This window comes from Grampus griseus (genome assembly GCF_964374135.1).
Source record: "Grampus griseus genome assembly, chromosome: 1".
Lineage (NCBI taxonomy): Eukaryota > Metazoa > Chordata > Mammalia > Artiodactyla > Delphinidae > Grampus > Grampus griseus.
Window position 1 is genome coordinate 21,324,711 of NC_139017.1, and position 288,358 is coordinate 21,613,068.

General features: G+C 43.6%; 4 protein-coding genes and 1 pseudogene across 5 annotated transcripts; 3 read left to right on the forward strand and 2 right to left on the reverse strand.

Annotated features, from left to right (window-relative positions):
* Positions 1-10,807: 10,807 nt before the first annotated feature.
* Positions 10,808-73,424, forward strand: CAPN2 (calpain 2). The gene is made up of 21 exons (XM_082655937.1): positions 10,808-11,199; positions 15,760-15,829; positions 40,602-40,720; positions 41,233-41,366; positions 42,465-42,633; positions 43,817-43,900; positions 53,315-53,400; positions 54,305-54,379; positions 55,083-55,243; positions 57,735-57,904; positions 59,793-59,804; positions 60,858-61,069; positions 62,256-62,292; positions 63,219-63,284; positions 64,577-64,634; positions 66,881-66,945; positions 68,177-68,245; positions 68,804-68,882; positions 70,289-70,405; positions 70,669-70,727; positions 72,472-73,424. The coding sequence occupies exons 1-21, from the start codon at positions 10,963-10,965 to the stop codon at positions 72,493-72,495; spliced, it is 2,103 nt and encodes a 700-aa protein (XP_082512063.1). The 5' UTR covers positions 10,808-10,962; the 3' UTR covers positions 72,496-73,424.
* Positions 19,721-20,576, reverse strand: LOC309827214 (poly(A) polymerase alpha-like; annotated as a pseudogene). The gene has a single exon. The product of its transcript is annotated as a poly(A) polymerase alpha-like (transcript).
* Positions 73,425-77,166: 3,742 nt separating the features above from the next.
* TP53BP2 (tumor protein p53 binding protein 2) lies at positions 77,167-143,910 on the reverse strand. Its single transcript, XM_082658263.1, has 18 exons — positions 143,790-143,910; positions 121,455-121,602; positions 115,736-115,849; positions 111,434-111,516; positions 100,893-100,994; positions 98,612-98,786; positions 97,649-97,830; positions 97,127-97,291; positions 96,516-96,744; positions 95,005-95,118; positions 94,542-94,690; positions 93,310-93,775; positions 91,201-91,976; positions 87,979-88,116; positions 87,149-87,282; positions 83,922-84,088; positions 80,628-80,827; positions 77,167-77,967 (listed from the first exon to the last, which is right to left on the reverse strand). Exons 1-18 carry the CDS (start codon positions 143,814-143,816, stop codon positions 77,926-77,928), a joined length of 3,411 nt encoding a protein of 1,136 aa, XP_082514389.1. The 5' UTR covers positions 143,817-143,910; the 3' UTR covers positions 77,167-77,925.
* Positions 143,911-208,963: 65,053 nt separating this feature from the next.
* Positions 208,964-239,874, forward strand: FBXO28 (F-box protein 28). The gene is made up of 5 exons (XM_082648778.1): positions 208,964-209,236; positions 219,626-219,735; positions 223,392-223,530; positions 233,275-233,470; positions 235,227-239,874. The coding sequence occupies exons 1-5, from the start codon at positions 208,970-208,972 to the stop codon at positions 235,619-235,621; spliced, it is 1,107 nt and encodes a 368-aa protein (XP_082504904.1). The 5' UTR covers positions 208,964-208,969; the 3' UTR covers positions 235,622-239,874.
* A 38,921-nt stretch (positions 239,875-278,795) lies between these two features.
* Positions 278,796-287,402, forward strand: DEGS1 (delta 4-desaturase, sphingolipid 1). The gene is made up of 3 exons (XM_082676783.1): positions 278,796-278,999; positions 283,594-284,336; positions 286,902-287,402. The coding sequence occupies exons 1-3, from the start codon at positions 278,918-278,920 to the stop codon at positions 287,046-287,048; spliced, it is 972 nt and encodes a 323-aa protein (XP_082532909.1). The 5' UTR covers positions 278,796-278,917; the 3' UTR covers positions 287,049-287,402.
* Positions 287,403-288,358: the final 956 nt, after the last annotated feature.

The following is a 288,358-nucleotide window of genomic DNA, read 5'->3' on the forward strand; positions in this document are numbered from 1 at the left end:
AGACACTCGTGCTGACAAAGCGAGAGCCTTTATTGGGAAGGGGTGCCCGGGGAAGAGAGCAGCAGGGTGAGGGACCGCAGGAGAAGTGCTCCGCCACGTGGCTCAGAGCCTTGGGTTTCATGGTGATGGGATTAGTTTCTGGTTGTCTCTGGCCAATCACTCTGACTCAGGGTCCTTTCTGGTGGTGCGCACAACGGCTCAGCCAAGATGGATTCCAGCGAGGAGGATTCTGGGAGGCTGGTAAGACATGTGGACAGGTGTCTCCTCTCTCCTTTTGACCTTTCCCGTAGTTTTCTGGTTGGCGGTGGCTTGTTAGTTCCGTGTTCCTAACCAGAACCTCGTGTTGTAAAATAACTCATGCAAATTGTTGCTGTCTTTGCCCGGCCCCCGCAGGCGGGTTTCAGTCAGTGTTTCCCCTAACACCTAGACTGCTTGGGTGGAAAGAAATTCCTCCAAGACACTCCCTTCTGAGTATGAGTCAGGAAGCCTAGGCCTCCCAGGCATAACCGGGTCAGAGGCAGGGTAACTGGGCTCCACTATGTGTTCCAACCAGAGGCTGGACACAGCCTGGGAAGCGGGCAGCAAGATGGGAAACCCACCCCCTCCCACGAGGCAGAGGCCCCAGTGCTGGCTCCAGCCCTCCCCTATGACTGCTGGCCCTCCAGCTGTCACAGCCCTTCTCTGGCCTCGGCTTCACATCTGCAGCGATTAGATGGGAAGAAATGGTCCTGCCCTCTTCTCCACCTCTAAGCCTGTCGCCTTTGTGATTCTCATCCTTGCCATTAGGAGCTGAAGGATCTCCATGCTCTGAGCCAGATGCTGTGTGGCCACATCACTAAGGGGTGACTCAGACCCAGACAGGGCTCTGAGGCTCCTTTTGTAATTCCCTCGTTTGGCCCCAGGCAGGGTCTCTCTTTGGAGGTGCTGGGCAGAGCCTCTCTCTGGGCCAAGGAAGAACCTGGGCACCCAACACCCAGGCAGTGACAGTCTGGCATGGGCTCTGTAGCTGACCACCTCATCCTCAGAAGAGACTTACGCTAAGGAATGTCTTTCCAGGGACCTCCCTGGCGGTCCAGTGGTTAAGACTCCACACTTCCACTGAAGGGGGCGCTGGTTCGATCCCTGGTCGAAAAAAATGAAAAAAAAAAAGGAATGTCTTTCCAAGCTTTAAATCATGTGGAAATTTAAGTTATAAATTGTATGGAGAATGCCTTGGGCACCATTATGCTTCATTGTGCCTGGAAGCCCAAATTAATGTTCTAAAAAGTAAGTATCTTGGGCTTCTCTGGTGGCACAGTGGTTGAGAGTCCGCCTGCCGATGCAGGAGACACGGGTTCGTGCCCCGGTCCGGGAAGATCCCACATGCCGCGGAGCGGCTGGGTCCGTGAGCCTTGGCCGCCGAGCCTGCGCGTCCGGAGCCTGTGCTCCGCGACGGGAGAGGCCACAACAGTGAGAGGCCCGCGTACCGCAAAAAAAAAAAAAAAAAAAAAGTATGTCTAAGTCTGTAGAAAAGTCGTGTGTGTGTGTGTGTGTGTGTGTGTTTGTGTATGTGCGTGTGTGTAAAAGAAAACAAACAAACAACCTCTCAGAGGAGGAAGAAGCCTCAAGCAGTGGAAATATCCTGGTTATTCTACCCCCAGCGCTGGCTGCATTTACAAGTGGCCCCAGTGATTGGAAGTTGGAAGCAGAGGGGATGATGGACCAGGCAGGTTCTGGGGCAGGAAAAGCCAGAAAAATGTACACAAAAGGCACAGGCAGAGAAAGAGGAGCTGGTGAAGGAGGTTGAGGAAGAACAGGCAGAGAGCTGGGAGAACAGCCGGGAGAGGGAGTCATCCTCGGAAGCAGAGGGAGGAAAGGTTTCGAGAAGGAAGGGGAAGGACTGCAGTGCCAGAGGCAGCGCACAATACCTCAGGTGAAAACAGGGAAGCCTTGGTATCTGCAAAACAGCTCAAAGGGTGTGGCTCAAAATATTATCTCTAGCCCTTGAGGAGGAACTAGATCCTTGACTGAAGGTCTGGAAGCCATCAGTGACCGTGGCCATTGCAGTTTGCGGCGTGCTGATAAATAAGGGTCAGAATGTTCATTTTTCTCCCCATTCGCTCCGCAAACCACACTGCCTCGTGTCTAGGGCAGGGCTTCCCAAATGCAGCTTTGCGTTCAAATTCCGACTCCACTATACTCACTAGCTGGATGACCCCAGGGAAGTCACTGAAACTCATGGTGCCTCGGTTTCCTCATCTGTAAATGTGGAAAAAATGACAAGAAATGAAAAAAATATGTGTAGAGCATTCTAGACGAAGACAAGCTCTCCCCAGGCTGCTCTAGCCACTGACAATACAGCAGAGGCACTGGGCTGGCCATTGCTGCCCACTGCTGACTTCTAAGAGGCCTGCTTTGCTCAGGAGTCCCCAGTGGGTTAGCTGGGGATTTCTCAGGCAGAACTGCTGGCCCCCCAACCCCACTGTTTTTCCTTCTCTCTCTCTTTCCACAGGTGTCAGGCTTGCACTGTGGTCCAAAGGCTCCCCTACCTCCTCTGCTCCCTCCCCGCTTTCTCTTTCACAGGTGTCACCCCCAATCAATCTCTTAAACGTCTAACTTTGTGTTGGCATTTTGCCTCCTGGAGGACCCAAATCGACAAACTAGGTAAAACAGAATTCTTTGCTACAGGACTTGCCTGAGCCTTTAATGTAAGAATATACATTATGGTTCTCAAGAGGGGAACACAATTTGAAGTGTTTCCCAAATTTATTTGATCACTAAAAGCTAACATCCACACACGCACAGCCACAATACCATAGAACATCCATTAACATCTCATGGAATTTATGATCTGCTAAGTAAAGTTTTGGTTTTTTTGTTTTGTTTGCTTTTCTTTTTTTTTTTTTTTTGTGCTAGAACCATTTTAATATAATTATACATATCTTCCAAATCCAGGAAGAAAGGTTTATGCATATATAACTTTTCCATTTAACGTCTGCAAACATAAACAACGAGGATCTCAGTTTAGAAATTCATCAGGGTCAGAGCAATTGACCAACGTCTCTTTACTGCTAGGCTTACCAACAGCAAATTACAGATGAATTAGTGTCCTTTAGTTTCTCTTCTCTCACCTTGTCCAGAGACATTTTGTTGTAAAGTTTCAGTGCAGCTCACCTCCAGCCAAAGGTAATCTTTCTAGATAAGTACTCAGTTGCTCTGAATTTACTTATAATTATAACCTCTTTAATCATAGAAGAACCCCTGCAGAGGTGGAGTTCAAGGTTGCATACAATAACAGGAGATCACTGTTTTGAAGTCTAGCACAGATTAAAAACCACAGATGTACCATTTATATAAGACACATACTGATTGTCTCTTAAACTACATATTGACTCCTTGTGAACATTTTATATATATATATATATATATATATATATATTTTTATTTTTTTTTTTTATTTTTTTTTTTTTTTGCAGTACGCGGGCCTCTCACTGTTGCGGCCTCTCCCGCTGCGGAGCACAGGCTCCGGACGCGCAGGCTCAGCAGCCATGGCTCACGGGCCCAGCCGCTCCGCGGCATGTGGGATCTTCCCAGACCGGGGCACGAACCCACGTCCCCTGCATCGGCAGGCAGACTCTCAACCACTGCGCCACCAGGGAAGCCCTCTTGCAGAACTTTTTATTTTCCCTGAGGTTAAGCATCCGGGCTATGGATTTGGTATGACCTAGATGCTTTATTTTCTCTTCTTTTCACTTGGAGAAAATAAAGAAAAATTCTACAAAAAGAAGGTTCTACTATATAGCACAGAGAAGTATATTCAGTATCCTATGGTAAACCATAATGGAAAAGAATATTTTAAAAAAGAATGTATATATAGGTATAACTGAATCACTTTGCTGTACAGCAGAAATTAACACAACATTGTAAATCAACTATACTCCAATAAAAACACAATATTGACCAAGAAAAAAGAAAAAGAAACAAAAAGAAAAATTCTACAAAAAGAGATTCCTTTGCTCTGGCCCTCTGAGACACACACACTTTCTCTCTCTCTCCCTCCCTCTCTCTCCCTCTCTCTCTCTCTCTCTCACACACACACACACACACACACACACACACACACACACACACACACACACACACACCCCTAGTGGCACACAGGCCTGTGGCCCGCCCCCAGGCAGCTGTGGGTAATCCCAGCTGCTCTGACTCACCCCTGCTCTCAGGGCTGGGTGACTCACTGCATCAGTGAGGCTGATGGGATGTCTGTCTGTCTGTCTGCACTGGTGAGTTCCTGTGGAAGGGATTATGCCATCAGAAGGAGATTTTGCTGGATCCAGAGAGATAGAATCATGTGAGAGGCTTTGAAAAGTACAGAGCAGTGTTTATTCAGGTTTTAAAAACTGAACCTTGTCCAGTGGCGGGTGTAGTCATCATGATGGGTAACTATAAGTAAATATGAGTAGCTCAGGACCACCAAGTTCCTTTGTGAGCAGAGTCCTGTGTGCAGAGGCCCTGAAGGCTGACGAATCATCGGCCAGGACTGCAGAGAAGAGGGTGTGGCCCGGGCCAGAGGATGGTACTCCCGGGTGACGAGGGGGTTCCTCTGTGAAGGGCTGCAGGAAGCTTCTGTTACGGCTGGTTTGCCTTTGTCGCCCAAAGGCCTGGGAAGGGGAACCTCAGCCACCTGCCTGGGAGGAGGTGCTTTCCCAGGATGGGCTGTCCTCCAGCAGACCGGCTGGAGGAGAAATCTGCCCACTCTGCTGCTGGACGGGTGGACAAGCTTTCTCCCAAGAGCCCCCGGGGGCTCAGTGTCCCAGCAGTGAAGGAAATTAACAGCTTCCAGGAAGGGTTGTCTCTTTCCTCTGCTCTCAACTGGGATGGTTTCGTAAAACACTTGCACCAGAAACCTGTGACTTAGGAATGAGTGCCTGTGTCCCCCATTTCATCCAAGGGTACAGAAAGCAGAGCCTGGTGGTGGCAGTGGTACCCGTCCATCGGGCAGTGCCAACTGGAGATGGAGGATGTCAGGTAAAAACACATCCAGACTTAGGTGGGGAAGACTTCTATCAGAAAGAAAGACTGTTGCAACAGGGGGAACTCTCAGGTCTCAGAAAGCTGCAAGGATCTCAAAATCAAAAAAAGAAAACACAAAACAACAATTTGTTTTTTAATAGGGTAAAGGAGGGGCGACAGAAATAAGCAGACTCTTTGGAGGGGAAGCTGGACAAACAAGGGGAAACGAATGGGGTCTGATGGGAAAAGGTCATGCTGGGGGTCAGGAGATTTCCCGGGAGAAGCTGATAAGCGGGACCTGGTCTGCTTTTTCTGTGTTTGCTCAGACTTGGAGGCAAGAGAGAAACCTGACTAAAGTTTGGTCAAGCAGAGTGTAAGAAATGGACACGTGAACACCTGGTCAAGGACAAGATAGATTGAGGGAGGAGGAATAAAATTGGTGAATACAAAACCAAACACAAATGGAGGCTGTTTCCATGGAAATGGAGTGCCTGGGAATTCCACTCCTGAAGCTCTTGGTCCAAAGGGCTCCGTTCTTAAATGTGAATAAATACTCGTGGCAGCCAATGCAATTCGAAAATCCTATGAAATCCGGGAAATTTAGAAAGTGGGGAGTAATAGGCAATCCCCCAAAGATTCTGAGGGACAGAGTAGTTCCTTCATATGCAAACCACTCCCCCCCACTTATAGAATGGGTGTGTGGCCCTCATGAACAAGAGCAGTGCTGACTTTAAAGCTAGGAGGAGGCTGGCACCCTGATGACGATTGTAAGGCCAACTGGCCCGAGGCAGGGGAACACAATCAGATTCACAGGTTGCATCAGACCGAATTCTCCGGACCACCCAGTTCCAGAAACTGCCCTGGAGACATTCCGGACCACCCAGTTCCAGAAACTGACCTGGGGACTTTGAACCCGGCCCAGCCTTCCCGCCTTTCGCAGGGCAGGACAAACCCTCCCCCAGGATACCCGAAAAGACCCCCAAATAAGGAATACCCTGCGCCCTCCCAGATTCACCACACCCCTTTCCCTTCTTCCCCTATAAAATCTTGCCCAACCCTCGCCCAGGTGCGACTTCTCTGGCCCCTTTCTCTCGGAGCAGTGAACCTCGCCCGGGAGCGCTCCCCAATAAAGCTCACTTGAAGCTTTCCTCGGTTTCGTGGTGCCGTTTGTTAAGATCCGACCTTACAACGATGGAAAAGTACCTGCAGGGCTGGCTCATACCATCTGCCTGCAAACCTTGAGGCCATGGAATCTCTGGCTATGAAAGAATCCCGTAGGTCACCAGCCCCTATCTCTGCAGCCCCTCCAGCAGAAGGACCCCCATCTGGCTGGCCCTCAATCATTAAAGACCAAACACTTTGTGACCCCAGGTGATTCTGATACTCAGCCGAGTTGGGGAACCCCTGACCCCCTGAACACAGCCAGTGCTGCTGGAAGCTCTGCGTCACAAGCCACTATTTAATTAGTTTTTATGTTGAATTAAAATCTGTGCCCCTTTAAGTCGATCACTAGTTCCACTTCTCCCTCTGGAGCAACACAGAAGGAATACACTTCCTCTTCTCCAGGACTATCCTGTAAACACTTGAAGTTAGCGCATCGAGTGCCCAATATCCATCTCTTATCCAAGAAAAATGCCTCTATTTCACTTGAATATTTCTCACCCATTTTATTTATTTCTCCATCATTTATTAAGAGGCGATAATGTGCACATGACATAACAGAGCCTGTCCACAAAGTGTCTGTTAAAAGAGTAAATAATGGGGGCTTCCCTGGTGGCGCAGTGGTTGAGAGTCTGCCTGCCGATGCAGGGGACACGGGTTTGCGCCCCGGTCCGGGAAGATCCCACATGCCGCGGAGCGGCTATGCCCGTGAGCCATGGCCGCTGAGCCTGCGCGTCCGGAGCCTGTGCTCTGCTACGGGAGAGGCCACAACAGTGAGAGTGCCGCGTACCACACACACACACACAAAGAGTAAATAATGACTCTCATACAAATATAAAATAACTACATGTCAAAGATTTGATTTAACTCATGAATAAATGAGGGAACCAGTAGATATTAAAAAAAATAGTTTAAAGGAGAATGCAAAAGAACAATTAGGAATGCTGAATGGAATTTGTTAACAGATGCAAAACTGAGGGAGGGAATCCGTTTGATTGCGCTTCTACCCAAAGAAGTTCATTTGCATATACATGGACAATCATTATTTGCATTACTATCGATTTCTACAATGCACAGAGTAGTAACATACCCTGAAGACTGTGAAAGGCACAGACCGCTGCAGATCTGACCCCTGGCAGGGTGATTAGTCTTCACCTAATTCCATAGAACACCAGGAATACTTTGTAATTCCAAAGACTTTTCAGTTTTTCCTGACAGATCATTGTTTCACTAAAAAATCCTGAATATTAAAATCTCAAACTGTCCTTCAAGATTGACTAAAATGCCACTTTATCTGGTCTTCCTCAGACTAAAAGATAATTAAAAAAAATAAAAGGTAAAATCATGACTCACATACGGATATAAAAGGAACAAGTTTTAAAGATTTTATTTAACTTATTAATTAAATGAGGCAACTAAGCATACGTTATGACTGATTCAAAGGAAAAGTCAAAGAGGCACAGATTTATATGAAGTAAAGAATAAAGAATATTGAAATGAATGTGCAAATGGACTCAACTGGCTTCTCCACGGTGGGGAGGGAGATCCTCCGCCCCACACTGAACAGAATTAATTTGCATGTAGAGAAAAATTATTTTGCACTGTTACTGTTATCTACAACTTTGGTTGTAAAATGACTCAAAAACAGTGAAAGGCTGGAATCAGATAACTTGGGAGGAGGTGCTCTAAACCAGACTTTCTCAGCCTCGGCATTACTGACATCTTGGGTGCTGACTAACAATTGTCACTTCCCATCTGGTTCTCAAAGTTGCTGACCTTCAACACCCGCTGAAAGGAGTTCAGGGTGGAGATCAGGAATGAGGCGCTCTGTGCTCTGAGAAAAACTGGCAGAACAGGCCTTTAGATAGTTAGATATTTTCAGGAGAAGATTTTATGAGCCCAATTTCTTGCACCTTCTCACATCTAGGAAAGCACTAAAACCATTCATGGAGACGTCTCCTTGTGACTAGCTGCAGCCTTCTGCCAAGATGTGAGCTTGACTGTATGTATCCCCCGTCACCAAAATCACATGTGTACTGTCCTCCCACCTCTTCGGAGCAGTTCCTCAGAGCTGATAGGCTGTCTCCCAGGCTATAATTCTCATTTTGCCCCCAAAAAACTTAACTCACAGCTCTCACGTTGTGTTTTTTTCTTTCTTTTTTTCAGTCGACATGGACCACGTAATTCTTTGTTTTGTGGGGAGCCGTCCTAGACGTCCGAGATGTTTAGCAGCATCCCTGGCTTCTACCCAATAGAGGCCAGTAGCACCCCATCATAACAAAAATTATCTCCAGACATTGCCAAGTGTCACCCAAGGCCGGGAGGAGGGGGCAAATTCACCCTCAGTTAAGAAATACTGCTCTAGGGCTTCCCTGGTGGCACAGTGGTTAAGAATCCGCCCGCCAATGCAGGGGACGTGGGTTTGAGCCCTGGTCCGGGAAGATCCCACATGCCACGGACCAACTAAGCCCGTGTGCCACAACTACTGAGCCTGCACTCTAGAGCCCGCGAGCCACAACTACTAAGCCCACGCACCACAACTACTAAGCCCACGCACCACAACTACTGAAACCCGCACGCCTAGAGCCCGTGCTCCACAACAAGAGAAGCCCACACACCGCAATGAAGAGTAGCCCCCGCTCGCCACAACTAGAGAAATGCCACGCGCAGCAACGAGGACACAACGCAGCCAAAAATAAATAAATAAATTTTTAAAAAAAATAAAAAAAAGAAGTACTGTTCTAAACAGTGCATAGCTTTCCACTGAAACACGAATTCTTCCATATTAGCACAGAGCTGGAGAGGAAGGGACGACCGCACTCCTTGGCACACACCCATTCTTGTGTATGAGCCAAGAATCTCACGCTACCTCTTCAACGAGCAGAATGGTCACAGTGGCCCCTAACACAGGCAGTGTTCTAAAGGCTTTACCAATATGGACTCCGTCCTCCCAGTTAAAAGTGAGTTTCAGATAAATAGCAATTAGAGAAGAAGAAATTTTCTTCCACCCTTCTATGTTCTTCCGGCTGGTCTAAAAATTAAAGTGACATGAGCCAGGTTAACAAGAGAAAATCAAATAAAAGTTTAATACCACGTATACATGGGAGAGAGCCAGAAAAACTGAGTAACTCGCCAAACTGGCTGAAGCCCTCTCCTTAAACACCATCTTCAGCTAAAGACAAATGAGGATGTTGGTGGTAGGGGTTTGGGACTTCAAAGGGGCAGAAGACAACTGACTTGGAGATGGAAAAGCAAATATTTGGTAAACAGATGTTTGCTGGGCCAGGTGGAGACAATGGGACTCAGGGAGGAATCTGGTCTCTAGGCCAGTCTTCCCCACCACAGTGAGCCCACATTCTTTGCACACATCTCTGGTGATGGCTCTCTTCTGAAAAGAGGCCCTTTATCTAAATTCTTTAGGCAGTTACCGGGAAGGTCAAAGCTTCTTCCTGAGTCTTTTGGGCCTTGACTGTTTTCAGCTCAAAATAATCCACATGCCAGAGAGATATTTTGGGGTGGCAAATTTTGCTCCCCTACGTAGGAAATAATTTTTTAGTTTAAGTATGCCCCCGTGCAATATTTGGGATATACTTATACTAAAAATCATTAGTGTTTACCTGAAAATCAAATTTAACTGGGTGTGTTACCAAACGCAAGTTCATGTGCCTGACACACAGCGAGACCAAACAAACCGAAACAGAGTTTGGAGCAGAGAAAGATTTGTTGCAGGGCTATGCAAGAAGGCTGTCTCATGCTTAAAATGCCCCCAACTTCTCCAAGAAGTTCAGCAAAGCATTTTTAAAGGCAAGATGAGGGAGGGGCATGGTTGGTTGTTGCAAACTTCTTGGTGTTGGAATCCTTCCTTCTTGTAGCTGTTCATGTTGGTCAGGTGAAGATGTTCCTGTAAACCTCCAATGAAACAAAAGTTATTCTCTGTTTTGCAACTTTTTATCTCTATATGAATGTACTCTTAAAGGTCAGGGCCCTGAGAATAGGCTATCCTGTATATTTCAGGCTGTAGATAACATTCTTTTACAAAAGGTTCGGAGCTAGCATGACTAAACACAGGCAACAAAACAGATCTAATATGGAGTCAGATTTGTTCTTTCCTATTACAGGTGGATGTATTTTTATTTGCCAAATCTAGCCACCCTATCTGTGATCATATAGCTAACCAGTAGCAGTGTGTAGCTACTGGTCATGATTGTAACATGCCTCTGGTGACTTAGAATTCCTGTTCTGCCTCTAATTAGTTGTGCAACATTGGATGATGTCATTGAACCTCTCTGATGCTCAGTTCTCCCATCTGCCAATTGGGACTATAGCGGAGGGACAACCTTCTCACAGAGCTAATTTAGTCCCCTGGAGCTCTCTCCCCGATCTTCTGACTCACAGGGTGTGTCCTGGAGAGTCAGGACAGCCCCAGCCTCGCGTTTCGCCCAGGGTTGGGTTTGAATCCCCACTTTTCCACCAGGACGCCCAGGTGCACGGCGCGAGCCGGCTCGTCCATCCCAGGCGCCGGCCGCAGGTAGCAGCACCGGACCCGTGGGCCGCCGCCGCCGTCCTCCCGCCGGCGCTGTGCAGGCCGCCGGCCGGCAGGGTCTAGGGCCGCGCGCCGAGCTGGCGGGGAGCGGCCAGGCCACGCCCCGACGCGCGGAGTGCGCTGCCCTGCCGGGTGAATCATCACCCGCGGCGGCCGCTCCCAGTCCCGCTGCCGCGCGCCGAACCCTGCCCGCGCCCCTGCGGAGCGACGCGCAGAGCAGCCGCTGAGACTCTCGCTCGCGCAGCGCGGACACCGGGCCGACCATGGCGGGCATCGCGGTCAAGCTGGCGAGGGACCGGGAGGCGGCCGAGGGGCTGGGCTCGCACGAGAGGGCCATCAAGTACCTCAACCAGGACTACGCGGCGCTGCGGGACGAGTGCCTGGAGGCCGGGGCGCTCTTCCAGGACCCGTCCTTCCCGGCCCTCCCGTCTTCCCTGGGCTTCAAGGAGTTGGGACCCTACTCCAGCAAGACCCGGGGCATCGAGTGGAAGCGGCCCACGGTAGGCAGCGGGCCCGCGGCGGGATGCGGGGCGGGCGGGGCGCGGAGACCGGAGGCGCAGCGACCGGGCCTCGCGGCAGCCGAGAACCAGGCCCAGCGCGCGGGGAGCCCGGGGAGCGCGCAGAGCCGAGCCCCGCAGCCGGGAGCCCCGTCCCCGCGCTGCGCAGCCGGGGACTCTGCAGGCGCGGGGTCGGGGGAAGCTCCGCGGTCGCCCGTGTCCCCTCTGCCACCCACGGCGCCCGCAGGACGGGCCGAAATGCACGCTGCCCATAAATCCCACTAGCAGTCCCGCCAAAAAAAACTCACAAAAACTGGGTTGATATAGGGGGAACCTGGAGAAAACTTGTTGGACTCCGGTGGGGAGAGAGTCTGCGGAGAAGGGAGGCAGGGTGCCGGGGGTGGGGTGGGGGTGGGGTGAGTGAGACACTATCCAACCGGGAAAAGTCGGTCTCTAACTCGGTTAGGCTGCTTCAGGAAGGGAGAAACTCCACGCCTGGCCTGGTCCTTTGTGACTAAGGATTGCCTCATGCAGCCACGGTTAGATTTATCCAGTCGGAGTTTCCTGTTTATTTTTCCAAATGGGGGCCGACCTCCCTGTAACATTTACCCTGGGGATTATCAAAAGGACAGGGGAGATGCAGCCAGGAGCCAATTCCTGCACCTTACTCACCCTCCCAGAATCCTCACCCCTGCATCTCAAGGGCCCCTCGGTGTTCCCTTATCCCGCCCCGCTGGGTCTCTGTCCTCCTTGCCCTGGCAGGCCTTGGAACAGTTCCCTTCCTGATTAGTTTGTCCATCCTATTTCCCCTGGAACCCCTCCTGGCCCCATGTCCTATGGGACACCTCACCGATCTTCCCCCACCAAACCTCAAGGAGGCTTCCTGGGAAATACAGGCTCCAGACTCCTGTTAGGGAAATAAACATTCCCGCCCTGCTCCCACTTCTCTGAGCCCCTCACCCCCACCCGCTAGTCACCTTCTGTTACTCCAAACCCAGCCCGTAGGCAGCAAGTTCAGTAGGAAGTGTCCTTGGCCTGGAGCACTTGAGTTCATTTCTTGCTAACCTGCGTGAGCCGTTTAACCTCCCTGCCTCCGTTTCTTCGTCTAAAAGAAGAGGCGATGCCTACATAGTTTCCTCTCCCCACTGGTGCACCAGGCCCAGCACCTTTTAGTTTCTCAAGGGCACCCATCTCTTTCCTGCCTCACCTGCCAGGGATGCTCTTTCCTGGTTTTCTGGGGTCTGGCTCACTTACTCTTTGGGACTTAGTTAGATGTCACCTCCCCAAAGAGATCTTTCCTGACCATTCTTAGCAGCCCCCTTCTCATCTTGTTATTCTTTATCACTGAACCCTGCTAATTTCCTTCATAGCATTTTCACAACTTAAAAATGTAATTACATATATTTGTTTGTCCTTCCTAGTGAACTGCAGGGACCATGTGTGTATTGTGCACCAGTCTATCCCCAGTGCATTCAGAGTATGCATTCATTCGTTCATTCATTCATTTAACAATACTTATCGAGTGCCTGTTATATGTCAGCCAGTGTCTTAAATGATTGGGATACATCTGTGAACAAAGACTGACTATTTGTGGAATGAGTGAATGCAAGACTAATTAGCCTCAAACAGAATTACAGCTGTGAAAGTGATAAACGAGAATGTATTCGCCTTACATTTGTATAGCACTTTACAGTTTACAAAGTGAATTTACATACTTCTTTGCTTATTCTTTCATTCACTCAATAAGCGTATCTTGAACACCTACTGAATGCCAGGCACAGTGCATATGGTTTCTGCCCCTGAAGGCTTTAGGAGCTAGTGAGGGGACCACAGACAGGTCACCCAACAGTTGGAAATGCCTGTAGGACTTCCAGATGGGGAAATAGAGATCCGAGACCATTTTAGGGCCCCAGATTAGGGCGGGACAGGGTGTGCACTGCACACCCAAGGGGGAGGGTAGCTGTTATTGTCCCATTCAGCAGTTGAAGAAATTGAGGCCGGGGGAGGTTAGCTATTCGCTCATACAGGTGTCTGGGGTGGAGCCAGGACTGTGTCCAGCCTATGGGTGTCCGAGAGCCACAGCTCACAGCCGCCCTCTCTGCCTTCTCCAACACCACTGTGGTTCGGGTCAGGCAAGGCGAATAGACACGTGTCCACTGGATCTAGATGGAAGCAACTCATTGGTAACTGTAACAGAGCAATTGCAGTGGCATAGAATTGCAATGGGGTAGAAGCCGGATGGCTGTAGACCCCAAAGTAAGGAACCGGAAATGAAGAGCGTGCCCAGCTAATTCCAGAAGGGGGCCTGTGAAAGGAGAGGAGGAAAAGTGTCAGGGAGAGTGGGACCTGGGGCTTGAGAGGCTGGTTTTCAGATGAGAGCAATTGGAATGTGTTATATGTCGGGTCCCAGAGAGAAAAGCAGCGGGGAGACGGTGAAACGGAGCCACCAGGAAGTGAGAGTAGGGTTGCAGGAGGGAGGCAGGGGAGCAGGCCAGCCCTGGAGCGGGGGCTGCTCCTCTGGCCACAGAGGGCTGGGGGCTGGGAAGGAGGCTGAGGAGCACAGGGCTGCAGTCCCTGTGGCTGACGCAGAGGCACAGCGAGGAAAAAGCCGGCACCACCAGTCGGGTGGGAGCGAGGGCAGGTGTGTGAGTCCCCACCTTACCCTGAAACATCTAAGGCCTCTGAGTGGTTTATGATTTGTTTATACTCAGCTGGCTGAACTTAGCCTCACACCTGCATCTCCTGCCTCAAGTTCAGTGATTATGATCAACTCCTCCAGTAATAATTAATAGTAGGTGACTTTTATAGAGCTCTTACCAAGGCATGTGGACATAGTCATCTCATTTAACCCTCAGAACAACCTGATGTGGTAGGTACACTTGTCAGCGCCATCCCCATTATACAGATGAGGAAACTGAGGCTTAAAGAGGTGAAGTAACTTGCCAGGGTCATAGAACCCATATAAGAAGTGACAGAGCCAGAATTCAAACCCAGGTTGTCTGACTCCAAGGCCCAAGCCCTCAACCCCTTTCCTGGGACTGTTAAGTTCCGTATTTAATTCCATGCCCTTCGTGTTGTGGACAAGTTTCAATTTCCTGAAGCATCTCTAAGGGCCACTCTAAACTTTTCCTTCTTTGGAGAGGGTGCCAGAGGTGTGAGGAAGTTTCTCAAATATAGTGGAAAAATCCTTCTAGGGTAAGTGCCTGGCACACTGAAGATTGTCAGTATGATTTTTGGGCTCCCAGCACCAAACCCAGTCTCTTCCATCAGCAGGATAAGTGTTTGGCTGGCAGGCCTTGGGCCAAGCTGGCTTCATTTGCCTCCGCAGAAAAGCATTCTCACTGTCCCTGTCATTCCCCCAAACAGCCCAACCTTAACAGGGAAGGGACAGTGCAGAGGCGTGAAAGGAGTGTGTTCTGCTGCGGATTCCAAAAGAGCCTACAGCCTAAGCTGGGATGGCCAGGGTCTAGATCCAGGCCTCACCCAAGAAAAGCTGCTGCCTGACAGGGAGGGGGGTGGGGGGATGGGTACAGGGGGCTGGGCGCTCTGGGGTGGAGCTCTTACCAACCAAGGGGTCCCGGCCGAGGGAAGCCCAGATTCATGCCCTGACTTCCTCTGTGGTTTTGGGGTGGGGCTCTTCAGAATCAGGAAGCATACTCAGAGGGGGCTGCAGAAGGGCCAGCACTGTTCAGGGTTAGGTTCCAGCAGGCGACTTGTGGGACAGCCCTTGGAGGCTTGTTAGTAATCCATTAGGGGCAGGGCAGGAGGGAAAGAATATATGGTTTACACCGGTGAGTTCAAATCCCAGTGCCATCTACAGCTTACGAGCAGTGTATCTTGGGATATGTGGTTTTATCTCTTAGCCTGTCTCCCCACCTGTGAAATGGTGTCAGTGTCCATCTGTGCTCCCGGAAGGGCTGCCTGAGATAAAGTACCACACACAGTATTGACACACAGCAGGCTCACGGTACGTGGACCCCCAAGTATCATGGCCTGTGGATGAATCCAGAAGGCTAGATACCTTCCCCTGCCCTCAAGAAGCGTGTGAGTGTTAGGAAGACAGACTGGTACCCAGCACCACCACATAGCACACAACTAGCTGCTAAATTGCAGAGTACACATACTCTGGGATTCAGGATCAGAAGGATGGGTGAGGGCTGGACTGTGAAGGAGAGCTTCGTGGAGTTGGTGGCAGTGGGTCTTGAGATATGGTAAGATGTGGAAAAGGAGAGAAGAGCGTGGGAGAGGGAGGAATTCCATGCAGGAACAGAGAGGGACCGGCATAGCGGGCGGGGCAGCTCCAGAGCGTGGACCGTCTCAAGGCCCCCAGAGGAGGCTGGACTTGGCACTGCCCTGGCCCTAGGAAGGTAGCGTGATGAAGTGGACTGTAGGCGTTGTGGAGCGTTGGGGTCCCGTGGCAGTCTAACTGTAACTGCATAGCTCTCCCTAGAGGGGAGGGGAAGGGGCGGAGGGGGTCCGATGCACCTTCTGGGAAGCGAGGTGTCCTGACTACAGAAGCACGTGGCAGGTGGGTTGACAGCACTTTGTGGGTCTCGTTTCCAGGAGATCTGCGATGATCCACAATTTATTACTGGAGGGGCCACTCGCACAGACATCTGCCAAGGAGCCCTGGGTAAGTGATGGCATCTCAAACAGGCTACGGGGGCTTGTCTGAAAGGCTGTGGATAGAAGGCGTGAGGGATGATCTATGGCTCTGCTCCCTTGCCAGAGAGTTTGGCAATTTCCAGTTCTAGAAGCTTCCTGGAATGTCTTGTCCCCTGAGGACCCGGTGCTGCGGCAGACAAATGCACAGATGTGCGGTGAGGCCTCCTGGGTCCCCTGCCCTGGGCTAGTTGTTGAAGTTACAAAGACACTCCCACTAGAAGACGGAGGAGCTTCTGCATCTCAGCCACCCTTGGTGTCTGTATGTCCCGGGGCCCGTGTTGCTAGTGGCCCATGGAACAGTCAGACTCTGGGCTGAGGGCCAGGTGGGAGGCCTAGCCCAGGCCCGGTTGCAGCACTGAGACATCAGATCTCTGGGGTTCAGGGGTGGGATGGTGACTCAGTGTGTGGAGGAAGAGGAAACCCTCACACTCACTGCTGGGAGGAAGTTAACGTACCAGGGCGTTCTCAGTGTTTGCAGGACGAGCTCACCATGGTATCACAACAGTGAATGTGGGCGCTTATTGTCACAGAGGCAATTGAAATGTTCATTCAAGTAAGTTCAACTGGAGTAGCTGAATCGTGAGGGTCTGAAACTTTGCTCTCTGTAGCTGAGCTCTGATTTTCTGGACATAGTGCCTGCTGAGATTGGAACCTGCTCCAGCTTTGGCACGAAAGCCCCCAAGTTTTCTTTTTCTTTTTCTTTAATTTATTTTATTGAAGTAAAGTTGATTTACAGTGTTGTGTTAATTTCGGCTGTACAGCAAAGTGATTCCGTTATACATATATTCTTTTTCATATTCTTTTCCATCATGGTTTATCATAAGATATTGAATATAGTTCCCTGTGCTATACAGTAGGACCTTGTTGTTTATTGCTGTACAGGACCTGAGGGTTCTGCAAAGAAGTCTTAACGATGGGGCCTGGGACCACTATTTAAGATTCTCATAGAATCCACGCTCATTTTTTTCACTCATGGCCTATGATCGCTGGAGGAGATTATTTGCTGCGAATAACCAAAAACTTGTTTCGAGCCATCAGCTCCAACTTGCTTTCCAGACCAGTCTATCAGTAACAAAATTAATCATCTTGAATTGTACCTTCTTTCCTGGCCCACCCAGCAGAGGTTCTGTCCTGGGAGTGACTTGTTTGAGGTCATCCAACAGCTGAAGTGAGGGCCTGGAATGCAAATGCAGAGCGTCTGTGTGTTTAACCCCTGAGCTAGGCTTGGAGTGACTTGTTTGAGGTCATCCAACAGCTGAAGTGAGGGCCTGGAATGCAAATGCAGAGCGTCTGTGTGTTTAACCCCTGAGCTAGGCTTGGAGTGACTTGTTTGAGGTCATCCAACAGCTGAAGTGAGGGCCTGGAATGCAAATGCAGAGCGTCTGTGTGTTTAACCCCTGAGCTAGGCTCCCCAGAAGGGGCATGGAAAGTTTTCAGTCTCTGAGGGATGTCAGGGCATTTGTGTGAATCGTTAGGACAGGCAACTGGGAGCCCCTTGTGAAATGGGTCTCCGAGAGCATGACCCAGGGCTGGGTGGCTCTCTGAGCTCAGCCTCTGTGTGCAAATTCCTGAGATGCCGGAGCACATTCTTACCCACAGAAAACGTACCTCCCATTTCCCACCTTCTCTACCCCACAAAAGAGAGATGCCCAGGGGGCCTAGGGCACCTAGGTGGGTGCTCCAGGAAAGTCCAGTGGTTAGAGAAAATGGAAGTTAACGGGGCTAGAAGTTGATGGAGACTTTGACCAGCCATGGGGGCTTTAGGAAATCTGGAAAAAAAATGACAACTGTCATACCCGGGCTAAATTCCACACCTAGACTAAGCATCTACTTTAAAGTTTAATGACATCTTAAGGGCCAAATTGCAAGATTTAAGTCCTGGTTAAATACTGTCAGGCCATTTGGAGAGGAGTTGCAAAGCTTACACTCCCTGGGGTAAAAATCCCCATGATATGGACCAAATCAAATAGAAACAAGATTCAGCATAAGTCCTTTAAAACATTTCTCAGTAATCAGGTCTGTGATTTCTAAGGTTTTTTTTACACCACATTGGCCGTTTTGTCCTCTTGGCCTTTTATTTTGGAGGATCTGGGTTTGATTACAATCTGTGAAGTGTGGTGGACTGAACTCTCGCTCTGATTCTGGCATCCGGACACAGGGTGGGCATGGGGTGGTGACTGTCACCAGGTCCCAGCAGGTTCAGAAGCATCAGGAACGGGGGCTGCGGCAGTGACACCTGGCCACACAACCAGAGATATGAGTCAAGGCTCAGCTCTTAGTTGGCAGACGTTGGACACGTCATCACTTGGAACCTCAGTCTCTTCTGAAAATGGGAGGGAGGGGGAGAGTCAACGGGGTGACCTCCGAGATCCCCTACGACGGGGCAGTCAGCTATTCTAGAGTCGTTCCTCATGCCTGACACTGAGTGTAAATCTTGTGCTGGAGAATCAAAGCACGGAGGGCAGATCTCTTATCTCAGAGCAGGAACGATAACAGCCCCTATCACTGTATAACAGTATGCAACTCATGGGGCATTTTCATTGCATTGTCTCATGTAATCATCCAAGTAAATATTTCCATCTCCACTCTGCAGATAAGAAAACTTATCTTATCTGGAGGCAGGGGGTGGGGAGCCCATGCAAGGCCACAAAGCTAAAAATTGCCAAAGGAAAGAACCCTGATCTGATTGTAAAGCTTTCCACACTCTTCTCACTCCCATCACAAGTGGCCATGAGGCTATGTTGAGGGATTTTGGAGGTAAAATTCTCAAAGCAAAATTTATTTTCCTACCTGTACTTTCTACCCTGAGACTCACTCAGTTCACCAGTGAACCTGGGCGGGGCCCATCCTGGGACTTGTACATTTCTCAGCCTCCTGCCTCCCTTCACAGGGCTGCCCAGCAATGGTTAATCCACCAGCTCCCACCCACTTTCCCAGAGGGTAAGCTGGAAGCCCCACCAAAGTAATTCCAGCCATGTTTGCAGAACTGCTCTGACGTGAGCCATCTGCTTTGCAGACCCTGGTTGGGCTCAGCACTGAGTCAGTGAAGAAAAATTTGCCCATCTGGAGGAAGGGCTGGAGACCCAGGCTGAACCTCGGCCAGGCTGGCCCTACAGCTAAATATGGCTCTGGAGTTGCTGCTTTCAGCCTCTTCTTACAGGTGATGGCCATGGAGTGGCCCCAGGAGCCCAGGAGGTCCCAGAGCTGAGCTCCTCCTACCTTTGGTTTTCACTGGGCCACTGCTGGGCTTTAACCACTGCCCCCTCAGAGCCCCCCATGGGCCCCAGAGCCTTCAAAGCTCTCAGAGGAAGGTAGCTGCCCTGGCCAGGTGCCCCCATAGGCCCTCGGCTTCCTGGGGGAAGGCGCGAGGCTGCCAGCGCTGTCAGAGCTGTTGAAACCACACAGCCCCGTGTCTTTGTAACCTGGCCCCTCAGAGGTGGATCACCTTGCCTCTACCCCTAAAAGTCACGTGGGCCCCCAAACACTAGGAGATGCTTGGCTACGGGGTGCCCCTCCCCACAGCCCGGCTCAGCAGAGAGTGGGGAAGGGCAGGGCCAGTGGGAAAAGCGTGCAGGAAGGAGGTTTCCAGTTCCTGCTTCCTCCCCTGCTTACTAGCCTGGGTGACTTTGGGCAGGTTACCCAAGCTCTCTGAGCTTCAGTTTCCTCTTCTATAAAATGGGAATAATGATAATACTCCTTTCCCAGGGCTGTGATGAAAAATGCGATTAATATAGGCAAACACATCGGCAAATTGCAGAGTCCTGAACAAATTCAACCTCTCCCTATTTTCCCATTTTTAAATACTGTAAATAACTTTTTAAATTATATATTTTTCTCAGTGTCTACAATCCATTTTATTTTAATATAATCTAAACACATACCATTTAGAAAATACCAAGAAAAATTTATGTACAAGAGTTGATGCGGTTGCATTGGGATAAAGCTGGCACGTTCTTGCTACTAGCATAGCCCAGGAAACACCACCGAGGAAACCTAATATATTGGAATAGACGTTGCGGTGTTTGGCCCACAGTGTGATAGCTCTCAGGGTTAACCTGAAGTTGTCAGTGTTTGGTACTAGATGTACAATTTCATCGGTTACCCTGCAACCATTAAGACTTCTTACGCATCTTATATTTAAATTTTTAAGCAGGCTGTCATCTCTTAAGCCCAAGTCTGCAGTGCTAATCGTGCAAACAAAATATCAATCTCTATCCCATCAGAACACAGTCTGATAACTGGTACAAATGCTTCTTCAACAGCTCTTCAATCTTTTACTTCTTCCTGTAATTTCAACTTATCATAGAATGAGGTGAAAAAATCACTTCGATCAACGTGTCTTCGTGCAACACACACAACACACAACGCATTAATATCGGCACCTTTTGTATGTACTCCTGATCTCTAAGATCCAAATGTAAAACTTTTTCCACCACCATTTTCAATTACAGATTGTGGAAGATTCTTGCTTTCACTGATTTCTCATATCCACTCTTTTATCAGGTTATTTAATTTTCCCCAAATTAAAAAATCCTGCGCTGCAGTTCCCCTTCCTCTTCAAAAACGCCAAAGGGCTTCAGAGTCTCAATTAGTTTCTGTGTAAGCAGGCAGTCAGTCTCCTTGGGGGCTGCTAAGCTGATGGGAGAGGTAATGCCATAGTGCTTCTGTGGCAGCTGTGTTTGCTGTGATCCCTGCGTTGTAACTGGAAACTGCATGGTCTCCTGCGAGGACACTGCCCAGTCATCCGCCTCCCCCGCTGCCGCCCTGGGCATGACCCACTGAGACGGGGGTGAGGGGTGCCTGCCTCAGCCCTGGATCCAACCCCCTTAAATTATAATTTTTAAAAGCCATTTTACTAGGTGCCTTTTAAACATTTTAATAGACTTTGTTAGAACAGTTTTAGGTTTACAGAAAAATTGAGATGATAGTACAGAGAATTCCAAACACACCAGCCCAGTTTCCCCTACTGGTAACTTCTTACATTATTAAGTGTGGGACATTTGCTACAGTTAATGAACCAGTATTGATACATTATCGTTAACTAAAGTCCATACTTTAGCTTTCTTTAGTTTTTACTTAAGGTCCTTTTTCTGTCCCAGGATCCCATCCAGGACCCCACATTACATTTAGTTGTCATGTCTCCTAAGGCTCTTCTTGGCTGTGACAGTTTCTCAGCCTGTTTTGGTTGACCTTGTCACTTTTCAGGAGTACTGGTCCGGGATTTTGTAGGATGCCCCTCTATTGGAATTTGTAGGTGCCTTTTTAAAAAAAGAGTGCTTGTAGTTAAAAAAAAAAAAAAAAAAGAACTAGAAAATAAGTGTTGGCTGGTTTGGTGGGGAAAAATAAATATATTTTTTCCTGTTTCTTAAAACAATGGCTTCACCGCCAGCCCCAGCACTGCCCTCACCGTCCCTGACCCCAGTGGCTTCCCCCAGCTCCTGGGGCAGATGTGTGCGGTCCGTGAGTCCTCCTGTCCTCTCCCCGGCAGCTCTTCTGGTTACAAATGCTTTTTCACAGCTTTTCTCCCCTGTGGCTGCTGCCTGGGCTCCCAGCTTCCTTTCCTGCTGCACCTGAGATAGGCCCATAAACGCGCCAGGGATGAATCTCCCGGCGGCCCCGTCCAGCCCTGGCTGCCCCAGCCTTGGCAATCACACAGCGGGGTTCCTGCGTCATCCGAGGCCTAAAGTTGGGCACATCTCTCCTTGGCTGTCCCTGACCTCCTCTCCCCAGGGAGGAGAGGCAGTGGGAATCCTCCCCGAAGAATCCCCCCTCCCATTGTCATGTACATGTTCCTCCGAAGCCAGAGGAAACTTGCAAAGAGTTAACACGGTTCCTTGGCTCCCCGTGGGCCTGTGGGTCAGAGTGTGACTTTGCGCTTGTTCGGGCGCTGAGCCAGGAGCCAGGCCGCATCCCCGTGTGGACTCTGCTCCATTTCTGAGTTGAGGGGATTGGATCCTAGTTCCGTAAGGTCTCACTACTTCTGACGTTCTGTGACTTCCACTGGCAGTCCCCCCTCTCCACCACCCCCCGCCGGCACCAGGCTGCAGATCGTGTTTGTTGAGCAGTAACATCTCCACCCCAGGGCCTGAGACCCTTGCTCAGATCATCCCCCACGGCATCAGCCACAGAGAGGCCCCCATCCAGGGGATTTCAGCAACGAAGGGCCATGTGTTCTGTGAGGCCTAGTGGGGTCCTGGGCAGCAACTGTGGGGCGAGGAAGCCCCAGGAGGAGGGCAGTCTGCTCTGGCTGGGCCAGCGTTGGGTGGCCTGTGTGCAGTGGGGCAGACTCTAGACCAGCACTGTCCACCAGCACTTTGAGCCGTGCTGCGAACGTTCTACACTATCAATATGGTAGCTGCAAGCCACATGTGGAGCATTTGAAGTGTGACTAATGCAACCAAGGGACTGAATTTTTAATTTTCTTCAGTTTGGACATGAAAAGCCACGTGTGCGTTATGGCCACTGCAGCGTTGGGATCCGGCCTCCCATCCTTGACCTTCCGAGGTGGGATGGTCTCCACACAGAGACCAGCAAGCCACGTACATCAGTAAGCATCTGTAAATGGCAAGGTCCAGAGTGAGGACTTGGGTGTCCGTCAGTTAGAGGCTGGCCTCTTGGTTCTGCCGCTTCCTGGCTCTATCACATGGGGTAAATCACCGTCCTCGTTAAGCCTCGGTTTCCTCATCCATAACATGGGGATGATAGTAGTATCTACCTCAGAGGGCTGTGAGGATGAAATTAAATAATGCATGGAAAGCTCAGAGTGCCAGAGGCTGACACTTAGAAGGGTTTAATCACTGCAAATTGCAAGTTACCTTTGGGGAGAGTGTGGCTTGAGGGGAGTACGGAAATGAGGCTGGGGAGGGGAGATGGAGCATGCCCTGCTGTGTCTTGAACAACCAATGGGGTCCGTCTCTAGCACTTGGCATTAGGAGGTGACCAAGGCGCTGATGTTTGGAGAAAAGTTCAAGAGACTCGGTGAAGTCTCCTGCTCCAACTTTCAGGGCTCGTGCAATGGCCATTGCTCCCTGATGTTTCCCAAAAGGCCAGGAGGCTCCTCACTGCCACCACACTTGGGCTCTCTCCTCTCCCAGCACTCGCTTTGCCTGTAGCGCGCCTGCTATTTTCAGTCTCAAGCCTCTACTTACCTACCTGTGAAATGGGAACAAGGTGACATGTCTGTCCTTTCCTTTTCCCATGAGGCGGAGAACCTTAAGGCTGTATGACTGATGGTTTCTCTCTCTCTGGGGATCAGGACCAGAGTGAGAAAACCTCTAACGTTCACTCTTGCCGCGATCCCCGACGTGATCTCTCCCCTGTGTTTTGCTGCCCCAGCTGCACTGAGACTTTACCTTTCGTTCAACACTGTGAAGGCCCCCAGGAAACCAGGAAAGTGGATCCTCACCCTCTGGTTCCTCCGGGAGGTGAGGAAGGAATTCTGAGGAGTAGGAATCTCAGATGGGGTTGGCTCCACCTCCTTGCCTGCTGGGGCCTCTGCGCACGGAGGGGTTGGGGAGGAAGGCGAGGTTGTGGATGTGGATGGCAGGAAGACACAGGGCTACGGTGAGCTGGCTGGTAACTCCGCCATCTGGTAGTGACCGCAGCGTCCACGGTCGCGGGGAGCTGGGGGGCAGAGTCGACACCTACGACCGGGAGGCTGTGTCCTCCCGGTCCAGGGCAGCCGAGGGCGGCACGGGGCAGGGCCTCCCTTCCGAGAGTCTGGTTCGTCCGTGCAAGTTCGGTGTGCGACAGTGTGACCCTGAGGCCTCGGCGTCCTCATCCGCCTGCATCCTCCCTTCTCCTTCTCCCTTTCAGGGCCCCGCTCCTCAGGAGCGGCAGGGGGAAGGGAGGGAGAGGGCACACATGTGGTTCGGATCATTTGTTCTGGCTGCAGTCGCGCTTGCAGCTCACGGAAGGCGGCTGAAGCCCCGTGTTTGCCAGGGCTGGGATGTGAGCAGAACGGAGCACCTCCACCTCCCCCCGACAGTGCCGATATAATGAGACGTGATTGTGTGTAGGGGGTCATTCCGCTTTGGGGGTGCCCTTCTCTGGGCTGCTCCAGACAGTGAAGCAGTCACGGAAGGGATGGCCCCGTGGGACTCATCGGCCGCCATGGCGCAGGGCCGGGCACTGGCAGGGTGTGCACTTCCTCTGGGGAGCACCAGCAGCCCCGGGGCTGGGGGAGCGCCTGTTGGCTCCCAAGGACTTCCTTCCAAAGCTGAGACGCCCCAGGCTGCCTGGGCCAGGAGACAGTTATTCTGCCAGCAGGGTCTCGGTCTGCTGGAGACTGCTAAATACCAGTGTCTCGAGAAGTAGCCTCAATATCTTGGTCCCTTTATCATTTATCTAGCTGTCACCATGGAAAAGCAAAGGCACAGAGCCCTGCAGGGATGAAACACAGGACAAGCAGGACTTGAGAGGGAGAAGGGTTTCCCCGACCTCGGCCCTGCTGGTGGTTGCGGCCGGCTCATTCTCCATCATGGGGGTGTCCCGAGGGCTGCGGCACGCGTGGCAGCGTTCCCAGCCTCTGCCCATTAGATGCACTGGCAGCCCTCCCCAAGCATGACAACCCAAGATGTCTCCACACAGAGCCAAAAATCCCTTGGGGGTAAGGGGAGCAAAAACGGTCCTGGGGGGCAACCCGTGGTAGATCCGGGGAGAGAAGGAGGCTATGGACACAGTAAGTACCACGGGGCAGGCGGAGGGCAGTCATTGGGCACCCAGGGTGTGATGCCTGTTCTGGCAGCTGGTGAAGACCAGCCCCACACACGTCCAGAATCACCCCCCCAAGCCAGCCACAGTTGGGAGTAAGCGTCGTCCTGGGGAAGGAGGAAACATGGAGCTGCAGTCAGGGCGGCATGGCTGGGATGTTTGACCCCATGGAGAGGAGCTGCTGCAGCAGAGGAGGAGATCGGCCCTCTCCACGTCTCGGGACGCTCCCCTTGGCGGGCCGTCTGTCTCATCAGCTTCCCGGAGCAGGCATGTGCGGTGCATCTCAGGTCCTGGGGTGCCCCGGGGACCGCAGAGTGATTGGGTGTCTGGGCAGGCACGTCCCCCCCCCCCCAGGGGCAGACTCTGTCAGCTGGCAGGGGCCTCTTACTGCCCCTGGCCAGGCACAGATTTCAGGAAGGTCCTGGTCTCCTTGCACCTGTATCTACTGCGTGGCAATCTGCCCCACCATCAAAGGCTTGAAACAACAGCAATCATTTTCTCATTCTCTCCTGTGGTTCTGAAGTATAGATAGCTGGGCTTAGCAGGGGGGACTCTCTCAGGGTCCCTCGGGGGGTTGCAGTCAGATGGGGACGGGCTCAGGTCACCCGAAGGCCCCCCACTCATGTGTTTGGTGCCTGGGCTGGAGGCTCGTCAGCTGAATCTCTGGGGTCTTCCTGCATCCTGTGTGGTCTCTTCCATGGAGGCTTTAAGGGAGCTCCACTTCTTACACAGAAGTTACAGAGAGAGCTCAGAAGTCACAGAGCATCACTTCTGCCATATCTATTCACTGAGACAGACAGAGGCCCCACCAGGTTCAAGGGGAGGGATGCAGATTCCACCCCCTGGTGGGGAAGGGCACGGTCCTAGAAGAACAGGTGAAACCGGAAATATCGTGGCTGCCGTTTTGGGAAGATGCCACAGTTCCTCCCCTTTGAATAATGGTCACCAGTGGTGACCCAAGGCTGCTCGGACACTAGCCCATCGTGGTTGGGGCAGGTGAGTCCTCTGTTCTCTGGGACTTCCCAGTACGCAGGGCGGAGGGGCACTCAGCGGGCTGGGCTGGTGGTGCCGAGCTTTCCTGAGACACCCTGCGGGCCCCGAGGCCCTTTCTGCTTCCACTCGGCCATTGGGTGCCTGTGACCGAAAGGGCAGTGGGCTGCGACTTTAGGCAGAAGACAGAAAACACCACGGCCCTTTCTCTGCACCAGACTCGTCTTGTCTCCAGCTCCTTCTCCCACATCCATCTGGTCCTCCCTGTTCTGGGTCCTTCATCCCTCGTCACGCCTCTCCCAGCCTCTCTACCTACCAAGCCCCCATTACTCCATGTGGGCCCTAGTTCTCACCTGGATTCCTGCTCTGGGTACCTGCCTGTCACCGGTCCATTCTGACGTTACTGCCAGAGGCCCTGTCATCAGGGAAGTGACGGCCAGTGGGGGAAACTGTTAAACGGACAAATTAAATATAAATTCTGATCATGCTATAGTAGGGGTCAGCTGGGATGCAGTGTGAGGACACAGGAGGGGAACGGCAAGGGATGGGACAGTCCCCAAGGACGACTAAGGAGAGAGGCGGAGGGAAGGTGTGGGACAGAGGAAGCAGAGCAAAGTGTGTGCTTCCCCAGCAGGAAGAAGCCCATTCTGGAAAGTGCAAGTGGTATTTTCTTGGGCCTGGAAGGTCTGTGCACAAGAAGAAAGGGTGGAAGGGAACCTTCGTTTAAATTCCCTCGGGGTCAGTTCAGACTGCAGAAGTGTAACCCATCTCCAGACTCTGCCCTCCCTAGACCCCCAGGGTCCTCGCACCCCCTCTGCCCTGCTCCCCACCCTCCTGGACGGTGCCACGCCACCCCCCATACCTTCGGGTGCCTGCACTTGACCTTCTCTCGCCCTGCAAGCGCTTCCCACCCCACCTCCACCTCGCTCTCAGGACCAGTCCAAGCTGCCCTCTTCGAACCCCATGGCCCTACAGTCTGTGTGACCCGTTTGGACTTGAGTCCTGGGGCTCACCCCCGTCTTCTCTGAGGGTGTTTCCACATTGTTCCCCATGCCAGCTGGTGAGCCCAAGCGTGAGAAGCATCCTTCTCTAGACCTGGCTCAGGAGGGACGTCTGAGACCAGGTGGGAGGCAGAAGAAGCACGTAGGCCAGTCAGGTGCTCAGAGGCTCTCGGGGCGGCTGGTGTGCCCCAGGAGCCACGGGAAGCAGCAGCGAGGGGTGCAGAGCCCTGCAAGGCTGGCCCTGGGCTTCATGTTCTGTCCACTCTTTCTCCTCCGAGATGAAGAGCTTCCTCGGCCTGTGTTGCTTCATGGAGCACGTGCTCCACGTTGGCAGCGTCCCTGCCCTCACAGAGCTTGCCTCCTCCTGGGACTGTCAGCAGGCACCATGCCCTAGAGTGATGGAGCTGCAGCGGGACAGGTGGGCCGGCAGCCAGCATCTCCCGGGTCCTCTGCTCCGCTTCCCGGTGGGTGGAGGAAAGACAGTGATGGTGGGAGGGAAAGGAGCAGAACACACACAACGAATATCACGCTCCCCTCTTGGGAAAACTTCCAGCAGCCACCAGTGTAATCCTCATCACCATTCCAGCCCCATTCCACCCCTCCCCAGTACAATGGGCCCCAGGCGTCCTCGGCCTGTGCTCAGCGCTGACCCTCGGGACTGGACACAGAGGCCCGGGGAGCACAGCTCTGGAAATGTATCGACGTGACTCTGCATGAATTTATCTTTTTAGAGGAGGGCTCCGGAGCTTAAAGGAGCTATTCATGAGGTCTGCCCGTGGGTGCTGTGTGCTCAGAGGCTGGGGATCTGGGCGTGCCGAGTGTGTGCAGTGGAGGGAAGCCTGTGTGTACATGGTCACGGTCACAGCGAGGCTGCAGAGGAGCCGGACAAGGGCAGCCCAGCTGGGGACAGTTAAACTTTTATCCAGGTAGCCTGGGTGCCCGAGTCCAGGAGGGTGAGGCAGCTGTGCTTAACGAACAAACCAAGATCCTACTCAAGCCTCCTTTTCCCAAGCAGATTAGAAGGGGAGGGGGAGGTCTGAACTACGAGGGGGTTCCCTGAGGTCCCTTGAGAAAAGTGGCTTAAGTGATCTCAGCAGGTGCCCAAGGGTGGGCCAGAGAGAACGACACTACATAGGCATTGAACAAGTGAATAAATTCAGAATTAATGCATGAACACTCTTCTGCCGTAGGCACAAAATACAGTAAAGTTGTGTGTGAAAACCCACAGGAAAGGCATGCGGGGAGAGAAAGTGAGTATCAGAGTGCAGAGGCGGGGGAGGCAGTTTGCTTGTTAAAGGAGCCTCTTGCCTTGTCTCCTGTGAGGGGACAGAGCAGAGTCCGCGAAGCCAGCCTCAGCCCAGGGGGCGGGTATCGGGGCCCCTGGTCCTGCGCTGGGGTGGGGGTGGGCGTAGGGGGCAAAGGCCACAGTCCCGGGTGAGGCACGGGCAGGGGTGAAGGTGAGGGGCTCCATCACTGCAGGGGCCCTTCTTGGTTTTTGAGTAAATGCGTTCGCGTCTACATCCTCGTCAGTGCGCATCCTTTACCTTTATTTACCGTCCCCCCACCCCCTGCTTGCTTCTGAAGATTCGGCAGGGGCTCAAGATGACGAGACGGGCCCCCAAAGCACTCAGCAGGTCACAGTCCTCCCCGGTCTCACTCCCTCCTCCTTCCCACCTACGTGCACCCCCATCCTGAGCTGTCTCCCTTTTCGAAACAGGGCGTAACTCATCCTCAGTGGAGACGTCACCTCTTCTGGGCCTCAGTTTTCTCCCTTATAAACTTAGAAGATAAAAAGAGCAGACCCTCAGAGACAGTGTTCTAAATGCTTGACTTTTTTCCTCCCATTTAACTCTCAACTCTGTGAGGCCATTTCCTATCATGAAACCCATTGTATGTATGAGGAAATGAGCACAAAAAGAGTAGTTTGCCCTGAGTCAGAGCCGGAATTTGAACTCCACGTTCTGGCTCTGTTGTTTCTTAATTTTGGGGGTGTGAGGGGGAAGGAAACCTGACTCCTCCCTAGAATATGCATATGTTTGCATACATACAAAAGGTGCACACAGTGTTTTCGGGTTCCAGATCTCTGAAGCCCATCCAGGACCCCCAGTTTCCCTTTTTCATCTGATCCTAACAGCCCTTTGAGGATATGTGTGTATTATCCCCCTTCCACAGCTGAGAGAACATGGGCTCAGAGAAATTAAGAAACGTGTCCAAGATTACACAATCCTAAGCGGCGGGGTCAGGGTTCAAATCCGGGTCAGTCCTCCTAGCTCTATCCAGGGGATCTTTCCTTTCTGGTTGGGGGGTCACCTGGAGGCCCCGCGGGGCTGTGGGTGCCTGTGCAGCCCCTGCCCTGTGCCTGGGATCCGGGAAGGCCAGCCAAGGCGCACCTCCCCCTCTCACCTCCGTGGCGGGTCAGCACATCAGCCCAGCCGCAGCCTTCCTTGGGACCCGTCGGCACCCAGGCTGACGGCACCCAGGTTCTCATCCAGCGGGCCAGCGCTCCCGGTGGGCAGGCACCCTGCAGCGGGCTTGTGGACCTCCCTCTAGCTCAGTGCTGGCAGCGAGAGCCCCAGGACAACGTGGACTGGACTCGTAGAGGGGGTTGTGCGGGAAGGGTGATCCCTAGGGCCTGGGCTGGAAGGACAAACTCGGCCAAAGGGGACTGACAGGGCGGCCGAGAGCCAGCCTCTGAGGAACCCAGAGAGCGTGGAGTTGGTGCAGGGGCCTCCTGGTGCCAGGAGGCAGCAAGGTGCATGGAAAGGTGAGAGAATGGGTGCGAAGCAAGATGAGAAGGGCAGTTCTTTAAGGGAACGGGCAGGAACACAGCCTCCAGCGGGATACGCCTTTTATAGGGATCCAGAAGTCCCCACTGGGGAGGGCAGGGAACCTCTGCGCCCACCCAAGTCCAAGTTCAAGGGGCAGGTCTGGCATGAGGTCCTGGACCGCCCCCGCCCCGGCCTCGGCTGGTCTCCTTTCTCTCGTGCTTTTTATTTGCTCCACCCCTACCCCGGCTCCAGACTCCCAGAACCCTACCTCTCCCTTTTCCCCACTAAGCTGCTCTCGGTCATTTTCATGTTAGGGCATGCAAATGCACGGGTCCCTTTCCCTCGGTACTTGCGTTTGAGGTCCCACCTCAGTGCAGGGTGAGGACTGTTCTGTCCGGGGAGTTTCGTCTGCACGTGGTGCAGATGTGCAGAGGAAGGGGGCTGCGGGCTCCTGTAGGGAGGGGCACCCAGGTGGGCTTCTAGGATAGGCAGCAGGGCAGAAGGTCCCCAGCCTCACAGGCCTGTACTGGCCGAGTGTCTCCCAGGACAGAAAGGAGGGGCAGAAGCTTAGCTGGGTGTCGGGGGAGCCCAGATGTGGGAGCGGTCAGCCTGTCGAGCCTGCTGGCAGGCCTTCAGGGTGGTTCCGGAACCTCTGGGCAGGGCCCTGTGTGCTGCCTCAGTGATGGACGGGGCCAGCAGCCACCTGCTGAAGGGAAATGTCGCAGGGAGCCAGGGTGGTCAAGGACCTCTAGTGACCCAGCTCTGATACTTGTCCCTGCTTGTGTGCGGGGCTCTGGAGGTATCAGGCTCCCAGAATGAGAAAGGCAGATGACAGGTGGTGAGTCAGAAGGTGTTAAGTGTTTAGATATGCCTCGCCTCATTCCTCAGAAATTGTTTTGGCCTAAACGCCCCCCCAAGAAAAGGCATACAATGAAACCATATATTACAAAGAAAAATAATCAGTTCTATAGACAGGACTTCCCTGGTGGCACAGTGGTTAAGAATCCGCCTGCCAATGCAGGGGACATGGGTTCAAGCCCTGGTCCGGGAGGATCCCACATGCCGCAGAGCAGCTAAGCCTGTGTGCCACAACTACTGAGCCTGAGCTCTAGAGCCCATGCGCCACAAATACTGAGCCTGTACTCTAGAGCCCGTGAGCCACAACTACTGAAGCCTGCATGCCACAACTACTGAGCCTGAGCTCTAGAGCCCATGCGCCACAAATACTGAGCCTGTACTCTAGAGCCCGCGAGCCACAACTACTGAAGCCTGCGTGCCACAACTACTGAGCCTGCGCTCTAGAGCCCGCGAGCCACAACTACTGAGCCTGCATGCCACAACTACTGAGCCTGCGCTCTAGAGCCCGCGAGCCACAACTACTGAAGCCCGCGTGCCTAGAGCCCATGCTCCGCAACAAGAGAAGCCACTGCAATGAGAAGCCCGCGCACTGCAACGAAGAGTAGCCCCCGCTCACCGCAACTAGAGAAAGCCCACGCGCAGCAAGGAAGACCCAAAGCCTTTAGCCAAAAATAAATTAAATTAATTTAAATTAATAAAGTATAGACAATCCAGAAAGAAGAGGATGTCAAAACCTGCAGAGAGGAAAAAGCACATGGGTGCTGTCAGAAGGACCTCAGCCACTAGAGGTGGGCCCTGCAGCTAGTGTTGATGCCTGACAGCCACTCACTGGGCCCCCAGGGAAGATCTGGTTCTGAGCAGCCCAGCTCCTGGAGCACCTCCCAGGGTGAGCCAGCGGCTCCTGTGCCCTCACAAGGTAAGCCAGCATCTCCAGTGAGCTCCATGGTCCCTGCCTGTGTGAGATGTCAACAGCAAGGGTTCCAGGGTCAAATAAATTTGGGTAACATTCATATTATACCCCACTCCCCTTACCCCTGGGAAGGTCACAGTGTGTAATTATTGAAAGGCTCTGAGATGTCTCCACACTTGACCTGGTTAGCTTTGCATTTCCCAAACTTACTTGACCACAGAACCCATTTCTCAGGGAGCATCTGTTAACCCCAAGGAACTAGTTTCTACACAACACACTTTAGGGGACACAGGAATAAGTGACTTGATTGGTTGTTTGTTCTTACTGACTAGAGACCAATTATCATGGAAGACTTTACCAAAAAATAATCATTTTCATTTAGAAGACCTGATATTAAGCTACTTTTTTTTTTTGCTGCAAATACTGACATAACCAATTATCTATTGAAGGCAATAAACTAGAGTTTCTGGTAATAAAACTACGATTTAAGCACATAGGACACATGTTCTATATAATAAATCATCCAAAAATAACTTCAGTTTGTGAAGATATGAATTACAGAAGGGGAGCCAATACTATGTTCGCCCAGTTTTTCTTTTTTCTGTTTCCCCCTTTTTGTTGTTGCTGTTCTGTACCTTGCTTTGTTTCACTTAACACATCTTGGAGATTATTCCGTATCAACAGAAACCATCTTCGTTTCTTTTCAGGGCTGCACAGAATATTGTCGTAGAGGGAGCAGAGTTTGTTTCACCTGTTCTCTGTGGATGAACATTTACCTTTAGTCTTTTCTGTTGCAACCAATGCTGCAATAAATAACCTTACACATGCATTATTTTCACACATGAGTATGTCTGTAGGAAGATTACTACATGTGGAATTGCTGGAGCATATTGACGATATCCTCAAATTGCCTTTGTCGGGATTGAGCGTGTACATTCCCCCACAGCCTCTCCAAATGATCATGCTTTGACCTTTGCAATCCGAAAGGTGAAAAATGGTATCTTAGTATAGTTTTACTTTATGTTTCTTTTATGATGAGTGAGGATAAATGCCTTTTACTATGTGTAAGAGACATTAATTTTTCCTTTTTCCATTAACTCTGTTTATATCTTTGCCCATTTTTCTTTTCTTTCTCTTTTTTTTTTGCGGTACGCGGGCCTCTCACTGCTGTGGGCTCTTCCGCTGCGGAGCACAGGCTCCGGACGCGCAGGCTCAGCGGCCATGGCTCACGGACCCAGCCGCTCCGCGGGATGTGGGATCCTCCCGGACCGGGGCACGAACCCGTGTCCCCTGCATCGGCAGGCGGACTCTCAACCACTGCGCCACCAGGGAAGCCCCCATATTTCTATTGAACTTTCATTTTTTTCCTTTTAAATACTAGGAAGATTTATATATCACTTGTGGTCTGGGAGCTGAATAACAGATATTTTTCCCTATTAATTTTTAGTTTGACCTTGCTTATTGTGATTTTTTTTTTACCATGCAAATTTTTTTTACTTTAATGTAAAGTTTATCATTTAAAATTTTTATGGCTTCTAGGTTACAATTTGATAGCCTATCACCACTCTAAGATTATAATAGAATTCTCCTATTGTCTCTTCTAGGATATATAGATTTATAAATATATTATATTTATAATGTGAACATATTAAAATATATATAAATACATAAACAATAAATATGTAAATAATACAAATGGCTAGATTTATATATAACATATAAATAATATAAAGTACATTGTTAAGATATATAATGTTATATTTATGTAAATCTTATTCCATTTAGAATTTATCCCCATGACAAGATGAGCTATAACTTGATTTTTTTCTAGATGGCTACTCAGTTGTTCCAGTTCCAGTTGTGAATAATTTATCTTTACTAAATTCCTATGTTTGGAACTATTTCTGGACTTTCTATTTTGTGCCATTTATGTATCTCTGTATACTCTTGCACAAATTCTGTCCTATTTTAAATATGTTAGCTCTATATGTGTTTTAATAGCTAATAGAGCTAGACTCCGCTCCCTTTAGATTTTTTTCTGGCTAGCCTTTATGTTTACTTTTTCCTTGTAAATTTTAGGATCTGCTAAGTTCCAATTTTTAAAAAATCCTCTTGCTATTTTTATTGGGATTGCATTCAACTTACAGACTGACTTAAGAGGAAGCGCCAATTTTATGATGAATCTTTCTAGCCAAGAATGCGGGCCGCCCTTTAAATGGAGTAAATGACTGTCTACGCCTCTCCAGGCAGGATGGTGTCCTGGATGGATGACTAACTAACTCCAGGATGGAGTTAGCTATAAGGGTGAACAGCCGGTGGAGGACAGACCACAGTAGCCAGAGAAGTCTTGAACACTGTTGGATATAAACGGCGTGGCTGGAAGCCTCTGTAATCAAATGAGGAAGCATAACCATCCCTCCCAGAAGAGAGCCCTGATGTGAGTCGGAGGCAGTTGTCAGGATTCTAGAACTGGGTCGTGTGCAGATGCCACCTTGAAGGAACAGTGCCTGCAGCCAAGGGACATAGCTCGAGCTGAGCTCACAAAGAAGGAGCCAGGGAAGAAATACACTAATCTCACTTTCCTCCCTCCCTCTGGTCTTTAGGGCTCCCTGCTGGCCAAACCCTCCCAGCAGCCAGAGGTCCCGGGAGCCCAGTTTCATCCACTGAGGTCAGCTCTGGGGCAGAGGGCAGGATGGAAAAGGGTGTAGGCTGGATGTGGGGAGGCAACCGGAAGGTACCCATCCTCACCTCCAGCTCACGCAGTCCGGCACTCAGGCCCCCAAGACAGTTGTTTCTGCTCTGAGATAAATGGAGTAAATAAAGATCAGAAGGGGCTTCCCTGGTGGCGCAGTGGTTGAGAGTCCGCCTGCCGATGTAGGGGACAGGGGTTCGTGCCCCGGCCCGGGAAGATCCCACATGCCGCGGAGCGGCTGGGCCCGTGAGCCATGGCCGCTGAGCCTGCGCGTCCGGAGCCTGTGCTCCGCAACGGGAGGGGTCGCAACAGTGAGAGACCTGTGTACCGCAAAAAAAAAAGAAAGATCAGAGGGTTATCACCTCCTTCTGCTCCTTCTAAAAGGACTTTGTACCTGGGCAGGAAGGCTCAAATCATGTAACAACTGGAAAACCCACCAGGAAGGGAAGGCAGGAGTTTCGTGGTGCACTGTTCAGTGACACATCCCCTGAGCGGTCTGGGCGGCCACCCTCACCCCTGCCAAAATATCTTCTTGTGTGACTGGAGAGCAGAGCCCAACAGACAAACAAGTGAGCACGAGGAAGAAATATTTGCTGAAGTCCAGAGTCTCTTATAGATATATAATTTAAACACCCGTAGAAAACTACACACCGGATCTTTCTTTTTCAAGCCCCAACCACGTGGCAACATTCCAGGAGAGGCCTTGGTCACTGGCAGGCACCCTCTCAAACCAGTTTGCGCCACAAGTGGTCTGGAGCCTCGGAGGTCAACGGGTTGCCTTGACCGGCCCGTACCAGCTGGCCTGGTTTTTATCCAGACCAGGATGTGACTGACCCAAACAGGCTGTGCCAGGAGGAGACTCCAGTGACTTCTCCAACCAGGTCACCTCTACAGAAGCAGATCACCATGGGATTACCCGGAGGAGACGGCTTTTCATAAATCATTCTCAGCCCGGAGGAGTGGCACTGTGTGAGGCTACAGCTAATGAGGGTGTAGAACAGGTTTCCACGTGGGGAGAAAACCCTCAGGCGGACGTGGCCATCCAGGCGGAGCGAGCAGGAAGCTAGAGAGAGAACACTGCAGCCAAACACTGAAACATAGTGGAGTCACCTCTCAAGGACAAAAGCCCCCAAGACCGTGTTTTGTGAACTGGGTGAATTAGAAACTGACACCTACTTGTAAAGGAGACTGTTCAGATTATACATTAAAAGCATGTGCTTTGCTCAGGCACATCTGACAGCCACTCATTAGCTGGGATCTTGGGGTGAGCCACCCAATCTCCTTACAGAGGGTGGTAATAGTACCCATCTACCCCAGATTGTTTTGTGGCGAGGAAATGAGATAACTTCATGATACTTCCGACTGAAAAAAACGCACAACCTAAAAGTTGCGAGTTACGTTTTATTCGGGGACCTATCTGGGGACTGTAGCCTGGGAGACAGCCTCCCTGGTAGCTCTGAGGGACTGTTACAAAGAGGTAAGGGAGGAGCAAGGTATATAGGAGTTTTTACTGAAAAAAATCACATAGTGGACATCAAAAGATTACTGCTAATCACAAAAAAACAGACATCTCAAGTTAATGACTTTAGTGTTCTTCTATGTATGGGAGGATCCAGGAGTCTGGACTCATTGAAATTATTCCCTAGATATCATATGCGTCTTAACTATCTAGGACCAGTTTTTCTCCGTCCTGAATCCCCTCAGGGTGCACTGTTTGGGTGGCTGCCATGGCTGATGGCTTGATGGCAGCAACATTGTTGTTTCCTGGAATGAGAGGCAATATTTTGTTGTTGTTTGCAACGCATGTAAAGCATTTTAGCACAGGGCCTGGCACACAGTAAGTCAAGTCTCCGTGAGTGTAAACTGCGATAACCGTTGTCTTCAGATCTTGTAACTGAGAAAGCTTATATGAGCAGATATTAAATAAACTTTAAAAATGGGCTCTACATAAGGGAGCTTCCCAACTTAGTTAAAAATATTTTGCTGCGTGGGGTGAGGGAGAAAGTTAAGAAATCAGAATAATACAATAGGATTTCAAATGCTTTCACCTTATTAGAAATCAAGATGTTCTTCTGAGTGGCTCTAAGTCTCCCTCAACTCCAGAATTTGGAGACCTGATAAAAAAACTTTGAACCTTTGACTGTAAAATGCATCTAACTCTTGTTTCTTCTTGCTTGTGCTGTGATCTTAGTGCCAGGGTCTTGGCTGTGCAGTGACAGGCCATCCTCCTGTTGCTGTAAGGAATTGCATTGCATTGAATGGGTGATACGTTTGTTTGTTTGTTTTTTGTTTTGTTTTTGTTTTGTTTTTTCCTTTTTTGCGGTACGCAGGCGGTACGCAGGCCTCTCACTGCCGCGGCCCCTCCCGCTGCGGAGCACAGGCTCCGGACGCACAGGCCCAGCGGCCATGGCTCACGGGACCAGCCGCTTCGCGGCATGTGGGATCCTCCCGGACTGGGGCACGAAGCCGCGTCCCCTGTATCGGCAGGCGGACTCCCAACCACTGCGCCACCAGGGAAGCCCGGGTGATATGTTTTAATATTTCTGAGCCAAGGATATTGGGGTATTAAGATACAATATAGGATTTCAGGAAGCTGCCAACTTGTTACCCCTTAGTTTTAAATTTGAATTGCAGTTGGATTTTCCTAGTTAGAAGTGGGGTCTTTCCCTAGTTAGAAGAATCAGATACTCTTAACCATAGGAAATCTTCAGCAAGGTATGGTTTTTAAACAAAACCCAGGATTTGTATTCAGAGGATTTACATGTTAAGACCTGCTAACTGTGTAGAACACAGACTCCTGAGCTTCGTCCAAAAAAGGTGATAATAATTAGGATAATCATAAGATTTCTGTAAGGATCAAATAAGATGTGGACCATGTTCTTTGTAAATTGCAGAGTATTATACACAATGTTAACTACTTGTTATTTCTTTCATTCCTTCTGGCGGAAGGAGCACAGACCAGAAGTTAAGAGTCTAGATTCCTGTCCCTGCACAGGTCCCCCTTTCCAGGACCTGTGACCTCAAGAAAGTAACTTAATCTCTCTCTCTTTTTTTTTCGTTTGGCCACACTGTACAGCTCGAGGGATCTTAATTCTCTGACCAGGGACTGAACCTGGGCCCCAGCAGTGAAAGCGCAGAGTCCTAACCACTGGACCACCAGGGAATTCCCTTTTTTTTTTTATAACTTAATCTCTAAAAGGTACAGTTTTGTGGTCTAGGAGACATTCTAGGATTATGAATCCTTTCAGAGGAAACATGTTAGATTGGAATAGGAAGGGATGAAGAAAGCAATCCTCTCTGAAGGGCAGGGGGAGATGAGGCCTTGCTCCTCTCAGGATGACCAGGAAAAATACTTCTGGGACACGAAGGAAAAAAACAGGGAGCCGTGAAACTCTCCCGTGAAACAGGGAGCCGTGGCCACTGATTTCTGGGATGTCGCAAGAACGCCCAGGTCTGGTGGTGAGCGGTAATCTGAGACACATGTACGGTCAGCACTGACCTAGATGTATGACCCACAAAAAGAAAAAAAAAAAGGAAAAGGCATCACTACCTGAATTCAGTCACTGTCCCACAAATAGCACAGTCAGCCGTGACCTCCAACGCTAAAAAGCAACCGACAGGTCCTGCAGACACACACTCGTGTGTTGCCTACACACATGCACAAGGTAAAGGCATCGACTCTTGGTACCAAGGGAAAGAGAACCAGGAGGGCGTTAGAATGGCCCTCCCAGAGTCAGATAGAGTGGGCAGCTCTTCCGAGGATTTGACAGAAGAGCTACAGGAACCATGGGAATAACTGGTTTCAGGACAAATGTCGCTGAAGTTCCTACACTTGGGCCCACTTTATCCACACGCCTGTCTGCCTCCATGTATTGACAGACCCAAGTCATTTTCCAAGATTCCTAGAAAATCTCAAATAACCTCAAGGAAAATAAGAATCACAGTCGTCTCCAGGTTCTCAAAGAAGGACTAAAGTCAGGAGAAGATCTGAAGTTGGAGGAAGGGGAATAGATTGAAAAGGAGGATCTCATGACTCGAAGAGCAGCTGTCACTTGGTGTAGTCATCCTCCAGGGAAGACAGCATGATAAGGTCTAAGTGAGAGGGAGGTGGGTGCTCAGAAAAGGCCTGAATGTCGTCTGTTTCAATGACAGTCTGGTTCCTACAAGGCAGCGTAGGGAATCAAGCCGGGAAGAGCTCCTCTACATAGATTTCCATCCTCACCAACCGGGGGCTCCTTCCACAGGGCCAGTGCTTAAAACCCTCACTGTCAAGTTTCTCTGCAAGCTCCTATTCTCACTGTGTCAAAGAGTGTGTCTCTAGTTTGGTTTATATAAAGATCTAGTTGACCCAGAAGGTTGTCTCTGAGATCTGACAAACACCACACCTTTTAAACTCTTCCTTGCAGTGTTTTACTGTTGGCAGTGCACTTAACCTCCTAAGCCTTGTCATTCTCAGCTTTTAACATGGAGATGGTCATAGCACCATCCTCATAGAGCTGTTGTGAGAAATAAATGAGATGATGAACCTGCAGCTCCTAGAACACTGGCTGGCACATAGGAAGGCCTCATCAGTCATGGCTATTGCCCAAGCTCCCCTAGCAGTCAGGAGGCAGGAACTGGTAGCCCTGGCTAATGGGTCAGGAAATAGGGACTTGACCAGTTCTTGGAACTGAGAAGTCCAAGGCAGGTGAGGCTTCAGGTACAGCTTGATACAGGGACTCAAGTGATGACACCAGGACATGGTTTCTCTCTCTCCAGCTCTCAGCCCCTCTCCCTCTGAGTTGGCTGCAAGACGGCTTCAGCAGTAGGCCGCCCCTCATTGTAGAGCCAATGCAGTAGAAGAGGGCACCTGTCCACTCTCTCTGAAGCCCCAGGAGTGGTCTCTTCGCACCTCCCTGGCTCTGGCTGGATGGCAGAACCTTCCCCAAGTGAACCACTGAAGCCAGAGAACATGCAGCCCAGCTTGCTGAAGATCCATCTCTGGAACTGGGGGCAGGGCCAGCGCTACCCAAACCTCTCAGGCAGGGAGACTTGCTTCCCGGAGGGTCACTGGTGGTGCCAGGAGGGAAGAGATGGCCGCTGAGTGGAAAACTGCGGTGAACCCACAGCGGCCGCCCAACCTAAGGAGCAAAGGGATTTAACTTCCTTTGGCTACTGACTGGCTGGTTAGGGAGAGGTGTGCTTCCACTTCCCACAGGGCCAGCTTGAGCACCTAGAGGCCTCAGAGCTGTTCCCCCGTCATTGCTAAGTGTTAGCAGGTCAGTCGGTTCAGCAACTCTCAGGACACCAACTAGTCCACAGAATTCAAAGATTGCGGTGAATTTCAGTAACACTCTTTAAAAAGAGTTGACATTTAAAAAAATATTTTTTAACTTATTTTCATTTATTTATTTTCGGCTGCGTTGGGTCTCCGTTGCTGCGCACGGGCTTTCTCTAGTTGCGGCGAGCGGGGGCTACTCTTCGTTGCGTTGCGTGGGCTTCTCATTGCAGTGGCTTCTCTTGTTGCGGAGCATGGGCTCCAGTAGTTGTGGCTTATAGGCTCAGTAGTTGTGGCTCGCAGGCTTCAGAGCACAGGCTCGGTAGTTGTGGCGCATGGGTTTAGTTGCTCCGCGGCATGTGGGATCTTCCCAGACCGGGGCTCAAACCTGTGTCCCCTGCATTGGCAGGCGGATTCTTAACCACTGTGCCACCAGGGAAGTCCTTCAGTAACACTTTTAATAGACCTGCCAATTAATAAAAATAAACCCAGCCATGGAGATCAAACTCATCTGAGGCTATTTCCTATTCTTGTCATGGGAAATTGTAGGAAAGTGCACATTCCTTAAGAATGGAGTAAACTGGGCTTCCCTGGTGGCACAGTGGTTGAGAGTCCGCCTGCCGATGCAGGGGACACGGGTTCGTGCCCCAGTCCGGGAAGATCCCACGTGCCGCGGAGCGGCTGGGCCCGTGAGCCATGGCCACTGAGCCTGCGTGTCTGGAGCCTGTGCTCCACAACGGGAGAAGCCACAGCAGTGAGAGGCCACATACCAAAAAAAAAAAAAGAATGGAGTAAACTTCCTCATCCTCGTCCCAGAACGCCCCCATCAGTCGGGCCTTTTATCTCGTGACAAACATGACCCCTCCCCACCACCAGCTTGCTTCTGACCCCCTGAAATGGGTGTGTGCTTTACACACATGCTCTCGTCACACCTCCCAGTTACTCAACATGTCGCAGAGGAGGGCACCGAGGCTAAGGGGAGGCCAGGCTGCCAGACAGCTGACCATCTGACTGTCCCCATCTTTGACTCCCACGTGTGGTACCCACACACCCGCCCAGAGGTGTTCCTCGCCCGTCCTCAGGGAGATAGCCCAGGGTGCCTCCTCAGATTCTGGCTCTTGCATTTGCGTCCATGGGGCTGCCTGCCGGTGTCTTCTTCCTCTCCCTCAAACTCGCCCACTTTTAAACCCTGTGTTGTCAGAAGCCTCTGCTGCTGAGTTGGAGTCCTCACTCCACACATGATGGCTGCCATGCACCTTCGGTGGCCCAGGCCCAGAGCCGGCTGTGAGGACACAGTCCAGCCATCACCGGGTTCTGGGTTCTTCAGGGAATGAATTCACCCATCTGAACTATCACAGCAAAAACATTTCTCCCTCAGCATTCCCTCAAAGCATCACCCCAGCCCTCCTCCATAGCCCTCATGTGAGGACCGGGGGGGAACATCTGTGCCAGGCTCACCTTAGGCCTCAAGTGCCAGAGGTGGGCACAAGAGGTTTAGCATCCTCCCGGCACTGAACCTGTCTGATGAGAGCTCCTTACACCGTGTTCACAGGTGACTGCTGGCTACTGGCAGCCATTGCCTCCCTCACCTTGAATGAAGAAGTCCTGGCCCGAGTCGTCCCCTTGGACCAGAGCTTCCAGGAGAACTACGCGGGGATCTTCCACTTCCAGGTAACTTAAGAGTTGGCTCGAGCTTCTCCTGAGCAGGTCCTGAGGGCTAGGAGCAGGTGCTGGGGGCCAGGCAAGGACACTGAGAGACAGCAGGAAGCTGCCTGGCCTGTCGTCGCCCTGGGACCCTGTAAGGACAGCAATGCGGAGGAGGGTGGTAGGGCAGGGCACTCAGGAAGTAATTCCCACATTTCTTTAAGAAAGTTGACCATTTGGGGTCTGAGACAAAATGTTAAGGTACCGCTCGCTGTTCTCCTTTTATGCCGGTAAAGGAGAAATAGCATTTTGAAAAGCATAAGGCTGGAGGGGCAGGTGTGGCCTGGGAGGGAAGGGCAGGTGCCTCTGCGCTCGTTTCTCAGCGAGGCTGTACCTGCAGGAGGAGGGCTAGAGGGGAGCATCTCCTCGGGGATGCGATGGGCTTGGGGAACCGGCGCCCAGGGGCCGGGCAGGGAGGAGCCAGCTGCGGCTGAGGCTCTCAACCCCCCGCACACTGCCGCCACCTCCCCCTCCTGCAGTTCTGGCAGTACGGCGAATGGGTGGAGGTGGTGGTGGACGACAGGCTGCCCACCAAGGACGGGGAGCTGCTCTTCGTGCACTCGGTAGAGGGCAGTGAGTTCTGGAGCGCGCTGCTGGAGAAGGCCTACGCCAAGTAAGTGCCTGCCGTGCCCGTCCCCCCGCAGCCTGCCCCCAGCTGCCCTGCATTCTGGGAAGCAACACGGGACTTAGGCGAGGGCTGTCCCGAAGAGAAGTCCTCTGGTACAGAAGGACTACTTTGGACAAGATTGGGCTCTCAATTCTAGGAGATAACGCACCCAGCTCTTGCCGTTTTTAACCAAATGCACAGGAACGAGTCATGGTACTGATCGTGCCTTGAGAAGGGCCTCTGCTTCCTTGGCAGGTCATGTTACATTTTTGTCAGCTAAATACAGCAAAGAGTTGCTGCCCGTGGGCAAAACTATCCACTGCAGAGGTATGAAAATGATGCAGACTTGCCCACAGTACATAATACGCTGAGTAAAACTGGTTTCCCCAGCCGGGCCCCCGCCCCCCCCCCAGGCTGCCCGGAGTCGAGCCTGTCCAGCGCTCAGCACTGCCCGTTCTCAGCGGGACGCCCACGTCGGCCCCCCTCCAGAGTGGCCGGGTCCTGGCCCTGCTGTCTGGGCTCCCTCTGGGAAAATGACCGGCTCTCAGGCATCAGGAGGATTTCTGTTCCTTCCAGCCCCTGCCAGGGAGGAGGGCCAGGAGTCACACACCCAGCTGTGAGAATCTGGGGCCTGAGATGCTACTAAGTCTTATGCTTTAACAGTAGAGTTAGGGAAGCCACAGGGCGCCAACATCGCCATGGGGAGAGACCAGCCCCTCCTAACACAGCACACGGAAGCTGCTTTCATTACTGAACTGTTTTCTTTTAAGCTATAAATGCCAAACAGCCAATTTAGCAGACCTCCCCTTTCCTGCCAGGATGTAGAAAGAATCAATACAGGAGGTTGGGCCAGATAAACACCGAGGTCCTTCCTAACTCTTAAGGTTCTGTGAGATTTTTCCAAAACCTTCACCAAGTACCAGGCAGTGGTAGCTTTGGCGACAGTCACTGGCCCTCGTGGGCACCCGGAGGTGGAGACAAACCAAGGAAAGACCGAGCAGGGGGTCCCTGCAGCATCCAACAAAAGAGGCGTGGGGGGAGGGGCACTCTGAGAAGCAGAAGTGTCCGCACCAGGTGGCAGCGGCATCTGTCCCCTCCCTGCAGGATCAATGGGTGTTACGAAGCACTCTCCGGGGGTGCCACCACTGAGGGCTTCGAGGACTTCACCGGAGGCATCGCCGAGTGGTATGAGTTAAGGAAGGCCCCTCCCAACCTGTTCAGGATCATCCAGAAAGCTCTGCAGAAAGGCTCTCTCCTTGGCTGCTCTATCGATGTAAGTCCAGGCCTCCCTCCCTGGCCGCACCCCCATCTGCTCTAGCTGAAGGGAGCCTCCGCCAACAGTGACCAAAGAGACCCACTGCCCTCATTCCCCACACGGTTGGCGCATCCTTTGTCCACCATAGTGCACCTCACCCGGAGCCCAGGGGCGGCTAGGCAACCACCCGGCTGGCTGGGGTACAGCCGCTGGGGCGATGGTGACCCCAGCCTTTCCTTCTCCCACCTGCTTACAACCCTCAGCCTCCTCGGACTCACCACCCCGGACCACAGCTTCCCTGAGAGTCCCCTGCCCTCTGCTGGGCCCAAGGCAGGACCATTCTAGACACCTTCTGCCCCACCTGCGGGGCCTATGACCGCAGGGAGCCCAGCAGCCTTCCCTCCACTGCTGCAGGGTTAAGGGGCCCGTGGCAAGACTTCAGAAGGCACAGGAAGGAACCATTCCCACGTGCCACCCTTGCTGGTGAACGTCACCAGAGGAAGGGAGGTGGGCACAACCCCTGTCCCCAAGGAGCCTCCAGGCTTTGCCTGTGCCCGGCACCGGAGCCCTGTCCTAGCTCTGGTCCCTGTGGGGACAGGGGTAAGAAGTGTGGCTCTGGGGGCCCAAGTCTCTGTCTGACTCTAGGCAGGGATTCTCAGACTTTCTCTGCAAACCATGTTTGCATGGCAGAGACCCTTTCTACTCCGACACAGCCCTTCTCATTGACCCAGACAAAAATAACAACCTCCATCAGAACAGATGGGGAAGGAATGACTGGGGAAGTTCTAGTAGAACAGAAGCCAATTCTGAAGTCAGGCAGAAACGAACGGCTGTCCTAGTGTAAACCCTGCAGTGGGTGGGGCAGCCCTCGCAGTTTCAGGGGACTCAGCGCACCTGGGCCGCCGATGCCGTCCAGGTGTGTGTCCTGAGTCCCCTCCACGGTGTGCCCTTTCCTGCGGGAATTTGTGACCGCGCCGGGCACACACGAGTGCAAGCGCTGCTCTCCCAGAGGGCTGCCCTCGGCCTCTTCTCTGGTTGTGAATAGCCGGGCAGCGCCTCAGAGAAGTAGTAGGTGGGCCTCCAGGCGGGAGCGAGAGCCCTCCACCCGGGCCAAGGCCCTGCTGAGCCCTGAGCGACAGAGGGAGGGAGGGAGGGACGGAGGGAGGCGGCCGGCCTGGGACTGATTCTCCCACATTTCCAGATCACCAGTGCTGCAGACTCGGAGGCCATCACCTTCCAGAAGCTGGTGAAAGGGCACGCGTACTCGGTCACTGGCGCCGAGGAGGTAACGCCTGGCAGGCATTTTTGGGGGTCTTTCTCTTGTTCGCCCAATGGCGAAAGCCATTTTTGCTGCTTGCTGAGGGTGGGGCCCGTGTTCCCCAATTCTCGCTGCAATTCAGGGCCAAGGGGATGGGCCGGCCCTCTCCAGCCCCTGCCGGCCACGTGCTGCCCTCTGCTGGCCACAGGTCGGTCCAGGCCCTCTGTGCCACTGAGTTCCAGAATTGTCTCGCTCTTCTGGACCAGGTAAGATAATACAACAACACTGCATCTGCGTAGTGTTCCGTCCTCTTCAAAGTGCTTTCATGAGACTTCCGGGAAGATGGCGGAAGAGTAAGACGCGGAGATCACCTTCCTCCCCACAGATACACCAGAAATACATCTACACGTGGAACAACTCCTACAGAACACCTAATGAACGCTGGCAGAAGACCTCAGACCTCCCCAAAGGCAAGAAACCCCCCACGTACCTGGGTAGGGCAAAAGAAAAAAGAATAAACAGAGACAAAAGGATAGGGACAGGTCCTGCACAAGCGGGAGGGAGCTGTGAAGGAGGAAAAGTGTCTACACACTAGGAAGCCCCTTCGTGGGCAGAGACTGCGGGTGGCGGAGGGGGAAGCTTCGGAGCCGCGGAGGAGAGCACAGCAGCAGGGGTGCGGAGGGCAAAGCAGGGAGATTCCTGCACAGAGGATTGGTGCCGACGGGCACTCACCAGCCGAGAGGCTTGTCTGCTCACCCGCCGGGGCGGGCGGGGCTGGGAGCTGAGGCTCGGGCTTCAGTCGGAGCGTAGGGAGAGGACTGGGGTTGGCGGTGTGAACACAGCCTGCAGGGCGTTAGTGTGCCACGGCTAGCCGGGAGGTAGTCCGGGGAAAAGTCTGGACCTGCCGAAGAGGCAAGAGACTTTTTCTTACCTCTTTGTTTCCTGGTGCGCGAGGAGAGGGGATTAAGAGCACTGCTTAAAGGAGCTCCAGAGACGGGCGCGAGCCGCGGCTAACAGCACGGACCCCAGAGGCGGGCATGAGACGCTAAGGCCGCTGCTGCCGCCACCAAGAAGCCTGTGTGCGAACACAGGTCACTATCCACAACCCCTTCTGGGAGCCTGAGCAGCCCGCCACTGTCAGGGTCCCGGGATCCAGGGACAACTTCCCCGGGAGAACGCACGGCGCGCCTCAGGCTGGTGCAACCTCACGCTGGCCTCTGCCGCTGCAGGCTCGCCCTGCACTCCGTGCCCCTCCCTTCCCCCCCGGCCTGAGTGAGCCAGAGCCTCCGAATCAGCGGCTCCTTTAACCCCGTCCTGTCTGAGCAAAGAACAGACGCTCTCCGGCAACCTACACGCACAGGCGGGTCCAAATCCAAAGCTGAGCCCCTGGGAGCTGTGCGAACAAAGAAGAGAAAGGGAAATCTCTCCCAGCAGCCTCAGAAGCAGCGGATTAAAGCTCCACAATCAACTTGATGTACCCTGCATCTGTGGAATACCTGAATAGACAATGAATCATCCCAAATTAAGGAGGTGGTCTTTGAGAGCAAGATTTATTATTCTTTCCCCTTTTCCTTTTTTTTTGTGTATGTGTATGCTTCTGTGTGAGATTTTGTCTGTATAGCTTTGCTTCCACCATTTGTCTGAGGCTTCTATCCGTCCTGTTTTTTTTCTTAATAATTACTTTTTATTTTAATAACCTTATTTTATTTTACTTTATCTTCGTTTTCTTTCCTTCCTTCCCTCCTTTAGACAACGAATCATCCCAAATTAAGGAGGTCGACTTTGAGAGCAAGATTTATGACTTTTTCCTCTTTTCCTCTTCTTCTGAGTGTGTATGTGTATGCTTCTGTGTGAGATTTTGTCTGTATAGCTTTGCTTCCACCATTTGTTCCGGGTTCTAGCCATCCGTTTTTTTCCTCTTAATAATTATTTCTTTATTTTAATAACTTCATTATATTTTATCTTTATTTTATTTTACTTTGTCTTCTTTCTTTTTTTCCTTCCTTCCCTCCTTCCTTTCTTGCTCCCTCCCTCCCTCCTTTCTTTCTTTCTACTTCTACTAATTCTTTCTTTCTACTTTTTCTCCCTTTTCTTCTGAGCCGTGTGGATGAAAGGCTCTTGGTGCTGCAGCCAGGAGTTAGTGCTGTGCCTCTGAGGTGGGAGAGCCAACTTCAGGACACTGGTCCACAAGAGGCCTCCCAGCTGCACATAATATCAAACGGCGAAAATCTCCCAGAGATCTCCATCTCAACGCTAGCACCCAGCTTCACTCAACGACCAGCAAGCTACAGTGCTGGACATCCTATGCCAAACAACTAGCAAGACAGGAACACAACCCCACCCATTAGCAGAGAGGCTGCCCAAAATCATAATAAGTCTACAGGTACCCCAAAACACACCACCAGACGTGGACCTGCCCACCAGAAAGACAAGATCCAGCCTCATCCACCAGAACACAGGCACTAGTACCCTCCACCAGGAAGCCTACACAACCCACTGAACCAACCTTAGCCACTGGGGACAGACACCAAAAACAACAGTAACTACGAACCTTCAGCCTGCAAAAAGGAGACCCCAAACACAGTAAGATAAGCAAAATGAAAAGACAGAAAAACACACAGCAGATGAAGGAGCAAGATAAAAACCCACCAGACCTAACAAATGAAGAGGAAATAGGCAGTCTACCTGAAAAAGAATTCAGAATAATGATAGTAAAGATGATCAAAAATCTTAGAAATAGAATAGACAAAATGCAAGAAACAGTTAACAAGGACCTAGAAGAACTAAAGATGAAACAAACAATGATGAACAACACAATAAATGAAATGAAAAATACTCTAGATGGCAGAAGGCAGAAGAACGGATAAGTGACCTGGAAGATAAAATAGTGGAAATAACTACTGCAGAGCAGAATAAAGAAAAAAGAATGAAAAGAACTGAGGACAGTCTCAGAGACCTCTGGGACAACATTAAACGCACCAACATTCGAATTATAGGGGTTCCAGAAGAAGAAGAGAAAAAGAAAGGGACTGAGAAAATATTTGAAGAGATTATAGTTGAAAACTTCCCTAATATGGGAAAGGAAATAGTTAATCAAGTCCAGGAAGCACAGAGAGTCCCATACAGGATAAATCCAAGGAGAAATACGCCAAGACACATATTAATCAAACTGTCAAAAATTAAATACAAAGAAAACATATTAAAAGCAGCAAGGGAAAAACAACAAATAACACACAAGGGAATCCCCATAAGGTTAACAGCTGATCTTTCAGCAGAAGCTCCGCAAGCCAGAAGGGAGTGGCAGGACATATTGAAAGTGATGAAGGAGAAAAACCTGCAACCAAGATTACTCTACCCAGCAAGGATCTCATTCAGATTTGATGGAGAAATTAAAAGCTTTACAGACAAGCAAAAGCTGAGAGAGTTCAGCACCACCAAACCAGCTCTACAACAACTGCTAAAGGAACTTCTCTAGGCAAGAAACACAAGAGAAGGAAAAGACCTACAATAACGAACCCAAAACAATTAAGAAAATGGGATTAGGAACATACATATCGATAATTACCTTAAATGTAAATGGACTGAATGCTCCCACCAAAAGACACAGATTGGCTGAATGGATACAAAAACAAGACGCATATATTTGCTGTCTAGAAGAGACCCACTTCAGACCTAGAGATACATACAGACTGAAAGGGGATGGAAAAAGGTATTTCATGCAAATGGAAACCAAAAGAAAGCTGGAGTAGCAATTCTCGTATCAGACAAAATAGACTTTAAAATACAGGCTATTAGAAGAGACAAAGAAGGACACTACATAATGATCAAGGGATTGATCCAAGAAGAAAATATAACAATTGTAAATATTTATGCACCCAACATAGGAGCACCTCAATACATAAGGCAAATACTAACAGCCATAAAAGGGGAAATCGACAGTCACACATTCATAGTAGGGGACTTTAACACCCCACTTTCACCAATGGACAGATCATCCAAAATGAAAATAAATAAGGAAACACAAGCTTTAAATGATACATTAAACAAGATGGACTTAATTGATATTTATAGGACATTCCATCCAAAAACAACAGAATACCCATTTTTCTCAAGTGCTCATGGAACATTCTCCAGGATAGATCATATCTTGGGTCACAAATCAAGCCTTGGTAAATTTAAGAAAACTGAAATTGTATCAAGTATCTTTTCTGACCACAATGCTATGAGACTAGATATCAATTACAGGAAAAGATCTGTAAAAAATACAAACACATGGAGGCTAAACAATACACTACTTAATAACGAAGTGATCACGGAAGAAATCAAAGAGGAAATCAAAAAATACCAAGAAACAAATGACAATGGAGACACGACGACTCAAAATCTATGGGATGCAGCAAACCAGTTCTAAGAGGGAAGTTTATAGCAATACAATCCTACTTAAGAAACAGGAAACATCTCGAATAAACAACCTAACCTTGCACCTAAAGCAATTAGAGAAAGAAGAACAAAAAAACCCCAAAGTTAGCAGAAGGAAAGAAATCATAAAGATCACATCAGAAATAAATGAAAAAGAAATGAAAGAAACGATAGCAAAGATCAATAAAACTCAAAGCTGGTTCTTTGAAAGGATAAACAAAATTGATAAACCATTAGCCAGACTCATCAAGAAAAAAAGGGAGAAGACTCAAATCAATAGAATTAGAAATGAAAGAGGAGAAGTAACAACTGACACTGCAGAAATACAAAAGATCATGAGAGATTACTACAAGCAACTCTATGCCAATAAAATGGACAACCTGGAAGAAATGGAGAAGTTCTTAGAAAGGCACAACCTGCCAAGACTGAATCAGGAAGAAATAGAAAATATGAACAGACCAATCACAAGCACTGAAATTGAAACTGTGATTAAAAATCTTCCAGCAAACAAAAGCCCAGGACCAGATGGCTTCACAGGCGAATTCTATCAAACATTTATAGAAGAGCTATCACCTATCCTTCTCAAACTCATCCAAAATATAGCAGAGGGAGGAACACTCCCCAACTCATTCTACGAGGCCACCATCACCCTGATACCAAAACCAGACAAGGATGTCACAAAGAAAGAAAACTACAGGCCAATATCACTGATGAACACAGATGCAAAAATCCTCAACAAAATACTACCAAACAGAATCCAACAGCACATTAAACGGATCATACACCATGATCAAGTGGGGTTTATTCCAGGAATGCAAGGGTTCTTCAATATATGCAAATCAATCAACGTGATACACCATATTAACAAATTGAAGGAGAAAAACCATATGATCATCTCAATAGATGCAGAGAAAGCTTTTGACAAAATTCAGCACCCATTTATGATAAAAACCCTGCAGAAAGTAGGCATAGAGGGAACTTTCCTCAACATAATAAAGGCCATATATGACAAACCCACAGCCAACATCGTCCTCAATGGTGAAAAACTGAAAGCATTTCCACTAAGATCAGGAACAAGACAAGGTTGACCACTCTCACCACTCTTATTCAACATAATTTTGGAAGTTTTAGCCACAGCAATCAGAGAAGAAAAGGAAATAAAAGGAATCCAAATTGGAAAAGAAGAAGTAAAGCTGTCACTATTTGCAGGTGACATGATACTATACATAGAGAATCCTAAAGATGCTACCAGAAAACTCCTAGAGCTAATCAATGAATTTGGTAAAGTAGCAGAATTCAAAATTAATGCACAGAAATCTCTGGCATTCCTATACACTAAGGATGAAAAATCTGAAAGTGAAATCAACAAAACACTCCCATTTACCATTGCAACAAAAAGAATAAAATATCTAGGAATAAGCCTACCTATGGAGACAAAAGACCTGTATGCAGAAAATTATAAGACACTGATGAAAGAAATTAAAGATGATACAAATAGATGGACAGATATACCATGTTCTTGGATTGGAAGAATCCATATTGTGAAAATGACTCTACTACCCAAAGCAATCTACAGATTCAATGCAATCCCTATCAAACTACCACTAGCATTTTTCACAGAACTAGAACAAAAAATTTCACAATTTGTATGGAAACACAAAAGACCCCGAATAGCAAAAGCAATCTTGAGAACGAAAAACGGAGCTGGAAGAATCAGGCTTCCTGACTTCAGACTATACTACAAAGCTACAGTAATCAAGACAGTATTGTACTGGCACAAAAACAGAAATATAGATCACTGGAACAGGATAGAAAGCCCAGAGATAAACCCACGCACATATGGTCACCATATCTATGATAAAGGAGGCAGGAATGTACAGTGGAGAAAGGACAGCCTCTTCAATAAGTGGTGCTGGGAAAACTGGACAGCTACATGTAAAAGTATGAGATTGTATCACTCCCTAACACCCTGCACAAAGATAAGCTCAAGGTGGATTAAAGACCTAAATGTAAGGCCAGAAACTATCAAACTCTTAGAGGAAAACATAGGCAGGACACTCTATGACATAAATCACAGCAAGGTCCTTTTTGACCCACCTCCTAGAGAAATGGAAATAAAAACAAAAATAAACAAATGGGACCTAATGAAACTTAAAAGCTTTTGCGCAGCAAAGGAAACCATAAACAAGACCAAAAAGACAACCCTCAGAATGGGAGAAAATATTTGCAAATGAAGCAACTGACAAAGGATTAATCTCCAAAATTTATAAGCAGCTCATGCAGCTTAATAACAAAAAAACAAACAACCCAATCCAAAAATGGGCAGAAGACCTAAATAGACATTTCTCCAAAGAAGATATATAGACTGCCAACAAACACATGAAAGAATGCTCAACATCACTAATCATTAGAGAAATGCAAATCAAAACTACAATGAGGTATCATCTCACACCAGTCAGAATGGCCATCATCAAAAAATCTAGAAACAATAAATGCTGGAGAGGGTGTGGAGAAAAGGGAACCCTCTTACACTGTTGGTGGGAATGTAAATTGATACAGCCACTGTGGAGAACAGTGTGGAGGTTCCTTTAAAAACTACAAATAGAACTACCATATGACCCAGCAATCCCACTACTGGGCATATACCCTGAGAAAACCATAATTCAAAAAGAGTCATGTACAAAAATGTTCATTGCAGCTCTATTTACAATAGCCCGGAGATGGAAACAACCTAAATGTCCATCATCGGATGAATGGATAAAGAAGACGTGGCACATATATACAATGGAATATTACTCAGCCATAAAAAGAGACGAAATTGAGCTATTTGTAATGAGGTGGATGGACCTAGAGTCTGTCATACAGAGTGAAGTACATCAGAAGGAGAGAGACAAATACCGTATGCTAACACATATATATATGGAATTTAAGGGAAAAAAATGTCATGAAGAACCTAGGGGTGAAACAGGAATAAAGACACAGACTTACTAGAGAATGGACTTGAGGATATGGGGAGGGGGAAGGGTAAACTGACTAAGCGAGAGAGAGGCATGGACACATATACACTACCAAACGTAAGGTAGATAGCTAGTGGGAAGCAGTCGCATAGCACAGGGAGATCAGCTCGGTGCTTTGTGACCGCCTGGAGGGGTGGGATAGGGAGGGTGGGAGGGAGGGAGACGCAAGTGGGAAGAGATATGGGAACATATGTGTATATATATAACTGATTCATTTTGTTGTGAAGCTGAAACTAACATTATAAAAAAAAAAAAAGTGCTTTCACATTTGATCTCACAGAAGCATTGGTGCCCCAATTACTGTAGTGGTCAAATCTGACTCTGCTTGCCAGCTGTGTGGCCTTGGGCAGTTATTTAAGCTCTCTTCTGCCCCCTAGTTTCCTCAGATTTAAATTAGAAACAGTAATAATAATATCCATTGTAGGGACTTCCCTGGTGGTGCAGTGGTTAAGAATCCGCCTGCCAGTGCAGGGAACACAGGTTCGAGATCTGGTCCGGGAAGATGCCATATGCTGTGGAGCAACTAAGCCCGTGCGCCACAACTACTGAGCCTGCGCTCTAGAGCCCGTGAGACACAACTACTGAGCCCACGTGCCACAACTACTGAAGCCTGTACGCCTAGAGCCCATGCTCCACAACAAGAGAAGCCACTGCAATGAGAAGCCCACGCACTGCAACAAAGAGTAGCCCCCGCTCGCCGCAACTAGAGAGCACCCACGCACAGCAACGAAGACCCAACGCAGCCAAAAATTGATTAATTAATTAATTTAAAAAAATAACATCCATTGCAGGTTGTTGAGGTGATTCAAACAAGTTAATATATGTAAAGCACTCAGACTGCACCTGACACATTGTGTGCAAGCAGGTCGCTGTCCTGGATTTTGCTGGCGGTTTTTGTTTGTTTGTTTTTATACTATAAATACTGTTAGGTAGCCACCATCCACTGTTAATTACAAAACCCGGACTAGATCCCAGGTCTTCTGACATGTGCAGTGCCCTCTCTCTCTCTCTTTTTTTTTTTAACACCACCGCATATATCTTTTTATTTTGAAAAATTTCAAGTCTACAGAAAAGTTGACAGAATAGTATAATAAACATCCAAATGCTATTTTTCCAGATTCAACAGTGGTTGAAATTTTCCACATCTGTTTTGTCTCTATGTATGTGTACTTCCTTTCTGAACCATTTGGAAGTAAATTGCAGATGTCACAACAGACGCTTCACTCCTGAATACTTCAGCATTTATCTCCTACCCATAAGGACACTCTCTTACATAATCCCAGTACTATTTTCATGCTGAAGAAATAAACATTAATTCAATAGCATGATCTAATATATAGTCCATGTAAACATTTTCCCAGTTGCTCCAAAATGTCCTTTAGAGTACCCTCGATGCCCCCAGTCCAGGGTTTAATCAAGATTCATGCACTGCATTTGCTTGTCATCACCAGTGTTCATTTGATGGAGCTCCCGTGACAAAAGTACATGCTCTTATAGTTAGTTAAACTAAGGTTCAGAGGTGACGTGCCAATTCAGCATCTAGAACAAGCACATTTGTGCCTCAGACTCAGGATAGAGGTTAAAGAGCCCTGGTCCTTGCGGCTTCCCTGGTGGCGCGGTGGTTGGGAGTCCACCTGCCGATGCAGAGGACACGGGTTCGTGCCCCGGGCCGGGAAGATCCCACATGCCGCGGAGCGGCTGGGCCCGTGAGCCATGGCTGCTGAGCCTGCGTGTCCGGAGCCTGTGCTCCGCAACGGGAGAGGCCACAGCAGCGAGAGGCCCGCGTGCCGCAAAAAAAAAAAAGAGCCCTGGTCCTCCAAGGGCCAGACCCTGCAGCAAGGGTCTGGGAGTCAAGGCCCTCTCCCTTTTGCGATCCCCCTTATTACATGGACTTGACGCCTCCTGCCCCTGGCTCATGGAGAAAAAGGGGCTTTGGGCCGGAGAACCTCCAGGCCTGGCTTGAACTCAACATCTCTCTCCTCTCCTTCCCCCACCCCTCCTGCAGGTGGAAAGCAGAGGAAGCCTGCAGAAGCTGATCCGCATCCGGAATCCCTGGGGAGAGGTGGAGTGGACCGGGCAGTGGAACGACAAGTGAGTAGGGCAGGTTCGGGAGCCGGCGTGGGGGCACTCTTTCCAGGGGTCTCTGGGGAGCTGAGGAGGGGGGGGCATGGTAGCCGTGCTGAGAATAAATCCCCGAGAGCACAGGCCACCCCGAGTGGGACCCCGGGGGCTGGTGGCCCTCTAGGCTCTTAAGCAGTGCACTCCAGCCGTCTGGGTGCCTTTACAAGGGCTCCTGGGATGCTCATCCTTTCATCACCTCATGGTTCCTCCCTTCCCTAGCTCGGCGTCACCTTGCTATTGGATCTTAAGGGAAAAAATACACCCTTCCTCCCCTAAGCACTCGTTCTATCCCAAGGATGTAAACGTTGTGCCTGTGACCAGAGAGAAGTCCTTCTGTTGATGTCCAGGGTTCCTGGTAGGCCTGTTAGACCTTCGACTCTCTGGGGTGAACTCTGTGAGCCCCTCTCATGGTCTTCCTCAGCTCCCGTCTCCCCGTGCCCCTCCACAGCCCAGCACCCACGGTTCTTCACCTTTTCCCTGGCAGCCTCTGCCATGGCATAGAGACGCCTGCCCGGGACTGCAGGCCAGGCACAGAGGCCAAGATGAGCGCCCCTCCCCTACATCGAATTTCCAATCGCCCCTTAAAAGAGCTGACAGGCCCATCTCAGTTTGGGCCACTGATGCTACTTCATGTCTCTCTGATGGGCTGTGTTCATCTTCTGGAATCTTCCTTGCCACCATCTTCCAGGATAATGTATCCTCTCACCTTGCTGCCCTGTACCTCTCAGCCACCTGTGTGTTACTTCCCTCCCTTACTGGGGTCTGAGCCCTCAGGTGGGAGAGCATGTCCCCGGTCCTCAACTTTGGGGCATGTTGGGGAGAAGTCATCGTCCCACACTAGTTTCTAATGCCTCTCCATTGCTTGGTTTTCCAGCTGCCCAAACTGGACCACTATTGACCCAGAGGAGAGGGAAAGGCTGACCAGACGGCAGGAAGATGGGGAATTCTGGTAAGATTCTTAGGCGTTAGGGAAAGAGGTGTCTGATCTTTACTAGAAAATGAGTGAGATTATCGTGTTGAGGGAGCAGAGGCGTGGGATCCTGGTTTTGTTGTTGTTTTAAATTCACTATAAGACCTTGAACAAAACAATTCTTGAACCTCTTCAGTTTGTCCATCTCAGCAGTAGGGTTTCAAAGCTGAGCAGCTCAGCAGAGAAGGCTAAGAATCCCTGCAGGCATGTTCAGGTCCCAAGAGAAAAGAGGGGGAAGATGGGCCTTTCTCCCAACCAGTTCCTAGAGATTCATCCCGAGGCCTCAAGAAATGGGTCCCTTGGAGAGTAGCAGTGGGGCCCACGTGGCTGTGTCTGTGCTACTCTGGGACCACCTACGTCTGCACAGTACTGGCGTTTTACCAAATGAGCAGCCGTATTTTGTCTCATTTGATGCACGTGGCCCCCATTTTTACAGATGAGAGTTCTGAGTTTCACAGAGGCTTAAGTAACTTGCTGAAGGTCACCTGGCTAGAAGGGGGTAGCACCAGGACTAGAATTGGCGCCTTCCAGTGGCGGACCTGGTGGCCATGTGGCCCCGAGGTGCTGTCTCCTAGCAGCTCTGCCTGGCCCTGACTGGGTCCTAGTCTGGCCTTGGGCGGAAAGGTCCAGGCTTATCAGTGTGTCCTCCGGCAACCTGGGTGCTGCGTCCCTGCTTTTGCAGGATGTCTTTCAACGACTTCCTGAGGCACTATTCCCGCCTGGAGATCTGCAACCTGACCCCTGACACGCTGACCAGTGACACCTACAAGAAGTGGAAACTCACCAAGATGGATGGGAACTGGAGGCGGGGCTCCACCGCGGGCGGCTGCAGGAACTACCCGAGTGAGCACCCTGCCACCGCCCCACCCTGGTGTGCTGCACCCCATCCTGGCCGCTCCTACCCTCCAGGACCCTCTGCCTCTTCTCCCTGAGTCTCCACCTCAACACCCTTCTTGTCCCCTCAGCCCCTTGCCTTCTGCACTCACTTGTCTCCCTGCCCACGCAGAACCCAAGACGTGCTGTTTCTGTGATTCCTCTCTGGGCCCTAGATTCCCTGATGCCACGGCCTCGCCCACTAGGCAGCGTTAGTCCCACTTCATACCCATGGGCTACTTTTTTGTTTGTTTTTTTTTGCGGTACGCGGGCCTCTCACTGTTGTGGCCACTCCCATTGCGGAGCACAGGCTCCGGACGCGCAGGCTCAGCGGCCATGGCTCACGGGCCCAGCCGCTCCGCGGCATGTGGGATCTTCCCGGACCGGGGCACGAACCCGTGTCCCCTGCATCGGCAGGCGGACTCTCAACCAGTGCGCCACCAGCGAAACCCCCATGGGCTACTTTATCCACACGAAGCCCACGCGGCCTAGCCCAGCAGGGGGACCTCACCCACTGGACCTCTGCACATCCAGACCCTGGTTGTTGCCTGGCAATCCTCTTGTGCCCAATTCACTCAGCAGGTGTTGATGGGGTCCTGCTCAGATGGGGGCAAGGACTCCTCCTCTGGTTTATCGTTTGTTTATTCCCCTGACCCTTCTGCCTCGATGGCCCAGTCCTCCCCTGGCCTCTCCCACTCAGAAATTGTCCCATCATGATGACATTTGCCAATTATGAAACATACATTGGGTGCTAGGAACTGTGCTAAGTGATTTATTAATATATTACTCCATTGAATCCTCACAACAGCCTTCTGAGGCAGGCACTTTATTATCATCTCCATCTTTAAGATGAGGGGACTGAGGCTTGGAGAGGTTAAGTGACTTGCCCAAGGCCTCACAGCCTTCACTGTACCTGGGATTTGAACCCGGGCAGTCTGACTGTGGAGTCAGTCTTTAAGTACTGCAATGGCAATTCATGGTCATATATTGATTCTCTTGTTACAGATGAGGAAACCAAGGCTCTCAGTGGCATACCTGGGCCACAGAGCAAGTAGTCAGACTGGGACTAGCTGATTGGTGCCTCTAGCTCTGGTGCTTTTTTTTTTTTTTTTTTTTTTTTTGGCGGCATTGGGTCTTTGTTGCTGTGTGCAGGCTTTCTCTAGTCGTGGCGAGCGGGGGCTACTCTTCATTGCGGTGCGCAGGCTTCTCATTGCGGTGGCTTCTCTTGTTGCGGAGCATGGGCTCTAGGCACGCGGGCTTCAGTAGTTGTGGCACACGGGCTTCAGTAATTGTGGCTCTAGAGCACAGGCTCAGTAGTTGTGGCGCACGGGCTTAGTTGCTCTGTGGCATGTGGGATCTTCCTGGACCAGGGATCGAACCTGGGTCCCCTGCATTGGCAGGCAGATTCTTATCCATTGCGCCACCAGGGAAGCCCAGCTCTGGTGCTTTTAATCCTTCATCTCATGTATGCAGCCACCAAGCAAGTTCCAGAGGTGCTGGGATGGTCCTCTGCCTCAGATAAGACTATGTCTCCTACCCACTAGATCAGGGGTTGGCAGACTCTCTCTTAAGGGCCAGATAGTTGACCCTTTTTGCTCTGTGGGCCATCTAGTCTCTATGGCAACTATTCAACTGTTGCTGTAGCCCGAAGGCAGCCATACTTAAATGAACAGATATGATGACTGTGTTCTAATAAAACTTTACTTGTAAAAACAGGCAGCCAGCAGCCCATAGAGCCATAGTTGGCCAAACCCTACACTAGATACCTTTATCTCCACAAGTAGAATGTTAGTAGGTAAAGGAAGGAGATCACATTAATTATCCTTAAAATGAATGAATCTCAGCTCCTTCCTGCAAGTTGGTTTTGAAAGTTGGGAGGGCAGAGACACCATGGGAGTGGGCAAGGGGACAGGCCCAGGAGGACGGGGACACAGAACAAGAGGCCGAGATGGGGCACAGGATGTTCCTGGCCCCTGGGTTCATTGAGGGGGGTGCAGACCTAGTCCCCAAGTCCCCCCAGCCAGGCCAGCTGGGCCATCTCTGACCCCCGAGTTAGAGCCTGGTGAGAAGATACCACGGGGAGATACCACAGCTGAGCCAAAGGAGATCTGGGCCTCAGCTCTGACCACCCTGTGCCAGGATGCCTCCCAAGCCCGGCCAGCCTGAGGGCGAGCGAGAGAGAACTGCAAAGGGGAGTTTCTAATTTAGGTTCCCGTGAGGTTCAGACAAACCCCCAGCCCTCCACTGCTCATGGCCTGTTGCCACCGGACGGGCTGCCAGCCAGCCCTGATCTCTGGTTCCTCTGCCCTGCCATACCCCCACCCACCCATCCTCACCCCTCTCCCAGCAGCCTCCAACCCCTGCGACCAGTGCGGCCTCGTCCCCTCGTCCCCCCATGCACACCTGTTCACGCTGGGCTCCTGCGGTCTGAGTGACTGACCCCCGCCCCTTCTGGCTACAGATACCTTCTGGATGAACCCTCAGTACCTGATCAAGTTGGAGGAGGAGGACGAAGACCAGGAGGACGGGGAGAACGGCTGCACCTTCCTGGTGGGTCTCATCCAGAAGCACCGGCGGCGGCAGAGGAAGATGGGCGAGGACATGCACACCATTGGCTTCGGCATCTATGAGGTATGGGAGGGGCGTCCACAGGGCTGGGGCTCCTCCTTCCCTTCCACCTTGGCTCGTGTCAGCCCCTGCGACGAAGGCCAACCCCAGAGGCAGACCTGGAGATGGGACCCCAGGCCGGGAGCTTGGCCAAGGAAAAGCAAAGCCATGGGCCGGGCCAGTCCTAAGAGACTCATGCAGGGAGGTCCCTGCAATTGGTCTGGGTCACCAGGAGCCCCCGCCCCCCTTCCCCTGCAGCCAGCTTCCGGGGAGTCCCGCTCTTTCAAGTGGCCTCCGTGGCCCTTCTCACTTCCCCCAGGCCTGGCACTCTGGCTGGCCACCAATCTCCAAAGGACAGAACAGATGTAAGGCGAGGACAGAGTGTGCTGGACCATGTCCGGAGCCACTGTGAGGGCAGGAACTGAGCCAGCAGGTCCCGTCCCGCTGGGCAGAGCCCATGCTCGGGGCAGGGGAACGGTTGGTCCTCTGCTCCCACCAGGGCTCAGCCGGCTAGAGCCCCGCGCCTACCACAGGCGCTCTCACTGCCCCCATGTCCTTTCATTCCGAACCAACTGACCCAACACGCTGGGTCCGGTTCCTTCCCCTCTCCCTTCTCCCACACAGAGAAGAGCTGCTCCTGGCCTGGGGTGAGCAGTGGGAGAAGCGGGGTGCAAGGAAGACTTCAGAGCCGCTCAAGTGGGGTGCACTTTGGTGTGATGGGCGGGCCACAGTGATGTGCTGGAACCGGCCCACTCTTCCCAGCCCGACATTCAGTGAGGTCACGTGGGCAGCCTGAAGACAGCCACGGCAGGGAGGGGGCAGTATGTACAGCATGGAAATTAGCAAATACTACACATCAGGTCTCCCACCGAACCCTGAGAGCCGGGCTCCCAGCACGGCGCGTAGGAGTCAGACACAGTGTCAGGGAGAAGGCTGTCTGCTCACTTCACCCAGCAGGGAAACGCGGCTGCCACCCGTGGGGCGACGATCTGCCTGCTCACCCACCAACAGGTGGAGCTGGGCAAGCACCATCATTTCTAAAAATGCACATAAGGGCTTCCCTGGTGGCGCAGTGGTTGAGAGTCCGTCTGCCGATGCAGGGGACACGGGTTCTTGCCCTGGTCCGGGAAGATCCCACATGCCACGGAGCGGCTGGGCCTGTGAGCCATTCCGCTGAGCCTGCGCGTCCGGAGCCTGTGCTCCGCAACGGGAGAGGCCAAAACTGAGAGGCCTGTGTACCGCAAAAAAAAAAAAAAAAAAAAAATGCACATAATTCCAAGCTTCTCAGTCTCTGAAGTAGGAGCTGAGGACTTCAGCTCTAGGACAGAATAGCTGCAAGAAAAATGCAGACTGAATTGTGACACACAGCCCAGACTTGGAAATCCAGCCATGGGCTTTCAGAGCCAAGAAGCACCTGTCCCATTTTAGAGATAAGGAAACTGAGGCCAGAGAAGGGAAGCGACTTGCTTGAGGAAATACAGATGGATGTGGCCGGCAGCAGCTTCGAACCAGCACCTGCTGGCCCCCAGCCCCGGGGGACAGCTGTGTCCCTGTGCTGCTTCCTCCAGCCCTGCTTTCCCTGGCGGCGAGGGTGGGGTGTGGGCTTTGCTACAGGCAGCTGGGTGACCTCAGCCAGGTCAGCCAGGTCACTTCACAGCTCCAGGCCTCGGTTTCTTGCTCTATAAGTTAAGAACGGTGCTAAGGGCTCATGTACATTATCGCCGGCTCATAAGATTTTTTTTAAAATGTGGGAATACGTTGCGTTCCTTGGGAAATAATTACTGGGTTGACTTAGTTCCTATTGGTAAAGCTACAGAGAAAGCGGGGTAGCAAAGGAGACCATCTCAGTGGTGACATTTCTTTCTGGAGCTTTTCCAGAGTCTGAATTCAGCGTGTTCTCCTTTATTTGCAGATTCCAGAGGAGGTACGTCTGGCTCACGTCAGCCGCTGTCCCTGCGGGCTCAGGTTCACCAACAAGGAAGAGGCTTAGACTGCTGGCTCGGGGGTCTTGTGAAGCCTGGGCAAGGGCTGGTGGCGATGAAGGATGAGTCCCCAGCCCCTCTGGGCTGCAGTGAGGTTGCTCAGGTCCTAGATCCCAGGGTCTAAGCACAGGGTAAGGCAGCTGGGGCAGTTGCCACAGGGCGTGCTGTCTCCCCAGACCTGGCAAAGCCGCTGCACACATTTAGTCCCGGGTGGAGGGTCTGTGGTCCAGGGGCTGCAGGAGACTCTTCCTGGAGTCCTGTAGTGCTCTTAAAACAGGCCTAAAGGGAAATGATGAGCCCTGCGGTGGTATTATAAGATGGGGGAGCACAGAAAGAGGCCTGGACCCCATTCCCAGCTCTGCCATTTGCAAGCTGAGTGACCTTGAGCAATTAACCTGTCCTCTCTGGACTTCAGTTTCTTCGTCAGTAAAACTGGTCAACCATCCACCTTGCCAAACTATTGGGATGTGCGGTGATACGTGAGAGCACTTAGTAGGCCCACAGTTAGGCTTAACCGAGCTGGTGAGACACACAGTCGCAGTGTGTGTTTTTAAAGGCCACAGTTATTCAAGTCGACACACAGGACAGGGCAGTTGGTGGCATGCTGGGCCTTTGTGGATGCCGTGGTCAGACTGACACACCACATTTGAGAGCTGGGCCCCCTCCTCGCCGCGGTCCTGGCTGCTTGCGTCAGTGTGTCTATACCACACAGAACTGAGTGGATCCCGGCCGAGGGCACTTTAATGCCCCTGAGTCGTAAGGGGAAGGCTGAGGACCTCTGTCCTCCGAGTGGAGAGATGGGGCATCTGAAGACGGGGTGAATGTGGGTCTCCTGCTGTGTGTGCCTCTGAGCTCGTGTTTGGGGTAGAAAGTTAGCTTTTCATCTAAGATGATGCAGAGTTGTCGCCGTGAGCTTCTTGTCTCGATGAGTGGAGAGGACGGTGCTTGGAGCCCTTTCCACCCTCCACTCCGTCTTGCTCCTGTTTCTTCACCAGTTGACAGGACAGAACAACGTCCACCTCAGCAAGAGCTTCTTCCTGACTCACCGAGCGAGGGAGCGGTCGGACACCTTCATCAACCTGCGGGAGGTGCTCAACCGCTTCAAGCTGCCCCCGGGGGAGTACATCCTGGTGCCGTCCACCTTCGAGCCCAACAAGGACGGGGACTTCTGCATCCGGGTCTTTTCCGAGAAGAAAGCTGACTACCAGTAGGTCGTTCAGCCCTCCTCGTCCCCACGCCTTGTTCCTGCCCCGCCTGGACCCCCGCGTCAGCTTCTTTTTCTGTAGTACCCGCCCGCTTCGAAGGCTTAGCGTGAGGACTTGAGGTATCAAAGAACGTTAGTGCTGTCCTCGGGTCAGCAAAGAAAATAGACACTCGGGATCTTTCTGATGAGAAAGGGATGGTTGTAGAGCAAATTGCAAATGCCTGTCATTTGGGGCAGTGCTGGTAGAATCCCTGCGTCCCCAGCCCACCAGCCTGGCAGAGCCGAGGGTCTAAGTGCCAATCCCAGCGGTCCCTCAGATGTCTCCAGGCGCTCCCCCGTCCTCACTGGAGCCCCGCCGTTCAGGGACCATTTTTGGCTCAATTCACAATGGCTGCTGGCTTAACCGTGTCTGTTCAGCTGGGCCCTTGACTGCGTGAGATGTAATCAGCCTTGGGCAACTTAAGCACAAGATTTACTGGAAGGCCCTGGAGACCCTCTAGAACTGATAGGAGGCTGGATGCCAGAGGACCAGGGTGTGGGAAGAGGGGGTGTGGCAGCTGCCATGTCCCCCTCTGACCTTGGGCCACATGCTCAGATCCATGTGGGATGCAGGGGGGCGGGCAGTGGGCGGGAGGGGCAGGGATCGCCGGGCTCCAAGACCATGCACAGCAGAGAAGGAATTTCCCTCTCTGTGGAGCAGAAGGACCCAGCCCTGCACACAGGACCGTGTGTGGGATAAACTAGCCAGGGCCTGAGCTTCAGCTGAAATCTCACCCAGGCCTCCCTGCCTTCTCCCACCCTCTGCAGAGCAAGTAGGCAGCAGGGTACACTGCAGGATTCTCAGTGTGAAGATTTATGACAGCAAAGGGCGTTTCAGAGGGAGCCTAAAAGCTGTCCCTCCAGGCCAGAGCGCCAGCACCGTAGAGCCTGGGAAGCCTGTGCTCTTCGATGAAGACTGAAAACTAGCAAACAAAACAGTTCTGACTCTCAAGTTGTTTTAGCCAGGACACTTCCTTGGATCATCTCTAACTGTAATTTCTGCTGTAGGGGATGTGTTGTCACAGAAACTTGGGATGCAGAAAAAACCCCTGTGCCCACCCCATGCTGGGTTTAACAGCGCAGTTTCATTTTAGCCGGGATTTCTGCAACGCTCCCTTTTCAGTGACACGTAGTTTCCTTCTGTTTCCAGAGTTGTCGACGACGAAATCGAGGCCAACCTTGAAGAGGTACTGTACTGTTTGAGCTTCACCCGCTCTGTCCTGAACAACCCAGGAGCGGTGGAGCCGAAAATAACCCCAAGGGTTCAGGAGGCCCCTAGGATTTCACGAGCAGAGCTTGAAACTAGGGTGCAGCCCTGGCCTGGGAGTCCGAGAGCGCCTCCTGCACCGGCTGTGGCCGCTGCGTGGGGCTGGACGGTCCCCTGGATGTAGCCCACACGCACGGGGTGCCTGGAGGATGGGACACCAGGCTGCTCTGAGCAGTGGGCGGTCTTGTCACTCCCCTTTCTGGCCCTCAGTTTTCTCATCAACAAAATGGAAACGTTGCATGACAAGATTTCTCAGGTTCCCTAGAGTTCTGGGAGTTGTGATTCAGTGGTAAATCCTGAGGGCTTTGAGGACTGCAACTCAGGAATTCCAGACCCAACCTAAGCGTCCAGAGTTGAGGAAGGATAGCACACAGATGGGAAGGAGCGCTCTTCCCCCTGTCCTGGTGCCCGCAGCGGCCTGATGATGGTTATTCCTCAGCTGCTGAAGCTCCGTGTACTCAGTGAGACATGGAGCCATTTCCAAGGGCCTCACGGCTGTGCTCTCGCCACGTTCAGAGTCGTTCGAGACCCCGCCAGCTCGTCTTTACACTTCTGAGTCCCCATTACTTAGATCATAAAAGGCCGTTTTGGTGGAATGTTGGAGAAGACGCCTATGTGAGAAATTAGAGTGTAACTCCTTCCCACATAGTTTATAGTCCCTCTTATGTGTTTTAACTGGAAAAAAAACTCCTTCCTCACACTGTCCTTTGTCTCAATCCCGGTAACCTTAGAATTCAGGCCTGAGCGAGGGAGAGAGGGTAACTGAGGTGGCGGGGGAGGCCACCTCGGAAGGGAGAGCAGGCACCCGCTGGTCACTGCGTCTCACTTCTGTGCCTCACCTTCCAGATTGATGTCAGCGAGGACGACATCGATGATGGATTCAGGAGGCTGTTTGCCCAGTTGGCAGGAGAGGTAAGTGCTCCCCAAACCTCTGTGCTGTGCGCCCTGCTTGACGCAAAGGAAGAGACCATCTTTGCCCTCAAGGAGACTTCAGTCTAAGGGGGGGAAAGGAAACAAACTGAACAAAAAGCAAAGAGGAATTACAAACATAACTGGGATTTCCGCTCAGATTCCTTACCCAAGGCCTCCCCAGGGCCTCTGCACGTCAGTCGCCAGGGGCTTCTGCTGTCGGGGGTCGGCTCTGGCTGTGATCCTCCTGCCTGAGGACTCTGGGCCTCTCCTTGTGGCTGTTTTGTTTGCTCTGTGCCACTGCAGCTGAGACGTGGAACTCAACCCCTTCTCTTTGATTGCCACGAAAATATTTGGGGACTTGGAGGGTTTTCAGTCTCAAGGATGCAAGCAACAGAGAGAGTGTCAGCCTTCCCTGTCCTTAAAAAAGAAATCCCTCAGGCATCTAGGCTTCCGTCCGCTACAAAGTTAGCAGGCCTCTTCCTCCAACGACTCCAAACAAAGTCATTCTCCTCCATATATGGAGCACACTAGCTCTCTCGAGTGTCCACCATCGGCTTACCTGGGCCTCCTCATCAGAGTTGAAGCAGGTGCCACCTGCCCCATGCCTCCGCCCGCCTGTCTGCCTCCCTCCCTCCCTCCTGGTTTCTAAGGGAGGGGGCATCGTAGAGACATACTTCCCCACTGATTGAAACACACACGCACACACACACACCCCAAGAACGCACAATGTCAGTCTTGGTCTTAAATAATGGGGCTTGCCCCCCAGTTACACAATATGTGTAAGTGAACAGAGGTACCCACACCACTTCTGAGGAGCTGTGACATCAAGGGCCACAGAAAAAGTGCTGGGCCAATCCTTGGAGACAGCCGGTCCCAGCCAGCTTTGCAGGAAGCCAGATCTGGGTTTTAAAGGGAGAGGAAGGCATGCTGGGTGCGAGGAAGGGTATAGAGAACTGAGTCAAAAGACCACAAACGTGGGTAGAATGGAGAATTTATTCTTCATATTCTCTACAGCAGAGCAATGGCGAACGAACTCTGCCTGGAGCACGCTGTGCATTAAAACACTATCAGAAACTTGGGCTGTGGCTGTGCTCCTTGTGCGGCCTGGGGGGTGGTGGCAGCAGCGTATCCCGGGGACTTGTTAGAAATGCACGCCCACAGACCCCTCCCCGCCCCAGCTCTAATGCACCTCACGGGCTCAGCCAGAGTGGACACCCGTTACACGTCCGCTGCTCCGCGCTTCACGCAGCCCCAAGGGAGCCAATAATGACGCTCTGGTTGCATCTCCGCAGGATGCAGAGATCTCTGCCTTTGAGTTGCAGACAATCCTGAGAAGAGTTCTGGCAAGGCGTAAGTACCCACCCCTCGCACATCCCTCATCCTGCTTCTGCAACGTGAGGGGACACGGTGACCCTTCCCCTTCCCCGGCTCAGCAGCTGTGGCTGAACCGTCACCCCCACTCCTGCTTAAACGCCACCGTCACCACCAAGGAACCGGATGAAGGAGGTTCTCCCCGATGTGATAAAAAAGGGCGGAGGTTTCTGGAGTCTAGAGGTCAATGATCACATCCGGGTTTCCACCACTTACTAGCTCTGTTAGATAATCTCCCTGACTCTTGCTTCCTTATCTGCAAAATAGGCATATTATTACTTAACCTCTTCAGAGTGGTTGAATGTCTTAAGTGAGATGATGTGTAGGAACAAAGCCTGGGCTCCGTATATACGGTGACTCTTATGATGATTAATTGCTAAGAAAAAGCGTGATGGGAGCCAGAAAGCATCCCCTCCCTGGATTCCTGGCCGTATTTAGTGGGGAACCACTGACAGAGTGACGACAGCTCACTGATGAGCCAGAATGGAAAAATAAGGGGTCCGTCTTCCACTCCAGCTAAGGGGGTGGCATTAAAAAGGCTCATCTCCCAAATGTGTGTTTAAGGGAGCCTGGTCGAGCCAGTTCTTGATGGGAGAAATGTCACTTCCGTTGAGCCAGTGGGCCAGGCAAGTGGCTTCAAGGCTCCAGAAGTGACGGCCCTCAGCCCAGGCCGATGGGCGTCTATACAGAACGGACAGAACTGGGTGGAGACTTGAGAAGGAGCTGGAGAGCCATGGTCCTCACGCACCTTTTCAGGTGAAACTGTTTCTTAAGCAAAAAATATCAAAGGATGGACCGTCCACCTCCCCAGTGTTGATCACCGCTGCAGGGGGTGGGGAGAAAGCACCCCCACACACTGCTCTTCTCCCCCTCGAGTTAGCACCAGAACTGTGCTGCTGTGATAAGACAGCAGTCCACTGAGCAGGGGTCTGTACGGTATCAGGAGTTCTCAGCCTGGATCCGAAACCAGAGCGTATGTTGTCAGGGCTGAGCGTCAGCCTGGGATCGTCTCCAGAAGTCCCGTGGACTTCACTCTGGCCCAACCCCAAGAGATAAAAATCCTCCTCTTGAAGCCAAAGAAGGATCCAGGCCAGTGGGGTCTTCCATCACAGTGCACGTGAACGACACGCATGTGGTCCCTCACAGGAACCACGTGTGACCGATCCATGCCCAGGGGCCTCCAAACAAAAGGCTGCCTTTGAGCTTCTTCGCAGAGCTGCAGCCAGGGGGTCCAGCGGCCAGGGTGGGGCTTCCCCAAGGCGGACCCTGGTCCTCGGCGCCCCTCCTCCAATCTGGGGGTGATGAGAAGATGGTGTTTACCCTCGAGGCCACCAGGCACGAGTGAGGTCACAGCCTGTTAAGCTGTGTGGTTGTCATGAACCCAGGGACACTGTGCCCCATTGTTTCTGCACAGATGCGGGGAGGGGGAGGGGAGGGATCGGGCCACGCTGGGATTCTGCTGCTGCTTGTTGGGGGCGCGGCAGTAGCCTCACCCGAGCCCCGGAGCTCGGTACCCTTCCCCGCTCCACACCCAGTGACGACTCCTGCCCGAGGGCCCCAGGCACAGCCCACACCCACACCCCAGACGGGGTCAGAGCCCAGAACAGCAGCTCTGAGACAGGTTACGTCCTAACCTTCCACAAGGACATGATGAAAAGGGTGGGCTCCCCTGAAGGCTGTGGGAACAGACTCACATCTGTGACAAGGCTCTCACGCCACCTGTCGACCACCAACTAGACGGGACTCAACCAGTGAGTGACTCGCCTAGGAGAGCACAGGCTGCGGACAGGCTCTGGCCCTCTGGCTAACCCAGCTGGGGACACAGAGGTCCCCTGAATGCCTGCAGACAGGCAGTTAAGTAAACCTCTTCCTCTCTCAGGGCCCTGCCTAGAATAAACAGGCGGGGCCCCCGCTCTCTCCACAGGTGACTCTGCATCTTATGAACACTTCAAGGCCCAGACTCTTAGCATTCTCTTACTTATTTAAAAAGCACTTATTATAACTCCGTATGCCCATGGCCAATATACAGAGAAGTCAGGCAGATGTCACACAGCCTCTGCACTGTCCCAGTATGGTGGCCACCTGCCTCGTGCAGCTATTTAAAACAATTTAAGTGGCTCCCACATGGGAGGGTGCAGATATGGAATATTCTGCGATCGTAGAAGGTTGTATTGGACAGTACTGCTCTAGAAGATGTTCCTGTCACACTTATTTTTGTCTCCTAGGCCAAGATATCAAGTCAGACGGCTTCAGCATAGAGACCTGCAAAATCATGGTTGACATGCTCGATGTATCCTTTAATGGGCCCCGCAGGACAGAGGCTGGGAGAGTTTGAAACTTCACTCCGGGAAGATACAAACACAGGCCTCCTCCCCTGCACAGCGGCCAGCTGTCCCTACTGGCTGAGGCGTAGGACCGTTGTCAGCGCTGACCTCCCTTAGTAGGGAATTCGAGGGACTTCAGCTGAGGGAATGTGAGATGCCACAGGCGGAGGGGTTCCTGCAGGGAATTCCTGACAGCATGCCCGCTGTTCTCTGCCCAGCGCAGCTTGGATGTGTTACCTCTAGGGAAATAGTCCCTAAACCATGATACTTTTTTTTTTTTTTTTTTGGCTGTGTTGGGTCTTCGTTGCTGCGCGCGGGCTTTCTCTAGTTGCGGCGAGCAGGGGCTACTCTTCGTTGCGGTGCACGGGCTTCTCATTGCAATGGTTCTTCTGGGCTATAGGCGCGCGGGCTTCAGCAGTTGTGGCTCGCGGGCTCTAGGCACACGGGCTCGGTAGTTGTGGCGCACAGGCTTAGTTGCTCTGCGGCATGTGGGATCTTCCCGGACCGGGGTTCGAACCCGTGTCCCCTGCATTGGCAGATGGATTCTTAACCACTGTGCCACCAGAGAAGTCCCTACCATGATACTTCCAATGTGAATGCTTTCCCCAGTCATGATTTTCTTCCTGATTCATAAGATAGGGGCCCACCCTCCAAGAGCACTCTCCTTCCTCTTGCTCTGGCTCCTTCCCAGGCCACCATCCGGCCCTGAGGCCGACTCATCATCCCTCTGCTGTCCCTGCTGCTTACTGAGAGGCGCTGGGCAAGGATGGCCTGGATGGCTTAAGCTTCTATGAAGTTTCGTCTGGTGGGCTCATGGCACCTGCTGTGTAGCTCCCCTCACAGAAGGCCTCTTAGAAATAATGATACTCCCTAAATGGGCAAGGGCGCAGCCATTAGAAGCCATCTGAAGCCTCTGCATATCCTCCAACAGCTCCTTCTTAGCAGGAACTGGGGCCAGCTGCATAGCACCCCCAGACCCATCAGCACACAGTGTCGGGGAACCAGCAGGTCTCTATTGGGCCCTTCCACCAGCCCTCAGATGGAGGTCTAGCCAGTGTGAAGTGCAGGAAAAGGGTCCTTCTGCGAGAGCTTCTCGTGATTGAACTGTGGTTACCAGATGCTCCAGGGGAGAGGACAAACCAGGTGCCACGGCCCACGTGAACCCAGACTCTGGGAGCTTTCCTTAACTGCAGGGAGTCGGATGGGAGTGGCAAGCTGGGTCTGAAGGAGTTCTACATTCTTTGGACCAAGATTCAGAAATACCAAGTGAGAGCCCAGGAGGGCCGGGCGGCAGGGGCGGTGGGTCTGTGTGGGCAACGCGCCATGCACATACTTTTGGACGCGGCAGCTCTTTAGGACGGTGGAGGAGCATCTCCAAGCAGAGGGGATTGTACTCATAACGGAGCTCAGAATGGGTGAAGACAGGGCTGGGCAAATGCAAACAGGAAAAACAAAGACTTCGCAAGTGACGTGGTTTACTCCCTGCCTTACTGACCGGAAACGGGGTCATCTAAAAGCCACCATCAAGTGTCCTGAAAAGGCCATGTAGCCGCTTGTAGTTGGGGTTTTTGACAGCTAAAGTACAAAAATTACAGAAGATAATAACAGGGGCTCGTGTAGTTGGCTAGGTGATTTGATGGGCGTATTTATAAACTAGCTCATGGAGAGGCAAAGTACTCTTTAAGGCAGAAACATGGGTGATGCTTCCAAGGCCAAACTAGAAGCATGGAGCTGGAAGAACTTCAGCCCCGCTTAGCACACAGCACAGAGAGGTAACTTGCCACCTTCTGGGTCATGGTTTTCTAACTATTTTGCGTGTTTCAGAAAATTTACCGGGAGATCGACGTGGACAGGTCCGGAACCATGAACTCCTATGAGATGCGGAAAGCATTAGAAGAAGCAGGTAACACTTCCTAACTGTATTTTCTTTCTTTTATCTGTAGAATATGTGAAAACTTATTCTATACGATACAAAGTTTGGTAAGCTATGAAATGGAGTAGGTGCTGGTTCAGTACAAACACATCCTTTTCATTCGCCTTTTAAAGACTAATTGGTAAAATGAAATGGAGTCCAGGACGCTCTGCCCTCTAAACCGTCTGGAATCTCAGTTTCCCTCCAAGGGCCCCAGTGGGTCGCAGGCAAAGCCAGTTTTCAGCAGACCCACACACCCTGCCCTCGTCCGTTCGGGTGCAGGGCTGGTCAGGCAGAAGTGTGATGTCCAGTTCCACCCTTGGGTGAGTCCTTAGCAGCACGTGATGTCAGTAAAAGGGACACCAGCTGTGGGAGACCAGCAGAGTGGGAGACTGGTGTGCTTAGGGGACAAATATGACAGTATGAGGTTGTCTATTCGTTGGGATGTAATGCTGCAGCAGAGACCCCAAATAAGTGGTTTAAACAAGATACACCTTCCTCTCACATAACGATTCAAGCTCAAGCCATCCAAGGCCAGACGGTGTCTCCTGCTGTCAGGGACCCAGGCTCCTTCTCTCATACTGTGTCACCAGCCCTTAGATCGTCACCCGTATCTGCAGGACGGGGACAGCTTGTCACCACAACCACGTTCTAGCAATGGGCTGACAGAAGGAGGGAAAGAGGGGCTCCTTGCCTTTAAGGGCACATGTCACTCTGTACACAAATCCCAGTGCCAGGACTTAGTCACAAGGCTTCAGAGGGCTGCCAGGGAAGCTGGGAAAGGCAGCCTTGATTCTAGGCAGCCATGGCCTGTTAAAAATTCTACAACTATGGAAAAAGGGAGAATTCATATTAGTTTAGCATGAACAGTTTCTGCCACATACATCCAGGAAGAATCTAGTCTCCAAGGCGATTCAGCGTAAGACAGACAGAAAAGGAGGTAGGATCGATAGCATGAAATAGCCTGACCATGAAAGTAGGAACAGGCAAGGAAAGTCTTACATGTTAGTAAGGAGACGGGACTTCCTGATGGTCCAGTAGGTAAGACTCCACGCTCCCAATGCAGGGGGTCTGGGTTCAATCCCTGGTCGGGGAACCAGATCTCACACGCATGCTGCAACTAAGACCCGGAGCAGCCTAAATAAATAATATATAAATATTAAAATGCAAAAAAAAAAAAAACCAAAAGAAAAGGAGAGAGGCAGGGTGGAGGTGAACAGTGTGGAAACAGAAGCAATGGCAGAAGGCACTGGCTTTGCAAAATAAAAAGTCTCACAGCACAGCAGCCAGGGGACCAAAGCCATCATAACTCATCTTCCGGGTCCAGAGCCCATGAACAGAGCCCCAGGGTGCAGTCGAACACTTGGCAATTGGTCTGCATGTCCATTTAACTGCAGGTTTCAAGATGCCCTGTCAGCTCCACCAAGTCATCGTTGCTCGGTTCGCAGATGACCAGCTCGTCATCGATTTTGACAATTTTGTTAGGTGTTTGGTTCGACTGGAAACACTATTCAGTAAGTGCCCACTTGGGTAAAGGCCCATTTCAGTTGTCTCGGTACGAAAGCAGCCTACCTTTCCCCACGGGTGAAACCATCCTCACGGGTGAGCCAGAGACGTGTCTGTCCAGTTGAGAATGAAAATCCTTCTTTAATTTGGGGACAGAGGGAAGGAATCGTAACTTGTGTCATTCAGTGAACTCAGCTGCCAGGCTGGGGAAAAGGATAATGTGACCTCTGTTGCAGCTCACTTATATGACATCCCGTTTCTGCCTCCACAGGGATATTTAAGCGGCTGGACCCCGAGGATACTGGTATGATCCAGCTTGACCTTATCTCTGTAAGTCAGCAGCTTCCCAGCCCCTACTCCTAGGGGACGGAGGGGAGAAGGGCTGCTACTTGGGCGACAGAGATCTGTGGCTTTTGGTCTGTCAGGGTCAGGCTGTAAATTGTTGTAAGATCCCACAGTGCACCTCTACTGGCAGTCATTTCCCAACTACCCATTGGTTCTCGAGTCCAAGAAAACACACCTGGTCCCTCCTCCCAGAAGCTTTGCCTTGAGAATAGCACAAGGTTAAAAGAAGAAGAGGGTGGCTGCAGAATCCCTCTTAGAAAAATGACCTGCTGATTAGCATGCACGGGAGAAGACGCTTATTATGCAAAGAAACCCTGTGGATGAAATGTAAGTGGGTCTTGGGAAGAGCTGTCATTCTTAGATCTACTTAAAATACTTTCTGCACAAATTACTCTTCTCTACTTCCTCCACCTTTAAAATAAAATAACAATAGTAGATAAGCTTACCATATATAATGATTGTGCTCATGTGTCTGGAACCCCAGCAATGGGCACCTCTGAAACGATCACTCGAAATTCAGTTGGCATGCCAATTCCACAGAAAGCAAAGCGCAAAAATGTTCTCTTGTCATCCGAAGACAGAAAGTTCTCTCACTTCAAAGAAGGAAGCCAGCTGGGCTTACTTTTCATCCTTGCCCGGCTCCAGCTTGCATTTCCTCTGTCCAAGGGGGAACTGAGCTTAGAGCAACACAGGCTACAGAGACTGGGGTTGGGTGGCCAGTGCTGGGTAGGAATGACCAAGTCCCAGGGACCAGAGAGGAGCAGAGTGGTAAGAAGGACGAGGGTGAGGGACTGGCGCCGCCTTCCCTTGAATTTCGAACTCTGGAGGAAGCCAGCAACTAAATAGCTCTTTCACTCTGGTATCAATGCATTTTAAAGTAACGCGAGCCAACTGCAAAATACGTTTTAGCTGCTTCCAAAGAACACTAACTTGCTTAAAACTCTGTGTAGCTCAGGAAATAACCCTCCCCTGAGACTGCAGTCTAAGGTAGAGGCAATACAATTGGGACCTAAACATGCCACGTGTGAAGTTTGGGAAACTGCAGCCCCCTTTATCCTTCTGGCTGGAAATCTCATTCCTCCCACTATTTTATGCGGCCAGCCTACTCAGACCATCCTCCCATTTCCTCTGAGAAACATCTCACCCACCGGCTTTCCCTCCTTTCCTAAGCCTCGCCTTTCACAGGTCCCTGGAGTTCCCCACACTCAACTCTCTTTTCGCTGAGGCTGCGACAGAAGAAGACCTCTCCTTCAGTTTGCAGCGATTGTTAGCCTTGCCTGCAGCTTGCAGTCCTGGGGAGCTTTGCAGAAGTCCTGATGTCCAGGCCCATCCCAGACTAATTTCATTAGAGTCTGATTTAAAGTTCGCAGATTACTCCAGTAGAGAACCGAGGTTGAAAACCACTTGTTTAAGGGCTATCCAAACTAACCTCTGATGTGACACTGAGGCAGGGATACAGAAATGCTAATTCGTGTTTTCCACGTTTCACGTGTTTCAGTCAACCCTGTAATACGATTCATGACCACCTAATTCAGATTTACGACCCTGTAAAAAGCTAGACTCTAGAAATCAGGTAGAAAAAATGTGAGTTAATACTCTGATATCTTAACCCTTGATCAGCTTTTCTCGTACAACAGTCAATCTTCCAGAATAATCTGTAGGTACTCAGATAGCCTTTTAATTCTAAGAATGCTCACTGAACTGATTTGGTTTTTTTCCTTCCCCACAGTGGCTGTGTTTTTCAGTACTTTGAGGTTATAATTGATCTGCCTGAAGACTTCTCATGAAAGAATCAGCCACGGACTAAGCATCCACAGAGAAACTTTTTATCTGGATCTTGAACTTATGGGAACATTTACTTAAACTGATGATTAGAGCTGAAAATGATGATACTATCTGCTTGAGAAAGCAGAACTTTCAGATACCGAAGTAAAAGATTTGCATATAATCGTACTAAATGCAAGCGAGTCACTTAACCCTTGAAAAACTTAGAGAAAACCTTCAATCTGTACATAGGATACACTTTCCTTTTACACACTTTCCTGTTTATAACAATATTAAATCAGGAAAAAATGCAGGGAGGTATTTAACAGCTGAGCTTAATTTAACATTCAGACAAACCTTAAAGGACATAAGGTCCTTGCCAGCAATATTTAAAGCAACTTTGAGTTTAAAAATACAGTTGTGACATGTACCAAAGAGCTGTCCAGGGGTTACCATTTCCCTTGAGTAAAATGGAAAAATATGCTGCATCACGAAGGCACCTGAAGAGGCCAGGTGAGAAGCACATCTCTCATTTGGGCTAAATAAGAGACAGATTTTATATAAAACTGATTGGTTAACAGTGTGTCTCAAGTCCTCGCACATGTCTGGTCTTATAAACTGAGCGTTACGATACTGAAGGGACGCTCCTGTTGCTCAGCTGAAGTGATGACCCAAACGGGGGGTCCCGTCTGCAAGCCCACGGTGACGGAAGACAGCACAGCTGTTCGCCGCCTGCCTCGAACCTTCCCAGACTTCACCGCTAGCGTTCGTGCATGGATTGGGGGGGACGCCCGTGGAAACCACATGAACGTGTTTCCTGGCTTCACCTTGGGTAAATGCTAGCGACACTGTACAGATACTGCCTTGTTGCCTTATCTTCTTGCAAATGTACTGTTCAATAAAGAGTCGCTCAGGCAATCGCACGTGGGTGCCGCTCTTCCTGAGGGCCCAGCGGTGAGCACACCCAGTTACATCCCGTCCCACTCTAGCCAGGCGCGCTCCCTCCCTCCCTAAATGCCGGTATTGAGAGGAAAGGGCAGCTGGCCTCCATTTCAGTGTGGAACTATAGAGCTTTTAAAAAATCCAATTCAGAAGCTTTGATAATGGACCAGAAAGTCAGCTCCAATTTCTACTGCTTCTTGGTCTCTGAAAGAGGTACCGGCAAGTCTGTGCTCCACCTGCCACCTGCCTGTCACTTTGGTGGAGGGGACAAGAGAGAGCCAGGAAGACATGCAGCTAAACCACAGGTCGGCTGCTGGGGAATCCTTGAGGAATCGCAGGAGGGAAAGATGTCAGACGACTAGAGAGAGGCAAATGGCAGGCTGCTATCTCATGAAACGATAGGAAGATGGATTTCCCAAATTCAACTCGCAGGAGTTTAAGTTTTCCTGCTTGCGGAGCATCTCAGGGCCCAGAGGAAGCGGGAACCAAGAACAGGCAGCACTTCCCCTGGTGCGGGGGTGGTGATTTTCTCCATTCAGTAGAACTGGGTTTGGGAGGGCTGGATGCTCCCAGTGACACGGGATTGCTATGGGAGGGGTGGGGTGGGGGGAGGGTAGGCTGACCACTGGAAGGGGAGAGGAGGGTGCTAAGACGGTTGAAATACAGGAGTGGTAGAAATTGGGAGGGGAAGGGCAGGCAGGCTCCCCCCAGTCCACCCAGGCTGCTCCAAACCTTCCCCACTGTTCCGGGTGCTCTGCCCCTCCCGGTGCACTTTGACCTGCCGTGCTGCCTGAAGCTGGAGTTCACAACTTCACTTTTAGTCACAGGATAAGAAATAATGCTTAAAAAAAAAAAAAAGATACGTTATATGCTTATCGTAGCAAATTTAGAAAAGATTTAAAAGAGAAGGGGAGAGATTTCACGGGGGGAAAGAACCAGATGATAAAGTAAATCCCCCCCAGACTTCTGCCCCGAGGAAGTCACCCTAATCTAATCCCCCATTGCTCCCTTCCCTCCAGTCCAAAAGAAAAGCCCTCCCCGTCTCTGCTCTGAACTGCAGTCTCAGCCTATCAGCTGGCCCCTCTCTTCACACTCTCTTTCAGGTGCCTTAGGCCTGCCACCTGGTAACACACAGACCACCCGCCTCCTCCCGGCCTCCCCTCCTTCCCCCAGAGCCAGGCCTCCCCAGCAGCTACGCCCCTGCATCTTTCTGCGCCTCCTTTACCTTCTGCGATCTGGCTAATGGCCCGACCACTCTCCTGAAACTGCTTTTGATGATCACCACTTACCTCCCAAAGCCAAAAGCTATGAACACGTATCTGTCATCACCCTCCCCGACTTTGTGCTGCCGTCCCTGCCGTTCCCTCTCCCTCTCAGACACCCCCGCTCGCCTGCCTCCCTGGCTGACTCCCGTACTCCCCTGGTTAAAACCCCTCGGTGGCTCCACTGCCTTTAGACTCCAAGCACAGCTAGAGTTTACACCCTACCCTCCTTAGCAAGGCCCATTCTCCAGTTGCTTTATCCCCACTTATTTTTTCAACAATCTAAAAATTCTGCTCCCATAAAGATGTGAGCGCAGCATCGATGATAACAGAAGCGAAAGGCAGCCACGCGTTCAACACAAACGACTGGATGAATGACGTGGTGGAATACTACACCGCCATTAAAAACCATGCATGTGATGCAAGGTGAAACATAAAACAGGACAATACAGAACTGCTTTAACAGTATGCTCTCAACTACGTGAAGAGAAAATCACAAGCAAGAATAGAAAGAAACAGGCCCGAATGTTAGTTATGGTTGCCTCCATAGTGGTCTTTTCCCCCCTGGCTTCGTAACATTTTTCTATACTTTTAAGGAGCTTTTTTTTTTTTTTTCCGGCTATGCCGCGTGGAGTCTTAATCACTGGACTGCCAGGGAATCCACTATAGGGAGCTTTAATATACGGATATTCTGATAATAAAACAAGCAAGTAAAAATACCCCCAAAGGGAGAATAAAAACAAATGATGCTCTAAGTTTCGGACTAAGGAAATAAAAGTGAGATGATCACGTTTTCCCAAATTTTCCCATCTTCCCTTTTCATACATTGGTGCAATTTGTTGCGGGTTTCCAGGTACCTTCACGTATAGTACTTAGTATGGTTTCCCTCGACCCCATCTCAGATTATACACACAAGGCTGAGTGTCCCGGGCAAGGTCACAGGATGGATGAGTTAAGTGCACCAGCCCAGGATGAGAATCCATTGGTTTTTTTGGCTCCTGTGCTGCTGTAACATGTTTGCCCAAACTTGGTGGCTTGAAGAACACCCACCATCTCCCAGTTCTGTAGGTTAAAGTCCAACACCTCTCTTATTGGGTGACGCATTCTTGCTGGAGACTGGAGGAGGATCTGTTTCCAGGCCCACTCAGGTTGGCAGAATTCAGGTCCATGTCGTTGTAAAACTGCGGTCCCCGTTTCCTTGCTGGCTGTCAGCCAGGGGTTTCCTCAGTTTCCACATTCCCTGGCTCATGACCCCTTCACCTTCAAAGCCAGCAATGGCAGGTCGAATCCCTTCACTTCAAATCTCGCTGACCTCCCCTTCGGCCTCATCTCTCCTGCTTGGAAGGGCTCAAGTTGGGCCCACCTGGGATGGGCCCAGGATAATCCCCCTATGGTCAGGTCAGTTGATGAGTAAATTTAATTTAAATCTGAAAAATCCTTCACGGCAGTACCTGGATTAGTGCTGGATTAAATAACCAGGTGTCTCAGTCCGCTCAAGCTGCTGTAACAAAATACCACAGGCTGTGTGGCTTAAATAACATTCTCGTGATTCTGGAAGCTGGGAAGTCCAGGATCAAGGTGCCAGCAGGTTCAGTGTCTGGTGAGAGTGGCAGCCTTCCTGGGGTGTCCTCACACAGTGCACCAGACTTCCTCTTATGAGAACACTAACCTCATTATGCAGACCCACCCTCAGGACCTCACCTAAACCTAATCACCTCCCAAGGGCCCCACCTCCAAATACTATCACACTGGGGGTTAGGGCATCAACATGAATTTTAGGGGGACACAGACAGTCAGTCCACAGCACCACAGGACAGGAATATGAGGGGCTGGAGGGGCATCTTTAGAATTCTGTCTACCACACAGGTCTTCTGATGTTTCAACCATGTTGTCACTACTTCTGCATGACTCTGAAAGGCATCATATGTTCTGTCATTCATCTATCTTCCTTTTTTGCTAGAAGTTAGCTACTCATAAAAATGTATAAGGAAAAGGGACCACTGGTTTTTCTCACCTGTATCTTCTATTAAATGAAACAGTTTCACTAAGCAAAATGAGTTCCCCCAAAATTCACAAACTTGGTAACATATTAATAAAACGACGTGCAGACTGTGTCCACCTAAGTTTTCATCCCGTAAATGTATATAACTCTAAGAAGAATCTGAAATAAAACGAGGACACTGAAACAGCCTATCAGAAGCTCTAGGTAAAGGTACAAGTTTCTAGCACCATGGCCTCTAGGATCTTTAAAAAGCGTCTTAATTCTATAACAAAGACCGCCACGAAACTCACAAATTGCAAAACTGAGCAAAGAAATACTTACGTTTAATCACATGGCTGGTAAAAAAAAAAATTCTTATTATTTTTCAGCAGGGTACGATATTCCAATGGCTTAGGAACGTTAAACAAGGCTGTTAACGTGACATAAAAAACTAAAGCCGGTAGAAAGCTTAGAGTCAAAAAGTTTAACTTTATTACAATTGTTTTTAAAGTCAGCTATGATCTTGACAAATATCACGGGTAAGTCTATATAGCAAGTCTCTAATTTCCGAGATACGAAAGACAATAAATATAGATTCAAACTTCGGCCTAAAAACAAAAGTCTAAATCTAATTACCTGTAGTGTAGTGTGGTTTCAATATTTTGAATACATGACGCTACAAGAACTCATACCATAAAGTTATTGCTCACTGACAACCAACAAACAGTTCTTCACAGACGACACGCAAGTGTGCGGCACCTTCGAGCCTCCGTGTGAGTCCCCCATGGGCCTGCTGGTGCTGGGGGACAATCTGAGATGGCATCATGATGGCACTGCTCCTTCCGGTGGGAGGGCAGGGACAGGGGCAGGCAATGAAAAACGCCCATTTAAGCAGGCCCCGCAGCTGATCTCCCAGGAGCCCAATAAGTGGTCCCGTTTCTTGCAGAGAACAGGACGGTCACCGTGTATCTTTCGGAGTGTGACACGGAGTACCTGTATCCAGCGCAGAGTGGTCAGCTTCCTGCCAAGCTCCGTTCATTCCGTCGTGCTGAGTATCCTCCACCAACAGTGGCTCTGCTCCAAGCCTTCATTTGCTTCCAGAGCCCGATCTTCATTGCTTTCAAGTTAGTTTGTCATTAAAATAAGTCTTACAAAATTTTTGCCACAAACAATCATATTATTTCTTCTTATTGGTAACAGATTAATTCTTCATTAACTAAAAGTGTGCAAAGTTTCAAGCCAAGCTCCTTTGTCTTGGTTTAATTCTTGGGTATAGCTGTAAAAAAGAATTTTAAAAATATTTACATACCGCACAGACGTGGGAGTATAACACATTTTCAAGAAATATGGGGGGTAGGGACGGGTGCTGATGTCACAGGAAAGAAATTAAACCAAAGAAAGAACTCCCTGCCATGTGAAACACCCAGAGCTGCCCAAAGATTCATATTTACCAACTCTTGTACAAAGGACATTCAAAGGTCACAGGGGTTCCCTCAACAGGGACAACGCCATGGTGCAGTGATATAAAATCCAGGATGCGGGCTTCCCTGGCGGCGCAGTGGTTGACAGTCCGCCTGCCGATGCAGGGGACACGGGTTCGTGCCCCGGTCCAGGAAGATCCCATGCGGCTGGGCCCGTGAGCCGTGGCTGCTGAGCCTGCGCATCCGGAGCCTGTGCTCCGCGACGGGAGAGGCCACAACAGTGAGAGGCCCGCGTACCGCAAAAAAACAAACAAAAAAAAAATCCAAGATGCTCTGAGCATTAACTCCATCTACACAGCCTACTGAACCGTAAATCAAGTCCAACAAGGACCACAAAGGACTAGAGGTGATTTGCAATACGCTATAAGCTCCAATGCTGGGAGCTTCCATTCCACGGGAAAAGATAAGAGGTTAAAAAGTCTCTATTTTAACTTTATTTCACAATGGACGTCACACAGACTTGAGGCTATCAGGAACCAAATGCCACAGACTAAAAGTCTACAGATTTGAGGAAGGATAAGTGGAGTTTTTTGTTTTAGGATTTGGTGGTTTTGTGTTTTCCATAACAAGAGCTGGCAAGGAGGGTGTTCAGGAAGCCAAGAGCAACTCAAACTAGTCATTCAACTGGCAAACAGAACAAAACCCTCCTCCCCCTCCCCTAGACAAAGGGAAAAAAGGGTTTACTGAAACAAAGTCAAGCCAGACTTCCAGCCCAAACTGCAAAATTAACTGAGGGATCAATGTTGTATCAAGGGTTGTTTTTCTGTGTGAGGAAAGATATTTTAGCCAATATAATTTTCTACACTTGTATGTGAACCTCTGACTAAAACATTTATGCAATTTCCTTTTTTAAAAAAAAACCTCAAAAGGAACCCAAAGAAGTTGTGTAGGGGCCACTTCTACCCAGGAAAGATCTCCAAAGAACCGAGAATATTTAAATGTCCAATTAAAATGAAAATCTGCAGTCCAGTCCGCTGATTACAGAACCTCTGAAAGCCACCCAGGAGGCAGAGCTTGGTCTCTGACCAGCTGCTTCCACACTTGGGAACAAATCATTCTCCCCATGTTTCACTCACCACTGGACCTCTTTGTCAGAAAATTAAAGTTAAGACTCAAATAAGCAACTACTTCTAAGAGGTAGAGCTTTTCCCAGATAAGAAACTACAAAAAGCAGAAGTGCGTGCCTGTTTGCTCTCGGTGTTCATTAAAGAAGGAAAGAGGCTGCACGCAAGAGATTATGCTTCTCTGGCGCTAAAGACTTTGTAGAAGCAAACAGGAGGGCTCAAAAGAGAACTACCTTTACATTTCTGCTTTCGTCTGGTAATTGGAAAGATTTTTTTAACGGGCTCCATGGCTTAATTGTTTTTTTCAGTTTCACTACTCTTTATCGTTTATAGTATGATCACACGAATGAATATTGTCCAAACCCCAAATGCTTATCTAATAGCAAATTTTGCTACCAGGAAGACAGCAGTCAGGATATATGATGTCATTTACACTGCACATCAAACCACAAAGGAGAAGAGTCAGGAGGAGGAGATACAGGCCAGAATCCAAGCTCCAGGTCCCAACACCGGGGTCATTTTAACGAGCTCCACAGAGAGTAATGTCCGGACAGTGGGATGATTCCAGACAGAGCCCTGGTTCAGGGCCTCGAGTGGGACAGAAGCTCTCTGCGGACACAGACCATGTCTGTCTGACAGCTGATGAAAATACAGTGAAAATATCTCCCATTCTGTATATTAGACTCTGTCCAACTATACTAGCCTTTCCCTGAAAATACTCCCCCCACCAAGAATGTCTGCCCACTGACAGCAGTCCCTTCAGACTAATACAGACATGTTATTGGATTACATGTGCTGATATGATTTGATTATTTTCTTGGTTTTTATGAAACTTAAAATCCAAAGGTAGAGAAAGAACAAAGAATCTTGTCTCTGGTGCCCTGTTCAAGTTCCCTAGCAGATTCGGAAATCCTGACTTAAACAAATCCAGGGACTTCCCTGGTGACGCAGTGGTTAAGAATCCACCTGCCAATGCAGCGCCCTGGTTCGAGCCCTGGTCCGGGAAGATCCCACATGCCACAGAGCAACTAGGCCCATGCGCCACAACTACTGAGCCTGCGCTCTAGAGCCCGCGCGCCACAGCTACTGAGCCCGTGCGCCACAACTACTGAGCCTGCGCTCTAGAGCCCACGAGCCATAGCTACTGAGCCCACGCGCCACAACTACTGAAGTTCACGCGCCTAGAGCCCGTGCTCCACAACAAGAGAAGCCACTGCAATGAGAAGCCCATGTACCGCAACAAAAAGTAGCCCCCGCTCGCCCCAACTAGAGAAAAGCCCGCGCATAGCAACGAAGACCCAATGCAGCCAAAAATAAACAAATAAATAACATAAAATAGATACAACATTAAAGAAATAAAAATTGTTTAAAAAAAAACATCCTTCACTTACTCCCAGCAAATTGCGTGGAACGTATCCCTCCTTGTCATTCAGGCGGGCCCACCACCATTCAATCTCATCTTCGTCTTCCCTGCGGATGATTGTCATGCAGTCTCCTTCTTTCATGGGTAGCTCGTCGTCATTCTGAGGTTCATAGTCCCAAAGGGCATAAATGACCCCTTTATTCATTATGCCCATCTTCTCCTGAACTCCTGAAATCATGTAAGATACAGAACAGAATATATGTAACTCAGAGGATACCACGCTCAGAACCTGTCACTCTATAAAACCAAATGAGAAGAAATGGGGACCTGCTGGAATGGTAGAACTACTACATTAAACATTCAATAAATAAACTTCCCGGGGCCAGGGGGAGCAGAGGAAGGCCAGCCGTGTAGAGGGAACATATAAAAGACAAGTTAACATATGCTATCATCTCTAAACCAGGTCTAAAAACTAACCAACACCTTATAAGCAGCTCTCAAAACTTCTCTTACTCAGAATACAAAACGATTACAAATCCAGGATAAAAAAAGAACTGTTCCAGTCTAGGATATTAAAAAAGTTAATGAAACATCTGTCCAATTTTAGCCTATTCACTAAGTGTAATGACCAAGGAACTCTGGAATCATTTTTGTTCTTTACCTAAAACTTAAAGCAGACAGAGAAAAATGACCAGAGTGTTGTGCCTATTAAAGTGGTCTCTATCAATTTCCAAATGTGGAAAGATAAAAGAAAAAAAATTATAAAATGTTAGAATATAGAAATATGGCCAGGTATATTAGACAGGATATAAAAGTCCACATATAGTCAACTCTAAAATGATGAGAATCAGAATTCTAAAAGATACTGAAATCCACAAACTGGGGAAGGAAAAAAAATCCCCAAATGTCCACTTCTTACCAGAGTTAATAACAGATTTGCAAATGAACTACGACCTTAGGTTGTACCTTTCTCCATTTATACCTTCCTATCCTATAAGGCGATGCTAATTAGCGGTCACAGTCATCAACGGGCAGGCAACACGGGGAAAGGGGAGGAAGAATTAGACAACAACGTCCTGGGCAAGTCAGAGGTCATTATCATTGTCACCTTTTTAGAAAAGCCAGGAAAATACCTGCTTGCCTGTGAACAGTTGGGTTTCTCAACTTATGCGAACCTAAATTATTATGAACTTATTTTTCCTGTGTCAGTTAATATGACATAGCACACACTACCTCTCACTCTGGGCAAAACAAGAAATTAAATCGTTCTTTTCCAAAAGAAGGCTCTATCTATCTAAATGGTCAGGTTTCTTCTACTCATGGGGACAAGTAAATTTCCAACTTTCAAGTTATGCTTGATAGAACTGTAACGCCACCAAGTTTTAAAGCACGCCAGACTCGTCATCTGGTTGGGATCAGAATGGTGCACTCAATATAACAACTTGAGTCTCATTTCCAGGAAACCATTAGGCATGGAAGACAATTTCTCATTACTTTGCTATTTACCAAACTAAGAGTTATGAGTCAACAATTTTCAAACGTTTCTGAGGGTCCTAAAAACATGCTCCATCTCACTGGCAGTTTGGGAAATGCAAACTAAAGGCACAGTTGAGACAGGCTTCCAAATCCACCAAAGGTCAAAGAGAACACAGAGCAAAAGGTACTCCCTGCTTGACGTATATTCCTGTGACCTGGCTATTCTACTTCTAGAGAAACACCAGAAGATGAGGACAAAAATGGTGGCCGAAGCCATGTTTATAACTGAATGCATGAATGGATAAATAAATAAAGGAAATAACATCTGCCAGAAGTAGAATGGAAAGATAAATTGTAGTAGAGTCCCAAAATGGAACAGTAGCGCAGTGAAAAGAAACAACAGCTACATGCAACAACACAGATGCATCTCAAAAACTATGGGGAATGAAAAAAGCAAGCCACAGAATCACCAGTATGGTTTATTTAATATGAAGGTCAAAAACGGGCAGAACTAAACAGTACCAGTTGTAGGATTCATACAGAGGTGATATACCTATTTTTATAAATTCAAGGGGGCAGACACCACAGATGTGAGAGAAGCTACATCAGGGCAGGGCCCCTGCTGACGGCAGACAGAGCTCATGGTCTGTTTCCCAAGCTGGATACCTGGATGTTTCACTGTGTTCATCTAGGATCATCATTACTTAAACTGCACATCTATGTCAGAAATGCTCTCGGTATCCACGATATATTTCATAAATTTAAAAAATCTGATCAAAGGTCCCTAAATGTTTTTTAAAAAATCATATCCCATACTTACATATAGCTTGATCGCCAATACGTTTAATGTAACAAAATACATATTAATATAACATACTGATTTCAAAATGTGTCCATAGGTCAAAATTATTCTTTGATGTAAAGTTGAGAACATAGACAGAGAGTGATCATAAATATCAACGATAAAAACTAAGAGCTGAGAGATGAAGAAGAGAACCTGCAGGCTGTGGTTCTCCCTCTGACCCCCCTCCCTTCTTTCCGAGAGCCTGAAAACAGGCCTAGTGAGACTCGGAAAACAGTCAAACAGAGAAGACGTTTCACCTCAGGCATCTTTCCATGCCTGATGCTTGAGTGGTCTGGGGTCCTGGGACGTACCTCCTCATTTGTCTCTGTCTTTTCCCCTTCTCCACTTCTCTCAAGCCAGACTAAAAAGAAACATTAACCTCAACTTCTAAGACTTGTAAATAAAAAAAATTTTCCTTGTAAATAACTGTGCCAATCAACATATATCCATCTAAAACTTCAAGTCCTTTTTTCTCTAGGGACAGAGCTGATGGGATGCATCAGAATCATAAACTCAAAAACAAGAGAACAAAAGAGTCAAAAAAATCAGTTCTAAAATATGGTGTTGCCTTTCTTTTCCTCTGCGACAAGTTCGATTTAGCAGGAAACCTTGTATCTGTGGATTCTTATTCCAACCCTGCATTTCTCTTGATCATCTTGCGGGGGGGGTTCTGTTTACTTATTTGCACAGATACAGCATCACTCGCTAAGTACTGAAGTCTTACTAGAGGATCTTTTGATGGTCAAAAGCTATTAACCCTGCTAGGTTCAAGGCTGCATCACTGTCTTTTGTCTTTGAAGATGTCCCTGATAACAGCCGCTTCTAGGCACACACAAAAGCTGCATTCATGTTTGTGATCGAGGCTGCCCTATCTTCAATGCCCAGGACTATGTACAACACAAAATGCATTCCCAAATAATAAAAACTCTTTGGAACGATCCCCTAGAGATAAAGGATAAATGAATGCAGTAATCAGTGCACGTAAATCGAATAGTTCCGTACCGTAAAGAAACTGCGAGCACTGGGTGTAGCCTTCCTCCGTTTCCTCACATTTATCCGCAGCCGTCTGCATGTCACTGTAGGTCATGGCAAACACAGCGGCTCCGGACTCCACCAAAAACTTACACACCTGGACGCTGTTACAGGACGCAGCGCAATGCAGCGGGGTCCTGCGGACAAGGGCACAGCAAGGACTGGGGGTGCCTTCCTACACGGGACGACACCTGCCGCAACACGGCATCCGCAGGGAGAGCTCTCCAGCCTGTCACCCACCAGGCCCTTTCTCCTGAAAACCGCTCTCACAGATTTTTAAAAATGAGTTAAACATAGATGCTTGTGCCCATCCGAGAATTCCAGCCACAAAGAAAAATGTCGGGACGGCACTGGGGCCAGGGCAGCACCGCGGGTGAGAGGGGTCAAGGACAGGAGTGAAAGGACATGCAGTTCGTATACTGATCTAAAGCAGGGTAGAATATATTTAGCTCCATGTTCTGGAGCATCCAGCCTGATTATTTCCGCCAGGACGGAGGACCTAACGTCTTTAAATAATAGGCCTCCCCTCAAAACACGTGCCTGGGCTTCCCTGGTGGTGCAGTGGCTGGGACTCCGCCTGCCGATGCAGGGGACGCGGGTTCGTGCCCCGGTCCGGGAGGATCCCACATGCAGCGGAGCGGCTGGGCCCGTGGGCCATGGCTCTGGGCCTGCGCGTCCGGAGCCTGTGCTCCGCGGTGGGGGGGGGCCACGGCGGTGAGAAGCCCACGTACCGCAAAAAAAACACGTGCCTGTAAATGTCCCTTTATCACTACCAATTTTGAAGGAATTAAGTTGCACATAAAGAACTACCTTTACCCAACATTTTTTTAATCCTAATTCAATTTTAATTGGGAAAAAAATTGCCAATTTAATTCAGACCAGAAAAATGACTGGAAAATACACATTTCAATCTATATTAGCAACCGGTTAGCAGGAACTTAGGAATACCATGACAAAGAATCTTCTCCACCATCTCAAATGTTTCATAATGTATTATAAATGACTCCAGATTCATGGTAAAGGTGGAAGAGCCGGGACCACTGCCCAAACTCAGAAGATGGGCTGGAGGATGTTAATCAAGCCCTGAAGTACATGAGATTTCTTTACCCTTTTCTTCCCTCCCCTTTTCATGTTATTCCACTTGGGTTTTTCACAAAAGAAATTTATTTCCTTCACAAAAGAAATTTATTTCCCACCCCCCATATCCCAAACACTATCACTAATAATTTGGTGAATATTACTACAGACTTTTTAACTGCATGGCTTTTTAATTTTTTTAATAGTAAAAAATTATAATCTAAACTCCCAATACTAGGAAACAAAGACATTGTGACACATTAAGAGTTTGTTCTGCTTATGTTGCGAAGGTAAACTAAAAAAGTAGGCATAAAAAAGGCAAATACTGTTTGTTATCACTTATATGTAGAATCTGAAAAATAAAACAAATGAATGAAGAGAACAAAACATGCAGACTCACAGGTGCAGAGAACAAATCAGAGGTTACCAGTGGGGAAAGCTAAGCGAGGAAGAGATCAAGACGGGGATCGGGGACTAAGAGGTACAAACTATTATGTATAAAATAAATAAGCTACAAGGATATTTTGCACAGCACAGGGAATGTAGCCGATATTTTAATAACTTTAAATGGAGTATAACCTATAAAAATTTTGACCCTGTGTTATACACCCGAAACTAGTATGATATTGTAACTCACCTATACCTCAACTTAAAAAAACAACCTATTGAGAGCTAAACTAAAAAAAATATATAGGCATAAAAAATTATACATATAGGGCTTCCCTGGTGGCACAGTGGTTGAGAGTCCGCCTGCCGATGCGGGGGACACGGGTTCGTGCCCCGGTCCGGGAAGATCCCACATGCCGCGGAGCGGCTGGGCCCGTGAGCCATGGCTGCTGAGCCTGCGCGTCCGGAGCCTGTGCTCAGCAACGGGAGAGGCCAAAACAGTGAGAGGCCCGCATGCCACAAAAAATAAATAAATAAATAAAAATAAATAAAAATTATACATATATACACATACATAAATGAGCCTGAAGGAAACATATTAAAATATTGATGGTGTTTACTTCTAGATTGTAGGATACAAATGGCTTGTTTTCCTCTTATTTCTCTATTTTGTACGTTTTCCACAATGGGCTCACATTACTTTTATAAATACAATTTTTTTAAAGTGCAACCAAAAATGCTTCTCCAAGAATTATTTATAACAAAGAATTGGAAAGCAATCTAAACGTCTAGCAAGAAGGAGACAGCCACAATGAATGAGTCACAGCCATGTGGTAAGAGATGAGGCTTTTTCAAACCTACGCATATGGGTGTCTGCAACTTATATGTGTATACATGTAAATTTGATATTACAATTATTTCCATATTGAGAGAAATACAGGCTATAAAATTTAAATACTTGCATAAATACAGTGTGATTATAACTTAATTTTTTTTTCATATAGAAAGAAGTAAATCTTTCCTAGGAATCATTATTAATCATTAAATCATAATTTAATTAACAATCATAATCATTAAATCATCATCCTAGGAATCATAATATTCGTCATTTACAATAATATCTCCTGGGTTTTAGCCACACACCAGTTCCACAAGATGCTCCATGAAAAATGGATTCCACGGTCAAAACTACTGGGAGAAGTTTACAAATTATAATCCCCTCTTAGACACACAGTAGTTTCAGGGAGGGGGGGGGACCCTGCTTAAATCAGCATTTCTCATATTCACTGAAGCATGCCAATGAACTGTGTACCACTTCGGGACACTTCTTATTTTTATTATTTAACTACTAAACTTCTGAAACTCCATCTGGGAAATTCCCTGGCGGTCCAGTGGTTATTAGGACTCTAAACTCTCACTGCCAAGGGCCTGAGTTCAATCTCTGGTCGGGGAACTATGATCCCATAAGCCATGCAGTGTGGCTAAAAAAAATTTTTTTATATAAAAAAACAGAACTCCATCTGCTTCCAGAACGGGAGTGAGATGACTATTACATGAAGACATATTAATTCCTTAAAAATGTCTCCCACGTCTCTCCTTCTAGATTACAAGCAGCATTGAGGACACGCACTGACATACTTCTTCCCTTCTAACAGCGTCTACAACACTGCTCCTCCGTTGCCTACGCAGCAGATACAATTGAAGTCTGAGTGGAGTTTAAAAGAAAACCTTACCATCCATCACTGTCAGCAGCATTGACATTTACACCAAACTGTACCAGGAATTTAACAATTTCTGTGTGTCCTGCACACACGGCGTTGTGAAGAGCTGTGATACCTTCATCATTAGGTAGGCTTGGGTCATCAACCTGTAACATCAATAAGAACAAGGGTGATCATCACTCAAATTTTTTGTCACCTTAACTGTCAACTATTAACTGGCTCTAGGATCAAGAGAATTGAAAGAGACTCTTGTAGTTTTTTTTTTTTTAACATAATTAAAACCTTCAGGAGCCAAGAAAACTATACCAAGTACAGTTCTAGAAATACGACATTAAGTAGGCACTCCCTATAAAAAGGGTTTTACAAGCTGAAGAAGTCCCAGAAACTATATATCCTTATAGTCACTTTTGCTTATTTATCCTCCAACTTCCCACCACAGATAAGCATCTACGGAGAAGTCACGTTTGCCATGGAAGGGAAGAAAGGTCAACTAAAAATATTTTAAATAGCAGGTTTCTGAAAAGTAGGGACCACATCTGTAATTTAACACTGCAGGGTACAGATCCATACTTGAGCAACTTTTAAAGGAGGGTCATGATGTCCCTAAGGAAAGTACCCCCAGTGAATAACTGAACTTCCGCACTATTTATTGAAAGTGTTACAGCCACACCTTTAAAACAGAGACGCTGGTTTGGGAGCATGCTCAAGAGTTCCTCTCAACAACCCCACCTCCCAAAAGAGAAAACAATGCAAAAGTACAGTTTCCCTACAGTAGCCTTCTGATTAGAGCTTTAAAACAAAATACAAGGCGGTATATAAGAAACGTACTAATTCAATCGTACCTCATATATAATTCTCTGTACAAGGTCAAATTCTCCCTCCAAAGAGGAATCGAGAAGTAAAGCAAGGGGGTTGAATTTCACCCTCATTCCATGAGCAATCCGGTCTGAACCAGTTTTACGCAAGTTTGTCCTTTTGCCCTGCAAAAGAAATGCACGGAAGGTTAAGGATCCCGGTCTAAGCAAGAGACCAAAAAACAACAAGAAGGGAGGAATAATATCTCAGCTGAGATAGTAAAAGGAGCTTTGAAAATACATATATGTATGTGTATATATATATATATATATTTTTTTTTTAGCGCTTAATGAATAAACCCACGTAACTAAGTGGGAAGAACCTAATTCTTTAAAGCCTAGTGAAAACTACATTTGGGTAACATGCGCTAAGAGTATAATCTGCAGTAGGAAGCAGGCTGGTTCTCTGTCAAGGATCAAAATTAGCCAAGATTGGTCTTTAATTACCTAATACAGTAGCGCTAACCCCACATTAATAAACTGGGCAAGAGCACAAACTGAGAATTGCGAGAGCTGACATTTATTGAATGACTATTCATTTATTCCTCTTGAAAACCCTATTATCCCATTTTACAGATAAGGAAGTTGAGGCACACAGCCAGTAAACATCAGAGCTGGAATTCAAATCCAAGGAATCTGGCTTCTTCAAAGCCCCTCCTTTTAACCATATCCAACATAATGCCTCCTGGGGGAAGGGGAGTGGAGCATATTATGAAAGTAAAAAATAAAGATTATTAGTCTGTCTTAGACATACCAGGGAGGAATCCTACAAGTCTTAAAATGCTATCACTATTTTATATTTAAAAATTTAACTGTACTCCAAGACACATGGGTAAATTAACCATCTTTTCTACATTTTAATATGTCAGGCTTAAAAAACTAAGGCAAATGTTAAAACTAGATCTAACATCCTATAAGACAGGTTTCTTAAACACAGCCAACAGAGTGGAAACATTTCCTAGGGTATGATATGCTGCACATACTTCTCTTTATTTTATTTCAGGTGTGGAAAACTACTGAGTTTTGAAAAACGTTAAGTAGCAATGAATATATTTCATAAATGTACAATGGCTAAAATGTTTCTGTCTCTTGAAAAAAAGAAAACAAGAGTAAATATTACATGGCTGAGATAATACAACTCACAAACAGTACAATCATACCCACTTTCAAACAACAGCACGAGAGAGTGGCTTCTATTTCACTTGAACCAAGAAGGGAAAAGTTTATAGATCACCTTCCCAGGAAGAGAATAACAGAATCTCGCATGTTTAACTCAAAGAGAATCACGCCTCAGGATGGAGCAGCACAGAACTGTTAAAAAAGTGTTAACCTCTATTTTAAGACTTTTTTCACTAGAATTCAATGTTTACCATATAGAATTTTTTTTTTCTTTTTTTTTTTGGCGGTACGCAGGCCTCTCACTGCTGTGGCCTCTCCCGCTGCGGAGCACAGGCTCCGGACGCGCAGGCTCAGCGGCCATGGCTCACGGGCCCAGCCACTCCACGGCATGTGGGATCTTCCCGGACTGCGGCACGAACCCGTGTCCCCTGCATCGGCAGGCGGACTCTCAACCACTGTGCCACCAGGGAAGCCCTACCATATAGAAGTTTTAAACAAATGTCGACTGTAAACTAGTAGTTGAGGCAACTTTGGATAATCATTATCTTTGACTTCTACCACATCTAAAAGATGTAATAAGGGATCAAACATATAAAGCACTTAAAAAAAACCCTTACAATATGCTATGGTGCTTCTGCCCAGGTTTTAAAAATTCATAGCTTGGCATCCTACTGAAACAAAATGACTTCAAACTAAACTCTGAAGAAAACAACTTTGAAGACATTTTGGGATTCTGATCTTCTTTCACCTATCTCAAAGTGACAAAATAAACTTCCAAAGAAAAGCTTAACATTTGGAAGGAGTGCAGAAGACACGCCCAAGTCAAAACATACAAAGCTTTAGAATAACTTAGCGTCATCCAAAACCTACGGGATGCGGCAAAAGCAGTTCTAAGAGAAAAGTTTACAGTGATACAAACTTACCTCAGGAAACAAGAAAAACCTCCACCTAACCTTATATCTAAAGCAACTAGAGAAGGAAAAACAAACAAAACCCAAAGTTAGCAGAAGAAAAGAAATCATAAAGATCAGAGCAGAAATAAATGAACTAGAGACGAAGAAATCAACAGAAAAGATCAATGAAACTAAAAGCTGGCTCTTTGAAAAGATAAACAAAATTGATACACCTTTAGCCAGACTCGTCAAGAAAAAAAGGGAGAGGGCCTAAATCAACAAAATTAGACATGAAAAAGGAGAAGTTACAACCGACACCGCAGATATACAAAGGACCAATAAGAGACTACTACAGGCGACTACATGCCAATAAAATGACTGTCCACACTAGAAGAAATGGACCAATTCTTAGAAAGGTACAATCTTCCAAGACTGAACCAGGAAGAAATAGAAAATATGAACAGACCAATTACAAGTACTGAAATAGAATAACAATGTCAGAGCACAAGGACACCTGAGGGATCGCCATGATACCCAGAGACTTCAAACCAGGCTGAAGGAGAGGAAGAGGCTGAAGAGGGTCCACCCCCCTCTCTGCTCAGTTACCTCCCCCAGCCCCCATTTCATCTAGAACCCTTCCAATTTTATCAGCATTGGAAGTTTGAGGTTCCACCTAAATATGACATTGAAAATAAATTTCACTGCTAGAAAAAGAAAAGTCTGAAAGAGTGATATCACCAATGAGAGAAGTTAAACCATCTGCCCGATTTCACAGAGCGAAACTAGTGATCGAAAGTTCCAAATCCAGGTCTTTTCATTCCCAGTGTTGCCTTCCATAATATGCGACACCAGCTAGAGAAGAAACAGCAAACATGGTGTTTATAGGTATGAGAGCAAAACTTTGTTTCCTTCATAAAGAAAGGGGCTCTTCCCCCCAAATTAAAATGTTTGTGATGCTGAACATATTGCGTTTTGATAACATTTATAAGATCCACTCTGTGCCAAGGGAACTGTAAAATGAAGGGCAAGCTGTAGAACACATTGGCTACAACAGGCGGTTTAAACACGGACCATCTTTGGTGAATGGCCGGCTGTAAGTACTCACTGGTGTTTCACTGAGTAGTGACGACTAGCCACCTAGAAAGCTGTGACAAGACAAAAGGTTTCTGCAGTGACCACAAGACACCACAGTACTTACAGGAGGCAGAGAAACCTGCCCAGTGATCTCAGGCGGACGCAGGCTCACAGGGTCTTCTCCTGGGCCTTCTGGCTCCCCAGACGGGTATGGCGGGGGTGGGTAGGGGGGGTACTCTTCGAGGTACACTTCAAGCAGAGGGGGAGCCTCTGGGTTTGGCTCTTCCACGTTGTTCTGGAAACTTGGACTGCTGTCTGGGACTCCTTCAGGCTCATACTCAAGGCCCGGAGAAGGAGCGGGCAGGTCACTGCTCTCTGTACTGGCGCTCCCTGCTTCCCCCGGGGATACCGGCTCAGGGGCCAGAGGGAGCGCCTCCTTCTCTGGCTCCACGTGCAAATATGGACTCTGGGTCTCCAGCGGGCTTTCCGGGCTGGCAGTCCCGGAAGTGGACTTGGATGCGTGTGCCGGAACAGAGATGGTCTCCATAGCGGCGATGGTGGTCCTCTGATACAGAAGTTTCTGAATATTCGGCCCATTAGGACCCTCTGGTTCTGTAATGGAGCTGCGTTTCTTTAGTGGCCGTGGTGCGTTCGACAGTTTCTTTCGCAGGGCTTCTAGGTCAGCGTCGCTCTGGTTTCGGTAAGGATTCGATAAGAAAGGCAGTAATTTGGTTGGGCTCAGTGGCCTAGGAATTCTTTCGTTTTCATGGGTCTCTTGAACTGAAGAAATGGGCTCTGTTTCAGGTTCCGGGCTGCCAGGTTTGCCCTGGGTATTGGAATAAATGTTCTCTGGGAGCTGCTGTGGGTTCTGGGCAGTAGCAATCACAGGCTTGCCATAAACTAATTGGAAATGGAAAAAAAAAGCCCTGATTAGTATTAATTAAACAAAACTAGCAAATAACAGACATAGCTAACAATAATTAAAGCCTCTTTTAATTTCAGTTATTACATAATACCCTTCAATACAACTAATTTTTAAAAATAACAAATGACAAAGCAAGGTTTCCATCGTTGCATAATAAACTTATTACAGAATCAAAACCCTCATTGATTGTAAAGAGGTACCATTATTTTATGTACCAATGTGAAAGAAAATGTTGTCAATTATAATTGTAAGAAATCACAGACCATAGTATCCAAATTTAAAATGTAAAAATGTAAAAAAAAAAATTAAAATTAAAATAAATAAAATGTCAAAATGTGAAAAGAATTTAGAATCAGTGAAAACTGGTGATCCTTTCACGTGTCCAGATTAAAACTAAACATGCACTATCCCATCTTTCACAATTTTCAAAAGGAAATCAATGTGACAAATCATTTGGCTTACAAAATTATTAATAACCACTTCTATTTACCAAAACTATTCTCCTTAAACATTCTGATTACATCATCATTATCTAATTCCCGAATTATTATATTAGCAGTTTTCACCAGACTCATGAAAAAGAGTAAGATGTAGCATATATACTAATTCTCTGCTGTGTAATTACTTTCATGACATTCTGGGCCACAATTACGTGCTTATTTCATAACTAGAAAGCCATTTTCATTCCATTAAAACACAGTGAATTTTATTCCAGTCCCGTAAACTAATGACTCTTAGAAAGAACCCAACAAGTTACCAAATTATGTATGTTGAACACAAAGTAATCTTTTTGTGTTTTATATTTAACTAGTAACTGTGTCCTCGTTAGAACAACTTAAAATATAGTAGAGAACATTAAAAAAAAATACATATACAGAGGCAGTTGTCTAAACCTCTAGGCACCAAGAACACCTGGTCAGACCTAGAGTGAAGACACATCCCTCTGCACAGCGATCCCCTGCAGGCACTTTTCCCCACTCACCGAGGAGCTCGTCCATGAGCGGGAAACAAACGCACACAGGAAATTCAACACAGAAGGCTATGTCATCGCTATAGGTTTTATGCATCAATTTTCATATTTATTTCATTTTATTCACCTACCATCTTCAGCTACTACAGTAGCTGGCATTTAGCACAAACTCTTTTAAACTCCCCATGAAGAACAGAAGCCATAACGAAACAAATCTCTTAGGACAAAAGCATCAGTCAAAAGAGGTACACGTCACTGTGCTGTTTACTGATCGACGGCAGCTCTGGCGTAGGATGGAAACACATCCACGCAGGTGAAGATGAGACCAAGAATCTTACCACTCGGAAAGTGGGGCCCTCGGGAATGGGACTTGGTCAAGGCGCTCTGCACGGCCTGCTGGAAGTTTTTGCCGGGAGCCTGGTGCTGGGTATACATGGAGTATATGGAGCTGGCAGCCACGGTCTGGGGTTTCCTGAAGGGCGGAAGGAGGGTGTCCTTGGAAGGCTGAGGCGTGAAGGGCCGGACGGCAGCAGCAGGGGGACTTTCTTGCTTAGAACCTGGAGGAAGGGTCTGGTCCGCTTGGCCAACTGAAGGCATGCTGACAGCCAGCAGGACCCTCTGCTGCTGCCCTGCTGGTTTGGGTTTGTTTCCCATGGATGCGACAGCCGCTGACAACTGCTGAGGGTTTCCATCTGGCTTAACGTCTGAGGGCGACTGATTAGTTTGTCCAAAATAAGGCAAATTAATCTGTTTTGGTTTTGATGGAACAGGAGGTGGTACCTTCGCTACATTCTTATTTGCAGCCTGTGAACACACGACAGCCGATTAAAATACTGTGTAACTGGGTGTACAGGATGTTCCAGACACCCTAAACTGCACAAATGTTAAGTACAGACTGAAAAGACTAGCTCTGCATTTAAAAATCATTAAAAACTCTTAAATCTCTGAACTAAATCACACGTAAAAGGCACTTCAGTAATGCAATACAAATCCTGCCCCGTACGATTTCCTCCGCATTGCCCCTTCCTATTTGGGCAACTGTAAGTGGCCACTTGAAAACTTTTAAGTGCCATTTTTCATATTCACGGGTGACACCAATAACTGAAAACCATTCTCGTTCATCGGAACTTCACGCAATCTGGGCCACGTGGTTAAAAAAAAAACTCCTAACTTGGAGCATGCAGCCATAGACTGCTTATCAAAGGGTGGGATCCTAACAGTTACGGAACATTCATCATCAGATTGTTTGACATAACCTAAGCTCCAAATTTTGAAGAAACAAGGTAACTGAGCAGCACAAATACAATGTTCTTCAATGCACTAGTATTTTTTTTAGAGAATCATACAAAATATGACCCAGAAGCAAGCATGTTAGTCATGTGCCAGTACGATGTGAGACCACAAATATACTCAAGCAACAGAATTTAAAATAACAGAATGCTGTTGTATTTTCTAATCTTCCAGATAGATTTTTTTTCTCTCCCTTACATAATACTTTCTCTCTTCTAAAAAAAAAAAAAATGTATATAGAATTACCATTAAATCTTAAAACTGGGATACTCTCAAGTACCTGAGCATCCCGCAAGATATCTTCACTGCTCTGGTTCTTCCTGAGGGTACCAAAGGCGGGTGGGGCAGCAGACTGGTCCACGGTGTCAAACATTGAAAAGGGACGCACTTTCTTCTCCTTCTCCCTCAGCGGAACCTCCCCATCATCAGCTGAAGAAGACAGGGAAAAAAAAGAATCACGCTGATAACCAAACTGCTTGTAATAAAATTTCTTATTCACACATGTTTCTCTCTCCTCAAACGTATACCCACTAAATGCTCTTCTATTCTTAAATTAAGTTGATTAAAGGATAACCCAACACTACAATGCTAGTACCTTAATTCCCTGGCTAAATGAAGCTGTTCTGGAAATAAACACAGTCCCTGGTCTTAACACACTGGAAAATAAGCTATCTAAAAAAGGATACACAGAACCTTTAGATGCCCAAAACAGAATATCCAGGAACAGCACAAGTAAACCTCACCTTGGTCTGGAGCATTTCCAGAGCTTTTGGACACAGAAGCAGAGGCTTGTTGGCTCGAGAAAAGATCTGCATTCGGAGGAGTCCAATCAGGGCCAAGCAGATGGATTTTAGAGCCTAGAACACAGAAAAGCAACTGCAATAACCTGGCATTCTAAGGAGATGTTTAATGGTTCACTTTGCTGCTAAGAAGTTAAATCTCTAAAAATGAGTTTAAATCTCAGACTCACAAAAACCCCAGTTAAACTTACTTAGAAAACATCAGATTTTATACTTGTAATTGAAGAGTGCTCCTGCTGACTCAAATAAATTAATCACCATCAACAGAAAGTCCGTTTGAAGCAGCAAGGACGCATTACTCCTCACCGGGTAAGAAAACGTCACCATCCCACCCAGAAAACGACTTCCAATCTAGCAGACCAAGGGCTCTCTGGTGTGTCTTACATAACCACCACAAGTGATGCACACACAACAAAAGCAAAAGCACGGACTTTCAGCCCATGACTCTGACCACAGTCTTGGGTAAATCAGAGTATTCAGGTTTTTTCTACACTGGTATTTAAGTTTCAAAGCCATAGCTTTTATTTTTCCTTAAAAAACAAAACTAACTCTTTATACAATAAAACCCAGACTATGCAGCACTACTGCTTCACAGTGGCAATTAATCCAAAATAATAAATAATTTTAAAGTTAGCTATCATTTACACATGATAGTGGTTACGGAAAAGAGACGATTCTATTTTTTTTTCTCCAGGGGTGAGTTTAATAAGCTCATTAAAGGATACTTTTTGCCCTGCTTTTCCTGCAACTCTCCCTTCATTTTTTCCTCCTATTATAAAAGTCTGGCTTGCACCTGCCCCCCGCCCCCGGCCAAGTATCTGAGGACTACACACAGAATGCAAAGACCACTAACACAACGAGCCTCTGTTACTTTCACTTTTATCTCCCAATATGTTTACCTTTATTCTAAAAATTATCATCAGGCAAATTCTCACACAGAAACAGATACGAATAGCAAACACCAATCATCAACAGAATGGACCGACTGTCTTGCATTCTGTGGAGACAACACCACTAACATATCTGGAGTTTTTATACCACAAGGAAAGTTCTCAAGTTATTAACATCAGATCAAAACTTCCTTATTAACGAGAAGGAATTCAAAACAATTTCCAGGTTTTTAAAAACCTGATGTTTTATTTCATTTCCTGAACAGAACCCTAGAGTACTTAGGGTTAAGAAAATGATCATTTCTTAACCCCAAAGAACACAAGGAGATTCTTAGAATTGCCACATGAACAAGGGATAGGAAGACATCTTTTTAAACTCAAACCTGGAGGGAAAAAAAAAATCTACATTAAAAAAAAAAAAAAAGACTTGCTGTGAAGCACAAATAAAAGAAAGGTATACAAAAACAAACAAACAAATAAATAAATAACTCAAATTTGGGGGAAAATCATAGTGAGCACGGGAGCAGCTCGGCCCTGGAAGGACTGGGAAATGCCTGGTTTTACCTTTCACTTGTGAAGCGGCCCCAGATCTCATGCTGGGCAGTGTCTGGACTTTCATGGACCCCTCGGAAGCCTGCGTGGCCCCAGGCCCATCGGGCAGGGCTGGCTTCACCAGAAGCTCAGGCCTCGAGGCAATCCGGGGCATAGTTGACGACTGGATATAGGGACCGACCGCAGCCACTCGACTCGGCCCCGACGCCCCCGGCTGGGGCAGGTGTCCATCAGACGAAACCTTAGGAGAAAGCACAGAGCCTTTAGTATTGCAAGTCAGGCTGGATCTGACTCAGAAAAGCCCGTGACGTGTTCATAATTTTGTTAAAAATCGGCACTTTCAGGATCTAGCCATCAAATCTACAAGAGATATCCCCAAACAAAAACACCCCATGGTGAACTCTCACCCACACTTTATTACAAGAATTAGAAAAAAGAGCAGAGCTACGTACGTGATCATATTAAAAGTATAAGAACAGTGGATTCTCTTTCAAGAAGTCACAGGTCCCGTCCCTTTCCAGAGGACGCACCGAGCAATGATTCTGAAGATGCTGCTGCAAGTACTGACCTCACTAGGATGGTCATCGTCCCCTCCCCCCGCCCCCTGCCAACAGCACACTTACTGGAAGGTTCTCTTTCTGCTGCAGGGCCGCCTTCTTCTTCCACAGCCGGTCCCTGAGCTCATTAACACGCTTGTCCATGACCGCCACTTCTGAATTGCGCTTATTCAAGCACTCCCTCTGTTGTTGCAGCTTGGCATTCTGCTCCTGGTTCAGTTTGTTTCTTAACTGAACAAAATTAAGGGAATAAAAGGTAGCCAAGGAGTAGGAAGAAAAATTTCTCAAACAGATAATCACATGGTTCGCTATCATACAATTTCTAAAAATGTAAGGTCCCCCCCAACTTCTCATCTCACGGTTTAAAATTAAGTGTTGGACCACCAGCTGTGGTCATAAGGAACACCTCAGATTTCCTGTCTGAGGTACTATAAAGTTTATTCTGGATTCTGCGGGGTTTAGGTCTTCCTCCCCTTCCCCGCTTTAAGGAAAAGAGGCCGAAATCCAGGACTTCCTGCCGCTTATGTGGACAATGCTGTCGTCCTAGAGAGGATGTGCCACTGAATGTCACAGGCGGCCACAGTTTACCTGCAGCTCCTTGTATAGCCGATCAAGCTCAGCCACCGCGGACTGGTTGTCATGGTGACCATCAATCCTGCCGTTCTTGAGCATCTCTAGCTGTCTTGTAAGTTCCTCTACTTTTGACACAGCCAGAACGAGCTCCCTCTGCTTTTGCTGGAACAAACTATTCATCTGTTCAATTTCCTCCACTAAAGTAAGAACAAGAAAAGCAACAGTAGTTGAAAAGAAAAATGAGAATGGACTGCTTTCTGGGCAACCAGGATGTACCATAAACTTTCTCATAAAAAGTAGAGAAATTTTTCAGGAATGTCCTAGAATCAACCTATTCCTTTATAAGCACCTCTAAATCAAACAGACATCTCTAAATCAAATCACTAAAATTTTAATTAAAATGGTATTGTAATAGATGGAGCCATTATATGCATAAAAATCCTTACCTTCATCAAATTTTCAGTCAAAAATTAGAGAGAAGAAAGAGGACTTCAATGCAGGGGGCCTGGGTTCCATCCTTGGTCAGGGAACTAGATCCCACATGCATGCCGCAACTAAGAGTTCACATGCCACAACTAAGGAGCCCTGGAGTCGCAACTAAGGAGCCCGCCTGCTGCAACTAAGACCTGGTGCAACCAAATAAATAAATAACTAAATGGGGGGGGTGGAAACTACTACTACTACTACTACTACTACGTTTTCCAAAGGGAACCTGGAAACCTTGTCTAAAACATTCAACAGCTGAATTCAATTCAGGGGGAAGCAGCAGCATCAAAACTGCAGTGAATTATACTTTTCCAAAAAAATCCTTTGAAGTTGATCTACATACAGAGTCTCATCTTATTCTTCTTACTTACTGCAAATTCACATAAACTTCCTACACCAACGTGTTTTCTTATACCAATGCGTTTCCTTACACCCAAACAGTTTAACACTGTAGCATTTAGCACTGAGGTAAACCAAATGGGAGCAACTCACCAAGTTTCCCGTTGCTTAGCCTCTTCTGTTCCACGTGGCCTTTAAGTGCTCTCACTTTTTTCAGCTTAGCCTCCTGATTCTCAGCTATTTCTTTGAGCCTCTTAAGCTTTTCCTGTTCAGCAGCTTGTTGCTGCTGACGCTGATCTTGCTGTTTCAAAAACTTTAAGCGCTGCTCCTGAAGATATAAGCCATCATCAGACATGGCATTTTAAACAGCAGACCACTAACCCACAATTAATCTAACCACACCCTGAGGTGCCCAGGCTGAGGTACACCGGTGGCGTTGCTCTGGTCTCACCATCTGTCCTACACACTGCTATGAGAACCACCTGGGGAGTCTGTGAAAAACAGCCTCTCCCGGGCCCAAGCCTAGAATCTACCTCTTAGGGGGTAAGATCCAGGAACCAGTATTTTTATCCAAGTGGTCCTTGTGCGGCAAGCAAGCAGTGATCCTTGAACTAGTTTTCATGAGCTGCGGCTATAATTTTAAGAAGGAGCTCATGTAGAGGGGGAGGCAGTAAAAGAAAGCTATTAAATGATACACTTCGAAGTCCAATTTGGATTCAAACCCAAGCTCTGCCATTTATTAGCTATGAGACTTTGGGCAAATTACATAATTTCACCAAATCCACAAGTCTGTCTCTTCACCTATAAAATGAGATGATCACTAGTCCTCCTAGGGCTACAGTGAGGATTAAACGCAATGTGAAATGTAGATCTCTGTCAACAGTATTGTACATAGTTAGTACACACTCAATACACTTAGAAAAGAGCTAAAGAACTACTTAGTGCCTTTAGAAAACTGCAATAATGCAACTTACAATTTTATTTCTATTATATTAAAATTTTTAACTGAGTAATACAGCCACACAATTTATAATCAAGGGTAAACTTCACAGATTAATACGGCTAAAACATACAAATAACACAGAAATAGTTTCAAAATAAGACCCGGAGGGTAGAGAGTTATTCTGTTAACAATCAACCTTTTTCTTTGAATTCATGTCCTTGCAACTCAAGGAATGCTGCGTCAGCATCACATGGGACCTTGTTAGAAATGCAAAATGTCAGACTCCAACCCACACCTACTGAATCAAAATATGCATTTTTAACAAGATCCCTAGGTGATCTGTATTCGTATTAAAGTCTGAGAAGCAATGATACACATGATTTTGAAAAAGCTGGTGTCTGGCATCAGAAGTAGAAAGGATGCATCGGAACCCTAGGAAGTATTCCAGGGAAGGCCATCGTGCATGTTGAGAACCACCTTAAAGAATCCCTGGGGAGGGTGGGAGGGAGGGAGACGCAGGAGGGAAGAGATATGGGAACATATGTATATGTATAACTGATTCACTTTGTTACAAAGCAGAAACTGGCACACCATTGTAAAGCAATTATACCCCAATAAAGATGTTAAAAAAAAAAAAAAAAAAGAATCCCTGGCCATCACTTCAAAGCCCTGCTGGGGACCTTGCTACTCAAACCTTCAAGTTGTTCACCCCAAGTGAACTTACAGTCCCTCAAAGACTGGTCGGCGGCAGAGACTGGGTATTTAGACCAGGGGCTGGCAGACCTGCAGGCGAAATCCAGCTTGCTATCCGTGTTGTGAGTAAAGTCTTCTCGGCACACTGCCATACCCGTTCGTCTATGGCTGCTTTCCTGCTACAACTGCAGAGCTGAGACAGCACAGCTTGCAAAGCCTAAAATATCTCAGCCCTTTACAGACAAAGTCCGACAACATCTGGCTCAGACTAGAAGCCCATGGCTGGCAGAAGCAGCAGCAGGGAGACTGGTTTAGATAGCAGTGGAGAGGCTTCCCATGTTTTCTTTGTCCAAGGACAGGATGAGAATTAGGTGGTGGGTGAAGAATGTCCCCAGATAAAGGTAGGCAGCCTGTTACCAGTGCCAAGCAGCAGCTGGGGACAGGTTTGCATGAGCAACAAGCGCCTCTTGCTGTAGTAATGATTCAGGAGGAGGTCAGCCCAGAGCTGTGCCTACAAGCAAAGCCGAAAGGTTCTTTCCGCTGGCCCTGTTTTACTGATACTCAACATAGCGTGGTTAACTCTGATCAGAATGGTGGTCGGGAAGATCAGGAACAACTGGGTGATTTAAGGTTTCTACAAAATGCTGCAGTGAAGAGAAGAAAGCAGGTACCTTTCGGGTTGATGGTATCAACACGTATCTAGGAGGTAACTGGTTTACTAGTGAGGATGGAACGTAAACGGCTTTACACACACATGAACAGGAGTGGCCCGTTAGGTCTTTGAAAACAAGGTATTACCTTAGTGGCCAGCATTTGTTGCTGGGCCTCAATCTGTTGCTGCTGGCGAGATGCCATTTCCTGAAGTTCAGCAAGTGTCAGGTCCATCCTAGGACTATTAACCTACCAAAAAAAAAAAAATGCAAACAATCCAACTTAGTACAAAATGATCACAGAGACTCCTCACTCAAAGGCCCATTATAAGCATCACCTGAACCAATCAGGACAAAATTATTTAGCCATTTTTCTTACATAATATTAAAGAAACCATTAACTTTTATATTAATACCCCACATTGACTTATTAACATATAAAACATACTAACATACAGACCAACACTCTTCTAAGCTGTAAATTTAAATTAACTAGTTTCAATAGTCAGTAACACAGATGGAACAACTTGGAATTACCTCGTTCCATAGTTAATTTAAATTAGGAAGGCAGTGTTTGACCATATTAAACGTGATACTGGGACACTGGCAGCAAACCTAGAATACAGTCATCAAAACACCCTTTAAAACTATGACACTAGAATTTTACAAATTCAAGATACATTGGGTCATCAGGAACAAAGCAAGATGTCCACTCTCTAAACATCCGTTGGACATGGTCCTAAGAGGTTTAACCCGTGCCACAGAACAAAAAAGTAGAAATAAACTGTGTCCAGATTGAAAACGAAAACGTTTCTTGGATGGGGCTAATGGCGGACTGTGGGAGGGCTCACGCCAAGGAGTACTCCCCCGAACTTTTGTTGCCAGTGTCCTTGTCCCTGTGGTGAGCCACAGCCGCCCTCAGACTCTGCAGGAGACCCTCCAACGCTAGCAGAAAAAGAAGAAAAGAAGAAAAGTAGAAAAAGGAGATAATGAAGGAACAGCCATTATTCAGTCATTTTTCTGCAGCTTTACCTGAAAGGAGAATTGCGTCTATGTGATTCATTACAAGATACCAACAGCATCAGATACATCAGAAATACATCTACATGTGCAACAACTCCTACAGAACACCTACTGAATGCTGGCAGAAGACCTCAGAACTCCCCAAAGGCAAGAAAGTCCCCACGTACCTGGGTAGGGAAAAAGAAAATATAATAAACAGAGACAAAAGGATAGGGACGGGACCTGCACCAGTGGGAAGGAGCTGTGAAGGAGGAAAGGTTTCCACACACTAGAAGCCCCTTCGCGGGCGGAGACTGCGGGTGGCGAAGGGGGAAGCTTTGGAGCCGCAGAGGAGAGCAGAGCAACTGGGGTGCGGAGGGCAAAGCGGGGAGATCCCCACACAGAGGATCAGGGCCCACAGGCACTCAGCAGCCCGAGAGGCTTTTCTGCTCACCCGTCGGAGCGGGTGGGGCTGGGAGCTGAGGCTCAGGCTTCCGGCCTGAAGGGGTTAGTGCACCACGGCTAGCTGGGAGGGAGTCTGGACCTGCCGAAGAGGCAAGAGACTTGTTCTTCCCTCTTTGTTTCCTGGTGCACGAGAAGAGGGGATTAAGAGCGCTACTTAAAGGAGCTCCTGAGACGGGCATGAGCCGCGGCTAAGAGCGCGGACCCCAGAGACGGGCATGAGACGCTAAGGCTGCTGCTGCCGCCACCAAGAAGCCTGTGTGCGAGCACAGGTCACTGTCCACACCCCCCTTCCGGGGTGACTGTGCAGCCCGCCACTGCCAGGGTCCCGGGATCCAGGGACAACTTTCCCGGGAGAACGCACGGCGCGCCTCAGGCTGGTGCAACGTCACGCTGGCCTCTGCCGCCGCAGGCTCAACCCCGCACTCCGTGCCCCTCCCTCCCCTTGGCCTGAGTGAGCCGGAGCCCCGGAATCAGCAGCTCCTTTAACCTCGTCCTGTCTGAGCGAAGAACACACGCCCTCCGGCGACCTACACGCAGAGGAGGGGCCAAATCCAAAGCTGAGCCCCGGGAGCTGTGCGAACAAAGAAGAGAAGGAGAAATCTCTCCCAGCAGCCACAGAAGCAACGGATTAAAGTTCCACAATCAACTTGATGTACCCTGCATCTGTGGAATACATGAATAGACAACGAATCATCCCAAATTAAGGAGGTGGACTTTGAGAGCAAGATTTATTATTTTTCCCCTTTTCCTCTTTTTGTGAGTGTGTATGTGTATGCTTCTGTGTGAGGTTTTGTCTATATAGCTCTGCTTTCACCATTTGTCCTAGGATTCTATCCGTCCATTTTTTGTTTTAATTTTTCTTAATAATTATTATTTTATTTTAATAACTTTATTTTATTTTACCTTACTTTATTTTCTTTTAGCTTCTTTCTTTCTTTCTTTCTACTTTTTCTCCCTTTTATTCTGGGCCGTGTGGATGAAAGGCTCTAGGTGCTGCAGCCAGGAGTCAGTGCTGTGCCTCTGAGGTGGGAGAGCCAACTTCAGGACACTGTTCCACAAGAGACCTCCCAGCTCCACATAATATCAAACGGCAAAAATCTCCCTGAGATCTCCATCTCAACGCCAGCACCCAGCTTCACTCAACGACCGGCAAGCTACAGTGCTGGACATCCTATGCCAGACAACTAGCAAGACAGGAACACAACCTCACCCATTAGCAGAGAGGCTGCCTAAAATCATAATAAGTCTACAGACACCCCAAAACACACCACCAGACGTGGACCTGCCCACCAGAAAGACAAGATCCAACCTCATCCACCAGAACACAGGCACTAGTCCCCTCCACCAGGAAGCCTACACAACCCACTGAACCAACCTTAGCCACTGGGGACAGACACCAAAAACAATGGGAACTACGAAACCTGCAGCCTGCAAAAAGGAGACCCCAAACACAGTAAAATAAGCAAAATGAGAAGACAGAAAACCCACAGCAGATGACGGAGCAAGATAAAAACCCACCAGACCTAACAAATGAAGAGGAAATAGGCAGTCTACCTGAAAAAGAATTCAGAATAATGATAGTAAAGATGATCCAAAATCTTGGAAATAGAATAGAGAAAATGCAAGAAACATTTCACAAGGACCTAGAAGAACTAAAGATGAAACAAGCAACGATGAACAACACATAAAAATACTCTAGATGGGATCAGTAGCAGAATAGTTGAGGCAGAAGAATGGATAAGTGACCTGGAAGATAAAATAGTGGAAATAACTACTGCAGAGCAGAATAAAGAAACAAGAATGAAAAGAACTGAGGACGGTCTCAGAGACCTCTGGGACAACATTAAACGCATCAACATTCAAATTATAGGGGTTCCAGAAGAAGAAGAGAAAAAGAAAGGGACTGAGAAAATATTTGAAGAGATTATAGTTGAAAACTTCCCTAATATGGGAAAGGAAATAGTTAATCAAGTCCAGGAAGCACAGAGAGTCCCATACAGGATAAATCCAAGGAGAAACACGCCAAGACATATATTAATCAAACTGTCAAAAATTAAATACAAAGAAAACATATTAAAAGCAGCAAGGGAAAAACAACAAAAAACACACAAGGGAATCCCCATAAGGTTAACAGCTGATCTTTCAGCAGAAACTCCACAAGCCAGAAGGGACTGGCAGGACATATTTAAAGTGATGAAGGAGGAAAATCTGCAACCAAGATTACTCTACCCAGCAAGGATCTCATTCAGATTTGATGGAGAAATTAAAACCTTACAGAGAAGCAAAAGCTGAGAGAGTTCAGCACCACCAAACCAGCTTTACAACAAATGCTAAAGGATCTTCTCTAGGCAAGAAACACAAGAGAAGGAAAAGACCTATAATAACAAACCCAAAACAATTAAGAAAATGGGAATAGGAACATACATATCGATAATTACCTTAAATGTAAATGGATTAAATGCTCCCACCAAAAACACAGACTGGCTGAATGGATACAAAAACAAGACCCATATATATGCTGTCTACAAGAGACCCACTTCAGACCTAGAGACACATACAGACTGAAAGTGAGGGGATGGAAAAAGATATTCCATGCAAATGGAAACCAAAAGAAAGCTGGAGTAGCAATCCTCATATCAGACAAAACAGACTTTAAAATAAAGACTGTTAGAAGAGACAAAGAAGGACACTACATAATGATCAAGGGATCGATCCAAGAAGAAGATATAACAATTGTAAATATTTATGCACCCAACATAGGAGCACCTCAATACATAAGGCAAATACTAACAGTCATAAAAGGGGAAATCGACAGTAACACAATCATAGTAGGGGACTTTCACACCACACTTTCACCAATGGACAGATCATCCAAAATGAAAATAAATAAGGAAACACAAGCTTTAAATGATACATTAAACAAGATGGGCTTAATTGATATTTATAGGACATTCCATCCAAAAACAACAGAATACCCATTTTTCTCAAGTGCTCATGGAACATTCTCCAGGATAGATCATATCTTGGGTCACAAATCAAGCCTTGGTAAATTTAAGAAAATTGAAATCGTATCAAGTATCTTTTCCGACCACAACGCTATGAGACTAGATATCAATTACAGGAAAAGATCTGTAAAAAATACAAACACATGGAGGCTAAACAATACACTACTTAATAACGAAGTGAACACTGAAGAAATCAAAGAGGAAATCAAAAAATACCTAGAAACAAATGACAATGGAGACACGACGACCCAAAACCTATGGGATGCAGCAAAAGCAGTTCTAAGAGGGAAGTTTACAGCAATACAATCCTACCTTAAGAAACAGGAAACATCTCGAATAAACAACCTAACCTTGAACCTAAAGCAATTAGAGGAAGAAGAACAAAAAAACCCCAAAGTTAGCAGAAGGAAAGAAATCATAAAGATCACATCAGAAATAAATGAAAAAGAAATGAAGGAAATGATAGCAAAGATCAATAAAACTAAAAGCTGGATCTTTGAGAAGATAAACAAAACTGATAAATCATTAGCCAGACTCATCAAGAAAAAAAGGGAGAAGACTCAAATCAATAGAATTAGAAATGAAAAAGGAGAAGTAACAACTGACAATGCAGAAATACAAAGGATAATGAGAGATGACTACAAACAACTCTATGCCAATAAAATGTACAACCTGGAAGAAATGGACAAATTCTTGGAAATGCACAACCTGCCAAGACTGAATCAGGAAGAAATTGAAAATATGAACCGACCAATCACAAGCACTGAAATTGAAACTGTGATTAAAAATCTTCCAACAAACAAAAGCCCAGGACCAGATGGCTTCACAGGCGAATTCTATCACACATTTACAGAAGAGATAACACCTATCCTTCTCAAACTCATCCAAAATATAGCAGAGGGAGGAACACTCCCAAAGTCATTCCACGAGGCCACCATCACCTTGATACCAAAACCAGACAAGGATGTCACAAAGAAAACTACAGGCCAATATCACTGATGAACAAAGATGCAAAAATCCTCAAAAAAATACTAGCAAACAGGATCCAACAACACATTAAACGGATCATACACCAAGATCAAGCAGGGTTTATTCCAGGAATGCAAGGATTCTTCAATACACGCAAATCAGTCAATCTGATACACCATATTAACAAATTGAAGGAGAAAAAGCATATGATCATCTCAATAGATGCAGAGAAAGCTTCTGACAAAATTCAACACCCATTTATGATAAAAACCCTGCAGAAAGTAGGCATAGAGGGAACTTTCCTCAACATAATAAAGGGCATACATGACAAACCCAGAGCCAACATCGTCCTCAACGGTGAAAAACTGAAACCATTTCCACTAAGATCAGGAACAAGACAAGGTTGACCACTCTCACCACTCTTATTCAACATAGTTTTGGAAGTTTTAGCCACAGCAATCAGAGAAGAAAAGGAAATAAAATAATACAAATAGGAAAAGAAGAAGTAAAGCTGTCACTGTTTGCAGATGACATGATACTATACATAGAGAATCCTAAAGATGCTACCAGAAAACTACTAGAGCTAATCAATGAATTTGGTAAAGTAGCAGGATACAAAATTAATGCACAGAAATCTCTGGCATTCCTATACACTAATGAAAAATCTGAAAGTGAAATCAAGAAAACACTCCCATTTACCAGTGCAACAAAAAGAATAAAATACCTAGGAATAAACCTACCTAAGGAGACAAAAGACCTGTATGCAGAAAATTTTAAGACACTGATGAAAGAAATTAAAGATGATACAAATAGATGGACAGATATACCATGTTTCTGGATTGGAAGAATCAACATTGTTAAAATGACTCTACTACCCAAAGCAATCTACAGATTCAATGCAATCCCTATCAAACTACCACTAGCATTTTTCACAGAACTAGAACAAAAAATTCCACAATTTGTATGGAAACACAAAAGACCCCGAATAGACAAAGCAATCTTGAGAATGAAAAACGGAGCTGGAAGAATCAGGCTCCCTGACTTCACACTATACTACAAAGCTACAGTAATCAAGACAGTATGGTACTGGCACAAAAACAGAAAGATAGATCAATGGAACAGGATAGAAAGCCCAGAGATAAACCCACGCACATATGGTCACCTTATCTTTGATAAAGGAGGCAGGAATGTACAGTGGAGAAAGGACAGCCTCTTCAATAAGTGGTGCTGGGAAAACTGGACAGGTACATGTGAAAGTATGAGATTAGATCACTCCCTAACACCATACACAAAAATTAGCTCAAAATGGATTAAAGACCTAAATGTAAGGCCAGAAACTATCAAACTCTTAGAGGAAAACATAGGCAGAACACTCTGTGACATAAATCACAGCAAGATCCTTTTTGACCCACCTCCTAGAGAAATGGAAATAAAAACAAAAATAAACAAATGGGACCTAATGAAACTTAAAAGCTTTTGCACAGCAAGGTCATAAACAAGACAAAAAGACAACCCTCAGAATGGGAGAAAATATTTGCAAATGAAGCAACTGACAATGGATTAATCTCCAAAATTTACAAGCAGCTCATGCAGCTCAATAACAGAAAAACAAACAACCCAATCCAAAAATGGGCAGAAGACCTAAATAGACATTTCTCCAAAGAAGATATACAGACTGCCAACAAACACATGAAAGAATGCTCAACGTCATTAATCATTAGAGAAATGCAAATCAAAAGTACAATGAGATATCATCTCACACTGGTCAGAATGGCCATCATCAAAAAATCTAGAAACAATAAATGCTGGAGAGGGTGTGGAGAAAAGGGAACACTCTTGCACTGCTGGTGGGAATGTGAATTGGTACAGCCACTATGGAGAACAGTATGGAGGTTCCTTAAAAAACTACAAATAGAACTACCATATGACCCAGCAATCCCAATACTGGGCATATACCCTGAGAAAACCATAATTCAAAAAGAGTCATGTACCAAAATTGCAGCTCTATTTACAATAGCCAGGAGATGGAAACAACCTAAGTGTTCATCATCAGATGAATGGATAAAGAAGATGTGGCACATATATTCAATGGAATATTACTCAGCCATAAAAATAAACGACATTGAGGTATTTGTTATGAGGTGGATGGACCTAGAGTCTGTCATACAGAGTGAAGTAAGTCAGAAAGAGAAAGACAAATACCGTATGCTAACACATATATATGGAATTTAAGAAAAAAAAAGTCATGAAGATCCTAGGGGTAAGACAGGAAAAAAGATACAGACCTACTAGACAATGGACTTGAGGATATGGGGAGGGGGAAGGGTAAGCTGGGACAAAGTGAGAGAGTGGCATGGACATATATACACTACCAAACGTCAGGTAGATAGCTAGTGGGAAGCAGCCGCATAGCACAGGGAGATCAGCTCGGTGCTTTGTGACCACCTAGAGGGGTGGGCTAGGGAGGGTGGGAGGGAGGGAGACACAAGAGGGAGGAGATATGGGAACATATGTATAACTGATTCACTTTGTTATAAAGCAGAAACTAACACACCATTGTAAAGCAATTATACTCCAATAAAGATGTAAAAAAAAAAAAAAGTTTCTTTTGTCTTTACACAAAGACAACACAATCATCTATGAAGAAAATCCTATGGAATCTACAAAAAAGCTACCAGAATAATTTATTTAGCAAGAATGCAGGATAAAACATCAATATGCCAAAATCAATTATATTTCTATATATTAGCAACAACCAGAAACTGAAGAAAGTATTTTTAATACCATTAACAATAGCATAAAAAACATGAAGCACTTAGGAATAAAGTTAACAGAAGATGTGCCAGATCTGCCCACTGAAAACTTCAAAACCTGGCTGAGAGAGAGAAGACTTAAATAAAGGGCGAAGTGGAGCTCATGAACCGAAAAGCTCAATACTGTCAAGACGGCAGTTCTTCCCAAACTGACTTACAGAGTCAACGGAATCCCAACCAAAATCCCAGCAGGCTTTTTTTGTATAAACTGACAACCAAATTCTAAAATTCCATATGGAAGTGCAAAGGACATACAATAGCCAAAGCTTTGTAAAGAATGCAGTTGAAAACATACACTACCTGACTTCAAGACTTACCATGTTTCAGTAACCAACACAGTGTGTTACTGACATCATGATAGATAAACAGATCAATTGTGCAGGACAGAGAGTACAAAAATAGACCCGCACATATATGGGGTAATTGATTTTAGAAAAAAAGGCAATTGAGTGGAGAAAGTTTAGTGTTTTCAACAAATGCTGCTTGTACAACTGCTATCCATATACGAAAAACAAAATGAACTTTAACTCTCACACCATATGCAAATGTTACTGCAAAATGGATCATAAACTTAGATGTAAAATCTAAAACTACAAAACTTCTAAACCGATCAATTATACTGTATTAAAATTAAGAACAAGTCATAGACTGGGAAAAATATTTGCAAAGCATCTATGTAATAAAAAACTTGGATCCAGAATATATAAAGAAGCCTTAAACTCAGTAATAAGAAAGTAAACAACCCAATAAAGAAAAAATTAAGCAAAAGAGGTGAACAAATACTTCACCAAAGACAATACACAAATGGCAAATAAGCACATGATAGATGCCCAACATCATTAGCCATTAGAGAAATACAAATTAAAACCACAATGTAATACCACTACACACCTATTAGACAGCCAAAATGAAAAGGAATGACCGTACCAAACGTTGGCAAGGATGTGGAAAAACTAGAACTCTCTGGTGGGGAATGTAAAATAAAACAATCACTTTGGAAAACACTCTGGCAGCTTTTTAAAAGTTAACATACAACACAGCACTGTAAAGCAATTATACTCCAATAAAGATGTTAAAAAAAAAAAAAAAGTTAACATACATCTACCAAATGACCCAACCATTCCACTCCTAAGTATTCACCCAAGAGAAATAAAAGTATATGTCCATACAAAGATGTGTACCCAAATATTCATTGTAGCTTGATATGCAGTAACTGGAAACAACCCAAATGTCCATCAACAGATGAATGGATAAGGAGTGGTGTAACCAGACAATGAAGTATCTCTCAGCAATAAAAAGGAATCAACTATTGATACACACAGCAAAATGGATTAATCTCAAAATAATTATCCTGAGTAAATTCAGACAAAAAGAGTACATACTGGATGGCTCCATTTATCCTAGATTCTAGAAAATATAACTAATTTGTAGTAACAGAAAGGAGACTTGCTAGCAGTTCCCTGAGGATGGGGAGGGGGGCAAGAAGGAAAGGATTACAGAAGGACGTAAGGAAACTTTTTTTTTGGGGGGGAGGGGGTGATGGATATGTTCATTAACTTGATTATGGTAATGGCTTCACAGGTGTACACATATGTCAAAACTTATCAAATTGTATACCTGAAATATGTGCAGTTTATTATATGACAATTATACTTCTATCAAGATGTTTTTTAACAACCCAGTGATGGGACTTCCCTGGTAGTCCAGCGGTTAAGACTCTGCATTTCCAGTGCAGGGGGCATGGGTTCGATCCTTGGTCGGGAAACTACGATCCCGCATGCTGCGTGGCCGAAAAAACAAATAAAAAATAAAAAACCCAGTGATAGGGAAAGATACATTGTGTCAAGACGCACTGAAATCCTGTTAATGGTTGAGACCATTTCTGTTATCGTCATATCAACCTTTCTTCACTGTAAGATAAATATGAGATCAGAGAAGAGAAACAGGAAGAATTTTGGGGGGAAAAACAAAGAATATGGGGAAAGGCAGAGTAGAAGCAAATGTAGGTTGGAGAGAGGTAATTTAGCTAATCCTTAACAGTATTAAAAAGTCTAAGCTCTGAAAAGAAAATGCCTACAAGGAATCCCAAGGATACCTGCTAAAATTCACATGCAGTAGCAAGAGTAGTAATATATCACTAATCGCTAAAAACGACGGCAACAAATAAAATCACCAAAAAAAGACACTTCCTCCAACCTGCTCAACATCTGTTTTGTTCTGAATTTAGGGTACATTCAGCATTTGAATTATTTCGACAGCCACGTGGAGATCATTAAAATTAACCGTTTTGAAGAAATAAATTTAAAATAGGCCTTTTAAAAAGGGCCATCCTTAAAAACCCACTGAAAAAAAAAGGAACAGTGAATGAGATTTAAAGGTTAAAAAAGCAGTATCACTGTGGTCCATACATGGCATGGGTAACAATGATCACTTACGCCATTCTCCTTTCTTCGATGTTCACCTGGAACTTTTACACCATTTCTTTTTAAACTTGGATCCTGAGACCTTGGTCCGCTCACTAGGCACAAAATTCAGAAAGCAGGCATTAACACTAGAGTTGACAGATATTTTAAGTCCCAGTTCATTTCTCAGTTCCCTGGTGGCGCAGTGGTTGGGAGTCCGCCTACCGATGCAGGGGACACGGGTTCGTGCCCCGGTCCGGGAAGATCCCACATGCCGCGGAGCGGCTGGGCCCGTGAGCCATGGTCGCTGAGCTTGCGCGTCCGGAGCCTGTGCTCCGCAACAGGAGAGGCCACAACAGTGAGAGGCCCGCGTACCGCAAAAAAAAAAAAAAAAAAAAAGCTCTCTGATATTTTAAGTTGAAAATATACTTAAAATGCTTTCTAGTAGCAATGAAGTTAAGGTCTCGTAATTCAGCCTGTTCTGGAAAACCTTACTTGGAACGGTGAATAAATAGCATTACAGGGCTTCCCTGGTGGCGCAGTGGTTAAGAGTCCGCCTGCCGATGCGGGGGACATAGGTTCGTGCCCCGGTCCGGGAAGATCCCACATGCCGCGGAGCGGCTGGACCGTGAGCCATGGCCGCTGAGCCTGCGCGTCTGGAGCCTGTGCTCCGCAACGGGAGAGGCCACAGCAGTGAGAGGCCCGCGTACCGCAAAAAAAAAAAAAAAAAAGAAAAAGAAATAGCACTAGAAAATGTCACATGCTAACCATTCCCATGCGTCAGATACCACAGGAGGCGAAGTTAAGAAAATACATGTACTTCTGATTACGGGTCATTCACACCGTTTGCTTAAGTGGCTCCTCCCAGTTCTCTATTTAGCTACTCAGCAGTGAAATTGGGAATAGTTTCATTGAAAGAAATAAAAGTGAAAATTACATCAACCCATCCTTGTACTCGTTAAAGAGTTTGTACCTTACACAGGAAGGAAGCAAATGAAAACAGAACAAGTGGCATTTCGAACATTTGGTCATTTTGCGATAATTCCGAAGTATTATCAAGTATTTCCCCATTTATTTAAGTAAAAAAATTTCCATTTTCTTAGCTTGGGAAAGTACTAATTGGAAAACACTGTGCATTCTGCTTTTTTGGCTAAAAAGAATTTTTCAAGCCCGAATATATGGGTCTTTCAGTACCACTTAAAGCATCATGAGGGGAAAATAGTCTTAAACTGATAAATTATAAGAAACAATATCAAAGAGAATTTCTTAAATATGTGAAATTAAGCTTAGACCTGTACTTCCCAGAAGTTAGAAAATTTATTAAGTTATCTCCCAAGAGGTTTTAGATTAAAATTTCTTTTGAATCAAATCTCTATTGTACCTGCCTGGAAGCTTAGCACAAATTTCCAGTAAATAAGTATGTCTATCCTCAGGGCCACGTACCACACTTACATCTAACTCCAATGCGTTAGCTTTACTTTTTTTTTTTTTTTTTTTTTTTTTGCGGTACGCGGGCCTCTCACTGTTGTGGCCTCTCCCATCGCGGAGCACAGGCTCCGGACGCGCAGGCTCAGCGGCCATGGCTCAGGTGCCCAGCCACTCCGTGGAACGTGGGATCTTCCTGGATCGGGGCACAAACCGGTGTCCCCTGCATCGGCAGGCGGACTCTCAACCACTGCGCCACCAGGGAAGCCCTACTTTTAAATACTGTTCAATTCTCTGACAAAACAGCTCAGGTAACCTGTGACAATATTTCCGTAGAAGAAAAAAAGAAATCTATCACTTAGGAATAACTGCTTTCTTTGCTGCCTCAAAGAAAGAGCACTCCGCCAGTTTCTCCTTGGCATGTTCAGTTACATAATCAGAGTAAAAAGCAAGAGTTTTAAAATTAATGTCATATACATTCTGGGTCACAGGTCCTAGTTAAACTGGAAAAAGAATACAGTAACAGTCTCCTAATCTGTAATCTAGAAGTCTACACCACAAAGGCTGTCACTGAACAGCAATCCTGTTTTATCCCAGTTTAGACACTATGTGGCACTGGTGTTCTGCAACAATGTGAAAACAGCGTCTTTATCTTCAGATTATATTTCTCACATTACAGACACACTGAAACTGCGTACTGCACTATTGAGAGGCTGTTTAATAATTTACCCGGTACGACAGAGAAAGATATTTGAACTAGTAGATCAACGGGGAAAATTCATCTAATTTACTAAAAGAAGATGTATGCAGTAATGTAAACAAAGAACAAAATAAAAATAAGATGCAGATGCCAACTTAAAACCACAAAAAAGAAGGCTGCTTTAGGGAAAAAAAAAAAAAGCATGCTTATTTAAAATAAAATTACAGACACCAGAGACACTGAAAGGCCTGCGAGCCAGCCTGGCTGAAGTGACTCAGGTTCCACTCCTGCCTCTGCCTCTAGGGACGTGGCCTCTGACAAGTCATTTAACCCCTGAGTATCAGCCTTTCTCATCTGTAGAGTAAGAGGCCAGACTAAGTCAATTCTGGGGTCCCCCACAGTCTGAATGTCTAATTGCTGGGTACCATGTGGACATTTGTACTAAAGGAATAAAACTGAGATTCTGTGACATCTAATAATTAACCTCTGTTACCGACATTCTTACTCCCAAGAATTACACATATACTGAAGTCACAAACCTTCCATTTTAAAAGTTCCAACATTTTTAGAAACACCTAGTAATCATGCTCCGGCCAGTGGTTTCCCACTGAGAACAAAGTTTCCCCACAGATCTCAGACCTGAAACTGCCTTTTCTCCCATGTCCTATGAGATCTCCAGGGTCACAGGGATAGCTGTGTCCCGATGTCTAGGGCTGCTTTCAGCCCACTATTTCTCCACCTTCATGTATTACCTTCTACCCTCTCCTCACTGTCATCTATAAACTCTGGTCACAACCCTCAGTCACCGCAGATGTGACCACCTGACCCCCCTGTTCTCCCCACTCCAAGTCCTGCCTTCATGCTGGATGACCTTACCACCCAAAAGCTCACCTCTAGGATCCGTGGCCTCCTACCTCCTCTCTAATTCAGGATCATTTCATGGTCCGGTGCAGGACCACGTCACCTAGAGGTGCTCTACCCCTGAAATCTTAAATTCAGACTCTCTACTTTTTGACCATAATTTCCTCTCACTGCACCTGTGCATGAATCTGAGCCATGCAGTTCCTTAGCACTGGTCTGCTCTTGCCCTGCAGCCCCCCTGCCTTCACTTCGCCCCCACCCAGCTTAGACGTCATCTCACCAACATCCTCGTCTTCCCTGTCCCACTGACTCCACTGAACTGGTCTGGTCAAACCCCAACCTTGGGTCAATCCAACCATCTCCTCTTACAACCCTCTGGGCTGCAGAGCATCACTGGGGAAAAAATCACCCATGGTCTCCTGGTCTCTAGTCTCAACTGGCCTCCAGGGGGACCCTGGTCCCCCAGCAGCACTCTCTCCTGTTCTCCACCATGGCTCCAACCATCACTTTCACACGGCTGTGCCTCCTATCTCAGAGAAAACAAATGTTCTCAGATGAAAAGACCCTCCCACTGCTCCCACAGGGAGCACACATTTACCTGCATCTGCAAAGTTTCCCTTCCACCCAGTTAAAATGGAAGAGAGAATAAAGACGCAGACTTAGAGAACGGACTTGAAGACACAGCAGGGGCGGGGGGCAGGGAAGGGGAAGCTGGGATGAAGTGAGAGACTAGCATGGACATATATACACTACCAAATGTAAAATAGAGGGCTAGTGGGAAGCAGCTGCATAGCACAGGGAGATCAGTTCGGTGCTCTGTGACCACCTAGAGGGGTGGGATAGGGAGAGTGGGAGGGAGACGCAAGAGGGAGGAGATATGGGGATATATGTATATGTATAGCTGATTCGCTTTGTTATAAAGCAGAAACTAACACACCATTGCAGAGCAATTATACTCCAATAAAGATGTTAAAAATAAATTTTAAAAATAATAAATAAATAAATAATGGAAGAGAGATCCTTCCCCCGCCACCTCCCACTGGCTGACTTGCCCATTGAGCATTCCTCCTCCTTGTATTTCAACCCGCTGCTCTACTGACTCTTTCCTTCCCACCCACATTAAAAACTGTCGCCAAATTTTTCCCATCTTCCAAGAAAACAGAACAAACTGAACCACACCCCTTTCTCCCCACCCCCCAGTCAGGGCTTAGAGGAGCTGTCTATCCTCGCTGTTCCCACTTCCTTACCTCTCACTTACCCCCCAAATCACCTGGCTCCTAATCACGTGCTACACCCGAGCATGAAATAAAACTTCAGATCTTTGTTATGACTGATAGGATGCTACCTACCAATGTCCCTGCCAGGGGGGCGTTCATGGCGAAGGAAGAACCGAACTTCACTCCTCTGACTTCCAAACCGTTGCAGGACATCAAACATTCGCTCATTATCGGCAACTGGACGTTCTAAAAGAAACGAATAAATGAGGTACAAATCATGTTATCTGCAGGTAAAAAGAAAGACGAACATATCATTTACTGTCTATCCTTCATGCAAATTATGCATTAGGAATGCAGAAGTTACTTAGCATCTTACATCTTTTTTTTTTTTTTTTTTTTTTAGAAAATGAAGCATCACCAGCTTTCCACCCATATGATCAGGGTCAAGCGTGGGTGGAGTACTGGGGGGAGGACTGGATCCAGGCCGCGAGCAGGAGCTCAGGAGTCTAATTCAGCGGCCCCTCACTAGCCACAGGCAGGCTGGGAAGCTCTGCGGGTTCCAAAGCTCCTGTCATCTATTCCATAGGACAGTCTCTGAGGTCCCTTCTAACTCTAATGGCTCTATGATTCTCTAAGTATACACATGAAACATTAAAAAACAGCTTTCTAAATAGTGTAGTCTTACTGTCTATTGTTTTTTTAATTACAATTTTATAAACTGCGTTAAAAAAAAGATCAGACACTTGCATTTCCAAACAAAAGCCTCTTTACTGCCCTGAAAATATGCTTCTTTGGCCCTTCTTCCGATGAGACTGCCAGTTGTCAGAACTCTTCTAGAGACAAAAAGAAGGGCATAGATAAATACCCTAATAAATGGGAACTTTAGCAGAAACCAGATATCTTAAGCTCCCCTCAAAAAATCTTCCAATCTTGAGGGCTTCCCTGGTGGCGCAGTGGTTAGGAACCCGCCTGCCAATGCAGGGGACACGGGTTCAACCCCTGGTCCAGGAAGATCCCACATGTCACGGAGCAACTAAGCCCGTGCACCACAATTGCTGAGCCTGCGCCCTGGAGCCCGCGAGCCACAACTACTGAGCCCACGTGTCACAACTACTGAAGCCCGTGCACCTACAGCCTGTGCTCCACAACAAGAGAAGCCACCGCAATGAGAAGCCCGTGCACCGCAACGAACAGTAGCCCCGTCTTGCCGCAAGTAGAGAAAGCCTGCGTGCAGCAATGAAGACCCAACACAGCCAAAAAAAAAAAAAAAAAACTTCCAATCTTAAGGGATCTGGATATAAAAACCAAATATACTGTCTGAGGATGTAACTGTTTAAAATGAAAGAACTCCGGTAACATCGATATAATTTTTAATATAAGAAAGTTGAAACAGCCTAAGAAAACTCAATGCACTTGTCAGTAATCAAAGACACTATCTGAGTACCTTAAATAAACAACACGGGCAGAGAATGGGGCAGCCAAGGGTTCAGCAGCCAATTCTGTGAACTAAGCCCTGAACTTAATCTGCTCGGTTGCAACGAAGTACAGCTCTGGTTCTTGACATACTGAGTTGACACAGATACCCCTCTCTCCTCTAAACTGGGGAAATTCTAACTAAGACCACCCCGCAAAAGGAAACACCCATAGCTGAGTAGACACCCTCCCAAAAGAAACTCTCAGCAGACCCTCCACCTCCTCACAAAAAAACCAAACACACACACACACACACACACACACACAGACACTTTATTTCAAAAGAAGTGAAATCCCCAGGTTCCATAAGCAAAGAGGGAATTCAAAGTAAGGGAAGTAACTTCCAGTCCACGCTGGGTTGGACCGTCTTACAAGGTCTAGGAGCTAAGGTCCTGATGGCCTATGACGACAAAAAATCAGGCTTAGGCCAGCAAACGCTGAAATACACTTCAAAGGGTCTCAAAGCCGCCTATTCACCCCATGCTCTGACCACACCAATCCCCTTGTCCTGGCATCCGTGCCTATGTGACTTGGAACAAGCCATTCCTAGCATTGAGAACTGTCCCCATCACTCTTTTCTCCTTCTGCAGATGGAGCACATCCATCTATTCCTGCAGTCATCGCACTGTATGATAAATGTCTGCTGATTCCTGCTTTTACTTGAAGGCAGGACACTTTCATCTCTCTATTCCTCACATCAAGCACAGTTCCTAGTACATTATAGGAATCCAAGAAATGCTCTCTTAGCAAACAAATGAGCGGGGAGGAAGGAAATGGAGATGGCAAATAAAAGCTACATATTTTGAAAGACTGTCAGTTAAAGGAAATGGGAAACTTGAGAAGCTAACAAAGTGGAAGCAACAAATTTATTATTTTTATTTTTTAAATTTTACTTATTCATTTATTTATTTTTGGCTGCACGCGGGCTTTCTCTAGTTGTGGCGAGCGGGGGCTACTCTTCATTGCGGTGTGCGGGCTTCTCATTGTGGTGGCTTCTCTTGTTGCGGAGCACAGGCTCTAGGCGCGCAGGCTTCAGTAGTTGTGGCACACGGGCTCAGTAGTTGTGGCTGTAGAGCGCCAGCTCAGTAATTGTGGCGCACGGGCTTAGCTGCTCCATGGCATGTGGGATCTTCCCGGACCAGGGCTCAAACCCGTGTTCCCTGGACTGGCAGGCGGATTCTTAACCACTGTGCCACCAGGGAAGTCCAAATGTACTATTTTTAAAATGGGGCACCTTGAACAATTTACAGCAAAAAAGGAGGAGTTGAAAACATAACAGCTATTACTTGCTGAGAGCTAACATTAAGTGCTATGCTAACAGGGGCTATGCTAAACCCCCTTCAAATGTCAGCTCCTGGGATCCTCACACAATCCTATGCAATAGATTCAATTATTATCCCAATTATGCAGGGAAAACACTTGAGGACTACTGGAATTAAGTACCTTGTCTGAAGTTATAAAGCTAGTAAATGAAAGAGACAAGATTTTGATACCTAAGACCTTGATCTTAATCACACCATACAAACAACCTTCAAATGAATTATGAATTCACTGTAAGCAATCAGAAGCCCCAAAGAATTTTTCATGGAACATTTCAAGGTAATTCTAAAACATATCTGAAAAAGAAAATACACAAGAATACTACAGGATAACAATGAAATAAGCACTTGCCTTACAATACCAAACCTTTTATAAAACTATAGTAATTAAAACTATTTGGTCCTATCATAAAACTAGAAGAAAACAATAAAAGTAACTGACTATAAAGCTTATAGAAACATAACTTCATATACGATATAACAAGAATTCAAAGTGACATTTCACATCAGCAAGGAAAAAGACAGCTGTTCAATAAGACACTTAAAAAAAAATTCGCGGGGGACTTCCCTGGTGGTGCAGTGGATAAGACTCTGCACTCCCAATGCAGGGGGTCTGGGTTCAATCCCTGGTCAGAGAACTAGATCCCACATGCATGCCGCAATTAAGAATTCACATGAAAAAAAAAAAAAGAAAAAAAAAAAAGAATTCACATGGCACAACTAAGGAGCTGGCAAGCCACAACTAAGGAGCCCACGTGCTGCAACCAAGGAGTCTGCCTGCCGCAACTAAGACAGGCACAACCAAATAAATAAATAAATAATTTTTAAAAAAATTCACGGGATTTCCCTGGTGGCGCAGTGGTTAAGAATCCGCCTGCCAATGCAGGGGACACGGGTTCGAGCCCTGGTCCGGGAAGATCTCACATGTCATGGAGCAACTGTGCACCACAACTAAGCCTGCGCTCTAGAGCCTGCGAGCCACAACTACTGAGCCTGTGTGCCACAACTACTGAAGCCCACGTGCCTAGAGCCCATGCTCCACAAGAGAAACCACCGCAATGAGAAGTCTGCGCACCGCAATGAAGAGTAGCCCCTGCTCACCGCAACTAGAGAAAGCCTGAGCGCAGCAACGAAGACCCAATGCAGCCATAAATAAATAAATAAATGAATTCATTAAAATAAATAAAAGAATTCCATCAATAATCAAAAACAAGGAGACCATGCCAGGCTCCCAGAAAAAAAAAAAGTTTCAACTCAGAGAGTGAGCCTTGGCAAAGTGAAAGAACACTTCTTGCTCTAAGAAAATCAGCCAGAAGGGTAGGCACACATGCAGAGAAACCTGAGGTAAGTACAGAGGAAGGAAACCGAGGAAGCTCACAATGCGTGGTTTCAATCATCTTGGGAAAGTAATTTGCAGAATGCAAGGAGGCCACCAGAGCAACGAGAAGCTCATTTATTCATTCAGTAAATATTTATCGAGCACTCCCTCTGAGCTGGGGTGCAGCAAGGAACAAGACAAGCAGGTCTCTGCTCTTAGGGAGTTTACATTCTTGTGCGTGTGTGTGAGGCTACGGGGATTAAAGAGGCAATAAACTAATAAACACACACAAAACACCGGACACACCTCACGCAGAGGATCAAATCAGGATGGAGCTGTAAAACAGAGAACCTCATGCCTGCTTTAGTAGGAAGCTCGGGAGAAGCACCTCCGAGGAGGCAATGTTTTAGCTGCAATCCAAATGACCAGAGGGAACCGGCAATGACAAAATCCGGAGGGAGAGCAATAGAGGCAGAGTGAACAGCTGCCGCCACTGGCTCTAAGGCGGGAAAGAGCGTTGTTTATCCAGGAATATAAAATAGCTGCAGGAGGCAGGCAAGGAGGAAAATGGTTCCAGATGACATCAAAGACCTCACAATCTCAGATCAAGACTTTGGATTTTATTCTAAGTAGAAGAGAAAGCCATCAAAGGGTTTAAACAGGAAAGTCAAACTATCAGATTTTTTTTTTTTTTTTTTTTTTTTTTGCGGTACGCAGGCCTCTCACTGTTGTGGCCTCTCCCGTTGCGGAGCACAGGCTCTGGACGCACAGGCTCAGCGGCCATGGCTCATGGGCCCAGCCACTCCGCGGCATGTGGGATCTTCCCGGACCGGGACACGAACCCGTGTCCCCTGCATCGGCCGGCGGACTCTCAACCACCGCGCCACCAGGGAAGCCCGAACTATCAGATTTTTATTTAAAAAGGATCACTTGGGTTTCTTTATGGGACTGGTCTAATCTAGCTCCTATGTGAAGTAAGCAATTCGGGGAGAGTGCAGAAGACCTTCCTGAACACACAGCTGTAGGGAAGTCAACGGAAGATGAGTAAGAGGACTGGCCTGGGAAGCAGCGGACGCTCAGCTGGAGTCACATACCATGAACGGTGTGAATGCAATGAACACAGTGGGAAACTCGTGCTGGGACACTGCACCCCCAGGGGAGAAAAAGGAAACAGTGGGAGCTCACCCAGGCTGTACAGAAACAAAGCAGAAATCATGAAAACTTATTCCCGCATCTACAAACTCCTAAGGGGCCAAAAAGAAACCAGGCTGTCCCATTTCAGGGCTCCAAAGAACTAAGTAAGGGGGTTGATGTCAAGGCTTAAAATAATGCCTATGTCTCCAGCCACCACAGTAACTCAACACCGAAGAGCTTTCCCGAAAAACCTACAGAACCTCAGAGAGGGCAAAACAGTCAGGACACCTCAAATTCCTAATTAAGTGCAGCTTAAGCGTACAAGAAACACTTGTGAGCGCTATACATTTTACCATAACACCCCAGAAGCTTCCACCCTGTGTATCAGCTGCCTATCTTTTGACCTTTTATACTGGAGTGTCCACGGTGTCCTGCAGAAAAAGAAAACAGCAAAGAGACTTTGTAGGTCGCCACAGAACTGGACTGAGAATACTAGCTCTGATGGACACCCTATCCCGCAGTTTCTCCACGGATAAACGCGTGCGGCACACAGCGCCTCGTCTAAAACCGATGACAATGAAAGACGGCACGACCGAAGCACGCATACCGGAGCCGCACCACACTTCAGCCAGGTGGCAATCGCTCTCGCCAGGTTCTTTGCAAAGATCCACCACGTCCCTGCAGATGGTTTCTGGAGTAACTGGGACTTCCGTGAAGTGCTGCTCGTTGTTGCTGAGGTACACGGTAAGAAACATCTGGAAACAAAAGGAGAAACACAACAGTTATCAGTACTGTCTACACTGGTGCTGGTCACTTTTTACTCACCTCGGATTCCTTTCCCCAGATGGTCTCAGTTGAAGTGCAAATGCACAACAGGACCGTCTGGCTGTTCCCTGGCCTGAGGAAGGGAGGGACCTGGAGCTCGGCCGATGGACACCGGCCCCCCTCTCCTGGCAGCGCCTGCAGAGCCCTTGGGGATCCCCGGAGCACAGGCAAATCAGTGCATACAAAAGGTCGTATTAAATTTTCTTCTGGGAATTCCCTGGCAGTCAAGTGGTTAAGACTACCTGCTTCCAATGCAGGGGACATGGGTTCAATGCCTGGTCAGGGATCCCACACGCCCTGTGGTACGGCCAAAAAAAAGTCTTCCTCTGACATTTTATTCATGTTATTTGTTTCCCAAATACTTATGTAGTTCTTAGTATGATGTGCCAGACCCATACTACAAATAGATCTTCTTATCAATCCTGTGAAGATGATCAGGGGATGATGATCTCACACACACACACACACACACACACACACACACACACACTTATGCAAAGCCTCTTTTGGGAAGGATACACAAGAACAAAACATGTGTTGCTTCTGAGGGTGGGGATGTCTTTTTTTATAAAAAGAAAAGATGCAGGGCTTCCCTGGTGGTGCAGTGGTTGAGAGTCCGCCTGCCGATGCAGGGATCACGGGCTCGTGCTCTGGTCCAGGAAGATCCCACATGCCACAGAGCAGCTGGGCCTGTGAGCCACGGCCGCTGAGCCTGCGCGTCCGGAGTCTGTGCTTTGCAACGGTAGAGGCCACAACAGTGAGAGGCCCACGTACCGCAAAAAAAATAAATAAATAAAAAAGAAAAGATGCAGTATCTACTTTTACTGGGAGAAAGACTGCTATTGAGTTTTATTTATTTATTGTGGGGTCTTCGTTGCTGCACGCAGGCTTTCACTAGTTGCAGTGAGCAGGGGCTACTCTTTGTTGCGGTGCACGGGCTTCTCATTGTCGTGGCTTCTCTTGTTGTGGAGCACAGGCTCTAGGTGCGCGGGCCTCAGTTGTTGTGGCACGTGGGCTCAGTAGTTGTGCCTTGCAGGCTCTGGAGCTCAGGCTCAGTAGTTGTGGCGCACGGGCTTAGTTGCTCCACGGCATGTGCGATCTTCCCGGGCCAGGGCTCAAACCCGTGTCCCCTGCATTGGCAGGCAGATTGTTAACCAGTGTGCCACCAGGGAAGCCCAATACTGCATCTTAAAGACACTGCAACTAAAGAATTCAAGTTTTAAAAAAATAAATAAAAATGCATGACAATTAAAAAAAGGAATACAAGTTTTCATACCTATTAAATAACCAAAAATAACCCAAACAAAAAAACCGTTGTTAACTCCCAGTACTGAAGAAACTGAGTGAATCAACAAACAAATTGATGGCGGCAATGCAAGTCAGCACACTCCCATGCTCACTCACTCAGTGAGGACCTATACCGGGAAGATTCGTGTGTATCAGGATAAAACAAAACAATAAACAAACAAAAACACCAGCCAACTTGAAAGCGTAATCCCACTGTGAGAATTTATCCTGTGAAAATAACTCTAATCAAAGAGAATACAAAGCCTGTGAAACATGAACTTGATGGGCCATTATACATTCTGGAAAAATAATTAATGAGACTATGCCAAACACTGGGGGAAATTGGGGTTTTAAGGCTCTACCAAAGCAGAATGAGTAGGATCTGCACTGTGATCACACTGACACAAGGACATCATACAACAGCTGTAGCACCTGCCAACAGTCAGCCAACAGCTTCCCATCCAGCTTAAACCTCGCTGCCCATTACCCCCGAGGTGAGACAGATGCATTAGGCTCTTCTTTTTTTTTTTTTGCGGGGGGGGGTAAGGGGGGAAGGAGGGGGAAGGCAGTGCCTCATGGAAACTATGACGGAAACTGGCTAGAACAGCAGACTGGCTGCCTCAAGGATCCGGTCCAAGTAAGGGGAGAAGACGACATGCGTAAGAGAAGACGGCCCACTGGGTCAGCAGGCTCAGCCCCCGGGGGCTTCCCACCTCCTCCCTGCACTAAAACCATGAGTTCTTAAAGTAAGCCAAGTCTCCACTTCCTGCAACCAAAACTCTTTAACTCACATAAACATGTGTAGCAAAGAAAGTAACCCCCAAAACTAGAAAACATGAGAAGCGTACCCATTACAGCTAGAGGGTAACCCAGAAAAAAAAAGAGTTTAAGTGGATAATGTTGAAACAGTAAAATATATAAAATCAAAACTAGAATTTGCCAGGATGAGCTCAGAAGCTTTCACGCTGTTATCAGGTTCTCCACATTCTGATCAACTGTGCTACATAAAGATAGATACATAGTTCTAGGCCTCAACTTAGTCAACACTTTCAAACTGTTCCACAAAATGAACACAGGTTTCCACCCTGCTGCTGCTCTAGATACATATACAGTGCATTTAACGAGAGATAAATAATTTACACTTTAGTACTAAACTGTAGTCCTCCTCAATATTCCCTACCCACACCAATACTTTCTTTGAAGTTCAACACTTCAAACACAGTAACTGTTTTCTTCGTAAATATGAGACCTAGAGGCATTTATTAAATTACAGAAATATTTAATATACAGTATATATACGAAACATACTGTATCAACAAATAAAAGGCTATTACATAAGACAACAGCACCTTATTCAAACGATCCTCCCACTAAGGACCAAAAAAAAAAAATCTGGATGAATATGTTTAAATTTAAGAGCATTAAAAGCTAATGAGGGGGGACTTCCCTGGTGGCGCAGTGATTAAGAATCCGCCTGCCAATGCAGGGGACACGGGTGCGAGCCCTGGTCTGGGAAGATCCCACATGCCACGGAGCAACTAAGCCCGTGCGCCACAACTACTGAGCCTCCGCTCTAGAGCCCGCAAGCCACAACTACTGAGCCCACGTGCCACAACTACTGAAGCCCGTGTGCCTAGAGCCCGTGCTCCGCAATGAGAAGCCCGCTCACCGCAATGAAGAGTAGGCCCCGCTCGCAGCAACCAGAGAAAAGCCCGTGCACAGCAACGAAGACCCAATGCAACCAAAAATAAATTAATTAATTAAAATTTTTTTTAAAAAAAAAGCTTATGGAGAGGCTTTACCTGGGTTCAGTCTCCAGGCTGCGTCCTTGGGCAGCTTCGAGCTCGGGGGAAGGCAGGTGGAGCGCACATTCCAAAGACAGGAAAGTGAGTGCACGGCCTCCAAGCTGGGGTCCAGCTTGCAGGTCAAACCTGTGGTCACGCCTTCTTAATGACCTTCCCCAACAAATGTTCTTCCCTGTGTGCCAGCACGGCCTGCCCTCTCATCTCCCCAGGTCTTTATACTCCAACACTGCCTTCCCAGAGAGGCCTTCCCTGGCCATCCTGCCTAAAATCCCACCACCGTGCTCACACGTGCGCACACACGTGCGCCTCCACTGTCTCTCCTTGGCACAGTGACCATCATACCAAATATTATATTTATTTCACTTGCTTTTAATATCTGTCTTCCCTGCTAGAACATAAGCTCCACGAAGTCCAGGGCTTTTTCTGTTCCATACAATATCCTCGGCCCCTTGATCTGTGCCTGGTCTGTGACAAGCACACAATAAGTATGTGTTTACGAATGAATACGTCCAGTAGCTGTTACTGCACTTGACAGATTCACCTCTGATTTATTTTCAGAGTAAGTGTTCCCTCGGGTATTGACAGATGGTAGAGCAGATAGTATACAGCACAGCTACACGCACTGACAGAAATTAGCTTCCTCTCCTCATTTCTTCAAGCTTACATCATGCTACGTCCTCCTACTTCTGTTTCAACATTCTTTTCATTCATGAAAGATATATAGGCCATCTATTTTTGTTTTTTTTCTTTTTGCCACACCGCCCAGCTTGTGGGATTTTAGTTCCCCAACCAGGGATCAAACATGGGGCCTCGGCAGTGAGAGCACTGAGCCCTAACCACTGGACCACCAGGGAATTCCCTATAGGCCATCTATTTTATGGTTTAAGTTCTAATGTAGAAATCATCCTCACTAAATAGTTATTATAGCACACAGCACAAAATTCAAGAGAGAGAGAGAGCACGCTGCGTGGAGAGGACTCAGCCAGCCCAGAGGAATAAATACCCAACTGGCTCCCTTCTTCTTATATCATCCATCCTACCACTCCCCACTGGATAAACCCAGCTAGAAGTCGGACGGCAAGGGAGGCCATTCATGTGGCTTATAGAAGTCAACCTCCCGGGGCATAAAGCAGGGTAGAGACAGGCCATGCTCAAACTCAATTACTTCAACCTCTATGTGGTTAGAGAGGGTCCTTGAGCCACAATCGAAACAGAATGAGAACACACGATATAGGAAAAGAATATCCCAAGCAGAGGGAATAGCAAATGTAAAGGCCCTGAGGAGGAATCAAGTTTGTCACATCTGTGGAAGAGGAGAGAGAGCAAGAGGAAAGGATTATAGGAGATCAAGTCAAAGAGGCCAGATGATGCAAGACCTTAGAGGCCACTGGTCCTCAAGATGTGGTGCGGAGAGAGGGTCTTTAACTATGGATGGCTAGGTCCCATCTTCAGAGCTTCTGATTCAGTAGATCTAGGATGGGGACTGAGATGCTGCATTTCTAACGAGCTGCCACGTGATGCTGGTACCTGCTGCCCTGGAAACCACAAGCTGAGAACCACTGTTCAAAGGCCAGAGCAAGGAATTTGGATTTTAATCTAAGAGACCATTGGAGGCAAATCATTAGAGACAAAAAGTAGGTTAGTGGTTGCCAGGGCTGGGGGAGTGACTGCTCAGAGGTACAGGGCTTCTTTTTGGGGTGATGAGAATGTTCTGGAATTAGTGGTGATGGTTGCACCGTCTTATAAACACACTAAAAAACACTGCATTGGATACTTCAAAATGGTGGCACGTAAATCATATCTCAACTTTTTTTAAAAAAAAGAAGTCACTGGAGGATTCTGAACAGGGTATTGAAGTCATTTTTATGTCATTTTTAAAAAAATCACTCTGGCTACTATATGAATAGACTACAGTGGGACAGGCACGGAAGACCAATTAAGAGGAAATGTAGCACATAAAATGAGATATAATGGTAGCACAGACTGCAGGTAACAGCAAAGGTAGTGAAAAATGGCTGGACTGGGGTTATATTTTGAAGCAGAGCCAGCAAGACTGGCTTAATGGACAGAATATGGGATGTGAGTGTAGAGAGAAATTAAGAGTGAACGTGGATTTGGTGTCTAAGCAACGGAGTTAAGAGTAGTGTGACTTACTGAGATGAGGAAGGTGGAACGAGCTGGGGAAGGGCCCACAAGTCAGGGGTCTCGTCCAGAAGTCCTACAGAGAACAAGGATCCAGCAAAGGACTGGGAAAGATCCATCCATAAAAAAACCAGAAAGAAACCCAAAGGAGTGTGGAGTACCAGAGACCAAGTAAAGACAGTGTTTCAGATGAAGCTTAGAGATCTCAGAAATGCGGGCTGAGGACCGGTCCCCAGGCTCGGCAAGGTGGAGGCTGCTGGGCGCCTTGACCAGCGCTGGCTGAGGAATGAGATTGAAGGCCCGGTTGAGACAGGCTGAGAACCTGAGGGAAGGATGCAGAGACTCAGAACAGAAAGACGGAAAAAAACGGAGCCACAGATGGAAGGAGACAGAGTGAAAGGGGTGCTTTGTTTCTTCTTTATTTCAACATGGAGTTTTTACAGGACGCTTTAATGGATGGAATGATCCAGTCAAGAGGAAATGATGTGGGTGATGCTGAATCTGTATCTCTAGCCACTGCCTGCTCCCTAGACTGCCCAGCGGTGATCTGCGTCCGGAGAACCCACAACCACTTCATGCTAGGCTTGGCCAAAGCAGTCCCGTTCTCACTTATTTTCTTTGTTGTAGTGATTTTACTTTTTAAGTTACAAAGATAGTTTACCTTTATTTTGAAGATTTCTTAATTGGACACCACAGCATGGTGACAGCGATATAGCTGGAAGAGGTGTCTTTGAGCCATGACAGTATGACAGCTCATGTGCAGCTGAGAGCAAGTGTCTTCCCATCCACACCAGAGAAGGGGTGGGGGAGAGGGACCACCCACCGGGCCCAGCTGCTCCTGATGGCCATAATACCTATAACTGCTACACTTCCCCCTAGAAAATTCTGATTAGAACACAAAGCATTTGAAATCAACCTTTAAAACTCACTTCACCCATCTTTAAATTTATAGACTTTAAGTATGTCCCCAAGTTATAAAGGTTAAATATCACTTGCATTTATATATCACTTATAATTTTAAATCTTTTCATTATAATCTGCCCACAATTATGGGCTTTACTGATAATTTATAACTATTTCAAATTTTATAGAGAAAGTGAAACGGGCATTTTCTCAATAAGTATCAATTCTCTTCTTAACTTTACTTGGAAAAGGAACAAAAAAGAAAAAAGATGTGGTTGTCAAGTGGCGGGGTGGGGAGAGGGATGGACTGGAAGTTTGGGGTTAGTAGATGCAAACTATTACACTTAGAATGGATAAACAACAAGGTCCTACTGTATAGCACAGGGGACTATATCCAATCTCCTGGGATAAACCATAATAGAAAAGAATATTAAAAAAAATAAAAGAAGAATGTAAAGAAAAAAGAGAAGAGGGTCAAAACAGAGGGCTGGTTAAACTAATCTATCATGTTAACCTGAGAAAAAGTAGGCACACATGCTCTTTATATTGCTACTTTCCTTTCGTCTTTGTTTCGTAAGTGTACTGTGCTACAAAAGATAAAAGAATTCTTCAAAATGTAATTTAATTACCTAAAAAATAAAACAAAATCAAGATGAAGCTGTTTTTATTTCATTTTGATGAAGCAGTTTTATCAGCATGTCGAAAACTTACTAAAGAAAGAAATTTTAGCCTATTCTATCAACTAAGTCCTTCTGAAAACAACTGTGGCCAAGAATTCATGATCTTTAATGATAAAAAATAAAACTGCTAAATCTTAGAAGGAATTTAGAAGGAAAAAGCACAAAGAGCAAAACTTTCAAAAATGTGTCAGTTATGTATTGTTTTATTACAAAACAGTATTCACCATATCTTACTATACAACTGGAAAAATATATGTGCATACATACACGTAATACATGCAAAGAAAAAAAAAAGGGGCCTGGAATTAAATTCACCAAATTAACAGTAGTTATGCCTTGGTGATAAGATTAAGAAATAAATTTGGGGGAGCTTATCTATGCTTAAGTTTTCTAGAATGATTAAACATCACTTGGATAATAAAATTGATTTTTTTTTTTTTTTTTTTTGTGCGGTACAGGGCCCTCTCACTGTTGTGGCCTCCCCTATTGCGGAGCACAGGCTCCGGACGCGCAGGCTCAGTGGCCATGGCTCACGGGCCCAGCCGTTCCGCGGCACATGGGATCCTCCCGGACCGGGGCACGAACCCGTGTCCCCTGCATCGGCAGGCGGACTCTCAACCACTGCACCACCAGGGAAGCCCTAAAATTGATTTTTTAAGGAATCAATAATGAAATTAGTAAGATAAACATAAAGTACCATTTTTATTCCCTGGGCCCTTGCTGTGAGATATGTAAGGCAAATCAATATCTGTCTGACAATGCTTTTCTAGGGTTACCATACTGCCTTAACTTTAGCCGGGGACTAAAAATAAAAAATCAAGAAATATATCTTAAATGTCCATTAGAATGGAATATTATTCAGCCATAAAAGGAATGAAGTACTGATGCGTACTACACATAGATGAACCTTGGGAACATTATGCTAAGTGACAGAAGCCAGACACAGAAAGAAACATCCAGAAAATTCAAATCCATAGGGACAAAAACTAGATAAATGTTTAGCAGCGGCTGGGGGGCAGGCAGAATAGGGAGTGACTCTGGAGGATGGAGTTTCTCTCTGGGGTGATAAAAATGTTCTGGAATTAGTGGTGATAACCTTGTGAATATACTAAAAAAAAAAAACCCTACTGAATTATATACTCTGTAGGGTGAATTTTATGGTATGTGAATTATATCACAATTAAAAATGCCTACTACATACTTACTATGTGAGAAATATAAAAATCTCTTAAAAGAAATAAAATTTACTCATGAAAAGATTAGAGAACAATTTAGCACCAAATTACATGAGTGAGGCTGTAGGTAACATGGAAATTCAGAAAAGAGAAAGATGAATGTGATCTGAGGTACACTGAGGTTTCAACAAAGAGGCATAAATTAATGGAAAGCATTAAGAAATAATAGAAAAATAATAATCTATAATAACCTTACTTCCAAAATGCCATCTTTTCCTGATGCTTCAGATTTTTTTTTTTTTTTTTTTGCTGTACGCGGGCCTCTCACTGTTGTGGCCTCTCCCGTTGCGGAGCACAGGCTCTGGACACGCAGGCTCAGCGGCTATGGCTCAGGGGCCCAGCCGCTCCGCGGCACGTGGGATCCTCCCGGACCGGGGCACGAACCCATGTCCCCTGCATCAGCAGGCGGACTCTCAACCACTGTGCCACTAGGGAAGCCCCAGATTTTTTTAAAACACCATATTCTCAAGAAAATAGAGGTGACTTCCTTAGCTTCTTTCCCATATGGAAGCAAGGAAAATGGAGTTCCCTAGAGTTAAATCCCCTGGGAGGCTGCCGTGAGAATCCTGGTTATTCTCACTGACTCACAAATGTGTTCCTGGGAACTTGTGACATAAATTAACTTCATCATAAACAGTGCAGCAATAATCAGATCAAAACAACACATGAGCCTTTACAGCTGCACCTGCGGCTACGAGGACAATAAATTGCTGGGGCATCTGAAAATGCTCATGGCGTCTAGCTTGGATGGAACAGAGGAGATGGCTTTTCTTCCCTTAAAAGCTGGTCAGCCCTTCTCAGTGACATACAGACATCAACTGTTAACTTCTTTCCAACTTGTAAATCAAGAACTTCATTTTTTTATAGTATGAGCCACAAAGAGAATAGATTACCCAATAAACAACAAGAGTCAAATCTAGAATATACTTAAGAGCAGAGGCTATAACAGACAGATCACATAGGGCAATACAAATGGTAAAACTTGGGGGTGGGAGGATAAATTAAATTAAAACAACAAGGCATCACTTACAACTATTAAATTAGTCTTCTATTAAAAGATGATATAACAGAGATGAGGTTGTGGGAAAGTGATTCATTCAAAGACATAATGATGGTACTAAAAATTGTTAAAAATCCCGTTTAGAAAGTAAAATGAATCATGTATCAAAAACCATAAATTTATGTATACCTCATGAATCATCCCTAGAGAAATAAATAAAATGAAGAAAAACTCTAAATGCCTGAAGATTTTCACTATGGTGCTAGATCAATAAACAGCAAGATAGAAAACTAAATATCCAGTAAGTTAAGCAAGGAAAAGTAAGTTAAAATACAACTGCTGGAAGGACTATGACCCAGCTACCAACTACTGTAAGTATAGTGTTAGAAAAATGGTAAGAAAAAGTTATAAAACAGTAATATTAAGTTGTAGATTGTAACCATTTAAAACATCTGGGGACTTCCCTGGTGGTGCAGTGGTTAAGAATCCACCTGCCAATGCAGGGGACACGGGTTCGAGCCCCTGGTCTGGGAAGATCCCACATGCCGCGGAGCAACTATGCCCGTGCACCACAACTACTGAGCCTGCGCTCTAGAGCCCCCGAGCCACAACTACTGAACCCACGTGCCTAGAGCCCGTGCTCCGCAACAAGAGAAGCCACCGCAATGAGAAGCTCGCGCACCGCAACGAAGAGTAGCCCCCGCTCGCCGCAACTAGAGAAAGCCCGTGCGCAGCAACAAAGACCAAACGCAGCCAAAAATAAATTAAAAAAAAAAAGTCTAAAACATATGGACACAGGAACTGACTTGTATGGAATATGTAAGTGAAATCCATGGTATTAGGAGATCGGATATAGATGTCACTTTAAATTTGTTTAAATCTCAACGTTAATATATTTTTACAGTAATTTACAATTTAAAAGTACACATAACACAATACAAATTGTGATAAAACAATGTGAAAATATTTCAGTAAAAATAGTAAATGTGGTTCGATTCTTAAAGTGATCAATCTGAAGAGAAAGAAGATTCAGGGAAAGATCAAACACTATGTTAAGTTGGGCCAGGCCACACCTCCCCACACGCTGTGCACGGTAATTCACACCTGTCATGTCTGAAGGAAGGTTTGCCTTTCCAAACATCCAAAGTCACAGACAATTTTCACTTAAAAAGAACAGATCAAAGATTTATTTTTAAGAGTTCCATTTTTACAGGACATGTATTCACTGTAACTATAATGTTATGCTATTAACACAAGAATGACTCATTTCAAAGAGGAATTATTTCAGATTAAAATTTGGAAGACTTTTCCAAGAGGAAATTAAAAAAAAAAAACTGGCCGGTGCATTTACAAGAAATGTACTTGTGTCAGAGGCCAAAGTTTATTCCTTTGACTGAAAAAACCATGTGAAGTTCCACAGAAAGAAAAAAAGAATTAAGAGTTTAAGACATTCCCTGTCAGAGAAAGGAAATTAAGCTTTGCAATAACACCTTCAGAGCTTTGATTTACAAAAACTCAAATTGCTTAGGTTTACCTAAGAGGGGAAAAAAAAAACAAACAATGTAAGAGGAGAAAAAAATTGTCCTTTAGAGAAAAATGAACAATCTGTAAAAAGAGTGACATAAATCCTCTGCAATCTTACAACTCACAGGAAACTCACCATAGGGACAGCCAGGTAATAATGCTCGTAGTGAGATTAAAGTCAAGATGGGTTTTGTATTTAATAATTCCTCTGTGGAGAAAGAATGTCATGAATGAAGGAAGCCCCCAGACTTCCTGCTAGAAGAGGATGCTGCCACTAGGCTTCCTATAACTGGTCAAGAAAAACACCTCTCTTAACACTCATACATCCAGAAAGGGGATTTGATTAAGACATAGCAACAGCAACCAAAGCTTCTTTCAATCTCTCAAATGCACAGAGCCAGTCAGCCCAACTATGGCTTACAACCCTGGAAGGGGGTTAGAAATGAGATGCAGAGAGTTCCGATCTTCCGGGTTTTCAGCGTCCTGCCCCTTGGAGTCCCGGCTGTCTGCTCCCGTGGTCGCTCTGCTGGCAGGGACCGTGCACCGAAACACCCGGTGGCTCACTTGGCTCCCTATCTTGGACACACTCCGCCCTAGAGGTGGGCTGGGCTGCCGGCCTTCTGTAGGAAGTGTGCTGTCCCGTTACCCCAGTTATCCCAGCCTGGTCGGCCCTTCCGCCTCGCCCCCCATCTCAGTGGGCAACCCAACAGAGGTCTCTGTGGAGCCTCCCTCAGGAGCAGCGGGGATACAGCTTTGAGTCCTTTCCCTCAAACAGATACTCTCCAGCCTCCCTGATGATCAGTCCAACCTTATTACAGTTATCTGATGATCACTGCTTAGAGAGGCCTATTATGACTTCTGAGCCGTCTCTCCTGCCTAGAGTTTACTCTCGAGGCCATTAAACTGCTTTATTAAATTTTCATCAATTACCATGAGTTACATCTACTAATGTTGTATTAAAGATCAATGATATTTAAACCTACTTCTACACTAAGTATACCACTCATACACCACATGTACTGCCTTTTTAGCATGGAATATTTTAAACATCAGTCCATCAGTTTCTATGAGATATCTGAGTTACATAAAAAAAAATTATAAAATCATATTCAATGGATTTTTTTTTTTTTTACATCATAAGCTATTTCTTTGGTCACAATAGCAAGTGAGTAGAATCTAGAAATCAATGACACATTCGTCTCAATACCAATTTGAACAGTACTGTTAGAAAAGTTCATCACAGGGCTTCCCTGGTGGCGCAGTGGTTTAGTCCACCTGCCGATGCAGGGGACACGGGTTCGTGTCCCGGTCCGGGAAGATCTGACGTGCCGCGGAGCGGCTGGGCCCATGAGCCACGGCCGCTGAGCCTGCGCGTCTGGAGCCTGTGCTCCGCAACGGGAGAGGCTGCAACAGTGAGAGGCCCGCGTACCGCAAAAAAAAAAAAAAAAAGTTCATCACATATGGGATATCCTAGCCATTCATTCAGTGTTACCTAGAGTCCACAATCATTTTCTGAGATAATTACCATTCTGGGGAAAATGACACAGCACATATGAAGTGGTTACTTTAATTGTGGGAAAAATTCATTACATACTAAAAACTAGCTGGTCTTAGGTATCTGATTACATAAGCACTTCATCTACGTCAACAGAACAGTCACCTCCCCTGAGACTGAGTCTTATCCCATCAACGTCAGTCACTCTGAAGAAGTTCCTCCTTCAGTTTCCTCTCAATCCCAAAAAAAAAAAAAAGCACTCCTTTCGGGCTTCCCTGGTGGCGCAGTGGTTGAGAGTCCGCCTGCCAATGCAGGGGACACGGGTTCGTGCCCCGGTCCGGGAAGATCCCACATGCCGCGGAGCGGCTGGGCCCGTGAGCCATGGCCGTTGAGCCTGCGCGTCCGGAGCCTGTGATCCGCAATGGGAGAGGCCACAGCAGTGAGAGGCCCGCGCACCACAAAAAAAAAAAAAAGCACTCCTTTCAAGGAGTACTACTGAACTGAAAACTGCAGGATGAGTAAGACAAGCAGGAAGAGGGCCATCCAGGCAGAAAAACATCACACGTAAAGGCGTGAGGAAACCTAGCACGCTATCCTCACTGCAATCCTGGAACTGCTGAAACAGGAAGGTGGGAGGACAAACAGAAGAGACAGGTCACTTTTTAACCAGTGAGCCGCAGCTGCTCCGTAGAAACCTACAACGTACAAAACTTGTTTTACACACACAGGGGATTATGGCAAAGTCAGATGGCGCAGAGCAGGTGGTGGACGGCAATATACAAGAAGGTGCAACTTACCGTGAGCGAAAGGAAAACGGATCAGGCCCCACAAACAGTCCTAACGCAGGGTCCCTGGGAGCATGTGCGAGGTGGCGAGCAGATCTTCCAGAACTGCCCCTCGATCCCGAAGGAAGGTTGGCTGAGCAGTGAGGAGGTGGCTGCTCTTCCATTCAGCACAAAGCAAACACACTATTTACTCCCCCTCCACGGTGGGTGCTGGGTTGGAAGTGCTGACTTGTTCTGTGCTTTGAGTCTTTCAATCACTTCCACTGCCCACTGAGAGGCAAAATATTCTGGAAGTCTATCTTGACACAAAAAGGCCGAAATCGAAATCTACTGGGCTAGACAATAAAGAAACTTTGTATCTAGCTAAGGAGGTTATATCATAGTCTGTAAGTAATACAAGTCAGTCTGGAAGAATTCTGGAGGGGGAAGAGACAGACTGCTGTTTCAGAAAGACCACCACAGGGTCTTCCCTGGTGGCGCAGTGGTCAGGAATCCGCCTGCCAAGGCAGGGGACACGGGTTCGAGCCCTAGTCCGGGAAGATCCCACATGCTGTGGAGCAACTAAGCCCGTGCGCCACAACTACCGAGCCTGCGCTCTAGAGCCCACGAGCCACAACTACTGAAGCCCACGAGCCACAATTACTGAGCCCGCATGCCACGACTACTGCAGCCCATGCGCCTAGAGCCCGTGCTACACAAAAAGAGAAGCCACCACAATGAGAAGCCCGCGCACCGCAAGGAAGGGTAGCCCCCGCTCGCCACAACTAGAGAAAGCCCGCGTGCAGCAACAAAGACCCAACGCAGCCAAAAATAGATAAATTGATTAATTAAAAAAAAAAGAAAGAAAGACCACCACGAAGTAGTGTAAGAAAGATCACCACGAAGAAGTGTACAGATGGATTGAAGGCATGAAGAACAGTAAGGGTAAGAAGATAAATAAGGAGAGGATCACCCCAGTCCAGGCAGGCGAGGGGTGATGCAGAAGAGGAGCACCAGGGGCTAGAGAGGAGGGGTCCGTGACAGTGATGAAACCATTATGGGAGAAAACAGAAGAACGGAAGGAAAGCAGGATAACGCCCAGGTCTCCCGACCACTGAAAGCAGCAAGCAAAACCTACCAGAGAAAGGATCCTATCTACCTTTAAAATAAAAGTGTTATCCAAAATAGCCCCCCCCCCCCGGCAGTGGTTGAGAGTCCGTCTGCCAATGCAGGGGACACGGGTTCATGCCCCAGTCCGGGAAGATCCCACATGCCGCAGAGCGGCTGGGCCCGTGAGCCATGGCCGCTGAGCCTGCGCGTCCGGAGCCTGTGCTCCGCAACGGGAGAGGCCACAGCAGTGAGAGGCCCGCGTACCGCAAAAAAAAAAATAAAAAAAAAAATAGCCCCCCCTTTCCAGGAGATCAATAAATTACCAAAAAACGACCTACACATCACAAACCAGGTATCAGTTAGCAACTAGATATTGTTGGGGTGCAGAAAAACACTGGCACGAGGAGACCCTTTCTAGAATTCAAGTCGCCTCTGACTTGAATTTCCTAGATTGCTAGCTGCTTTGCATTTGTCAATAAAATGAAGATTATCACAGCGTTTAAAAAAAAAAAAAAAAAGGGAGGTCAAGGAACTTGTAGGTGAAAGTATCAGAAGCTTCCAAGGTGGCGTGGTCACATGGTCAAAGGCACAGTTGTTGTAAAACACTTGCAGGGTTATGGCTTCTGTAAGAAACCTGATGTGCCCCTCTCCGTTTAAAGAACCACGGGGACAGAAGGCGGCTTTCTCTCAAGCGCTGCAGAGCTCTCTAATGATATAAAAAGTCTGGTTTCTCTTTAGTCCCATAGGAGGAGCTTGTGGACATGTTACCCTCCCCATCCCTGTCCTGGTCTTAATCCCAACCCCGGGCAGGTGTTACTCTTTCTTCTCTCACCCTTGAAGCTTCTGAACGCCTAGAGCAAGTCACACACTGTGTGGACTGAGCTCACATCCAGTTCACACTAACAGCTGGGCCCTCGGTGTGATAACGCTTTTATCCATCTTAGGTGGTTTTCTGTAGTCTTCCTATGACGTGGGTTATCAGTCTCTCGCACCTTTCCCAGTTCTTTCGCTCTGGCACCGCCATCATCCATTCTCACACAGCAACGGAGGGATCTTTTCTAACCTCTCAGATTATGTCACTTTTACTGCTTAAAACTCTTCCAGTGGCTGCCACATCCCCTCCCCTGCCACCTAAAATCTTCGCCCCAGCCCAGGAAAGCCTACACGCTGCACCTCTCCACCTCCGCTCCTGCCACCCGCCCCCCAGCCTGCTAATCCCCAGCCTCACCATCCCCATTGCTTCCTCCGGGCCTTTACACCGGCCCCTGGGAATTCTGCCTACTTGATATGCCCCTCCCACAAATCTTCACAAGACCAGCCCCTTCCTGTCATTCAGGTCTCAGCCGAAATGTCACTTCCCTGACCATCCAATCTAAAGCAGCCATCCCAGTCACATGATGCTATTTAAATCCTACACACCTCTCATGTTTTGTTTTTTTACTTTCCATATCCTCCCCCCTCCAAGCCCCACACTAAACTTCTTGAAAGGTAAGCTCCCCGAAAACTCTCTTCTTCTTTCCTGTGTCCATGGCACTTAGAACAGTGGCTGGAATACAGTGGATGTTCGCTAAAAATACCTGTTGAACAGATGTTGTCTCCAAAAGGCCATCCAAAAACAATCAGCAGGTTAATGAGGAAGAATGAAGAGCGATGATTTAATGTGATGTCGTTTGACATCAGTCCCTAGTTTACTTCCGATAAATTCATCTGACTAAACTGAATCACTATTCCTCACTATACAGACAACCCTGGGGCAGCAAGGGGAGATGCTGTCACTCTGCCCCCGCCCGGAGATCCCACCAGCAGCGGGCATTCCTTCAAGTCACTGCTGTCCCTCTCAAGCCGCTGGAAATGACTGCACAATGACGATGGCAATCTCTCAGCAGACGCCACGCTTTCCTTGCCCTGCACGGCTCCCAACACGCCTACGCTACTCTGCCCTTTCTTTCCTACCTCATCACCTTCACACCCTGTTTAAAGATACCATCAAAGAAAGATTATCCAACACCCCTCATACAAAAGGTAAACATTAAAAAGAAAGAAGAGAAAAAAAAAAGGTAATCATTACACCCCTTCTCTTTCCCTGCTGATGTGGAAGAACTAAGATCTCTATGGAAGTATTAGACATAGGAAAAACTAATAGTCACTGAGATGTTTACTCTGCACAGGGTGAGGTCAGCTCCACATCAGTCGAAACTTGGTAAGAAACATTTACCAATCTTCTCATCCAGTTTGGATTTAAATATGGGAAGATACCTCTGTTTTCCTTTTTCTACGTCAAAAATAATTATAGTTATGCTCTGAAAAGCAATATTTGAAGTTATCATTAGCCAAAAGAACATCATGACTACTGTCCTGCCCAGTATATAAAAACATTCTAGAGGGACTTCCCTGGTGGTCCAGTGGTTAGGACTCCGCGCTTCCACTGCAGGGGGCATGGGTTCAATCCCTGGTCGGGGAAACTAAGATCCCACACGCCATGCGGCTCAGCCAAAACAGAACAAAACAAACAAAAAAAACCCATTCTAGAACATTTCTTCACAGGTAGACCTCGTTTTCATTTCATTTCTGCCAAGTGACCTGCAGTAAATTACCGAAACCCTTTGAACTTGAAATTCCTTATCTGTTGTATGAGAAGGGGGTAGCCTCGCTTCACAGGGTCATAAGGAGATTATCTGGGATGAGCAGCCTAACCTCGGGGCAGGTGTTGGGCACACAGGGGTTCCAGGAGAAGCTCCCTCTCCATCCTGGGTGGGAAATGAGAGCACAGGGCTTTCACCCATGCTGGTTTACAGAGAAATTGTTCATTCCACCGTGGAAGACCAATACACTGCCTTGACCATTTTTTATTTTTACCACTAGCAGTTTCAACTGGTATTCTACAATAGTTTACTTTCCTAAACTTGCGCCTTAGGGATTTCTGGTAGAAATGTTTCAAATTTAAATAAATAGTACTAAGTTATAAATCTGTTTCTAGAAAAACCACTGAAATATGCATTTCAAAAGGGAAAGTTCAGTATTTACTGGCCCCATGAACATTTTCAATGAAAATCTGGTTCCACTAACCAAATAAATCATTTGTTTTTTGGATAAATTTTATGTAGAAAAGAGCTAAAAATGGCCACAGTGGCTGAGTCTGCGAAGCTACATTTCTTGCACATGATCTAACTATGTTGAGAATTTGCATTTCTTCGATAAGATAGTTTTCTTTTGATAAGACAGTATGCAGAACGTTTTAAGAATCCTCCTTAATGCTCAGTGCTCCTAAAGGATCTCCTTAATGACTAAGACTTCTTGGCTCTCCCCAACAAGATGAAAACTTTTACTGTCTCACCTACCACTCCAGCATAAGTATACCTCTCACACGGTCTGTCATCTCTGTGTGCTTTTCTCAATGACATCTGATTAAGGGAAATGGTCTGTTCAGTACCTAGCACACCGTCAAAAAAATGTATTTAAATAATGTTTGACTTGACGACATGGCATGGGCTGAAAAGAACACCCTGGATTCCTGAATTCTTATATCCCATTCTTCATATTCTTTGTGATATTTGTTAGTAGAGAAGGGTGGTGAGAGGTTTACAATACATGACGGCAAATCCTACCAACACGTATTGGTACGCAGTTACCCTATTTGAGCTACAGAGAGGCTGGACCTCACATGAGCTGCAAGAATGGCTCAGTGTTAAGTTAGCTTTAGAAAGACTTTTTAAGGAGTCTCACACACTATGGTAGATTACCAAGAGATAAAGGTCTACAGTATTCCTTAAAAGCTCCAGAAAAGAGAGGTTTTGTTTTCTTGTTTTTACTGTCTGCTGCTGGGGGGCAGGGGACGTGAAGAGGGAGAGAAAACAGTTCTTCCTAGAAGCAGTGTATTAATAAATGACCCTCCGTGTCCCTCCCAGATAAAGAAGGTCTAAGTTAATTTTTTAAATATAAGCAGGTACACGTTTGTGCTACGTTTCTTTATAAAGTCTAAATCTGGTTTCTCTGAAACAGGTAAAAATACAGAAATTATTAAATGCTTTTCAGCTTTTAATTAGTGTAGCAGAAGTCACAAGGCAACAAATTTCACTACAGCACATGAAATGTGAGATACTTTGCACATTTTTTAAAATAGGTGATTTGTTTAACAGCCTTTGAGAATTACAATTCTATAGAGAACCTACCTTAAACTTTCTTCTGGAATAAAACCTAAACTCACTCACTACATCACTACTCAACAACAAAAAGAAATTCTTTCAGGACGTGGTATAATCATAATAATACAATGTTCCAATGCTATAACTTGAAAGGTTTGTAATTTCAAAACACAATCTCAGTTTGGGAAAATATGTGCAAATAAAACCAGCGTTTCGCTTCCCTGGTGGCGCAGTGGTTGAGAGTCCGCCTGCCAATGCAGGGGACGCGGGTTCGTGCCCCGGTCTGGGAAGATCCCACATGCCGCAGAGCGGCTGGCCCCGTGAGCCATAGCCGCTGAGCCTGTGCGTCCGGAGCCTGTGCTCCGCAACGGGAGAGGCCACAACACTGAAAGGCCCACGTACCGCAAAAAAAAAAAAACAGTAGGGGCAAAACCAGCACTGCTATATGAAACTAATACAAGTATTTCAGCAGAAGTTAAGCTCTTGGGCTGTACATCTAACGAAGCTGCACCTAGTTGCCTTTAGAAATATATAAATCCGACTGACTAGGTATCAAACTTCTAAAGGAGCTACTACAATACCTCATTTTTTTTGGTCCCAGACTCCCCAGACTAGAAGCTCAAATAATCAGATATTATTTCACAGCATCATGGGATAACTAGAAATAATTACGATACCTCTGAAGCACCAAAAGATAAGAAGCCATAAACCTAAAAATAAATCATGATTAGTTCAATTGAGCTCTTTAAAATAAGCTATTATTTTCTCGAAAATATTATCCGTATTAGGGCTACATGATAAAATTTGTTTAGGCAGGACACTAAATTAAATAATCAGAAAAACCATTCTCCAAGTCATTAGGGATAAACAGGCCATCACTATTTCATTTGAACTATTAATGTGAAGCTGCAATATGGGATTCAAATGTAAAATTATCCTTTGTGCCGCTTCGTCAAACTGACTGCACTGTAAATACAGTCAGTGGCCACCAGGCACATGTGACTATTTCGATGTAATTAAAATTAAATATATTTTTTTAAAAATTTCAATTCCTTGGTCCCACTAGTCCCATTTCAAGTGCAGTGGCTGCAGGTGGCTGGTGGCTACCACACTGGACAGCACAGATACAGTTCATTTCCATCACAGCTGGATATAAATGCCAAATATATGACATCAACCACTGAGACAGGCAAATTCAAGTCCTCTGGCCTTCCAGGTGGCACTGCAGAATACTGTGTGTGGTTTTGTGTGTACATTCTGTTAATTTACCTTTCAGCAGCAAGTACAAACAAAAATTTTGATAAAACTATATCTAAAAGAACAGTGAATGCTTTTAGAGTTAGCTAAGCTCCTTCATAAAAATATTCTTCTTTGAATACAACACTTCACAAAATGAAAGTAATGAAAAAAAGATATCTGATATAATTTTAAATGGCTGAGAAATTTTGCTTTTAATGATGATTTCCCTTTATTTGATAAGTAAATACACTATGAGAGTGGCTCACTAAAAAGTCATACTGCAAATGACCCTTTCTTTAATGAAGAAAAAATAAGGTGTCAAGTATGAAAGCATAATCAGTTTCTCCTCACCGAGTTGTGGAAATATCACAGAACCAGACATACTAACTATGGCAGGTATCTGAAAATGAGTGTAATTATTACCCCCTTTTCTGCAATAACCTATCATTACCTCTATTGTGATTCTTAGCGCTTGTCTACTTATTTTTAGTTAGCCTGCTAAAATGCATCATCCCCTTCTGGTTTGGGGTCCAAGTATCACTTCATGTCCCACATGGAAGAAAATCACTTGATTCTCTAACATTTGGTGAGAAAACACATGAACACAATTTATTTGCACATTTTTAATATAATGCAGCCTAAATATCAACAGCAAATTATTTTTAGCATGCCTTTAAAAGCAGATCAAAAAATTGTACTCTTAATGCCACAGAACTATACACTTAAAAACGGTTAAAATGGTCATTTTTATGTTACGTACATTTTACCCCAACAAGAAAGTATATCAAGGCAACTATCTACTTTCTGAGACTATCCATTTTTCCATATTAAGCATAATGCTCTTCCTGATAAATTAGAATTTTTCAAAGTAATAAATTCAAAACCTCACTTGGTGGAATAAAAATCCATATTAAAAGCTAAAGAGGAGAATATATTTAAGAAAACAGTCTTATTTTCAAGTACCCCAAACATTACAGGATAAAGACACGTATAACATGAGGTTACTAAGTGAAAATTTGTTTCATATTTTTGTGTGTGGCAAGTATAAGAATCTCCAGTTTAACCAATATTGCAAATTCAGGAGAAGTTCTTATCTAGCAACTATTCTAAGCAAGGCAATGAGGCACCAACTGCTTCATAAACAGTAACTCTAATCCTCCCAACCACCCTAAGAGCTACTATCATCCCCATTTTGCAGATGGTGAAATTGAGGAACAAATCAGTAAAAAAGAAAAAAGGGTACAGTCACAAAGGTAGGAGCTGAGCAAATACTGCGCATGCCATCACACCACACAGTCTCATTAAGAGTCTACTGACATTAGGAAAGGCATTCAGAAGAACCATGCTGCTAAATTAAATATAGTCTAAAGAGCTACATAAATCTTTATAGATTGTGATGATCTGGTATGTAGTTGGGAGAAAGAAAACTTTCACAAGCATTAAGAAAGCCCAAAGAACACCTTCCTTCTTCAAGGAAGAAATCATATTGCAACAACGCACATTTGCTGTCTTGCTCCTATTTTTAAGAAGAATTCACAGACAACTTGCAAAAGTTATTTTAAGGCAAAGAAATGTAAATCCAAGGAATAAAAAATTTTAACAGCAAAATCCCTCACCCTTATCCAATGTCCGTATTTTAATATTGGGCATTCACATCACAAACCTAACTTCATAACCAGGTATTAAACTAAAATAGGATGCATAATGCTATTAACACTTTCAAATTCCCCGAATCCTGGCAGGACAAACTATCCCAAACCATCTAAACTCAATTATCAAATCCAATAAATTAAGTGTGTCCAGTACGTGAAAGTTTAGGGACGCCCTCCTTAAACACAAGCTAGGCGGCCTGGGGACAGAATATTATATTCTGCATCTGTGACTGCATATAAACAAAATTTGTCGCCACTCATTCCACAGATTGTATAAAAGTAAAAGAAAAGTTGTTTCGTTGTTTTAACAAATGAAGCCATAAGAAAACATCGGATGACTGCAAGATGATCCCGCTTCAGTGGGAGAGGTTTAAGTACAACTTCCTCGAGGAAACACTACTGAAGTCTGCATAAGCCATTGCAAGCCTCCAGGTTCTGCGACCGTTGAAGGAAAGGGGCATTTCAAATGTCTCAAACCTGCTGTTCACCTGTGTCCTCGTGGCCACGTCAAAAGCCTACAGAGCCTATAAACAACTCACTAATCTTCTCAGAGGTCTAGCTAAACAAGTTGTGGGAAACAGCAGGAACCAGGCAAATGCGTTTACTGCGATCAAAAAGTTTGAGGTTGCATTTATTAAAACCAGTTTCCAGAAAGAGATAGAGTGGCTTGTCTGCCATCACAGCTATCAAGATCGAAATTCAACTAAAAATAAAGCAAGAGTTCTCTTTTCAGTAGGTATATTTCACTCCAACTTAAAGTTGTTTGTTTAAAGACAAAGCAAATAACAAGATTCCCGGTTCCCTTGTTCTTGACCTTCAAGAACTGCAAAAAGTCAGGACCCAACCAGAGAGAAAAAGAAAAGTTCGAGTGGCTGCCTCACCGACTCTGGAGCAGTTGCTGGAACCCCTCCCCGCGGTGAGGGTCTCCCCGCTCCCGCACGCAGGAGCTTGGGGTGGAGAGCCCCGAGGATGGAGCCGCAGCAGCTCTCCCGAGGTTTGCAACGCAAAGACCACCCGCGACGCGGACTCAGGCCCCCGGGCTCCTCTCGGGACCTGCACGAAGGCGCGCACCAGACCCCCGCCCGCGACCCCGCACACTTCCGACCCCGGCCCCGGCCCCCACCCGCCAGCCCGCTTACCGGCATCATTTTGGACCCGAACCGCATCGAAGCGGATGGCCAGACCGCGGCTCGGAGCCGAGTGGAGGCGCCCAGGGGGTCGCGCGGTGCGGGGGTGGGGAGCGCAGAGGGAGGCCGCCCGGGAGGCGGCGGACCTGTTGCAAAGCGACGGCGGGTGGGGGGGCGGCGTACGGGTCCGTAGAGTTCTCCCCGCGGTCTGGGGCGCCACCGAGCCCCGGGCCCACCTCCGACCGGGCCCCCGGACGCGGCTTTGTCTACTCAGCGCTCGCGACGGCCCGGACTCCCCCCGCTTTGCTCCGAAACCAACTAATCCCGGGGCCTGGCCCCCGCCGAGCCCGCGCCGGCTCCGCCCCCCGCGCGGAGCCCCGCCCGCGGCGCGCGAGGCTGGCTGGGGGAGGGGAGGACGCGGGGACTGAGCCGCGCGCGCCTGCGCGGGCCCGCGGCAGGAGGGAGGCGAGGCGGCTGGCTCGCGCCCGGGTTGGCGGGCGCCGGGTCACCTTTTCTTTATTTGCCTTCGGACGACGCGTCGCCGGGGGCGCGCGGCGGAGCGACCGGAGCGCGCGCCTGCAGGCGGGGCCAGGGACTGTAAGGCCGCCTCTGAAAGACGGAATAATGAAAGACGCCGGAGGAGCCCGGGGGCTGCGGCCGTCACTTCCCCGCAGTTTCGAACTGGGCCAGGAGGCTGAACCTTGGGCCGAGACTCGGCACCTGGACGGGTCCTCCCCGCGGCGGTGCCGCGGGGCTCGGCCGAAGCCAGGCGACCGGACCTCATGGGAGGACCCGGCCGCACGGCTGGAACGGCCGATGTCCCTGGAGGCCCGGCCACTGCCCCGTCCCAGCAAGATGGAGATCGGCAGGGCCGTCTCAGCCCGCAGCGCATTCCGAGAGTTCCTGGTGAAGGAGTCCTCGGGCTGTCGCCTTTCGTCTCATTTGCCATCGTCCAAATTCTGATTTAGAACTCACGTGTGACTTTCTATAACTAAAAACAAACAAAAAAACCAAACATTTAAAAATGACGAAAATGGTCAATTTTACCTGTTTTACCACAATAAAAATAAGTAAATAAAACCAAAGAAGTTTGAAATGCGTAAAGCAGCTTTCTGAGGCGCTGCTTTTCTGTTGCTCAAGAATGTCCTGGATTTCCTCTCTGAAGGTTGCTTGTTACACCCTCAGGACAGTCTCGGATGTGACCACACACTGCTCCCTTTGCAGGGAGCTAAGCGAAGGCCTAGGAGAATTGCAGAGGCTCATTTCGAAAGAGTAGCAGAGCTGGTTCCGGTACCCTCTTCCACCTTCCAGGGAGACAGATTCCGGGAACCCTAACTCCAGGAAGCCTTAGTTCTGGCCGAATTGTCCCTGTGAGCGAGCTTAAGTGGAGTGAAGCACCTGGATTTACCTAGCCTCAAGGATGGACAGTTCTTTCGTTGTCCAGTATATCCCTTACCAGAATCTCCATCAAAGTCCTATCCTACTCTTCCAGGTACATATCTGGAAATATTAAATATTAAACTATAACTAATTTGATTAGTATTAAAATGTCTCCAAAAATCTAGTTTAAAGTCTAGCTTTTCTAAGAGGATTGTCCTAAGTCAAGTAAAGGGAATTCATCCCTTTATTCAGTAAATATTTATCCAATACCTACTACATGCTGGGTATTCTTCTAAGTGCTGGGGTACATTAATGAAGAAAACAAAAATTGGGTGGACAACAAAATCCGTAGCTGAGTATATTAATAATTAAGACTTACATTACCAAATATAGTTATAAGGAAAAAATTAAAGGGGCTGAGGGGATGAGGCACGCAGGTGCAATTTTAAATCAAGTGGTCAAGGGACTTCCCTGGTGGTCCAGTGGTTGAGACTTCCCCTTCCAGTGCAGGGGGTGCGGGTTCGATCCCTGGTCTGGGAGCTAAGATCCCACATGCCTCATGGCCAAAAAACCAAAACATAAAACAGAAGCAATATTGTAACAAATTCAATAAAGTTTTAAGAAATGGTCCACATCAAAAAAAAACTTTAAAAATAAATGAATAAATAAATCAAGTGGTCAAGGTAGACCTCACTGAAAAGATGATCTGTGAGCACAGACTTGAAGGAGTGGACTACAGCAGCGGTCCCCAACCTTTCTGGCACCAGGGACCAGTTTCCCGGAAGACAACTTTTCGGAGGGGGAGGGGTGGGGGGATAGTTCAGGCGAGTGATGAATGCGAGTTATGGGGAGCGGCAGATGAAGCTTTGCTAGCTTACCCGCAGCTCACCTCCTGCTGTGCAGCCCGGGTTCCTAACAGGCCGTGGACTGGTACCAGTCCGCGGCCAGGCGGTTGGGGATCTCTGAACTACAGCCTCCATGAAGGCTTCCAGGCAGAGGGAATAGCCAGTGCTAAGGCCTTATGGTGGGAGCCTACTTGTCACATTCCAGGACCATCAAGGAGGCCAGGATGGCTGGAGAAGACTAGATAAGGTGGAGAGAAGCAGCAGATGAGGTAGAGTGATATAAGGAGCCGGATAATGTACAGCCTTGGGGGCCATTGTAAGGACTTTGGCTTTTACTCTGAGTGAAATGGGGAGTCATGGAAAGATTCTGAACGGAAAGATGGAAAGATGAGTACCATGATCTGACATATTTTAATGGAATCATTCTAGCTGCTGTGGAAAACAGACAAAGTTAGCAGAGAACCTGTAGGAAGACCTTGCAATAATCCAACCAAAAGATGAAAGTGGCTTGGGCAGTAGCAGTGGATGTGGTGAAAAGTGGTCAGATGTGGGATGTATTCTGAAGGCCGAACCCATAGAATTTCCTGATAGGATAGATATGGAATAGGAGAGTAAAAAGTCAAGGGTGAGTTCAAGGTTTTTGTCCTGAAGAATGGAAGCAGCTACCAACTGAGACGGAGAAAGACCCTGGGTGGCAAGTTGCAGGGAAGAGGCGATCATGTTAAATTTGAGAATCTTAATAAAAATAAGAGAAACCCTAATCCTGGAATTTAGCACATTTGTGGAAAACAAGACTCCCTTTTGGCAACAGGCAGGGACTATGTAACCCAAAAACCTACTTCATATTCCGCTGGCTTTCATTATTTTCTGGCATATGAAGAAATCTCAGAAACAACTATAAGATACCATGATCCAGGTCATCCAGGAAAGGGATTCTGAATATCGGTCACTAAACGTCCCATCCTCAACAAGGAGAAAACATCTCTCTTTGCCATCCAAAAACTGGTCACACACAATTGTAAATTATATTTAGAGGGAGCATGGGCAGCCCTGGCTTATTAATAAAATAATAACAGCAGTAGAAGAAAGGAGACGATTATTGGAATAAGATGGCCCAGGTCTATTTCTTTCCCGCCTGTTCTCACGGTTTGTCTTACTGCCTGTTTCTCCTGAGGAGAGGAAGAAAAGGGGACAGTGGCTGGCGATCGGTCCCAAAACTCACTTCCAGCCAATTGAGAATTCCCTGCTGCCAAATAGCAGGCATGTTTCTGTTGAGGGTTTGGTTTTGTTTTCTTTTCTTTCTTTCATTTATTTTCTTTTTTAGCGTTGAGCATGAAACCCTGTCTATGCTTCGGTTTCACTCCTTCAGATTCTGTGCCATCACATATAGCTCTCAGATGGGTTGTTTTCTCCCTTCCAAAGTTCCACCTGTTTCTTCATGCCCACTCTCACCTGCTTATTCTGCTGAGAGCCTGTCCTCGTTTCTCCCAACTCCATAATTCTATATTCAACTCCGAGAAAGATAAATCAAATCACCACCAAGCTGGGTGCGGAGGAGCTGTCTTCTCTTTGGATCTCACCTCACCCCCAGGCACAGTACAATCAATCACTTGTTTGGCTGGAGTTCAAATGTTTGAGTTCCCAACTTCCTCCCCATGTTACTTTCTTTCCCATTTCCCTCAGGTGTTCCAAACCTTGCATCCCTCCCTGGCTCAGAAGATGAACTCCCAGTTTCCTTACCCAATGAAATAGAGGCTATTGGAGCTTACGTTACACACCTGCAATATCCTTTCCTCCACTTCCAACCCATCATGCAGCCTTTTCCACTTCCTTCCTCTTCTTCATTTCACTCTGTGTGCCTGAATTTTGCCAGGCACCGTTCTAGACTCTAGAGATACAACAGCCTGCAAAACAAAGACTCTGCCTTCATGAAGCTTGGATTCTAGTCAGGGAGTTAGACAATAAATGAATGAGATTATAATAGATGCTTTGTGGGGCGGGGGAAGCAACTAGGTAAACCAAAGAGTAGTGTCTGTTTTGGATAGGGTGGTCAGAGAAGTCCTCTGAGGGATGGAGTGAGGGAGGGAATGGGGCTCTAGCCAGTGGGAACAGCAAGGGCAAAGAGCCTGAGGCAGGAGTGTGCCAGGCATCTTAAAGAAACAGCAGGGAATTCCCTGGCGGTCCAGTGGTTAGGACTCTGCGCTTTCACTGTGAGGGCCTGGGTTCAATCCCTGGTAGGGGAACTTAGATCCTGCGAGCCACAGGGTGCAGCCAAAAAAAAAAAAAAAAGAAAAACCAGCAAAAAGGACCAGTGTGCCTGGCGCTGAGTGAACAAGAAGGGTGGTCAGGGAGGTGGAAGATCGATTGCGTGGGACCATGTGTTCCACCAATTATTCCCCCTCTTGAAATCTCAGATACTCCATTTTTCAGGTTTCTTCGCCTACAAGTTTATTTGGTTCTCTCCTATACTCCCTGCAAATTGGCAGTAACCAAAAGACAGAGATGGGGCAGAATTTTGAGTTTCAAGCCCCCTTGCCTCCATCCACACTTTTCTCTTTGCCTTGAATATCTTCCCCCTCACCCTACTTCTGCTCATCTTTTAAGTGCCTACCTAAATGTCATTCTTGGAAGTCACGTTTCATGTTTCTCAAACAGAATTAATCAATATCTCATCTATATTCCATAGCCATTTATATATATATATAAACAATTTATTTATTATGGTACTTACCATATGATATAGAAAAAACCACATTTGTCTTCCCAACTAGACTCAGTGACAAAAGCTATTTGTTTGTTCATTTATTTGTGTATCTTCAGCCCTAACATTGTGCCTGGGCATGGTAGGTACTCAATAAATGTAGAATTGATGGTACTTAATCAGTGTTCACCATGCTCTCTTTTCTCTTTGCTAGGAACAAAACCTAGGGAGGTTTTGTTCCTGATTCCTGCAATAGCCTCAGGCAGGTCTTCCTGCCCTGTTTCCTCCAATCCATTCTCCTCCCTAGGAGTTGGCAACCAACAGGCCAGATCTGCCCTCCACCAGTTTTTGTATTGCCTATGAGCAAATACGGTTTTTAAATTTTTTAATGCTCGAGGGAGAGGGGAGGAATCAAAAAAAGAATATGTTGTGACACAAGAAGATTATATGAAATTCAAATTTCTGTGTCCTTAAGGAAAGTTTTATTGGAATACAGCCACACATATTTGTTTACATGTTGTCTGTGGCTGCTTTGACACTACAACAGGGGAGTTGAGCAGTTGTGGTAGAGACTGTATGTCCGGCAAAGCCTGAAATATTTACTACCTGGCCCTTTAAAAGGGAGGTTTGCCGCTCCTGCTCTAAGAGCAACAAGAATGATCATTTTAGCAAAAGCGTAATCATGTCACTCCCATGCTTGAAGGTCTTTAATCAAAGTGGATGAGCATATGGATGGGGTAGAACTGAGGTGTGAAGGCCATTGGGGCCACAGGTGATAAATGTACATAGAAGTTAATCATACTTTTCTGTCTTCTTGTGTTTACTCTAAATTCTGGATAATAAAAAAATTTTTTTCAAGAAAAAGGAAAACCCTTCTATTGCCTTCTATTGCTGTTAGGGTAAAGAATACTCTATACATGGCCTCCAAGCCTTTGCTTGGTCTAGCTCATACCTACTGTCCGAGACAGTTAGGGCAGGAAGGAAGAACAGTAATTACCTCCCCAAATTCATGAAAAAATGATTCGAAATTGGTAACTTTGCAGAATAAACTCAGTGCTTTGAAGACATCTTTCCGGCTACTGACTGTATGTTGATTTGGTTTAAATAAGTCCCTGCTTATTGCAAGTCGTGGAACCAGGGGCTCCTGGTTCCTCAGCTTCTGTTGTCAATTCTCTCTCCATACCTCACCTTCCCCTCCCTCATCCAGTCTGCCTTCCAGCCCCATCCCCCCTCTGAAATAGCTCTTGATGAAATCACTGGTGACCTCTACTTCATTGATGCAATAAACATTTTCATCTTTCTTGACCTTTCACCAGCACTTAGCTGTGACTCATTCTCTCCCTCTCAAAACACCCATTTCCCTTGACTTTTAGGACAATGCTCTCATGGTTTTCCTCCTACCTCTCTCACTGCTTCTTCTCTGTGTCTTTTGAAGCTCATTCCTCCTCACCAGCCTTGACATGTTGAAGGTCCTCAAGGCTCAATCCTAACTATTTCCTTTTTTCACTGACTACCTTCTTCCTCGACAGTCTCATCCCCAGTCATAAACCTCATCTACACGTGGTATGAAGTTTTATATTTCCAAACCAGACTGCTTCTCTGGGCTCTAGAACTGAGCTGTCCAATGAGAAAGTCACGTACCATATATAGCTATTGAGCATTTGAAATGTGGCTAGCGCAACTGAGAAACTACAATTTTCATTTTAATTCATTTAAATGTAAGTGGACGGTAGTGGTAGACAGTGTAGTTACAGAATACTTACATCATCACAGAAAGTTCTACTGAGCAGTGCTGCATATCCAGCTGCCTGTTAGTCATTTCCTCTTGGCTGTCTCAAGGTATTGCAAACTCAACTTGTCTAAAACCAAACATGTAACCTTTCTCCCCAGCATGTCCTGTCTCTGTGAATGGCACAAGTGTTCATCCATTTTCTCAAGCCAAGAACCCAGGAATCATGCTTGACTTTATTTCTTCCTCATCTCCAACATCTATTCAATCATCAAGCTGTGTTCATTCTGTTTCTTAAACATTTCTTCAAAATCCCCATTTTCCATCACCGCCGCTACTCTGCTGAAGCCACTATCATCTCTCATTCGTCTGATTATAGACAACCCTACTTAAAGTCTCTCCTTAACATTGCCTCCCAGCCCTGAATGTCTGTCCCTGCCCATTCTCTATCTTTACCAGGTATAGTCCCCTCCCTCCCTGAGACTCAGCCGCACCATCCTTTTTCAGTCCCTTTCACCCTCCGTGCTTCTTCCAGGACATACGGCAGTATGGCTCCGAGGACCTCACCTTTATGCCACGTGCCACCACTGAATATTTAGATGAATTGTGTTGCTAGTGTTATTCAATTCATGCCTGTCTCTCCCACAAGACTTTAAACTGTAGGGTATCGACTTCAGCTCATCCTTGTTTACCCCTGATCCTTCAGTACCTAAAATGGGGCCCGGTACATAGTAGTAGAATGAATAACTGAATGAACAAAAGAGTGAATAATGAGTTGTTCATTTGCCTGTGACGCATGTGATTAAAGCCAGTGCATTAATCAGCTCAGGCTGCCATAACAAAATATCATAGACTAGGTGGCTTAAACTACAGGAATTTATGTTTTTCATGGTTCTGGAGGCTGGGAAGTCCAAGACCAAGGTACCAGCCAGTTTGGTTCCACAGCGAGGGCTCTCTTCCTGGCTTACAGGCTACTGTCTTAGCATGTATCCCCACACGGCAGAGAGAGAACGAGGAAGAAAGCTCTCTGGTGTCTCTTCCTATAAGGGCGAGAATCCCATCATGAGGGCCTTCAAGACCTCATCTAAACTTTATTATCTTTCAAAAGCCCCACCCTCAAATACCATCACACTTGGGGGGGGGGGTAGTGCCTCAACATAAGTTCGGGGGTGGACACAATTCAGTCCACAACAGCTAGCATTTTGCACATTTTCCCAATCCTATGGCCATACATTATACTCATCACCCCAAAAAGCCATCTCATAAATGCCTGTAAGAGGCTCTGATTGAATGAGGGTGAAAGGATGTATGGAACAAAAACCCGTTGCTGGAAAACAGACCTAATGTGCTTGCCCTTCTGCTGATTGGTCTATGATGTCACCATCCATAAAGGACTATATTGATAATTACTACACAGCATTTGAAAAGTAAGACAGTCTACCTGATGTTACTTCAGAAAGTTAAACTGAGGCTTCACTGTTAGCAAGCAAGAGAAGTCTAGCCTGAAATACTGAAAATGGACACTTTCAAGTGCCGAGGTGTCACAAGGGCCATTGGCCATCAACAGAGCCTGCTGTGGCTTTGTTCTCCCCAATGCAAAGGGGTTTTTATTTCACTGTGAGGAATATACATGTATTTCCTCCTGGTCTCTGTTAAAATACACCATGTTAGATCAGAATGCACTGAGTTCTAGTCAGTTCAAAACCATTTAAAACCATTTTTAAACCAGGGCTTTATTCAAATATTTTTCAAGAGTGCCTGTGAAGGGACTTCCCTGGTGGCGCAGTGGTTAGGAATCCTCCTGCCAGTGCAGGGGACATGGGTTCGATCCCTGGTACGGGAAGATCCCACATGCCGCAGAGCAACTAGGCCCGTGTGCCATGGCTGCTGAGCCTGCGCTCCAGAGCCTGCGAGCCACAACTACTGAGCCTGCGTGCCACAACTACTGAAACCCGTGCACCTAGAGCCCGTGCTCCACAACAAGAGAAGCCACCACAATGAGAAGCCCACACACTGCAACGAAGAGTAGCCCCTGCTTGACGCAACTAAAGAAAGCCTGTGTGCAGCAACGAAGACCATAAATAAATAAATAAATAAATAAAAGACTGCACTCCTAATGCAGGGGACACGGGTTTGATCCCTGGTCAGGGAACTGAGATCCCACATGCTGCACACCGTGGCCAATAAATAAATAAAGTTTTATTGAGTGTCTACTATGTGCATAGCAATATGAAATATACAAGTAAGACTTGATCTGGGCCCTTGACAAGCTTAGAAACTGGGGAAGGAGGAAATGCAGGCAGAAATAATAATAACTAGGCCCACCATTTATAGCACCATGCCCACACCATGCTAAGCCCTTTACAAACCTTTTCTTGTATGATCTGCACTAACTGTATAAGGAGATACTGAAATCTCCATTTTACAGATGGAGAAACTAAGGCTTAGAGATGCTAACTCATCAACTCATTCAATAAGTATTTACTAAGAGTGTATAATGTATGTGCAGGTACTATTCTAAGTTCTAGGGATATAGCAGTGAAGAAGACGGATAAGCTCCTGCTCTGCTGTCTAGAAGTTTTTTTTCTAATAGAGGATGCAAATGATAAACAAGTAAATAGGACAAGTGCCATGAAGAAGTTAAAATAAGACGATGTAACAGTGACTGGAGTGGAGTAGGTACTTTAGAAATGGTGGTCAGGAAAGTTCTGTCTGAAGAGATGATATTTGAACTGAGATCTGGATGACAAGAAGAAACTATCCTCAGAAGATCTGGATGAAGATGGTCCCAGGCAGAGGAAAAAGCACATGCAAAAACCCTGAGGGAGACGTGAGCCTGGCATGTTCAATAAGCAAAAGGAAAGCCAGAGTGACTAGAGCAGGGGGTCTCACCCCAAGTCAGACAGCCAATAAATAACACAGACGACAGTCAAATCTAGCTCTGCCTACAGCCAAAGCCCGCACTCTACAACTAAACATCACCTAAAGGGACAGATCGAATGTTCTACATATTGTCATCACTGACTCTGTTTTTAAGTTAACTTGAAAAAAATCCAAAGAAAATCCAAAATCCAAAGTAAAAGGAACATATGGAATCAAAAGTCAAAATAGAAGTCTTGCAAACAGAAAGGCTTCCCTAAGAGAGGAGCTAAGAAGACAAAGCATTGTATTGCACAAGCTGTATCAAACCCAGTTTCATCTAACCCTGAGCTCAACTTCAGCCCATTATGCATCTGCAGTTCTTATCTTGGACTGAAATCCCTTGGGGGTGATGGGAGGTAGCTCTAATACTTCAGATTAGGAGCTCAGATAAGCTTAATGTCCAAAATTCTTCCAGCTTCTCACGGGTGCCAGCAGAGAACTACTCAGTCTGGAGGGCCCCTACTTCTGGAGGCTCCAGCAGAAGAACCCTGGGCAGGCAGGAGCCATCATGGCGAGAGGTTCTGCAGGAAACCATGCTGGCTTGGCTGGTCAGGTGTGATTAAACCAGTGCGCGTATGGGAGGGGGTGGTAGGTTCAGACAGGTGTTGTAATTGAGATAGTCATCATAAGGTAAGTGGCAGAGGGCCAAATTGTGGGCAGGGCAGGCTTCAAGTTGCCAGGCAAACTGTCATAGAAAAAGAGGGCAGAAAACCTTATCGAAATGAAACACCACGTGTGAATCCAAGAGCAACGAGTTTTTCTAATACCTCGCCGGGTCAAATGAGCCCATTTTAAGGCAAGTTAGCCTGGATTTAACTGCACAGCCATGTCCCAAAGAAATCTCAGTCTTAAAGGGCTGGGCCTCTCCTCTGTATCCAGGTACACAGAATGTCCTACTCCAGCAATCCCTTCACCTGTTGATGAGTATTTGGGCTGTTTCCTGATCTGGCTATTATGAATAAACCTGCTGTGAACATTCGGAAGTCTTTTTCTGATCATGTATTTTCATTTACCTTTGGCAAATAAATATCTAGCAATAGAATTGCTGGGTCATTTGGTTACTGTATGTTTACCTTTATAAAAAATTGCCAAACTCTTTTCCAAAGTGGTTAGACCATTTTACACTCCTGCCAACACCATATGGGAGTTCCAGTCGAGCCACGTATCTGAGAACACTTGGTATTGTCTGATGACTTATGGTAAGCATCTTCTCATGCTATTGGCCATTTGTATATTTTCTTTTGTGAAGTATCTGTCCAAGTCTTTAGCCCACCTTTAACTGGGTTGTTCATCTTATGATTATTGAGTTGTAAGAATTTCTTGTATATTCTGGGGAAATGTCCTTTGACAGACATGTGCATTGAGACTATTTTCTCCCATTATGTGGCTTGTCATTTCATTTTCTTAATGGTGTCTTTCAAAGAGGAGAAATTCTAATTTTGATGAAGTTCAGTTTATCATGTTGTTCTTTTATGTTTTGTGCTTTCTGTGTCCTAAGAAATCTTGCTTAACACAAGGTTTCGAAGATTTTTCTCCCATGTTTTCTTCTAGAAAATTTATAATTTTATCTTTTACACTTAGGTCCATGACTTATTTTGAGTTACTTTTTGTGTATGTTATGAAATAAGGTCAAAGTCCTTTTTTCAATATGGATATATAGTCTATTCCAATGAAATAGACTATCCTTTCCTCATTCGATTATTTTGGCCTTTTTGTCAAAAATCAACTGATCATATATGTGTGGGTATATTTCTGGGCTCTCCACTCCATCCCATTGATTTACACGTCCCATAGTATCAAGATCCCCACACTGCTCCCTCTTCTCCAGTATCTTGTCCCCCAGCCCATGGATTCAAGCTATGTCAGCCGCCCCTAACTCTGATCTCTGCTTCCTCAGCTCAGAGGGACTTCCATGTTCTGTCTGGGTTCTATATCATGATGCCAAAGAAACTGTCCCCAGGTACAATGTGCCCAAAGTCAAAGGGCAAATGGCACTCACCCCTTGAGCTTCCTTGTCCTCAAGGATCACGATCTCATACTGTCTGTTGTTAAATGCCTGAAGACAGTTGCCGCATATATTTTGTCTAGTTTTATTCTTGTTTACGGCAGGAAGGTTAGTCTAGTACCAATTACTACATCTTGGCCAGAAGTAGAAGTGAAAGCATATACTTCTAACTCTATGGTTAGAAGAAACCTTGGAGGTACATCTGAGCAGCAACTATGGCAGCAGTTAACAGCAGCAGCTACAACTCTGTGGGCTCCCCAGTAGGGTCTGAAGTCTGTCACTTTTGTTAGTAGCTCAAAGCTGCAAAAATTGAAGTGTTCCGTTAGGATGAGGTTGATGCATTCAACCCTCAAGAAGGGTTTCATCGTCTTTTACAACTATATGAGGACGGAAAAAGGTTTCCTTTGGTCAGCTTATCTAGTTCTTTATATGGACATAAATGTATAGGTGTCCACTAACTAGCAGATTCCCTCACAAATTCAAGGTCACCGAAATTTCTAGCTGACCATGAAGAGGTTTATAAACCCCAATGTCCTGAGGCAGCCCAGATACATCTTGTGAAGAGTCCTGATGAGGACACACATGCGTCCAACAGGGAGTATCTTCCTGGACTTGGGTTTAACTGATAGAACTTGCTGAGCCAGATGACAGCCAGGCGGCTCCCAGGAGGCAAAGTTGGGATAAAGCTGGGGCCTCACAGTTACATTGAGAAGCAGCAGGTGAGTTGACACCATCATCCCTGGGGATGTCTCTGTGTGTGTGTGTGTGTGTAGCTGGGAGGGGCGGGGGGGGGGGCAGGGGGATGGTTGGAGAAGACAGCCTGAAAACAGGATGCTGGGAAGATGTGTCAAATCTAAACACTAAGCTGAGTGGTAAGCTGGGCCTATGAACCCCAGATAGTTGAACAAAGAGAAAGCCTGTGCACAGCAACGAAGACCCAACACAGCCAAAAATACATAAACTAAAATAATAATAATAATTTTTAAAATAAATAAATAAATTTTAACATTATTGTTTTGCAAGTCTAGATAAAGTTTTTACCATACGCCAAAGTGAACAAGGTTCCTCAGCTTTCTAAGTGAGCCGTCTTTTTTTTTTTTTTATTTATTTTTGGCTGCATTGGGTCTTCGTTGCTGTGTGCGGGCTTTCTCTAGCTGCGGCGAGCGGGGGCTATTCTTCGTTACGATGCATGGGCTTCTCCTTGTGGTGTTTTCTCTTGTTGTGGAGCACGGGCTCTAGGCGCTCAGTCTTCAGTACTTGTGGCGCATGGGCTTTAGTAGTTGTGGCACACAGGCTTAGTTGCTTCGCGGCATGTGGGATCTTCCCGGACCAGGGCTCGAGCCCGTGTCCCCAGCATTGGCAGGGGGATTCTTAACCACTGCGCCACCAGGGAAGTCCCAAGCCATTTTCCTAATTATCATGTGCACAAAATTTGTCACACATGCAACTTAGAGGTGAAACTATATACTCCTCTTCCAAGTGTGTGATGTTTTAAAAATAAAAAACCAGGGGCTTCCCTGGTGGCGCAGTGGTTGAGAGTCCGCCTGCCAATGCAGGGGACACGGGTTCATGCCCTGGTTCGGGAAGATCCCACATGCCGCGGAGCGGCTGGGCCCGTGAGCCACGGCCGCTGAGCCTGTGCGTCCGGAGCCTGTGATCTGCAACGGGAAAGGCCACAACAGTGAGAGGCCTGCGTACCGCAAAAATAATAATAATAATTTAAAAAAATAAAAATTAAAAACCAGAAAGGTCTTTTTATGTGTATTGTTTTCAGAAAAAAAAAAGGTTATATGCTCAACCAAACTATCATTTAAGAATAAGTTATTGGATAATTGATGATATCATGAGATTATTACAGATTTAAGAGTGATAATGATACTATTGTGGCTATTTTTATTTTATTTTTTTAAGTCCTTGTCTTCTAGTTATACATATTGAAATAGCTATGGATAGAATGATATGATATCTGGCTTTTGCTTAAAATAATAAAGGATGGCAGGAGTAGATGAGGGTATAATTGAAATGAGATTTGCCTGAAGTAGATAACTGTTAAAGGTAAGTGATGGGTACATGGGAATTCACTATATTGTTCTCTATATATGTTAGTTGTTTTTCTTTTTTTAAATTTTATTTATTTATTTATTTATTTTTGGCTTCATTGGGTCTTTGTTGCTGCACGTGGGCTTTCTCTAGTTGCAGCGAGCAGGGCTACTCTTCATTGCAATGCACGGGCTTCTCATTGCAGTGGCTTCTCTTGTTGCGGAGCATGGACTCTAGGTACGCAGGCTTCAGTAGTTGTGACACACGGGCTCAATAGTTGTGGCTTGTGGGCTCTAAAGTGCAGACTCAGTAGTTGTGGCGCATGGGTTTAGTTGCTCTGCAGTATGTGGGATCTTCCCGGACCAGGGTTTGACGTTATTTGTATTTTATTACAAATTATTTGTATAACTTGTTAATAAGTTGTTATTTGTATAAGTTTAAATTTTTTCATAATAAAATGCTAAGAAAAGTCTTCAAATATTTAAAGGGTTGTCACTTTTAAGGACCCTTGTGATTTCATTGGGCCCACCCATATAATCCAGGATAATTTCCCTATTCTAAGGTCAGCTGATTAGCAACTTTAATTCCATCTGCAGCCTGAATTCCTTTTTGCCATGTAATATAGTCACTGGTTCTGGGGGGCCATTATTATGCCAACTATATTGCGATATGATTGACATGCTAAAAACTGCAATATTTACAGTGTACCATTGATAAGTTCTAACATATATGCAAATCTCTGAAATTGTCACCACAATCAAGATAATAAACATATCCATCACCCTCAAAAGCTTCTTTGTGACCCTTTATAATCTCTACCTCCTTCCTCTCCCTTTCCCCCTTCTTCCCCATGTGGCTACCAACCTGATTTCTGTCAGTATAGAATTAGCTTGCATTTTCTAGAATTTTATATAGATGGAATCATACAGTATGTACTTTTGGGGGGTTGTCTGGCTTCTTCCACTCTGAATAATTATGAGATTCATCTATGTTTTTATGTGTATCAATATCTTACCCCAATTTTTTTGTTGTGGTTCTGGTTAAGTAGTATTCCATTGTCTGGTTACACCACAATTTGTTTACCCATTAATCTGTTAATGGAAATCTGGGTTGTTCCCAGTTTCGGGCTATTACAAATAAAGCTGTTATAAACATTAGTATACAAGTCTTTGTATAGACACGTGTTTTCATTTCTCTTGGGTAAATAACTGGAAGTGGAATGGCTTGGTCATATAGTAGGTGTACGTTTAACTTTTTTTAAAAAGGGCCAAACTGTTTTCCAAAGTGCATGAGAGTCCCACCAGCAGTGTATGAGAGTTCTAATTCCTCCACATTCTCACCAACACTTGGTATGGTCACTCTTTTTCATTTTAGCCATCCTCATTGGACCGCTAATTAGATAGGGGTATCTTGCTGTGGTATTTGTTTGTATTTAAAATGCAAATAACTAGTGACTATTGATGTTGAGGATCTTTTCATGCCAACTATATATCTTCTTGAGTGAAGTGTCTATTTAAATCTTTTATCCATTTTTAAAATTCAGTTGTTTGTATTATTGAGTTTTGAGAATTATTTATATATTCTGCATATAAGTCATTGCTAAAATCAATTGAACCTAGAAGGTCAAGCCTCTGAGCTAACTACTGGCTTACAGGAAATACAGGGGATGGAAGAACAGGTTAGATGACACCCAGGAAAAACAATCAGTGAAATCCACGCTGTGGGAAACTCTATAGGTCAAAGGGTCCCATGTCCTTAAAACTACATGGAACATATGTATATGTATAACTGATTCACTTTGTTATAAAGCAGAAACTAACACAACATTGTAAAGCAATTATACCCCAATAAAGATGTTAAAAAAAAAAAACTACATTGCAAAGAAAAAAGTGTGGGAGAGAAAGAGAAAGAGAGAACCTATGATAAATGAGACAAGAGACATATTACTATCACAATATATGAATACAGATTTGAATATCAAACTACAGAGAGAGAGTTAAAAAAGGGAGAATTGGGAAATTTAAACACTGACTGGATATTTGATGGCTCTAAGGAATTATTGTTTGTCTTCAGTTTGATAATAAGGTGGAATTTGCTTCAAAATAATCAGTAGACTGTGGAAGTGAGTGGAAGTAGGTGAAGATGTACAGAGGAAATGATGTTGGCGATGCATTGAGAGTTGTTAAAGTTGTGATGGACACATGAAAGATCATAACACAAAAAAACTCTCTGCCTTTGTTTGAAATTTTGTGTTATAAAAATTTAAAAAACAAAACAAAAAAGTAAATTATTTTAAATGTACAATAACTTAGAAAGTTTACTGCCGAACTGTTCTCACTGAAAAATTTCCAAAGGATGCAAAAGAATAAAGGAAGAGGGGCTTCCCTGGTGGCGCAGTGGTTAAGAATCCGTCTGCCAATTCAGGGGACACGGGTTCGATCTCTGGTCTGGGAAGAACCTACATGCCGCGGAGCAACTAAGCCCATGTGCCACAACTACTGAAGCCTGTGTGCCTAGAGCCTGTGCTCCACAACAAGAGAAGCCACTGCAATGAGAAGCCCGCGCACCGCAACAGAGTAGCCCCCGCTCCCCACAACTAGAGAAAGCCTGCGTGCAGCAACGATAACCCAATGCAGCCATAAATAAATAAATAAAATTTTAAAAAATAAATAAAGGAAGATGTAGAATATGAAAAATAAGAGTGAACAGAGAAACTGGTAATATATGGTAATACATCTAAATCTAAATCATTAATAGTAAAATAGCTTTTGCATGTTTAAAAACAAACTAAAACAAATACCAATATCAGGCTACGTATGGGAATAGAGTTTGCAAGAAAGGCACTAAATTCTTGCCTCATGCAGGAAGAGGATATAAATACTGATTAACTTCAAACTTTATTAGAAAAATACTAGGGATGCACGTTAAAAATTAAGGTAGTCACAAAAATATTACACCCAGAATTTTAATAAGTAGCATGAAGAAAATTTTATCAACTCAATAGAAGGCAGGAAAGAAGAAAGAAAGTAGTAAATACAAGCATGGAAAGAAGAAAACAAAATTGTATGACAGTGGGCTTCCCTGGTGGCGCAGTGGTTGAGAGTCCGCCTGCTGATGCAGGGGACACGGGTTCGTGCCCCGGTCCGGGAGGATCCCACGTGCCGCGGAGCGGCTGGGCCCGTGAGCCATGGCCGCTGAGCCTGCGCGTCCGGAGCCTGTGCTCCGCAACGGCAGAGGCCGCAACAGTGACAGTCCCACGTACCGGGAAAAAAAAAAAAAATTGGATGGCAGTTTCAAGTCTACTTATATTGGTAATCATGATAAATGTAAATGGTAAAACACACCAAATAAAAGACAGACTCTTAGATTGGATTTTAAAATTCCAACTAAATGTTCTTCATAGGACATACAGCTTACTACCTATAAAAAGAAAATTAATACCTTAATGAAAACATTATAGAATTTAAGGAAATAGCAGTAAAAGGAACAAAGAGGGATATTTCATACTTAACCCACCAAGAAGACATAACTAAAAATGTCATGGAAAGCTCTTGTAAAAATTATATTCAAGAACTTCCTTTTCTATAGAACTTCATTTATTTCATGGCTCTGTACGTTTTTTTTTAACATTTTAAGGTTTTGTCCTTCGTGGGTCTTTCTGTATTTAAATATAGTACAATACCAAAATGTATTCTGGCACAAAAGTAATTCAGGGACTTTGAGGAACCAAGACTATGAAAGACAAATGGGAGGTAAGCAAGACCAATGGGCTGTTATTCCCTGTGGAGAGAGGAGAAGAGATCGCGGTAACTCCAGTGCAGACACAATGAATTCATTTCCACAACGTGCTGTAAGATGCAGAGGAAGGAGGTAGCTCTCATTAAAAGTGATCAGAAGAGGCTTTCTGGAAGAGGTGGTATGGTGGGCAGAATTCTAAGAATGATTCCCAGTGACCCTCACCCTTATATAATATCATCTCCCTTGAGGTTGGGCAGAATCCATGAATATGTTGAGATATTATTCCCATGATTAGGTTACCTTATCTGGCAAAATGGAGCTTATCCAGATGGGCCCGGTCTAATCACATGACTCTTCTAGAAGAAGAAAACTTTAAAAGGTGAGGGGAATTTGACTCAAGGGAGGTTCTCTGTTGCTGAGATGGAGGGGGCCACGTGGAAGGAGCCTAGAGCAATCACGAGGAGCTCAGAGCAACCCCAGCCAACAGCCAGCAAGAAAAAAGACTTTTCTTTCTACAGCTTAAGGAACAGAATTCAGCCAACAGTCTGGATGAGCTGGGAAGCAGATTCTACCCCAGAGCCTCCAGATAAAAGCCCACCCCAGCTGACACCTTGGTTTCCAGCTTGTGAGACCCTGAGCAGAGAACCCCGTTGAGCCTGCTCAGACCTACAGAGCTGGGAGGTAATAAATGGCTGTTGGTTTAAACCACTGAGTTAATTTGTTACACAGCAATAGCAAACTAATACAGTGACATTTGAACTTTCCCTTGAGGGTGGACAGGATTTCAAAATCTAGAGAAGAGGAGGAAAAAGCTCTCCAGGCAGAGGGGAGAGCATGGCCCAAGGTAAGAGCTGGAAATGTCGGGAAGCATTCAAGGAGCAGCCGATAACATTGTTGGCGCCAGGTTTCCTGTGAGGTTAAAGAGTTTGCAGTCAGCTTACAGGGATCTGGAATGCCATCCCAAGGAGTTTATCTTTTTTCCAGGATGTCATGGAGAGATATTGAAGATTTTCAAGCAGAGGAGTACATGATAAGAGCTGTTCTTGAGGACGATTAAGCTGAGATTATAGGTAGGGTGGATCAGTGACAAAGATACAGAGGTAGGAAGACTAATTAGGAAGTTATCACAATTGCCCAGAGAACCAGACACCATGGTGCCCACATCCCAAACCCTCAGCCCACCTGTGATTTCAGGTGACAGTCCCAGGCTTTCTCTAAGGCTCTGAGAGCCCTCCAGGTCCTGGGCTAGTGCAGCTTAGAAGTGCAGTGTTCCCCTCAACTAATGGGAGACAGAAGCGTTGAGTGTCTGTCTGTCTTCTGTCCTTTAGGTAGACTGTTCTGGGAGGTATTCTCTACACTTCTTAAAAGGTCCCAGTGGAATCACATCTCCATTGCTCAAAGCAATCCAGACCCTCAGCAACGTAACCTGATATTGGCTTTTACTCCTCTCTCTCTCCCCTCCCCCTCACTCCCACTCCCTGCGCCCGGGTCCTTCTATCAGGCTCTTATTTGGGGAAAATCCACACCAATAAATTCAGGTAAAGAGGGCTTAACCCAGGCTGGTAGTGTGGATGAGAAAAGGATAGAAACACTGCATGGCTAACTGGGCAATAGACCTCACCATTTGGACGTGAAGGGAACAAAGAGAGAAGAGCCCAAGAAGATACCAATGTTTCAAACCTGAGGGTCATTGGCAGGAAAAGTCAAGCGTGGAGTGGAGACGTATAATTTGTGCAGTTCTTGGACCAACATTTGCATTAACATATATATATATATATATACAAATTATAGAGCCATATACCACAATTAATGTCATGTTTTATGTCCTATATCTCGTTGCCCTTTGTCATAAAATATGTCATAGATGCCAATTGTTATTTGTGTAAAGGGGTGGCAGTACACCACCACCATCTGGAGAAAAAAGCTCCAGATGGTACCAACAGTTCTTAAATTATTACACACCTCCATGGGCCCCAATGGTGTCTCTGCCTGTGGTGGTCACATCCTCTCCCTGGCCTTTGCCCAGTGGAATTCTGCATGCCTAATGTACCAAGCACTGGACTTCCACAATCTACTAGAACCAATGTAGAACTTATTTTCCTGGGTAGGAAGATGCAAGATTTTTGTCTTATCCTTACGTGCAAACAAATAACAAGAACAAAAAGTGTGTATTTTCCGAGCCTCCAGCAAAACTATAGTATTATAACTTAACCTCAATTATGTGGAAATAAAATCTAGTCCCCAAGATTCTAGTAAAACCAAGATGAAACCTTAAGGTTTGCCAAATGTCTTTTCCTCCAGCTGACTAAAAGAACCAAATGACATTGTTAGGGACTTCCCTGGTGGTCCAGTCATTAAGACTCTGCGCTCCTAATGCAGGGGACCCAGGTTCAATCCCTGGTCGGAGAACTAGATCCCACATGCACACTGCAACTAAAAGATCACGCATGCTGCAACTAAGACCCAGCGCAGCCAAAATAAATAATAAATAAATATTTTTAAAAAAATAACATTGTTAGATCTTCCAAATAATGAGGGCTCTCATCTTTTGAGTGCTTACAATTTATTGAGAACTTTTACAATATTATTTTATTAAGTTCTCACAACTTGGTGAAGTAGTTATTAGATCTCCATTTTACAGAGGAAAAAAACTCAACCACTCAAAAAGGTATGGTAATGTGAGCCAGGTAAGTGGAGCTGTAATTAAAACCCAGATCTGCTTGATTCCAAATCCCACTCTTTCTGCTATGTAATCCTGACCTACCTGTGGGCTTGGTAGCTGAAGAGTGATAGGCCACAAAGGAGAAGACAGGTCAGCACTATTTCCTTTGGGTCAATGACCCTTAATCTCCTCCTTGTGATTACATGGGGTTTTCCATGTTTATTTTCCAGAAAAACAGAGGTAAATGATTTGCTTAAATCCCTGGGGATCAATACTAATAAGTTAACTCTAAAACAAGTGTGCCCAGTGTGACATTACCTCCCATCTCCACCCGTGTATTACGTTTCCTGAGATGACTCATCCTCTCTGGTCCTCATCCATGTAGCAACCTGCCAGCAGCCCTGAAGGCATTCATTCACTGACCTGCATCTTTCCACCCCCTGGGATTTCCACTTGAAAGACCTTCTGCCTCAGTGTTCACCGCAGGCTCACTCCTTGGTGCCTGGGGGGGTTTGCAGTGGGATTGAAAAAGAGGATTCCCACCAAACGATTTTCTAAAGTTTTCATAGGGAAAACATTCACACATACACACAATCCTGCAACGTGGTGGAGTGCTGGAAGAGGTTTCAAAGGTTAGGACTTCATCAGGAGCCCCTGAGCAGGGCCAGAGCAATGTGAACTAACAATTCCCAATGGAAACAGTGGCCCAGAAAAATGTCCGGGACCATGCTTAGTAGCAAAGCCACCTGCTCCTCCTGTGGATGAAGAAATGGGAAATCAGTGGAGGGGGATCCAAGGCGTGCTGTAGGAGTTGGAGTAGAAGCCAGAATGTTCCATCCAGTCTGGCTTATCCCCTCTTACTGGAGCTGCAGAAAGAAGAGTAGTCAAGGCTGCTGGGAAAGGGGGTCATGCTGATTTCCCAGCACAAATAACAGATTAGTCAACTTGGAAAAAATTCAGGGTAGCTGAAATCCTTCCCAAACTCCTGATTTCGTAAACATTATTAGCTGAGACAGTAATCCACCCCTGGAATTCTGGAAAGCTTGACCTGCAGCATCTGCCGGGCTGACAGAAATAGCCTTTGATGGTAGCTTCAATCAGTGATACTAAAACCATCTAAAGAAGAAAGTGTCAGAGAGGAGGTGAGTTAGGGAGAAAGAATGGGTTCAGGGAGACAAAAGAAACCAATAGCATCTGTTTCTATCCAAGACCCTGCACCTGGGGTCACTGGACAAACAGCCCTGTCACCGGAGAAGTATCCTCTGATGAAGAGAAGGGATTTTTCATCAGGCTTTACAGGAACATAGGCGAAGAGTTCCCCACGGCCGTAATGCTTTGTTGTCGATACTCTATTCATAGGAAACAGCCTTCTGACTAATAATGCAGTCACCCAAGAGCCCTTCTACTACAAATGATGGCTCTGCTCCCACAGGCATGGCTTGGAGACTCACGCATCCTGGTCACTGCAAAGGGAAACCCCTGCTGCAAATCCTTCTGCTGGAATTCTAATGAACAAGTCAGTCTACTGTCAGCTTAACAGGCATAAGTCTATCACTGGGTAGACAAAGAAAATCCAGAGGCTGGACCTAAAAATCCAAGTACTGAGCTGAGCCCTGAACTCAAGGACCTCTCAGAGGTGCCATTTGTGTGACCTGCTGGATTCCCATCAGTGACAACCCCCCCCGCCCCCCCCAAAATCCTTTTACACATCAGAATGCTTAGAAGTCACACCTGTGTTATCATAGTGTCACGTTTCCCAGGCCTGATCCATTCCTGAGACAGAGCTCTTTCCCTATCCTCCTACTCCTGGCAGGGGAACCTGCTTCCCCAGCCCAGATCCCTGCTCTGCTCATGTCATCACTATCTTGGTTCTGCAAGACCGGAAGTCTGTCTTGTCTATACTTTGTAGCTATTAGTAACTGTTTGTTTTGTTTTGTTTGTGTGTGTGTGTGTGTGTGTTGATGCCCACAGGCTTTCTCTACTTGTGGCAAGCGGGGGCTACTCTTCATTGCGGTGCGCGGGCTTCTCACTGCGGTGGCTTCTCTTGTTGTGGAGCACGGGCTCTAGGTGCGCGGGCTTCAGTACTTGTGGCTTGCGGGATCTAGAGCACAGGCTCGGTAGTTGTGGCGCATGAGCTTAGTTGCTCCGCAGCATGTGGGATCTTCCTGGACCAGGGTTCAAACCCGTGTCCGCTGCATTGGCAGGTGGATTCTTAACCACTGCACCACCAGGGAAGTCCCAGTAATTGTTTTTTAAATTCTCTTTTCTCCTCTGTTACTAGTCTATTAAATTTTGTATTCCTTATAGCAGTTGGATGCAAAATAAAAAATTAAAAGTATTTAAAGAAACACGGGGAAAGTTCTACATAATCTTAGTGGAAGAAGCTATCCTAAGTGTGACACAAAACCCAGATACCATTTTTTAAAAAGATCGATGAATTAAATTACATTTTCAAAAAGAGATTCTAAGCAGAAACTAACACGCCATTGTAAAGCAATTATACCCCAATAAGATGTTAAAAAAAGAAAAAAAAGAGATTCTATTGGACACAGAGAAAGGAACTTATTAAAAGAAATTACTAACACAATATACCATTAGTGGGACATATTGTAAGGACAAAAAGAACTAGAAAGAAATATTGAAATTTATAGGTTTATTTTTAGTAGTTGCATTGGTGATACAGCTCCAAAACTATCTTGTGTATATTGTAGGGTAATGGGTAAATTCATTAATGTTCCAGGGAACAAGGTTTTCTTTAAGAAAAGGAAGATACAATAGGGAATAAGATAAGGTGGGGAAAAAACTTGTGATGTCAGATTTGGATGGTAATATAAACTCATGATATACATAATATATATACATATAAATGTACATATGTATTTTAATTACACATATTTAATTTCATAAATATTAAAATTCTGCAGGAAAATATGATGAACAAAGACAAAAGACAAGCGAAAAACCAAAGAAAATATTTATAACACATATGACAAAGAGCTCTGTTTTTACTATTTAAAGAACTCCTATATATCAATTTTTTTTCTTTTTTTGCGGTACGCGGGCCTCTCACTGTTGTGGCCTCTCCCGTTGCGGAGCACAGGCTCCGGACGCGCAGGCTCAGCGGCCATGGCCCACGGGCCCATTAATTATTTATTTATTTAATTAATTATTTTTAATTTTTGGCTGCATTGGGTCTTCGTTGCTGCATCCGGGCTTTCTATAGTTGCGGCAGGTGGGGGCTACTCTTCGTAGCGGTGCGCGGGCTTCTCACTGCGGTGGCTTCTCTTGTTGTGGCGCACCGGCTCTAGGCACGCAGGCTTCAGTAGTTGTGGCTCGCGGGCTCTAGAGCACAGGTTCAGTAGTTGTGGTGCACGGGCTTAGCTGCTCCGCGGCATGGGGGATCTTCCCGGACCAGGGCTCAAACCCGTGTCCCCTGCATTGGCAGGCGGATTCTCAACCACTGTGCCACCAGGGAAGCCCTACAATTCTTGCTATAGGGACTTCCCTGACAGTCCAGTGGTTAGGACTCCGTGCTTCCACTACAGGGGGTGCAGGTTCAAACCCTGGTGGGGGAACTAACATCCTGCATGCTGCGTGGCGTGCCCAAAAAAAAGAAAAAAAAATTCTTGTTATATATTCCCACATGACTTTACAAGAAAAAAATATTTTTTTTTCAATTGTCACTTTTCCTAATGCCTCTAACTCCTAATAAAAAATAAGTTGCTGGTATTTTGAGAAGTTGAAATATGCTCCCTCACCTTCACCTTCCCCACTTTATGTATGACTTGCCACCTTCTCTATTCAATTGACTGTGAACTTGTTCTTTCTGAAAGATTAGGTAGGATGAGAACTTAAATGTATTTCAGCTGATACATATCAACAATGTTTAGGGAAAAGTGTTCAGACTCCATTCGAATGATAGAACCATTTCAAAATTTTCAGGTTTATTGGTTTTCATCGTTGATAGTATAATGTTTTCTGCTTTGCCCGAATCTTTACTTCTTTCATTAGTAACACATGTTGGCCCTCCCCTGCAGTGATTACCTGTTTTCTATTTACTTGTCTGAAAACGACTCACCACCTCTGACCACTCGTCATGGGAAATCTGAGCACCAACTTTGTTTTTTTTTAATATTTTGTTGGTAAGTTATGTTTTTCACCTTATTTTCCCGATTTTCATCAAAATTTTTGTTGCATTTTTCTTGTGAAGAAGCTGGGTTTTTTAAAATCAGATGGTCATCAATTTAAAATTTATTTATTTATTTATTTATTTTCTTTATTTTTTTTGGCTGCATTGGGTCGTAGTTGCAGCATGCAGGGTCTCCGTTGAGGCATGTGGGATCTTTCATTGTGGCTCGGGCTTTTCTCTAGTTGTGGTGTGCGGGTTTTCTCTCTCTAGTTGTGGCGCGCGGGCTCCAGGGCACATGGACTCTGTAGTTTGCCGACTCTCTCATTGAGGTGTGCAAGCTCAATAGCTGTGGCACATGGGCTTAGTTGCCCAGGGGCATGTGGGATCTTAGTTCCCCAACCAGGGATGGAAGCCGCATCCCCTGCATTGGAAGGCGGATTCTTTACCACTGGAACACCAGGGAGGTCCCGAGGAAGCTGTTTGGAAATTAAATAATTAATTACTTTCAAGTAGGCTAATAAAATCCAAAATGATCAATAGATTATAAGTGAACAGGAGGTGTCCACCCTTCACCAAGTCTCCTAATTTCCTCTGCCAGAACCAACCACTGTTCTTGTTTTTTTTATATTTCCCAGATACAGTCAACGTATAAACAATGTGTATATTTGTATTTATACATTTATATATGTGCTTTTGTTTTTTAAACACTGAGATAACTACATATATACGATTTTAGTACCTTGCTTATTTTTAAATTTTATGATATATCTTGGAAATCTTTCCATATCAAGATGTATGACCTGTCTCATTGTTTTAACAGCTGCAGAGCATTTCGTTGCATGGCTGTATCATAATTTATTAAACAATCTCCTTTGGATGGGCATTCATGTGATTTCCAAACTTCTGTTACTACAAATAGTAGTGCAGTGAATATCCTGGTATTTATGTTTTGCATCCAGTTGCAAGCGTGTCTGCCAGATAAATGTTAGAAGAGGAATTGCTGGGTCAGAGTATCTGAATTTGAAATTTGATAGCTATTGCCACTTTTGCCCCAGAGAATTTTTAATTTGCAATTTTAACATTATAAGTAAGGTCAAGTATTTTTTGATAAATTAAGAAGCCACCTGTTTTTTCTCTTCTGAGGAATATCTATTCTTTTGTTTTAAAAAGAATTTATTGATGTGAAATTCACATAACACAAAATTAACCATTTTAAGGTGAGAAATCCAGTGGCATTTGGTGTATTTACAATATTGTGCAACGCCACCTCTGTCGCGTTCCAAAACATTTTCATCACCCCAGACAAAAATCCCATACTCATTAAGTAGTCCCCACTCCCCTTCCCCTCAAGCCACCCCTGGCAACCACTAGTCTGTGTTCTGTCTATGGATTTATCTATTCTACATAAGAAATATCTATTCTTGTCCTTTGTGTTTTATCGGGTTTTAAAAATTGATATATAGGGCTTCCCTGGTGGCGCAGTGGTTGAGAGTCCGCCTGCCGATGCATGGGACACAGGTTCGTGCCCCGGTCCGGGAGGATCCCACATGCCGCGGAGCAGCTGGGCCCGTGGGCCGTGGCCGCTGAGCCTGCGCGTCCGGAGCCTGTGCTCCACAACGGCAGAGGCCACAACAGTGAGAAGCCCGCGTACGGCAAAAAAAAAAACAAAACTGTAAAATCATTCTTTATCTTTTATTTCTATTTTGGATCAAAAAGCTTCATGCTCCTACCCATGCTATTTATAATAATGAAAACATGTGACATGCACTGAAACAATATTTAACTTTCTAAAATATATGTATGTAGACTATACTAATTCTAATATGTGAAATAACATTGAATTAAAAGCAGAACACCAAATAGTAGATAAAACTTGTTATATAAAGCCTGTGTAGAGGCATTATCAAAGATTTAAAAAAGTTAATTTGGAGGAATGGAAACAGTTTATAATGAAGTCTTCATTAGGCTTGGGTTGAATGGTTGCTTCAATTCTCAGAAAAGAGCACATCCATCTGGCAAGCATTAAGGCAGAACAAGGAGGGGCAGATGGGCACAGTAATAGGTCAGTACCGGCAGAGGAAAGAATACCTCGATCGGGCTACTGATATCCCACCTTTGGCACCCAGGCAGTCCAACTGGCCAGCTAGACTTGGCCGGTGCACACCCAAGGGAATTCAAGGCCACCTGGTGGCTGTATCATAAAATTACATCTCAATTGATTCCTGGAGTTCAGATGTAGCAAGACAAACTAAGTAGGACTTGGATTGACCACCATTTATTGGCCAGCTTTACATGCACACAAAAGCACCTTACTGGCTCCTGGTTTATCATCACAATTTCCTACAAATCGTACTACTTCCTCTCATCTTTGTCAGGGTTCTTAGTCACGCCTTCTGTCACCCTCAATCAATATAATATCTCTCTTTATCATCTTTCCTCTGGAAATACCACATACTACTGCACGTGAGCGATCAAGATTCAGTCCTTAATGATAGGAAAACCACCCCTTCACCGCAGCACATTCTCCAATTCTCCTCCAGAAACACAGCAATATATTTTATTATTAAACAATAAACATAATAAAGTAGCGCTTGATTCACAAAGATAAATACATATTATGTTTCACTGTTCTTTTTTTAAATGGCCCAATCATTGTAGAACATTATTCTCATCATTGTCAACTCTTGATTATCCTTTGGGATAGTCTGGGTAATAAAAAGAGCAGCGTTTAATCTCAGGTCTATTTCTGTTACTGTTGTTATTAGTACTCTCCCCAGAGAGCTCTATCTGCCTGAAAGGACAGCCCCCTCCCACCAGGTGACAAGTTCTGCTATGACATTTGAAAGACTTTGAAAAGGTAAGGAAAGTCTCTCTGGAAAGGAACTTCTGGATGTGGACACTTGACTACCTTAGCTTTTGTTTGATTACTCTTTCTGATGACTCTAGCTTTTGTTTGATTACTCTTTCTGATGACCTCTACTTCCTGATTACTCAACTTTCCATTCTGCATCATGAAAGTACATGGGTCATAGCAGGAGCTCAATAAACGTCAGTCCCTTCGCTTCTCGTCCAACTGATCCAGCACACTTGTGTAAAGACCGGAAGTATGAAGCAGGATGGCGAGTACCAGTCGTACAAGATATGAAGTCGGGGGAGGTGAGTGTGTGTGTGGTGGGGATGTCAGGCCCCTCCTTCCAATCTTCAGCTCCATTTATGGCTTTGATGAGTCCCAGGACCAAAGCTCGCCCTCTCTACTCAAAAGTGGGGCGCCCATCAGCCCTGCAGTTCGTCTCCTCCCAGCCTCAAATTGTTCAAACCCTCTTTCCCTAAATCCATCTTGTTACAGCACTACAATTGTTTGCTTTTTCCAAACTAATTGAAAATTAGAAGATGTGGACAAAAAGAAACTTGAAAACAGAGACACAAAAAACTTCTGAAAATTTATGGCATTAGTCTGAGCAGTCCTCCACTTAACTGGGTTCCAACACATTGGTTATTCATTGTTCCCTCAGTGTTTACTGTGCTTGTCAGTGATTAAAACACCAGAAATAGTTAACATCACCACTGGTGGAACACAGTGACAGTCTGAGTTTCCCAGGGTAATGCACCTGGAAGGGTGCACCACCACTTCTGTGCTGTTCTTCTAAAAATGAAACTAACCATGGGAAAACATAAAACAAACGCAAATCGGAAGACATTCTACAAAACTACGGACAGATACTTTTTAAAAATGGCAGAGTCATGAAAGATAGCAAAGGCCGAGGGGTTTGTTGCAGATCAAAGGAGGCTAAAGAGTCATTTCAAGGACATTATTGAGACAAGTGGCAAAATTTGAATATGGACTGTATAGTATTAGGTAATAGTATTATATCAAGGTTAAACTTCCTGAATTTTATAAATAAACTATTGATATACAAGAGAATGTCCTTGTTCTTAGTAGATACCTGCTAAAGTATTCTGAAGCAAAAGGGCACAAATAAGTTAGTGAACAAAATAATGTGAACATACAGAGAGAGAACAGTGATAAAGCCAATGTGGCAAAACGTGAAAAACTGGGATAAAGAAAATGTGGGAGTTCTCTGTATTATTCTTGAACTCTCCTGTAAATTTGAATTTTTTTCTTTAAAAAGAAAGAGAAGGGGCTTCCCTGGTGGCGCAGTGGTTGGGAGTCCGCCTGCCGATGCAGCGGACGCGGGTTCGTGCCCCGGTCCGGGAGGGTCCCGCATGCCGCGGAGCGGCTGGGCCCGTGGGCCATGGCCGCTGGGCCTGTGCGTCCGGAGCCTGTGCTCCGCAACGGGAGAGGTCACAGCAGTGAGAGGCCCGCGTACCACAAAAAAAGAAAAAAAAGAAAGAGAAAAGAGGAAACACAAAAATAGAAGAACATTCAAGAATCAGGTCTTCCACTTCTATCTTTTGATAGGTTTTTCATGCAAATAAGAGAAGAGAAGAGTTTACATGTAGCTCTTATAGCAAATGCATTTTTAAGTTGAGAATAATACTGGTCGACCATTGGGGGGTTAGATTATTTTTCTAGGTGGCCCTCGCTAGGTTACTCTCTAACCAGAAAGAAGGCATTGATTTGCTTCATAGATTCTCCTAATTAATCCCGAATTATTCTACACATTCAGTTCAAGGGAGGGTGTGCTGTTCAATGATCACAAATAATAATAGTTGATGAGTAGTAAGTGTTTATGTGTGATGTGTATGAAACACTGAGTTAATCTTTTAACGGTATTGGGACATTTGGTTCTCAACAGTCCTATGAGATGTGTACTATTATTATAGCCATTTTTACAAATGAAGAAACTGAGGCACAGAGACGGTAAATACATTTCACAAGGTCACAAAACTACTACATGGAGGAGCCGGGAATTAATCGGGTCTATCTGACTCCAGCACTGATGCTTTTAACTGTTGCGCTACTACCAGACATCCAGACACAAGGAGCCCTTGCTAAGCCAGCATCTTGTCAGGAGTAGCATTTATCTGCTGTGCCTACTCTTAGCGCTAGGATTGGATACCATGGTAAGTCTGGGTATCTCCCTAACCATCACATGCCAGAGAAGGCTATGAAGACTTTAAGGGCAGAGGAAGGGCCTCATCCCCTGCCCTGACCCCAGTCGTTTTTTCCACCTTCCACTCTGTACACCAGCACTGGATGGGGGGGCTTTAACTCAGGCTTGTAAAGACAGCCAAGACCATGAACGAACTCACACTGTGGAATGAAATCTACACGAAGCTGGCAGAGATGAACTCTGACGTTAACGTGCCTCGTCTTGCATTTCCCCCTTGCTTTTCGGGGTCTCTAGACCTCCTTCCATGCATGCCTTCCCCATCCCTTTCCCTTGAGCCTCTTCTACAGGAGAGGAGGCACTGGCTCTCCCCTCACTTTGTTCCACACCAACTCAGAGTTCAGCTGAAGTCCCAGATGGGATGGTTCTTCCCTCACACGCGTCGTACAAAACACCCACAGCTCGACACAGGTTCTGTCTCCCTCCACCCTGCATGTCTATAATTCCCTGGCAGCAACCACTGAGTTCCACCATTCTGTCCCCTGCCCTGTCCTCCTTGGGGCAACAGGAGGGGTATTTTTTATTCCACTACTTTGGGCAGGAAAAGCAAATTATAGAAGGGAGTTCAAGCTGAAAACAGATTGCTCTGTCAAGCAGAAGCATGGATGCCTGTGACACCTTCTGACTAATACCACTCAAAACCCACTCTGGATGCAGAAACCCATAAGCAAAGTGTAGGGAATGTGTAATGGAGAGGGAGGGGAGACCCAGTCCCTTCAACCTCCCAGAGGGAGAGAAACTTACAATGACCTGGAAATAATAAAACTGTTGGAAGCTTATGAAATCAGCCTTATATCAATAGAAAGTTCACCATTCCTGATGACACTGTTCCATTTGTTCTCCAATTATGTATAACCCACAAATGAGTCACCAAAATAGAACATTTAAACTTAACACCATCCCATTTGGGCATCTTTGTTTCCATACGCTTGAGTCATGCTCAGGGCTGCACCTGTTTTGCATGTAGTCACATTTCTATCACTCTGAGCTCTAGGCTTTGGCGCAGTAGCAGGATGGGCAGATGGGGAGGCCCCAGATCTAAACTGGATCTGTCAGCTGGAGAATGGCAGCATTTGGACAGCATCTGGTCTAAGAGAAGACAGTCTCCAGGAAGGGCAGAGCATTGACTTAGGTGATATACAGGTCACAGCTAGTATCTGTGACTAACATGATATGTCATGTGCCCTGATAGGCAGGTGGAACCCTACCTGTAATAGTCAGAAATCCAGGGAGTTAACATCCGGTAATTGTCAGATGGTTGCACCAACCACTAGACTGTGCCTCTTGGGCAGATTCTAGTACTTGGTGGTAGGACAGTACTGGTGGGAAGAAGGCAAAGTACCCCGATTTTGATGGAGAGGGTACCAGGCAGACATAAGCACATCAGAGACCACACTGAACCAGTCATCAGGCTCCTGCAGCCTGGAAGCAAGAGTGCATTGGGAGCAGTCCTTGATGAGCTATAAGGTCAAATGCCCTTCTACAAGGTCATGATAGGTCCTAGAGACTGATGCTCCAGGTCACACATGGCAAGGACTGTAAACCCAGGGAAATGGCTTCAATCTGGGCTCTCCACTGTCAGGAAGAGATCCTTCATTCACGTGGTCAGTATCTTCTGAGCACTCAGTACGTACCAAGCACTGGTTTACAATGGAGACTAGTCTCTGCCCTCATGGAGTCTTGAGAAACAGGACTCATTTGACCATCAATGAGAAAGCACTGAGACAAATCTTTACAGTACCTCTGGTGCAACCCTTACAGACTGGAGGCCAGTCTCTACACAGGTCCTGCAGACTCGTTTTTTCTTTTTATGCTCTGCACAGCAAAATACATAATGCAGTGAAGTGCACAAGAAACCAGCTTGATGACTTTAAAAACCCACCAGCACGGTGTTTTAAAAGGTTACATACACATCGGGCTTCCCTGGTGGCGCAGTGGTTGAGAATCTGCCTGCCAATGCAGGGGACACGCGTTCGAGCCCTGGTCTGGGAGGATCCCACATGCCGTGGAGCAACTAGGCCCGTGAGCCACAACTACTGAGCCTGTGCGTCTGGAGCCTGTGCTCAGCAACAGGAGAGGCCGCGATAGTGAGAGGCCCACGCACTGCGATGAAGAGTGGCCCCTGCTTGCCACAACTGGAGAAAGCCCTTGCACAGAAACGAAGACCCAACACAGCCATAAATAAATAAATAAATAAATAAATAAATAAAAAAGGTTACACATCAAAATGTCAACCCTGAATACAGAGAAGAGGAAAGGTAAGTTTGGTGGGCAGAATAATAGCCCCCAAACATGTGCATCTCCGATTCACCAGAGCATGTGAATAAACACAGGACACTTACACAGCAAAAAGGACTTTGCATATGTGATTAAGTTAAGGACCTTGAGATGAGAAGATGATTCTGGACTATCTGGGTGGGCACAATCTAACCACATGGTCCTTAAGATCAGAGAAACTTTCTCAACCAAGTTCAAAGTCAGAGGGAGATGTGACAACAGAAGAATAGTTGGAGAAATGTAACATCATTGGCTATAAAGATTGAGGAAAGGGACGTCTTTATATGAGCTTTATATCATGCTTTGCGAGCACAAATCGTCACGAGCCAAGAGTCCTAGCAGCTTTTAGAAGCTGGAAAAGGTGAGGAGGATTCTCCCCCTGGAGCCTCCAGAAAGCAACACAGTGCACCTCGACTTCAGTCGGCCTTTTGTCAGACTGCTGACCTACAGAACTGTAAGATAATACGTTTTATTGTCTTAAGCCATTACATCTGTGGTCATTTGTACAGATAGCAATAGGAATCTAATAAAGTGAGAGATGGTGCCACATTTATGAAGCTAAAAGGATTGAATACTTTCTATTTCCTTCCCTAATATTCATTAAATCTTCCTCTATCATAACAGAAAATCAATAGGTAATGTCCAAAATCAATAAATCAAAAAATAACAGTTTAGCATATTCTTTATACATGGAGATAAGTACCAGAAGAAAAGCCTAAATGAAGTGAAAGTGGGTGACTCTGGGGAGTGAGATTAAAAGGCAGGGCAGGGTCTGCTGTTTTTAGTACCATTAGTGCTATTTTTAAAAATCTAAGGGGGGGACTTCCCTGGTGGCGCAGTGGTTAAGAATCCGCCTGCCAATGCAGGGAACACAGGTTCGACCCCTAGTCCGGGAAGATCCCACATGCCACGGAGCAACTAAGCCCGTGTGCACAACTACTGAGCCTGCGCTCCAGAGCCCGCGAGCCACAACTACTGAGCCCACGTGCCACAACTACTGAAGCCCGCACGCCTAGAGCCCATGCTCTGCAACAAGAGAAGCCACCGAAATGAGAAGCCTGTGCGCAACAGAGAGTAGCCCCCGCTCGCCGCAACTAGAGAAAAACCCACACGCAGAAACGAAGACCCAATGCAGCCAAAAATAAATTAATCAATTAATTAAATAAATTAAAAAAAAGAATCCTTTACAAATCTAAGGGGAATTAAACTTTGATTTAAAAAATGCTAAAGCCATGTAATTAGGCAGTTGTTATCCTTGGTCCAAGCATCTTATCATCTAATGTCTAGAGTTGTTCTGGTGTATATGATAGCCACTAGCTCTATGTAGCTTTTACATTTTAAATTAAAATTAATTTAAAATTAGTTTCGGGTGGGGGATATATTAGGAGTTCAGGATTAGCAGATACAAACCACTATACATAAAATAGATAAACAACAAGGTCCCACTTTATAGCACAGGGAACTATATTCAATAGCCTGTAATAAACCATAATGAAAAAGAATATATATACATCAGAATCACTGTGCTGTACACCAGAAACTAACACAACATTGTAAATCAACTACACTTCAATTTAAGAAAAGAAAAGAAAAGAAAATTCAGTTCCTTAATCGCACTAGCCACATTTCATGTGCCGGACAGGATGTATTGGATAGCATAGGTTTAGAACATTTCCATCATCGCAGAAAATTCCATGGTCTGTATCCTTCCTGCACTCTGCCCTACACAACCTGCATTCATTTTTGGGTTGGTGACCCCTGCCTAGAGGCAAGATAGGGCCGAAGATGTGAAGTATAAGAGACAACAGCCCAGTTAAAGAAATTCTACCTGCCAGCCAGGATTAAGGGAAATGGGATTCGGAAAGGAACAGATAGGCTAAATTCCAGTTATCTAGGGCTTTGTAATACACCACTTCAAAACCTATATGTCATAAAATAACCTGTTTTGTTTTGGTTTGTTTTGGCCACGCAGCTTGTGGGATCTTAGTTCCCTGACCCGGCCCCTGGCAGTGAGATCTCGGGGTCCTAATCCCTGGACTGCCAGGGAATACCAAAATAACCATTTTTTATTGTACCCATAAACTCCATGGGATAGAAACTCTGACCGGGCACATAGGGGAGGCTTGTCTCTACTCCAGAATGCCTGGGCCCAAAGATTCAATGAGTGGGGCTTGTATCACCTGGAGTCATCTCTACTCACGTTTGGCAAGAGATGCTGGCTGCTAGCTGGGACCTCCAGCTGGAAGCTTAGGCTGGAATATCTAAGCAAAGTCTCCCTGTGTGGCCTGGGCTTCATCACCACATGATGGCTGGGTTCCAGGAGGGAGCAAGCAACCAAGAGACAGGAAGTGGAAACTGCCAGGTTCTTAAGGCCTGGGCCCAGAGATTGGTACCCTTCTCTTCTACCATGCTTTATTGGTCAAGCAGTCACAGAGCCCAGATTCAAAGAGAGGGGACGTGAACCCCACCTCTCAATTAGAGGAGGGTCAAAGAATTTGGGAGGACATGTTTTAATACTGCCAGAGCTCATAACTCCCCTCCCTTCCTTATCAAAGCCTACTTTTCAAGGAGAGAATATTTTTCTTTACAAAACAAGTCTTTATAAAACTTGCGTCAAAAAATATTCTAAAAGTATAATGTGCCCTACTCTGTGTCAAACACTGTTCGCCTACTTTTTTTTTTTTTTTTTTGTAGGCTACTCTTTTGAGTAATGATGTAAAGGAGAAAATAGAGACATGCAGTGTGGAGAAAGCTGCTTTCTTAAATGGGAGAAAATTTGAACATGTTTATAGGCTCAGAGGGAAAAGGGTGTTGCAGATATAGAAAAATAATCCAGATATTGGCAGGGAAAGTAGGGCTTGAATGAAGAGTACCAGGGAGGAAATTTACATCCAGCAGCAGGGGGCTAGTCCTCCTTTGTCCCTTCCAGAGATTTCCTTTTAATGCAGATGTACCTTTTCCCTTCTGAACATTTAAAACACTTTTGCACAGAAAACTGTGTGTTTCTTAGTAGAAACACCCATGGGGAGTGGGGCATTTAATTTAAAGGTGCTGGGGCCCCCAGTGGTATTATTTCTACTACTATTCCTCCCACTTAAAAGAGGGTGAACACAGTTAGTGTTAAATATCGCTCCCCCAAGGGAATATGCAAGAAGCAGAAGAACTCAGACAGCTGCAATGAGCTCTCTGAGAGATTCTGATTTGCAAGGAATTGCAACATTTTGCCTTCACCCAAGTGTTCCCTGAAGTTTTGCTTCCACCTTCAAGAAAAGAACCCTTTACTGCTTTCCAACTCTTTTGCGGTACGCGGGCCTCTCACTGTTGTGGCCTCTCCCGCTGTGGAGCACAGGCTCCGGACGCGCAGGCTCAGCGGCCATGGCCCACGGGCCCAGCTGCTCCGCGGCATGTGGGATCCTCCCGGACCGGGGCACGAACCCGTGTCCCCTGCATCGACAGGCGGACTCTCAACCACTGCACCACCAGGGAAGCCCGTCTTTTTTTTTTTTTTTTTTTTTTTTTTTTTATTTATTTTTGGCTGTGTTGGGTCTTTGTTGCTGCGTGCAGGCCTTCTCTAGTTGCAGCAAGTGGGGGTTACTCTTTGTTGCGGTGCGTGGGCTTCTCATTACAGTGGCTTCTCTTTGTTGTGGAGCACAGGCTCTAGGCACGCGGGCCTCAGTAGTTGTGGCACATGGGCTCAATAGTTGTGCACGTGGGCTCAGTAGTTGTGGCACACGGGCTTAGTTGCTCCGTGGCATGTGGGGTCTTCCCCAATCCAGGGCTCAAACCTGTGTCGCCTGCATTGGCAGGCGGATTCTTTTTTTTTTTTAACTTTTTTTTTTTTTGTGGTACGCGGGCCTCTCACTGTTGTGGCCTCTCCCGTTGCGGAGCACAGGCTCCGGATGCGCAGGCTCAGTGGCCATGGCTCACGGGCCCAGCCGCTCCGCGGCACGTGGGACCTTCCCGGACCGGGGCACGAAGCCGTGTCCCCTGCAACGGCAGGCAGACTCTCAACCCAAGGGCAATTTTCTTCCTATTTTTTAAAAAATTTTTTCAAAGTCAGTTATCAACCTTTATCATGAAAAATTCCCTGAAATATAAATTTATTCCAAGCCACAGCATACAGGAAGCCTCACTCATCATTGCCAGGTTTACATCTTAGATTCTGATCACAAGGAACAAATGAAAGGATGGAGGCTCTTCTTGAACTCATTTTCCATCTGCAAAACCCACTGTCTAAACAAATCTTTACCCAGAAAGAAAGCATCATCTTTGTTGCAAAAGCAAGATTGTCTAATAGTGTTACCAGAGCTCTCTGTACCTCAGGTTCCTCATCTGTACCTGCCATGCACAGCTGAATGAATGCCCTAGGGCTGGTGTTTAAAGTGTACTACAAATATTAAGATGAGTTCCAAATGAAACTTTTGGTGGAGTTGAGTAATACAACTTGTAGCTTCCCCTTTAAGAATTAATTTCCCTGTGGAATCACTTAAAACCAAAAGGGCTCTACAGATTACCTCTGGGTTTAATCCTTTAAAGAAGCAAGAAACACCGGGATGAATTTAACTGAAACTCAACACTTAAGTACTTGCCTAAGTGCCTAAAATGGTTATAAGCCCTTCCCTGAGAGTTTTTAAGAAAAGAAATTCCTTTTCCTGAAGTAGTTCAGGTTTCAAGTGAAGCTGCTACTCAGGGGAGTTAAATTAAATAACCTCTAAAAGTTTTTTCCAACCATTGGGGTTTTTTTGTAATTCTCTTATGCTTTCCCCTTCTCTCTCATTTCAAAGATAATCAGGAAGTCTCCTAGGATAAGGTTATCATATTCATGTCTTGCCAAAAATGTAAGAAAAAAAACTCCTCTTTGATTGGATCAAGAGGAACAATTATACTTCCTAAAATGAGCTTAAGGTAAGAAAATGAAAAGGTTTATAAATAAGAAGTTCAGTGCTTCTTTTTTGGTCTCCTTTCATCACTGTGTGATTTACTTTAATAGTAGCCTGTCATTTCCAACTAGATGACTAGTGGCCTGGTCATGGGTTCCAGGGCATTTCATCTGTGGTCACCCATCTTACCCATGAAGAAATTAATATTTAGTCTACTTTTTTTACTATTATTCTCTACTGTAACCTTCTGACCCTTGCCCAATCAAAACGATCGGTGCGGGTTTCCCTGGTGGTGCAGTGATTGAGAATCTGCCTGCCAATGCAGGGGACACGGGTTCGAGCCCTGGTCTGGGAAGATCCCACATGCCGCGGAGCAACTGGGCCGGTAAGCCACAGCTACTGAGCCTGCGCGTCTGGAGCCTGTGCTCCGCAACAAGAGAGGCCGCGACAGTGAGAGGCCCGCGCACCGCGATGAAGAGTGGCCCCCGCTCTCCACAACTAGAGAAAGCCCCCGCACAGAAATGAAGACCCAACACAGCCAAATAAATAAATAAATAAATTTATAAAACAAACAAACAAAAAGATTGGTGCTATTCTGCTTTTACCTACAGAGAAAGAACAAGGAGAAGATAAAACAGGACCTTGCTGTTAGGGGGTGCTGGTTCATTTCTGATGGTCAAACAGCAAAAGCTGTTTTGAACTTTGCCCCATCAGTTCCTAAAACTGCAGCATAGGAACTTATAATTGTAACTGCCCTTTATCTTCCAAGAATGAAACTGTTTTCTCCAGTTGAAATTTAAGGGAATGAATTAATTGGTGTTTCTGGCAGGAGTGCTCTATAATTGCAAAGCATTGTTGAGTATCACCATATAGTTTTTTCCTTAGATGATCAATTAGGAGGAAGTATGACATTCTCAAAGCTATTCTCTAATTTGGTCAGCAGACCCTACCAAGAATATGATCCCCTCTCTGACCAGGTATAATCACAGTGATAAGTGACTTTCAAGCTTATGCCCATACCGTCCTAAATTCCTGATTTGCCCCAGAAGGAAGTTCCCATCACAGTGTTCTGAGTGCTGGCCTTTGGGCCTGACTTCCCAGTGTGCTTGGATTTGAGACTTTTTGCCTGTCCTTTAACTCGTGATTTGCCCCACCTCATGTTTAATTAGGGTTTTTATTCGGAGTGTAGAATCTTAAAGTTTACCCCTGTTGGATTTCATCTTGTTAATATTGAAAGATTCCATAAGAAAATCTCAAGGCAAAAAGGGATCATAGGCTTCCCTGGTGGCGCAGTGGTTGAGAGTCTGCCTGCCGTTGCAGGGGACGCGGGTTTGTGCCCTGGTCCGGGAAGATCCCACATGCCGCGGAGCGGCTGGGCTCATGAGCCATGGCCACTGAGCCTGCGCGTCCGGAGCCTGTGCTCCGCAGCGGGAGAGGCCACAACAGTGAGAGGCCCGCGTACCGCAAAAAAAAAAAAAAAAAAAAAAAAGGATCATAGTGGACCTTCAAGGAAAGGAAATAGGAAAGAAGTCCAGAGAAGCAAAGAGTTAACTAGGAAGCCTAGTTGAGTGACTTCTAAATTAAGAGGGCAGACTGAACCCTGCATTTACTTTTGCTGCCTCCTAAAACCCCAATAACAGGGATTTTTGGTTTAAGGCACAAACTCACATAGATAAAGAGAATGGAGTGGCCATGACAGTAAGAAAATTTTGGCATCTGAAAAGCTGATGGACAAGTGGTAACTAAATTAGCACTTCAGAGAATGCTAGTCCCTAAGCCAGCAGTGGGGAAAGACACAATTCCATGCGCTCCCCCAAGTCCTAAAAGCTTTAAGAACTGATGGCTTCGGGTTCTACTGAGAGTGAAGAGGAAGATGGGCTAAAACAGTTGATTGGATGAAGGTTGCTATTCAACCCCTGGAGCCCCTTCCCTACCCTCTTCGTAGGAGGTGTATTATCTGGACAATAAGGCGCCATGGAAGGTTGGCAATACTGTTTTCAGAGGATTAAAGGGAACATTTTCAGCTCAGCATCATTCTTATAGACAAAATGTTAGTGGTTTCTTCTGTACAGAATCCAACCAGTCCAACAGGAAAGTGTCAAGAACTGAGGCTTTAGTGTTCCTCAAACACACACCTCAGCCGGTCATCGTCATAGGTGAAGTCCACAAACAAGCCCCACCCACACCCTCAGAGTTTCCAAACAACCCGCAAGACTGCCTCTCTTAAATATAAGAAGCCTTCTAAGGCTCACCATGCATCTGAGGAAAATCCCCAGTGTGAAAAACAGGTCACAACGCACACACACACACACACACACACACACACACACACACACACACACACTTGGAGGAAACAGAAACTGCAGAGATAAAACATCGCAAAACAATGATTAATAACCTCACAATGTTAAGAAGATGTTGCATTCGTGAAATAAGAATATTTAGAAACCATTAGCAGAAATGAAAATCCCAGTGAAAGGTTTAGAAGAGTTGAAGAAATTTCCCCAAAAGTAGAGGAAAATGACAAAAAGATGGGAAACAGGAGTGTGGAGGTAAGAAAATAAAAAGATCATTCAAGAATGTCTAATATTTGAACAGTAAGTTTTCTATACAGAAAGAACAGGAAAAAAATGGAGGAGAGGAAATCTTCAAAGAAGACAGGCCATATATCATCAGGAATCAGAACGTCTGGAAGACAGAATAAAATGAAGCATTGCTGTCAAAATTTTGAGGGAAAATGATTTTTCAAACGAAAATTCTATCTCATATATCAATTAAGTATAAACATAAAATAAGATATTTTTAGATATGAATGGTCTCAAAATTTTCCCTCCTACGTACAGTTTCTCAGGAAGCTCCTGAAGTATGTACGCCACCAAAACAAGGAGTCAACAATGGGAGGGGAAGTTACAAGAAACAGAAGTTCCGAGTCAAGAGGAAGGCAAAGGGTTTTTCTAGAATGATGGTGCAGAGATATTCTGGGAAGACAGCCGTGCTGCAGGCACAGAGAGCAACCAAGTCAGACTGGAGCATGTTGGAAAGCTCAGGGAAAGATTTCTTCAAGAAGATGAAAATGATAGATGAGGTTGAAAGTGAGGAGATTTAGACAATTGTGGAAAGTTTGTGGTTGATTTAATACAAGTATAAAGAAAACCAAGGAACAACAACAATTTTTTTTAAAGACAATTATTAACCTCAGGGAAAATAAAAAGTTCTGCAAGAGGGCTTCCCTGGTGGCGCAGTGGTTGAGAGTCCGCCTGCCGATGCAGGGGACACGAGTTCGTGCCCCGGTCCAGGAAGATCCCACATGCCGCGGAGCGGCTGAGCCCGTGAGCCATGGCCGCTGAGCCTGCGCGTCCGGAGCCTGTTGCTCCGCAACGGGAGAGGCCACAACAGTGAGAGGCCCGCGTACCGGAAAAAAAAAAAAAAGTTCTGCAAGAAAGGGTAATCATAGTATGCTCCCTGGCTCATCTGTGAATAGTATATACATAGTTATAATAATGAAAAGATGGAATCATCCTCTAAACAAGATGGGATGGTGTGATGGGAAGTGTGTGTATGTGTGTGTGCGTGTATATATATATATATGTATATAATATATATGGTAGTGGAGGGCAATGGTGAAAGAGAATTAAATCTTTACCTTTCATGGAAGGAAGTCAACAGATAATGTCTACAATGGGAATACCAAGAAATAACAATATAAACAATATCTCTAAATGACAATTTTTAGAGATAGGAAGATAAATATTAAAAGAAGCAGCTTAGGACTTCCCTGGTGGTGCAGTGGTTAAGAATCCGCCTGCTAATACAGGGGACACGGGTTCGAGCCCTGGTGTGGGAAGATCCCACATGCCGTGGAGCAACTAAGCCCGTGTACCACAACTACTGAGCCTGTGCTCTAGAGCCTGCAAGCCGCAACTACTGAGCCCACGTGCCACAACTACTGAGCCCATGTGCTGCAACTACTGAAGCCCGCGTGCCTAGAGCCCGTGCTCTGCAACAAGAGAAGCCACCGCAATGAGAAGCCCGCGCACCGCAATGACGAGTAGCCCCCGCTCACCTCAACTAGCGAAAGCCCGCGCACAGCAACACAGGCAAAAACACAAAACAACAAAAAAAAGAAACAGCTTAAAGATTTGAAAGTCGTTGCCTCTAAGGAAAGAAATACGATACAGAGGAAAGCAGTACTTTTTGTAACAAGTCTTGTAGAATTGACTCTTTATGTGCACAAAAAATTGTAATAAAAATAAAAACTAATTTGAAACCAGAATGAATAAATGAAGGGAAAAAAAGGAATTGAGAAAGCCATTTAGCCTTGCTAAGAAAATGCTTTGATGATGAGTGAAGAGGGAATAGAACTCATCCAACACTTCAAAGCCAAGTGGAAAAGGGTCCAGAAATGAAGCAAAGGAATAAAGACCACCACTTGAACATATCATTGGATTTGGAAGAAAGAGGACATAAATCTGTCACCAAGGACGGTCAGTTAACGGCCTCTTCAGCTTCATTTCTCCCCACTACTCAACCATATGCAAATGGTATCTTTTCTCCATTTTACCCCACTCTCTCTCCACTGAGCTTTCACACTCTTGCCCCTATTCACCTGCCTAATTCCTACACAATCCTTCAGGATGTAGCTGTGTAAAACATTCCCTGACATCCTAAACTAGGGTGGTTTCCCCTACTGGGAATTCCTCTAGGACCCCATCACAGCATTCAGCACATGTATTCCAGTTTCTAGAACTCTCCCACTAGGCTCTACCAAAACTGAGGCAATGACTGGCTTCATGCCCCTATTGGTCATGACTCAACTTGTTGCAGATGAGAGATTTCCAATTCCAAACAGCTAATACAAATGGGAATTTATTGCCTCATGAGTGTTCAGGAGTGGAGTAGGTCTCAAGCATAGCTGGAGCCCTCAGCTCTCATCCTCTACCTCTATCCATTCAGATTCTGTCTGTGAATTGGTCTTATTCTCTCCTACAATGGTCAGGCTTTCTCCATGTTGGGATTCAAAGTAAGGGGGAAGTCTTCTCTACTGGCTCCACAGAAGAGTCCTGGGAAACACTCAGATTTTCCTTGCTTGGGTATATGCCAATCCCTGAACAAAGGAACAGAGTACTCTGGCCAGGCCTGAGTTATTGTGGCTAAAGGGATTGGGCAAGGCCTGGATCTGTTATTAGAAGATGGAAAGGATAGGGACTTCCTTGGTGGTGCAGTGGTTAAGAATCCGCCTGCCAATGCAGGGGACACGGGTTTGAGTCCTGGTCCGGGAAGATCCCACATGCGGCGGAGCAACTAAGCCCATGCACTGCAACTACTGAGCCTGTGCTCTAGAGCCCGCGAGCCACAACTACTGAGCCTGCGTGCCTAGAGTCTGTGCTCCGCAACAAGAGAAGCCACAGCAATGAGAAGCCTGTGCACCACAACGAAGAGTAGCCCCCCGCTTGCTGCAACTAGAGAAATCCCGCACACAGCAACGAAGACCCAATGCAGCCAATAAATAAATTTAATTAATTAATTAATTAAAAAAAAGAAGATGGAAAGGTTAACAGTGTTCTCAGAACAACACTTGCCACTGAACCTCTCTGTGGGTGCTCACATTGTGTCCCCTCTACGTGCAGTGTCCTGGCTCATCAGACCTATTCCATGGAGCAGCTCGAGCCATAATCAAGTGGCCAGTTGTGAAATTGAGCAGAGCCTAGACTCTTAACAAGCTAGGACCGAGGGCAGCCAAAAAACCCAGCCTTGAGACACCCTAGTTCCAAGAACATTTGGGAGAATTTTTGATCACGGGATAAGGGAACATGAAACAGTTCCTGAAGAGAAAGAGGAAAAATAAAGAAAAATTAAGGGTCAAAACCAAGAGTCGATGGCAACACAGAACAATTTCAATCACTGCCTAAGCCTAGAACCAACTCTCTCACTGGCTGACAATGCCACATCTCTTGACTCACCCCAAACTAGAATGATGGCTTGTTTTTGTGGCTTCCTTGTACCATAATTAGTTTTCTTTTTATTTGTTCGCTTGTGTGTTGTTTAGAACCTGGTTTATTTAAAAAAAAAAATTAGGTAGCATGCTACTATAATACGTTCAGAGAGAAACTGAACAATCTGTGTGGTTTGCTTTACTTCTCATAAAAAGGGATTTCTACTGACTGGGGAAAATTATCCAAGTGGGAAAGGAGTACCATATCCTAGTATGTTAAGATAAGATTACAAAATTCTCTGCATCAACAGAATGACATCCAAAGTATGCATTTCGAAGCCAACATTTTGCAGAGGGAAGAATACTATGTGCTATGTAAATACTTAGAGGAAGTTAGATTTTTTTTTAAGCTACAGAGATGAAGGTGGTACTGTTGGAGATACCTCTGTGGTATGATGATGGGCCAAGCTTTGTGACAGAAACCATTCATTGCAAGAATTTAAAATGCAGTCATAAAATAACCCACAAATACTGAATGCCTAACCAGCAGTCAGCTCTCGATAATGCTAAGGACACATTATTTTTCACTGGAGAAGAAAAGGTGGTTATTTTTCTAGCCTGTTAAATATATTGATGGCTTTTTAAGCAAAAGTTTATTACTGTGAATCTCCTTCACTTGAAAAGCTTATTTCTGACATTTCTCACCTCAACTCTTTGGGGAGATCATTATACTGATGGATTCTTAAGCTTGTGTTATAGGAAAGGAAAGCCTGGGAAGATTAAGCCATTTTTCCTCGGTCACTGCTATAGGAACTGGCTGGAGCCATGTCCTTGGATGACAGCAGCTCTTTGCTGCCACCTCAAATTTTGACCTTCAATGACATTTCAGAAGGCCTGGGAAGTGTTTCAGTGTAAACGGGAAGAAAAATACCTTAAGTTTTGGCATTCCCAAGCCTAGAGCAAGTTTTTCTGGAACCTCACAGAAATCTCAATTTTCAATATTTTGCTTTTGTTCAAAATAATGCTGCATATATTTCCAATAACCATGAGTATGAGTAAAGTTTGATAAATAATGAGCAGTCCCCCACCAACTTGTACAGGTGGAAATGGGCCCGAGGGTCACTCACCATTCTCAAATATTTATAGAACAACAACTGTGTATGTAGCGCTATCAGATGCCAGCATCACAAAGTCCCAGCTAGAAAAGGTCCTTCAGGCCAGCGGGGAAATAAGACAATTACATATGCAAAATGAAACAATAGTATAGGCCATGAATCATTAAATGATAAATGAACGGATGGGCAGGAAGCGGCTAGTAATTGCTGAGAAAGGAGGTACCCTTGAAAATGGACAGCTATCGTCATCCAGTGGAACCCGGCCACCTGTGTTCACATCCACTCCACCGTCTGCCACCCCTACAACCTGAAGCAAATTATTTTACCTCTCTTTGCTTCCGTTTCCTGATCTGTAATGAGCCAAGATAGGGGTGGGGGATATGTAGAAGGAGAAACTGATACTTTGCCTTGTTTTCAACATGATTATGTTCTTTACGGTTCATAGTCAGATGAACAAAAACCACTTTGACTCCGAGATAAACCAAAAATGTCTGATTCTGTCCCCCCAAATAAAGAAATCTTGACTATTTCCCATAAACTCCCTTAAAAAAGCAATTCTATTTCATGCAACGTTGTCTGAAAATACATCATGACTTTTTTTTTGAATTTTATTTTATTTATTTTTTATACAGACATCATGACTTTTGAGAATATGATAATCACTTGAGAAAGCTGTTTTTTACTGTGAACAGATATGTAACCTTGGCAACTTGGTAGGTTTTATCTGTTTAAATCCCTGTGTTTGGGTTTGCTGTGCCAGACCTTCTGAAGTTTGACTCTTCTGCATTCTTTGCAAGTAAACTTTTTCTTTCCTTTTGGAAATGCTCCTGTCTCTGAGCTTTCCTTTGACAGTAACAATAGTAACCACCTCTTAAAGCTATTATAAGGATTGAATTAATATTTATAAAGCACTTAGCACAGTGCTAGGCTTTTGTTCAATGATAAAGTGGTAGTAGTATGAGAAGGCTTCCCAGAGAGGAGCAGACTTTATCTGGTCCAGAAAAATGAGGAGGATTTAGATGGAATAGGGAAAGGCATGAGGGCAAAAATGTCACAGCCTGACTGAGGAACCCTGAGTAACCTTGTGGGAATGGAACAAAAGATTCGCTTTGAGTGTGGCAAGAGAGACGACACTGCTGGGAGTATTGGTTGTGAATTACACATTGAAGGGCACGGTCTTATTGGTGAAGATAATAGAGTTAGTGATATTGTTTGTAGTCAGTGACATGATCACACTCTACTGTAAGAAGTCCTTTTGTCCAATAATGCCTTTGGAAGTCAGAGCCCCTGTTAGTCCTGAATCGCTGTTTGAAGTTTAACTTGACTTTGCAAGCTGCCTTCTGCCTTTGCTGAAAATGAAGCAGACCATTGCTTCTTACCCACTCCCTCCAACCCCGACAATGCCAAAGTCTGCTGTTTCCTGGCAACCTGCTCAGAAGTCAGAATCGAAGCTATTTTGTAAACCAATTAGAGAAGCCACAATTAGCTCCTTTATTATGTCCTAATAGCATTTTTTTCTGCCCATCTTATTTGAGCGGAAAATCAGCTCATCATATAATTTCTGCCAGCGTGTTGTGAGCTGTGCAACATTCATTTCAGTACTGGTTCTAGAACTCCTCTGCCACTGATCACGACACTAATCAAGAAGCTGAATTCACATATGGACCAGTCTAGAGAACATGACTAATACTCTGTGAACTATGAGTCTGAAGCTTAATTCCCTTTTGCTTCTACATTTTGTTTTCTAACCTCTGAAATTCTACACTTCCTTCTTAATTTGATTTTCTAATTTTTTAAAAATCACTGCATCATGTACTGGAAACAAAGAGCTTTTCCAATTTTCTGCCAGTTAAAATCTTTGCCTTTCAAAATCTTTGACCCTACCTGAATCCTCTCATCCTGGGAGTTTTTCTGTCTTGGCTAAGGAGCTCATAAGCTTTGTGAATGTACTTTAATGAATGTAACTATTTATCTAGAGCGGTTTTAATTTACTTATTGGCTCGATTAAATAATTTAGTCAGCACGGTATTGGGAAAAGAGCATTGAGTTCTTGTCCTGACTTTGACACTGGCTCATCACATGCTCTCAAACAAGACACCTACACACACTAAGCCTGACTTTTCTCATCTGTAAAACAAGAGGGTTGAACGAGACTAGACAATACCTAACATCCTTTCCAGCATTAAAATTTCATAATCCATGATCTCATGTGCATCTAATCGATCAAGATGTTCTAAGACAGATCACCTTACTCCATGGGGCTACACTGACTGTGATCAAAAACTTCTGACAAGGCTGCCAACGTTCTCTGCCTCCCGGGGTTCACACCCTAATGCAATCCTCTTCTCTCCAGTGTGAGCTGAACCTCGTGACTCCTTCTATCCAACAGAATACAGCCAAAGTGATGGGATGTCATTTCATGATTAGGTGCAATACTGCAATGCAATCTGACACTAGCCACTGGGAGTGACCACAGAGTCCACAGATTTAAGGGCACAGACCCCGACAAAATTGCCTGTACTTTAAATGCCAGCCACAAGTTTGGGCATCCCCAAGCCACTGACCCTTCTAAGCAGCTGGCTCCAGATCCAGGGATTCTCACTACCCTCTAGGGTTCAGCAGTTCATTAGAACAACTCACAGCACTCAGGAAAGTGCTATATTTAGAATTACAGTTTTATTGTAAAGGATACAAATTAGGACCAGGCAAATGAAGGCACACAGAGCAAAGTTGGGGAGGGCCTCAGATGCAGAGTTTTCACGTCCTCTCCCTGTAAAATTAGGACACAGCAACCTGACACACGTCAGTGCGTTCGCAAGCCAGGAAGCTCACTGAGCTTCAGTTTCCAAAGTTTTTATTGCAGTTTCATTACTTGTCCTGGGTTGATTTAATCATTGGTTGAGCTCAGTCTCCAACCCCTTTTTCTCCCTGGAGGTTGAGCTAAAAATTCCAACCCTTTAATCTGACTTTGCATCCTTTTCATCTCATAAACTCAGGTATGGTCGGGGGTCCCACCATGAATAACAAAGACACTCCTATAACTCAGGAAATTCCAAGGATGCAGAGGTTATCTTCCAGGAACCAGGAGCAAAGATGAGAAAAATTCTTTATTATACTTTAGGTTACAAAAGATTGTAACCTTTCATCTTGCTAGCAGATCAAATCTATTACTGGTTTCGATGAAGGAAAAGGCAAGGTATTGAGGGAGGCCTCAGTCCAACAACCCTCAAAGAACTGAATCCAAATTATTAGAGAAATGCAAATCAAAACCACAACGAGGTATCACTTCATACTGGTCAGACTGGCCATCATCAAAAAGTCTACAAATAATAAATGCTAGAGAAGGTGTAGAGAAAAGGGAACCCTCCTACACTGTTGGTGGGAATGTAAATTGGTGCAGCCGTTATGGAGAACAGTATGGAGGTTCCTTAGAAAACTAAAAATAGAGTTACTGTATAACCAGCAATCCCACTCCTGGGCATATACCTGGAAAAGACTAAAACTCTAATTTGAAAAGATACATACTCTGCAATGTTCATAGCAGCACTATTTACCATATCCAAGACATGGAAACAACCCTAGTGCCTATCAACATACGATTGGTTTAAGAAGATGTGGTATATATATATATATATATATATATATAATGGAATATTACTCAGCCGTAAAAAAGGATGAAATAATGCCATTTGCAGCAACGTGGATGGACCTAGAGATTATCATACTAAGTGAAGCAAATCAGACAAAGACAAATATTACATGATATCACTCATATGTGAATTCCAAAAAATAATACAAACGAGCTTATTTACAAACAGAAACAGACTCACAGACATAGAAAGCAAACTTATGGTTACCAAAGGGGAAGGAGAGGGAGGGATAAATTAGCAGTATGGGATTGGCAGATACATACTGCCATATATAAAACAGACAACAAGGATTTACCAGATAGTACAGGGAACTATATTCAATATCTTGTAATAACTTACAATGGAAAATAATTTTTAAAAAGAATATATATATCAGAATCACTTTGCTGTACGCCTGAAACTAACACGATATTGTAAATCAACTATATTTCAATTTTTAAAAAATCCAAAAGGAACTGAATCCAGTCAACAACCATGTGTGTGAAGTTGGAAGCTGATCCCTCCCCAGTTGAGCCTTCAGGTAACACCCTGATTTCAGTCTCATAGGAAATTATATATATATATATATTTTTTTTTTTTTTGGCCACGCCGATGTGGGATCTTAGTTCCTGGACCAGGGGTTGAACCTGTGCCCCCTGAAGTAGAAGCACGGAGTCTTAACCACTGGACCACCAGGGAAGTCACAGCCTTATAAGAAATTCTGAAGCAGAGGACCCAGCTAAGCCCATCACAGATTTCTGACTCACAGTAACTATAAAATAATAAATATGTGTTGTTTTAATTTGCTAAAATTTTGGGATAATTTGTTACATAAGAATACACATAACTACTATACTGACCACGTTGTGACTAAAAGACAGTGATGTCCTGAACGCAGAGAACCTAGAAGGTTAAACCAAATAAATGGATTTCCTAAGTAATGCTAAGTAAGTGAAAAAAATGAGATGGATCTGCTTAAGCAGAAAACTACTGGCATGGAGAGATTAAGTGACTTCCCTTAGATCAAACAGGAAGTAGTAAAGTGAAGATTTGAACCCCCAGTGGCCAGAGTCCAGAACCTGTGCAATAAAAATTCAAACTGCAAAACCACAAGATAACTGCCCAAGGTCCCTTACTATCAAGGCATTTCTCCCCTACAAGTTCTTATTTACATGCCATTGTTTCCAAAGAGGATATAGAGTGTCTCAGTAATCCTACAATACACTGTAATAAAATTAAAATAAAATCTAGTGAGGAAATCAGAATGAAGGGACTATCAGGATAGAAAAAATAGAAGGAAGCTACGAGGGCTTATTCACTGGGTAGAGGTGGGAGCCACAAATTCTGAACTCTGAATTTCAGGATTCTAGAAGAAAAAATATGATCAATTACATGATGCACGGTGCTCTCAGAAGTTTAAAGCAATTTGTTGCACAGGAAAAGAACAACTATTAAAATCAGAGAAAATTTTTTTCCTGCAGGCTCTCACAAAGGAAATAGTGTGTAATATAGTCATCGACAGCCACAAAAACATCTATAGGGAACAAAAATAATGTTATGCAGCTTCCTGCTGATGTCTCAACACATGCACAGATTTTAGAGTAGCTAGAAAAACGGATGCAATGCCTAGCTTCTCTCTCGTTCATGTTTTTTCTTTCTCAGTATTTTTTTTATTCCTCCTACTCTGATACCTGCTCTTTGGTAATTTGAGCATTAGAGAAAAAGCTGTGAAATCTTGGGCTGAAAATGAAAACCAAGTACAAAATCACTATGACAATTACTGTTTTCATAAAGAGGAATTGGAAGAGGAAGAAGAGGAGGATGTAGTTCCCTAAGTAAATCAACTGCTTCTTTCTTTTGGACAAACTAACCCTCCTCCATAGCTGTGTGCCCTGCATTCCGCCATCCCACTAGTCAAAATTTAAATGTGCTATTAGGACACATTAGATTCCAACACTTGTATGTTCTCCGTTTGCAGTTGCAGCATGATACTATTTGATTTCTTTGCTGTGAAAACTAAATCCTACAACAGCCCAGCTGGGAATGTCCTGCCTCTTGTAACTATTTGAAGTCTCTGGATAACCTATTTGAACGCTCATTACTTCGTGGATCCCAATGACCTTATAAATGAAGCTATTATATGATTATGGAAGAGCTATTAAAAATAATATCAGGAAGCCAAGGGATATAAAACGAAAACATGAGTAATTGCTTTGGTCTGTGATCGTGAAATGTTTGGTTTCCATAAAAGGACAAGCCCTTTAAATCGAGGCAGGGAGAGGCAAAACGCTGTACAACTTCTTCCCAGAATGTCCTTTGGCAGATCAATGCCAATAGTTAGCCATTTAATTTCCATGTGATTGTTAGAAGAGACAAGCGATGGGACTTCCCTGACAGTCCAGTGGTTAGGACTCTGCACTTTCACTGCCGTGGCCCGGGTTCAATCCCAGGCTGGGGAACGAAGATCCCACAAGCCACCCCCTCGGACAAAAAAATAGACAAGTGATTCTCAAAGGTAAGGACCATCCCCCCACCCAAGATGGGGACTTCTCAGAATTTGGAGAAGTGAACTATGTAAGTTGAAATCACATTATAATGTTCTAATATTACTTTACATTGGAAAAAAGGAAAGTGTACATTTTCGATATGAAAATGTCTGAAAGTAATTCTCAACAAGATCTTTGCTGCAGAGAACACAAAGAAGCACTGTTTCTCAAGGTCATAAGAAAGTAGGGGACATGGGGGCATGCCTCGCTATGGACATACCCTGTAAATCAGTACAGGATCTGAGATTTCTATCGTTATCAACGAGGACACAGACTTAAAAGTTGAGAAACCTGCTGGACAGTTGACCATGACTGATTCCTCTTCCTCTCCCCGGCACCTATCATTCCATTTACACAAAAATCCAGGACAAAAAAATCCAATCTGTGATTATAGAATGCATACCAGTGGTTGTCTGGAGCGAGGGGTATGAGGAGTGGGGATTGACGGGAAGGAACGCGAGGGAATCTTTTGGGGTGATGAAAATGTTCGGTTTCATTTTTACTTTAATTAAAAAATACGTCATTGATTAAAAATGCTAACCATCAGGCTTCCCTGGTGGCGCAGTGGTTGAGAGTCCGCCTGCCGATGCAGGGGACACGGGTTCGTGCCCCGGTCCGGGAGGATCCCACATGCCGCGGAGCGGCTGGGCCCGTGAGCCATGGTCGCTGAGCCTGCGCTTCCGGAGCCTGTGCTCCTCAACGGGAGAGGCCACAACAGTGAGAGGCCCGCGTACCGCAAAAAACAAACAAACAAAAAAGCCTATTCAGTCACTCTGCCCATTTTTTAATTGGATTGTTAGGTTTTTTTGCTATTGAGTTGTATGAATTCTTTATATACTTTGGATATTAACCCCTTATCAGCTGTATGATTTGCAAATATCTTCTCCCATTCAATAGGTTGCCTTTTCATTTTGTGAATGGTTTCCTTTGCTGTGCAGAAACTTTATAGTTTGATGTAGTGCCACTTTTTTTTTTTTTCACTTTTGTTGTGTTTGCTTTTGGTGTCAAATCCAAAAAAATCATTGCAAAGACTGACATCAAGGAACTTTCTGCTTATGTTTTCTTCTGGAAATGTTATGGTTTCAAGTCAAATTTATATCTTAATTAGTATAAACATATGTTTGTTTTTTGTTTTAGGGTTTTTTTCCTTTGTACTTATACCACCTAATTCCTCTAAAGTTATACTTAGTAAACTTTTTTGGTAGTTCTCTCTTTCCTGCTAGACCATAAGATTAATGAAGGCATGAAACCTGTGAATCTGGATCAGCAGTGTATCTCAGGCATAAGCACTTAACACAAGTAAGTGTGAAAAAATGTTTGCTAAAAGCTACAAGCTTCGGAAACACTGTCTCATAGAACCACAAATATTTTGTACGTAGTCTTATACTTGCCAATTCTGTTATATCTTTGTCCTTACTTCTTTGTGTTCTGAAATAACTTTTTATTTTTATGTTTTTAAATCATTTCTAAGATGTTACATCATTTTTCGGGGAAAAATCAGTTTTAAAGTACAGTATCTTTATTTGGGATTTCAGAGAATGTTCTATATCTTGATTGTGGTAGTGCTTGCATGAGCATGCACATTTGACATAATGCATCAAAATGTGTGCACTAGGGACTTCCCTGGTGGTCCAGTGGGTAAGACTCTGTGCTCCCAATGCAGGGGGCCCGGGTTCGATCCCTGGTCAGGGAGCTAGATCCCACATGCTGCAACTAAGATCCAGCACAGCCAAAATAAATAAATAAACAAAAACAAAATGTGTGCACTTTGCATGCAAATCCTACCTCTATAAAGCTGATTTTAAAGGGAAACTTAACAAGTAACCGAACTCTCGATCCCCTTCACCCCAACATTCCTCCCAGTGTTCCCCATCTCAGCAAATGTCTACTGCATTCTTTTATCCCCAAGGTCTCATCAGAGAGGCCATCCTTGACTACCCTAGATAAATAGCATTCCTTTTCACTCTCTATCCCCCAATCCTGCTTTACTTTTCTTCATAACACATATCCTCATCTTACATATTATATATGTATTTTTTATCTCCCTTAACTAGAATGTATTTTGTATGTTTTGTTCCCTGCTGTATCCCAAGAACCTAGAACAGTACGTGGCACATTGAAGATGTTCAATACATTTCTGCAGAGTAAGTTAAGGAATCCGTTTTTCTTTCCTCTTCTCATTGAAAGTCCTCAGCCCACAAACATCTTAAAATTGACATTGCTAAAGCTCAACTCTAGAAAGAGAAAGCTAAAGCTTTCTCTCTGCTGAAAGCTGAAACCTGTGGCTCTCTTCATCTCTCCCTCCCATTAAACGGCCCCATCATTCACCTTGTTGCTAAGAGCAAGGAACAAGGAATCATCCTTGATTCCTCTTTCTCTCATTTACCACCTTCAATCCATCAAAGATCCTTATTTAGGTTTATCTCCAAAATATATCTTTAATTCATCTATTTCTTTGTATCTCCACTGCCACCATACTAGTCCAAGCCAACATCATCACTGCTTGGCTTGTTAAAATAGCTCCTGACTTTTCCACTCACATCACCCAATCCTCTCCCAGTTCAATCTCCACACAGCAGCCAGTGACCTTTTCAAATCAGAACATGTTACTTCCCACTGAAAAGACTACAGTAGCTTCCTGGAACCCTTAGAATAAAATCCAGTCTCCTTCCCATGGCCCAGAAGATTCTATGTGATATTTCCCCAACCTGTCACTTTCCTTCTCACTACCACCCAGCCACCTGGCTTTCTTTCAGGAGCACCAAGTTCATTCTGGTCCCAGGGCCTTTGCATTTGCAGTTCCCTCTGCCTGGCATTCTGTCGCTTGAATCCTTCACTTGGCCAGCCCCTTCTTGTCATTCAGGTCACAGCTCAACCTCACTCCCCCGTTACCACCCTCCTGAACTGTTCAATCTCAATTATACTTTGCATGCATCCTGTCACATTCTATGTCATTGCCATCTAAGATCACCTTGTCTCCTTATTTGTATAATCATTTACTGTCTTACTCCACAATGAGCTCTATAAGGACCTTCTCTCTCTTGCTCCCCATGGCCTAGTGATTAGAAGAGTAACCAGCATACAGGAGGTTCTCACTAAACAGTTATTATACAAATAAAGGAAAATTCACTTTTAAATAGAAAGAGGTAGAGACATAAGTTTGCAAGCGTTTTAAACAGGAAACTAGTTAACCAATTTCTACCAAAGAGGAAATATTTTATATTCCAATATTCGACCCTTTAACCTTAAAATATTCACACTTTAATTCACTAATATCATTCCTGAGAAACTACCCTAAAGTTTTTTTTTAAAGGTAAAAGCTATATACACAAAATATTTATACCTCAGCTATAATGTAAATAAAAAGGTAGAAACAACCAAAATGGCTAATACTTGGTAAATGAGTAGGTGGATTACAGACATTTCACATTATAACTACCAACCCTCTCTAATATCAAGGAGAAATGTATCCGTTTTGTTAAAAAACAGCAGAACACAACTCTCTGTACTTTTCTGTTTACAAGTATGTGCAATGTGAGTGCAGTACACAGGGAACTGCAGGGGCAAAACTACTGTATGAGAATGACAGAAGTAGAGATAGTTTATGTTTTCAAACTTTTCTTTAATGTTGAATCAATTGATTTTTATAAGAAATTTCTTATACAAAACAAAATAATGTATACCCTCAGATCTCGTGGGACTGTTCAATAATAGATACTTGAAGACAGATTTTCCAAACTTGCTGGAAACAGAATTTCTTAGCATTCTTGTTAATGAAGCTGCCTGAGCCCCATCCCAGATCCACCGACTCCAAATCTCCAGCGAAGGTACCCAGGAATCCTTATTTTTAACAAGCACTGATGATTTGGCAACCACTGATTTAGGGCAGCAAACAGCATCATCATGACCCGAAAGATTCAATGTAGTTTTCAGTCCTCCAGTTGGCTTGCTCCCATCCATAAGGATATGTTTCTCATTCCTCTGCATTCCCTCTTATTGAAGAACCTCAGTGAACCCTCTTAATAAGCCTCTCAACCTACTTTTTCTATGCGCTCACAAAGTAGCAATGTTCTCAAGCAACACATGGTAAGAGAAAAGAAATGTGGAGGCTGACTTGGATTACTCAGTGAATTACAGGTAGAAAGTAGACCATGATACAGTTTATGAGATCTGGAGACAGAGCAAAGGAAAGTATTTTTTTTTTAAGTAGCATTAAAGTGACTGTGATGGTAGTTTAGGGAGAGAGTACTAATGGAAGAAGGAAATTGATAGGAACATCAAATAGACCTTCCTATGTGCCCCTGTTTCTCATTTCCTCCCCACCCCTGGCCCAGAGTAAGAGTGAGAGGCCCAGACCCTATCCAGGGACCCAGCTCAAGTTTTACTAGGCTAAATGCTGGGAAGAAGTTCCCAAGGGGGGTGTGGTGTTCATATACTCATTCCCAACGTGCGACAACATGAAAGGGTGTTTCGAGAGCCTGTCAAATGAACTAAGGATGTATAACAGGGGAGTCAAGAGAAAGAACAAAGGACAAAACAGGTCAAATGGCTCAGTGGCTAGGTCCTTGAATGGAGCAAACTCTTTAGACAACAACGCAAATTTGATGGTGAGGGCAGCAGAGTTCCTAAATGGCCTTCACTGTACTGAACAAGAGCATCCTCCTACTGGTCATTGTGCTGGTCCCACCTGTAAGATTAGGTCCCTGACTGCCCTGGTTTCTTGTTTAACTCTGCAAGTTCACGTTTAGTGTCAGAGTCCCATCCAGAACATGATTAGCTCAGCTAGAGATTCTAACATGTGCCTTCCTCTCACTAGCCTCCCCCCTCACCTCCTGCTCTCTGAGATGATTTCCTAGAACTTAGAACTACTTCTTAATTCTGCCAAATATTGCCTCAACCCACCGGACAAAATGTCCTCTGATAAGAATGTTGAGAGAGTGGACGGCTGGCTACCCATCCTTGGGGGCAGTTTCTCCAGCTCTGGTTCCACCTAGTATCCTTCATCCCAGCCCTTGACACTATACTTGATTCAACATAAGAGATGACCAGGGACTTCCCTTGTGGCACAGTGCTTAAGAATCCACCTGCCAATGCAGGGGACACAGGTTCGATCCCTGGTACAGGAAGATCCCACGTGCCACAGCTACTGAGCCCATGCACCACAACTACTGAAGCGCGCGCACCCTAGAGCCCACACGCCACAACTACTGAGCCCACGCGCGGCAACTACTGAAGCCCCTCACCTAGAGCCTGTGCTCCGCAACAAGAGAAGCCACCACAATGAGAAGACCGCGCACCGCAACGAAGAATAGCCCCAGCTTGCCGCAACTAGAGAGAGCCCGCGTGCAGCAACAAAGACCCGACGCAGCCAAAAATAAAAGAGATGACCAATACCCAAAGGACATCTGAATGATGCTCAAGGACCTTAGTTACTTGCATGCACTTAATATTTTGTAACAGGGCCAATGATAAAGATACCTTCAAAGAGGTAACAATTTCTTAATTCCTTCAGAGACAACAAAGCCTCAGGAAGCTCAGAACCTGAGCAGGAAGGCAGGCATCTAGCTCTTTAAAAGCCCCTCTCAGGGTATGCAGAAAGGGGAACCCATCCTCCTTGTAAGCTGGTGCAGCCACTATGGAAAACAGTATGGAGGTTCCTGAGAACTAAAAATAGAGCTGCAACATGATCCACCAATCCCATTCCTGGGCATATATCTGGACTGCACCCCTATGTTCATAGCAGCACTGTTCACAATAGCCAAGACATGGAAACAACCTGAATGTCCATCGACAGATGAACGGATAAAGATGTGGTGCATATATACAATAGAATACTAAGCGGCAATTTTAAAAAAAAAAAGAAGAATGGGGCTTCCCTGGTGGCGCAGTGGTTGAGAGTCCCCCTGCCAATGCAGGGGACATGGGTTCGTGCCCTGGTCCGGGAAGAACCCACATGCCGCGGAGCGGCTGGGCCCGTGAGCCATGGCCGCTGAGCCTGAGTGTCCAGAGCCTGTGCTCCACAACAGGAGAGGCCACAGCAGTGAGAGGACCGTGTACCACAAAAAAAAAAAAAAAAGAATGAAATAATGCCATTTGCGATAACATGCATGGACCTAGAGATTTTCATATCAAGTGAAATAAATCAGAAAGAGAAAGACAAATACCGTATGATATCATTTATATGTGGAATTTAAAATATGACACAAATGAACCTATCTACAAAGCAGAAACAGACTCACAGACATAGAGAACAGACTTGTGGTTGCCAAGAGGGAGGGGAGGTTGGAGAGAATCGATTGGGAGTTTGAGGTTAACACATGCAAACTATTATATATAGAATGGATAAACAACAAGGTCCTACTGTATGGCACAGGGAAATATATTCAATATCCTATTATGAATCATCATGGAAAAGAATGTAAAAAAGAATGTGTACATATGTATAACTGAATCACTTTGCTGTACAACAGAAACTAACACAACATGGTAAATCAACTATAGTTTAAAAAAAATTTTTTTTAAGCCCTTCTCACTGGCCTTCTGCTTTCTGAGATGTATTTGAATTGAGCAGCTGGGATCTGAACCACAATTGTTAGTTCAGACCCCATCAGATTCAGAAATATACCAGGCACCCCTAGTCTGCAGCTCTTGCCATCTCATTTTCTTTGATAAATTCTTGACTTTAACTCCCATTCCATGCTCCCAATTCTACCATCCACCCTCTCAGCTCTTGGCATCTTCTTTCCTGACATGCAATACATTGGCTTTGCTCCTTAACTCTGCCCTCACTTCCCAATGTGGCTCTGATGCACTACTGTACCTGCTCCCCATACCTATGTCCTAACATGTGCCCCCACCAGTAGGTATGGGACAATGACCAGGGGACAATCAAGACAGTAGAAATGCTGTACATGGTGTTTCCATCCAAAGTTTTCAGGCTTTTCTCTATTTTAAGCTTCAGAATCATTCTAGCTTGCTGTTTAGGGCTTGAGACTCCAAACCATGGTGTCACATTTCGATGAAGCCTAGGAAAGTATGAAGCAGTTATTAATGAGTCATGGACCATCGTTTCTTTTGAAACCTCTGTAGGTAGGAGTCTCTAGTTAGTCTTGAATCAGAACCACTTTTGATCTCGAAGCTTTGTAGATCAGGATCTGCCTTAGGGAATAATATCCTTCAGACTTCACAGTGCTGTGGCTCACACTGGTGACAACTCCTCTACCACTGCCCAACCCCTGCAGACGTTGAAGAGCTGACCCCCGCCTTACATTCCAATGACTAAGAACTGTAAACGCCCCCCTCCACTCTGCATCATGATCATTTAATCTAATTCATTGGCTATTTGTGAGCATCTACTCTGCCAATGCACCATGCCAGCTACTCGAGGCGTACAAAGATAAATGAGACAAGTTTGCTTTGAAAAGAATTACAAATCCAAACTTAAGGGGAAAAAAATCAAAAGTATTTATCAAAAAAAAGTGGGATGACCTATTCCCCACAATGCTTTATGAAAATCACAGAAGTAGAGGCCAGTGCCTGAAAGCCAGAGAAAAGAAGAGTTCTTAAATAGTTAACTGATGAGAAAATCTGAGTTCTAACAGTACTATGAACCTGAGTACACAATTATGCAACCTAAAAACAGCAGCTTCCTCATCGATTATGCCATGGGAGTGGGGGTGGGAGGACACGTAAATACAGAAAAGCCAACCCTGTAGCACGCCTAAGGAATAGGTGTGGAGTTTATTTACAGTGAAGATTCTCAGAGTTTCTGATTTGGTAGATCTTAGATAAGTCCTAGGAAACTTCATTTTTAACAACCACTCCAGATTCTTCTGATGAAAGTTTCTGACCACAATTCTGAGACACGCTGACCCATAGCAACAGGAGATAGGGACAGATCATGCCTAGCTGTCCCAACACTTAATTGGAATATCGAGATTCAAATATCCTGCTTCCCTGCTATCAACTCATCATCTCTCACCATCCTTCATTAAAATGTTGTCTGAATGTGCGATAAAGGGCCTATAGCAAGTGAAGGAGCCTGACATTTAAGCTTCCTTTGCTTTATGGTAAATCCACTTATGTGAAGAAGTGAACCATGGAGTCAAAAAGGTGGAGTCCCATGGTGAGACTAGTTTCCTTAAAAGAGGAACAAGATAGCCAACTCTCTGCTCTCCACCATGTGAGGACACAACAAAAATATAAGCATCTATAAATCAGGAAGTGTTCCCTAACTAGACACCAGATCTGCCAGAACCTTGATCTTGGATTTCTCAGCCTTCAGAACTGTGAGAAATAAAGGAGTTTTTTTTGTTTAAACCAAAAAAAAAAAAAAAAAAAAAAAAGAAGTGAGCCATGGAAACATCTAGGTAAAGGACTTTCCAGGGAGAGGGAATGACCTTGAGGCAGGAGAATGCTGGGCGTGAGGAGAGTAAGAGGCCGTGTGTCTGAAGCATAAGAGTGATGAGGAGAGCAGTAAACAATGAGGTCAGAGCTGTCATGGAGGCCAGAGTTTGTCAGGTCTTGCTGGCCTTTGTAAGGACTTTAGCTTTTACTGAGTAATGGAAACTATGAAGAAGAGAGATGGGATCTGACTTATGTTATAGTAGGGTCACTCTGGCTGCTGGGTTGAGAATAGATGAGGGAAGATGCAGGAACACCAGTTAGGAAGGCGTTACAATAACCCAGGCAAGAGGTGATGGAGGCTGGAACAAGCAGTAGAAGTGGTGAGAAGTGGAATATTCAGAACATATGCTGAAGGTAGAGCCTGCAGGACTTGCTGATGGATTGGATGTGGGCTGTGAAAGAGAAGGGTTAAGAATGACTTCAACTCAGGGGTGCAGGGTTTCTTTTTGGAGTAATACAAATGTTCTCAAATTGATTGTGGTAATGGTCACCCAACTCTGTGAATACACTAAAAGTCATTGAATTGTACACTTTAAATGGGTGGCGTAGGATATTTAAATTATATCTTAATACAACTGTTTTTTTTTAAATGACTTCAAGGTTTTGGGTCTGAGCAAGAGGAAGGATCAAGTGACCATTCATTGAGATGAGGAACACTGTGGAAAGAGCAGGTTTGATGGAGCTCAGTTGGGGATACAGCCATTTGGAGATACACTAAATTTGAGATGACTATTAGACATCCAAATGGAAATATTCCTTAGGCAGTTGGATATTTAAATCTCAAGTTCACAAGAGTGGATGGGGCTGGAGATATGTTTGTTTTAGAAGGCAATAAATGAGACCACCTAGAGAGTGAATATAGATAATAAAGAGAAGAAGGCCAATGACTGAGCCCTGAGACACCCCAGTATTAGGAGATCGGGGAAATGAAGAGAGAATGAAAGAAGAGACTAGTCGGGTAGAAGGAAAACCAGGATGATGTATGACCTGAAATACAGCAGGCACAGCAAGTATTTTAAAGAGGGTAGAACAACCTTCTCAAATGCCTTTGACAAGTCAAGTAAGATGAGAACTAAATATTGGCCATTGGATTTAGCAACGTGTAGCTCCTGGAGATCTTAATAAGAGCAATTTTGAAGATGTGGCCAGCGTAAGAGCCTGACTGGAGCGGAATCAAGAGAGAATATGAGAAGAGAAATTAGGGGCAGGAAACATGGCCAACTCAAGAAGTTTTGCAGTGAAGGGAAGGAGAGAGATGGAGTAGTAGCTGCAAGGATATGTGAGGTCAAGAGCTGTTTTTTTTTAAGATGGGAAAACTAACGGCATGTGTGTATGCTGAGGAGAAATATTAGGTAAAGAGAGAAAATTTAATGGAGAGAAAGGAAAATTGCAGGAATGATTCCTTGAGTAGAGGAGGGAAGGTGGGATCTACTAGGGAAGCAGAAAGGTTAGCCTTCTCTGGGAGCTAGAAAATTCATCCAAAGTAACAAAAGAGAAGGCAGAGTACATGGGTAGGTACAGGTCAGTGGGTACATGTGGGATGAGAGCTTGTGGAAGTTCTATTTTGATTGTTTGTATTTTGTCTTTGAAGTAGTTAAGAAGCCAGATTAACAACTGAACGCAGGTGGAGAGATGGAGGAGTATTGAAGGTTTGAGAAGAGAGGAGAAGCTGTGAAATAATCATTAGAAAAAATGGTAGAGGGCTTCCCTGGTGGCACAGTGGTTGAGAGTCCGCCTGCCGATGCAGGGGACGCAGGTTCATGCCCCAGTCTGGGAAGATCCCACATGCTGCGGAGCGGCTGAGCCGTGAGCCATGGCCGCTGAGCTTGCGCATCCGGAGCCTGTGCTCTGCAACGGGAGAGGCCACAACAGTGAGAGGCCCACATACCGCAAAAAAAAAAAAATGGTAGAGGAAGTGAACTTGGGAAATGTACAGTGATTGTAGAGCAGCAGTAAGGCCCACTTGAGGGTCATGATCATGAATTTAAAATGAGAACAGTCAGCATGGTTACTTTTTTTTTTCTTTTTGGCAGCCACATTCAGCTCTCTATTGCAGGCAGAAGTAAGTAGAGAGTTGGATCTAGCCACACTATAACCATATTAATACCGTAGTTTAGCCAGAAGCATGATAAAGCAAGAAAGGGCAAGCGAGTAGAAGATTTCTACAAGGGAGTAATGATAATGACTATCAATGGAATTTGAGCAGAGTTAGGCAGGAAGTGATGTTATGAGAAGGATGAGGGACAGGAGAAAAACTAGCATAATCAATGGAGGTAGGTCCCAGGGGGTTCAGACAATTATTAACACTGAGGTATTAGAGAGAGTGAGCTGCAAAGACAGGAAGAGATGGCCAGAGACTGGGATGTTTGAAACATATATAAAAAGTTCCATGGGCTTCCCTGGTGGCGCAGTGGTTGAGAGTCCGCCTGCCGATGCAGGGTACACGGGTTCGTGCCCCGGTCTGGGAAGATCCCACATGCCGTGGAGCGGCTGGGCCCGTGAGCCATAGCCGCTGAGTCTGCACATCCGGAGCCTGTGCCCCGCAACGGGAGAGGCCACAACAGTGAGAGGCCTGCGTACCGCAAAAAAAAAATTCCAGTCACTGATAATGACAAGGTCTACCACATGACTATGAGAGTAAGTAGCTGAGATAGAATGGAAGACAAGACCACTGGGAGCAGAGGGGAGGTTAGAGAAGGTGTATTAATCAGGTTTCTTATTTTCTGTATTTTACTGATGCTTAGACATCTTGGGGCATTTCAACCTGGGGAAGGACTGCCTCTCCCAGGATTTGCATATTCCTAGAGATAGAAAACAACTTGCCTTTGAACATGTCTTTGATATGCACACCAACCAATTCAGAGTCCAACCACCTCCTTTTACCAGCCTCTGTCAGTTCAGAACACTATCCCCTTGCCCTAAATAACCCCAGAGCCAAGTACAGGACAACTAGAGACAACCTGGTAGCCCAGAGCCTGCTGAAATTATTCAAGCTATCCAATCCTAAACTTGGTCAACTTGCCTATCTCGCTTCACCCATTCCTTCCCCCGAAAAAACACAATAAAGGCCCTGGGCCATACTTTCCCCTCTGTTCCTTCTGCCTCATAGCTGATCGTGGTGCTTCCCCACATGATTTCACATGGAGTAGCATGGAGGTTGCCAAGGGCTGGGGGCAGGGAGGAATGGGGAGTTGTTGTTTAATGAGCACAGGGTTTCAGTTATGCAGGACGAAAGTGTTCTAGAGATTGCACAACAATGTGAATATTCTTAACACTACTGAACTGTACTTTTAGAAATGGTTAAGATGACAAATTTTATGTTATTTTTTTTTACTGCAATTAAAAAGGAAAAAAATACATGGTTAATTAGAATCCATAGAAACCCTCAAAACTCTTTTTAGTCTATGAGTTCACCCTTCTTTCTATATGTTACAAATCTGCTAACAAATAGGAAAAACAATGTCTGGTTTTAGTTTCCTCTTTTCATATATAAAGTCCATCTTCCTGTGGAGGTGCCACTGAATAGCTTAGCCCCCAGCATACCTCACTGCACCCAACCCAATCTTATCCTCTCAGAACACACCTTAACCAGGAAAGCAGATGAATAATGGGGCCAGGATAATGTACAGTGACTATATTACATTACAGTAAATTGACTTGAACATCTTTAATCTAAGGAATTCTAAAGTCCACCCATTTGCTATCTCAGCTCATCCTCAAATTAACTTTGTGAAATAAAGAAGGAAGGTAATATTATTCTCTCATTAAATATGAAACTAGAAACACACAGATCTCAAGATGCGTAGGTCCATCCTGTACCAGAGATCATTATCTTGCAACGAGCCTATGGTACGCTGATGGTGTAAAAACACATTTAGAACTCAGAACTCCCAGAATTTCAAATATCTGTTTTAGTTACAAGTATTTGTTTTGATTGGGAAACATCTCCAAAACAAGCATTGGTTTCAATAATTGAAACAAAGCAATCATTTGTTTTGAAACTTTCTCTTTTAAAAAGCAATATGTAGGGGCTTCCCTGGTGGCGCAGTGATTGAGAGTCCGCCTGCTGATGCAGGGGACGCGGGTCGTGCCCCGGTCCGGGAGGATCCTACATGCTGCGGAGGGGCTGGGCCCGTGAGCCATGGCCATTGAGCCTGCGCGTCCAGAGCCTGTGCTCCGCAATGGGAGAGGCCACAACAGTCAGAGACCCGCGTACCGCAAAAAAACCCAAAAAAACCAAAAACAATATGTAGCGGCACAGATCCAATATACATAAACAGAAGACAAGTTAAATGGGCTTACTGGCAGGAAGTGGTTTAAATCGTTTCCAAAGTTTTATTCTGTTGTTTAGATCAGGGGTCAGCCTGGCCTAGATGTTAACTAGTTGACCACATGTGGAGCGATAAGGGAGTAGGAAGACTTTTCACAGGTCCATTTCAAACAAAACAAAACTGCATATAACTAGTCGATTTATCCAATAGACGAAGGGAGTGATGATTCACTTCTTAAAGGATTTTTTAAAAAATTAATTTATTTTTGGCTGTGTTGGGTCTTTGTTGCTGTGCGCGGGCTTTCTCTAGTTGCAGTGAGTGGGGGCTACTCTTCGTGTGGCACGTGGGCTCAGTAGTTGTGGCTCGTGGGCTCAGTAGTTGTGGCTCGCGGGCTCTAGAGCGCAGGCTCAGTAGTTGTGGTACACGGGCTTAGTTGCTCCGTGGCATGTGCGATCTTCCCGGACCAGGGCTCAAACCCATGTCCCCTGCATTGGCAGGCGGATTCTTAACCACTGCACCACCAGGGAAGCCCCTAAGGGTTTTCTTTATAAAGATAAAGCACGATTCCATTTACAGAAATTCAATTTCAATCCAACCTACCAAGAAAGTACATAACTCTAATAAAGCAAGGTAGAAAATGAACTCATTTCAGATCAAATTGTAACAGGTTCTATGAAGATATAGCAATACCCTAGGTAGAAAAATGAAATTACAATCTATTAGTGGAGATAAAGTTAACAGATTATAAATATGCACATACTTAGGCATAATTGAATGCTAAGCAATCCTAGGGTAGAAGAACTAAAGAAGTAACGTCAAAGAATTTTATGATCTGCAACAATGATGGGTGAAATGACCAATAGTTTACATACCCATGAACGGGGAAAGGACGCCAATGCTAACAAGCTAACCACTACCACCACCTCCAGTTCATCTTCTTGCTTTAGTTGCCACTCCCTTTCCTCTAGCCCTTAGTCATGCCTAGCTTCTTCTGCAGTTTCTACCATGCAACAATGAGATTCCAAACCAAAGCAGGAAAAGAAAGGACACATTGCAAACTTAAAGATTAAAGACCCAGAACGAAAGACAGAAAGCTTCAAAATTTAGTGATTTGTGCACCTTTAATCTTTGTCACAGGATAGTACAAGGATACGTAATGTACAACGTGAGAAATATAATTAACACTGCTAGAGGTGATATATGAAAGCTGTTAAGAGAGTAAATCCTAAGAGTTCTCACCACAAGAAAAAAAATTTTTCTACTTCTTTAATTTTGTATCTATATGAGATGATGGATGTCCACTAATCTTATTGTGATAATCATTTCATGATGTATGTAAGTCAAGTCATTATGCTGTACACATTAAACTTATACAGTGCTGTATGTCAACTATAGCTCCAGAAAACTGGTAGGAAGAAAAAAGATAGTACAAACTCTCATATGCTCTTCATCTGGATTCAGCAATTGTTAACATTTATCATATTTGCTTTATTAATCTCATTCTCTATCTATCTACATATTGAACCATTTAAGAGCAAATTGAGATATCATGCTCCTTTACCCCAAACACTTCAACGTGTATTTCCTAAGAAGAAGGACATTCTCTTATGTGACTGCAATAAAATTATCCAAATCAGGAAACTTAATACGATTACAATATTATTATCTAACGTATATTCTATATTCAAATTTTGCCAATTGTCACAGTAATGTTCTTATTGCGCTTATTCCTACTCCATGATCCAATCCAGGATCACCTATGTTTAGTTATCTTGTTGCTTTCGTCTCTTTTAATCTGGTAAAATTTCATAGTCTTTGTCTTTCATGACATTAACCTTTTTTAAGATGATGGGATAGTTACCTAGATTTGTCTACCTCAAATACAGGTTATGTATTTTTTGGTAGGAATACCACATTATGTTATGTCCTTTTTAAGATAACACATCAGGAGCTGTATCATATCCATTTCCCCCCATAACTCATGATGTCAATTTTGATCATTTGGTGTGGTGGTGTCCATCAAATTTCACTATTGTAAATCTTTTTATTTTGTAATTGATAGGTAATTTATGGGGATTATTTTGAGACTATGTAAATATTATATTCCACATCACACCTTTACTTTCTAGTTTTAGCATCTTTTGATGATTCTTGCCTAAATCAATTTTTTATTGAGATACAATTCACGTATTATAAAATTCACTATTTGAAAGTGTACAGTTCATTGGTTTTTAGTATATTCACGAAGTTGTGCACCAATCACCATTATCTAATTCCAGAACATTTCGTCACCCCAGAAAGAAACCTTTCACCCCTTAGCAGTCATTCCCCTTTCCTTTGCTCTTTCCAGTCCCTGGGAACCACTATCTACTTTCTGTCTTTGTCGATTTGGCTATTTCAGACATTTCATATCAACGGATTCATACAATACGTGGTCCTTTGTGTCTGGCTTCTTTAATTGAACATGTATTCAGAGTTCATTCATATGGTAGTTTTAATCAATCCCTCATTCCTTTTTACCTAAATCAATTATTACTATGGTTCTTGAAAAATGATGATACTCTACATCATTCCATCGACACTTACTAGTTAACATAATTTTTATCTCCGTTTATCAGGAAAGCACTTTAAGAAAATTGGAAGCACTTTAAGAAAATTGCACGATGAAGTTCATTTTAGACAGGGTTCCCTTGCCCTCAAGTCGTTTCCAATCTTAGAAGAAAGCGCTTACAAAGACTATCTTTCTTCTCTGCTTCCCACTTGAACAAGCAGCGATGTGCCTCTCTCGTCTGTCATCCACGGGCTCCTCCCCCTTCTCCAGGTGCCCCTCCCCGGCGGCTCAAGAGGCGGAAGTGACGCACAGGAAGTGTCCCTCTTCCCCTTGCTGTGGGAGGAAGGAATCAAACCCCCAAGATGGCGGCGGCGTCGGAGGAGCGGATGGCTGAGGAAGGAGGCGGTGGCCACGGCGACGGCGGCTCCCCTTCGGCCATCGGCTCTACCCAGCGACTTCCCCCACCTCCCCCGCCCCAGGCCCCGCAGCCGGGGTCCCAGGCTCCCCCGGTCCCGGCGCTGGCTCCGGACCAGCTGCCTCAAAACAACACGCTCGTGGCGCTGCCCATCGTAGCCATCGAAAACATCCTCAGCTTTATGTCCTACGACGAAATTAGCCAGCTCCGCCTGGTGAGGCCCCCACGGGACCCCCGCCGCCCTCTCCGCCGGGCCGAGGTTTGGGGAGGGCCCGAGAGGGAAAGAGCGTTCCCCGGGGAGGGAGCCCCTTGGGAGCCGCAGCCGGCGCCAGAGCACCGAGTGCGCCCCTCCCGCCCCAAAATCTCTGTCGGGACCGGTCCGCGGGTCTTGTCCGGATTTTGCCCTTGCTTTGGGGCTGGGCGCGACTGCGTGCGGGAACTTGGCCTTGGGGGGCTCCGTGCCCCCCACCCGGAAGCGGGGCCGCGGCCGGGGAGGCAGCGGGAGCTGGGCTTCCCACCTCCTCCCGACCTGAATGTGGACCCCGGAGGGGTCTCGCCACCTGCCTTTTGTATATCACCCTCCAGCCCCCGGCCGGAGTTAGGGGGCCAGCACTCCGAAGTAGGCGAGATGATCCCAGCCAGGTTTGGTTTGTCTGCGAGAATAACGTATTGTTACCCCGCTCCCCCCCCCCCCCGCTAAGTTTTTTTGTTGCAGAAAATAAAGTCGGATCGGTCGGTCCTCCCAAAAGCCGGTAGAGGTTTGGAGGAATTGGAACGTAGCCTCAACCCCAGCGCCCTAGTTGACCAGTAAAGTAGAGCCCTGAGAAGTGACTATTCCGGCTTTGCCTCACCCCTGATACTTCCCACCCATAGTGAAGCAACTTGCCCCTTGAGAAGGTTTTTTTTCTTTCCTGCAGTTCGTTTTCTAACTAGTGATTTACGCCCACCCACCAGCTTTAGGAGAGGTTTTATACCTTAAAATCACAGTAGTTTAGTCCATGATTTATGAAAATAAATTGCCATTGGGATTTTCTTCATTCCAGAAGTTTCACTGAAGGTTTGATGAATATCTTAGTTCAGTCAGGTATTTTGCTTCCTTTCAGTGAATTTAAGTGGTAAGGAAATTGAAGGAGGTGGACATTTTGAAATGATTGCAGACCGATTCTGTGTGGAAGCTAAATCTGTGGTCGGGTTGTTTTTAAGAGGACAAAGACATGTTGCTGAATGTGCTGTGTATAGCATTTTCTTAATAATCAATATGCCATATTTTAGGTGTACACCTCCAATCTAAAATTGATTATAATTGTATTTCTGAAAGTATACTTATTTTTTAAAGGAAGGTTGTAAATATTCATTCAAACTGGTGGACAGTTGTTGCGTTTTTTTCTTGTCAACACAGCACATTAACCATGCCAGTCTGCAGGATGGAAAATTCTTCATTTGAAAAGTGATATTTCAAAATGATTGTCCCTTAATTTCCAGGACATGTCATCCAGAATTTCTTGTAGAATCTTAAATATTCCTTCAGATTTTTATAAAGGATGATGTTTGATCAGAATTCATGGTATACATTCCTGGTGTCTGGAAATTGGGCATAGCATTTGATTGAATTGAGCCTTTCAGCCAGACAATGCCTTTGTAAAGCTTGGGATGTTCACAGTTCTGTTTTATAAGTGTTGAGGAAAACTGGGGGGGTTTGTTCATTTGTTGGTCATTTTATTTTTTAAAAAATTAAAAACGTTTTTAAATGGGGGAAAACCAGCCTGTCCTAGGGGACAAAGTTAAAAACACACCCCACAATTTATTAGTAAATGACATCTCTTTCAAGTGAAGTATTCAGCTGCATTCTTCATTTTTAAGTAGTTTTCTATTCTAGTGTTTTAAAGATACAAATTTGTAGTTTCAAAGACTTTTTCCATAAGGAGTCCATTACCACCCCTCCACTAAGGAGTCCCTTGCCACCCCTCCACTCCTACCCCCCAAAAAGATTCTGCTGCCAGTTTTACATCTTAAAAGATGGGTTTTTTCCCTCTGCTTTAGTAATGGGGAACTATTTCTTATTCCTTTCTTAAGGTTAATGGATAGTTCTTAGATTAAATGAATAATCTTTTGTGGGGATTTGGAAGTGTCTTTGGTTGTAGATTCATTGGTTTGATGTCATAAGGTACAATTCAAGTAACATGAAAGATTCTTTCTTGCCACTAGATGTCAGCATTAATTTAATTACGATCATTTAATGAAATTGGCTGCCTAGAGATAGTGCTTGTTAGGTCTTTTACAGGCCTTTTCTCATTTAAGTGACCATTTATACCTAAATGCTGTTTGCCAGAAAATCAGTAGCAGTGTGTGTGCTGCTATCTGGCATACAAATTACATAATTTCTTGAGTGGAGTTAGGTTGGATATAATTGGAAGAGAGTGATATTAATTAAGAACAGACTTGGTTTCCATAAAGCTAAATGTCAACTATTCAATGGTTGATGAGCTAGTTTATTTATTTTTCAGGTGTTTCTTTTTTCTTGCTTCCCAATTTACTTGCCTTATTAGGACCTCAGTCATAACTATTGTTAGCACCTAAATTAGAGGACAGGTGCTTGATCCATGTGCTTAACCACTGTGTATTTTCTTGAAAAGATTTGCTCTAAGTTGAAATGGCTAAAATAACATTTTTCAATTGCAGTTTAGTTGATAATTTGCTTCCTGTTGCCATGAATTATTGAAGTTTGACTCTCCAATTTAGTTATTTCCAAGGGACTGTCCAAATGCCTTATTAAATTGGATTTTGTTTTGTTTTTTCTGCCAGTGACTATTTGCTCCAAAAATGTACATGGAACTTGGAAATCCTGGTTACATAAAAATAACTCTTTAAATATTTAACTTCTCCAATATATTTAAAATTAATTGGATGAACACAACTTTTGAAATGACAAAACATGTACTTTGAGTTGTTCTGCCAATAAATCACACAAGTTTGCGCTGATGCAGCATTAGATTGTCACCTAGGCCTCCTTGGCAGGTATGAGAGTTTTTGAAACAAGTGGCACAGGTTAAGAAGTGAGGTCCTACGGCTGGTTACAGAGCAGATCAAAGCTAACTTTAAACGTATAACTTTGACTCATGCGTACAGTGTTCTCGCTCACTGAAAAAATGAGTATGGGAGGCTTTAAAAGCTGTCTTAGGGAATTCCCTGGTGGCCCAGTGGTTAGGACTCCCCCTTTCACAGGGGGTTGGGGTTCAATCCCTGGTCGGGGAACTGAGATCCTGGAAGCTGCGTGGCACAACCAAAAAAAAAAAGTTGTTTTAGAGAGATCCTATCATACCTTCTCCTCTGTGATTCTAGTGGAGCTCCTATAAAGTTAATGGAATCCTATTAGTGGTTCGGGACAAATTTGACTAAAAGTTAAATTCAGAAGTCCTGCTTATTATCTGGAATGAAATTTTCCAGTTGGTAACAAGGTACATAAATATATGCTTTTGTCCCAAGATATTTCTCTAAAGCACTGTATCTAGTTAAGTCTATTACCCATTTCTAGTTCCTTTTACATCTTTTCTTCAAATGTGTTTGAAAACTTCAGTTGTAGAGAGGGTTGATTGGTAGAAAATATGAAGGAAAATGGGAAACCATTACTTGTTTTTTTAAGTAGGCAAGCTGTCTTCCTCCTATCTCTTGCTCTATACCAGTAGTTCTCAAATTTTTTTGTCTCGGGACCCCTTTACACTCTTAAAAGTTATTGAGGACCCTAAGAGCTTACCTTTGAAAAGTCTAGAAAACACAAGAATACACAATGCACAATTCCCTTAGCTGTCATCACATGTCATGTTACCTCTAGAAAATTCTGCTGTATCTTGTGAGAGAATAAGCATGAAAATGGCAAATAACATCTTAGTATTATGAAAATAGTTTAGCTTCACAAACTCTTGAAAGGATCTTGGGAATCCCAAGGGTCACATACTTTGAGGACCACTGCTCTGTATCGCTGTATTATAGAAAATACACTCTCTGCATTGCTGGGTTTTTTTTTTTCCCCTACCATGTCATCAGGTTATTGATTTTATTAACAGGTACTTAAGTATAGGTAAGAAATTATAATATTTTGGGGACAGTTCACTCCTGCACAGTCTCAAAGCAAAGGTGTTCAATCAGTAACCCTGTCCACAGTATCATCATTGAGACAGAATGTAAACACCTTCCTTGAGCACATTTACAAAGCACTAGGACAACAAATGCATAGTAGCAAATACAAGAATGTAGAGGTTACTCAGGAGAGGCTTCCTCAAGATCATGAATTTTCATCCAGTCAGAGGCAGAAGAACATTCCCAGCAGAAAAAAGGCATGTAATTATCCTAATTGTTTTGCTCAGGCTAATATTAAAATATATATTTTCTTTCCAAGTGAATATTTAGGGAGGACACCCAGAGAATTTTTAATTTGTTGTAATTTTTTTTACCAGCAGACGATTGAGAATTAACTCTGTCTCTCTCTATATATAGTATTGTATCTTAAACAATCCATGCCAGGTAGATAGAATTTTTTATAAAAGATTAAAGTATTCTTACGAAAGAGGGGGCAAGTTGTATCAATATTTTTCATAGGTAAGGGAAATTAAGAGGAGTTCACTGAAAAAAACAAATAGGCCTGGCTCATTCATTGTTCATCTTTTAAATGATTTTATCACCTGTCATTAACTGTTTGCCACATTTGCTTTATCTCTTTCACTTGTATGCTTATTCACCATTAGAAAGTAAGGTGCAAATATAATGACATTTACCCCTGAATACTTCTTCTATATAATCACAATATCATCACTTCCAAGGGATTTAATATTACATTTTATATTCAGATTTTTCAGTTGTCCTCAAAATATTTTTTTATAGCTTGGAGGGGTTGGGGAGGTAGTTAAGGTTCTTTAATCTAATAAAACATTAGACTCTTTAATCTAGAAAATTCCTCCCACTTTTTCACTGTTTTCATTCTTTCATGACTTTTTGAAGAATCCAGCCCAGATGGCTTGTCAAATGTTCTACACAGCAGATTTGTCTGACTGAGAGGATTATAGGAAGATCTTGGTCTAGCTCCATCTCTAAACTTTAGTAGTGTAGTAGGAACCCCCCACTAATGTCCTTAAAATAAAGAAGTCCTACTTTCTAGACTAGTGCCAACAGTTTCTATAGCAGTGGAGTATTACTTGAGACTCTAATCAGTTGAGAATAATTAGGATAATCATTTCGATCTGTATAGCTACTGATCACTAAATTTAAAAAGATGCAAATCAGAAGACCTGGATTCTTTTTTTTCCCCCCACATAGCTTGGTTTTTATTGAGGTGCTGTCCTAGGCACGTCTCCAATCCTTCAAATAATCTTGTGCAGCCAATACAAAAAAATGAGGAAACTGAGAGTAATCCATATTAGATTAAAGTCCATATTAGACTGATACATATATATGTATATCTATAAACAATAAGTATCTATTTGCTAGAAGACCCTTATTCTTAATTTCATTTTTTGCCCCTGAGTAGCTGGATGACCTTGGACAAGTCATATAAATTCTTAAGGCCTCAGTTTTCTCACTGTTAAAAGAAAGGACAGGTTCTGGTGTCTACATCCCTTTCAGTTCAAGGGTCTAATAAGCAGCCTAATCTTTGATAGTAGCTTCCTAATTAATTGGAGAAAAACATGAACTGTTCATTTGAAAACTGTAGAGCATGAAATAAGTACATAAAAATGTAATTCCATTACAGTATTTCCTTGATTCCAAGGTATAGTTTCATATTTTAACTTTTTTTATTTCCTGTATTTTTTTGGTCGTGCTGCGTGGCATGCAGGATCTTAGTTCCCTAACCAGGGATAGAACCCAAGCCTCCCCACAGTGGACGTGCAGTGTCTTAACCACTGGACTGCCTGGGAAGTCCCCATTTTAACATTTTTGAAATGAGAATGCATCTTGATCAAATTGCATATATATTATTGTGGCAGTATTTTTTTCTTCTTCCAGAAGAGCTTTTATTAAATTGATAACATATCTTAAAGTCTTTACAGCGTCTTAAACAAAATTGAAGAAGCCCAGCATACTATATTTCAAGGCATCTAAGATATCTGAGAAAGAAATGCTGGCAATTATATTGTAATATATCATATATTGGAAGACCATTCCACTGTCAAATGTTAAAAGATGAAAAATGTACATCTTAGAATCAACTAAGATTTTATATTAGAGATTAGGTTTGACAGGAAAAGTGTGCATTTCATGGATTTATGGCGTATGTGTCTTGCATTAAGAAGGGCCATAGTGGCACAACAAAAAAGATTTCTAAATAAACACAAGTGAAGAAAAATTTTTATTACTGACCACTTAAGTTAGAAAATGATAAAAAGAATAAACATGCGGGCTTCCCTGGTGGCGCAGTGGTTGGGAATCTGCCTGCCAATGCAGGGGACAGGGGTTCGAGCCCTGGTCTGGGAGGATCCCACATGCCGCGGAGCGGCTGGGCCCGTGAGCCACGGCTGCTGAGCCTGCGTGTCTGGAGCCTGTGCTCCGCAGCAGGAGAGGCCGCGATAGTGAGAGGCCCGTGCACCGCGATGAAGAGTGGCCCCCGCTTGCCACAGCTAGAGAGAGCCCTCGCACAGAAGCGAAGACCCAACACAGCAAAAATAGATAAATTAATTAATAAACTCCTACCCCCAACATTTAAAATAAAAAAGAATAAACATGGCATTTTAAATCTTGAAGTAATTAACAAAGAAAAATCTGTGTTCTTCATACTAGAGCAGCAAATAACAGAGGGGCCAAGCTAAACGTCTTCATTGTAGACTGATTTGTTCCATTAGTTCCCTTTTGTTTTTATAGTATATATTTTCTTAATCTCTAAATACACTGGTTGTTTTTGACATAGTCATCATCTTTGTATATCAGATTCTAGAATTTTATTTTTCTGTCTTGGGTAAATTGCCAAATTGCTAGGATTTTTGTTTTGTTTTAATAACTGGAGAAATGAAATTTCTTCCCTTTAGCCTTGGGAAATAATTAAAATATCCCCAAATTTAGAGCTACACTTTAAATAAGATAATTTTGTTTTGCAAGTTAACATACATTGGCAGCAGTTAACATTAAACTGCTCACCTTGGGGAAAATTAGTGTATTGCTGTTTTTCAGAGGTCACTTTGCTTCCTTCTGAATCCTAAACAAGATAGATATATGCTCTATCGTGTCTTTGTTTTTATGCTCTCGGTCAGTCAGTGCTTATCGAACATTTATGAATGGAATAATACCACATTAAATACTGTTATTTTCCTACAATATTGACTAATGCTTCAAATCTTTTTGGCTTTTGTGGTGCTCTTCTAGTTTGTCTTTGTGACCTCCTATTTTCTAATTTTTTTTATTTTAGTTGAAGTATAGTTGATTTACAGTATTCGTTTTAGATGCATATTTTCTGATCTTTTTTTTATCAGCTTTTAGTTATAATGGTCAGTTGAGGCTCCATTTATAAGCCTTTGTTTTCTTGTCTTTTACTTCATTTGGGATTCATCTGCAGTGGTTTCAGCTATCTTCATGTGAAATTTCCAGAACCATATCTTTAGTCTTAACATTACAGTTGCTTACAGAAAATGACCAATCAGCTGTACCAATACTAGATCTCTCCCAAAATGGGTGATCTTTTTCCTTTTAAACTTACTTCTCATTACTGTCTGATTTTCCTGCTCAAAACATGAGAGATATTATTCCTCTCAGCTTTGCCTACATATCTGATCTGTCTTCAGAAGTAGTTTGCTTGCTAATAGTTTATTCCTTCCAGGCTTTGTGCCTTTGTTCTGTCAGTATTAACTTGGCAGTCCTTGCTTGTCCTCTCTTCCTTTAAAGCCTAGTTCAAATCTTGTATCATGTGAAGTCTCTTGGTTGACCTTACCTGGTTCCCCAGTCAGTTGTATACTCATACTAGTCAGTACTCATTCCGTTGCATTTCTAGATTATTAAGAGATACCTAAATTCTAGTATTTAGCTAGATTCAGTGCAGCAAAATTCTAGTATAATAAAATAATTTAGAAACTACCTTGGAAATTAGTACAGCAGTAATTGACCTTAATTTTTCACTTTGTAAATAAACTTTTTTTTTCAGTTTTGAGATGTAATTGATATATAGCACTGTATAAGTTTAAGGTGTACAGAATAATGATTTGACTTTTAAAAAATCAGGAAATCATCACCACAGTGGGTTTAGTTCCAGTATTTAACTCAGAAATTATCAAAGAGGTTATAGAGTCCACAAATAGAAAAAGTATTTTTCTACAAAGTTGTGTTAGAGGGTGTCTCACATCAAGTAGTTTTAACAACGTTAACAACAATGCAACCCCCAATTTTTATTCCTCAGAGGCACCACTTTCAAGTCTTTGGGTTGTTTGTCTTCTATTTGATAATATCTGTTGACTTCCTACTACGAAAGATGAGAATTTAGCCTGCTTTATTCCCCCTCATCACACACAAAAAGACATACTCTCTTTTCCTTCCTCCAGTAACATGATAAAATTTCTTTTTTCCTCACATAAAGTTCAGTACCAGTGTTCATGGCAACGTGTTTACGCAGGATGAGGGCACTGGTTCTCATTTGTGGTCCAGGTTTACCAGAGGGGTTTCCAAGACCCTTTCAGGGAGTCTATACAATATAAAATATTTTCATTACTTTACTAATATATTATTTGCAATTTTCACTCTCTTTAATGCAGAAGAAGCAGATATGAAAATTCACTTGTTTCTGTTAAACCACGGATCAGAGATTTGTAAAAATGTAACTCATTAAATATTTTGTTTTAGAAACAGTTACTTATGTTAATACATATTGGGTTTATTTTTTTTTTTCAGTAGACACTGAACAAATGTTTATAACTTACTAGTTAGAAATAGATTCCACCATATTTTAAAATATAATTTTTTAGAATTACTCTTAGTATCAGTACTTAAACCTTATTATGTTTTCATTTACTTTGAAATGAAAAGAACTGTTTACCTTCATACGTTTCATTTGCCATACTGGGATTTAGGGAATAGCTAGTATTTAATATTAGAGTATCAAAACCTTTATTAGCTCAACCCAGTTTACCAGAATTTTTGTCCCTATAATCTCAGGAGAAAGCAAACTTGTATCAAAAGTTTCATCAGTATTTCAAGTATTTGTCAAGCATTTGTTTTTAGGTGCTATGAGAGATAGAAGCATAAGACAGCCCTTGCCTAATTGACTTAGCCTTGATGTAGATTTATCTCAATAATATCTCAGTGTTGCACTTTCAGCAACACCTATACAGTGAGAATTAACGACCAGGTTGATCACTTTGAGTCACTGCAAAATACTCAGGAAACAAAGAACAAATGTATTTTGTGTAGTAGGTTTCATTAAGATAAAAAAGATACTGGGATATCTCAGAAATATAAGAACTAAGTATATGAAGCAAAGTTTTCAAATTAGTGGTAAGTTAAACAAAATTTATTTAACATAATTTTTATATAGCACTTTATAATTTACCAAGTGATTTAGTGTGTGTTATTTAATCCTAATGACATCCCTATATAGTAGATACTATCCATATTTTACAGATGTCTGATTCAGGCTTTCAAATAGAAGCTGACTTGCTCAAGGATGTATATTGGTTGGAGTCAAATTTAGGTGTTGTGACTTCAGATCCTGTACTTTTTTTTTTTTTTTGCGGTATGTGGGCCTCTCACTGTTGTGGCCTGTCCCATTGCGGAGCACAGGCTCCAGACGCACAGGCTCAACGGCCATGGCTCACAGGCCTAGCCGCTCCGCAGCATGTGGGATCTTCCCGGACTGGGGCACGAACCTGTGTACCCTGCATTGGCAGGCGGACTCTCAACCAGTGCACCACCAGGGAAGCCCCAGATCCTGTACTTTTTTTGTATAAAGACACCATGTTTTTAAAGGATTCAAGGTAGTTAAGTTTCTGCTGTACATGTTGAAATATTTTGGAGGATATGACAGTATCTAGTATAGGCTTTGGCCATCATAATCTGTCATACTTAACCCAAATCACTAGAAGAAATAATTAAAAACTGTCATTCTGGTTATAGATCATAAAAACTTTGTGAGCAGTTAGACTTAAGTTTGAATATGTTTTTGGCCAAAGGAGAACTTTCTTATTTCAAACTGTTAAAAACCTTCAAATATGTTGCTTTAATGGTCATCAGGATTATAGTCTCTGACCATAAAAGCAGGGATACATCCAGAACATTCAACAAATACCTAAAGACTCGGCACTTCCACTGCAGGGGGCACGGGTTCAATCCCTGGTGAGGGAACCAAGATCCTGCAAGCCATGTCTCACAGCCAAAAAAATTAAAATAAAAAAATATATATATATATATATATATATTTTAAGGAGTAAAGTATTCCTTGCCTACACATAATACTAATTCCTTGCCTACACATAATACTAATTTTTAAATGCAATATTGTAATTTACAATTTACATATAGCAAACTGGGGAATAATACTGGCACAGAGATTTTTGAACCATCAGTTATGAGCCTAATTTAATTGTTACCAATTTGGTTTTTACTTTTTACAATTCTTCTTTCTCATTCTCTCTTCCCATAGGTTTGTAAAAGAATGGACTTGGTCTGCCAGAGAATGTTGAATCAGGGATTTCTAAAAGTGGAGAGGTACCATAATCTATGTCAGAAACAAGTTAAAGCACAACTCCCAAGGTATGTTATGGTTAGCATTGGCAATAATTTACAATTGGGGATTTTGTTTGTTTCTTGATTTTTGTTTGTTTTTAATCTCACTAAGGGTTTACTTGGGTTAAATGGTTTCCAAATTTTTGTAGCAAAGGGTACACAGATCACAATAAATCATTTTACTATGGTTTGTTCAACTCTCACCATAGCTGTTCAACATTTTGGTTCAAACTAGGGCATTTAGGCAAGAAAATGAAATAAAAAGCATCCAGATTGAAAAGGAAGAAGTAAAATTCTCTATTCACAGATGATACAATCTTGTATACACATGATGTTGTATATAAAATACATTAATTATTAGAGCTAGAAATGAGCTCAGCAGGGATCCTGGATACAAGATTAGTACACAAAAATCAATTGTATTGGGACTTCCCTGGTGGTCCAGCGGTTAAGTCTCTGTGCTCCCAATGCAGAGGGCCTAGGTTCAATCCCTGGTCATGGAACTAGATCCCACATGCTGCAACTAAAGAAAGATCCCGTGTCCCACAACTAAGACCCAGCACAGCCAAATAAATAAATAAATTAAATAAATAAATAAATGTATGTATAATCCTATGCACTAGCAATAAACAATCCAAAAATGAAGTTAAGACAATTCCATTTACAATAGCGTCAAAAAGAATTTAAAAAACTTAGTAATGAATATAACCAAAAAAGTATAAAACTTGTATATTAAAAACCACAAAACACTGTTAAAAGAAATTAAAGAAGACTTAAATAAACGGAAAGGCATTCTATGTTCATGGATTGGAAGATTTCATATTAAGATGGTAATACTCCTCAAATTGATATATATATATTCAGTGCAACCCCTGTCAAAATCCTAGCAGTCTTTTTGCAGAAATTGACAGGCTGATCCTGTAATTCCTATAGAATTGCAAAAGGCGCAGAAATCAAAACAATCTTGAAAAAGAGCAAAATTGGAAGACTACCATTTCCCAGTTTCAGAACTTACTACAAAGTTACAATAATCAAGAGTATGGTGCTGGCATAAGGATAGACATATAGGGACTTCCCTGGTGGCGCAGTGGTTAAGAATCTGCCTGCTGCACCCTGGTCTGGGAGGATCCTACGTGCCGCAGAGCAACTGAGCCTGTGTGCCGCGGCTACTGGGCCTGCGCTGTGGAGCCTGCGAGCCACAGCTGCTGAAGCCCATGAGCCTGGAGCCTGTGCTTCACAGCAGGGGAAGCCACCACAGTGGGAAGCCCGCGCACCGCAGCACGGAGTAGCCCTCACTCACTGCAACTGCAGAGGGCCTGTGCACAGCAATGAAGACCCAACGCAGCCAAAAATAAAACAAATAAATAAAAAATTTTTTTAAAAAAAGGAATCTGCCTGCCAATGCAGGGGTCACAGGTTCGATCTATGGACTAGGAAGATCCCACATGCTGCGGAGCAGCTAAACCCGTGTGCCACAACTACTGAAGCCCACGCGCCTAGAGCCCGTGCTCCACAACAAGAGAAGCCACCACAGTGAGAAGCCCACGCACCTCAATGAAGAGTAGCCCCTGCTCGCCACAACTAGAGAAAGCCCACATGCAGCAACAAAGACCCAACACAGCCAAAAAATAAATTAATTAATTTTAAAAGAAAGGATAGACATACAGATCAATGGAATAGAACTGAGAGTCCAGAAAGTGAACCCTTAAATTTTTAGTCAATTGATTTTCAATAAGAATGCCAAGAAAATTCAATGATGAAGGATTAGTGTTTTCAACAAATAACACTGGGACAAAAGAATGAAGTTGGAAACCTTTCTCAAACCATATACAAAAATTAACTGAAAATGAATTACAGGCTTAAGTGTAAATGTCACTGCTGTATTATAAAACCTTGAGAGGAAAACATAGTCATAAACGTTCATGAACTTGCATTAGGCAGTGGTTTTTTAGATACGACACCAAAAGCACAAGTAACAAAAGAAAAAAGTAGACAAACAAGAATTCATCAAAGTTTAAAATTTCTGTGCCTCAAAGGACACCATCCAGAAAATGAAAAGACAGCCTGCAGAATGGGAGAAGACATTTGCAGCTCATATATCTGTTAGAGGACTTATATCCAGATTGTATTAGAAACTCTTATAACTCAACAATAAAAAGATAAATAACCCCAATTTGAAAGTGGGCAAAGGATTCGATAGAAATTTCTCCAAAGAAGATACACTAAAGGCCAAAAAGCCCATCAAAGATACTCAGCATCATTAGTCATCAGGGCATTGCAAATCAAAATAGTATGGGATACTGGTTTACACCCACTAGGATGGATGGCTAAAATTTAAAAAGACAAATGTTGAGAAGGAGGTGGACAAATTGGAATTTTCACATGTTACTGGTGAGATTATAAAATGGTGCAGCCACTTTACAAAACAGTTTCTCAAAAAGTTAAACATAGAGTCACCAAATGACCCAGCAGTTTCACTCCTAAGTATATACTCAGGAGAAGTGAAAATATGTCTACACAAAAACTTGTACACACATATTTATAGCAGCATTATTCATCATAGCCAAAAAGTGGAAACAACCCAAAGGTCCATCAACAGATGAATGGATAATCAAAATAATGGTATGTCCATATAATAGAATATTATTCAGCAATAAAAAGGAATGAAGAACTACTGAGACGTGCTACAACATGGATGAACCTTGAAAACTATGCGAACTGAAAGAAGATAGACACAGAACACCACATAATATTATGATTATGATTCCAGTTATCTGAAGTGTCCACAATAGGCAAATCCATAGAAACCGAAAGTAAATTAGTTCTTGCCAGGGGCTGGGTAATGGGAGTGATTGATAATGGTTACAGGCTTTCTTTCTTTTTTTTTTTTAAATATCTTTATTGGAGTATAATTGCTTTACAATGTCTTGTTAGTTTCTGCTGTACAACAAAGTAAATCAGCTGTATGTATACATATATCCCCATATCCCCTCCCTCTTGTGTCTCCCTCCCACCCTCCCTCCCTATCCCACCCTCCCTCCCTATCCCACCCCTCTAGGTTGTCACAAAGCATCGAGCTGATCTCCCTGTGCTATGCAGCAGCTTCCCACTAGCCATCCATTTTACATTTGGTAGTGTATATATGTCGATGCTACTCTCTCCCTTCATCCCAGCTTCCCCTTGGCTTTCTTTTTGTGATAATGAAAATGTTCTGAAATTGGATAGTGGTGATGGGAACACAACTGTGAATATAGTAAAAACTACTACATTGTACCCTTTAAAAGTGAATTTTATTGTATGTGAATTATGTCTCAATAAAACTTTTTAAAAGTTTAAATGAGCTGATTTTGTGGGCAAAAATATATGGTTTCTTGTCTTTATGTCCATGTGTAATTCTTTCATTAATTTCTCTAATAGCCATTAGGCTTGACAAAGCCAAAGAACAAAACAAAAAAAAAACTAATTTTTTTCAAATATTTTATCAGTGAGTATTGGATTAATCCTTGGCAAGGATTTCTAAACAGTGATTCATTTATCATGACAGTTAAACAAATTATGACCCAACTGTAGATTTCTAAATTAATGTGTAAATGTTAAACTTACATTAAGGCATTTTGTTTGGTTAACATTGTAGTCCACAGTACTTCTTTTAATGGTTGCCTTTTTTTTTTTTTTTTTGGTAGGAGAGAGTCAGAAAGGAGAAACCATTCATTAGCTCGTCATGCAGACATCCTCGCTGCTGTTGAAACAAGGCTGTCTCTCTTAAATATGACTTTCATGAAGTATGTGGATTCCAATCTCTGTTGCTTCATCCCAGGAAAGGTAAAATAGAATCCCTTACCTAGAACAGCTGGATTGCACTATGTAAACTTTAAATTATTATAAAGTTACAGAGTGATTTTTTTAAATAATAGAATTATTTCTACTTCTTTGGATGCACTTCTATGAATGGCTTTGTTTAGCTTCTGTGCAACAACATATACATATGTATCATTTATGTGATCTTTATATTTAAAATTATGATTTTGAAATATACTGTAGAAGTGCTACTATTCTTTAGAAAAGCTTTTTAAGGGTTCATACTCAAGAAAAAATTTTGCACTTTTACTTTTTGTTAAGATGCCAGAGATACAGCAATGAATAGGATAGGTATTGTCCCTGCCTTCAAGATTGTTATAATTTGGGGGAGGTGGAGTAGGAAAGACAAGCTGGTTTGGTTTTGTTTGAGAAATGTTTCATGAAGACAACTTACAAACTTCCAGATCTGACAAGAATAGATAATTACTGTGTAACAGTATAGTCAGAGCTAAGTAATAGTGCTGTTTAACACAGAAATAAGTATATTGTGATATATTTATTGTTACTAAGTTAATAAAGATCCCAGCGTTCAACACACTACTCATACCTTCACTAGTATCTTGCTTCTTGAATTGAGTGTAAATTCAGAATGAAATAATGTCTATATCTTTTTATGTCCAAGAGATGGAGGTAGAATTAAAGATCATTTTGCTACTTAGTTGATACTGGCAAAAGGTTCCCTTAACATGGTTGGAACTAATTAATACCTAGTAAAATTTGAATGTTCTCTTTTTGTTATTTCCATAGATAATTAACATTGGCAATATTTTTAATGTACTTTCTCCATTTTCAACTTTCTGTGACGTACGTTGGGAGCCAGAGGAGTCCTGTTTCTTTTTGTTTGTTTTTGTTTTTGCGGTATGCGGGCCTCTCACTGTTGTGGCCTCTCCCGTTGCGGAGCACAGGCTCCAGACGCGCAGGCTCAGCGGCCATGGCTCACGGGCCCAGCCGCTCCGCGGCATGCGGGATCTTCCCGGACGAGGGCACAAACCCGTGTCCCCTGCATCGGCAGGCGGACTCTCAACCACTGCGCCACCAGAGAATCCCTCCTGTTTCTTATTTAAAGTATACTTTGGTATAGCGCACTTCCCTCATTAGCTACCGATGCTTCTGCACGGTACTATAAAAGAGTGACCGGGGCCTTCCCTGGTGGCGCAGTGGTTGAGAGTCCGCCTGCCGATGCAGGGGACACGGGTTCGTGCCCCGGTCCGGGAAGATCTGACGTGCCGCGGAGCGGCTGGGCCCGTGAGCCATGGCCGCTGAGCCTGCGCGTCTGGAGCCTGTGCTCCGCAACGGGAGAGGCCCGCGTACCGCAAAAACAAAAACAAACAAACAAAAAATAACAAAAAAAATAAATAAATGAAAGGGACCGGTTAGAAACTTTAGATTCTGATTCTTATGCCAGATTTTATCCAGGTCTGATTCATAGGCCTTAACTCTTAGGTGTTCCTGGGATGTTCACTGAACTAGAATAGGTTGTCTCCTGTAGCCTTGTAGTTTTTATTGCCTATCATAAGGTTGTGAATAGTTAAGACGCATCTCCAAGCTTCATAACCTTAGAGACAATTCAGTCAGTTGTTAACGAGAGTTGAGTAGTTTGCAGTGAAGTCCATATGGCCTGCAAAGCCAAAGATATTTTAGTACCTGACCTTTGCAGAAGTTGCCCATCTTTTGTTCTAATTTATCAGGATCATGTGATTAGAATAATATTTACTATCTATACAAATGAAGTTGAATCTAGTTGAGTCCTGCTGGTTTTTTGGAAACCACTTGTCTTTGCTTTTAATTCTAGTACCAACTGAGGTGGTGGTAGCAATGGAGAATGTCTTCAGCTTTCAAGCTGATGTGTATCACCCTGGGCATTTGCTCTGGACAGCTCCTTAACTGAGACCTTTACCTTGCCTGCAGTGGAAAAGTCTTCCATTTTTCCTTCATCGTACCCATTTCTTCCAAAGATCTTATCCTGATTTATTTTTCTCCTACAAATCTGAACTTGACTGGAAAAACAACCCCCAGAAAACAAATAATTTTTGTTTTTATTATCACCTTGGCTTCTTCTCTTTCTTACAAGTGCCATCTATATAGCTTATACCTTGCCTAAAACAACACTGTATACTCAGATTATTACTTTTTATTTTTATGTAGCTGGTACTTTTTAGCTTAGACTAAATCTAAACTGCTAACTTACACAGTTTGCAGTATTTGGGTTGTTTTATTATTGTTCCTTTTTGAACTTCTCATCCTTAAACTTTCACATTCTATCTTCAGAACATAAGGATGTGGCATTAATTTTCTCATCCTTAAGTGAAGACATTCTATAAAATAATTTTCTTTCAGTTTAGCATATAATCTTGATTTGGTGTGTGATTTCTGTGGTAGTTCATTCTTGGTTTTCCCAGGATCTTGCTCCCGGGTTATACTTAAAAGTTCAGGTGCTCTTATACTTTGTAAGAGAACTCTTTTCGTGGTTTTGTATAGAATATATCCATTTTGTTCAGGTCTCCAGTAGGGATTTCATCTCACAAATTACTTTTCACAAGTTACTTAAGTGAGTCTGGGTAATATGCACATTAGTTTAAATTAGATTGCCTGATATGTAACAGAATTTTGGACCTTTAACAGTTGGGAAGATTTTTTTCTTTTAATTATTCTCTGAAAGAACGGTTGAGTTTGTTCATAAAATTAAATGGCAGGATGAAGATAGAAGATTAAATATATGTTTACCTCTTAATTTCTCCCAGAACTCTAGTCAGTGGAGTGGAGTAAATGATCTAATTTTTAAAAGGAAAAAAGATAAAGACCCATGAAAATGAGGTCAGAAAGTAGACAGTAGCAACAGAATTTTGGAAGCTGGAGAGTAGATGAATAAATGGTAACTGACTTAGCAGAACTGAGAAAGTTAATTCCTAAACTGGGAGTGGGGGAAGCTGGGAGGCAACCCAGCATGCACAACTGAACCTCTAGAAAATTCTAGGTCGAAAGCTCCAAGCATTTCTGAAAATGGGGCTAAAACAGGAAGGTTGGTTGAGAATCTATATTTAAGAACGATTTAAACCTATAGGTCCCTTCTCCAGCTCTAAACAAGCTAGATCATTACCCTTCTACTCAGTGAGAACCTAAGGCTTATTCACTGGAGGGGTTTAAAATGGAGTCTCTTGACAAGGAAAGCATACTAATAGCAAGGGCATTAAAAGAAGATCTGTCTAAAGATTAGTTGGGAGTTTGCCACTATGGCTATGGCAGGGATCAGCAAACTTTTTCTGTAAAAGGCCAGATAATAAATATTTTTGGCTTTGTGAACCACATGGTCTGTGTCATGAATACTCAACTCTGAGAAGCAGCCGTGATTCTACAACGTGTGGTAAATGAATGGGTGTGTGCTTGTGTTCCAGTAAAAACCTTATTTACAAAAATAGGCACAGGTCAGTTAGGGCCATAGTTGCAGACTCTGACCACTACATTGATGTTGCATTCATCTTTTCTCAGAACTAGAGTTTAGATTCTTAGCTTATTCCTGTATACATTTCTCAAATCTTCTGTCTGACATATAGAAGTCAAACTTTTTATAGTAAGCTCTCGGTCAATATCAGCAGTTCACACATACTGAAAAACGCATGTGAGCAGAGGCCAACTAACCATTCTGGGAGATATAATAATGAAAAAAGACATGAATAATTTCTTCTCTTCACCATTACTAACAGCCCCAGTAACCCTTTCGTGCTTATTGAAACACAAAAGTCAGTGTTTTTATAGTGTAAATGATCATGTAAGATCATGAAGCTAGATTTCCCTGAACAAACATAAAATCTACATATTATGTATTATTGGTTTGTTTTTAACGTTTTTGATGAAGAATAACTGGTGGTGGTCACTTTCTTTATTCCTTTTTTGGGGGGTAACTTTTTGTTTTGATGTATTTTCACATGTACACAAAAATTGCAAAAATATTACAAGGAATTCCCATGTATCTTTTATCCAGGTCAGCAATTATTTACCTTTTGTCTCATTTGCTTTTATTCTCTCTCTATACATATTTTATTTTTTTCTGAACCATTTGAAGATGAGTTGGAGCTACTGTGACCCTATACTCTTAAATATTTCAATGTATTCCCTAAAAACTAGGACATTTTGTTACTTAACCATAGTACAGATATCAAACTCAGGAAATTTAACATTGATCCAATACACTTAACTAATCAGTAATCTGTATTTAAATTTCATTTCTTATCCCAATAATAGTTTTCCTAGCTATTCTTTTTTTTTTTCTTTTGGCTGCGTTGGGTCTTCGTTGGTGTGTGTGGGCTTTCTCTAGTTGTGGCGAGCGGGAGCTACTCTGGGTTGCGGTGGGCAGGCTTCTCATTGCAGTGGCTTCTCGTTGCGGAGCACAGGCTCTAGGCGCGCGGGCTTCAGTAGCTGCAGCACGCAGACTCAGTAGTTGCGGCACGTGGGCTCAGTAGTTGTGGCTCGTGAGCTCAGTAGTTGTGGCTCATGGGCTCTAGAGCACAGGCTCAGTAGTTGTGGCACACGGGCTTAGTTGCTCCGTGGCATGTGGGATCTTCCCGGACCAGGGATCAAACCCGTGTCCCCTGCATTGGCAGGCAGATTCCCAACCACTGCGCCACCACGGAAGTCCCCCGAACTATTCTTATTTCTGAGTCCAGAATTCAGTCTAGGATTACACATGGACTTGTTAATCCTCTTTAATGTGAAATAATTCCCTACTCTTTGTGTTTCTTGAGCTTCACATTTTTGAAGGCCATAGGTCAGTTTTTTGAGGAATAAATATCCTTCAATTTGAGTTTACCTAATGCTTCCAGAATATTGTATTTTTGTTTCTCTTAAAATTGGTTTTAATGTGAAGACATTCTTAAAAATATCTATTACTTGGAAGCATTTCCTCCTTTCACTATGCTGGTCCCCAAGTAAATATATACAGTCCACGAACCTTTAAAATGAAAAAAGAAGAATCAATCTATTCTCATTGATTTTTTTTTAGGTCCCTGCTCTTATCCCCCTATACCCCACCTTTCCCACCATCTTGGCTTTTTGTGTGCTCCATTCTTAAGTATACGCAAGGAGTAGAGAATTGCCAGACTAATATGAAACACAGAATGAAACAAATGGGGAAAAATACACCTTTGAGAAAGCAATACAAGGATATGAAACTTAAAGAAACTGTGACTAATAGTCTAAGAGAAATAAGAAAATAGTCAAACACATGCCATATAAAGAAATATTTACAAATATGGAAGAAACAATTTTAAGTAAAAGGGGCGGAAAGGAAAATTAAGGAAATCTCAAGTGGAACAAAAAGACAGAAAATGAGAACATATGAGGTTCAGTATTTTAATAGGAGCTTTGTTTGCTAAACAGTAGATTAAACAAGATAGAAATTCATCTACAGTAGTAGAAATACTTAAATGATATCCATAGTATGTCATTTATTACTGTGCCAATTTAAACATAAGCATGATATAGTAAACTGCATGTGTTAGAAATATGATAGCTGTTCACATTTGGTTTCTTACCATACTTTTTTAAAACTTAAAAATATTTTCATAACTATTATTTTATTATCTCAAACTTGGGTAGGATTCGGCATGTGGCATATTATTTGAAAGGTGTACAGAGAGCCATTAAAGAGTTTAGGTGACCTGCCTAAAACCTGTGATCTTTACACTGGACACAAGACTCACACGTTACATTCTTGCTGCTAAAGTAATTTTCAGAAAGTGATTAAACCTACTCAGAAATTGAAATGTTTTAAAAATCAGGTAAATACTATGCTTTCTTAATATGTGCCTCTAAAGCCATTGTAGCCACTGATGACTCTGAATGCTAGAAGCAGTTTGGTTCTAACATGCTGTGTCCTTTTTTCCTCACGTTGTCCTTTGCTTATAACTTTTGGACAGAGGAAAGAAAAATTTTTTTTTTTTTTTTTTTTTGCGGTACACGGGCCTCTCACTGTTGTGGCCTCTCCCGTTGTGGAGCACAGGCTCCGGACGCGCAGGCTCAGCGGCCATGGCTCACGGGCCCAGCCGCTCCGTGGCATGTGGGATCTTCCCGGACCGGGGCACGAACCCGCGTCCCCTGCATCGGCAGGTGGACCCTCAACCACTGCACCACCAGGGAAGCCCCAGAAAATATTTTTAATTTTATTGAAAACATGGATGAGTCCATTTAACTAAATAACCTCTATATGGTAAGCTTTGAAAACATTGTTTCCTAATGGAAGACTTGAACAAATGGAAAGAGATACCTTGCTTTCACACTATATTTAGAAGGCTGAATACAGTAAAGATAAGATTATTTCACAAATTGGTTTACAGATGTGATTTAGTATTAGTAATCCCTATGGAATAGTTTGATATGAAGTTAATTCTGAAGAATCAGGGTTACGGAAGAGGATTCACTGCATAATAAATTTCTTTTAAAAACCCAGAATAAAGGCATGGTACGTAGTAGCACTACATACATGTTGATTTCCTATGCTGTCACCTGTCCATCCACATCATCCATCTCCTCAGTCCACTCCTCCTTTAGTCATGCTCAGACTTCTCTTCCCCATTGAAATTCTACTTATGTCTCATTGCCAGGTCCTTCATTAGGCCTGCTCAGTTCTCTCAAACAGATCTTATTTCTCTCTTTCTTTTTCACACAGCACTTTGCTTGTACATTGAATTTACTCAGTTTGAGCTAGCCTTTCCTGTGTATGGGTCTTTCACTAAGTCATCTTGCATTGGATAAGATGTATGTTTTATTCATGCTTGAATCATTATAACAGTCATTTCTAGTCTAGTTCAAATATACTGTAAATATTCTTCTGTCTACCAGTATTTATGTACATAAACATAATATAAATAGACCCATTAATAAAGCTGTGGATAAATACTCTTTCAAATATTATGTATTTTTAAAAAATTCCTCTCAATAAAAATTCTGTTAACTGTGACCTTTATATTCAAAATCCAGCCTCTAAAAATCATGTTCTTGTATTGACTTTACCCCTGTGGCTTGTCCCTAAACAGTTTTATTTAGATGGGTTAATATTAAGCAATTTATGATATTTGACCATCTTTATCACTCATTTAACAGACGTTTATTGAGTATCTGCTCTGTGCCAGACACTGCTAGACTGTGGGGATCTGACAGTGAAACTAGGCATGGTCTCTTTAGTTGAGCTTACTATATTATAGGAAGACAGACATTTACAGAAAAATGTAGTACTTAAAACTTGTAATGTGTATTCTGAAGGTAAAATAAAGGATTTGATGAAGATGTTAACATGATTTAAACTGAAAGAGGGTTCAGAAAAGACTGCTTACTCTGAGAAAGTGTTGCTGAGACCTCAAGGATGAGTAAGAAATTTGGGGCTAGAGAAGGTAGGGGAGATATGCAGGGAGAACATTCCAGAAAAGAGATCATAATGTGCAAAAATCCTGAGCAAAAAAGAGAGAGAGGGTTTGATGTAGTTCGAAGAGCTCATGGTTACTTTGTACGTGGAGCTGGAGTATACGGGCATTGAGGCCAGCATAAAATGATACTGGAGTGTCGCAGTACTGATTTATAACACACATGTAAACGCCGATGAACACAGAGCTACTGTGGGTCAGTTAATATCCTAGCACTAGTACACAGACTCTCCGTCAATATGAAGGACCTTGAAAAAAATACTCTATTACTACTTTAGCTTATATATTTTGTAATTAACAATTTTGTAATCATATAAATATTAAGTTGTTTTTTTTTCAAAGCATTGAGCTTATGCTAGCTTCCATAAATTTTTACTGTTTGGAGATACAGATATAGTTTGCATGTTTCTAACCCTTGAACTTAAACAAGCCAAACTGACTCAGACCTTGAAGCCATTGCCATTGTTATCCCTGCTTAAATGCTTTTCTTCCCAGATCTTCCAGTTCCTCATCATCATTCAGTTTTACCTTAAATATGTCAAAGAAGCCTCTCCTGACCAGTAAATGCTTACAGGTTAGGATTTGTTCACATAATTAAATTGTAAGCCCAAGAGAAAGTACTGTTTTCTTCATTTCTTTTTTTTTTTAATATACGTAATAGTTCCTAACATGGTAGTTCAGTAAGTTTTTATTGAAAAAAAATGTTATTTTCTTTTGGAATGAGTTCATAATCTAGTAGTAATACCAAAAATAAATGTATCACTTAACCACTAGTGCCTCAGGATTCTGCCTTTGACTATTCTATTCTGTATCTTTTCCCTTAGCAATGTCAGTCCCTGTTATGCCATTGGCTACTGAGGCCTCTTCATCATTTGGAGTTTCTCTCCTGATCTCCTAACCTGTATCTCCATATATGCCTGCCTGTCTAGTATCACCTGCATGGCCCATGTAATTCAAAACTAGCATATCTCCTATCTTATTACATTTGCCTACATATACACCACCTTAGGCCAAGCCAATTCCTAGTCATCTCTCCAGGCCCACTGACGTGGCCTCTTCTGTGAAGTCTTCTCTGATTCATGATAAAGACACATCCTAACAGTTTAATTTTGCTGACATTTATTTAGCACACATGATGCTAGACTGACAAGGATCATCTCATTGCCCTGAGAGTCTAGAACGTGTTAAGGACGGTAATTTGTCCTGGTACTATTCTGCAAGATTTTATGTTTCTCTAGCAGTACTCAGCAGCCTGAATAAAGGAGAAGAAAAGGCCAGTTATAAATAAGATTGTTCCGTAGTTGGGTACTGGTTAGGTAAATGCAGCAGTGGAAATGAGTGGGATTCAAGGTGGTTTGAGATACTTTGGTGACAGAATGGTTTGGCTGATTTAACCCACAAGTCTTGTGAGGTGAAGACCCATTGGAACAGATATCATCCAGACTGGAGATCTTCAGAGATGTACATTATTATCTTCAGGTCTACGCTGAAGCCATAGGAGAAAGTAGGGCTGACCTCAGGGATTAAAGCTGAGGGCAGAATGCCTAAGGAAGGTTCAGTTACCATTCCAGCAAGAGAACTAGGAATCAGGACTGTCAGCTTTCTTCTCCATGTATGTATGCCTTGTGTTTCCCCACTGCAATTATTATTAAAATGAAAAAGGATCTCTTGCTACCCTTTGGCGATAACAAGAAAGTGGGCTGTGAGGAGACTTCATTCCAATCCACAGCAAGTCTAAGAGAAACAAAACTTCAAGGATAGAGCAAATAGTGGCGGTGTGAAAGAGAGAAGGAAATCAGGCTGAGTCCCTGGGGCTTTGGGAAACAGATTCAGACTAGAGTGAAGTAGGTTCAGAGGATTAGTAGAATATGGGTTTGGGTAATTCCCCCACCCCGACCCCTACTTGCATACAAGATCTAATCTCTTAGTTTAGTCTTCTAGTTTCTTTTGCAATTTGTATATCCCTCTTTACGTCACTTCTTTACACATCTTTCTCCCCAGTTACACTGATTTCCTTCAGGGCAGGAGCTGTATTTTAATCATCCTGATTCCGTAGCACCAGTAGAGTACAGAAAAGTTGCTTAAATAAATATAAATATGAAATGTATAAAGTATTATAACAAGCCCAAAGCCATGTGTTACAGATGGTAATGTTATCAGTGGTCAGTATATCAGTTAAGTCACCTGTAGGTCTTTATAGGAATTGCAAAACAAGCAGTCACTTTGCTCCCTGTTTAGCTGTTTTCTTTAAAAAAAAAAATAAATCTAAAGTGCTAATGAGAGCTCATTATTTTAGGTGATTGATGAGATTTATCGTGTGTTGAGATATGTCAACTCTACCAGAGCCCCTCAGCGAGCTCATGAAGTACTTCAAGAGTTAAGGGATATTTCCTCCATGGCAATGGAATACTTTGATGAAAAGATTGTTCCAATTCTAAAGAGGAAATTACCAGGATCAGATGTATCTGGAAGACTCATGGGCTCTCCTCCAGGTATCTTTTGTTTATAATACGTTCAGTTTATAATAATGTTCATATTATTATAATGTACATACATTTGTAACTTGCTTTTTCCCCCACCACTTAACCGTGTATCTTGAACTTTTCTGGGTCTGTAACTGTATCTGCAACATAATTTTTAATGACAGATTGGGCTACAGACCATAATTTATGTAGCTGATCTGCTGCTGTTAGGCACATTTGTTTCCAGATTTTCAGTATTTGAACTACACTCTGAAGAACAATCTTGCGGCTAAATCTTTGTACATATCCACAACTTTTAACTTGGCTTAAATTTATCAGAGCAAATTGCTGAGTGAAAAGCTATGTATATGTGAGTGGTTTTTGATGTTTCTGACTAGTTAGTATTCGTTATCCTATAACAGAATCAAATATACCAGACAAAACCCAAAAAATTCTTCATGGAAATAACCAGTTAATTATTTCAGCCCCTGGAGTATCTGGCTGCTACTTTAGAAGACAGGGTGCATAAGGCTGTTTTGAACATTGTCGGATCCTAGAGATTTGTGTCCTTATCTACTGAAAGAATGAATTGTTCAATATCTTCAACTCTTGCAAATACTTTAAATCTGGGAACAAATTTTTAGTAAAATATTTTGTTCAGATCAGTTAGCTCCCTGGAGTACTCGGTGGGGTAACTGAGTGGCTGTCTGTAATTTAATAATAAAGCTTACGGCATCTCAGCATTAACACATCTGTTATTTATTGAGTACCTGTTATGTGCACAGCACTGTACTGTGTCCTGTGGGGACTAAAATGAAGTATAATACATGGTGTCTTCTCTCAAGAATCTTATTATTTCAGAAGGTAAGACATATCCAGACTCAAATTATCGTAGGCAAGAGAAATAGTTTAAAGGAGTGTCCATTTAAATGTCAAATGAGTAGCAGAGAGAATCTTAAGGAAGATAAAATCATCGTTGGCTGGTCTGATTGAGACTTCACAAGAGGTGAGAATTGATCTGAGCCTTGTTAGTTGGCTGAAGGGAAGCAGAGAGAGAAGGAAGAATGCACCAGCCAAGGAAAATATTCTGAGTATTTAAATGTATAAGGAGAAAATTAGCAAGATGGGTTTTAGGGTGTGGATGGATCCATCTGGTCCTTTTAGAAAAGCTTCAGGAGATAGGGTTTTAAAAAAGTAGGTTATTAGTTTAAAATAGTGATTTTTGTGCCCATGTTACATTCTATTATTACTAAAACAGAATAGTTCCAAAGCCTTCCTACGCCATGTCAGAAGTTCTTCCTGATCATCACATGTGATGTAACCCACTTTTTGATGGTGTCCCTGTTGTTTGGCTAATGTTGAAGCCTTTGCATATAACTAAGTGCAGAGAGGATCTGCGAACATGATAGGTCTGTACTTCTAACTCAGATGTTTTATGTTTGCTTGTGTGAAATGATTCTACTCTAATTTTACTATTTATATTTTCTTACTAGGTCCTAAAAATGCTTTATAATATTTTAAATCCAAGTTTATGCCATTAAATGCCCATCTCCATTTGCTTGCATTCCACATATTGCCACATGAACATGAGAATCAGAATTCAAACTCATTTATAGTTAAGACAAGGTGTCTGATTAATCCATTAGATCAAATAGATTGCAAAGAAGAAATTATCAGAAGTGATTTTATAAAGGATATTTCTGTTTTTGAGTAAGTTTAATTAATGAAGTATTACTGGTAGTGAGGCATTTTAAGTGATTGACCATTTTAAACTATTTCTCCACAGTTCCAGGACCTTCTGCAGCCCTGACAACAATGCAACTCTTCTCTAAGCAAAACCCTTCAAGACAAGAGGTTACCAAACTCCAGCAGCAGGTTAAGACAAATGGTGCTGGGGTGACTGTTCTCAGGCGTGAAATTTCTGAGCTTCGCACCAAAGTGCAAGAACAGCAGAAACAGCTTCAAGACCAGGACCAGAAACTGCTAGAGCAGACCCAGATCATAGGTGAACAGAACGCACGGTTGGCAGAGCTGGAACGCAAACTGCGAGAAGTAATGGAAAGTGCAGTAGGAGACTCCTCAGGGTCTGGGCAGAATGAAGAGTCTCCTCGGAAACGCAAAAAGGCCGCAGAAGCCATAGACTCTCTTAGGAAATCTAAACGTCTCCGGAATAGAAAGTAAACCAGAATGTGCTTCTAGCTCCAGAGGAAGCCCTGACTTCGTAGCTTGAGCAGTTCTGCATATCAGGACACTGTGAGCAACATGGTGTCCCTTAGCTCTAGGCTTTCAGAACACAACGTAAACTTGAACTCTCATGGTTGGGACAGTCTTTTCCCGCTTCTCCTCGTTGAACTGATGCGCAGAATCCTTTTATTTTGCAATAGATTTGTACTAACCAGACCTATCCTATCATGTTTTGAGAAGTTAACTTTATTTCTGTGCAGATAATGTTTAAAGCAAGTTTATCTGTTTCTGCATATATGCACATTACATAAGGATCTTAAACCAGTCTTGACAGACTAGAAGTTAAGTTTAATACATAAAATGTCCTGTTCACTTGAAAGAAAAGACCTACTTTTTAAATGGACAGTATCTTGTTTTTAAAAAAAAAGTTGACTTTTTGTTATAAGTGACCTTTGTCTGGAATGTCTGAAAAGTAGTAAATGCTTTTTGGTATTGAAGTAATGGGTAACTAAAACGGACTTCCATAGTATTGGCTGTAGAAGGGGCCTCTACAGTATTGACTATATATTTTTATAAACTACTGGCAAGGGACTTACCCAGTTGTTATATACATGTTTTCGGTTCACTTTTGGGGCCATGTCCTACATTTGCATGGATGGATGCATGCATTGCCTAGTCAACTCACTTAAAAAGCTCTTGCACTGGTATTGATCTTGAACCTCTACACTTCTCCACTTTTTAGAGCAGCGTCTTAGTTCATTTAAGCGCTTAACATCTTCCACCACAACAGCTTGCCTCTGGGGGCGGGGTGGTATTTGTATGTCCATTTGTCCTCCAGTTTTACAAGAATGAGAGAGTATTAGAGCCCATTGCTTTATCTATTCTCTGCAGGGTTCAGGTACACTGGCTAAGGCAGAACCCCAATTCTTTACATTGATGTCAGACTTCTGGCAACTAGTACTCTTCCTTACTCACCGCTGTGTGTGCTCATTGATCAAATGTGGTCATGACCAGTGGTGTGAGTAGGAAACCCAACCTGTGGGATGCAGTTTTGCCATTGAAAGAAAGTTCACTGAAGAAAATTATACTATGAAAAGGCATTTTGATCATTTCATTTCTGGGGAATGACCTGAGGGAAGCTTTTTAATATTAATTTCAAGCTTTCCTTATCCTGCAACTTTAAACAAAAGCTTTAATTTCGTTTGCACTCCTGTTTTGAGCTTGTAACTGGAAAAGCATGTCTTGCACTGTTCAACCTTCTAAGTGGTCACTTTAACAACCTCCAAATTGTGTACAGTGGTTATTTTCCCCACTTGTTTATTTTTGAAACAGTCAACTATTACTGTCCTAGTTTTATTTTAATGTACTAAATTATGTAGTCATTATTTGCCTGTTAAGTTCTTTTAAACAACTGTTGCCTTGGGCTTCAGTTATTTAAGGTAAACTTAGGTGTAGTATAGAATACTATCCCTTTCCAGGTGGGAGTTTGACACCTGTATAAAACCTAAGGTTTTGGTAAGTACCTTAGTTGAATAAAAGCACAAGGTCACTACCTTTTTTTATCTGTCCAACATGACTTGGTTATGCATCCTTGAGATTAACCTCACCAAATGAAACGTTTTCTTATCAATTTTTAACATTGTCCTTACATAATATTGTCCTTAGATTTTGATCAATTCTTTGTCTAACTTTGAAACTCCATTTACAATGTAGTATGTTTTCAATGAAAAACCATAAAATAACATCCAAGTGTTTTCATGGTTTGTTGGGAAGGTAATTTTAAAATAAACAATTTCCAAAAAACATTTGTCAGCCAAGGTCATCCATAAAAGTCCCTGTCTGGAACTCATTTTCTCAGCAGGTCTCATTTGTTTAATCATAGGATTTAGCCATATTGTCACAACTTCGGAGGAGGCCTACTGGAATACTCATGGCCTTTCATAGTCTGCTTTCATGTCAATAGGAAGACTTAAGTAACAGAGTACATGTTTACAGGCTTACAAAGGGATATAACCTCAGATGATCTTTTTAATAGTTGTTAATGAATTATTTAAAGTTCCCTGGGTCTCTTTTTAAACTACATCTGGACACCCTAAATGTCTACAGTCTCAGTTAACATGAGTATTTGGCTTCCATAATAAGCACTCACTATTAAAAGATAGATTTTCTGTTTCAAAATCCAAATTTCTACAGTATACACTTGTAGTCATCTGCCCATAAGGTTAATGAGTTGCACTTGTTAATGCATGAATGTGGCATAACAGTAGGAGATAAAGCACTACAGTTTAAGTCTTAAATCTTAACTAGCTAAAACATGTTAGGATGTTGCCTTGGCCCATTTGATAGCTGTTATACTTGCCTTTGGGTAGTATAATGGTATTTAAGTTTCAACAAATCACAAAATATTTCCTTCACCTAAAACTGCCATATGTTACAGGAAAATTGTAAATTAGCCTCCCAAGAGAGAAACCATCCTGCCCTGGGTTATAGGTCGGTAATTTAAATGCTGTATGTTAATATTGTGTTGTCCTAGAACAACATTTTATAAAGTATTCCTGTCATCTTCCTTGGCTGTCTTTCAGAGGAGACTTCTCTAATAAGTTGTCCCACTTACGAATTGATTATGGTGCAATACTACAAACAGGTACCACGTGGAAGGGCCTATGGAAGAAATGGAGAGGACTGCCTCCTCGCCCCCAACATGATTCTCAGCTTATCTCCCATGTGGACTTGGCTTGGTTTTCACATATTCTGAATTATGTATTATTTTAGAACATGAGGATATAGAACCTGGTTTTTGTTTGTTTGTTTTGAGCTCCTCTTGATGTACAGAGCCTGGAAATAATGGGGCAAACACAAATGTAATCAGAGTAATCATACTGTTTTAAAAACCTGGGGTGCCATCAGGTCTAAAGCCACTGGCTTTGGAAGCAACTTTTTTTTGTAAAACGTGTTTTTGGAGTACTGAACTTTACAGGGGCTTGCCTTAATCTCTATTTAGTAGTTCCAAATGTAGGCGCTATTATTCTACTTGTTAAAGTGTTAAAATATTCTATGTAGCCCCTAAGGTGGGTAGAACAGAGTATAAGTAATGCCTAAATAAATAAGCTAAAAGGTGTCACTACAGCTGGATTTTTGAGCGAAAATGGACATATGAACATAGGCTATGTGTAATAAAAATAATGGCACCTTAAGATTGCACTATTTTATGCATTATTTTATATGCCATTTCATAGCCTGCACTTTAATCTCCAAAGAAACAATGTATGATGTCCCAGTTCCTTATTACTAACAAACTTTTTCCTAAGACAGGGCACTAATTCTATTTTACTATACTGAAGTAGTTTCTTGGAGATAGATTCCTCTTTTGAGTTCTCTATTTCCTTAGCCATAATATTTTCTAGGATCTAGGAACTCCCTATCTTGTCTATTTCCAACAGTATATAATTTTAATTTAATGTAATGTAAAATCTCATACTTGGTGATCAGCACATTCTTATATCCTGCTCTAGAAAATGAGTACCCATTTTTTAACACTTACCAAACCTTCTAAAAATAATGATATGCTGTAAGTAAGATTTGAAGCCAGGGATAAAGGCATTCTCAAAGGAAATGCCATGTATGATGCAGTCTCTTGGAAATGGCTGTTTCTAGTGTAAAATACAATTTGATGGGCTATTCAATGATTTGACTTGGGATCGGAATTCCTTTAACTAGTCCTCAAAAAGTTAATGAGTAAAGAACTACTTTAAAATAACAAACTTCTATAGCCTGCCATCTGAGGTGAATTATTTTCAAGAATTCCTATATAATCTACAAAATGAAATTAGCAATTAGTTGACTGCTGCCTACCATGATTTTATTTTTAATAGCAATACATTTATATTTGTGGTAAACACTATAGGCTTAGGTAATGGCCTTTTCCAGCTTCCTAAGAATCTTTGTTAAATTTCTGAAATTGAAACATTAAATTGAAATTTTTCCTGTTGTGTCTGAAGAGAACCATGGGATTTAGAAGCATATTGGTAATCTATTAGGTCCATTGCCAAAGTATACATCAACGCTATACCAAAAGTTTAGACGTGTTTAAAATTACTTTATGTGGTACCATGTCTGTTTACTTACGGTCATGAGCAACAATAAATTACAATAGTTTACCTTCTGGAATTTTAATTGTTATAACCTAATTCAATTACTGGAAAGTGAAAAACACCTCCCGGGCACACGACAGGGTACGTAAATAAATGTGTTTTTACCAGTGTTACTTGTTTTCTTTGTATTTCATGCACAAAGATTATGGAGCTCTTCGTCTAACAAATGCCATGCTAATAGCTACCACCTCTTAAAGCAGTATATTGTTTTAGTTTAATCCTCATAGCCACTTTATAAAGTAGGTTTTACTCTCTATAAGGAAGTTAAACTCAGGTTAAGCAACATATCCAGAATGTTATACAAGGAAGTGCCTAAGTGGGATTTGACCCCAGACCTACCTGCCTCCAAAGCTTATGTATTTCTGCTACACTCTACTACATTCTAAAACAGCTGGGACCTGTGAGACTCTAGATTACATTAATTCTTTAAACTCAGTAAATATACAGAAGAACATTTCATACATCTACCAGAAGCAGTCTATGCCAAACATCACTAATGTTAAGAGTAACATACAGAGCTTAAAATCATGAAGACAAGGCTTGAAGGAGGCAACTTTTGTCCTAAAGTTCTTTGACAATGGATTTACACTAGGCATACAGGTAAAAGAAAATATTTTTAAGGCTTCTAAGAACGTGTAGTCTTAAATAGGCAGTCCTGGCAAGAGATGTAGCTGGAGGCCACTAGCGCATGTCCGTAGTTGCCTTAGTATAATGTTGGCTACCAGTCAATACAAAAGTAGTGACCACCAATTCTCTTGTCCTGCCGGGGAAGAATACTCGTTCTCTTCTAGTTCTCTTTTCAAAATTCCTTCCAGCTCCAAGACTATTCAAAATTTCAATGCAGTAAAATCATACAAATCAATTTCATCTCTGTTTCATAAAGATGTAACTGATAGGGAATTACTGGAAATGAAATTTTCTGAGGAAGAACACACTCTTCTTTGATAAATACTTTACCCACTCACTTTGTTTCCAACTTAGAAAAGAGATCACAGATGAATTTATGCTGAAAGATGAGGGTGACAGCCGTGGTATCAGTTACCCCAACACCATCACTGCATTCTAGTCATCAAGATACCACAGAAACATAGGGACTTCCCTGGTGGCTCAGTGGTTAAGAATCCGCTTGCCAATGCAGGGGACACGGGTTCGATCCCTGGTCCGGGAAGATGCCACATGTTGCGGAGCAACTAAGCCCGTGTGCCACAACTACTGAGCCTGGGCTCTAGAGCCCGCGAGCCACAACTACTGAAGCCCGGGCCCCATGCTCCACAACAAGAGAATCCACCGCAATGAGAAGCCCACGCTCCGTAACAAAGAGTAGCCCCTGCTCGCCACAACTAGAGAAAGCCCGCACACAGCAACGAAGACCCAACGCAGCCAAAAATAAATAAATATTTTTTAAAATTAAAAAAAAAAGATATCACAGAAACCTAGAAAAATAAAAACAGCTGCTGTACCTCCCAGTCTTCAGAGGGTACATCAGGGTGGAGATCTTTATCCCTATCTCCTTCAGGTAGTTCAGTTGCTATGCAAAAAACACATTGTTGGGAAACCAAGAATCTTTACCAATACTGTTGCTTTAAAAATAAAAGGATATCTCTTTATTTATGAACTCCTCATGTTAATTCCTGAAACAATTCTTACAGGCTCCATTAAAGATTATTTTTCTCATCCAGAAAATGTGTTTCAACTTGCTTATATTCCTCAGGTTTTGGTGAGTCATTTCCTGAAAGCAAAATTATAGGAAATCGTGAGGAGAAAAACACAGTGGCGAATGTTTGAGCACAAAGTACAAATTATGACTGGAAAGGAAATACAAATCAAGGATGAAATTCCCAAAATTCATTAAATTTTGTTCATAGAAATACATTCAACCAAAGAGCTTTCTCAACTTTTATGTTTTCTTTAACTTTTTTTCCCCTGGGATCTTTAGATTGAACAAAAGTCAGTTTCTACCTAGAATCTGAAGCAGCAATGTAAATAATTGGCTCCGGGAATGCAAAACCTATGGCGTGCTTTCTCTCTTAGGACACAGGGAAAACCCCTGTCTTCTCAGGGCTAAGCAGAAGATGGGGAGGGGGAAGCAGAAGCAGGGGACCTAAAATGCTTGTTCTTCCTTCGAAGGGTTGCAGCAAACTTACAAGAAAGTGCCTTAGCTCTCTAGATAACCAGTTTCTATAACCCTAGGTGCTGCCATAGTAGCTGCTTTCCATTCCCAAAGCAAAGGCAGCTTGTGCCTTCCTTGTAAGAGGACAATAAAGGAATGAATGTCAAGGGGTTAACAGTGCTCAGCACATAGTAAGCAGGTAATAAGTAATAAACTGTGGTAAATATATATAGGGAGATAGATATGACTAAGGAAATAGAGATACAGAAGATATATTGCATTGGCTGCATGTATTTCCTTCAATCCTTGCTTTAAGCATATTTAAATTTTTTTTTTTTAAGCACGGAAAACAATTAGCTATTACAGGCTTTCTAGCCTCCTGGGGAAATTTATTTTCAATATTTTAAAACTTTTATTTTCAATATTTTTAATATTTCACAGGACTTTTTACACTGCCCGGCAGTGCTTCCTTGAGAGCCACAGGAGAGAAACCACTTTTTTTTTTAATATTTATTTATTTACTTTTATTTTTGGCTGCGTCAAGTCTTAGTTGCAGCACGCAGGATCTTTTGTTGCAGTGCACAGACTCTTTGTTGTGGCACGTGGGCTTCTCTCTAGTTGTGGCACACAGGCTTCAGAGGGTGCAGGCTCAGGAGTTGCAGCACATGGGCTCTCCAGTTGTGGCACGCGGGCTTAGATGCCCCATGGCATGTGGGATCTTAGTTCCCCGTCAAGGGATCAAACTCCGCATTGGAAGGCTGATTCTTAACCACCAGACCACCAGGGAAGTCCCAAGAAACCAGTCTTGAAATGCTCATCCTTCTCCACCTTGGGCTGAGGGCTCTGATAAGGAAGCAGGACCTCGACCTGAACCTGGTAGAATAAAGAGAGGAGCCTCTTCAGAACTCCACTCCCTTCACCTTAAGACACAACCAAGTAAGAGTCAAGCATATGTGCAATGGAACCAGAATTGAGTGCCTACTCCCAGCTCTACCAATTATGAGCTATGTAATACCAGCTTGGGTGGTTAATACTTTGAGGCTCAGTTTCATCATCTGTAGAATACTTCCTACCTCAGAGAGTTGATACAAAAGCCCAAAGGATTCAGGGAGGGTGGTGGAGTAGGAAGAACCAGGAATCTGTCTCCCCACTTAGACAACAATTACGCTGGCAGGATCTGTCTGATGTAATTATTCTGGAACTCTGGGGTCTATTGAAGACTTGCACTTCCAAGGAAAGACTTGTGGTTAATTTGGGTCAACTTCAGGTCTTAGCACAGGAGCAACCAGCCACCCATCCCCAACCCATGATGGGCTAAAAGGACCCTGTCCCCCAAATATTTGGGATCTGTGTTCTGATCACTGATCACTGCTTCTGATCACAGAGGTGCAGACAAAGATTGCAGGAAGCCACTGTTGTAGCTCCCTCCATTGGTGCGAACCTCTCTCCCACCAGCTCTCCCACCGCCTCCTAGGAGATTTAAAGAGCCAGCACCCTTTCCACCACCACCCCTTCATCTTTCTCTTTCTTAATGTCTGGGAGCCAGACATTAAAGACGAAGACATTCAACAACCACTTTATGTACTGGGAAAATTAGAAAGTGACCAGGTATGCGGAAGGAAAGTCTCAAATAAAGACCTGAGAGGACATTAAGTTTACACCTCAGGCAGACCCTCAGCACAGAGACAGCCTACAACAATCAAAATAAATAAATATACAAAAACAATTACCAAAATCCAGCAAATCCTGGGCATGCAGGAGAACATGATTCCCAGAGTTACCACATTAGTAGATTCAAATATCTAGTTTTCAATAACAACAACAACAAAATCACAAGGCATACAAAGAAACAGAAAAGGATGGCCCATTAAAGGGGAAAATATAAATCAACAGAAACTGTCCCTTAAAAAGGACTAATGGCAGATATACTAGACAGATTTTAAGATAACTTTTTAAAAGATGCTCAAAGAACTAAAGGGAGATATGGAGAAAGTGAAGAAAATGATGTATGAACAAAATGGAAATATCAATAAAGAGACAGAAAACCTAAAAAGAAAAAGAAATTTTGGACCTGAAGAGTAAATAACTAAATGAAAAAATTTACTAGAAGGCAGATTTGAGCAGGCAGAAGAAAGAATTAGGAAACAGAAATAGGACAAGGAAATTAAGTCTGAGGAACAGAAAGAAAAAGATTGAAGAAATGAACAGAAACTAAAGGATCTGTGGGACACCAACAATAGGCCAAAAAACACATTGTGGGAGTCCCAGAAGGAGAAGAGAGAAAAGAGCAAAGAGAATATTTGAAGAAATTATGGTTGCAAACTTCATACATTTTATGAAAGACGTGAATATAAACATCCAAGAAGCTCAATAAACTCCAAGTAAGATGTACTTAAATAGACCCACGCTGAGACACATATAATCAAACTTTCAAAAACCAAACACAAAGAGAGAATGTTGAAATCATACAAGGGAGAAGTAAATCATTACATACATATCCTCAATAAGATTATAAGCAGATTTCTCATCAGAAACTTTGGAGGCCAGAAGGCAGTGGGTCAATGCATTCAAAGTGCTAAGAGAAAACACTGTCAACCAAGAATCCTATATCTGGCAAAACTGTCCTTCAAAAGTGAGAGAGAAATTAAGACACTACCAGATTAAAAAAAAAAAAAAAAAAGAAAAGCTGAGGGGTTCTGTTTCCACTAGATCTGCCCTGCAAGAAATGCTCAAGGGAGTCTTGCAAGATTAAATGAAAGGACACTAGACATTAACTCTAAGCTATATGCAGAAATAAATATCTCGATAAAATTAAATACATCTGCAATTATAAAAGCTAGTGCTACTGTAACACTGATTTGTAAGTGCACAGTTTTCCACATAAGTGACAAGATTAATACATTAAGAAAAAAATCACTAGTCTATCACAGACTTTGAAAACAAACTTATGGTTACCAAAGGGGAAAGGTGGTGGGGGGGATAAATTAAGAGTTAAGGATTAATGTATACACACTACCATATATAAAATAATCAACAAGGACCTACCATACAGCACAGGGAACTCTACTCAATATTTTGTAATAACCTATATGGGAAAGATTCTGGAAAAGAATGGATATATGTATGTGTATAACCAAATCACTTTGCTGTACACTTGAAACTACCATGACATTGTAAATCAATCATACCCCAATATAAAATAAAAATTAAATTTAAAAAATCACTAGTTTAAAAGCTAGTATTATTGTAAGTTTGGTTTATAATTCAAAATCTTGTTTTCCACATAATTTAAGAAACTAATGCATTTAAAAAAATTATTAGTTTATGTTTGGGGGCACACACTGTAAATATAAAGAGGTAATTCTGTGACATCAACAATTGACAGGTGAAGGGATGGAGCTGTGAAGGAGCAGAAATTTTGTATGTTATTGAAGTTAGGCAGGCATAAATTCAACTTAGAGTGTTATAAATTTAGGATGTTAAATTTAATCATGGTAAACACCAAAAAAACCCTACAGAATATACACAAAAGTAAATGAGAAAGGAATTAAACATTTCACTACAAAAAAACTGACTAAACACAAAAGAAAAAGTGTGAGGAAAACAGGTAGAAAAATGACAAAAGTAAATCCCTCCTTATCTGTAATTATTTTACATGTAAATGGGTTAAACTCTGTAATCAAAAGACAGAGATTTGAAGAATGGATTAAAACACATGATCCAACTATCTACTGTCTATAAGACATTTCTGATGCAAAGACACAAATAGGTTGAAATTCAAAGGGTGCAAGAGTATATTCCATGCAAATAGTAACCAAAAGAGAGCAGGGGTGGCTATTCTAATATCAGACAAAATAGCCTTAAAATCAAAAAAGTTTACAATAGATAAAGGACATTATAAATTAGCAAAGGTTTCAATACAGTAAGAAGGTATAACAATTATAAACATTTACACACCTAGTGACAGACCCTTAAAATATATGAAGCAAAAACTGAGATAATTGAAAGGAGAAACAGATATGTGAAAATTAATAAAGGGAAACCTTATTTTAAATGGAGTCAGGAAGCCCTGAAGGGAAGCTCTCATGAACATACCATTTGTCACAGCTTACTTTACACTCTTGGACAGGAAGAAGTTTACTACGACATCAGAAGGAAGATTTTCTCCTTGCTCAGCAACAACTCTGCCAATGAGAAACCACCACTCCCTGAAATTTCCTGCAGTGGACTTTTGTTCAAAACAACCCTCCCATGGGGACTTCCCTGGCAGTCCAGTGGTTAAGACTCCACCCTTCCACTGCAGGGGGCACAAGTTCAATCCCTGATCAGGGAACTAAGATCCCCACATGCCACGTGGCGTGCCCAGAAAAATAAAATTAAAAATAAAAAGTAAAACCCTCCCAACTCCCTGCTTTCCTCGGCTTCTCTTCTTTGTTCTCTGGTTGCCTATGGTTCACCATAGTTTGCATGTCCCCAGTTGCAATCCCTCTGCTATTCCTGAATAAACTTGATTCTACTGGCTAAAAAGCTTGCCTTTTTGTTTTAAAGGTTGACAAATTGTTCCACAGGAATAGTTGGAGACAACAATACTGCACTTACAATAGTGGATAGAACAGCCAGACAGAAGGTAAGCAAAGAAATAGAGGACTTAAACAACACAAAAGACCAACTGGATCTAACAGACTTATACAAAACACTCTATCCACCAATAACAGAATACACATTCTGCTCAATACACATCATTCTCAAGTCTTTTCCAGGACAGACCATATTTGAGGCCACAAATTAAGTCTCAAAAGATTTTAAAAAATAGATTACACAAAGTATTTTCTTCCACCACAATAGGATGAAGTTAAAAATCAATAACAGAAGGAAAGTAGAAAATTCAAAAATTATGGAAATTAAACAACATACTCTAAAACAACCAATGGATTAAAGAAGAAATCACAAGAGAAATTAGAAAATACTTAGAGACTAATAAAAATGAAAACAAAACATACCAAAACTATGGGAAACAATGAAAGTGGTACTAAGGGGGAAATTTATAGCTTGCATTAAAAATCAAGAAAGATCTCAAATCAACAACTTAACTTTACAATTTAAGGAATTAGAAAAAGAAGAATTAAACCCAAATCTACCAGAAGGAAGGAAATAAAGATTAGAGATAAATGAAATAGAGAGTAGAAAAACAATAGAGAAAATCAATGAAAAAAAAAAGTTGGGGGCTTCCCTGGTGGTGCAGTGGTTGAGAGTCCGCCTGCCGATGCAGGGGACACAGGTTCGTGCCCCGGTCCGGGAAGATCCCACGTGCCGCGGAGCGGCTGGGCCCATGAGCCATGGCTGCTGAGCCTGTGCATCTGGAGCCTGTGCTCCACAATGGGAGAGGCCACAACAGTGAGAGGCCCGCGTACCACAAAAAAAAAAAAAAAAAAAAAAAGTTGGTACTTCAAAAAGGTCAGTAATATTTAAAAACATTTAGTCAGAGAGATGAAGGAAAAAAGAGAGAAGAATTAAATTACTAAATCAGAAATGAAAGTAGAGACATTACTACAAATCTACAGAAATAAAGAGGATTATTTATAAGAGAGTACTATGAGCAATCATGTGCCAACAAATTGGATAACTTAGATGAAACAAACAAATTCCTAGAAACACAAAAGTTACCAAGACTAAATCACACACAAAAAAATAGAAAATGTGAATAGACCTATAACTAGTAAGGAGATTGAATTAGCAATTAAAAATCTCCCAAAAAGAAAGGCCCTAGGTGTAATAGCTTCACCAGTGAATTATACCAACATTTAAAGAAGAGTTATTACCAATTCTTGTCAAACTTTTGAAAAAAAATTGAAGAGGAGGGAGCACTCCTCATTTCATTCTATGAGGCCAGAATTACCCTGATACCAAAGCCAGTTAAAGACTTAAGAAGAAAAGAAAACTACAGTCCAATATTCCTTATAAACATTGATGCAAAAATCCTCAACAAAATACTAGCAAACTGAATTCAGCAGCATATTAAATGCTTATACACCATGACCAAGTGGGATTTATTCCTGGAATGCAAGGATGGTTCAATAATACACCACATTAACAGAATGAAGGGGAAAGTAACACATAATAATCTCACCTGACACAGAAAAAGCATTTGACAAAATTCAACACCCTTTCATGATAAAACACTCAACAAACTCGAAATAGAAGGAAACTACCTCATCATAATAAAAGTCACATACCAAAAATTCACAGCAAACATCATATTCAATGGTGAAAGAACGAAAACTTTCCATCTAAGATCAGGAACAAGGCAAGGAACAAGAATTTCACCACTTCTACTCAACATAGTGCTGGAGGTCCTAGCTGGAGAAATTAGGCTAGAAAAAAGAAATAAAAGGCATCAAAATTGGAAAGGTAAAAGGAAAATTATCTCTGTTCATGTATGATATGATCTTACATATAGGAAACCATAAGATCACACACACACACACACAAACTGTTAGAACTAATAAACAAATTTAGCAAAGTAGCAGGATTCAAAGTCAACACATAAAAATCAGTTGCATTTCTATACACTAACAATGAACTATCTGAAAAGGAAATTAAGAAAACAATTCCACTTATAATAGTGACAAAGTGAATAAAATACTTAGGGATTAACTTAATTAACCAAGGAGGTGAAAGACTTGTACAGTGAAAACTACAAAATACTGATGAAAAAAGTAAAGAAGATGTAAATATTGGAACTCATTCTGAGTTCACGGGCTGGAAGACTTCACAGTGTTACCATGTCAATACTACCAAAAGCGATCTACATATTTAATGCAACCCCTATCAAAATTCCAATGACATTTTTTGCAAAAATAGAAAAACCCATCCTAAAATTCACATGGATTTTCAAGAGACCCCAAATAGCTAAAAACAATCTTGAAAAAGAAGAACAAAGCTGGAGGACTCACACTTCTGATTTCAAATCTTACTACAAAGTTACAGTAATCAAAACAGTGTGGTACTGGCATAAAGACAGACATATAGATAATGGAATGGAACAGAGAATCCAAAAATAAACACTTGCATATAAAATCAATGATTTTTGACAAAAGTGCAAAAACCATTCAAGGGCTTTTCAACAAATGATGCTAGGAAAGCTGTATATCCACATGCAAAAGAACAAAATTGGATTCTTCCCTAATACCATATACAAAAAGTCACTCAAAATGAATCCATGACCTTAATGTCAGACCTGAAACTCTTAGAAGAAATTGAGACAAAACTTCATGACATTGGACTTGGCAATGATTTCTTGGATGTGACACCAAAGGCACAGGTCATAAAAGAAAAAGTGGATAAATGGGACTTCATGAAAATTTTTAAATTTTGTGGATCAAAAGACACTATCAACAGAGTATAATGGCAACCCACAGAATGGAAGAAAATATTTGCAAATCATGTATCTGATAAAGTGTTAATATCCAGAACATATAAAGAATTCCTAAAAATCAAACAAACCAAAAAAAAAATGAACTACCCTATTCAAAAATGGACAAAGGACTTGAATAGACATTTCTCCAAAGAAGATGAATAAATGGCCAAGAAGCACATGAAATGATGCTCAACATCACTAATCATTAGAGAAATGCAGATCAAAGCTACAATGAGACACCACCTCACCACACACCTCACATTAGGACGGCTAGTATATAATTTTTAAAACATTTCTAATACAGAAAACAGCAAGTATTGACAAGGATGTGGAGAAACTGAAACTGTGCATTGTTGGTGGGAATGTAAAATGGTACAGCTGCTGTAGAGAACAATATGGTGGTTCCCCAAAAAGTTAAAAGTAGAATTACCATTTGATTCAGCAATTCCACTTCCAGGTGAATACCCAATAGAAATGAAAGCAAGGTCTCAAAGAGATATTTGCATACCTCTGTTCATAGCAGCAGTATACATAATAGCTAAAATGTGGAAGCAACCCAAGTGTCCACTGATGGATGAATGCATAAGCAAAGTGTGTTATATACATATAATGGAATATTATTAGCCTTAAAAAGGAAGGACATTCTGACACATGCTACAACGTGGATGACCTTTGGGCACATGATGCTAAGTGAAATAAGCTAGTCATAAAAAAACCAAAAACTGTATGATTCCACTTTGTTGAGGTACTTAAAATAGTCAAAGTTATAGAGACAAAAAGTGGAATGGTGGTTGTGAGGGGATGGGGAAGAGGGAACTTGAAGCTATGGTTTAACAGGTACAGAGTTTCTGGTTTACAAGTTGTAAATGGATCTGAAGGTAGATGATGGTGATGGTTGTACAACACTATTTATGTATTTAATAACACTGAATTGTACAGTTGAAAATGTTAAGATGGTACATTTCATGTTATGTGTGTTTTACCACAATTAAAAAATTGAAAAAAATATTCTTTATATACAAATATGGAAAGATCTACAAGACTAATTGTTAAGGAAAAAACAATGTGCTGACAAGTATTATAGTGTAACAACTTTTGTGTAAAAAATAAAAAAGGAGGAAATAACATACTGCGATCTAATTTCATGTATATGCATAAAGAAACTCTAAAGAAATAGCGAAGGAGTTAACAGGGGTTACATATTGGCATTGAGCAACTTTGCAATGGGGAACAGGAATCCACGCGAGAGTATCCCTAGATACTTGTTTGTATATTTTTCTATTTTTGAACCATGGAAATGTATCACCAATTCAAAAATTAAATTAACAAAACTTTAAATCTTATAAGCTATGTTTCTTTTTTTGAAAATAGTATACCTATGCTATAACTGAATTTTGGAACATATGACATCAATGATGATGAAAGGGAAGTAGGCAGAGGGAAAATAAAGCACTTTAAAGAACTGATGATTGTCCGCCTGCCAATGCAGAGGACACGGGTTCGTGCCCTGGTCCGGGAGGATCCCACATGCCGCAGAGCGGCTGGGCCCATGAGCCATGGCCGCTGAGCCTGCGCGTCCGGAGCCTGTGCCCCGCAACGGGAGAGGCCACAACAGTGAGAGGCCCGCATACCGCAAAAAAAAAAAAAAAAAAAAAAAAGAACTGATGATTGTATTAGCCATCATTTTTAAAATTAACTTTATAGAGGAATACATTAAATGCAATGAAATGTATCCATTTTAAGTGTACAGTTCTTTAAGTTTTGACAAATGTATATACTCATGTAACCACCACCACAACTGAGATATAGAACTTTTCACCACAGCAAAATGTTTGCTTTGATCCTTCCTAGTTGATTCCCATCCCAACACCAGCCCCAGACAACCACTGATCTTATTTGTCTTTTCCAGAGTTTCATATAAAAAGAATCATATATGAGATAGTCTTTTGAGTGAGGTTTCCTTCACACAACATATATTTCTGAGATCTGTGCATGTCAATGCATGTGTCAGTAATTTGTTCCTTTTTATTGCTAAGTAGTATTCTACCTTATAAATATACCAGACTTGTTTATTCTGTCACCTAGTGACAGATATGTAGATTGTTTCTAGTTTTGAGCTATTATAAATAAATCTGCTATGAACAGTCACAGCTAGTATACGTAAATCTGCTATGAACAGTCACGGACAAGTCTTTGCATTAACATGTTTACATTTCTCTAGGGGAAATACCTAGGAGTGGAATGTCTGAGTCATATGGCAAGTGTATGTTTAACTTTATAAGAAGTGCCAAAATGTATCATTTTACATTCTCATCAGGAGTGTATGATCATTCCAGTTTTTGTTTTGTTTTGTTTTGTTTTGTTTTTTGAGGTAGGCGGGCCTCTCACTGTTGTGGTCTCTCCCATTGCGGAGCACAGGCTCCAGATGCGCAGGCCCAGCGGCCATGGCCCACGGGCCCAGCCGCTCTGCGGCATGCGGGATCCTCCCGGACCAGGGCACGAACCCGTGTGCCCTGCATCAGCAGGCGGACTCTCAACCACTGTGCCACCAGGGAAGCCCGAGCACTCCAGTTTTTTTGCATCCTCATCAACGTTTAGTATTGCTAGTTAAAAAATTTTTTAGCCATTATAGTGGATGTGTGGTGGAATTTCGTTGTTATTTATTTATTTAAAAAAAAATAAGTTTATCTATTTATTTTTTGCTGCGCACAGGCTTTCTCTAGTTGCTGCGAGCGGGGGCTACTCTTCACTGTGGTATGAGGGCTTCTCACTGTGGTGGTTTCTCTTGTTGCGGAGCACAGGCTCCAGGTGCGCAAGCTTCAGTAGTTGTGGCATGCAGGCTCAGTAGTTGTGGCTCATAGGCTCTAGAGAGCAGGCTCAGTAGTTGTGGCGCATGGGCTTAGTTGCTCTGCGGCATGTAGGATCTTCCCAGACCAGGGCTTGAACCTGTGCCCCCTGCATTGGCAGGAGGATTGTTAACTGCTGCGCCACCAGGGAAGTCCCTCATTGTTATTTAAATTTGCATTTCTCTGAGGTCTAATGATAGTAAGCATCTTCTCAAGTGCTTATTAGACACGTGCTTCTTTAGCGAAACGTCTTTAAAACTTTTGCCCATTTTGGAGGATTGCTTGTCTTGTTATTGTTAAATAAGAGTTCTTTATGTATTCTGCTTACAGATCCTTTGTTGGATATATGCATTATGATGATTTTCTCTCAGTTAATGGCTTCCTTTATTTTCTTGACAGTATTTTTTTTTTTTTTCTTGGTACGCGGGCCTCTCACTGTTGTGGCCTCTCCTGTTGCGGAGCACAGGCTCCGGAAGCGCAGGCTCAGCGGCCATGGCTCACGGGCCCAGCCGCTCCGCGGCATGTGGGATCTTCCCGGACTGGGGCACGAACCCGTGTCCCCTGCATCGGCAGGTGGACTCTCAACCACTGCACCACCAGGGAAGCCCTTGACAGTATTTTTAAAGAGCAGAAATATTTAATTTTGAGGAAGTTCATTTTATCAACTTTTTCTTCTATACTTTGTATTTTTTGCATCCTATCGAAGAAATCTTTACCTACCCTAATGTCACCAAGATGTTCTCTACTGATAATTTTAGGATTTTAAATTACATTGTTAAGGCCTAAACCCTATTTTGATTTAATTTTTTTGTGGATGATGTGAGATAAGAGTGGAGTTTTATGGTTTTTACATATAAATATCAGATTGTTCCAGCAACAATTGTTGAAAAAAAACTATCCTTTCCCCCTGTCGAATTACTTTGGCCCCTTTGTCAAAAGCCAGTGGGCTAGGTGACTTCCCTTGTGGTCCAGTGGATAAGACTCCACGCTCCCGATGCAGGGGGCCTGGGTTAGATCCCTGGTCAGGGAACTAGATTCCACATGCATGCCACGACTAAGGAGCCCGCCTGCCGCAACTAAGACCCGGTATAACCAAATAAATAAAGAAAGAAAAGCAAAAATGTTTTTTTTAAAAAAACAGTGGGCTATATATGGTCTCTACTCTGTTCAGTTGATCTATGTGTCTATATTTATATGCACACAACACTGTCTTGATTATAGTAGCTTTTTGGTATAATCTTAAAATTCAGTAATGTAAGTCTTCCAACTTTACCTTCTTTCAAAATGATTCTGATTATTCTAGATTCTTTGTAATTTTTTTTACGAATTTTAGAATTAATTTGACAGCTGATGGGATTCGGATTGGGGTTACATTGAATCTACAGATCGATTCTGGGGGGGTGATATTTTTAATAAGCTACCCCAAATATGGAAGCTTGGTATATTGAATATTTTAAGCTGAAGGAGTTTGAGAAAAATGGCTGAAGCAGGAAGGTCCCCCTAACCACCCCACTTCTCCCCTGACACAGTCATGAACCCCTCATGTGAGAGATGCCCTCCCTATACTCAGAGGAAAGGAGCGTCCTTATCTCTGAAGATAAAGGTATGCTGAGATGCTAACAGATAGGCCTTGCTAGGTTTCCTCCAGTTTTACCGCACGTACCATGTACCTTAACCTATCATACTCCTCCACACCTGTCCACCCTTCATCAAGCCTAGCATAAAAATACTCAGGTTTAACTATTTCTTTGGGTCTTCATTTCCTTATGAAGACTCCCACGTTATGTAAAACTTACATGAAATAAATTTGTATGCCTGTCTTTTGTTAATCTTTTTTCTGTTGGTTTAATTTTCAGACTCTAAGAGGATCAAGAAAAACTTTTTCTTCCCCTCCAGTTTCTGGTGCCCACACAGGAACTCCTTCAGCTGGGAACACCTTGCTGAGTCTGGAAGCTGTAATAAAGAGATCTTGGACCTCTGACAAAACCCAACAGAGGTAAGAATTCTTACCTCATTAATCTCAGATCTCTACCTGTGGGGACCTGTCAAGTGAAGGTGGTAAGAGTCTTTCCCTTTCCAAATTCAGATTAGCAGGAGAGAAACATTTGAAACAATTAGTTCTCCGGATTATGACTCTGGTTAATATTTGGTTTGAGGGTACCCACTGGTTGTCGATCCTTTCCCTCCTAGGAAAGGATTGCTTTCCTGTTTGTTTCTCTTTCTGTGCCCTGAGAACTTGACTTGGTTTTCCCCATTAGGGCATGCAGGTTCTGCAGGTGCAGGGGCCAATTGTCAGATTAGGGGCCCCCAAAGTACAGAGCGGCAGAAATGTAGGTTTCACCCATTTTGCGGCTAGCATCCTAGAGGCTGTTGCCTGCTCTGGGGTGGAGGGTTGTCTAAGTCTTTCTATCTTTTGGCCATCTTTGGGAGTGGCTCTAGATATTGGGAGGGCTGCATCTTTTGCACTCTCTTTGAGGATGCACTTTGCATCCATGTTTTAGTCATAAAAGGCTTGTTGGTTTTGGTTTCAAGTCACCTGATAGTCACTTTTTTTTTTTTAAGGAGCTACTTGGAAACTGGGCAAATGAAAAATCTTAAAGGACTTCCCTGGTGGCGCAGTGGTTAAAAATCCGCCTGCCAATGCAGGGGACACAGGTACGATCCCTGGTCCAGGAAGATCCCACATGCCACAGAGCAACTAAGCCCGTGTGCCACAACTACTGAGACCACACACCGCAACTACAGAGCCCACGTGCTGCAACTACTGAAGCTCACAAGCCTAAGAGCCCGTGCTCCACAACAAGAGAAGCCATCGCAATGAGAAACCTGCACACTGCAACGAAGAGTAGACCCTGCTCGCCGCAACTAGAGAAAGCTCGCGCGCAGCAACAAAGACCCAAAGCAGCCAAAAAAAACAAAAAAGAAACTTAAAAGATCTTCTCCACAGATACTAGTAAAGTGTTTTAGCCATCTGAGTGGGTAACCTTAACTTATTCCATCTGCCAGAAGCACAATTTGGATCCAAGTGTTCTTTTATGAACTAGTGAGTTTTATATTAATATACCTGACACATGGTTAAAATTTTAAAGCAGAAGCTGTAAGATCTCTGTATTTGTCTGCCTGTATGTTTATGTGTGTATGTGTATGTGTGTGTGTGTGTGTGTGTGTGTGTGTGTGTGTGTGTGTGTGTGTGTATTATGTATAAGTGATATTTTTCTACCTCCAGATGGTATTACCATATTAATTTATAAAATCCCTTAAAGGAGTTCTATTCAAATTGGTTTAGAGATAAGTGAGTGCTCATATAAATTAAGTATTCCTAAAACTCTCAGAAATACAGACAATAACCCAAATTTTTTTAAAATTCATGTGATCTGGTGTAATTTTGATAAATAAAGTTAGTGTTCTAATTGTTGGTAAAATAAAAAATAGGTATGTCTTCAGAGTTGTCAACATTAAATATAATGCAGACATACAATTTTTTTTCTACCTAGGTTTACTAGTCAAACAAACTTACATTATCTCTACTAGATGTTTAAGATTATAAAACTTCCCTGGTGGTCCAGTGGTTAAGACTCCACGCTTCCAGTGCAGGGAGTGCAGGTTCCACCCGTGGTTGGGGAAATAAGATCCTGCATGCCCCACAGTGTGGCCAAAAAAAAAAGATTATAAAATTATAAATCCAACCTATAAACAAAATGTACAATTAGAAATGAATTGCTTAATGCATGTCAAGTACCATAGTGAAAAAGAGAGATAAGAACCATGTTCTTAGCTTCTTGCACTCTTTGCTTTTGTGATTTTTTTTTGTTTTTTTAAATTTTCTTGGCCGCCACGGGGCATGTTGGATCCTAGCTCCCCAACCAAGGATCGAACATGTGCCCCCTGCATTGGAAGTGTGGAGTTTCAACCACTGGACTGCCAGGGAAGTCCATGTGGTATTTTTGAAACTTACCTGATTCTCGACAAATAAGTTGTTTAAAGTTTGTTTAAAGTCTCATGAAATTTTCCTTACTAATCTAAAAATAACTGTTAAGAAGTGAATTCTTAAAAAACTAAAAATAAAAAAAAAAAAAAAAAAAAAAAAAAAAAAAACTAAAAATATAGCTACCATATGATCCTGCAATCCCAGTCCTAGGCATATATCCAGAGAAAAGCATAATTCAGAAAGATACATGCAACCCCAATGTTCAATACAACACTACAATAGCCAAGACATGGAAGCAACCTAAATGTCCATCGACAGATGAATAGATAAAGAAGATGTGGTATATATATATATATATACACACACACAATGGAATATTAGTCATAAAAAAAGAATTAAATAATGCCATTTGTAGCAATATGGATGGACCTAGAGATTATCATATTAAGTGAAGTAAGCCAGACAGAGAAAGACAAGTATCATATGATATTGTTTATACATGGAATCTTACAAAATGATACAAATGAACTTATTTACCGAGCAGAAAGAGACTCACAGGCATAGAAAACAAACTTATGGTTACCAAAAGGGAAAGGGGATAGGGGTAGGGATAAATTAGGAGTTTGGTATTAACATATACACACTAATATATATAAAATAGATAACCAAAAAGTATCTACTGTATAGCACAGGGAACTATATTCAGTATCTTGTAATAGCCTGTAATGGAAAAGAATCTAAAAAAAATACATATATGTGTGTATATATATATACATATATAGAACCGAATCACTTTGCTGTACACCTGAAACTAACACAATATTGTAAATCAGCCGTACTTCAATTAAAAAAAAAAAGAACAGAGACTTCCCTGGTGGTCCAGTGGTTAAGACTCCGTGCTCTCAATGCAGGGGGCCCAGGTTTGATCCCTGGTCAGGGAACTAGATCCTGCATGCCGCAACTAAAGATCCCACGTGCTGCAACTAAGACACGGTGTGGCCAAGTAAATAAATAAATATTTAAACAAAAAATTTAAAAAAGAACAAGTGGGTTAAAAAGATGTGAGATTAAAGTTTACAAATGAACTTTTCAATAATAATTATGTTCTATAATATATCTACTTAAAATAGTTTCAAAAACCTTCTTGATATCTTAAAGCCTTAAAGTTCACTCAGTTAAGTTAAATGATGGATATTAACTGAATATCTATATCATTTTCAAATAAGATACAATACTGAAACAATTGTTGAACATAGTTTATCTACTTGTGGCATTGTCTTTGTATCCAATATAGAGAAGCTACATATATTTGGGTCTGTTAATAAACATGAGAAGTTGTACTATGAAAAAGATATGCTTCTAGAATATTATAAAAATGGTATATTCATAAATTTGCTACAGAATGATAGTATGTGGTAAACAGTTCACAATTGCCTGGTTCATAGTTGAAGAGATTATTGGTCTGCTATTAACAAGAAATAGTTTTTAAAAAAGGAAAGGAAAGGGCGGGTGGGGGGAGGATTACTTTTTAAGTAATCTACCTGGGAAACCAAGGTTGTGCATCTTAGAATAATTTCCTGTGCTTCACATTGTCTTTATCAGGTCTTTAATTACCGAAGAAAACCAAGTCTTCTTAATATTAAAGGAGCTATGTTTTGTTCACAACTATTTAGCCTTCTGCATTTGCCTTAAAAATCTTTTAATGTCACTTTGGTTAATAAGAAAGATAATTAAGTATTGTTTCATAAGGATCTGTGATCCTATTCAAGTGTTCAAACCTTTTGGCATTTTTGACAACTTCTAAAAATCAAATTCTTTTTTTTAATATTTATTTTTATTTATCTATCTATTGGGCTGCATCGGGTCTTTGTGGCACACAGGATCTTCTCTGCGGCGTGTGGGCTTCTCTCTAGTTGTGGAGTGCAGGCTCCAGAGTGTGCAGGCTCAGTAGTCGCAGCGCATGGGCTTAGTTGCCCCTTGGCATGTGGAATCTTAGTGCTCTGACCAGGGATTGAACCTGCATCCCCTGCATTGGAAGGTGGATTCTTAACCACTGGACCACCACGGAAGTCCCCTGAAATTCTAAATAGAGTCTTTTTGACTTTGAACTAACTTTGAGATTTCCCAGAAGGCCTCTGGAAAAATCTAAAAAAAAAATTATCTCTCACCTTGTAACAGAGAGATGTTAATTAGGTTTATTTGGTATGTTAAATTACATTGGAAGCATTGTCAAATAACAAGTGATGAAAAATCCTCGGGTTATGTGTGTATGAATATGTTACTAATACAAGTATTGCAGATTGCATGAAGTTCATAGAAATTTGTCAATACCCTTGTTGTCTAATCATTATCTTAAAATATTGTATCCCACAGAAATAACTCAATTTCCTTATGAAATGAACACTCATAACATCTTTAATCATGGCCATTTTAAAGTATTTTGTCATTTACAGTTATTGATTCACTCTGATTCTTCTTCGAAAGTGTTTGCAAGCAGCTACTGTGAGAATGCCACTTGAATAACTTTGAGACCATGCCACTCGACTGAGTAAGAATTTCCAGAACAAATTAAGAAGCTGATGGATTCATAAAATGCTAATCTGAGATCAAGAAGAACAAGAATTAATTACATGGGACTGAATGAACTGATCGGGATGATTGTAATTTTTTTTTTTGATTGATTTTTTTTATTGTAATTTTTTGATGACTTTTTGTTTGAAGCATTGCTGGTTCTTTAATGTTTTGTTTTCCAGATTCAAGGAAATATTTTTCCCTTTTTTTAAGGTATCTATAACTTTGAGCAATTTGGTAAAGTATACCTTCTTCCCTACTTCATGGTTTATTTCATAAACTCTGAACTCCAGGTCAGTCAGCCTGGATATTTACTCTGGCTCTGGATATTAAAAGAGAATGCTCAAAAAGAGTCAACAGTTAGAAGATATATTGAAGGAAAACATCCACTTATAATAGCAAAAATAAATAAAGAGAACCTTCAGATGACCTTTTCATGTACGGGGATTAGTATTTAATTCATACCAGCAGAAAATATAGACCATATAACAATGGAATATTACTCAGCCATAAAAAAGAATGAAATAATGCCATTTGCAGCAACGTGGGTGGACCTAGAGATTGTCATATTGACTGAAGTCAGACAGAGAAGGACAAATATCATATGATATTTGTGGAATCTAAAAAAAATGGTACAAATGAACTTATTTATACAACAGAGATAGAGTTACAGATGTAGAAAACAACCTGATGGTTCCAGGGGTGGAGGGATAAACTGGGAGTTTGGGATTGACATATACACACTACTATATATAAAATAGATAACTAATAAGGACCTACTGTATAGCACAGGGAACTCTACTCAATACTCTCTAATGACCTATGTGGGAAAATAATCTAAAAAAGAGTGGATATATGTATATGTATAACTGATTCACTTTGCTGCACAGCAGAAAGTAACACAACACTGTAAATCAACTATACTCCAATAAACTTTTTTTTTAAAAAGGAAAATATAGACCAGAACCCTAACCCCAACCTCCTACCATGCCTTCCTATTTCAAGGAGTCACCACTTTCTGCACACCGGTCCTCAGCAGGTTGTCTCCCCTGGAAGTGGTACAAGTTGAGTCTAGGTCTGAGGATCAGTCAGCCTCCATTTTAGAGTCTCTTTCTGTCTTCCCAAGTCTCCAAAGCCCACTTTAGCTTCCATATCACCAGCTACAGGTTCTTTATGGATACTGATTTTCCCACAATTAAAAGAGAAAGAGAATACACATGCTACTCTGAACTCTTAGCAATTGTCATGGAAACATTCCCACTTAAGGGCTATTCTCTCCATCTGGATTATAGAGTTCAAATGCACAGCAATTCTACATAGCAATTTGCCCATTTTGCCCAAGCCAATCACAGTCGCTATAGACATTTCTCCCCTTGAGCTGATACTACCAGAACCACCCCAACCCTTTAGCAAGAAGTTTCTTTCTTCCAGACATTCTCATCAACCAATGTGAACAATGAGGCATTTTCCTCTCAATCTCCTGCCTTCATCCTGTATATCTATCTGCCCAGGAAATTTAGACCATCCTCTAGTATCCTTTCCAATTTAGTTTTATGTCCTAGCAATCCACTGTTTTAAATTCAGCAGAGACCTCAGAGAGGCTTTCTGCACACAATTTAAAGCTCTAGCTGCAGGATGATCTGACTCTCAGATTACAGTCTAGGGGTTTTGTAATGAGCCAGTACTGCAGATGTTAACTGTATGAAATAAAATTTAAATTAAAAATGTATTTTCTGGGACTTCCCTGGTGGTGCAGTGGTTAAGAATCTGCCTGCCAATGCAGGGGACACGGGTTCGAGCCCTGGTCCAGGGAGATCCCACATGCCGCAGAGCAACTAAGTCCGTGAGCCACAACCCCACGTGCCTAGAGCCCGTGCTCTACAACAAAGAGAAGCCACCGCAATGAGAAGCCCACACACTGCGACAAAGAGTAGCCCCTACTCGACACAACTAGAGGAAGCCCGTGCACAGCAACGAGGACCCAACGCAGCCAAAAAAATATATATATATGTATTTTCTACTAATTTTTAAATTTATTGTGAAATATAGCATAAAACTGTTGTGTATAACATTATTTACAGTATAAAGAACGAAAAATACACTGTGTACTAAAGAAGAAATCAGCCCCTTCATAATCAACAGAATTCTGTTACATATTATAAGAGTTAAAAACATAGCTAACAACAACAACAAAAATACTATTGCCTTCAACAACCATAATGACCCTTTTATCCTTTCCATTCTTCTGAGTGAATAGCATAACTTCCTTTGTTTTCAAAACGTGTATTTAAATGTGTTTCCAAATGTACTGGTCTTTGGGAGTGTGTATAGTTGTGAGCTCAAGGTCCTTCCCACTGAATGGATCCCAAAGAAATTCCATTGAATCTGTAGATCAATTTGGAGAGTATTGCCATCTTACAATATTAAATCTTCCAATCCATGAATATGGGATGTCTTCCCACTTATTTAGGTCTTCTTAAATTTCTTTCAACAATATTTTATAGTTTTCAGAGTACAAGTTTTATACTTGTTTTATTAACTTTATTTCTAAGTATTTTATTCTTTTTGATGTTGTTGTACATGGAATTGTTACTTAATTTAATTTTCAGACTGTTCCTTGCTAGGGTAGAAACATAATTGATTTTTGCATATTGAGCTAATTTTTTGTTTAAGTGTAATCTTTAGGATTTTCTATATACAAGATCATGTCATCTGTGAATGAGATTGTTTTACCTTTTCCTCTCCAATCTGGATGATTTTCACTTGCTTGCTTATTGCCCTGGTTAAACCCTCCTAAAATGCATATGGATTTTCAAGGGACCCCAAATAGCCAAAAACAATACTGAAAAAGAAGAACAAACCTGGAGGACTCACACTTCCTGATTTTAAATCTTACTACAAAGCTACAGTAATCAAAACAGTGTGGTACTGGAATAAAGACAGATATATAGACCAATGGAATAGAATAGAGAGCCCACAAATAAATCCTTGCATGTATAATAATAATATAATAATTTTTGACAAGGGTGCCAAGGTCATTCAATGGGGGAACACATTCTTTTCAACGAATGGTGCTGGATAGCCACATGCAAAAGAACAAATTGAACCCTTACCTAATACCATATACAAAATTCACACAAGGAACTTCCCTGGTGGTGCAGTGGGTAAAACTCTGCACTCTCAACGCAGGGGGGCTGGGTTTGATCCCTGGTCAGGGAATTAGATCCCACACGCATGCTGCAACTCAGAATCTGCATGCTTCAAGTAAGAAGTCTGCATGCCACAACTAAATGTCCCACATGCTGCAACTAAGACCCAGCGCAACATAAATAAATAAATAAATAAATAAATTTTTAAAATTCACACAAAATGGATCCATGACCTAAATGTAAGACCTAAAACCATAAAAGTCTTAGGAGATACATAGAGCAAAACTTCATAATGTTGGACTTGGCAATGATTTCTCAGATATGACACCAAAGGCACAGGTAACAAAAGAAAAATAAACAAATTGGACTTTATGAAAATGAAAAAAACTGTGGATCAAAAGACATTATCAACAGAGTTAAAAAGTCAACCCACAGAAAGGGAATGAATATTTGCAAATTATATATCTGATAAAGAATTAATATTCAGAACATATGTGAATTCCCCAAATTTCTATATTTGACTTTTAATTCATTCCACTGTGGTCAGAAAACTTACGTAGCATGTTGCAATTCTTTTAAGCATTTTGAGACTTGCCCTGTGGCCTAAAATGTGGTGTATCCTAGAGGATGTTTCATGTGCACTTGAGAAGAATATGTATTCTAGTGTTTTTTCATGGAGCGTTCTATGGACATTTTTGAGGTCTAGTGGGTTTAAATTGTTTTTCAATTCTTCTGTTACCTTGTGGAACATCTGTCTAGTTGTTCTATCCATTATTGGAAGTGGGGTATTGACATCTCCAGCTATTACTATTGAGTTGTCTATTTGTCCCTTCAATTTTATCAGTTTTGCTTCATGTATTTTGGGGCTCTGTTCTTAGATGCATATCCTAATGGATTGACCCTTTTATCATTGTAAAATGTCCCTTTTTATCTCTAGTAACTCTTTTTTTTTAAGTCTATTGTGTCTGATATTGGTAAAACCACTCCAGCTTTCTTATGGTTGCTGTTTGCACACATATCTTTTCTCACTCTTTTATTTTCAAGTTATTTGTATCTCTGAATCTGAAGTGTGTCTCCTGTAGTCACCATATAATTGGATCTTTTTAAATCTAGTCTGTCAATCTCTGCCTTTGATTGGATTGTTTAATTCATTCATATTTAATATTATTATTGACATACCTGATTTACATTTGCTTTTTTACTTTTTGTTTCCTATATGTCCCATCTCTCTTTCCCTCTATTCCTCTTTTACCTCTTTCTTTTGCATTAAATGAATATGTTCTTATGTAAAATTTTAATTCCAGTAATGATTCTTTTCACTGTGTGTTTTCATTATGTTCCTTGTGGTTACACCAGGACTTACAATATGTATCTTAACTAATCAGAATATTTCAAATGTATTCTAACTTAATTCTAGTAAGATGTAGAAATGTTGCTCCTATATAGCTCTATTTCCTTTTCCTCCATTTTGTGCTATTATTGTTAAACATATTATATCTATATGTGTTACAAGTCCAAAAATACACTGTTATAATTGTTACTTTATATAATTTTATGTCTTGTAAGGAAACTGAGAGGAGAGAAAGTTCATATAGAGTTTGTTATACTAACCTTCTTATTTACCATTTCTAATTCTCTTCATTTGCTCCTGTGGAATTGAGTTACCATCTGGTATCATTTCCTTACTCCAAGGCAGCTTTGCTCCCGTCATATCTTTTGTGCTGTTGTTGTCAAATATTTTACATTTCTATATGCTCTAGGCGCAATAATACGTATATATATATATATACACACACATATATACACTGCTTTTATAAATTGCTTTTAAAATTAGTTAAGAGAAGAAAGTAGAAGAAATAGGCACTTCTGCTGTCTTTTATCATTACTTAACATTTACTGGTGCTATTTATTTTTTCATGTGGACTCGAGTTACATTCTGAGGTCATTTGCTCTTAGCCAAAGAACTTCTTTTAGTATTTCTTAGCAAGTGGCTGTTAGACAACAATTCTCTCAGTTTTTATTTATCTGAAAACCTCTGTATTATGTCTTCACTTGTGAAAGATGGCTTTGCTGGATATAAGGTTCTTGTTTGACAGTGTTTTTTCCCAGCACTTTGAATATGTTATCCCACTGCCTTCTGGCCCTCATTGTTTCTGATGAGGGGTCAACTGTTAATCCTTTGGGGTCTTCTTTTATGTGACGAGTAATTTTTCTCTTGTTCTTTCAAGATTTTCTCTTTGTCTTTTAGCATTTTTACTCTAATATGTCTGGGTATAGATCTCTTTGTTTTGTGTTCATCCTGCTAGGAGTCCATTAGCTTCTTGGATGTGTAGAATAATGTTTTTCATCAAATTTGGGTAGTTTTCAGCTATTTTTTCAGCTATTATAATTTTTATTGGAGTATAGTTGATTTACAATGTTGTGTTAGCTTCAGGTGTACAGCAAAGTGAGTCAGTTATACATATACATATATTCACTCTTTTTTAGATTCTTTTCCCATATAGGCCATTATAGAGTATTGAGTAGAGTTCCCTGTGCTATACAGTAGGTCCTTATTAGTTATCTGTTTTATATACAGTAATGTGTATATATCAATCCCAATTTATCCCTCCCCACCTCCTTCCCCCTTGACGACCACAAGGTGGTTTTCTACATCTGTGACTCTATTTCTGTTTTGTGAATAAGTTCATTTGCACCATCTTTTTAGATTCCACGTATAAGCAATACCATATGATATTTGTCTCAAAGGGATCTTTTAATTGGTTGTCTCAAAGGGATCTTTTGTCTCAAACAGATCTTTTAATTGGTTGATTTTTTTTGCTTTGCTGTATACTCTTCATTTCATAGATCTACACCAAGATGGTTCTGCTTCCCCACCACCTCCACTGCCAGAAAGAACCTTAGAGTCCTTCCTTCTTGCTGATACAGATTGTAAGGGCAGTACTCGCTCTCAAAAAAGTTATAAAAATGAGACAGTTAAAGGTTAACAATAAAGGAGGACCTAAATGGAAAATGTACAAAGAATTATTAAATTAGACAAAAACAATACATTTCAAAAACCCATAATGTATTGCAAAAATAATGCATAAAAAAGTCGAGCTAAGGGGCTTCCCTGGTGGTGCAGTGGTTAAGAATCCACCTGCCAATGCAGGGGACACATGTTCGAGCCCTGGTCCAGGAAGATCCCACATGTCGTGGAGCAACTAGGCCCATGCGCCACAACTACTGAGCCTGCGCTCTAGAGCCCGCAAGCCACAACTACTGAGCCCGCGTGTCACAACTGCTGAAGCCCACATGCCTAGAGCCTGTGCTCCGCAACAAGAGAGGCCATTGCAGTGAGAAGCCTGCACACCGCAACGAAGAGTAGCCCCCGCTCACCGCAACTAGAGAAAGCCCGCGCACACCAATGAAGACCCAAAGCAGCCAAAAATAAATAAATAAATAAATTTATTTAAAAAAAAAAAAGTCAAGCTAAGAATTACTGAATATATACCTGTATATAATGCAAAGGCTTAAGAAGCTATGCAACAAAACCCTTTTTTTTAAGGTATAATTTTCAGCTATTTTTTAAAAAAACTTTTTCCTGCTTCTTTTTCTCCTCCCCTTCCAGTATTTCTATTACATGCATGTTGATGACCTTAACGGTGTCCCACATTTCTTTGAGGCCCTATTCATTTTTTCTTATTGTTGTAAAATATACATAAAATTTACCATTTTAACCATCTTTAAACATACAATTCAGTGGTGTTAAGTATATTCACAATGTGGTACAACCATCACCGCTATCCATTTCCAGAACTTTTTTTTATCATCCCAAACAGAAACTCTGTACCCATTAAAAAAGTACTCCCCATTCCCCCCTTCCTTTGCCTCTGTTAACCTCTATTATTTTTTCTGTCTCTATGTCTGGTCAACTTTTAAACTTTAACCACAACAGTTCCATTTTTAATCAGACTTTCATGTAGGGAAGGAGGGGCAATTCTTTGGCTTAAAAATATAATTTAAAGAAAATAACTGCCTAGGGGAAAAAATAGAAAAATATAAGCAATTGGCCACAGGTGGAGGTGGGAATGGTGATGATTCATCTCACCCTGAAGTAACTCCAGATACTCCAGGATATCTATGTTTATCAGTAGGACAAATCTCAGCTTAATTAACAAAGGTAAAATATGTGAAATTAGTTGATTCCCTTATCTGACCACACAGCATAGATGAATGCTTGCAAGGGCAAGCCTGGGGAAGGGAATGGTGCCTGAGTATGTTGTCTGCTGGTGTTCCCAAAGATTATGGGCCTCAAAGTTTGCGGTTTCAAGGAATTGCTATTTATATCAATTGTTCGCGGTAAGATGATAAGATGATTAAGAGTCCTTTGCACAAGATTTAACGTGTTCTTCAAATAACACATTGGTCAGCCATGGAGAGAAACTCCTTGTATAATCAAAATCATTTCAAAGCATGTCACCAGAAATGCATTCAAAAATTATTAGAGCACTTGTACCTCCTGAGCCTGATAGGCATGGTAAATAGCATCCTCTTCAGGACTGAGGGAGAGTGTATGTCTCTCTGAATGTCCAATGTGGAGAACCTTTTTTAGCAAGAGTGGCTAAACAGTACCTGCTCCTGTGATACAATAGGAAATATATATATTTGATCTTTATCCCTGGTTCTTTTTTTTAAAATAAATTTATTTATTTGTTTTTATTTTTGGCTGTGTTGGGTCTTCGTTGCTGTGCTCGGGCTTTCTCTAGTTGCGGCGAGCAGGGGCTACTCTTCGTTGCGGTGCGCAGGCTTCTCACTGTGGTGGCTTCTCTTGCTGCGGAGCACGGGCTCTAGGCATGCGGGCTTCAGTAGTTGTAGCTCGTGGGGTCTAGAGTGCAGGCCCAGTAGTTGTGGCGCATGGGCTTATTTGCTCTATGGCATGTGGGATCTTCCCGGACTGGGGATCGAACCCGTGTCCCCTGCATTGGCAGGCGGATTTTTAACCACTGTGCCACCAGGGAAGCCCTATCCTTGGTTTTTGACACAGAGTTCCTAAATGGCTTGGAACACCCTGAGGGATGGGAGTGTCTTTTTTTCTAATGAAGTGTTTCTTGGCAGGGCCCTAGATGGCTTCAGGTTGGGGCCTTGTCACCAGAAAGAAAAGCATGATTAGGGTTAGAACTTTCAGGCTCACCTCCTAACATCTGGGGAGGGGAAAGGGACTGGTGATTGAATCAATCAACAATAGCCAATGATTTCATCGATCATACCTTTGGAATGAACCCTTAATAAAACCCCTTAAAGGATGGAGTTCAAAGAGCTTGCAGCATGGGAGATCCATGCCTCACCCCAAGCCCACCACTTTGCCCTATGTGTCTCTCCCATCTGGATGTTCCCCAGTTATATCCTTTATAATAAACCAGTAATAATAAGTAAAGTACTTTCCTGAGTTCTGTGAGTCATTCTAGCAAATAATCAAACCTGAGGAGAGGGTTATGGGAACCCCCAACTTATAGCTGGGGTTGGTCCAAAGTTCAGGAGGCCAGGGACTTGTAACTGACATCTGAAGTGGAGGACCACCTAGTGGGACTGAGCCCTTAAATCTGTGGAATCTGATGCTAATTCCAGGTAGTTAGTGTCAGTAAGCTGAAGAAATGGTGTTGGAAAAGACACCACATATTTCTTTGTTTGTTTGTTTATTGGCTGCGTTGGGTCTCCGTTGCTGCATGTGGGCTTTCTCTAGCTGCGGCGAGTGGGGGCTACTCTTCGTTGCGGTGCGCGGGCTTCTCATTGCAGTGGCTTCTCTTGTTGTGGAGCACGGGCTCTAGGCGCACGGGCTTCAGTAGTTGTGGCACGTGGGCTCAGTAGTTGTGGCACACGGGCTGAGTAGTTGTGGCTCGCAGGCTCTAGAGTGCAGGCTCAGTAGTTGTGGCGCACGGGCTTGGTTGCTCCGGAGCATGTGGGATCTTCCTGGACCAGGGATCGAACTCGTGTTGCCTGAATTGGCAGGCGGATTCTTAACCACTGCGCCACCAGGGAAGTCCACCACATACTTCTTGTCAGGAGGAAAAAAACCTCTTACTTGGTGTCAGAAGTGTTGAGGATAAAAACAGCAAAGAATCTCCTTTACACATCTGCCAGAAGAAGAAATAATTTCTTTATTTTCATGTTCAGGTTCTACGCATTTTATGGGCAATAATGTAAAAATATTTCCTTTTTTTCTTTCTTTCTATTTTTTTTTCCCACGATGGTCTGCACAAATTCTAATGCCTCTCCAGGCATCAGTGGACAAGAAACATAGTATTTTTAGGAAGGTGTGGGCCTTTTATGGTTTTATTTTGGATATGTATTATAAAAGCCTAGAAAACAGCCTCTGTTTTCTAGAAAACCCAAAGCCTGGAAAAGCCCTAAGTCCCTTGTAAGTTTATTATCAAACACAGTCACTTCCAGACTCTGGAAGAATAAAAGCTACACACCAGGGCTTCCCTGGTGGTGCAGTGGTTAAGAATCCGCCTGCCAACGCAAGGGACACAGGTTCGAGCTCTGGTCCAGGAAGATCCCACATGCTATGGAGCAACTAAGCCCGTGCGCCACAACTACTGAGCCCACGCGCCACAACTACTGAAGCTCGTGCACTAGAGCCCATGCTCCAGAACAAGAGAAGCCACAACGAGAAGCCCGTGCACCACAACAAAGAGTAGCCCCCAGTCGCCTCAACTAGAGAAAGCCCATGCACAGCAACGAAGACCCAACACAGCCAAAAATAAATAAATTAATGAATTAAAAAAAAAAAGCTACACACCATTTCCTCCACTCATGTGTATGGTTGGCTTCACACAGATGATAAAACTACTTCACCCTATGAACTGTTCTGTCACCGGTTCGTGGTGTTCACTGGGTCTTGAGCCCTGCCTTCGCCACAGTGCACGTCCCTTCCAGATCATTCCTTCTTCCATTTGGGATGTGAAGCCAGACAGCCTTGGTTCCTTCTTAGCGTCTGCCACTATGTGAGCTGTGTGATCTAAGATACATCACTTACCCTCTCCAGGTGCTAACTTCCTCATACGTACAACGTACAACGCAGGGAGTGTGTGACATATCTCATCAGAAGTCTGAAGTCCAGGACTTTTCTCTCTAGCCTTTGCCCTTTGCCCCTCTTCCAGATCATGACTTTGCTTTTGCATAAGCCGTAGCTGCTGGAGGATGCAAGAGTCATCAGAACATAACCGCTTTTGGATGAGCTGGACGTGGAAGGGTGCTGACAGGAGCAGATTACGTTTTCTTCGATAACTGTCATTCACCCCGTTCTGCTGAATTGTTCTGCCCTGACTCAGATAAGTCTCAAGCAGAGCTCAGAGCCTTTCAGCTTCTCTTGGTCACTAACCAAATTAATTCCCTTTATGTGGGTATTTAAAACTGCAGTCTGATCCCAATAAACATGATATTGTCTCACTGGACTAAAAGCTTCTTTCTGCTTTCTACCGGTCAGGCCTAATTTAGGCTTAGATGTTTACAATGGAAAAGGGCCGGGAGGAGGATGTCTTCTGTTTCTTCTCTCTTCCTGGCTTTTCCTCTGCCCCCTCTTGCAGGACTCTGTGGCATCTAACTTGGGGGAGAGGAGGGTGGGGAGATGGAGGGGTGGTGATAAGGCAGATTTTTTTTAAAAAGGACAGAGTCCCACATTACTGGTACAATTTTCCTCTGTTACGCCAGCAACCATGAAGGTGCAAATCCAGCCCTTGTCAAATGGTGGTAATCTGGCTCACCTCGCCTGATTCACTTACTGGCAAAGCCACAACCTGCAGAGACCCTCTGTCCACAGACAGCTCCCGAGTACCTCTCACCTTTAGGCATCGTCAGGCCCGAGCCAGAGACCAGCCTCGTGTGTCCCCAGACACAAAAGTCAAGTTCTAGGGTTGGTTCCATGAAACCCTCCTCACTTGGCCGGGATTAACAAAGCGTGCAGAGAAGAGACGCCCAGCCCACCACCAACTCACTCTAAAGAAATTCTATTACCTTCCTTTTTTTTTTTTCCAATGATTTAATTTTTTTTCTTTATTTTATTTTATTTTTTTGGCCACGCCATGCAGCTTATGGGATCTTAGTTCCCAGACCAGGGATTGAGCCCCGGCCCCCAGCAGTGAAAGTGTCAAGTCCTAACAACTGGACTGCCAAGCAATTCCCCTCTCTTACCTTTCAGGATTAGTCTCTTTGATTCTTCTTACACTTCAGGGGGGTGATAAGCTAATAATAGCAAAATGTATTCATCATCTTTGAGCATGACCTACGTGGCACATCTGATCCCCTCCTGTTCACAGTTTTGGAGCCTCTGATAAAACTCTTAAACAAAAGGAAAGCCAAATTTGTATCCAGCTCTAATATACTTAGGATTATACTTCTAAACTTGCTGCCTAGAGATATTCTCACAAAACCTATCACACAGTCCACAAGTTTGAATTCCCTCTCTCTGATTTCATATCTGCAGGTGAGCAGAGACTTGACATTGATTCCTGCATACACTGAAAATGCATACGTATTTTTCTGTGGTACCAGACTATCAGGAAGCAAAGGCGTCTGGCTCCTTTCAGCAGAAACAAGTGAAAGCCCACGTGAGTGGGAGGCAGAGTCATGCTTGCAGGACTTTCTCATAAGATTCCCTCCTGACACACTGATTTTTTGCTTTAACTTACAGCCTGTGTCTCTTCAATGCCTCTAGGGTTGACAGAAAGAAATACATTTGGGAAATATGATGGCCTTTTCCACCAGTCTGCTCCTTCAGCAATTTTGCCACAAGAGTAGTTTCTTCTAAAGTGTTTTTCTACAGAAAAGTATCACTTTACCCCTATTTTCCAAATAGTGACATAGGTGAAAGAAGACGCAAGCAACTCTGCTCTGTATCTTCTGTAGCGTGCATGGACCCATCATAGGTCAGCATTTTTTGCTTATAGTAACATCACTTCAAAGGCCAACCTGAACTGGTTGTACGCTTTTCTTTTTTTTTGTTGTTTTTGTTTTGTTCTTTGCATTTAAAAATATAATTTTATTTTTATTTATTTTTTAAATTAATTTTTATTGGCGTATAGTTGCTTTACAATGTTATATTAGCTTCTACTTACAGCAAAGTGAATCAGCTATACATATACATATATCCCCTCTTTTTTGGATTTCCTTTGCATTTAGGTTGTACACTTTTCTTATTTGAAAACTCGTTCTTATTGCTGAATCAAAGTTTATGCAGTCGGTGAGTTTGTGCTAGAAACTACTACTACAGGCACCAATCTGTCATCTGCTGCTAATCTCTCCAAAGTGAGTCTGAAAATGTTTTAGCATAAACTTTGATTCAGCAATAAGAACAAGTTTTCAAATAAGAAAAGTGTACAACCTAAATGCAAAGGAAATCCAAAAAGTTGCTTTACAATGTTGGATTAGCTTCTGCTTACAGCAAAGTGAATCAGCTATATGTATACATATGTCCCCTCTTTTTTGGATTTCCCTGGTCTGTTAAGATGTCTGCTTCTGTTTTTGTTACACCCAGCTGTTAGGTTTCTCTAATTGCTGGCTGATAGCTCTATTATTTTTGGTAATGTCCTTGAGCATAATTTGCTCCAAAATCTGATCCAGTTAAATTTGAGTCCCCTTCCAGGGATACAAGCAAATTGAAGTGAGGATAAATGAGGGCCCAATATTCTCAGTCTGCCGCAACTGTTGTAGAGCCTCCACCCTATGAGATGGCTGAGTGGATGAATGGACCCTTGACTTCCTGGCTACATTCTCCTGGAATTTAGCCTCTGCAACATGGAACTGAGGTGAGGGGCTTGAGGTGGAAGCATGAGAAATGCTGGCAACCTGCCCCTCCTGGGAGGACACCATAGCCCTTGACTGGGAGCTGGGGGAATAGGGAGCCTTATCTTCTTGGCCACAGCTACCTGGAGAGGAGCATGTGTTATGCTGAGCTTGGGTTAAGGGGAGAATGAGTAGGTCATGGTTCAGGTACCATAGACATTTGTTGTTGTTACTGAGATTTAGTAGATTTTCTTGAATAAATATTTCATTTGCTGTACGCCCTTAGGGCACCTTCCAGAGACTTTAAATAGCTGTTGTGTTCTAAAACTTTCACCGGTTATAGTTGTTTTGCTGGAAAGGAGAGCTTCTAAAATAGTATTTTATTGTGGATTTTAATTGCCTGTCCTTGATATGTAATAAGGTTGAACATTTTTCACCTCATCCTGGGTCATTTGTGCTAGTTTATGCCTGTGTGCCCTCAGATCCATTCCTCATGTTTTCCTGCAGTGCACGGCAGAGGGGCTCACCCTTGTGGGCTCCCATGTCAGCTGGATTCTGGCTGAATTTGGCTAATAGTGTCCCCCGCACTGTGGAGGACACTTGAAGGCAGGAGAGTGAAGCCAGGGGTTTCTCCCCTCCCTTCTTTACCCTGGGCTTTGCCTGCTGTGGTTGTGACTTGAGCTCTTCCCAGACATGCCCACGGCGATTTCAGCTTTCACTGGATAATGTTGCCTTCTGGGGTCCTAGAACATTTTCTCCTACATTTGTCGGCCCAGCTGAGGGGATGAGAGTGGTTTCCCACATTGTCCTCACTATCCCATTTGCCTCTCAACTCCTCCGTCACCTGTATAACTAGTGCCTTGCATTAAATTCCCTCTGCTGTAAGTACTTGACGCGGTGTCTGTTTTTCAGGTTAGACTCTGACTGATACACCATTAGTGCTTCTTTTTCTGTTAAATTATTATTTTTTTCTTTTTTCTATAGTCTGCCCTCCTTTTCTTTTTAATTCTTAAGAGTTCTTTATATATTTTGAATACTTGTCATTTATTGATTGTATGTGTTGGAAAAACATACAATCAATAAATGTATGTATTTATACATACAAACTCTTCTCTCTGTTTATAGTTTGTCTTTTCACTCTTTTTTTTTGCCTGTGTTGGGTCTTCGTTGCTGCGCCTGGGCTTTTTTTAGTTGTGGTGAACAGGGGCTGCTCTTCGTTGTGGTGCGTGGGCTTCTCATTGCAGTGGCTTCTCTTGTTGTGGAGCACGGGCTCTAGTGCACACAGCTTCAGTAGTTGTGGCACGTGGGCTCAGCAGTGTGGCTCACGGACTCTAGAGTGCAGGCTCAGTATTCGTGGCGCACAGGTTTAGTTGCTCCGCAACATATGGGATCTTCCCGGACCAGGGATTGAAGCCGTGTCCCCTGCATTGACAGGCTGATTCTTAACCACTGCACCACCAGGGAAATCCTGTCTTTTCACTCTTTATGATGACTTTTGATGAACAGTTTCTACAGTTAATGAAGTAGTCTACTTTCAAAATATGTTTTCTTGATCGTTTGTGCCTTTTGTGTCTTCTTTTAAGAAATCATTTTTCTAAACTTCCCTAAATAATATTTTCTTCCTAATTCAAAATCTTCTTCGTTTAACCTTCCACATTTAAGTCTATAAGATGCGTTGAACTAATTTTAGTGTAAAATATGAGGTGGCTTCAATCTCATGTTTTCTCATATTGATAACCAATTATCCCAGCACCATTTTTATTGAAAATCTTCCCTTTTCCTCACTGATCTTATATTTCTATATACTGATAGGATTTATTTCTGCACCCTCTATTCTGTCTCATTATTATATTATTTATCCCTGAATTAATACTATGCTATCTATATTATACTACACTGTATTATTAATATGCTATCTTTATTTATTAATTTATTTATTTTTATAGTACGCGGGCCTCTCACTGTTGTGGCCTCTCCCATTGCGGAGCACAGGCTCCGGACGCGCAGGCTCAGCGGCCATGGCTCACGGGCCCAGCCGCTCCGCAGCATGTGGGATCTTCCCGGACCGGGGCACGAACCCGTGTCCCCCGCATCGGCAGGCGGACTCTCAACCACTGCGCCACCAGGGAAGCCCTATAAGAATTTTTTTATCTGGTGAACTAAGTCCACTTACCTTGTTCTTTTATTGATATGCCTTGGCTATTCTTGACCCTTTTACTCTTCAATATAAATTTAAAATCAGCTTATCAAGTTCCACCAAAACCCATTTGAATTTTTATTAAAATATATTAAATTTGTAGATGAATTGTAAGAGTGGGGAGAATTGACACCTTTGTGGTATTTAGTCTTTCAATCCATAGACATGGTCTATTTCACAATTTATTTAAGTCTTTTATGTCTTTCAATAAAGTGTTATTATTTTCTTTTGAAGATCTTACACATCTTTTGTTAGATTTGTTTCTAGGTACTTTTTTTATGTTATCATAAATGTATCTTTCAGGCTTCAGCAAATGAACTGCTGAAATTAGAACACTCCCTCACACCATATACAAAAATAAACTCAAAATAGTTTAAAGATCTAAATATAAGACAAGACCTAAATAGAAGACCATAAAACTCCCAGAAGAGAACATAGGCAAAACATTCTCTGACATAGATCATAGCAATATTTTCTTAAATTGTCTCCCAAGGCAAATTTAAAAAGAAGCAAAAATAAACAAATGGGACCTAATCAAACTTAAAAAGCTTTTGTACAGCAAAGGAAACCATCAATAAAACAAAAAGACAACCTACGGAATGGGAGAAAATATTTGCAAATGATACGACCGACAAGGGGTTAATTTCCAAAATAGACATACAGCTCATACAACTCAATATCAAAAAAAGCAAACAACCCAATCAAAAAATAGGCAGAAGACCTAAATAGACATTTCTCCAGAGAAGACATACAGATGGCCAAAAGGCACATGAAAAAATGCTCAATGTTGCTAATTATTAGAGAAGTGCAAATCAAAACTACAATGAGGAATCACTTCACACCAGTCAGAATGGCTATCATCAAAAAGTCTACAAATAATAAATGCTGGAGACAGTGTAGAGAAAAGGGAACCCTCCTACACTGCTGGTGGGAATGTAAATTGATACAGCCACTATGGAAAACAGTATGGAGGTTCCTTAAAAAACTACAAATAGAACTACCATACGACCCAGCAGTCCCACTACTGGGCACATATCCAGAAAAGATGAAAGCTCTAATTCAAAAAGATATATATATACCGCAATGTTCACAGCAGCACTATTTATAATAGCCAAGAAATGGAAGTAAGTTAAGTATCCAACAACAGATAAATGAATAAACAAAATGTGGTACATATATACAATGGAATATTACTCAGCCATAAAAAGGAATGAAATTGGGTCATTTGTAGAGATGTGGATGGACCTAGAGACTGTCATACAGAGTGAAGTAAGTCAGAGAGAGAAAAACAAATATTGTATATTAACACATATATGTGGAATCTAGAAAAATGGTATGGATGATCCTATTTGCAAAGCAGAAATAGAGAACAAATCTATGGATACCAAGGGGGAAGTAGGGTGGGAGGAATTGGGAGATTGGGATTGACACATATACACTATTGATACTATGTATAAAATAAATAGCTAATGAGAATATACCATATAGCACGGGGAACTTAATGCACTGTGGTGATCTGAATGGGAAGAAAGTCCAAAAGGGAAGGGATATATGTATGTGTACGGCTGACTCATTTTGCTGGGCAGCAGAAACTAATACAACATTGTAAAGCAACTATACTCCAATAAAAATTAATTAAAAAATAAAATAATCAAAAGCTGATCCAAATAGTTGGACCTCACCAAGGTAGAGCTGCAGATCCAAGTTTCCCAAGTGTGAAATAGACAAGAAGACTTGCCGTTCAATTTTTTTTCTTTCTGTATAGAATTTGTTGGGAAGACAAAGACGAAGCGATTGGTGCCATGTACAGGTAAGGATACAAGACTAGCACTTGTCTTATCTTAGGAGAACACAACCGGAAAGGATCTTAAAGATTATTTAACCAGGAGTTCCTAACCTGAACTCAGAAAACTAAGTTGTGATGGGCTTCAAAAAGTATGTAAATACTACCTGCTCCCCAAAATTGTATACTACATTTTGTGTATGTGTGTTTCTCTGGAAAGAAGATAGTTTTCATAATATTTTCTAAGGGTTTGTAACCTCCAAGAGTATTAAGTATAATTTAATTAACCATGAATACTATGATCTGATTACTCAGGTAAGAATGTTTTTTGCTTTTCCTTCCCAAAGTTTCTTGTTCATTAGAACTCAAATAAACAAACAAAAAGACAAATAAATGATATATTTGAAGTTAAGAGGGAAAAAAAAGATACATGTACCCCAATGTTCACAGCAGCACTGTTTATAATAGCCAAGACATGGAAGCAACCTAAGTATCCATCAACAGATAAATGGATAAACAAGATGTAGTATATATATGCAATGGAATATTACTCAGCCATAAAAAAGAATGAAATATTGCCATTTGCTGCAACATCAATGGACCTAGAGATTATCATACTAACTGAAGTCAGAAAGAGAAAGACAAATATTATATGATATCACTTATATGTGGAATCTAAAACATAATACAAATGAATCTATTAATAAAACAGAAACAGACTCAAAGACATAGAAAATAAACTTATGGTTACCAAAGGGGAAGGAGACAGGGAGGATAAATTTGGAGTATGGGATTAACAGATACGACTATATATAAAATAGATAAGCAACAAGAATTTACACAGGGAACTATATTCAATATCTTGTAATAATCTATAATGGAAAATAATCTGAAAATATATTTATATATATAACTGAATTATTTTGCTGTATACCTGAAACAATATTGCAAATCAATTATACCTCAATTTTTAAAAAATGAATTGCCCATTCAAAAATTTTTAAAAATGGAAAATGAAAAATCCACATGGAAGAACACCTTGATTTCAAAAGTATGGCTGCCCTCTTCTGAAAACTACATTGTCTGATATTTCCCAATATCACCAGGAACTACTGGGATTCTCCCACAGCTTTTTTTTTTTTTTTTTTAATTTACTTACTTTTGGCTGTGTTGGGTCTTCGTTGCTGCACGTGGGCTTTCTCTAGCTGCGGTGAGCGGAGGCTACACTTTGTTGCGGTGTGCAGGCTTCTCATTGCTGTGGCTTCTCTTTTTGCAGAGCACGGGCTCTAGGCGCGCGGGCTTCAGTAGTTGTGGCACGTGGGCTCTAGAGCTCAGGCTCAGTAGTTGTGGCACACGGGCCTAGTTGCTCCTTGGCATATGGGATCTTCACGGACCAGGGCTCGAACCCGTGTCCCCTGCACTGGTAGGCGGATTCTTAACCACTGCGCCACCAGGAAGTCCTCACCCACAGGTTTTAACAGCAGACTGGATAGTGCCTTTCTAGAATAACTGGTATGATTGCTTCAAGATAAACTACCTGGCAGGAGTAAGGAAAAGATATGAAAGATAACACATTAAAAACTTTTAAAAGTCCACGCTAAAAAAAGTCCACACTAAAGAAACATGCCTATGTGTAATGAAAATACTTGTTAATCCCCACAAAAATCCTGTAGCCGAATTCTTTTCCTTTTCTTTAGAATGTCAAAATCCACATTCAATTCAAATGTAAAAGGTGAAAAGGATTAAGTGAAAACATTCCCTCCCAACCCTTTCCCCTAGATTCCCACTTACTCTCTTACAATAATAATCATTTCTTGGTTGTCTTTCTAAACCTATATTGTCTTTCTAAACCATATCCAAGGAAACACATATTATATATGTATTGTGTATGAAATATACTCCACGCCCCAGCCCATACCCAGTGTTTTGCATTTAACAGTACGTTTTGGAGATCTATTAAGACATAAAGACCTTACTCATTTTTTTTTTTTTAGTGTGGCATAGCATAGTAAGGTTAATCGCATGTGCCATTATGTGTTTGTTTTAGTTTGTCTGAGGTTTTTTTTTTTTCCCCTGGTATGAAACGCTAATAGATATGGACTTCAAAAAAAAACAAAAACAAAAACAACTGTAATCATAACACTATTATCACAAATTAACAATAATTTCTCAATATCATCACACATCTAATCGATATCTGAGTTAAATGATCTCATGTCAATTTTAAAAGCTTTTGACAATTTGAATTACAATCTAAATAAGAGCAATACGTTGCAGTCGATTGATGTTTTTAAAGCCCCTTTTAATCTGTAGGTTTTCCCTCTTTTGTTTCCCTTGCGTTTTATTTATTAAAGTACCCAGGATGTTGTCCTGTAGAGTTTCCCACAGTCAAGATCTTGCTGATTCTATCTCTATGGTGTAGTTTAACATGCTCCTCTGTTCTATTTTCTATACATTAGTAGTTGGATTTAGGGGTTTGATCAGATTTCGTTGTGATTTTGTGTGTGTGTGTGTGTGTGTGTGTGGTGTTCTTTTATTATAAGAACACCCAGTTGGTTATCTTCCTTTTTGTAATCTTAGTCAAAGTTTCTTTTTTAATGGAAAAGTGGTAATTAATTTTGAAACAAAATGTCCTCTCTTTCAGAAGGAGGTGGTGGTTCAAACGACTTCTGTGACAGATGTATGGCTGAGCAATCACCTTGTAAGAGAAATAGTCACACAAGAATAATTCAGGGAAAACAACAAATTCCTCATCATTTTTCACTCTCAACAACAGTGATTTCCTTTTTCTTAATTAGCTCTTAATCACCACAAGCTCCGCATTTTTTCCTGAGGTATTACTTCCAGGAGGCAGCCAAAAACGGCTCAGTGAATAAGCTGCTTTTCAAAATCAAACAACATTTGGGCGAGTCGCCATTTATGACCAAGGATCCTCGTGATCGAGCTCCGGCCTTCCCCCGAGGCGCTAAAAAGCAGTCTTATTTAACTCGAGACCTTTCTTTCCTTTTTCACCTTTTTCCGGCCTTGGGCACCGGCACCGCGCAGGACAGGCCGCAAGGAGCCGGGACTTGCAGGAACTCGGTCTCAGCCGGTCGCCGAGTCACAGAATCTCAGAACCCCCAGCCAGTGAGCCGCGGATCCCCGTCCACCGCTGGGGCCTCCGCCCGGCCTGCCACGCTCCGGGGCGGGCGTGGTGGTAGTTGGGGCCGGAGGGGCGGGGCCTCGAGGCTCCGCCCCGCTCGGCGACTGCTCTCCGGCTCCGCAGCAGGCAGCTGACACTAGTCGCGGAGCCGCCGCCTTCGCTTTCATCTCCGCCTCAGCTTCGGAGGATCCCGGCCAGGAGCGAGAGCCGGCAGGTGGCCCGCAAGCCGCCGCCGCCATGGGGAACCGCGTTTCTCGGGAAGACTTCGAGTGGGTCTACACCGACCAGCCCCACGCCACTCGGCGCCAGGAGATCCTGGGTGAGGTCCGGGCCCGCGCCCCGTTATGTGCGTGCGCGGCCTCCCGCTACCGGGACGCGCCCTCCTCGCGCGGCCCTTGCGCGCCCGAGGCCGGTTAAGAGTCGACTCCCTGCCGCGTCCCGCCGCCCCGGCCGCCTGGCCTCGCGGGAAAAGCCGGGGGAGGCGCTGGGCCGGAGCGGGAGGGAGGGAGGGATCCCCGCGCTCCCCCGTCCCACCGCGTAGCCCCGGCCCTTCGTCTGGGAGGCGCAGGCGCGCCCCCAAGCGCGGGCGTGCGGTCGAGGCCAGGGTTTGCTCAGAGCCGAGTCCCCGCGACTAGGCCACCCTTGGGTAGATCCTCTCGCTTGGAAATTCTCGTGCCGCCGGTCGGCACCGTTTCCTCCCCGTCTCCGTCCTCCCCCTCCCCCCTCCTCCTCCTCTCCCCTCCTCCTCCTCTCCCTCTCCCGGTAGCCGGCCCCGGCAGAGCCAGGCTGCGAGCGTGTGCGCGGCAGGGCGTGGTCCTGGAGCATCTGGCGGCCCACGCGCGGGGCGCGCTGACGTTGGTCAGCGCCAGCCGGTCATCCTGCCGCCGGCGGCTGCCGCCTTGGGCCGGGGAGGGAACTCGTGGTACCCGACCCGTTTGACCGCAGGGGCTTCTCGGGCCGGAAAGGTAAGCGTTCCAGGGTCCGGATCCTGCTGCGGTCACGGTGTTCTCATTGATCCTCTCAAGGAGGCTCATGCAAGAAGGGCAGATTCATATATATTTTTCATCCATCCCAGTTTTGTGGACGAAAAGGCTGAAGTATGGAAGACTTGCCAAGATTAGCCTTCTGGTCCCCTGACTGCTAGTTTAGGGCCTTTACACCAGGTTAACTAGGCCTTATTCAACTCTCTAGAGGTGTAAGGCGCTCAGCTATTTGCAGCTTCTACATTATATAGAGAATTCTCTCATTTCTCCCAGGGTACTCTTAATGGTAAGCTAGGCATTGTGCTGAGTGCTTTACAAACATTACACAATTTAATCCTGCCAGTAATTAGGTAGGTGTTATCCCTGTTTTAAAGATGAAGTAAGAGTGAATAAGTAAACGTTAGAGGGGAATTCTGATCTGGGTTAGATTACCTTCAAAGCATTGCTTTTAACCTCTTTCCTGTTGTTTCAAAGATCTGGAAACTAGTGGGTGGTAAATTGAATAGGAGGAATTCTTTCTCATACACAGTATTCCCCTAGTTTTTTTTCTCTGCATCCATTTGTGCAATGAAAAGAAAAATCAAGCCCCTGATTTTTGTTGGGTAAGTTAGAAATTTCATGTTTTCACAAAAAGAAAGGAGTTAACCCTTTAAAAACTTTCATGGTCGAGCAGACCCTTCAGAGTTGTCTCTTGGACTAGAGTTCACCTTCTCCAGGTTGCCTGCCTCCTGAATAAAGCAACCTTTCCTTTCCAGCCAATACTTGTCTCTTGAGTCCCGCAAACAGCGGAACCAGAGTTTGGTAGCATGTGGTCACAGATCTAGTAAATGGAGGAATCTAGATTTAAATCCATATCCTTCTGACACTAGGGACTATTTTACACTGTAATAGAACTTTATAAATTGTTAAAAAAAAAAAGAGTTAGTAGATCCCTTTGAAATGGATTTGTTAAAATTGAATCAGTAAGTTGGGAGCTTGAACCTTTATAGTTGCTATTAAGGGTATACTTTTAAGAGAGTTTGGTTCGTGGATGCTTTCCTTTTTATTTTTAATCAAAATGTGTATTTTGCAAATCACACATAGGAGATAGCATATGGTACGTTTTATCTATGCCTGATCAATACATTACATAAGAATAATCTGGTATCCACGCTATAAAAACCAACTCCTGAATACTGGAACTTAGCTATCTATTTAAAATTCAGAAAATCAAGGAAGTCAAAAGGTGCTTGTTCATGCTTATCTCAACACTGAACCTTTTTTCCACAAACTTATCATCACTGGACCGTTTCACTTGGAAAGTAGAAGGACTACATATTTCTCAATGAAAACATCATTTTCCCTGCAGGTGTAAATAAATACTGCTCAGTGTTCCATCTCAGGGGTGGAGATGGAATACCCTCAGGAAAGATAAAAATCTGGAGACTTGTTTAAATTATACTTAAATGGTGAGATATTTCTCAAATGTATCAGGTTTTGGGGGAGAGAGAGACACCAGAGAACATGGATATGTTGTTTAACAACCACCATCTGTATGCTAAATTTACAAAATTTATGTACGAAATTAATGAAGGCTAGGAACTAGACCATTATTAGTGGGTCAGATAATCACAAGAAATGCTCCTTTTACTGCTGTACTTCCACAGTGAAACAGCATTTTTTTTTAACAGCCTTATTAAAATATAATTCACAAACTATAAAGTTCATCCTTTTTTTTTTTTTTTGGCCATGCCGCAGGGCACGTGGGATCTTAATTCCCCAACTAGGGATCAAACCCGTTCCCCCTGCACTGGAAGCTCAGTCTTAACCACTGGACCGCCAGGGAAGTCCTGAAAGTTCACCCATTTAAAGTGTACGATTCAGTGAGTTTTTATAGTGTATTCACAGAGTTTTAAACTATCACTACAATCTAATTTTATAAAGTTTTAGTCACCCTAAAAAGAAACCCTATACTCATAAGCAGTCTCCATATCTTCCAGTCCTGGGCAACCACTAATCTTTCTGTTTTTATAGATTTGCTTATTCTGGATGTTTCTTATGAATGAAATCATAAAATATTTGGTCTTTTGTGACTGACTTCTTTCACTTTGCATAATGTTTTCAAGGTTCACCCATGTTGTAGCATGTATCAGTACTCAGATCCGTTTTGTAAGTTTCGTGTTTGGTGTAAGAGAGAGGTCCAGTTTTATTCTTCTGCACATGGATCACCAGTTTTTCCAGCACCATTTGTTGAAAAGACTGTTCTTTCCCCCCATTTAATTATATTGGCATGCTAGTATTGATTTTTATATACTATTACAGCTTTGCAAAAATTTGGTACAGAATTACTTGGAGGAAGTTGATTTGTCTGAGAAAAATGTGCCATCTTTGTTTCATGATTTTAGTGTAACTATGAAGTGTTGTTATCTTCTATCCCTTGTCAGATGTGTCAATTTAATCTAGTTTTATGTAAGGTAAAAATGCTGGAGCTCTAAACAGAAATAACACATTTTAATACAAAAGATTTATTACTTATCCACCAATGAATTAAACACTTGTTTGGAGGACTGCTCAAAATGCCCATATTTTAATGAATGACTTATTTGAGTTTTTCATTTATCCCAGGGTAGTTAGTTTTAGACGCAAAGCAATTGAGTAATCAATAATCAAAAAGTAACCCTCAAAAGGATTATTTTTTTTGGCCTATTGCCTACAAAATTGTTAACATTGATGAAATGAACTAATACCAACAAAGATGAGAGGTTAGGGAGTGGAGACAGAAGAGGGGAAAGGAAAGAAACAAGAATAATTACCTCGAATTAACACTACCTTTATTTCTTATATCTAAAACTAGACTTAAATAACTTCCTGTCTTGCATTTTAAGCTTTTATTGAATTCTTCATTTCACCTTTAGGGAAAAGAGGGTGAAGCTGCTCTTCTTTTTTCTGAATCTTTTCAAGAACACTCTGAAAGACCTGTCCCAAGAAAAAGGTCCTTCTTCCTTTTGCTGTCCTGGGTCAAACATACTTGACAACACACAAAACAAAAGATGTTCATTATATCTGGGCTTCCATCTCTGGAGTGCCGGGATACAGAGAAGAATCTGCATTTGCCTGTAGGAACACTTGCCTGAAATGCAGAGATTTTTATTACTGGCCCTTCCCATAATACTTGGATATTTGCATGTGAATTCAACAAATAATCTAACACAGATTAGTATTGTTCAGTTCTAACGCAAAAAGAAAGAAAGAAGGGGGCGTGGTGTTGTGAATCCATAGAGTTCTTTGGAAATTACCCTAATTTCTAGGTGACTAGAAAAAGTCTACATTGGCAAAAATTTACATATCTAAATGTCTAAAAATAGGAAAATGGTTAGAAGTTACAACTGGCAACTAGAAGTGATTTAGTCATTAAAAAGGAAATTATGAAATCTAAGTATATAATATAGTGTATATAATATGTATATATTATATATAAGTATATTGCATATATAGTATATTGTATATATATTACATAAAAGCATATTGTAATAGTCTGTAATCTGCCAGACACATAGGTTTACCAGATTATGATTACCACTTTGTAAAACTTATAAATTTAATATACAAAAAATTGTTAGGAGTGAAAAGGCAACTAGATAACATGAAATCTTTACTCATTTGTGACTATCTTTCTGTTATTGTGGAGAGTCTAGATTTTGAGCCTTATTTTTTTCCGCATAAATTCTCAATTTGTTGTGACATAGTATTTAGTAATTTTACTGTTGAATACACTCCTTCCCTGTAGTAGACAAATATTTGATAAAGTCTCTAATAGAGGGCATATAATGACTTGGAAAAAGAAAAAAATTAATCCATGTGTTAATGTAATTGATGTTAGTTTAATTATAATTGCAGAACTATTGTGCACTTTTCTCAGTCTCTGAGTTTTTGTTTGTTTTTCCCTTACAGCAAAGTATCCAGAGATAAAATCCTTAATGAAACCTGATTCCAACTTGATATGGATTGTAATTTTGATGGTTCTCACTCAGTTTGTTGCATTTTACTTAGTGAAGGACTTGGACTGGAAATGGGTCCTATTTTGGGCGTATGCCTTTGGCAGCTGCATTAATCATTCAACGACTCTGGCTATTCATGAAGTTTCCCACAACAGTGCCTTTGGCCAATGCAAACCTATGAGGAATCGTTGGTTTGGAATATTTGCTAATCTCCCTATTGGTGTTCCATATTCAGTTTCCTTTAAGAGGTATCACATGGATCATCATCGATACCTCGGTGGTGATGGCGTCGATGTGGATATTCCAACTGATTTTGAAGGCTGGTTCTTCTGTACCACTTTCAGAAAGTTTATCTGGGTTATTCTTCAACCTCTCTTTTATGCTTTTCGGCCTCTGTTCATCAACCCCAAACCAATTTCTTATCTGGAAATCATCAATACTGTGATCCAGATCACTTTTGACGTTGCGATTTACTACGTTTTGGGAATTAAATCTTTAGTCTACATGTTGGCGGCAACCTTACTTGGCCTAGGTTTGCACCCAATCTCTGGACATTTTATAGCTGAACATTACATGTTCTTAAAAGGACATGAAACTTACTCATACTATGGGCCTCTGAATTTACTCACCTTCAATGTGGGTTACCATAATGAACACCATGACTTCCCCAACATTCCCGGAAAAAGCCTTCCCCTGGTAAGTAAAGGATTTGATACATGTTCTAATTTCTGATGGTTATATGATCAAAATTACTTTTGACTTGCTCATTTAACATGGAATCTAGTATATTTCGTCCATCTAGGCTGTTCATCAAAGAAAACAGCAAGAGTCCAAGTCCTGAGTTGGCCAGCCTAACTTTACAAAGAGTTCACTGTCCTGGATCCCTAAGCCTAGCGGTAACACGTCTGGTTTAGAATGTTGGGGGATCTGCAAAATTGGCTAACATGTGAAGTAATTCAGAAATAGAGAATGAATTCCCTCTGTGAAGGGAGCAAAAGTTCACATAACCGTTATCACTGTTAAGCTGAATACACTTAGCTAAGGTTTGTGTTGGTTTGTTGTGAAATACAGAGGTCCTACATAATTGCTCTGCAAAATAAGTGAACTTCAGTTTCCAGTACCACAGACTTCCCACAGGTAGGGACCATCTGTTTCCTGTCACATAGACTTTCAGTGTGTCGTTTGTGGAGTAAATGAAAGACAGCACATTGACACTCATCCTTTCACCCTTCCCAAAACAGGATGATCCTCTCCAAACTTCAGTTGTATTTCTGATGAGTTCTCTTATTAGACTTGCCATCCTCAGAATGGATAACTTTTACAATTCCATTACCAAAAAAATGTTTCCGTAATTCTAAAAAGGGGAAGTAGTATGATGTGTAATATCAGGTTTTTTTGATTTTTTTTTTTTTAGCTGTGATATAAGGGAACCATAGCCAGGTATTTTATGCTATCATATCCACCCAACCACATTTTATAGATTTCCTCTTCAGTTTTTAAATGTTGACTGTCTGCAGACTCGTATACAACATGACAATGAAATACAACGTTTGATTATTGATTGGATTGCCAATTGAGGAAAGAAAGATCTAGAAAGGACATTGACTTAGTGGGGAAATTTTGAATCTGGACCGTGTGATACATAATACTGTGTCATTGTTAAATTTCTTGGGTGCGGTAATGGTATTATGGTCTTGTCGGGGAATGTCCTCGTTCTTAGGAGATATGTGTAGAATATTTAGGGGTGAAGTATTCGGGGTTAGTTTTCATATAATGTCTGCAGCTTTCTTTCGTCAAAGAAAGAGCAAAGTATGTGGCGTGTACTATATATGGAGAGAGAGAAAGTGGCCGTGACATAGTGTCAATTGGTGGACCTAGGTGAAGGGCATATGGGTGTTGGTTTTTCTGTTCTTTCAACTTTTCTGTCGGTTTTACATTTTTCAAAATAAAATGGGGGAAAGCACCACATAACTGGCCAAAGACAGCTTTGAAACGGTGTAATGTGGTGCTAGTGCAGCTACTTTGTGTCATTGTGGCCTGAAAAGTGCAGCCCACCTTTGCTTGCCTCTTCCCTGACTAGGACAGTACATTTTTATATTTTAAGAGGTTATGGTTTAAGGAGAAAGCCAGTCACCTTCGGAGCAAAATAATTAATTTTTTCCAATATAAACCACATACTTTGACTTGTAATTTTCTTGAACAGTCCCTGAACTGTTCAGCTCAAACATTACTTGACCTAAGGCCCATGGTTCATCAGTGAGTATTGAGTTCCCACTCCATTCCACACTGTTTTCCTGTTGCTTAGCTAAACTAACACACGTTCTCAGAGTTCTCTTAAGTCTTCCTTTTCCGGCTTTTTCTATGGTGTATACCAAGGAGTATCTTGTTCTACAGTTGTTGTGCTGCAGTAGTTATGTTGCATATAACTGTCACGTGGTTAGTTAACAGGTATGTATAGCAAGGTTTCTTTTAACAGCTTTATTGAGATGTAACTCATAGATACAATTCATCCATTTAAAATTCAATGGTTTTTAGATTGTTCAGAGTTGTACAACCATCGCTGTAATCAATTTTAGAATATTCTTATCACAATAACAAGGTTCTTTAATTTTTTCTGTTTTTCGTGCTGTCTCTCTTCAACATCTTGGATTCTGTGTTTTTGTTTTCCTTTGGGATTTATTAGGGTAGTTTTTGTACATTTTGTTGAAGCCACAGAATTTTTTCTTACTCAGCAGTAACTAGTTTTGCTTGCTCATCACACTGGCAGTAATTTTTTTAAAAGACATTCTCAACTTGAGATGGCTGAATTGCACACTTGATAAGTGATTAATTTCTAACTGGCATGCCACAATAATTGATCAGTATTTGTAGGTTCCTTAATGGCAGGGGATCAAGTGGTGCCTTTAAACCCTACAGTGGCGGCCGTGCAGTACCACACTTAAAAAGCAGCGAGCTGACTGGATTGCAAGTATTTGTTGTTAAAGATCCCAGCTACCAACTTTTACAAGTAAACCAGTATATTTAGTCCCTCAGAGCTTGTTGGAACGTCATTAACTCTAGAGGATCAAGTATATGTTACTGCTGAAATGGAAGCTGCTTTTTGTTTATAATTCCCAAAGCTGCTGCTTTTATTTATTTATTTATTTGAGAGGGAGGCGGGAGAAAGTCTCACGGTTTCTCCTGAGTGTGTGTGTCAGACGTTCATCTGTCATCTGTAATAGGACTCAGCACTCACTCATCTTGCTGTATTTTCCCTTCCAGGTGAGGAAGATAGCAGCTGAGTACTATGAGAGCCTCCCCCACTACAATTCCTGGATAAAAGTACTGTATGATTTTGTGACGGATGATACAATAAGTCCCTATTCGAGGGTGAAGAGGCATCAAAAAGGCAGCGTGGTTCTGGAGTAAATGTCATTAAGGCCAAAGGAATTCCTCTCTGTAACTCCAGAATAGCTGAGAAAGTGGAATTTTTACTAAAAAGACCAGCGACGTTCAGAAGCTGCCCTCCTACAAATTCGAAGTCTGATCTTCATGGTATCAAGAAGCTAATCTGGCTGTAAACAGTCAGCCTGTCTGTGCAGCATTCAGCTTTACTCACAGGAAACTTGTTCACTGTATTACCACCGTGGTGGATGTTTTCACTTAGGTCTGACACTTTGTAAGCATATCATAAAAAAATAGCTTTTCAAAAGCTATTTCTAGTATGTTGTTTTCACTATAAGGATTTACTTTATTAAAACATCTAATAAACTGAGCTGTTGATCACAATAAATAGTGTGTATCATATTTTTTTTAATTTTACTGTCTTTACACTATAACCAGAGTACTGGGGGTGAGCTTACTTTAAAATTTAAAAAGGCCTGGAACTATCTTTCACTGCAAGCCGAACGACTCATTTTTACTCTTTTCTGTTGTAGCAAAATACATGGAACCTAAATTAGTGCTGAGTCCTGCACAGCCTATTCATAAGTCAAGACATCACTGAGTTTAATCACATAGAACCTTCAACTTCCTTTTCAGATGCGTGGACTCTCAAATTAGAAGCAACTCAACTAACTGATCAAGGGTTTCTTGTCATTTCGTTTCAGCGGAAGCGGGTTGGGTCTGATGGTAGATGGTTGGTGTCAAGTAGCCAGTATCGAGGGCTGTTAGGCCGGCAGTCCTGGTTACCTGAAACGTGTCATTTGGGTAAATTTAGTGTACTATGGTGAACTTTTTTTTTATCTTTTTTTTTTTTTTTTGGCCGGGCTGCACAGCATGCGGCATCTTCCCCTGACCAGGGATCGAACCCTGTGCCCCCTGCAGTGCGAGCTCAGACCACTGGACTGCCAGGGATGTCCCCGGTGAACTATTTTAAAGTAGTCCATGGTATCAAAACATCAAATAGTCTACAGTTTGTACATAACACCAACCCTCTGTCATCCTGAATACGAGATATTATAAAATTCTTACTTTTGTAATTCCCAGCTGTATTGCAGTTTCGCACGCTGGTGGTGAAGAGTACCGCGCTCATCCTCAGAAGGATTGGGTTTTCACAGACCTCATTTGGGGAGACAGAGTACTTTGCTTTCCCTTCCCTATCCTCTTGCCTGGGACAATTCCTACTGTCTTCGAACTATTGCTTAATGACCCTTTGCTTTAACGTTTAGAGTGATAACAGAACCAACTTTACAATTCAGATGTACGGGCTCAGTCAGTAAAAGTATCTGTGAAACCTC

Coding starts and splice junctions, on each gene's coding strand:
- TP53BP2 (XM_082658263.1), bottom strand. CDS start 143,816: ATGCGGTTCGGGTCCAAAATGATGCCG. Junction 115,850..121,454: donor TGAAGTGTGGTGCGGCTCCG/GTATGCGTGCTT, acceptor CGTTTCTTTTAG/AACGTCCAGTTGCCGATAAT. Junction 93,776..94,541: donor ATATCTTGCGGGATGCTCAG/GTACTTGAGAGT, acceptor GTGTGTTCACAG/GCTGCAAATAAGAATGTAGC.
- CAPN2 (XM_082655937.1), top strand. CDS start 10,963: ATGGCGGGCATCGCGGTCAAGCTGGCGAGGGACCGGGAGGCGGCCGAG. Junction 53,401..54,304: donor ACCGGGCAGTGGAACGACAA/GTGAGTAGGGCA, acceptor TTGGTTTTCCAG/CTGCCCAAACTGGACCACTA. Junction 70,406..70,668: donor TCGACTGGAAACACTATTCA/GTAAGTGCCCAC, acceptor CTGCCTCCACAG/GGATATTTAAGCGGCTGGAC.
- FBXO28 (XM_082648778.1), top strand. CDS start 208,970: ATGGCGGCGGCGTCGGAGGAGCGGATGGCTGAGGAAGGAGGCGGTGGC. Junction 219,736..223,391: donor GTTAAAGCACAACTCCCAAG/GTATGTTATGGT, acceptor TTTTTTTGGTAG/GAGAGAGTCAGAAAGGAGAA. Junction 233,471..235,226: donor ACTCATGGGCTCTCCTCCAG/GTATCTTTTGTT, acceptor ATTTCTCCACAG/TTCCAGGACCTTCTGCAGCC.
- DEGS1 (XM_082676783.1), top strand. CDS start 278,918: ATGGGGAACCGCGTTTCTCGGGAAGACTTCGAGTGGGTCTACACCGAC. Junction 279,000..283,593: donor TCGGCGCCAGGAGATCCTGG/GTGAGGTCCGGG, acceptor TTTCCCTTACAG/CAAAGTATCCAGAGATAAAA. Junction 284,337..286,901: donor CCGGAAAAAGCCTTCCCCTG/GTAAGTAAAGGA, acceptor TTTCCCTTCCAG/GTGAGGAAGATAGCAGCTGA.